General features: G+C 45.0%; 9 protein-coding genes across 18 annotated transcripts; 3 read left to right on the top strand and 6 right to left on the bottom strand.

Annotated features, from left to right (window-relative positions):
- Positions 1-17,217: 17,217 nt before the first annotated feature.
- On the bottom strand, positions 17,218-24,717 carry TXN2 (thioredoxin 2). Its single transcript, XM_048956604.1, has 4 exons — positions 24,664-24,717; positions 24,339-24,550; positions 22,441-22,564; positions 17,218-17,938 (listed from the first exon to the last, which is right to left on the bottom strand). Exons 2-4 carry the CDS (start codon positions 24,548-24,550, stop codon positions 17,822-17,824), a joined length of 453 nt encoding a protein of 150 aa, XP_048812561.1. The 5' UTR covers positions 24,664-24,717; the 3' UTR covers positions 17,218-17,821.
- A 1,405-nt stretch (positions 24,718-26,122) lies between these two features.
- Positions 26,123-35,471, bottom strand: FOXRED2 (FAD dependent oxidoreductase domain containing 2). Its single transcript, XM_048956579.1, has 9 exons — positions 35,313-35,471; positions 34,547-35,068; positions 32,687-32,938; positions 31,736-32,005; positions 30,839-31,005; positions 30,018-30,183; positions 29,276-29,517; positions 28,241-28,411; positions 26,123-27,185 (listed from the first exon to the last, which is right to left on the bottom strand). The coding sequence occupies exons 2-9, from the start codon at positions 35,053-35,055 to the stop codon at positions 26,920-26,922; spliced, it is 2,043 nt and encodes a 680-aa protein (XP_048812536.1). The 5' UTR covers positions 35,056-35,068; positions 35,313-35,471; the 3' UTR covers positions 26,123-26,919.
- A 108-nt stretch (positions 35,472-35,579) lies between these two features.
- Positions 35,580-42,904, bottom strand: EIF3D (eukaryotic translation initiation factor 3 subunit D). 2 transcript variants are annotated; one of them, XM_048956590.1, is made up of 15 exons: positions 42,772-42,904; positions 42,413-42,546; positions 41,940-41,985; positions 41,420-41,556; positions 41,234-41,319; positions 40,677-40,749; positions 40,430-40,545; positions 40,102-40,234; positions 39,370-39,517; positions 38,962-39,092; positions 38,405-38,490; positions 38,093-38,222; positions 37,498-37,640; positions 36,266-36,546; positions 35,580-35,690 (listed from the first exon to the last, which is right to left on the bottom strand). In XM_048956590.1, exons 2-15 carry the CDS (start codon positions 42,533-42,535, stop codon positions 35,677-35,679), a joined length of 1,647 nt encoding a protein of 548 aa, XP_048812547.1. In that variant the 5' UTR covers positions 42,536-42,546; positions 42,772-42,904; the 3' UTR covers positions 35,580-35,676. The 2 variants fall into 2 exon arrangements, with proteins under 2 accessions (XP_048812547.1, XP_048812556.1); XM_048956599.1 differs by having other exon boundaries at positions 40,430-40,542.
- Positions 42,905-52,665: 9,761 nt separating this feature from the next.
- On the bottom strand, positions 52,666-110,440 carry CACNG2 (calcium voltage-gated channel auxiliary subunit gamma 2). 4 transcript variants are annotated; one of them, XM_048945085.1, is made up of 6 exons: positions 109,557-110,440; positions 108,817-108,981; positions 98,942-99,087; positions 56,486-56,569; positions 53,553-53,693; positions 52,666-53,244 (listed from the first exon to the last, which is right to left on the bottom strand). In XM_048945085.1, the coding sequence occupies exons 3-6, from the start codon at positions 99,081-99,083 to the stop codon at positions 52,709-52,711; spliced, it is 903 nt and encodes a 300-aa protein (XP_048801042.1). In that variant the 5' UTR covers positions 99,084-99,087; positions 108,817-108,981; positions 109,557-110,440; the 3' UTR covers positions 52,666-52,708. The 4 variants fall into 4 exon arrangements, with proteins under 4 accessions (XP_048801042.1, XP_048801033.1, XP_048801023.1 ...); XM_048945076.1 differs by having other exon boundaries at positions 108,817-110,440; XM_048945066.1 differs by lacking the exons at positions 108,817-108,981; positions 109,557-110,440 and adding an exon at positions 99,634-100,217.
- A 1,107-nt stretch (positions 110,441-111,547) lies between these two features.
- Positions 111,548-124,912, bottom strand: IFT27 (intraflagellar transport 27). Its single transcript, XM_048945100.1, has 7 exons — positions 124,333-124,912; positions 121,241-121,320; positions 120,110-120,169; positions 119,366-119,425; positions 118,284-118,401; positions 117,877-117,986; positions 111,548-117,671 (listed from the first exon to the last, which is right to left on the bottom strand). The coding sequence occupies exons 1-7, from the start codon at positions 124,364-124,366 to the stop codon at positions 117,573-117,575; spliced, it is 561 nt and encodes a 186-aa protein (XP_048801057.1). The 5' UTR covers positions 124,367-124,912; the 3' UTR covers positions 111,548-117,572.
- An 8,379-nt stretch (positions 124,913-133,291) lies between these two features.
- On the bottom strand, positions 133,292-143,387 carry PVALB (parvalbumin). 3 transcript variants are annotated; one of them, XM_048932383.1, is made up of 5 exons: positions 143,245-143,387; positions 142,639-142,706; positions 140,693-140,825; positions 139,984-140,093; positions 133,292-134,813 (listed from the first exon to the last, which is right to left on the bottom strand). In XM_048932383.1, the coding sequence occupies exons 2-5, from the start codon at positions 142,697-142,699 to the stop codon at positions 134,785-134,787; spliced, it is 333 nt and encodes a 110-aa protein (XP_048788340.1). In that variant the 5' UTR covers positions 142,700-142,706; positions 143,245-143,387; the 3' UTR covers positions 133,292-134,784. The 3 variants fall into 3 exon arrangements, with proteins under 3 accessions (XP_048788340.1, XP_048788332.1, XP_048788322.1); XM_048932375.1 differs by lacking the exon at positions 143,245-143,387 and adding an exon at positions 142,977-143,192; XM_048932365.1 differs by lacking the exon at positions 143,245-143,387 and having other exon boundaries at positions 142,639-142,961.
- Positions 143,388-167,661: 24,274 nt separating this feature from the next.
- Positions 167,662-177,600, top strand: NCF4 (neutrophil cytosolic factor 4). Its single transcript, XM_048962374.1, has 10 exons — positions 167,662-167,895; positions 168,732-168,816; positions 170,113-170,266; positions 170,585-170,655; positions 171,455-171,582; positions 172,850-172,907; positions 174,530-174,628; positions 175,371-175,501; positions 175,593-175,658; positions 176,435-177,600. The coding sequence occupies exons 1-10, from the start codon at positions 167,864-167,866 to the stop codon at positions 176,661-176,663; spliced, it is 1,053 nt and encodes a 350-aa protein (XP_048818331.1). The 5' UTR covers positions 167,662-167,863; the 3' UTR covers positions 176,664-177,600.
- A 681-nt stretch (positions 177,601-178,281) lies between these two features.
- On the top strand, positions 178,282-206,478 carry CSF2RB (colony stimulating factor 2 receptor subunit beta). 3 transcript variants are annotated; one of them, XM_048962355.1, is made up of 15 exons: positions 178,282-180,471; positions 196,090-196,211; positions 197,031-197,177; positions 197,744-197,873; positions 199,680-199,864; positions 200,066-200,211; positions 200,691-200,856; positions 201,199-201,328; positions 201,434-201,594; positions 202,044-202,189; positions 202,293-202,464; positions 203,132-203,222; positions 203,497-203,566; positions 204,686-204,789; positions 205,069-206,478. In XM_048962355.1, exons 3-15 carry the CDS (start codon positions 197,108-197,110, stop codon positions 205,790-205,792), a joined length of 2,295 nt encoding a protein of 764 aa, XP_048818312.1. In that variant the 5' UTR covers positions 178,282-180,471; positions 196,090-196,211; positions 197,031-197,107; the 3' UTR covers positions 205,793-206,478. The 3 variants fall into 3 exon arrangements, with proteins under 3 accessions (XP_048818312.1, XP_048818308.1, XP_048818322.1); XM_048962351.1 differs by lacking the exon at positions 178,282-180,471 and adding an exon at positions 180,493-180,582 and having other exon boundaries at positions 196,102-196,211; XM_048962365.1 differs by lacking the exon at positions 178,282-180,471 and having other exon boundaries at positions 195,948-196,211; positions 197,034-197,177.
- Positions 180,563-192,332, top strand: LOC125700958 (cytokine receptor common subunit beta-like). Of its 2 annotated transcripts, none has more exons than XM_048962344.1 (14): positions 180,563-180,768; positions 181,665-181,809; positions 182,376-182,505; positions 184,313-184,497; positions 184,707-184,852; positions 185,321-185,486; positions 185,826-185,955; positions 186,061-186,221; positions 186,603-186,748; positions 186,850-187,021; positions 187,742-187,832; positions 188,107-188,176; positions 188,916-189,019; positions 189,306-192,332. In XM_048962344.1, exons 1-14 carry the CDS (start codon positions 180,763-180,765, stop codon positions 190,501-190,503), a joined length of 2,850 nt encoding a protein of 949 aa, XP_048818301.1. In that variant the 5' UTR covers positions 180,563-180,762; the 3' UTR covers positions 190,504-192,332. The 2 variants fall into 2 exon arrangements, with proteins under 2 accessions (XP_048818301.1, XP_048818292.1); XM_048962335.1 differs by having other exon boundaries at positions 181,662-181,809.
- Positions 206,479-220,082: the final 13,604 nt, after the last annotated feature.

Raw genomic sequence — 220,082 nt, 5'->3', positions numbered from 1 at the left:
TGCAGTGAGCTTGAAACGGATGGGGGAAGGTGTGCCAAAACAGTAGAGGTGTGAAAAGGGAGAGGTGATGTCATTCTCCCTCTTGGCATCTGCTACGGCCATCTCAAAAGCTTGAAACAGAAGGGGGGAAAGGGAGGAAGCGGGAGCTGAGAAACAAGACAAAAGTCTGAAGTGAATATGGTGTAGATGAGGCCTGATATCGGATCCAGCTATAAAGATGAGATTTACTGCACATTAACACCAGGCTACCTCCCTTCGGGGCTCCTTACTTCAATAAGGAGAACAGATTTGCAGAGGACAGAAAATTCAGGGTGGAGTTATGCCAGGGGTCATTACCAGACACAATATCTTGTTCAATATCTTCATCAACAGTCTGGATGAAGGGATAGAGTTTAACCTCAGCAGTTTTGCTGATGACATGAAGCTGGGAGGAGTGGCTGATGCGCCAGAAGGCTGTGCTGCCATTCAGTGAGACCTAGACTAACTGGAGGGATGGGTGGAGAGGAACCTGATGAGGTTCCACAAGAGCAAGTGCAGAGTGCTACACCTGGGGAAGAATAATTGCATGTATCAGTACAGGTGAAGGTACAGCTGACCTGCTGGAAAGGAGCTCTGCAAAAAGAATCTGGGTGTCCTGATGGGCAACAGGTTGGCTGTGAGCCAGCAGTGTGTCCTTGTGGCTCAAAAGGTCATTGGCATCCTGGAATGCATTACAAAGAGTGTGGCCAACAGGTAGAGGGAGATGATCTTTCCCCTCTGCTCTGTCCTGCTGAGGCCACATCTGGAGTGCTGTGTCCAGTTCTGGGATCCCTTGATCAAGAAAGACAGGGAATTTCTAGAGAGTCCAGCAAAGAGCCACTGGGGTGGTGAGGGTCCTGGAGCATCTCCCTCACGAGGAAGGGCTGAGAGCCCTGGGACTGTTTAGCATCAGGAAGAGAAGACTGAGGGGGCATCTTGTCGCTGTTTATAAATACCTAAAGTGCAGCAGTCAAGTGGATGGAGCCAGGCTCTTTTCAGTGGTATGCAGCAGTAGGACAAGAGATAGTGGGGAAAAAAACTGGAACAGATGAAGTTGCATATGAACACGAGGAAGAACTTTGCTGTGAGAGTGACAGAGCACTGGAGCAAGCTGCCCAGAGAGGTTGTGGAGTCTCCTTCTCTGGAGGTATTGCAGATCTATCTTAACACTTTATTGTGCAACCTACTGTAAGGAACCTGCCTTAGCAGGAAGTTGGACTAGGTGATATGCAGAGATCCCTTCCAGCTCCTACAATTCTGTGATTATGTAATGTCAGGTAGTATCACAGAGGCAAATGAAGTGAAAGAGGCTGGAATCAAGACATCATCAGAGAAGTGTTTTGAGTAAGCACCTCTTGTCCAAGTGAAACACTTCTGGCTCAGAAAGATTCATCGCTGCAGTTTGGAAACAATGCCAGCGTTGATGTCTGAGACACAAAAGGCAGTGGAAGAGATCTCAGAGAGCTTTGAAAGATTTGTACAGCTGAGTCTCAGGGATACAAAGGTGTCATTGTTAAAGGCAGAGATGAATGGTATAAATATAGGTACAACATAAAAATAAGAATTTGGCAGCAAGAAGAGAACATAGGTATTAGCTAGTACATTAAGACAAAGGATGAAAGGGAGCTGGAACTGTGACACGAGGCAAGCAGAGATATGCAAGTGATCAGATACCTTAAATGGGGACACAGTCTGCATCGTCTCATGACTTATCCCTGAAAAAGTGACAAACATATAAAGAATATTTAATGATTGAAGGACAGGGTTTTAACTTCTCCATGAAAATGAGACAATGAAAATACTGAAGATTACAACATATATCAAAAACCTTTTCAGAAAAGGAGAGGCTGTGTCTTCAGCCAAATGCTAAGGAAGGTAAACAAAAGCAAGCAGTCAATATCAAGTCTAAGTAAAGGTTTTGAAGGATAAAAGCAGGGCAAGGGAACACAAGAGGCAAAAGTCAACTGACAGCAGAAGTAATGTGAGAAATAAAAGGTAACGATAGCAAGTATGAAATGCAGACATTAAAAGACTGTCAGTTATTGTTAAGAGTGCATGATCTGGGAACATATCAAGGTTTTTTTGCTCTTCTTTGGCTCTCATACTGCACTTCCTGAGTCAAAGATTTCAGGCTAAGATCAGGCTGGAGTGTCTTCTTCAGGCTTGGCTTCTTTTTTTTTTTTTCTTGAGTAAAGAAATTGAGAAATTGTTTCCTTTCCAGTTTAATCAATGGCAAAACTTCCTTGATGACTTCAAGCACCAAAACTGAACTCAAAACAGAGATTGCTGCAGTTTCACAGCACCCTGTTCCACATGAAGAAGTATCGCACCTCTTTAGAAAACTCTGCGTATTTCCCTAGTGCTCAGATGTGTGATGTTGAGACAAGTCAGATTTGATAATTATTTTCTGTAGCTTGATGATTTTGAAAGTAAGTGCGAAGGCTTGTAGTGGGGATCTGATAGCAGGAAGTTACCCAGGAAATGAGACGCACCTCAGAAAGAAAGAAGTATGAGTGAAAAAGCTAACAAATTAATTTTATACTTCCGTTACTGTCTATAAATTCACGGGATGTTTGTTTGGTCCTTTTGATCAATGCCACTCATATCTTCCACCAGTGCCTGTAAGCCAGCATCCTTATAATGGTCACTGAATTCTGAAAACCGGCATCTCCACAGCAGCTAGATTTACAGGTTTGGAGGGGGTAAAATAACAGCGCTTTAGTATTTCTGGAGGAAAGAAAACCCCTTATTGCTGAGAAGTTACTCCTGAGTTTGCCAGCCTTCACTACGCATCAAGCAAACGCTCAATTTGCCAAATGACACCAATCTTCCCTATGGTGGCCTAACCCAAGACAATCAGGCTGAAGTCTGAACTGTTGTGATGAACATTGAACTTGGCCACGTTTGATTTCTATATCTCACAAAAGGCAAAGTGTCCAAATTCATTTTGATAAATAATTTCCAAGTGCTTTGCAAGGCAGAAGAAATCTCTTCCAAAGCAAGTTTCTTAGAGACTTAAAGAAGAGTGACAGGAGGCAAAAGGTGTTTACTTTATCAGAGAAGTCACATTGCTAAATGCTAACCACAGTGACTTTACACACAGAAACCACACGCACACAGATCTGGAGAATGTCACATTGCTAAGAAGCCTCAAGTCTGCTTTTGCAGATGCCTGAAACATCAGCAGTTTCAGAGCAGTTTCATAATTAGACCTAATTAAAAAAAGCAGCTCAGGATACAGAATCTTTAATACAGATACCCATACATAGCAGCTGCTCTAAGTGCAGATGAGAACTTGAAGGGTTTTTACATACTGTAACAGAAGGGAACAGTTCTTTGGAATTGAGCATGTAGGAGGAGAAAGCAACGTTACTGTGGACTTCACCATTCACTGCCTGTGTTCTCTGAACAACATGAAATTTGTCTGGAATTTAGGCACCATCTATTAGCACATAACTTCCTTTTCCCCTTGTGCCAATTCTTTATTGTTCTGCTCCCGTAACAAATGCCAAATTCAAACTGTGAAAGCACAGAAGGTGGAAAACCATGAACATAAGATGCAAAAGGAGTGAAAGCAAGCGATGTTCCCTCTGGGGCAGCAGAGCTTACAAATTTCACGACTATTTAAGCCCAAATTCTAGCTCTGTTCCTCCAAATTCTAACAGGAACAGCTGATGTCAAAGAGCCACACTGGACCACACTAATGCAAATGTGGCCCTGCAACCTGTCTCAGAAGTGGCCAGAAGCAGACAGTAGGAAGAGAATATATTTGCCCTTTTCTTACAGGAAGAAGTTACCCTTCACATGCCTACCCAGCTTCTGTTATGGCTCTGGAAAAAGGGATAGCTTCATTGTCTCATTTTCGTGTGTCAGTGTGCAATTCTATAATGATGTCTTTGTCAGCCAAACTGGCTCGAGATGTTATCTGTTCTCCCCCCAGCCACTCATTCCTCATACTGTCTCACAGCCACTGCTGCCACGGTGGTGCTGACGTGGACGTTTCGCAAACCATATTGTAAAGTGGATCGCTGGGGTTTGAAAAGAAGGTTAGGAAAGAAAGATCGGCTCACTGATCTAGTTTACAGGCCCACAGAGAGACAGATGCAGCAGCACAGCCAGAGGGATTAAGCTGTGGGACTGCAACAAGAATCTTTCAAACTGACTTTGCTGACGGAAAAAATAGGAGGGAGGCATACCTGAACCCCAAGGGTGGGGAGGAGGGGAAGAGCTGTGCCTACCATTTGAAACAGTTCTTCTACCTTCCACCTCTCCCCAGCCATCCACCCACTTAGTCTTGTGTGAGCGACCTACTGAATTCCTGTCCCTTCATTGTGGTTCTTGCTTCAGATTCAGTGAAGGAGAAATTTGTTCTTACTTTCTTAACATACTACCAACAAGACCTGCAGCTGGAAGATGGAACGTTTACATGCAGCATCTCTGCTGGGGTATAGATCAGAGGCATAAATCTCTACCCATCAGTTAGGTAGCACAGTAAGTAAATTTACTTTGCACCAGAGACCCTCCTTTCAATACAACAGAGACGATGCTGTCTTGTAGAAGGGATCTTACTAGGAAAGCAGATTGTCACAACTGTGCTTAAAGTCACAGGAAGTGTCCTCTGAAACACACCTAAATGAAAACTTCTCTTTTAGGTAGAGAAAAGCTCTCCTTGGAGCTTGTGAGTTCCTCCAAACACTGGGATGGAATTGCAACTCCATTATGCAAGGTTGCAGACACCGAATTCCTGATCTGACATACTAAGAACAATGGCCCAGAGCTCTTTACCTCCAAGGAATTCAAATATAATTATCACTGCCATGTAAGTGCAAGTACTGTGCTAAGCAGAATACATTTGTAGTTCAGTATACCCCCTGCCTAACCTTCTTTCCTCTAGCCCTGTTCTCCTGCTGCTAGCTATTTTTCATCTAGCTTTAAAAGCCAGGAAAGAAATTATACAAAAGGAATTAAGTACCAGAAATGCAAGCCAGGCAGCAAAAATGTCTGCCCCCCAACTAACATGTGAGATCAGTTGTCTGCCTTGAGCCTAATGCAGCTTGTCCAAAGTGCCAGCAGAACACATTCTGCTACCTTAAATAAACCTGCCATCTCCTTGCCGCAGAAAACAAAGATCATTTTCACACAAACTGTTGTGGTTTAGCTCCTTCGGTGATAATTCAACCAGTACCAGGCATGACATTTTGGACTTGCCTGCCCTGGCCTCACAGCTCTGTCTTCCAGCAATTATTACCGGTCCCTCATTAGCATCTCAAATTCCTCCTTGTCCTTCTCCCTTTCTTAGAGGAGGTAAGAAATGCTTCAGATTCCTGAGTTCAGAAGGGCTTGGGGGCATTCTTTACTCAGTAGAGAATAAGCTGAAAGGGGAATAAACATCCCTGTTGCCTTGCAGTTGTCATGCTTGTGACACACAGGTTGCAAACACACTGGCCAGGCTTGGATCAGATATTGATAAGAAGAAAATACTTGGAATGGGTTGCCAAAGCCATCTAAATGCTGCTTTCCTGGTTAGGTAGGGCCATGGAGAGCTATACATAGCCTCTGCCTCTCTTTTCCTTCATTGGTCTCAGGCTGGGCCCGGTTTTCACAGAACCAAGAACAGAGTAGCAGGAGAACAGGACCAAGTTCAGAGAATCTGCAAAGGTGAATGGTGGTTAGCTACTGCACAGTGCTTACACTGTTTGAACTGCATTTCCGCATCACTCACCTCTAACACACCTCTATACAAAGGGCATCTAACTGGATGTTCACTTCCCTTGCCCCCCTCCCCAGGCATCTTCTTCCTCCAAAGGGAACTGAGTCTCCCTTTTTTCATCCCTGCAGGACATGGGAACAGCCCCACTTTCAGCCTGCTGCCTTTCCAGAGGTTGCAGTGTGTGTGCTAATGGTGCCTTGAAGCTTACCTCATGTTTGCTGTTTGGTTTTGGGTTCAGCCTGCAAGAGTAATCGAGGCCAAATATTTGCTCAAGTGAAGTGACTCCGTGGTTCTCATTCCAGAGAGCTGGCTGAGGACAAAGTGAAACTAGCTTGAAATATTCAAGTACACCCAAGAGATGCTTGGAACAAGGGATTTTTCCAGAGCTGTAGAAAATCATCCAGATGCCCGTTACAGCTTTGTTGTGGGAACTGCAGGGGAACTAACTAGTTTATAGCCTACCACAACTAAAGACACAGCTCTTGTCTGCCAGAAACCAAAGTCGGTCCGGTCAAAGCCAAGCTTTGGGCCCATTCTGTTGGGCTATGGCTCTGCAGCCAGAAAGACTTGATGTGCAGACACACCGGCATTCACCCTCTTCTGCGAGCCTGGAGCCACATTTTTCTGATAAGAGGAGGCTACATCCTTTGTGCATGCAAGTCAGCAGCAGGTCTTATAAACACACCCACAGATTCTCAGTGTAACATATTGTGAGCTCTGTGTGGCTGAAGCCAGTGCGTGCTTTGCTCAACAACCCCCCTTTCTGTTCTGCCAAGATTCCCTCCCACATTTGGGACTTTTTTTCTTCCCTGCTCCCTTGAGAGCCTCCTCCATTCTCCCAGATCCCTCCGGCCTCCCACTGCCAGCATGCACTGTTTGGTACAGCCTTTGGGAACATATGGGGCAGCACAGGAAGCACAGGAAGCTTGTTTCAGCCCCCTGGAACAGAAGACCTAAAGAACTGACAGTACCAGGAGGGAAGGCAGAAAATGAGCCCTGGGGACTTACTAAGGCATTATCTTTGCAGGATGTGAGAAAATACCAACAGATAGATGAGGCAAAATGGGAAACCACATTTTAGCCAAGATGCAGCCAAAAGCCCCACTTACTGCAGTCACCTTTTTCCACATTTGTGAGAGCACTGTTTCCTGGGATTATTCTGCAACAAAGAAAGCACCTCACGGGGCACCCTGTGTGTTTGTACAATGAATTCCTGTCAAAAATCAATAAGTCACTGAGGAGCAGCAGGCTGCTGGACTGCCCAACCTCCGGCTAGCACCCATCCTGCAGCATTTCTCAGTTATCAAGAGGCAGGAAAGCATTAGAAGAACCAAACCCACAGATCAGAGATGTTTTCAGGGGCTCTTTGTGAAATCCCTCTGTGTGAGCAGCTACTCGCATTAGGCTGGAGGGAAGCAGTCCTGCATGCCCCACTGCCTTCTGGGCAGGGATATAGAAGGAAGTTGGTGGGAGAGTACCCAGACTTTGAGATAGAGGTCCATGCATGACACAGATCTAAGACACTCAATGAGAAGACAGCTCTACTCTCTTCTACCTGTTGGGTGAAAGCATGTACTAAGCAAGCCTGCAGAGAAGTCCTGTCCCCTCCCTTTTTGCATTTTCCTTTCACACATGGAGCAGAAGCACCCTGTTCATTACAGGGGAGTTGGACTAGATGGCCCATAAAGGTCCCTCCCATTCTATGATTCTCTGGTCTTAGCTGCTCTGCCATTGCCCCAACATCAGCTGCACTGAACTTCAAGCACTCACCTATATACAGATTTGCAGCTAATTGTGAGACATAGGAGGCCTATTAATTCTTTGACTCTTTACAGAAGAATGAACATATTTAAAAGCTTTCTGGATTTCCATAAGCCACCCCTTAGATGTGGGATAGCAAAACACAAAAAGATGAAAACTAGATGCTCATTCGATGATTCAGATTTCCTGCAAAGTTTCTTCCAACAGCCATCAGAACCCTTAAAATAATCACCCCGACCCCTTTTCCCTGTGGTTTAGAAACACATCAGTGATGGGAATCAGAAAGATAAGGGTTTTGTTCTTGCTTGGAATCCATGAGAAGGAGTATTGCATTACATGGAGAGAAAAATGCACGCAGGAAAGGGAGGTATGTGTATTATTATTTTTTTAACTTAAGGAATGCTAAGTCAGGTTTGGCTTTGCTAGGGGACATACCAGCTGTCTCCCAGCTCTTTTTGTTATGATCTCTCTTGTACCTTAATTGGAAAAGCAGGGTGTGGAGCCTTCAACAAAGGCTCCCCTTTGTGGTGTGTTAATTAGGCACAGGAGTCAACTGAACCCCTCGGTTATAAACAATTACCTTTCCCCAGGCTCATTTTCATTTCCATGCTGCTACCTTTTTACTAATTTTCTATTCGTTTTCCAGAGTGGACAAAACTAATTTCTAAAATTAGTCTTCTAATTAAGAAGGAGGAAAAAAAAAAATCCCAAGCAGGAAAATATGTAAAGCAGGAGGGGAAAAAGATATATAATTAGATGCACTTAACGATGCCTTATTTGTGCTTCTTAGGATACAAGAGCCCAAGGTCTCTTCAGATCACTGTAATGTCTTCTTTAAAACTGAAAACCTGGATTGTGCTCTCCTGGAGGTGACTCTGGGTGGAAATTCCTGGGGCAGGGAAGAACCAGATCTGGACTCCTGTGTCTTGAAGCGGGTGCTACCTCAGCACTAGTTCCATTTGCAAAGCCAGGTTTGCATAAAGCAGATGCTTGGCCCTCTGGACACCTCTCTGTGTGCCCTGGCTGGCTGATCCTGCACACACATCACTGTGAAGGGAGAGGCCTCTGCCCCTTCATCTGTGAGCCAAACCTGGCATCACCCTGATAACCAGAACCTCACCTGTTAGCACTGCACTGCCCCACAGCCACCATGGCACCAGCACCCCTCCTCTTCCTCCTCCAAGGCAAAGAGGAAACTGATGGGCTGGGGTCTGTCTGTCTCAGAGCTGGAAGAGGCAATCCCAGGGATGGGAAACTGGGGTAAGGACAACTGACGTCTGAACACTAAACATTATATGCCCTACAATGGCACAAATCTTTGTGCTGCTGCTCTCTGATCTCTGTTTTCTGTTGGGTTCCTGGAGCAAGGTGGAGTGAGATACTTTAGCCCAGCTATGATTCAGCGTCCATTTGAACAGCATCATGCTTCCTTTGCCACCCGTTCTCCAGCCCTGTGCACCCACTAGCACAGATGAAGTGCTCCACTCATCCTCCCCATCCTCTTTGTGCCCAAGGAGCTGCCTGGAGGGCAGTAGTGAAATGGAACTGGGGAAAGTGTAGCTCAGATCTATAGAACCCCAGCTGCACAGTGGGCAGTGCAACAAGAACCTTGTAGGTCTATGTCTCCTGACCTGGAGAGGGCTGTCTGGGGAAAACTCATCATTCCCAATGGCAGCCTCCCAAGTACAGTGGTTCTGTTAGGGAACATCCCTGCGTCTTCTCTCTGAAGGAGACATCTCCTGAAAACATCCCTCCTTTATCGCATCACATCACATTACAGTCCTCCTTTCTTACTGCACTGCAGTAGTGCAGATTGCTTCGCAAGCCAACATCAGCCCATGTTCCTTTTCCTAGGGAGCTTTTATGCCCATATGAGCTCCGTGAGGTGGCAGTGAGAAGTAAAGAAAGGCAGAGATTGGCCCCAAGGCCCATAGCACGAACCAGGTAGGATGTGGGACAGGATCCTGCTCTGACTGACTGGGCAGGCTGGGGAAGCAAGGATCTCATGGCAGCATGCAGCCACTTCACATACGATGGAAAATGTTTCAACTACTGGAGCTGAGGCCCACAGGAAAATTTTTGGAAGTGTATGCTGGGTCTAAGACAGGAACCAAGAGAGTCAGTGTTTAAAATATGCACTGACAATGAATTGCTTCATTACTTAGAGAAAAGTTGAGAAGGGGGAAAGGAGTAAAACTCAGCTACATTAGGAAACAGGCAAGCTATTGTCTGATGGGCACACCAGGTTGCTGACTGCTGGCATAGGGCTTTGCTGCTGTTCAAACCCATGGTGTCTTTCTCATCATGGCAAGCTTCTCCTTCCATGAGACAGCAGAGTCTCCTTTGTTTTTGGGCATTCCCTGCTGGAATGCACTACATCTCAGAAAGGGCAATATGTACACCCTCAGAAAATCATTTTTCCACAGAGAAGTGATGGAGGTTGTTGTCAATGTGGAGGCTCATGTTATAAGCAGGAGGCACAGGACACTGACAGTCATGTATTCCCATGCTGCAGGGGACCTCACGTGGAAGGCAGTGCAGGATTAGGGCCCATAGCTCAGCACCCAGCCTGCCCACATGAATTCTCTCTATAGGATGGAGACCCAAAAGCAGCCAGCAGCAATGTGAACAGTGCTGTGTACCACCTTTGCAAGCGTGTTGTTGTGCCATTTCTTTTCTCCTCTTACCCCTTCCCCTGAAAATAAATGCTCAGTTGAAGGGGGAAACTGCCACCCTTCAAAGCACGGAAACTTTTGGCTCACGAGCAACTGAAAAAAGGGAGGAAAAAAACAGTGCAAGAAGCTGTGAGCCTCCTCCCACAGCACTTGTGAAGCCAACGAAGAAATCTCAGAACAGAGGCTTCGTCAGCGTGGAGCAATCTGAGGTGAGCTTCCAGGCTCCTGCAGAGCAGGGCAGGTAACACACAGCTTTTTATGGCGCTTTTTTTTTTCTTTTCAATATCTATTTCCTCAGCAACAACCACAGCCTTATAAGGGCAGGAGCGCAGCACTGGAGGCTGCGCGGAGGTGGGGCCTCCCAGGGTTGGAGGCCGTCCGGCCCTGACCTCCTTCCTGGGAAAAACCCTGGGAACCCTCCTGCAGCCCAGCTGCTGGAACGGTCAAAACTGCGCTCCCCTCCCTTCTGCCCCGCTCCTCCCTGCAGAGCTGCAGTGAATCGGCTGCTTTCTGCATTTGGGGACTCTGTGGGGATCTGGGAGCGATGGGTTCACCGTCCCCCGTATCCAACACGGGAAGCCTATTCCCATCTGGTTGTGATAGCGCTGAGAATCGGAAGAGAAAAAGGATGGGAAAGCAAACAGCCTCCACCCCACGTGGCCCATCAGGCGCTGGCGAGTGTGTGAAAAGCTGCAGCTGGCAAATGGTGCTCAAAGTGCTGCCTCCCTTGCCAGCTTTGGGATCCCCCAGTGATGCCATACGCGTTGGCGTTGGGTTCGTACAGCCCAGCCCGACCCATCCAGCTCTGCACGCTGGTTGCGAACAAGACTAAACACAAACATGCTGAGCATGTCACTGTCATCAGATAAGGTCGCTATGCACACAGCATTCCTAACATGAGTTCATTAGACCGAGGACACGGAAAGTCAAGGCAGCAGATCACGTACATGAGGTGGCTGGACTGGAGCAGGGGCACAGCGAGGTCTGCAGCTCTGGTGCTGAGCTTGGTGCCAACCTGCAGGACATCACGCCGGTTTCTCTCAGTGGGCAAAGAAAAGAGAGGTGTCATGGCACCTACCTCCTCAAAATGATACTGTGTTTTGGGAAAGGGCAGGAGATGAGCCACCTCACTCCTAAGCATGCCATCACAGTCACTCCTTGGCTGTTTGGGGGCTGCATCAGGCTCTAGAGAGGCTGAGCAGCCTTTCCTTTGGGATGAGTGACTCGGGTTAGGTCAAGCTCCAAGTGAACATCCTGTTCCTTCTCAGCCTCAGAAGGTCAGGGCTGTGGTTTAAAAACTGTGCAAAGCCAACCCAAGCCTGGGCAGCCCCGGAGGAAGAAGTCCTCTTCCCTCCTCCTCCCCTCCCTCCTCTGACCTTCGCACTCCCACTGCCAGCCCCGGATCTCTCAGTTCCATTCAGCTGGAAAGTGGCCCGAATTGAGAGGAAGAGCTGTGTCTCCAGCTCAACCATTTCCTTGGTTCGGTCAAGTGCCCGGGTGCTAGAGAGGCGTTGGATATGCACGGTCATGGGAAGGACTTTTCAGTGACAAACCACACAAGGACTGAGGGAATGACAGACCTGGGAGACCAAGAAGCCTCCATTCCAGCAATACCATGAATTAATTTATTTAATTTTAGCCTGTGTACCCCATCATGTCTAGACAACATCTTTTTCTCCCAGCAGCTCTGCCTCAGCAGTTGCAGGTCCTCTCCCCCATTGTTACTGGAGATGTTTACCGGGTGGATCTGGTCAGGTAGCTTCTCCATTACTCACCTCTCAGCTATTGCTGTGCTCCAGTGGCTCGAGCAGAGGGAGGCGGGGTGTACTGGGCAGCAGCCCGGGCTGGAAGACAACAGAGATCATGTTCTGCTTCGGTGATGCTGCCTGAGGGCAATGCATCACTCCTCTGAGGTCATATCTGTGAGCCACAGCCCGTAGAGCAGAGTGAAAAGAATACCCACTTGTGGGCCAGAAGTGGTCTGAAAGGAGGTAAGTGGGAAGGGAGACCTCAAAGCTTTTACTCGCTGGCTTGGGGACAGTGGTAGAGAAAATGACACAGAGCTGCAAATCAGCCATGCCTTCTGTGGTATCAGGAGCACGTTTTGATAAGCAATCCCTCAGCAGTCTTCATGAGAGGTGGGACATAGGACAGGCTGAGACAGGCTGTGGGCTGCAGACTGAGGAAAGGCACCACATGATGTGATTCGAGGCTGCCAAGCAAGAGGCAGGGACAGGGCACCCTGACTACGTCCAGGGTTGAAAACCCCAGGGGGTCTCTGCACCAGAGAGGGCCTGGGGCACTTTGGTACAAGCCATGTTTTTCAGATGCTGTGTAGATACGCATGGCAGGCTGCGACCCAAAGAGAAATCTGAGTGTGCTGGGCCTCGGCACAGGTGAAGCGCTCAGAGCAGGACAAAGTTTGTTCCCCAGCTATAGAAGGTTATTGCACAAATGCAATAAAACAGGTTTTTACTGTAAGCAAAGGATGAGAATTACCAATTGTTGGTGTCAGCTGGCTTGCTTATTCTGAAACAACCCGTGGTCTGCCTTAGATGCCACGAGCAAAAAGAGGTTGGGATTAGGCTTGAAAAGCAGAGCTTGTTCCAGGAATCAGCATCTCCTGCTACACCCTTTAGTCAACCCCAAAGAAAGGTGGGGAGGTGAAATTCAGGCTCAGCTCAGCCTCCTCCAGCAGTTCCACCTCCGGCCCAACAGAGCCCAGCAAGGATTGGATGGGACTCGTGTCTGGATATGGTTTAAGGTTGGAAGGGACCTTAAAGACCATGGAGCCCCACCCCATGCCGTGAGCAGGGCTGCCCCCCACCAGCTCAGGCTGCTCAAGGCCCCATCCAACCTGGTCTTGAGCACCTCCAGGTATGGGACACCACATCTCTCTGGGCAGCTGTGCCAGTGCGTCACCGCCCTCATTGTGAGGACTTTTCCTTATAGCTAATCTAAACCCTACCCTTTAGTTTAAAACAATTACCCCTTGTCCTATCACTCCACGATACAGAGCTCCTCCCCAACTTCCCAGAGGTCCCATTAGATACTGGAAGGCTGCTGTAAGGTCTCCCCAGAGCCCTCTCTTCTGAGAGGATCCAGCACATACATAGAGCCACCATAAGCCATGGGACTTTGCTCTCTGCCCATCCCTTCCAGCTCTGCCACCTGGCACATCTTACCAAGCTTATCTGGTTGCATGCCCTCCTCCCTCCCCAGCTGTACCCCACGGGCCAGACTTTCCTGCTTCACCCCAAAGGCTTATTTTTGTTATTTTAAAACAAACAGAGTTGTGTCTGTTTTGATTTCCAGCAGGAGGTTGGAGGGAGGTCAGAGCAGACATCTGGTTTGGAGATAACATTCCCATCTAATTAGCAAGCCCTGAATAACGAGGGCCTTCCTGTCCCCCCCTCCCCCTCCCAGCCCTGACCAGGAGAGGGCAATGCAATGGGGCCAGGGCAGAGCAGGAGGACCTGGCCTGGAGCGGCCCTGATGGATGATGTCTCATTTCCACAGGCATCCTCCATCTCCACGCAGACACCAATGGCAGGACCCCAAGTGTGTGCTTCCAAGAGTCATCACAAACTGGGAACTGAACTTGAGCTGCAGACTGGGGAGTGGGGAAGGGGAAGCCCAGAGAGGAACAGAGGGCAGGGGGAAGTTGGGCGCCCTTGCTCATGAGTGCTGGAGGAGCCCAGCAGAAGGCTCAGCCCCTTGAGAACGAGGCCAGCGAGGGAGGAAGAAGAACTTGAAGGTTTTGTCTTGCAGCTTCCTGCCAAAAGCTGGCACGGCCCTGAGATCGTGGGCTCAGAACAATGAGGCCTCCTGTCACAGCAGCTGCTACAGCCATCACCTGGGGAGCTTCCTGCCACGGGCCGGGGGCAGGATGAGGGGTAGCTCCCAAACCCTTTCCTGCAAACTGCCACAGCCTGATTTACGCTTGGCTTCATCCCTGCCACCCCCTCTCCAGCACCAGGTGTCCCACGCTCAGAGAAGAGGATGTGGCTGCTGAATCTTCTCCAGGCAGAAGGCACTTTCTTCATCACTTCTGGTCGCCCTGCAGGCAGCAATTCTCCTGCAGGCAGCAATTCTCCTGCAAGCACCTCTGGTACATTCTCTGTACCCGCACCGCTCGAGCTTCAGCACCCCAAAGCACTTTGCAGGTGCTCCCTGGCTGACACACGCTGCAGATGCACTGCTTGCAGCCACCGCAGGCCTGGCACAGTGCTGCCGCCGGCTTCTTTTCATGCCATCGTGCCTTTCCAAAGCATTCATCTGCTGGTGTGAGGCCGCCTCACGGGTGAGTATTTTTAGAAAGTTGGAGCTAAGACCATGCAGTCACTCCTGAGCTATGCCAGGATGAAAAGAAAACAACTGCTGCTGCCTGAACAATGCAAGCATGGAACAAAAAGCCTCTGCAAATGGGATTTTTCAGCATCACTCAAAAGTGGCCTAGCTTTGAAAGATGAAACTTGTAGTAAAAAAATAAAAATATAGAGGCTCCCAGCGAACAGAGAGGGCTTTGACAATTTACTTAAAAAGCCAGATTAAAGCAAAATGGTGTTATATAAATACTTGCAGGCGTGCTGCAGCCTGCACGCAGCACAGCTCTGCGTTTGCCCTGCAGCTGCTGTGCTGGCCAGGCTGCAGTGCGGTGCTCAGATGCAGCGCCTCTGCCCCAAGGCACAGCCTTGTGCTGGGGCAGTGCAGGACTGGTTATAGACATGCACCTGGGTGGGCTGCAGAGGCAGGCTAAGGAGATGGGGCACTGTCCTGTGAGCCACTCTGGTCTGGAACTTGCATCTTTTGTACTGTACCTTATCTTTTTGCTTAGGATATTGCAGCTGTCCGAGCTGCAACTTGTTGAATTTACAGGAAGCCAAAACCTACAGCACAACCTGGCAGCACTTCCACAGAATCATAAAAGTTGGAAAAGATCTCTAGGATCACCTGGTCCAACTGCCAGCCCATCCCATCCCCAGCATGCCTAATAACCACGTCCCTCTGTGCCACATTCACGTGGTTCTGTAGGGACAGTGACTCCACCATCTCCCCAGGCAGCCTGTGTCACTGCAGCACCACTTTTCAGAGAAGAAACCTTTCCTCATATCCAACCTGAACCTTCCATAGTGCAACTTGAGACTGTTACTTCTCACCCTACGCGTTGGAATAGACAGTCCCAATGCCCCATCCCCTACCAACACATCAGGGGATCTCAGCACTGCACACCTCTCTCCATCATGAGAGCTTAGCAGCAGACGCAAACACCTTAGGAAAGAAGCAGCTCCCTTTGGGTTCAATGCAAGCCAGCAATGAGGAGAGGAAGAACTTGCTGAAAATTGGGTTTCATTGACCAGACTGAGGGCAGAAACACTGCAGGTGAACCTGGGGGGGGATTTTCATGCTGGGCTCAGAGAGCACCCAGGGAGGGAGTGGCAGGGCCAGCTCCGCTCCGACAGGCAGCGATGGCTGCACACTCCTAAAATAGCAGCCGGGAACATGAGAAGCGGAACGCTGCTGTAATACTTGGGTGGGAGGGAGTCAATGTTTAACAGATCAGGGCAATTTTGGATGTGTTTAACTCCAAAAGGGAAGAACGACATCCTTGCCCTTGGCAGCCGTGCAGTTTCTGAAGGATTGCTCACAGGGCACTGTCTATGTGGCTCTTCAGTATTTATCTCAAAGAAACAGTTGTGGCTTTCACATAACGCACCCTAGGGCATAGCCGAATGGGACACTGGCTCCACTTTTCCTTAGAAGGAAGTGATAAAATAGCTGATTTATACTGTCTCTTAAACACACAATGTAAAGCCACTATGTTTTTTCCTGTTCTGTGGGATGGCGAAGCATAAAAAGTTGGCTATTGTTGGGTACGTGACGCTATTCCCCTACTCTTCCTGCACATGCAGAAAAATGAGGATGGTCTTTACTAGAAGCGTTCACGGGGCAGCAGGAACACGGAGGTCCACCAGAAAGGCAGGGCAGATTAGAACAGGACACGAGCAAGCTTTGCTTCTGCGGTCTGCAGTACAAAAGCAAATGCCACTGCCTACTGCTCACAACGTACCAAATTACAGCCCGCTGACATCAGCGCAGGCAGAGCGCTGTGCAGGCAGTGTGCCAGGGGTGAGCTCAGCCCTGCCGGGAAGGCACCCACCTGGGGGGCTGCGCCGCTCCCGATGGACGCAGGTGGGAACACCGCTGCGGTTGTGGCGGGACAGGCAGGACTTGGATGGCTGCTTCCCCGCTCCTTAAAAGGCCGTAAATCGTTGGCGCAAAGGTGCAGAACAAACTCGCCTCGTCGCTTGGAACAACCGACGGCAGGGAGGCAAAATGGAGCAGAGCCAAGGCAGAGTTTGGAGTGATTGAGGGAAACGGGAGTGGGAAGGAAAACAAGCAAGCAGCTCTTACTGTAATGTGGCTGTTAAGCACATATCATGTCCTCATGCATCTTAGCCATGCAAACTGATGTAAAGTCTTACAGTGGGCTTCAGCCCCGGTGTTGTGCTCTGCCAGCAAGAGGGAACTGGGAGCAGGGCACTGCCAAGGGAAACCAAGAGGACCTTGAAGTCACCAAGCATTTGCAGGGAGGGAGAGCTGGGAAGGGCTGAAGGCTGTTGGTAATATGGGCACACAACTGCCTCCCTCGGTCTAAAGGTCAGGGCAATTAAGAGTCAGAAAACTGCCTTTGTCAGGGCTCACCCATGTGAGCAGACTTAATTATCTACACAGAGGGCAGCTCTCAGACAGGAAAAGAGGTGAGGAAAGCATGGGGGGCAATGAGCCACTGCACAAAAGAGGAGTGCCCTGCAGAGCCCGGGATCCAGCTGCACCCAGTGCGGGACACAGGAGCCCTGTGACAGTGATCCACTTGTTTTGTTTTTCAGAGCATTACCTTTTAGTAGAGATCAAGTCATAACCTGCACTCTCCCAACCCATCATTAGGAACCAGCCACTGTTCTGCTGATAGCGCCTCTCGCTTCTCTGGACAGATAAGGGGTTCCCCCGGGGTTTCGAAGAATCAAGTTTCATTCTCCAGCTAGACAGATGTGATGATAAAGTTCTCTTTATTACAGACCTACAAAAGGAGATCCATAAAATACTTCCATTTTCTCTTATAAAATTATGACGGGAGCCTGTGGGTTTGCAGAGGATTTGTACCTGTCCTGGGGACATCCAAACAGAGGGATCAAGACAGTTTCCACAGCCAGGGCAGAGGCATTCTCAGCTTTAAACCCACCCAGAGCAGATAAGCCTCCACATGTTGTGGAGGAGTTGCTCCATGCAGAGGAACAGCTGCCCTCTGCACTGGACTGTCAGATACTAGACAAAAGAAAAAATTCCTCCTCTTAGCTCAGCAGAAGTTCCACACGTCAGCAATTTGCTGATGAACACGGGCTCCTAATCCCAGCTGCATTCCTCATTTTGAGGATGAGCAGCCCTGCTCCTCAGCACCCTTTACAACTACTGCTGCTCAAGAGAAGGGGGGGAGCAGGAAGGAACAGTTACAAAACTGTCCATCTCCTAAAAATCCCAAACAGAAGAAAACCCCAGGCCGTACGAGGCAGGCAGCCCGCATGCTCCTCAACTCTCCTAGACAAGGAATGCATAACATGGACATATCCAGAGGCAGAGGTACAGCCACCCTTTAGCTTCAGGCTCCAATGAGTTTCTTGAGGAATGCTTCCAGCTGATCCTCGTCCTTTATCCCCACAAACTTATCCACAACATCTCCATTCTTCATCGCCAGCACTGTTGGCACTGCCGACACCTGGGGGCAAGAGAGACAGAAACCCATGTGAGCAGAGGCTGCAAGAAGCCCAGCTGCACCCAGTCCCAAATGGAGCTCTACAGCTGTGCCCATCTAGAGTTCCCTGCCACGGACAGGGAGACAACTGCAGCTGGCAGAGGACTGAAAGCTTTTCTCTTTGCTAAACTTTGCTTTGAACTGCAGGGACTCGACTTTCTGAAGCTGAGGGCATTTGGTTATAAACAGGGACGGCTCTGCCTGCAGGTCAGGGAGCTGATGCCACAGTGCTCAAAGCTGGCACATACCCTACAAAACGACAACTAGACAGAGTTCCTTCTCTCTGTGGCCTCATCTCTGCATTGCCTTATACAGCAGTCTGTGTTAAGTCTCAACTGCTTTTCTAGCTTAAATAAGACCCACAATTTAAAAGACAAGACCACACCTAATATAAAAGCAAAAGGTAAAGCTATTTTCCCCTCCAGTACAAGCTCGCCTTCCTTTTTATCCTATCATAAACAGACAAACCCAGGCTTTTACCAGGCTGCCTCTCTGACATGATGACCTTTAGACATTTTATGACCAGGGTGCTATTAGATAGAACCTGTATTTCTCTTCAGATAGCACAGGAGCTGAAGGAGGGCTCCCCACCCATGGGCAAGCAAGAGGAAGACTTTTGCCATCCTCCAACCCCCTGTGACCCATCTTTCTTCTTCTACCCCTACTGATCAGATAAGACAGAAATTCCTCCAGCCAGAGCCCAGGAGCCAGCTGCACTGCTCCAGGTGCTATTTTTCTCATCCAGAACAAAGTTTGCTGGGAATTATTGAAGAGAACAGCAGTGGAAATGATGACACTCCCTGGGGACCTACTGAGTGCGTGGAGACAGAAGAGACCTCATGCATGTGATCACGAGAAGGAGCTGCTGCAGCTCGGAGACGTGGTCACGGCACTGAGCAGACAGCCTGTTTGTCCCCACCCAACTCCAGCACAAAGCCTCTCCCCCCCAACCACCTCCTGTCCTTATCTCGCCCCTCTGCCAGCCTGTAGGGCCTTCTCTAGTGCACTCCAGCTGTCCCAGCCCTGCTGCCAGCACGGATCTGCCACGCTCACAAATCCTTCCTGCAGGAAACCCTCCAGAGGTCTGGCTTCTCTCCCAGCAGGAGGCTGAGATGAAAGGGACATTTTGTTCTTCCCTTCCCGCCTGGACCAGCAGTCTGTCCTCTGGGGTTTGTGCAGTTCCATCTGAGTGCATAGGAGTGCCGGGGCTGCTACCACCCTGCCAGCCCTGCTGAGACACAGGTTCTTCAGCTCCTCCTAGTGACAGGCTGAGGCAGGGCCGTGCTACTCTGATGGCAAGCTCCTTGGGATTTCAGGGATGAGGATACTGAAGTTGACTGGTCTCTTCCTGGCAAAGCTCCACCGAGCCTCCTGGATTGCAAACTGGGTTTGTAACAAGTACCCCGAGGTTACAGGGCCAGGAGTCAGTGAGATGGGTGAGAGCCAGCAACCCTGTGGAACCCTGCAGCTGCTCAGAAACAGAGTGCTTTGACAGCATCCTTCCTGCCATACTTGTATTTGCTGCAGGGGTTCATACTTGTTTTTGCTGCTTATGAAGCAAACAGCCTGAGAATTATAAAAAGCAAACTCTATTTTTACCTTCTTTTTTGGGGGCTTGGTTTGCACTGAAACTAAATAAACTCTCTTCTTCCTTCAAAGCATTTCTGAAGAAAAAGTCAGGCTGCTTTTGATCAGCACTGGCCAAACAGATAAATGTAAGCAGACATACAGGCTATTTGTGGCAGAGCTCACACTGAGGGAATTCTTTCCCATCTGAAGCTGAGGACACCAACAGCTGGGCAGGGGAAGGCCTTCACCCAGCCTTATGAACAAAGCATAGCAGGAACGAGCTCTGCCAACAACCAATGTCCCCATGTCCATCAGTCCTAAGGGCAGCTCATGTGCCCACAGGCAGCAGCAGGAGCAAGGGTTGCTCCTTCCCAACAGACACCAGGCCAAGGCAAAAAAGGAATGTAAGGAATTTCAAGAGAAAGCAAATTAAACAAAAACACTCCTCCCTTCCTGCTCCCAAGAGGTCAAGAGCTGGCTGGAGGAGCAGCAAAAGGCCACAGCTGGCAAGGAGAGGAGCAAGACAAAAGGAGGAACTCTCAGAGGTTCTCTGCATGCTGCACTACGTGGATGGAGGAGGTTGCCTGGGGCATCTCTGGTCTGAGGAAATGCTCCCATGTGTCATGATAGATGGGGCTGCTAGGAGCTAATGGCATGCTCTAGCTTCTCCTGGGGGCCCTCTCTTCCTCCCCCAACACCAAGGAAGCCAGTGGAAAGTACATTGTGCAATCAGGCAGCAACCTGGGGTGTATGTGTGTAAGCAGGGGAACGGGCACAGGTTGATGAGGCTTCCTAACACTAGCAGGGAGTTGTGAGAATGGTACAGACCCTGAAACAAAAACCTCAGCCTGTAGATATCCACTCTCAGATGGAAAGACTTAAAAACAAACAAATAAAAACTCTTTGACTCAGCCTCAGCGATTCCCCATCAGCTCTCATGCCCACATCTCTCCTGTAGGTGGCAACTTCCCAGTAGACAGAAAAAGAGCAAGCATGAGCATGGGGCACAACCTAAACTTTTGCATGAAAAGGATGCCTCAAATCATGAAGATCAAACCTTTATTTATCCTTTACCCATCACCAACACTACCTGGGAAGGGATTCAGCTGCGTGCAGAATGGTCAGGACCAGATACATGCATCACTGCAAGAGCAGAAGATGCAGAGACAATCCTGGGGTCCTCTTGCAAAACAAAACTTCACTGTGTCTGTATGTTAGGCTCCAGAAAGAAGTCAGTCCTTGCCTGCACCTACATCATCAGAGCTGAAAGACAGGCAGACCCTGCAAATAAATAGCTGTATGCCTACAGCTTCTCATGCACATTCAGTAGCCGTGCTTGCAGTAATCACACTTTACAGAACAAAGGAACTTTCAGCCTCTTTTTCAAGACCTTTCTTCCCATATTTGTATTCTGCTTGCCATTTTCCAGTCATCTGAGATCATCCTCCTGTAATGCTAGCTCATTCAGCCTACTGGAAGGCTTGGAACAATATCACAGTTAAGCTAATAATCTCCATTCTCTTCTCCTTAGGATGGTTGCAGCAGAACCTCCCCTGCACCTATCAGGATTACCTACTTTCTGACTACAGCAGAAACAGCCTCTTTAACCTGTTCTTACCAGCATCCCTGAGCTGCAGAGCCATCAGGCTGCAATACAGTGAGCCAGCACTCATTCTCCTTGGCTCTGGTGTGTCTGAGAACACACCGCTGCCAAAAACAGCATGAGAGGCTCTTGTGCTCAGCCCACGGAAGCTACAAGTGACACTGGTGGGCAACAGCTGAGAGGGCATTCAACCACAGCACCAGCAGGAAGTTCTCTCTGGGAAGGAGTGGGAGGAAACAAACTGCTTTGACTTCATCGTCCTTCTGGCACAGCAGAGTACGAGAACAGGACAGTACATCTCCTCCACACTTAAAAGTGATGGCTTGCTCAGGGAGCTGGCGTGCAGTTTGCTGGGCACCTCTGGAAGCTTCCTGTGTTAGCCTCAGCCACTGAGGGCACACACTGCCCTCAGGGGCAGGACTTAGCCTAGGAGAGGGAGCAGCTCTATCTGCGTGATATGCAAGTGAAAATGAAGTATTTTCTTACTTTCTTCTCTGTAAAACACAGCAGCAGGATACTCCAACTCAGTACACTGAACTGTTGCTTACAGGAAGCAGGCAGCACAGTCCTCAAAGGAATTTCTGCATTTCATAAACTGCCTAATCGCTGAGAGCTTAGAAGGGGGAGAGAATAAAAAATCAAATACGCCAAAGCTGTGGCCTTGTCCAGTCCCCCTCCTTGCTCCTCCCTGGAGCGAGTAGTGCAGGGACACGAGGAACAAGCACGTGAAATGCTAACACAGTCACTGAGGTCCATGCTTGTCACGAACAGAATGCACACTCCTGCTGTGCTCAGGTGTTCTCTGACCTGAGTTCCATCTGTCCAAACAAAGCCTACGGCATCTCCTTGTGATGCAGCTTAAGGACAAGACTCTGTCACCCAGCAAGAATGAGGAAAAGAGAGAGAGGAAGGGCTGCCTGCATGGAGAATGGTATCTAAGAGTGCAACAGCCTGGGGCCTGTTGCTTCATGCTCCCACCCTACACCCAAGCAACCTGTGCACAAAGTAAAAATGCTGCACACACTGCACTTGCAGTGATAAATTTCTGTGTGGCTGAGAGGACACACAGATTTCTGTGTTTCTGCAGATGGGGATGCTAGATAAGAGCAGCAGAGCTGGAGGAAAGGCACACAGTGAAATCCACTCACTAGAGACCGACCAAGCGGACCAGGAGCCAGCAGGCAGAACTGGGCTTCCCCTCCCCACCCAGACTATGCTGTGCTTACATCCCCTTTGCAGAGGAACATGCCCTGCACCAACAGCATCAGCAAGCTTGTGCTTTTCTGGTTCCTACCTCGTACTCAATCGCAAGGTCTGTGTGATCATCGATGTCCACTTTGGCCATCACCACTTTCCCCTCCTGCTTGGCCACCATCTTCTCTAAGCGGGGGCCTAGGATCTTGCAGGGACCACACCACCTAAGGAGAAAGAGGAGAGTGGACATAAAAAGAGGCAAGTGCAGCAGCAGCTATAGAAGCCTGCCTGGGACCTTTAGCACTGTTTCATCTCTTCTGACCTCTGTGCCACAGGACAGTGGTGGCACTTCAACACTGAGTGCACACATTAACCAGGACCAGCAGCCTTCGCTGTCCTCCATACACTTCTCATCAGTTGCCCCTCCTCTCACGTGCTGTTACTCAGCTGATCACATCACCACCACGGTGCAAGCATCACAGTCAGGTGCATTGGCTCTTGCTGGTTATCAAACCATAGACTTCAGCTCCATATGGCAACCTGATCTAGTGCCAGATCTGGAGGCTGTGGCAAGGGGGTTGGAACTTGATGATCCTTGGGGTCCCTTCCAACACAAGCCATACTATGATTCTATGATATGCACTGCATGGCTTACAGAAATCCCCCATTAGCTTCAAAAATTAGAGGTGCAGCAGCTGCAAAAAGACCATAGCAAACGTGGCAGATTTTGCAATGTTATGTACAGGGAAAACACTCACAGCTTCCTCTAGCTGCACTGGTAAGGAAGATGTGAACTTCCTCAATTGGGGGAAAATGTGAATGGAAGCTCTGAACGCTCTTTCCATCTAAAATTGATGCTGTGGTGAGATTTGTTAGTTTCCCTCCACAAAAGGTTCTAGGCTTTCAGTTATTCGTCCTCTTCTCCCTGGATGATCCCTGTTAATGTAAATTTTGGCTTGTTCAGAGCAGTTTGAGGGCTGTTTTAACATCTGTTTGCCCAGAATCAGCCACAGCTGGCTCATATGACAGCACTACAGGGAAATGGAAATACTTGAATAAACTAAGGGAATCAGTATTGTTAATGAAGCAGATTACATCTAGGAATATTTTTACTGGCAAGAAAGTGACAGTGTTTTTACTGACCACAAATGCTGCTACTGGTAAAACAAAGCTGTTGCCAGTTTTTGGCATTTGTTGTTAAGAGCCCTGGTTCAAGAGCACAGAATCACAGAATGGTAGGGGTTGGAAGGGACCTTTGGCAATTTCCCAATCCAACCCCCTGCAATTGCAGGTTCCCTAGAGTGAGTTGCACAGGAAAGTATCTAAAGAGATCTTTAATATCTCCAGTTTGTGCCCATTACCCCTTGTCCTGTCACACCACTGAAAAGAGCCTGACTCCATTTATTTGACTGCTACACTCTAAATATTTATAAACAGTGATGAGATCCCCTTTCAGCTTTCTTTTCTCCAGAGTGAACAGTCCCAGGGCTCTTGTACAGGAGATGCTCCAGGCCCCATATTATCTTTGTGGTCCTTCGCTGGGCTCTCTCGAGATATTCCCTGTGGTTTTTTTTGAACTGACGAGCCCAGAACTTGACACAGCAATCCAGCTGAGGCTCCACCAGGGCAGAGAAGAGGAGGATAACCTCACTTAAACTACTGGCTGCACTTTTTGTAAAGCACCCCAGGATAACATTGGCTTTGTTGGCCATGAGGACACTTCTCACTGAGAAAACTTGAAAGCCATAACATGATGCTACAGGACCACACAAAGCACAGCGTGCACCCAGGGGCAGCAATATCATTTAGCGTTTTTAAGGGGGATTTCACCCCAGCAGCTAACAAAAGGTGCTACTGGAACTGCCCAAGCCCGGAGGCACCTGTTACAGGCTGACACAACACGCGGACCCAGTGACTTCGGCACGGCCACCCTGCCCTGGGGAGCTCTGTACTCCAGCGCCTCTGCAAAGCTCTGGCCTCGCTGTGCGTGGCACTTACTGCGCGTGGAAATCCACCACCACAGGCTTAGGGCTGTTCACCACCCGCTCCTGGAAGTCACCTCCATCCTGCACGTTGAATGCGCTGCCGCGGATGGCCGAGCCGCCGAAGGTCCGGCTGGATAAGCCCTGCGGGGCCAACTGCCTGGGCCCAAGGGGCAGCGGCCTGCGTCCCAGGGCCAGCAGCCGCCGCAGCGCCAGCCTCTGGGCCATCTGCGAAGAGAACGGAGGGGACGTGAGGATCACGGAGACCCCGCAGAACTCCGAGTTCCTCCCGCCAAGACGCAGCCCCACCGCCTGCACGGCCAACAACCCCAGGCCCGCACCTTCCCGGCACGGAGGTGACCCCTGCCCAACCCCGCTTCCGTCCAGCGGCCCCGCCCCCCAGCACGCTGATTGGCCTACCTAGCCGGAGCGGTGGGCTCTTACTGGCTGCTACGGCTGTCAGCTAGGGAGGAGGATGTTGCACCGCAAGGGCGGATCCAGGGTGACGATTGGCGGAGAAGAACGCCAATCAGCGCTCAGGTCCCACCCCCGCCGCGGGGCGCGCTTTTCGCACGTGGCTCGAGGAATGATGGCGCACCTCTGGGTTAACGTTACGATGTTTGTTTTTTTTTAAGCTTCGTAGGAAGAACATCGCCATACAAAACGCGTTCGTTAGACAAGAGCGCACAGCAGGCAGTAACTCACTTTAACACAACTTACACCTAAGTACAGTTCTGCAGGACAAGGAATGGTGTCGGTGGGTGCTCCTCTCCTGCGGCTGCAAACACAGCGCCCCTTCCAAAGGGATCCTGCCTGCCAGCTCCAAGGCGGCGGGGTAGAAATAAGAGCTGCCGTATTTGATCAGCAGTGCATGAATAACACAGACCTGCATTTCCTTCTCAGGATCTACTGGCACCACAGAACCAGGCGGCAGCAAAGCCTCTGACATCTGCTACTGGATACAACCCTGGGAGACGCACATGGAGCACAATGGAAGAGTAAGAGGGCAACATCTCGTAGTCATTTTTCTAAGGAGAACCACAATTTAAGGCAACGCATTCACTGTGGATTTACAGTCTGCAGATCTCTTGTGGGAATTTGGGGAGGTGAGAGAACATCAGGAGCGTAAGTATCAGCATACACGGCACACAGCTGACTCCCACTGACAGCCAGCTGACCTGGCTCAGCTGCTCTTATCCTTCCCTGGATGAAGCCAAATAAAAAGCCCACAGTGCCAAGGCTGTAGCAAGAAGCTTCTGATGCTGATCAACACCAACATCATTTCTCCTGTCCTGCATGTCTGAGCAGGTATGAGCATCCTTAAGAAGCAGCACCTCTAGCAAGTACAGTACATGCAGATAGGAGCAAGAACTCATTTATCGTCTCATCCACTTCTGTTGCCCAGCCTCTGCAAACACAAAGCAGAGGTGGTAGGAGCTGGAGTTTCACTGAAACAGCTGGACTCAAAGCATTGTGAGAACTTTAGGTACAGCCCTACCATGATCCAGGAAGCACAGATACAAAGGTGCTATAGAACTGGAAGATGTGTATGGAGATAGAAGTCTATTCTCTCTCACTGTCTCTATTGCCTAGAAATCACACAGACTCAAGGTTGAGCTCAAAACTTCTCCTACTTCGCAACTCCAAGGCCTTGGAGAGAACCCCCAGGAACCCACAGACTGACAAATGTGAATAGTAGGCAAGCAATAAAGTGCAGACAACCAACCAGTCAATGCTTGTTAGACGTCAAGATGACTGGAGGGGATAAAAAGAAATAAGAGAATGAGCACTTTAACAACATCAAAGTTCACCCAAAACTTTCTTGATGGAACATAGTGCAAATAGAAAAAATATTGGTCATGCTTTGTCAAACACAGGGGTAACATTTCAGGTTTTTTGGTGTGGGAAGAAAAAAAAAAAATGTTAGGACAGGAGGGTCGAGTTCAGTGTAACTGTCTCTGTCCTAGGTGTTCTAAGCAAGCTATTCACCCCTGCAGAGGGAATGTTCTGAATTGCTCTGCAGGAAGTGACACATTATCCTATTCATACCATAACTAAAAGCCACCACCTCTCTCCACTCAAGCTTCGTGACTGCCCTAACTCAAATGCAGGGAAACTGCCATGAAGTTTGTTTGGTTTGAAGCACCACGTCAGGATTCAGCACGCAAACAAATCTTCAAGTACACAGAGCATCCAGTGACCTGAAAGCTTCCACCAGGCTGAACCAGAACATAAGCCAGTTCCCTCGGAAGAGGCAGGTGACAGGAATTCCTAAACTCTCCCTTTTTCGACCCCTGGACGTCGCTGTAAATTACTGGTTTACTACAGAAACACAAACACCATCTTCAAGCAACTCTGAACTCCGCCAGGACAAAGCAGGAGCCTCAGCATCACTGGATTCCAGGCTCTGACTTATCCTTCAGAGCACGTTGGTCCTTTTTGTAACAGCAAGATCTGGGCAGGTCTTTGGCAATTCATGATCAGTGGAAGGGGCTGGGATGTAAAAGGCATATAGGAGAGGGAAGAATCCTGCCGTGGATCTCTGTTACAGTATTGTCACAACAGCACCTGTGGATTTCCACGTGGTGTGAGAAATTCTAAAATTCATCCTTGGCATGAACAAAATGGTGCAGAGGACGGAGTGGTATCACATGATCTTTCAGCAACTGGTCTTGGGACCCTTGGCGGCTGTCAGGGAGTTTGTCACCTGAGAAGTCCATGACAGCATGATCCTCCAGCAGGCCAGCATCCACCGCGTGACGCCGGAGCCTCTCATTCCCAATAAGCCCCTGCATTCTTGCATACCCCTGCTGACAGAAGGGAGGCAGCTTCTGACGTGTGAGGGCAAAGAGGAAACAGGATTCTACCAGGAAAAACATAAAAAACAAAAATCAGATTCACCAGAGAAACCATTTAGAGAACAATTCACATAAGTTCCTGAAGACACTTAGAAAAGAAGGCAGAAAGGATCAGGGAAGAGTGGAGTTTCCCACCTGGAGCTTTGCACCAGGGTTGCAGCAGAGTAACTGACTCAATGCTGCATGTATGAGGAGATGTGGATTGGCACCTCCAGTATACACTGACAGAAAAAACATTTGAGTTTTCAGCCCTCTGTCATCATATTCATGCCAGAGAACTGGCTGTGTGCCATGTTCCCCCATTAGGTTGTCAGACCAAAAAAGGAGGCAGCAGAGGTTCTCCAGCTTCCATATCCATTTTCCATCCCCATTTTCACTCATCTCCTGCTGGAAACAATCCCACCCGGGGTAAATGAGAACAGATCAGGCATCTGATGGCAAAAAGGAACATCTGGATAATGGAAGAACAAGGCAAACTACAGCTAGAAAGGGGACTGAACCAAATCTCATATGTTCATGAATCCAGGCGCAGTTGGGTCAGTCTTTTTGTGGAGGTGAGCAAGAGCAAAGGCTATCTGGGAACGTACACACAGCACCAGCACTTTCTCCTGTTTGTACAGCTATTTATGAGGGTGGATAGTGATAGGACAAGGGGGAATGGTTTTAAACTGAGACAGGGGAGGTTTAGGTTAGACATTAGGAGGAAGTGTTTCACACAGAGGGTGGTAAAGCACTGGAACAGGTTGCCCAAGGAGGTTGTGGATGCCCCATCCTTGGAGGCATTCAAGGCCAGGCTGGATGTGGCTCTGGGCAGCCTGGTCTGGTGGCTGGTGACCCTGCACACAGCAGGGGGTTGAAACTAGATGATCTTTGTGGCCCAGGCCATTCTATGATTCTATAATTCTACTGTCTGGGGAGTGCATCAGAAAGGTGTCACAGTGAGTGTCAGCGCATCACAGGGAAATCTCAGTTATCTGCAGAAGAGATCACTCCTGTCACACGTCCCTCGCATCCCCCCTCCTCCTCCTCCTGCATCCTCGACCCCGGGGGCTCCAATTACCTGCAAAGAAATTGCGCAGGTCAGTGCCGAGGCAGTTCTCCAAGAAGCGCCTCAGTGGCAGGATGTGAGCGTTTGGGGCTGTCCAGTCTGTCAGAAAATCCTCCACAATGTGATGGATGGCATCCGGGCGGGGGAGAGGCAAATCTGGGGGATGAAGTCTCATCTCACGCTCTGCCAATAGAATATTAAGGGAACCTCTCAGAATCAAAACTGCATTAAAAAGGGCTTGGAAAGCAGAAAGCAACTACAGCAGCTGCTCAGTTTTTGTTCTGACCTGCTAATCCCTACCTTACTTTTATTTACAATCCCGTGTTAGCTTTGTCCTGAAGAGCCCTGCCACCGCAGAGCTGCCCCTTATCGCTGACCACAGTGTTTCCTGTCATTTCACTTTTTGCTCCTGTTCTCTCCGGGTACAGACTGCCAGCCAGGCTGAATTGTGTTCAAGCTTTAATGCTGCTACCAATCATACTCCTTTCTGGGGAAGTCAGGGCAGACCCTGAACACGAGGCTTCTGGAGATGAAGATTCAGAACATGCATTTCCCAAGGAAATGTGTTCTGAGTGAGTTTGCTGGATAAAATATTCATCTTCAAATGTTTTGTTTCTGGCTGCTTCAATCACTACGTAGCCTCTCGGACCTGATGGGGCCACAGAAAGCAACCTCCTTCTGGCAGGAACACAAAACAGCCCAACTCTGACTGTCAGGACTCTGCAGAATGCAAGCACTGCAGGCTGCAAAGGCAGGCAACATTCATCACTGCCTCATGACTCTGGAGACAGCATATCTGTTTATTCATCTTCTCCAATGTGAGGTCTCCAGTATAACCTGCCCCATTTTGGCAGGACTAATGGAAGCTTCTTTTCTTCAGCTCACACAGTGGCAGCAAGCGCCTCACAAGATGGATGTGAAGGTAGTAGAGGAGGAGATCTGCAGCATGTTCCAGTCTTGCCTCATACCCACTCTGGCTCTCAACTACCTTTATCTCTCTCTATTTTGCTCTTATCAGGTAATTAACAGAGAGGCTAGAAAGCTTACCTGTAGGGAGGCGCTTGTAGTAGTAAATAACAGGGTGCAAGAAGTTGGATTGCCAGGCATGTTGTGCCTCTCCCACAGCTCGGTTGTAGTAGAAGACATCCTTGTCATCTCCTGAGAAGTTCCTGCCGTACTCCATGACGACAACAAACAGCCCAGCAGGGGCTTTTCTCCCTGTCTGTGTTTCCAGCTCAGCCAAGATTCCAACTGGGTATTCTTCCAGGTATTCAAACACTGTGGCATTCCTACGAATTGCAACCACAACCGTAAGACCTTTGCTGGAGAAAAACCACCTGGGATCCAACACTCCCTCAGCAGATTGAGGCTAAGGCCAAAGAGCCATCAGATAGCTATCATTTTTAGTCACTACAGATTTGGGCTGGGCTTGATGCAGAGCTTACAAAGGCTGCATATACTGTTACAAGACTTCATTCTACTCCCAGACTCTGAGATTCCTCTAACAGTGCCCAAGGAAAGTTTTTCCCTAGGGAGAGTGAAAGAGAACAAAAACTCCGAGCCTAGCAGAAATGCCTGGACCATCTCAGACTTTTAAGAGGAAATAATTTGCAGAACTGGGGACAGCAGCACCACTCATGGCAGCGGTACACGTTTTGAGGTATCTGCCTGTGTGACATCAATGGCAGCAATGCAGCAACTTTTGTGGTGGCACCAAAGGCAGCGACAGTGAAGAAAAGGAAACGAAACAGTGGAACACGGTGCTGGGAATAATTGCTCACTCACTCACTCTCTCAGCAGTATGATGTCAGCCAGGACACTGAACATCTGGTAGAGGCCTGAGGCCTCGTTCACCCGCTTGATGATGGAATTGGTCAGCTGTGTAATAGGGTAGACTGCGGATGGCCAGGGGACACCATGGTGACGGTTTTCCAATAGGCGGTGGACTGCACGAGCTGAGACATTGAGAGAAACAAAGACAGCTTATTTAAAAATCCAGCCTTGCACATTTGGAAAAAAAAAGAAAAATCCCACTGCTCTGCTGCACACAGATCCTGGCAGGATACGATAAAGAAGCTTAACTGCTCATCCCGCCCAGATTGCTACCAGCTGCAGTGGAGATGCCCTCAGAAAGCTGATGTGATGCTGAGTGGCTGGTAAGGGGGCAAGGGGTCCCTGGGGTATTTCATTTCTTCTGAGCAGCTCTATAATGATAAGGATGAACGCACACACAAACAGAAATTCTCCCTGCTGCTGAAAGCTGCTGGGTTTTAACACGGCAGCACAGACCTCTCACCCACAGCCTGCCACGAGGCACAGCATCTGGCAGGCAGAAATTTATTGTTACATAAATAAGAGACGGCGGGCCAGAGAGACACAAGACAAAACAAAGACAGACAATCAAAGACTTCAGATATGACCCCAAGGCGCTTCCATGGCCTCTCCTCCCCGTCAGACTATGCAGCTGCATCTTGGCTATGTTTTGTTATTCTTACTGCCAGCACAAGATGAAGGGTCACCCTTTTCTATCTAGCACTAAGCTATGAATTGTTCTTTGGAAAGCAGCACTGAACCCCAGCCCCTGCCCTTTCTATAAGCCCCAGTACTCACTTGTGTACCGGAAGCCATGGATGAAACCCCCAGCAGATTTCCTGAAGTCAACAGAGTGGCTAGCAGTGCCAAGAACAAAGAGCCCTCGAGTGCCTCTGGACTCGTAATTGGGTTTGATCTGAGGATATTTGCTTTTATTCCCTCTTCCTGGCATCATTCTAAGGGATCTGATGTGCAAAACAGAATAGCAAGCTGTCAAGAAGGGTAGGGGTGGAAAAAGAAAGAGGGCTTCTGATAAGGCACATATCACACGGCAGCCACAGCAAGACACTGCTCCATGTTTCTGTTGCCTTCAGTGGAACTCACTACTTTCCCAAGAGCATAAGGTCAGCAAGGATCCTCCAGAAGAAAAGGGCACACCTCTCAGGGTAGCTGTGGCCACCATCAAATACCAGCCTGAACCACTGACAATGAACTTCAGGAGATAGCAAAGTTAGCAATACCATTTCAAGCTGAAGAATACATTAGGATACAAAGGTGAAACAAAAATTGCATCTTCAGAAGAAAAAAAAAAAAAAAAAAAAAAAGCAGATGAAGCTTTTCTGTAGCAATCTGCATTTGTACCATCCTCACTTGAAAGAACGCTGCCTTCTCTCGATTTGGCAGGTCCACCCGTTGAGCTATGAAGACACAAACTTTTCCTAAAACATCCAAGGCCCAGCACTGCCACCTGCTCACCCCTACAAGCTGTCAGTCAGAGGGCAGCAGCACACATTCCTGCTGTGACACAAACACAGGACTGTGCAGCACCAGGTAACCTGGAGCACACGGAGGCCTGGGCAGTGCTACCAGCAGAAGAGCTGTGATCACGCTACCTGGCCTTCCCCTCCTCCTTGCCCTGGCCTGTCAGTCTCTTGCTATAAATACATTCTTCCCTAGACACTGGTTCTGCCTCACCTGTTGTAGATAGAGAAGTCAAACTTCCAGCCCAGACAGCGGATGACACGGTCATATGGCGCGCGAGTAGCAAAGTTATCCAGTTCATCCTGAGGGAGGGTGATCCCATCGATGCCTGCGCTGGTGTTCCTGTTCTCCAGGTAGAACCGAAGTGTGATGTGCAGCTTCCCTTTTTTGTCCTTGACAATAGCTAGATCTTCCAGGTCACCTTCCAGAAGTCCATCCAGAGATTTCAGCTGGTAGGTATCCAGTAAACCATTGTTAATTGCTCTGCAAAGAAAAGGGAATGAAGAAAGGCTAACGGGCACAGCTGGATCCAGGGCTTGGTCTCAGCCCCTGAAAATGGGATGAGCTTACCGGGTGAGCCTCAGAGCTTTGGTGACACTGCTGATGGCTGTGTCACTGATCACTGCCACTCCTGTGAGCCCTCAGCACGCTCCCCAGCGTGCCTTGTACAAATGAGAGGGGAGCTCTGCCTCCTCTGTCCCTGTTCCTGAACACTCATTAATGCCTTAATTTTCACTGCATTCCTGCTGTGTACAGCAGTGCTATTAGCCCTGCTGAAAGACAGACAGGCACAGAGGGTGTACACAGCATGCTGACAATCAGCTAGGAAGCCCGCAGCAGAACAATTAACCACATAGGGGTCTCTGACCCCCAGGCTCTCTCTGATCAGAGAGTGCTGCCCTTGCATGATGCAACCTCTGCTTGCAATCAAGGAAGAGAGTTCAAAGGACCAACTCAGGAGCCAGCACTTTTTAATGACACAGAATCCATGGGAACATCTTCCTGTTTCATACTACTCAGCAGCTGCAACCTGGGCTGCTACAAACCAAGGACCTACAGGTAAAAGTACTCATGTTTCCTCCTCCTCCTCCTGGTCTCCTGAGCAAGCAGCAGCTCTCAATTGTTTTTGTTCTAGCTGCCTTAGGAAGAACAATAGTTTCCTACCTCAGATCCCCGACGTAGTGAGTAGCCCAGGAGAGGCGCACGCGGGACCGGCTCACCATGTGGATGAAATTTGTGACACCCAGAATGTTCTCTGCCGTCTCAAAGGCTGAGTTCCCTCGGCCCAAGATCAGCACGGTTTGACCGGCAAAATCCTCCGGGTTGGTAGACACCGTCTCATAACCCTCAACATACTCTGAGCCAGGGAAGTTTACCACGTTGGGGACCCACGTACCAGTGGCAACCAACAGACAGCTGCAAAAAGAGGAATAGCATTAAGGAATACACAGGAGTCACACTGTTTTTCCATCTCACTGCTCTTAACACAGTGGAAGTGACTCCTACAGAATCATAGAATGGCCTGGGTTGAAAAGGACCATAATGATCATCCAGTTTCAACCCCCCTGCTATGTGCAGCGTCGCCAATCACCAGACCAGGCTGCTCAGCGCCACATCCAGCCTGGCCTTGAATGCCTCCAAGGATGGGGCATTCACAGACTGGCCAGGTTGACTGGTGCTGCATACATTCCAATTTCAGTAAAACTTCCCCCTGGCTTCACCTAATGACTTGCTCCTACCCTTCCTGTCATTATGGTGACGAGGAGGGCTCCTAATGGCATTGCGTGTAGCAGAAGTCAGTGTGGACACAGTACTTACAAGCTTCACTTATTTCCTAACCTTCAGTTCTTTGTAGATGTGCAGCACTACTACACATGCCGTAGTATTAACATGTTTCACAGGTGGATGATAAGCTGCTTAAAAATTACTTTGTTTCAAAATGTGTGCTGCCTTTTCATGCAACGGAACAAAAAAAAAATTTTTTAAGAGGGATTTTAAAACGCTATCAAATTAATATGAATAGGACTTGCAACAATGCTAATTGTTAACATCAAATGTAAACACAGCAGTGTTTTCATAGCTCTCTGTAAGAACGCTTGCCCAAGTATTACAGGAATTACTGCAATTGATAAGGAAGCAGAAAGCAGCAGAACTGAGAGGCAGTGTCTGCTCACACAGCTCCTGAGAGCAATTTGCTGACGGTGTGTGGGTGTCCCATGCTGAGCTCTGCCCCCTCCAAGCCTGCCAGCCAGCGCACCTTCAAGTGACAGTCAGTGTGACCGGCTGTCGTAGATCTGAGGCTCTCAAGAGAGCTGAGAAATACACTCCATATGCTCACATGAGTAACTCCAAGATGATTTTTAAGAACATGGTTGAGTAGCAGTGTGGGATGTGTGTTTGAGCATGACAAGAGGCATTTGGGGAAGCTTATAAGCTTCACTGGGACTTAAAATCATAGAATTCTTAAGGTCGGAAAAGACCTCTAAGATCAACTAGTCCAACCATCAACTCATCACCGCCATACCCGCTTTCTGCCAAAGACAGAATTGAACATCAGAGACTGCGTGTCTTGGGTTGAAAGGAACCTGAAATCACCCAATTCCAGCACAGCCCCCTCAGCCCTATTGCTCCCCAGCTCCCTCCTGCTGCTTCTGAATTGAGCAAGGGCCTCAACAAGGTGGGCCACGCTTTTCAACTCAGCTTTTTCCAAATGTGTGTGGATTAACTGAGGTGAAAACAATCCACTCCACCTTATGTACCGACCAGCCTGCGCCTGATCCGCCAGCCCCTCAGGTGCCTGATGTGAAGCATCACCGAGAGAAGCACCACGCTGCCAGGAGCTGCTACTTCTCCCCAGCACCCCGCTCATCGTGGCGATGCTCCAGCCTCGGGCTAGGCTGCAAAATCTCCACTTCAGCAGGCGCTCAAGCAGGCTGCGATCAACCTGAAGCAGTGGGCTCGGACAAAACAACCTTTGATTACTCCACAAACGAAAAGCCACGTGGAGAACCGCGTGCCCTTTACCTGCACTTGTAGCTCTGCCTATTCTGGTCGCTCAACACAAAGTAGTGGCCGTTCCACGCCCGCGGATCCTTCTCCAACGTGACGTGAACGATGGCGGTGTCGTATTGGATGCGCAGCCCTAAGATGGCGGCGAAGTCCTCCAGGTAGCGCACCATGGCGTCGGCGTGGGGGAAGAACTGCTTCGAGTAGCGGTGGAACAGCAGGCGGGGCTCGTGGCTGAGGAGCGAGTTCCAGTCATGCCGCAGGTTGAACTCGCTGTTGGACTTGCCCGTGTGCCGCTTGTTGATGCTGATCAGCTTGCGGTGCCGGGGGTAGATGGCGAAGAAGCTGCCGGGCGCGTGGCTGCGCTCGAACACCACGTAGTCGCGGCCGGCCCTCTGCAAGAAGTAGGCGGCCTGCAGGCCGGCAGGGCCGGCTCCTAGCACGCAGTAGTCGTGGTAAAGGAAGGCGGCAGCGCCAGCCGCACACAGGGCGCTGAGGACGAGGCGCGGGAAGAGGCCGCGGGCCATGGCAGGGTGGCGGCTGCCGGGAGAGGAGTGGGAGCGTCGCGGCGCGCAGCACGGCCAACATGGCGGCACCGCCGCCCCTCAGCGCCCGGCGCGGGCCGGCCCCGCCCCTGCCGGCCGCCGGCCAATCGGGACCCGCCGTTCCTCACCTACCTGCTGCTCCTCACCCTCCCGCCCCACCCTCACCCAATGGAGTGCGGGGCGTGGCTGCCCGAACGCCATGCGCGCCGCATCCGGCCGCGTCCCTCCCGCAGCCGCACCTGCACCATGGACCCGGCCCGCGCAGTTCCTCTCGCGCCGCCGCGCGCGCGCACGTCTGCGAAGGGGAAGGGAAGCTGCGGGCGCGCGCCAGGCCCGCCACAACCCCGCGCCGCGTCACGTGACTCCGCCTCCGCGCTGGACCACGTGGCCGAGGGCGGGGACGGACCTTAAAGGAGCAGGCACCCCGCCCGCTGCTCCTACTAACACGTGGTCGGCCACCCTCCCCCTCTTCCGCTGCTCCACACAGCACACGCAGAACAGCCGTGCAGAGAAAAGCCACTTTTTATTCCGGGTTCTTTGCCCAGCCGGCCATTTCCAGCGGATCCTGGTGCAGGGAGGTGCCCAGTCGCAGTCCCTTGGTACTCAGCTCTCTTCTTCTGCAAGAAAAAGCACAGTAGGGCCGCTGCGGCAGGAGGAAAAAGCCACATCCCCACCCTAATTGAAACAGGGTCACTGCTCCTCCCTGTGCTGTAGGAATGCCCAGGCAGCAGGAGTGGGAAGCCTGCACTCCCCTGCTGCCAGAGTTGTTATATGTCACATAGTGTAGTCACCGTTTCTGAAACTGGAGTAAAAAAAAAAAATCCAAATCCAGAAGAACTCAAGGCCTGCCGTTGTCAGCATGAATTCCAGTCCTGGGCAGGCTGAACACAGCTAGCTTGCAAGCTTCTTTTCCTGTGCTCTGGGCCCATACCTCTGTCATACATTCAAGCCCTCCCTCCCTGTCCATGTGTAAGCAAAACCTGACTTCTTGCTCCCAGCTTTCTTCTTCCCATTCAACCTTCCAACTCTTCCCAACACCCTTTTTCCACCACATACTACAGCATCCTTGGGGCTCCACCTTCCCCAGCCCCATTCCTTTTGTCATTCCTCCACACTAGCTCTCATCCTCACCCTACATTCCCCCTTTCATCCAGATCACTTAAAAGCACAAACACCTGAGTATACTACAAACCTTCCTCTTCCTCCTCCTCTTCTTCATCCTCCTCATCCTCATCTGAGCTGAAGGTACCATCAGGCAAGCTGTAGATTCGGATCACCTGTTTGTTGGGGTCTTTGAGGATGAGGTACTTCCCCTCATCCAGCTTCATGCAGATGTCGATGACGCAGCGCAAGATGCCCCAGGCATTCTCTATGCTCAGGTTGATCTGGCTGGCAAACTCATTGGGCTTAAACTGCTGGGTGCCCAAAATCACATGGCGGGCAGAGTCCTTCACATGGTAACGGGACACATACCTGGTGGGCAAGAAGGAAGAGAGGAGTAGCAGGGGATTAATTTCGGCCACCAAAGTGACATAAATAAAACCAGCATGATTGGTTTGCTTTTGTCTTCTGAGAAGGAAGAACCATCCTGACTCTCCAACACTGAAAGCTAAAAGCATCTCTTGGCCACCAGCTGTTGCCATCAGTACCACAGCTGGAATCCTTCCACTATTCCAGATCTGACAGAGCAGCAGAGAAGAATTAGTGCCACAGATAAAAACTAAGCAATCGCATGGTAACTTGTGAGTCTAGACTTCAGATACCTCATACCCAAAAACAGAATACAGAATTGAACTACCAGGATTGAACCCTTTTCATTACCCTCAGCTATTATTTTAATTTACAGATAAGACGATATATGCTCAGTGTTGGTGCTGTGCAAAGAAACCACAGGAAAAGCACTGTGGTCTGGATTTCTGCAAAACTGGATGGCTGGCAGAAGGCAGCACACACAGCAGCTCCTTCAGGCCATCAATAACAGGGCACAGACTCAATTGGTTTTAAACTGACAGTTCCAAACAGGCTGTGGTGAAACCTCCTCCTCTACTCGAATTCTCAGTAATGGTGCACTGAGGACCTCAATCAAACTCCTGACAGGTAGCATGGTCACTGCATTTATTTCCCTTGTTGTCAATTTCAGCAAATAGGCTGGGAATGGCAGAGGCTGTCTGCTTGTCACACGCATGAGGTCTTACAAGGTCAGCCACAACGGAGGGCACATCAATCAGATGTTGAGGGGAAGCAGCTGAAGTTAAGGCCTGGGTCACCACTGGCACGTTCACTGCAAGCTTTACCCACTGCTGTTCAAACCGTGAGGCAATTTTATCATCATCCACACTCTACCAACAGTTCACTATGATACAGATTGTGTTAAATCACAGAGAATGCACTTGAAAGATACTTGGTGTGAAAACCCCGCCTTACCCGAGTTTGAGATATTCTGATCCAGCCAGCAGTGCACAACATGTCCAGCGAGCCAATTTGTAGCTGTTGTTTTTCAGCTCTGTGGCAATCACAGCTCCTCTCTGTGAGTCAAGCTTCTGGCGCCAGTCTACTCCATTGCAGTACTAAGAGGAGAATCAAAAGCAGGGTGAACCTAACAAGCCAGCAGCAATTATCTCTTCAGCCATTGCACGGGGAAGCTTCTCCTATCTAAACTATGATACCGTAACTAGGGAATGCAAATTTCTACTTGCAAAGAGAGCCCCTGCGCTGCAAAGGGAGAAACACAGTAGCAATGGCTAGGAGATGAAGTCTGCTAGGGATGGTTAATGAGGGCAGCACTGATAAAGATAAGCTACTGCACAGAGCACCTGGGAACAAGAATAGGGTTCAAACCAACTACCTCATGCCTGGGTGAGGCTTAATAACAGTGCTAGTCCATCAAAGCTATGCATCTTTGATGGAAGGCAACTCAGGGGACACCACTAGATGTTTGTCTCATCTTGCCTGCTATACCTGGCATGTCAGGCAGCAGTGAAGCAGTTAGAGCTAGCTTTGGGATCTTGTTCTTCCTCACCCTGGAATCCCATTCGTTCAGAGTTTTGATGTTGATGAATGACACTTCGCCGTTAGCTCCCGTCATCACTCCATCATGCTCACAGCGGACAATGAGATCTATGTCATCTCCCAGCTTCCACCTTCGGTACCTGCAAACACAGACCAGATCGTTATTTCTGACCCTGGTTCTTCTCCAGACCTTTCCAAATACTCAGCAAAATCCTTTCATCCTTTATCTGTTCATTGGTTTTGATTGTTTTTTTTTCCCTGCAAACCACATTGACATCCTGCACCCTTGTCAAAGCTGGGAATAAGAGATACATCAGCATACCTGTAAGCAACAGAAGCTACTTCGTTCTTATCCATGTCATCCTCCACAAAGGGGTTTGGGTTGGGAAATTTGTATTTCTCCTTTCCCTGTATACGGAAACAGAAACAAGCACAAGAACAAAACAAAACTTAGAACTCTCCTCTTGGATGAATATTCTGTTATAGCAACCACAGCTGACTTCCCTTACACAGAAAAGACACTAAAATAATTAAGACAACTGATGCAAATCCTCATTTCCATGGTAACCACTTTCTTGTAATCATTGGTCCTCTTAGCACTTCAGCTTTAATAAACATACTCAGAAGCTTGCCCACTTTACCAATAGGAGTGGGATTTCCTCTTTGTAAAATAAAGGGGAAAATCATTTTATACAAAGAGTCACTTTGCTCACCATAAGGAATCCCACCTGTTTTAAGCTGACGTAACACCAGTACAAACTACCTTTACCAATTTAAACACTTCCGTGCTGAGCAGCTACATGAAGCAAGTCTGAATAAAGTCTTATTTCCAGACTCTTCACAGCTCAGACCCTACTGCCCAGGACTGCTTGGCCTTACCATCCTCAGACACTGCTGGGAGAAGTTATGGTTGATGTAAGTTGCTTCCATGGCAAGGTTGCGTGGAGAATTAAAGGAGTTGCCCTCTTCCTGCGGTGGTTCATTAGCTGTTTCACTCACTGTCAGTAGATCTGAGAAAAAAACAGTCACAAGCTGTTATACCTGGAGAGAACTTCTATCAGCTTCAATGAATCTCTACCACCCATGCTGAAGCAGATCAATGCTGAAAGTACTCTCACAGTCAGCAACATATTGCAGCAATCAGTTTGCTCCAGGTATCTCAGTCTTGGCACTGAGACATAGAATAAATTAAAAAAAAAAAAAAAAACAAAAAAAAAAACCACCATCATAAAAGCATACAGGAAACAGATCAGCAACAAATAAATTTCTTTCAAGAATTTTCCTCACCAAAATCTGAATTGTCCCTCTTGTCAAAGAAAAGTTTGGATCCAACTCTCTGGACAATGATGTCCCAGGAATACACAGAGCGAGTGCAACTCATCAGTGTGGCCAGGATGGCGTCTGTGGCAAACACATTCCCTTGAGTCTTGGCCAGCTATGGATACAGAAAACATTATGTTTCAGCAGCACTTACAGACATACCTTTCCTTTCCCAGCCAAGATCAGAAGTGTTAGCAAACCAGATCGTGAATTTTTCCTTCCATACTGAGAAAGACAGATTGCTGGGTACACCACTGACAGCTATGCCAAGTGTGGAGTACTACCTAGCAATCCAAGCACACTCCTGCTCAGACAAGCAAAAAGAAACCTACTACAAAATGCAAATCTGCTGTTGAAGGACTTGGTTCTTACTGCTGACAGAATCATAAAGAGCAGTCCCTGAGCCTCCCTCATCTCCAAAAAGCAGAAAACTCTAGAAGCAGGTTTTCAACACTGAAGTTCCTTTTCCTGCACCGTTCAAGTACTGGTTTGCTTTTCCTTGGCCAGTATTCCCAGTTTTGCCTTGACCTAGCTTTACCTTAGGTCTAATGAAAGTACCAAGGTTTCCACTTTGTTTCCACTTTGCAAGCTGAGAGATGTGGATTTTTCTTGTTTGTCTTTGGTCTGACTGTGACAGGTCTTAAACAACATCACGCAATGAGAAGCACACCCTTGGATTTGGCAAACCAGTGAACATACCTTTCGGATAACTGGGTCATCAGTAGTAGTGACCGTATGGAAGATACGCTTAATGCTCCTCAGCAGCTTCTCATTCCTCGTTGTAATGCGGTCGAAGGCTTTGTCATAGTATTCCAGGGCTCCACAGCACTCTCTATGGAGAGAAAGGGAGGATGAGCTTGATCACACAAATACCTCCACTGACAAACCACAAAGGACTGAGGGAATGATAAGGCATTCTACCACTCCCAACTTTGGATACTTCGCTAGGAACACCGGGACCAACCCAAGAGACCCCTCCTGCTGTCCAAAAATTTGGTCTATTCAGGGAATTGTTTTAGGAGCTTACATGTCCTGTGGCTCTGACACCTCCAGGTAGCGCATCTTCATCAGTCGTGGGAAATCCATCTCTTCCTTCACCTCCCAGTCACTGCGAACTTCCACAGAGGAGTCACGAGGCTTCTGCTGCGCAGTGAGAGGTGAAATGGGTAAACAGAGAGAAACACACGTAGCACATCAGGATTCAGAGAAGTTGTATCATGAGCACAGCCAGAAAAACTAATCCATCACCAGAGTGAGAAACCCAGCTAGTTTACCTGTGACTTCTGGTCCCATTTCTGCCTTACTCCAAACTGCTTCTGAAACTTCTTCTGGAGCCGCAAACGATCCCTATGACGACAAACACATGAAAAGCCTTACAAGAAGTTCCTGACACAAGAAGCTCCCTGCCACAATGACTCCCACACTTCCAAATAATCACCACAGGAACAACACTTTCAGGCACCAAGCCACTGAAACGTTTACTGAGAATTCTGTTATCAAAATGCCTGGAGCATTAAGAGCTTTGTTCTTCACTCTGAACACCCTTCAAATGTTTTTATCCTTAATGACTACAACACAATTTTCAGAAAGAGTACATCCTGCTTTAAATTCTCACACATACCTCCTAAATTTGACTCAAAATTTCTCCTAATTCTTAAATAGCTGCTTCAAATCCATGCCTGATACTACACACATCAGCAAAATGTAAAATATCCTGAACTGCTTTGCTAGGAGCTCTGTGGATTCTGTTACAGTAACTTAAATTATTTATCAACAGTACGTTCACACACTCCAGAAACAAGTGCAGAATGCTTGTATGTGATGCTCGCACCTCTCTTTCTGCTTGGCACTCTTTGGCAGTGTCTGCATGCTGAACTGCAGCATGTTCCTGCGGTCTTTGTCTCTCCGAAGGTTCCTCTGTGGAAACACAGCAAAGAAAAAGAGGACAATTTAGTGGCAAAGTAATTCTGCACTGCTCTATGCCTCTTTTGAGCCTGCTTCTGAAAATAAGCGTTACCTGTGCAAATCGCATGCGATTCCTCTGGTAGGCAGTTTTCTGTGTCCGTGCTGTATCCACCAACTGGAAGCTAGTCTCATCCTCCTCATGGAAATACGCATACTGACTTCCGCCACCAAACTGTGATGAGTACTTGTCTGGAAATAAAATAAATCATCTTGCTCTGAACCTTGGAAACAAAAATATGACACTCCACCCTCCCCAAATTCTCCTCAGTAGCCTTCACTCACGTCTAATGCACCAACTAGTAGTCCTGCATTAGATTCCACATTTCCTCCCTGCTCTGAGCCTCCCAGAGAAGCACCAGTCAGCACACAGTACAAACCCACAAGGAAACCCTAAGGATAGGGAGAGCCCCACGCAGCTCTCCAAGTGGTGAGACACACTTCTGAAATTAAGAAGCCTCCCCTGCTGAGGTGCGCAGGTAGCCGGTAGAGCCAGTGTGAAACATGAAAGCAGGTATGACAGTTGAAGAAAACTCTGCACAAAATAAACAGAACAGCCATCAGACAACACGTACTTGTGTATCTCTTATCCTGATATGTGGCTCCTGTCCAATCCGCCACCTAAGGACAAACAACCAAAATAAGCCAGTGTTAATGTTGTGTCCCCCCACAGTAAGGCCTCAAATGGCAAAACAAGGGATTGCTGTATGCTCCTCAACTCCCACCTTCGCAAGCAAGCCTCACAAAATGTTCGCAATTGACAAGGTGCTCGAGAACCATATAACGTCATATCCCAGAATGGCTCAGGTTAGAAGGAATTTTAAAGATTATCTAAATCCTGCCACGGGCAGGGCTGCCTCGGGCCTCATCCAACCTGGCCTTTAAAGCCTCCAGGTGACAGGGCAGCCACAACTCTCTGGGCAGCCTGTGCCAGTACCTCATTGCTCTCCAAACGAAGAGCCACCTCCTAACATCTAATCCAGCTCTCCACTTTTGTAGCTCGGTGGAGAGGCACAGGGGTTCACTCAGCAGCAGCACACTGCAGTACCTTGCCCAGGCGGTCTCCCTTGCTGAAGGGCTGGTAGGGCATATCCTTGAACTGCTCGGGCACGGCGCACGGGCCCCAGCCGGATGGGTTGTCCTGGATCACGGGGGTCACAAACTTCGCCATGGCTCACAGCTCTGCGGGGAACAAGTAGAACGTCCCCTCAGTGCCCGCCCGGTGCCACCGCGAGGAGAAGGAAAGGGGCACGGAGAAAGCCCGGTGCAGGTAGGGGGGGAGGGGGCCTCGGCTCGGCCCCACCGGAACCAGCGGTGACGCCGGGGCGGGGCCGGGGGTCGCGCTGCTCGCAGACCGGTCCCGGTAGGGCGGCGGAGCGGGACGAGGCGGCCACGGCGTCCCCTCACCTGCACGGCCGCGTTACGGCCCCGATGACGGCGGATACGGGAGCGACGGCAGCGGAGGCCGGCGAGGAAAGGCCGCGCGCAGCCCCGTCCCGCCCTTATCGCGTCAATACTGCGCGACGGCTGCGCCGCCGAGCGCCACTGTCGTAAAACAGAAAACGCGGGGAACGGAGCACGACTGCCGTAAAGCGCGGATCTCCCAGCAGGCGCAGTGCGCCCCGCTGACGTAACCGTCGCTATCGAACTGCAGGGGGCGTGGCTAGCAGAGGGGTTCTGTGTTGTGCCCGTGGCGTTTCATTGCTGCTGGCAGGGGGATGTGCACTGCGGGTTCGGCCCTACATCCCTATGAGAAGGCCACCAGCCCATCCCACCATGCCCACTGACCACGTCCCTCGGTGCCACATCCACACGGTTCTTGAGCACTTCCAGGGACCGTGACTCTACCACCTCCCTGGGCAGCCTGTGCCACTGCAGCACTGCTCTTTCTGAGAAGAAGATTTTCCACATATCCAATCTGAACCTCCTGTAGTGCAGCTTGATGCCAATCCCTAGTCCTATGGCTGTCACCTGGGAGCAGAGGCCAACCCCACCTCAGCACAACCTTCTTTCAGGTCATTGTAGAGAGTGATGAGGTCTCCCCTGAGCCTCCTCAGACTGAACAACCATAGCACCCTGCAAGAGCATTTCTCCCCACTGCAGGCGAGTGAAGGCAAAAACCCAGCAGCAAATCTCAGATGTTCATGCATCAGAGAGCCCAGAATTGTCCCTTCCCTTCAGAAGAGCAGCATTCTGTTTGGAGATGTCTGCAGCTCACAGGCTGAAGCCCAGCTGTTTGCAGAATAACTTCCCTGGGCGTCTTGCACCTCAGAGTCTAGATCAATATTTCTCAGGCAGAGCACTGTGCATTTCCTCCCTTATTTACCGCGTTTAAATCCTCCTCGACAAATAACTGAAGCAGTCTGCTTTGCCAGGAGGCCATGCCATTAATCAGAAGTCAGATTATTAAAGCAGTTTTCCCCGCAAGCAAAAAGAAAAATCCACTTACAGAAACACGGTTTATAAAATACCATTTGTAACTCTCTCAGGTAAACAGCCTTCTTGGTGACAAACATCAGTGCTGGAACAGCCCTTGATACCACAGACTCAACCTGAGCATAGCTACATTCAACTCCCGCTTAGGAGACATAAAAGGAGCAGAAAGCCCTAAAGAGAAAATAGGACTAGAGAATGAATGGATGAAAACAAGTAGACTGATAAACCTAAGCTCTGCGTTTCCCTTGCTTCCCTTAGAGTCCTGTGTGAGGTGCTGAAAGGCAAGCATAGCACTGCTGCTGCCTGCTGAAGAGTGCTTGCGCTTCAGGCCCAGCCCCTCAGGCTGCCTTGTCTGGGAATGGAGCTCTGTGTAAGTGTGGTTCAGAGAGGAAAACAAGCACAGGGAATGGCCAGCACAGAACAAATACTCCTTTGGGCGCAGCATAACCTACCGGTTTCTTATCAAGAGGAAAAACTTCAGCTGTAAGAAAAATCCAGCCTTAAGGAAGGTGAGATTTGTTCCCCCATTTAAGTGGGATTACTGGAAGAGGGGACGGGGTGGCTTTGACTCACTCTTGTTTAGCACTGGACCCTGCCCCTCTCACCTCCTGTCCTGGGCTGCGGTTGAGGCTGTGCTGCTGTCAGCTCCAGCACCATTTCTGCAGATGATTTGCCATCCAGCCTTTGGCTGTCATTAATAGCACGTGAAGCACACACAGTGTCCCAGAAAAGTGCTGACTTTGCCCAAAATACACTCGCTTGCAATCACTTGATCTGTGATCCATAATTTCAGTTAATCAGTTAATTAATCAGTTAATAAGGCTAATCACTTTTCCCTGGAAGATGCTTATGAAACAGTCAGGATAAATTGCTTCCATCTGGTTCTGCATTCTTGTCTTCTGCTTCTCCATTTCTGGGATTTACGCTGGTGTTTGCAGATCCATAAAAGAGGAGTTTTGTTCCAGCACTGTGGTTGCTGCAGTCCAAAGCCTTTGCAGCCATCAAAAATAGCCAGTTGTTTCTTTTTCTGAGCAACAAACACGCAGTATGCCTGTACCATATATTTAGCTCCCACTGTCCTGAGCTCCTCGGCAAGCCCAAAGAGTCATCAGCCCTGATACCTTCCTCAAACTGAGAAGCCCAACATTTCCACACCTCTCAGCTCAGACTCTTTTTCTGAAGCCTTTGCATTTGAAGCAGCAAATCTTACTGCTGGCTCCTGGCTTTTCACTGCAGCCCACCATCGGTGTGTGCAGCAGCTGCCTGCTTGCCCAGCTGTGCTGGAGACTCACGGTTTCCATCACTCTCTCTGTATCCACAGCCTGGGAAGCCCTCCTTCTTCCTTGACATTCCTTTTCACATCACATCCCTTGCGTTGTGCTTCTATCTGCCTCTTCCTGCTGCTTTCTGAGGCCAGGTGCTTTGCTGCTACATTTTTTTCCTGGAAAAAAAAAACCAAAAACAACAGCTACTGAGCAACTCCCCATGCCATGAATCTGGTTTTCAGTTTGCTGCCTGTGCAGCCCGGTGGGGCTGGGAGCAAGTGACACCTGGCAGGGTTGCTGTGTGTGCTGGGAAGGTCCAAGCAGGGAATGGGCTGAGTTCCTCCTGATCAGGGATTGTGTCAGGGAAGTTTCAGTGCGAAACTTCCTCCATCTACTTGTTCCAGCCATGCAGAGTGCTTCCCCCATCTGCTGGATCAGACTGCATTACCTGTGAAGGTGCACTGAAACCTGACAAAAGCAGGCTTCCCTGCCTTTAGAAACTATCGCTTGTGCTCTGGGCTCAGAGCCTTGTCCTGCATCACTCATTCCTTTCATGCTGTTACGAAAAGGCTAAGGCAGAGCTTGCTGGAATTTGGGCTGCACCCCAAAATTATCTGTTCTAGCACTGCCTCTTGCCTGGCTTTGGCCATTACTGTCACCAGTGTTGGATCTGTCCCAAAGCACCCCTAGCTCTGAGCATCAGGGCTTGGAGCACATGCACCATCAAAGACGCAATGTGCATCACGCTCCATCCTCAGCTGCTGAACGCTGCCCTTTCCAAAGCAAAGCTGTTGGGAAGATTGTCTCCTTTGATCTGCATTCAGCACTGGATTTTATCCCGGCAGCCAACAGGCTAATTCCACGAGTTTATTCTGCAAAGCTCAATGAGAGCAGCTGGTGCCGGCAGCGTCCCTGTTGGCTCTGTGCCTGCTGGAGGCGGGGAGGGCTGGTGCAGGGGCTGGGGTAGGAGCCTGGCGCTGCACAGAGCAAGCTGCAAAGCTCTGCTGCGCTGTGGTCCTGCTGGTGACCCCAGGAAGAGTTCTCTTTGAGAACTGGGTGCTTGGATGCTGTGCAGGATTGGAGTTGGGGAGCAGAGTGCAGCACCGTTGGTTTTCATACAAGGGCCCTGCACATGCCCACAGCTGATTCCTTCAGCATCAGCAACGTTGCAGTAATCTCTGTGGAAAAAATCAGCATCTTCTGAGGCGAAATGTGCTCTGCAAATGCCCCTGCCCAGCTGATCCCTCCTCTGAAAGCATGCTACTTATGACAGCCAGGCAAAGAGGTCTAAGCAGGACATTACCAGGAGCTGAGGCAGAGCTGGGTCTGCCTTAGCCCTTTTCTCCTTACCTCCCTAAAGCAACGCTACTGAATGACCATGAAGCCACAGTACAGAGACCACCTGTACATCCCTTCTGTCCCAAGGCTTCAGTCTCCGGGAGGAAAAGCCCCCATGAAAGGGAACAAGGGCAAGGGACGCAGAGCAGCCCCATATTGCCATCCCCCCCCCATCTCTCGGTCAGTTGGAGATGCTCAGATGTGGACAAATGTCCGTCTGGAGGTACACGGGGAGCTGAGCCCTGGGGCTGTTCCTTTCTCTCCTCTTGAGCAGATTTCGGTGCCATCTGCTCTCTGCTGGCTTTGGAGGAGTCAGCCTCGTGCTTTTGTCTCCTCGGGCAAAACCATGCTGCATACAACCCCCACTGGGCTGCGGGTGCTGTGGGGCAGCCGGCAGGAGTGTGCGTCCCTCACTCTGCTCCGGAGAGCTCCTGCTGCAGTAATCCAAAGTGTTCCTTTCTCTCCTCTTCCCTGCATGCCGCTCCAGAGCTGGCACTTCCCAAGGTCACTGCTGACACCCAAAGCAGACCCTTGAACTGAAGCAGCTTCCAACACTGCGGATAAGTGGGTAGGAAGGGGCTAAGCTGGCACCTTTTGATCCGCAGATGGCCCAGCAAGTGATGCTGAGGGGCTCAGTGCCCTGCATTTGCTCTGACCTCATACCACTGCACCTCCCTACCTGCTGGCTGGACCCTGTCCCAGTGGAGCAAGTCAGATTCTCACATCGAAGTGGGTTATGTCCTTGGGTCTACTACCAGATTTCTTGCAGGAAGGAAAGCAAACAGGAGTGGGGAGTCCTGAAAAAATAATGAAAAATGTCCCCAGTGCCCCACTGTGCAACAGCAGGATGCCGGTCCAGGTCCTGACACCAAAGGCTGGACAAACCTGCAGGTCCTCCGGCTCTGCTCAGCGCTGTTTTGGGGCCGGGCTGCTGTGCTGGGCTCATCCCACGGGATGGCAGTGCCTGCTCAGCCATGGGCTCAGCCCCGCTGTTGGCAACAAGGCCTTCGGCAAATTGCACAGCGGTGGTGGCTTCTGATTGACGGGTCCCCAGAGAGCAAAGTCCCTCGTTTCCTCCAGCCCGGAGGGAATTGGGAGCAGCAGGAGAAGCAGCAGCAGTGCAAACCTGTTCTCCATAAGCCAGTGCTTTTGCCCTTGCAGATCTGTTTCTGGGTCTCAGCCCACAACCGTACATCTTGACCCCTTTGCAGAAGCTGCCGGCTTCCTCATCACTGATTTTGCGCAGTGTCAAGAGCCCATGGCTGCAGAGGGCACCTTGTCCTCATGCCCAACCCTACACCCCCATCTCCTGTGTTTGTGTCCACCTGGAGGTTTCAACAGAGGGAAAGTGAAAGGAGGACAGCTGGGTTTGGCATCATTCACACATTGTTCCTCTTGGTGGAAAATCAGCACAGGTGACAGTGTGCTGCCAGAAGGGTTCACGTCTGCACCAGGCTGGGATTTGCAGCCCAGGATCCTGCCTCACTGCTGTGCCCATAGGAAGCAGCATGGCCCTTGCTCTTCCCATAAATAATGGCGAGGCACTGAAACAGGCTGCCCAAGAAGGTGGTGGAGTCACTGTCCCTGGAGGTGTTCCAGAAATGTGTGTGGATGAGGGACGTGGTTAGTGAGCATGGTGGGGATGGGATGGTGGTTGGATTGGATGATCTCAGAGGACTTCAGCAGTCTTGATGATTCTGTGATTCCTCTAGCATTCCTCTGCTGCTGGAAGCTTTTGCTCTGCAGGAAAGCAAGGCCTTCAAGTTATGCTGTTTGTATGGGAACCTCCTGGAAGCGGCTGGAGGTCTCCAGGCCATGCTTGAAAGTTACCCTCCCTTTGCCACTCTAAACCATGACCTCCTCCTCCTGCCTCTGCCGCTGGAGCCTCCTTGCAGCAAGAAGGCCCTGTGGGGTGTCTGCTTCCCTGGGGCCAGTCTTGTGATCAGACAATACCCAGCACTCCCAAGCAAGCCCTGTCCTTGGCCAGCCTCTCTCAGCCAATCTCAATAAAATCACAGTATTATTAGGGTTGGAAAATATCTCTAAGATCACCTGGTCTAGCTACCAGCCCATCCCCACCATGCCCACTGACCATGTCCCTCAGTGCCACATCCACACGGTTCTGGAACACCGGCAGGGATGGTGACTGTACCACCTCCCTGGGCAGCCTGTGCCACTGCAGCACCACTCTTTTGGAGAAGAAATTTTTCCCAGTATCCAACCTGAAGCTCCCCTGGTGCAACTTGAGGCCGTTCCTTCTCATCCTGTCACTGTTACCTGGGAGCAGAGGCCAACTCCCACCTCATCACAACCTCCTTTCACGTCACTGTAGAGAGCACTGTGTTCTCCACTGAGCTCCTGTCCTTCAGATTGAACAACCCCAGTTCCCTCAGCCGCTCCCCATCCAGACCCCTCACCGCTCCGTTGCCCTTCTCTGGACGCACTCCAAGGCCTCCATGTCTTTCTGGTAGTGAGGGGCCCAGAACTGACCACAGGACTCGAGGTGCAGCCTCACCTTCCCCACTCCTCCTGTTGCTTGGCCTCCTGGTTTCAGGAATGTCCCGCCATGGCAGTAAGGCAAGCAGCCTGCGTGCCTGGCACTCAGCCTTTCCCTTACAGTCGTTTGGCACTGAAAATTATCTGCAGACAAAAGCGCCGTACCTGGGTCTTAATTTCCTCCCTCGCCAAACCATTACTACTAATTACCTCTCCTAGGTGTTGAAACCGTTTAAGCGACACTGCTAAATGCCCTGTGTTAATTTAATTGCCATGGAGCCGGGTTTCCCTGCATGCAGAGCTCTCACAGGGTCTCAGCAGAAGCAAAGCTGTCTCTCATACACTCTTCAGCCCTGTCTTTGTGGGACCAGACATGTTGGCTTGTCTCAGTCACAGGGCAGGAGGGCTCTGAGACCCCCTGGCCCTTTCCAGGACCGGTGGTGTGGAGGAGAAGGCTGTGGTGAAGGAAATGGCCAGGAGCCAGTGAAGCCAGTGCTGGTAGAGGTTAGCTGGGACAGGAGGGGCACTGTGACCCTGGGTGAGGACGGGGCTGGCACCCACCCAAAGTGTCTGCATAGCCCAGGGGATGGGGCAGAGGAGGACTGCTGTCCATGCGCAAGTCCTTTGCATTGCTCAATGCGACAGACTCACTAGAGAACGTTAGGGAAGTGCTTTGAACATGAGAAGTGCTGAGTGCTGCTGTTCCTTGTTACTGCATGGAGGCCGGCCCTGTCTGGGGCACGGAGCAGAACTGGGCACATCTGATTCTCAGATGTTGCCTTCCCCCTCCTGCCCTGACCCACAAAAGCGAGGAGAAAGAAGAAAGTGGAGAGGAAGAAGGGAGCACACCTTTAGCCTTGATGAGGAAGGAACATCTCTGAGAGCCAGGGGCTGAGCTGTGCCCCCCCATCATGGCCGGGCACCGTGCAGGACATGGGGCTGGAGCCGTGTCTGGCAGCGTCCCACTTGCAGGGTTGGCCGCATCCTGTCCTGCTTTACTGCCTCCCCCTTCCCCCCCGTGCCCTGGTTTTGTAAGGAAGGGGTCCCCAGGGAGGAGCCAAAATGGGGCAGCGGGTGGGGGGAGCATGGGGAGCGATGGCTCAACGATCCCATCCTGCCCTGGGGAGCACAGCCGGGAATTTGGGGAGCGGTCAAGTAAAACCCTCCACGCACCCATCCTCATGGCCACTTCTCAAGGCTGGAGGACAGCATGGCTTAAGTTTACCTGTGCTCACTGTAAAGCAAAGCCTCATCATCCCTCCTTTTCCTCCTTTGCTGTGAAGGCTGTGGGGCTCCATGCCACCCCCTGGGTGAAGGCATCGGCAGGGCTTGACCCCATTGCTATTTTCCAGGTGCTCCTCCAGCCCATCGGGGCCTTTTTCACTTTAATTCCACTCCCCCTTGCACCCTCCAAAAAATAAATCCACTTGAACGAGGACCGACTTATAAAAAAAAAAATCTTTATTTCATGTACCAGGAATTTTTTTTTTTTTTTTGTCATTTTCTCTTTTTAAAATTTTTTTTTCTTTTTAACAGTCTGAAAAAAAACCCACGAAAGAAAAGTAAATGGAGGTCGGTTTTTCTTGTACTGCTTTGAGCTGGACATGTGCAATACCCTCGGAAGAACGCATCCCTGCCAGCCCTCATCCCTCCCCATCCCTGGCAGGGGGGTCCGGCACTCGTCCCCTGCCTCTCCCTGTGAATGCTCCCCAGCTCCATGGAGCTTTTGGGTTTAACCCCAAACACTGCTTTTCCTTATGCTGCAGTCCGGGGCACCGAGCATCGCTTGTCCCTATGGGCCGGTGGGGGTTTGTTTGGAATTTTTGTCCCCTTTTTTTTTAAATAATATTATTTTTTAGAGTTTGAGTGGAGGGAGGTTTGTGAGCAAGGGTCTGGATATCCAACCTGCTCCCCTCGCCCTGCCATGGGGGCTGAGATATTTGGGGGCGATGGGGGTGGAGGCATCGGGATGCTTTTAAGCAGAAACCCCACTGGGAGCCGAAGTGGGAGCCTGGCAGGCTCCTGAAACTGGAGCAGCAGGGACGGGAATGGAAAAAAAAGAAAATAAAAAATCATATTAAAGCCAGAAATTTGGAAAAAAAATAGGTCTGAGCTGCCCCAGGGCTCGGCGCACCCATCCTGCGCACACCACAGCTTATGGGGGCAGCCCCTGAGGATCCTATCCCCAGGGACCCTGACCCTCCTCCCCTCTTCACGTCCCCATCCCCCCCCTGTGCAGGTGCACCAAATCTGTATGAATTCAGCTGAATCCAGGCAGCGTGGGGGGGCTGCTACAAAGGGACCCCCCCAAAGCGGGAGGTGGGTGCCCTGGGTGGGGGGAATGGGGGCTTGTTGTGGGGGCAGGGGGGATGACCAGGAGTATTTGGGGAGCCCGTGAGCATTCACAGGGGAGTGAGTGTGTGCCCCCCACCCTACACCAGCCCCCCTGCAGCAGCACGCTGAGCAATGGGAGCCCTTCTCCCCTCTGGGTCCCCCCACCCTGCAACCCCCTCCCCCCCTCCCTCTGCTGCCCACCTTGATTTTTCACAGTTTAAAGCTGGAGAAAATAAAAATGAAAACAAAAATAATGCTATCTGTTTTCTCTTGCAAGTAAATCCACTTATTATATTTACATTTATTTATAGTTGCTTTTTTATTAAAAAAATTGCCACTTTTTTTGTCTTTTTTTTTTAAGAAACCTTTTTTGACCTTTTTTTTTTTCCCTTTTTTTTTTCTTTTCTTTTTTTATTTTTTTTTCTTTTTTTTCTTTTTGACTTTGCGTGTCTCTGCTTTTTCGCGCTGTCATTGCTGACCCTGGTCGATGGGAGGGGAGAGGGGGGTGTCCCCAGAACCGGGGGAGCCCCCAGGAGCCCGGGGAACACTGCAGGCAGCTCCTGTGCTCCCAGGGCATAGCGGCCACCTTTGCTCATAGGGACCCGCAGGGGACAAGTGGCTCCTGGGCTCCCAGGAGGGGCTGAGCGGGTCCTGGAAGGGCTGAGTGCCCCCCTGCACCCCGAGAGCCCCCGCAGCCCTCAGCTGACCTTGGGGACATGGAGGGGTTGCTGCAGGTCCAGGCCCCCCAGGAGCCTGCGCTGAGCTGAAGGAAGTGGGAAATGAACCATAAAATTAAAGAATCCCCCCCCCCCAAACCCAAAGAGCTGCCACCTCCTCTTCATACTCCTTCTCCTCTTCCTCCCACTTGGTTTATTGTCGTTATTTCTTGGTTCCCTTTTATATATTTTTTTTTAAATCTCTTTTTATTAAATGTTAAAATAATGGTACATGGGAAATCATGCATTTTCTTTTAAATTTATTTCTATTTTTTTTTTTTTTAAATCTCTTTCTCTCGGTTTTAAAGTTTTTCTTTTTTTTCTTTTTTCTTTTTCTTTTTTTTTTTAAGTTTTTTTTTTTTTCTCTGTTGTTTCTTCCCTCACGTTTCCTTTTGTATTTTGTTTGCTCGCTGTACGTTTCCTTTGTGTTCACGTGCTCGTTTGTCTGCTTATCTCTTTGCTCGCCGGTCGCTCCGTATTTTATTTCCTATTTTTCGCGCGTGTTTTTTTTTTTAATGCTTTTTTTTTTTTTTCTTTTTACACTTTTTTCTCTATGTTTGTTTGTCTGTTTGCTTGTTTGTTCGTTTGTTTTTTTTGTTTGTTTTTTTGCGATTGCGAGGGCCCCACCCCGGGGGCGCTCACACCTCCTCCCACCCCGCCACCCCCTCTGCCCTCACCCCCAGCCCACCCCCCCCTCCCCCATCACCCACCCCATCCTCCTGCCTCCTCCCTTCCCACTTGCAGCTCCTGGCGGCGGCTTCATACCGGGGTGGTCCGGCGGTTGGCTGTGTTGGTGTGGATCGAGTCCTTGTTCTCCTTCTGGATACAGTTGTGAACCTGGAGGAAGCTGTTATCCCTGTCGGAGTTGTAGGTAGCGGTAGGGGTGGTGGTGGCCTTCAGCGGGTCCCTGCTCAGGGTGTACATCGAGATCTCTGTTGATGGAAGGGTGTTGAACCCTTTGATCCCGACGGGAGAGGCATCCCTGGAGTGTGAAGGCTCGGTGGAGCGGGAGCTGGAGCGGCTGCGTCTCTGGTAGCGGTACCGGTAGCTGGGGATGCGGGTGATGGCGGAGGACTGGAGGTAGTCCGTGGCGCGAGCGTTGGCGCGCAGCTGTTTGTGCCGGTCAATGAACATGTGGACGGCCAGCACTCCCACCATCTCGGCTATAATGAAGGACAGGGCCCCAAAGTAGAAGGACCAGCCGTAGGAGTAGCTGTTCTTCTTGGAGTCGCTCTTCGAGGGGTCTCCAGCGTTGGCTGATATGTATACGATGATCCCGATTATATTACTCAGACCTAGGGGAGAGGCAGCCGTCAGGAGGACAACGCGTGGCGATGGCCGTGGGATGAGACTCCTGCCCTCCTGCTGCCAGGAGGGGTAATGGAGTCCCATACCTACCTGCTGGTCTCCAACACAGCTTTTCCTGGGCAAGCCCTTGCTCCTGCATCCCCCACACCCTGATGGCCCCCTAAAGCCACCAGCCATGAGGATCCTCCCTCCCTATGTGGCAGACGGAGAGGCTTCCTCAGGGTGTTGCCTTCATCCCAGGTTGGAAAAGCAGCCCTCCCTTACCCCGGAGCCCGGCCCACACATGTCCCATTACCTGCAGACACGAAGAAGATGCCGGCACTAAGGATGATGTTGTGTCGAGTTTTGTAGAACTCGCTGGCTGCAATGCAGAGTCCACCCATGAAAAGCAGAATCACACTCAGGATCGGAAAAATACTAGAGGCTCTAACAGCCCCTGCGGAGGAGAGAGGGAGAGGGGCAGAGACAACAATGCGCATGTCAGAGAGAAGAATCAGGGCTGTGGCAGCAACATGGGGCGAGGGGACCAGAGGGCATGACTTGGGGGAGTCAGAGTAATTCACGGAGGAGTAAAAAGGGGGTGAGAAGAGAGAGACAAAGTGTGTCAGAAGATGCTGGTGATGAAAGAGCTAGGCTCGTTCCAGAGGACAGGGGTGGGTGTGCATGTGCCAGCTCCATACACATGCCATTGGTCAATAGTGGATAACTCAGCTGGCAGAGGGCAATGACACCAATGCACGCAGATGCACAATGAACCCTAGAGCTCTGGGGGAAAACTCGCGTGTATTCAGGCAGTCTGCATTGGTTTGTGTTGGCTGTTTGTGTTTTTTTACTGAGAAGGGCTTCCCTCCTCTCTTCCCAAGAGGAAGTAATCTGTAAAGCGTGAAATGAAGCCTTGCTTGCTAAAGAAAGGTATCAGATGGGTTGGTGCAATTCTGCTTGTGGAGCAAAGATAAGGAAAGAAGGATGAAAGCCAAACACTCCTTGCCTACAGGAACGGACCCTCCTGAAGCAAATCACAGAATCATAGAATATCCCAAGTTGGAAGGAATCCATAAGGATCATCAAATCCAGCCCCTCAGTCCCAAAAGTGGGACATTTTCTGGTGCAAGAATAGACTTTTTTCAAAGACCTTGCTGGTGTTTGAGTCCTACCAGGCAGAAGAAATGGGCTCTTTGAGTGGGGGGCCAAGCCCCCTGCTGGTGTGTTGAGAATGCAATAAGCAGGGATAAACCTCTCGCTTGCTTTCCATCTCTCCTTGGCTGAGTTTCAGGGAACAGGAGAGTGATAATAACCATCTTAATAGCTTCTGGAAGGCAAGGCAGAATTCAACAAGGTGAAGCTAAATGGAGGTGAGCAAATATCAAGCCAGCATCCTCTGTTTGGAAGGTTTCTAGAGGGACGCTCACAACCCTGCTCTGACCTTATCAGTTTTAACTGGGTCTTATTTCAGAAATTCCCACATGCTAGGAGAACCAGAATGTGCCCGCTGATGTGGGGAGCTGCAGGCAGCGTGAAAAGTGTGAGGGTAGGCCCTGCTTCCCGCTCCTTGGAAGGACCAAGGAAGCAAGAGATGGGCAAGGTTTCATCTGGTTTTCTGGATCCTTGGGTCTAAAGACAAAAGGATTTGTGATGGTATTTGGATGCTCATAGCATCTGCCTATTTTCTAACTTCATGTTAGCAAGTGAACACAGGGATGCCGCTGCTTCCTCTCTAATGGATGTTTAATTCTCAGAAACATGAGATACCTTCTGAAGAGGTCTGACAGGCATCAAGTCTAAGCCCTTCTAGATAGGCCACGGGCATCTGTCCCATGATTATTGTAGTCCTTGAACCGAAGGGATCACTTAAGTTGATAACAATGAATACCCTCCCAGCTGCCCTTGCCAGCACAACCACCCATGGACTCAATTTGGCAGAAGGCTTGGGGAAAAGGCTGCTTGGTGGGGTCCTTATGCAGCCAGGCAGCAGAAGCCCAACTTCCTCAAGGACAGACCTCAGGAGTCCTTAACTAAGTGGCCAAACCCACTTTGAATCTAATTTTTCAAAAATGTTCTGTCTTAGGACACTCTCAGGTCCTGGCATTGGCCAGATTTTGTGGGTTTTGTTCCCTCTGAGAGAATGAATCCACAGCTCTTGGGATGCTCACTCCCTACCCCAGCTCTCCTTCCTGAAGTTCAAAGGATGCTTGCAGTTTCCTCACTCCCAAACAGTAAGAGTGCAAGCAGTAAGAGCCATCTCTTTTCATATACGAATGAGCTTTTCAGAGTCTAAATTCTCTCTCTCACCTCTGTCACAGGGCTGGGTCTCCACATCTGGCTTCCAGCACAGCTGGCTGACAAGGAGCAGCTTTGATATGCTGCTGGTCTTTGGAGACCTCTGGTGCTTCACCTTGGGAGGTCAAAATCTCTTGTCTCAGATTCCTGAACGGAGAAGATCTCTTCTCATGGTGCCAAAAGATGCTGTGAGTGTGCAGAGGGTGGAAAAGAAAGCAAGGGGGCAGACCTGGGAGGGGCAGTGACTCCTGTTCAGCTGAGCTCTCAGGGTAGGAGGAAGTGGTGGCTCATTGCCAGCTGGGGTGATGTGTGCTGTGGGTCTGCTCTGTAGAAACGCAGTGTTTGGAGAGAGGTGGAACAAGAGAGAAATGTGTGTCTCCATTCACTGCAGTCCAGAAGAATTTCTTAGATCTGATGCAATCAGAGTATGAGATAAGGAAGCACAACCTTGTTCTATGTGAAGTGGGCATGTTTGGGCAGAGAGGATGCTTGAGTTAGGTCAGTGATACAGAGGGGAGCTCTGGTATTCCTGTACCCAGGATTTGGCTGCAGAATCAGCTGCAACTATGAAGGATGGCCCCTGCAGCCCTCCTCTGTCCCCATGCCTCTCGCCCACTGAGGGGCTCAGAAACTGCTATTGTCACGTGCCAAACTGATGCATTTGGGTTAGAAGACTCTGGGTTTATATCACAATGAATTGCTGCTAATAAGAAATTGGTTGTCATGACACTTGACTTGTCTCAATGGCAGGTGCCAGGGAGGTGAGACTGCAGCCAGATGCAAGGACTCAGTGGATCTGGGGGGGCCCTGCCCACCTCTCACAGCCGTCCCTCCCTCCACCCCCTGAGCTCCACAGGATCCAGGATCTGCACTGCACTGTTTTCAGAGAGCAAAAGGCACCCGATGACAGCACCTATGAGCAGTTTCTGGGAAAAGGGCCTGTGGACTTACGGAGGAAATATTCTGCTGTATCGGCTTCATAATCTGCATCCTCAGGGAAGTGATCGATTTGCTTACACAGACCTTTAAAATTCCCTAGGGAACAAGAGAAAAAAAGAACAAATGAGAACACCAGCAACCTCCTTGAAGGAGCAACTGCCCTCTGTGTTGCTCCTTACTCCCTCCCTTCCTTTCTCCCAGGCAGCATGCACACTCACATGGGGACCATTAGCTGCTGTCCTCACATGCTCACACACCCATCTCTCTCTTCTTTGTACAGGAACACGGGCCGGACACAGACTGATGTCTACTTGGCCCAGTGTCCCTTGCTCTGGGATTTGGAAGCACTGGAGGTTTTGGCCATGCATGGACAAGGGGTCTGTCCCGCCTCTGTAGGAGGTGGAACTGGAGTCACAGATGGCAAAACTCATGGGTTAGCATCCCTTTTCTTGGCATCGACTTGAAACAACTTCAGGTGTTTGCATAGTTACAGAGAGGCCAATTCTCCACTTGAATTTCACCTGGCATAGCCTCGGTGAATTCCAGTGGTGTTGCATACAGAGGGCTGATTGTATTTGTGCAGAGAAGTGTTTGTTTTCCTCTGCTGTGAATTTGCTATACCTATTCATTTCACTGGCAGGATATGTTCCATTGTTCCGCTGTTGTACGAGAAGAACAAAAGCTCCTAATCTACTTGCTCCGTATGACTGCCTGCTTTGTGTGCCTTTAGCAGGCCTCCTCTTATGTCTGCTCACAGATTAAGCCTGCAAGAAGTTCGGCGTGAGTGTTGGGGTGCAGCCCTGCAGCCAAGGAGCCCATGTGCTGGGGGAACCAAATCTTCTGCTGTGGTTGAGAATCTGGGTCACTCACAGATTCACCAAGCTGGTGAAAATCCCCCATACAGGTTACTTCTACCAGCCTCTCATCTAAATCCACGGGGCACCCTCTTTAACTCACTCTACGACCAGCAAAGCCATCTCACCAGAAGGCCTGAGAGATCTTCACAGTCCATCATCATCTGAGATTTCTACCAGTCTCTTCTTTTCAACACTTGTGTCACTCTCCTCTTGAAATCAGCAATACCACAGCAGATTGGTAATCTTTGAGCATAGTCATCATCATGGCCATTGGTTGACTGGACATTGATTAGTATATTGAGGTACCTAGTTGTTCATGTTGGTACAAGGATCTTTGGGAAGGAGGACCACAGTACCCAAGTGGGTGCATGGCTAGGCATGGCAGTCCCAGGGGCCCCTTGCTGGAGATCAGCCATCAGTGTTTCAAACTGACTGAGCCCTCAGCAAGGGACTTTACAGCCTGAATGCTGAGAATGACAAGTGTTGTGGCAACCTGAGAAACCTGCTCTGCCATCCTTGCCCAGCCATGGTACCAGCTGGGTGTGCAGGGCAGGGGATTTTGAAGCTACCACAACTGTAGATGTTGCCTCCAGGAACGGTTGTTTGTGAGGAACCTAGAGCTCTTCCAGGCTAACTCTTGCCAGACTGAGACCTCAGGCACCATGTCAGGTTCCTGAGTCATGTCTCGAAAGATTTGTTCCAGATGATTTCCAATGGTCTCTCAGGTATTTGGGAATATGTAGAAACATAGATGATTCTCCCTGGGCTTTTCTCCAGGCAAAGCCTTGCTTGAACAAGGTTTGGGAGACTGCACAGACTGAAGTTTCTCTGAGTCAGCCGCTATGCTTGGCTCTTCTGAGTCCTGTCAGTTTTTGCCTGGTACTTGTGAGATTCATATCACCATTCGCTGTTAGTACAAGGAGCACCCAAGAAGAGGAGAGGAGTGTGTGTAAAAGGTAAGCACTAGGAGGAGAAAGTAGGAACAAAGCCTCTCCGTGTATCTCTGAAGTGTTATTCCTACATCTAACCCATGGGTTATAAGTTATTAATCACCCTTCCACAGTGCAGTTACCTCAAGTGTCTGCTTCTCAGCCATGGCTCTCCTGGAGGGAAAGATCCACAGCCAAGCAAATTTCCCCACTACACTCTCACCTGCTACTTGCCCACACAGTACAAGGCAAGTGGACAGGCAGGCTCTTTGAAAAAACCTGCTCCCAGTGCTGGATGTCCGAAGTGTTCTGCTGCTGATGCTCAGCAGGGCGTTTGGCCATTGGGCTGTCCAAACCCGCTTGCTTAAAATGCCGTGGCACTGAGGAGCTGCTTTTCACCCTGGGATGATGTGCTGCTCTGGTCTGGTCCTGGTTCAGCCCCACTGGTGTTCATGAGGGCAGCGTGGGCAACGCTGGTCCCATTGAGTTGCTGCTGTCTGTGATACAAGCATGGAGCTGTGGCTCCAGAAGACAGATGCTTGCCTGTGCTGCCACAGCTTCTCCTCCAATGCCTCCTAGCTCATTTGGGCAATGGATGGAGAAAGAAGGCAGAATTTAGGTCATTAACATGGTGACTGGGAATAGAGAACAAGATTCAGTTTCTGTCCTGCCACAGGCGTGCTGCTGAAACCATTTCTTATCTCTGCCTTGGAGACCCACCTCATGAGATGGGGGGACAGCACTGCTCTGCCTTGCACTCCTCCAGAGGGCGCAGGGTGGCTGCACGGCTGTCACAGGCTGTATGTGTGCTCAGGGCAGATGCGACGGCTCAGAAATCAGCTCAGTGTGGAGCAGTCGCCTCTCATGCCAAGACGGCTTGGCAATCCTCTCCTGGACATCTGTGGCCCGCTGGGATGGTGGGACAGCCTCCCCAGCTCCTGTGCCAGTGGAAGCCCCTCAGCCACTTGTGGGGAGGGGTTTAGAAAAGCTCAGCAGTGTTTCAGAAGTCTGACACAAGGCCCTTCTCCCATTCCGCACATGCCGTTTGCAAAGCCAGGGAGGGAAGAACCATGTTCCACACCACGGTTAGTACCCCTGAATGCCTGTGCATGAGCACATCTCTATTTTGGAGGATGTGCAGGACTCTGGGACCCCTTTAAGGAGAGAGGAAAGATGTATCTTCATACATACTCATGTCCTTTTGCCCTTCCCATTCTTCCTGATGAACTATTTCATGCTGTGAACCCCAGGCAGGTGTTGAGCACTGTGACTTTGCAAGCCCACAAGAAACTCAAGCTACGCATTTCCACCCTCTCATTGCAGCTCTCCCAGCTTCCAGTTCTCCCCTCAACCTCCAGATCCTCCTCCCATTTCTCAGACTCATTCTCTACAGCCAACTCCTTCCATCCAATGTTGCTGTGGGGCTCCTGGGGCAGCCTGATTTTGGATGTGCAGAGCAGCTGGGGAAGAGCTCTGACTTGTCTCAGGGCCAAAAAAGTGTGGTTGCCCAGGTCCATGGAAAACACCCCTAGCCTCTGACATGGTGTCAGCCTTCTGACACCATGGCAATATTCCAGAGCATCCCCCAAGATGTTGCTGGGTGTCCTTCAGTCAGACTCCGAGCATTTACCTACCCAAACTTTGGAAAGCTTGGGAGCAGAGGCAGCGCTTTGCGCTCTGACGTGCCACAGTGCCAAGAGGGACTCTACGTCTAAAACGCATAGACATCAGCATTGACTGAGTACTTGGTCTCAGAGAGGCCTCCTGCAAGGCGGCCAGCCACCGTTTGGGTACATGCTGTCTATGCAGGGCAGCTGGCAGCTGCCGGCTCTGCTGCAGCGCGAGCCGGACCAAGTTACCCCTGATGGGAACCTGGCTCAGTGCTGTTGATGGCACGGTTTATTTTTGTGCTGCTTTGTACAGCCCTGGCTTTTTCAGAAGTCTCGACTGCCTGCGGAGTGCAATCCGTTGGCAAATAGTAAGTTCCGAAGAATACAAAGCTGCTCCCTTCCCACAGGGAGAAGGGAATGCTTTTAGGTGGTCAGGACTGTACATCTGAAAACTGGGAGCCAGAGGGAGAGACATCCAAAAGGAGAGAAACAGACAAAGAGGGAAGAGAACAGAAAGACCTGTTTTTCCCAGAATGATTTGTGGTATTTCCATTTACGGAAAAAAGCAATCCACTGAAAGCTTTCCTTTAGCCTCCCTCTCTAATTTAGCAGAGGTTTTGGCATGGTGGCTTCTGGAGAAATAAATAAAGGTGGCTGGATATAGCTGTTGTCTCTAAAAGCTCAGAATGATGGCTCAGTGTTAGCCAAGGATTCAGCACCTCCACACATTTCCTGTATCATTTTAGCAAGTCACTTAACCCCACTCTTCTGTCACAGACAGAGCGAATAATGGTATTTCCCTGCCTTGGGGAAACAGCCTGAGGATATCTGTATTAGAAACATGAAGGAGATCAGACACTGGAGCTGTTTGGGACAGATATTTCTCCGCACTTTCCAGTTCTAACATAACGTGCTCCTCCTTGACATGACCTTCTCTCAGATGAACACGTGAAAGACCTCCCAAATCCACACTTGTGATTCCTGCCTTTAGAAGTAATTGTCATTGCAGATTAAATTGGTATTTACTATTTGCCCATGCAAGAAATGAGGAAAATGGCACAGGAAGGACAGGAGGGAGGACACAGAGCTCAAACATTTCTTTCTGCTCCAAGATTCTGTTTCTGAGATTATACCCTTTGGGACCAGGTGGCGAAGCTCGGAACTTGGAGGACAAATTCCAGTGCTGTATGGCAAACTGCTGGTATGTGAGCTTTACAAGTATTGCCAAAGGACTTGCAAGCCAGGAGAGGAAGTTTGCCATCGCTGTCCCAAAATGGCGCTGTGATACCAGTGGGGTGGGAAATGGAGTCTGCAGGGCTTAGCCTGGGGAAATACTGGAGATCCTCTGAGAACTAAAGGCCATCAGAAGCCTCACCACCTTCTCACGTAAATGCAGCATGCCTGCTTTGATGTGGCCTTCTCCAACATAAACGTGCAGCAGTGCATATGTTAAACAAAAAACCAACAAAACCCTAGCAACATAACCAGTATGCTGCATACATAATTCTCTCCCTGGGGAGAGGATAAAAGAACAAACCACATGTGACTGATATCAAGCCCCATCACTTAATGTGCCACTGGAAATCATTCAGATATTGTGGCAAAGAAGACTGTAAAAGGACTGATGCAAAATAGAAATTGATCTTACAGTTATTAAAGAATATCCCCCCTGCCTACGAGGGAGAGCCATTATATCAGCTCTCCTCACCTTATCATTAATAATCGTGTTTATTACAGCTGCTGCTAAGGATCAGATAATAAAGAGGTTTTTCTGCAGTATAATGGTACAAACACTGCCTTACAGTGCCTTGAGGAGCCTGAAGGAAGGGCTATATCGCACTGCATTATCCATGACCAACACTGCAGCAGTAAGCAGCCTGACAGGAGCAATTCTGGGGGGATGACTCGGGTTGGGAGGCAGTTCGTAGATGGAAATTGAAGCACTGACACAGGTGGGCAGGGGATGAAAAAGTGAGCCACCAGCACCAGAGAGGAAAAGGTGAGCAGAGCCAGGTTCCCATCGTGGCCTCGTGGTGCTGGGTCTCCTCCCGGGCACCAGGCCTCCCTGCCTCCTCCTCCCACTCCACAGCCTCTGGAGGGAGGTGCAACAGAAGCAAAACCTATACTTAAGAATACCCAAAGATTTCCATTTATAAGCACCTTTTTGTTATAGGCTTGTAATTTTCAAGAACGTTCGTGCCATTGCTTGGAATTTCCCCTGCTTTGTCACAGGCAGAGGAGGGGATTGGCTGAGGAACTGGGCAAAAGCTCTGGAAGGCGTTTTGGTGCAGAGACAAATCCAGCACGTTTGAGCTTTATAAGCTAAAGCATTGCGGGTGGCTGGTTTTCAGGCACTGCTAGACATCTGTCCAAGTTACAAATTAAAAAACCTAACACAGCGATAATAAAAGTCATTCAAAAAATCCTTCTCTTCTTTTTTTTTTTGCATACGTTCAGTACAAACATTTCCCCTGGTAATCAATTGCCTCTATTTTCTAGACGTAGCCAGAATCAAACCTGAGCTGAATTTCTTCTAAAAACAGTAATAAGCAGAAAAACATTGTAGGCTTAGCTAAAGCTATGGGTAAGTTCACTCCTCCTAATGTTGTATTTCTTGCATTTCCCAGCTGGAATGGCAAATAGTTTTACATCTACATATACAGCAATTGCATGTTGTGGTTTCATGTAGACACATCAATGAAGGCATTTGAGTTTCTCTTGCTGTTGTTTTCCTTTGTGGTTTGATGGATGTGTGAAGCACTGACAGCGTCTGTGATTCCTCAACAAATTGTTTAGGAACTAATTCTGCAGAGACTGGTGCACAAAACCTTGTGAACTTCCACGTGCACAAGACCTGCCACAGGGTTTTCAAGGTATGTCAGCAGAGCTGATAGAAGTTATTGCCTTTTCCTTTAAGAAGAAGCAAAACGGGTCTGCAGATGAGCTGAGAACCAGAAAAGGGATTGAGAAAAGGGTTTTAAAGTATCTGAGCTTGGATGTTGCAGTGCCATGTTGGGGTTTAACCTTCCAGAGCACAAGTGGAGCACCAGAGCTGCCAGGTGAAAGGTGGAGGAATGAGAGGACAGGATGGTCAGGGCATAGAGAGAAGTGCTGACGAAACAGAAAGGGCAGATGAAAGAAACTGAGATATTTGGGAAGAAAAAAAAAAAAAGAAACACAGCTAAACCCAAACTGGCAATTTGTAGCAAGAACATTTGTGTGTGTGTGGAAAATGAGTCAAATGTGACACTACAACTGTGAGCCGAGTGACAGGAAGGGTGATGCAATTATCTGCAGTGAGAGAGAAATGATGTGCATAAGGTGTGGGAGGAGAGGAGCTGCTCCATCGCTACCACGGGCAATCCCAAGCTGCGGCAGCACATCCAGATGTCAGGGGAAGGGAGATACTAATGGAAGCCTGGGGGGAAAGGGGTGGATGGGATGAAGGGAGTGTTTAAGAGCTGTTGCTTCTTTTTTTTTCTGTTTTTTTTTCCCTTGTCACGGCAGCAATATTGCAACTAGGACAGTTTTTATATACAGGGATACAACATCAAACTCTCAGAAAGCAGAACGTGTAAACATCATCCCAGCTGATGGGGACGTAGGCACTGAACAGCCTCCAACCTGAACTGAAAGCACTCTGCTCAGCTGAGCCTGGTCCTCCCCAGAAGCACACAGAGGAAATCCTTGTGGCAGAAGATTTATGGTTCAGCTCATCTGCTGGGGTTGCATTTTCTCCCCGGACAAAGCTACGGTGCTGATCTGTGTGTATACATTGGAGTACAGGGCCAGGTTTGCCCTGGAAGGTCATGTTTTGGGTGGGTGGCGAGCTCATAACTCTAGGGGTGATCGGAAGTCATGGCACACAGATACCAACACTCACAATTGCAGTGCCATGGTCAGAAGGCTTTGTGACCACCATTTCATTAGTCATTTTTAAATTATGAAGGAGGAGAAAAGGCAACTCAAATTTTTCACCTCCAACCCTACGCTGCATTTATCTCTGACATTTCCTGCTGGATCTATAGGGAGAGGCTGTCCTCAGCTGAACTGGTGCAAACCCAGTGTGACCCTGAGCTGCTCCTTCAGCAGATATGGTCACAACTGAGTGAGGAATTAGGCTCAGCTGGCAATTAGCTTATGAAGTATGTGGTGCGCTTTAGGGTCCTTCAGGATGCAAAGTGCTAGATAAAAATTAGTTATTAATAATAAAAACATCCGAGTACCCCAGGGAAATAATCCAGAGAGTGGAGAAAACCAAGGACAACGGCAGCTTTTGCTCCATCCTCCATATCCTCTGCCCTTTCGGCACTGCTGCCCCTCTGCAAGCCCCTCTAGGGCTTGGTAAGATCCCATCCCGTGTGCTTAGTAATTGATATCTATAATGAAAACTGGGAGATTAGCCACAGTTGCAAGACTTGGGGTGATTGGCTTTGCTGGGCATGCAAACCCTCTTTTGGCTAGGAGGCAAGTATGGAGATGGTTTTAGGCAAGAAAGCAGAGCAAGGGCAAGGCTGGCTTTCCTCCAGCATGTCTGACACTGGGGGAACCCAGAGCCCTTCACGCAAGGCTGAGGAATGTCCCCCAGTGTGGGGCTGTCGCACTCGAGCGCAGCTGCCATTATGTGCTTACTGAGCTTGCCCAGGGTTTGCCCAGACAGGGAGCATCTCTAATCCCTTTAAGATAAAGTGCCCTGGGTATTTTGCTGTCCCTTCAGGAAACAAATGCCCCCAAAGCAATAAAGAAAACAGGGGGAGAATGGGGCAGATGTGATGCACAGCAAGCCCATTCTTGCCAGCAGCTGGGAACAAAGCTATTGGTGTCTCCAATGGTTGGAGAGGGAGCCTCCCACCCCGGCAATGTCCCATTGCTGGGAATAGCCCTCATTGCAGCCCTTTCCCCAGTCCAAAATATGCTAGCAAGCATAGCTTACACCATGTGGAGCTGAATGAGGTATTACATCTAAGTATGGCATTCAGCTGTGCCACAGCTCCCGACATCACCAGGTGAGCGAGTGCTGCTCTGACTAGGTGCTCCTAATCTACAGCAAACACCAGATGTCGGAGGAGGTATTGCACAGATTTAATTTCAGGTCCCTTCATTGTGCAGCTAGAGAAAACAAATGCCAACCCTCTCAAGCAGTGTTAGCTTTCGGAGGCTGCTATTAGAACATTAATAATTTTATTATTATTATTTGTCCTGAGTTGCAGATACCCCGGTGCTTTATAAGGAGACAAAGTGCCTTGGCCCTCTCCTGAAGTGCCTGTAACAAAAGTTAGACTTAAGCACAGCACTGGGGTTATTTAACAAGCAAACAGTGCCAGCAGGGTGTTTGGAAGAGGGAGGTTTATAGCAGCACATGATCATGAGACATTTATGGTTGTGCGTGCGCCTGTATCCTGTTAAGTTTATGCTTGCTTTTAAAATGAAATCCACGGAGGGCAGAAGTGTGCCAGATTTAGGGATGATGCCTGCAAGAAAGGTGAGTGGAGGCCAGAGAGGGGAGGATGATTTGGAAAGGAGCAAGCAGATGGGAGGCTGTGAAGGATGAGCATTAAAGCCCCTGTGGCACGATGAGAGCAGGTAGGGCTGCTCAGCCATCAGAACCCCTTTGAAGCTTGACTGCAAGCTGTGCTGCTGCACCAATATTTTTTCATTCATTGAACACACTAATTCATTACGAAAGAGTCTGGATCTACTGCTAGGGCTAATCTCTGAAGCGTTTTCAGCTTTGCTACACGTAACATTGCTCTTGCGTCCTGGGGAGGAGGCTATTCATAACAGGATAAAATTTACTCACAGTACCAGACTGGGGAATATCATTTCTAACATGACCTGGTCCCGTTACACTCAGTTAGAAACCTGAAGGGCCGTTTCAGGGTTTTGAATCATGTCCGAGCCACCTATCATAGAACACCTCATGTGGCTGGGACCAGATTCCCTGGAGACGTGCCCATCAGAGCTTCTTGCCCCAAACTGCACCTCTCTGTCTGCCCCATATGTTGGGTAAGGTAGGTCTTGGATCTGAAGCTTGCTATGAAACCTGCAAAACCAGAATTTGTCTCCTGGAGGCTGGTCAAAACCTCCTCCAGGCTTGCCCATTTTCCCCTGAAAAAATTCTCAGTTCTTTCTAGAAACACTGAGCTGAAATTCCAGCCCCTTCCCCACTTTCTAATTGACTGCTGCACTGACAGCAGTCTGAGAAGCAACAGAGCCTTAAAATGCTGTGCTGCACCTCAGATCTTACCCTCGTGATCTTATCTTTGTGCTGGAGCTGCCTGTCAGGACGTGTGCCAAGATCAAAGAACTGCAGTGTTTCAGCCTCACTTTGTGTTTGCCTTTCCATGAGTAAACCCTTTTTTATTTTTTTCCTTGTGCTACAGCTGCAGCAGAAAGCCTTTCTCTCTAGCAGGTGGTCAGGGTTTTTCAGAGGAAATTTCTTTGAGGGTTACAGAGACTGTGACTTGATCACCTGAATTCCAGATGAATGAGGTGAATGCCTGAACTGTCGGCTCACTGACATTTTCAGTACATCAAACTCATGGTTTTGGTCTAGAAAAATCTTTTTTTTTCTTTTTTCTTTGTTGTCCCACCCAGTCTGCCTCTTTCCTCTATGAACCTCTCTCTGGTCCAAACTGTCTTTCCTCGAATGCTTTTAGTGAGCATCAGAACGAGATGTGGCCAAACTAAGACCAAACCATGCAAATACTTCTCCATGGCCAGCCTCCGCCCCTACAAAGGGCTTCTGCTGCAGTGTGCTTGGTGATGTGTAGCAAAGCAGAGGGGGTTAATACATCACAGCAAGAATGCTTGGCTTTGCCCAGCCACCGGGATCCTGTAACAACCTTGGTGCTTGGAGATTCCCCGGCAGGGAGGGGAGAAGATAGAGCATTTCTTGACTAGCTGGAAGCCCTGTGTACAGAATACCTGTGGAGACTGGCAGAGCAGCGTGCAAGCTGGGACTGGATGCCTTCCAAGCATCAGAACAAAACCGAGTCTCTCGGTGAAGGATGCTACATTTTGACAACGGGAAAGGAGCAGATAGACAAAGGGTGAGTGGGAGGGGAAAGCCTTTCCCTGCTAATGCTGTCTACTTGTATCATGAAGCATTATGTATTTCCACATGCCTTCATGTGTACATGGCACTTTACTGGCAGCTACAAAGGCAGACTCATACCGTAGAGTTTCATTATACACTGAACCATTATACACAAGACCCTGACCTTTGGGGCACCAGCTCAGCTCTTCCAAAGGGGGCTCCCAGCACTCAGGCATTTGGGCTGTGTCCACAAAGCCTGGATCCTGCTACTTGTAAAACCAATCACTGGGAATGTGATTAGGTCTGAGATGTGCAGGCTGGAATGAGGAAGCATCTGAGAAAGGTCACGAGCTAAACCATTGCATGTTCATGTCTTGTTTGCTCTTGGCTTTAGCTGGATATCTCTGAATCATTCCTCATTCTGAAGATGCAATGTAGTAAACAAAGTTAATAGTCAGAAGGGGAAACGCTTGCCAAGGACACAGGAGAAGTGGAAGTCATTAGCACAGGAAGACCAGCTGCACTGAATGAACCCTGAGGGTGGGTGGCAGGCAGGTGGCCAAGGCTGGGCTTGAGAGGGGGAAAGAGGAGCAGAGCTATGGCTTTAGGGACATGGAGCACCTAAGGAGTGGGAGATGTGCTGGGTCAGCACAAGGTAGAGTAAGGGACAAAGGGAACCGAGCCCCAGCAGAGCCACGTGAGGCCCTGGAAATGAAGTGAGGAGTTGAACTTTGATGTCGAAGGGGGCTGGGAGTCAACACAGGGATTTGAGCAGAGAGAGTGACACAAGTGGAACAGCGGGTAAGGAAAAGATAACGCTGCTGTGCACTAGACTTTCAGTGTGAGTATTAAGCCTACCCTACAGTCCTGCTGGGCCTCTACCTCTCCCAGAATTGAGTGGGTTTGTGTTTTCGTGATCTAGTCTGAATAACTGCAGCACTGCCTCTGGGTTGCTCCTGCCTAATCAATCACCCACACGTCGGGAGCGATAATTCCCAGGAGGAGGCGGTCATAGGGAAAGCGCTGTCTGCATGCAATGGGACGAGGCCGTGGGTGCACTGTGGGGCTGAGCATCTCCTATCCTGGCCTGCAGGCGTTGGGCACTACAGAGAGGAAGGCAGTGGGGTTCTGGGGAGATCAGTGCTGCTCTCTCTGCTGTTTATTGCAGTTTCTCTGGACCATGTCCAACTAAGAGTGCTCCCAGCAGAGCAGAACTGACAGCATAAGCAAGAAACCTCCCTATCCCTGTGGATCCCCCACAGGAGAATCTCCATCTCCCACCTTCTGTTCAGGGTAACATCTGGGACAGAAGGAGCAGAAATCTCACAGCAGTCCCTGAATGACAGTTTCTTTTCCTGAAACGTGTGGAAAACAAGAGCTAAAGGACATGCACCGTGGAAGATGGAAGGAGGATAGAATTCACCTCTGCATGGCAGCCGGGGACAGGATGTGCCAGCCTGGGCACCAGGTTTCAGGTTTAAGCTCAGTTAGATCACTGTGAGAGCAAGGACAGCATCCGCATCACTAAGCTGTGAAATGTGATGGATTCAGTTTCTGAAACTCTAAGTGGATCCTCCTCTATTTATATTTTTTTAAAACAGCTTAGCACTCCTTCACTCCTGAGACAGCATCCTGCTTATGAATTTCTTCTTTCTTACCTTCTACAATGCTTCAGATTTCTTACAGTCTTTGTTTTATTATTCTGTGGTACTCTATTTACTTCTCCTTCCTCCCCAAATATTGCCATGCAGTTCCTCTCCTTCAGCTTCCTGACCTCTGAGACTCTGCTTAATGAACCCAACTTTTCCATCCCTTCCCACTGCTGCCTTCCTGGGTTTGCACCACTTCTCTGTTGTCTCTTCATCTCAGGATCACACTGAACTTTTGATTGCCTTCAAACATTCTGCCTGCATGCCTACTAGTGTTCCTCTGCTCCCTGCTCCTCTGTGTAACTGGCTCCCTCCCTTCCTCTCAGTCTATTATGGCAATACCTGCAGAAATGCATAATCTCCATTTCTGTCCAACACTGGCTGCATTAAAGAGCAGAAAAAAAGTATCCGTCACTTCAAGGTCTTCTTCAAGATACTTTGTCCAGTCTCTGATTTTCAACCATTTGGCTCATACCTTTGGAAACGACAGCATGAACCCCTTCTCCGTGTCCAGCAGGAGACTTAGGGCAGTTCATTATGGGTAGTACTGCTCCTGTTCCTCCTTCATTTCTCTAGCTGCCATTAGCCCTTTCTCCTCATTTCTAAGACTCTGCTGTTCTTCCCAGAACACCCATGTTGTTCTCACTTAGTCTTTTTCCAGATATATACTTTTTTTTTTGTCTTTTAGTCACAGATTGCCCTGATTTAGCTCACCTAGACTTAACATCGCTCTTTCCAGAACCTTTCTCATGGCTCTCCTCCTACTCTCTTTGTGGCCTTGGAAGCATCTGACATAATTCATGCACTCAAGAAAACAACCACTTCTCTTGACCCTGGTACCTCTCATCATTTAGGCCTATCTCCTTACTCCGTCTTTTTACTTTACTCCTGATTCCAGTAATTCCTTAGCTTCTGGTGCACTGCTCAACTCTTTGAAAATAAGCCATTATCTGCTGTGCTCCCAGGCTCCTGCACTGACATCATCTTTCCATTTAACAAGCACCCAGATCCTCCTTATTCTTCATAGACTGCTCAAGAGAGTCACTCCCTCTTATCTCTCCGACATGACTGTCCTCAGCCACTTTCACTGTGGGTTCATGCAGACCGTAGTGCAGAAATCTAATGATCTCCTTGCTGCTAATGATGCCTGGTCCCATCTCTTTTTCACCTTGTGGCAGCTTTGTGAAATGGTTGCCCGCTCCATCCCTCTCAGGGTATTTATAGGGATCAGGGTATTCTGATTTCTTAGCAGCTGCTCAACTTTCAAGCACTTCTTCAGACAGAGATGCCTCTTCTGTTCTGGGATTCCTTCTCCAGGAATAAATGATCTTTTATGTATTTTTCTAATAAAAATGATTATCGTACTTAACATCCATTCTGGTTTACATCTGTAGAGCTCAGAAGTATTTGGAAAAATCAGTAAGCATCATTTTCTCCATTGTAGAGATGGAAAAGCTGAGTCACAGAGATATTAGGGCCAATATTTTCATGTGTTCATTCATTTTATGCATCTCAATTTCTGGGAATCCTGTCTGAAATAACCTAATTGCTTTGCTGTTGGACTTGAAAGGGAGCAGTAGGTCTTCAGCACCTTTGAACAATACCAAATAGAGCAGGAAGAGCAAAATATCTGAGAAGAGCACTCAGAAATGAGCAGCTATGAAAATGCAGTTGTATACTACCTGATCCCGATCACACAGAACTCATTTACTTCTGGCATCAGAGCCAGAGGCTCCATGCAGGTGCATATTGCTGCTTCTTGGTCTTCTTCTGCCTTAAGTGGTGGAGAGGTGGTGGTGCTGCAAAGCATCCAGGTATTCTAGAAGTTTCAAAATCAATCTGCCGTTTGTGTTGTGACATATCCAGACCTCCTCAGTTGTTTTTATACGTGCCCTGAGGAAGGGAGAAAACCCTGCCCTGTAGCACTGTAGCAGCTGGGCTTGCTGTCAAAATTATGAAAACATTGGTTCAGAATTCTTCTCACACAGCAAAGTTTTCACCCTGGATTTTCTCTATTTTAGCTGAGTGAACTAATTACTCGGCTCTTTTGATTGCCTCTTCCCTTTCTCTCCTAACTAGTGATCCCATCTTAGATCTAAGCAACCTTTTCCGCTGAGACTAGAAAGTATGTTCCAACAGAGAGCCAGCTTCAACAAACTGACTTCACAGATGAAAAATGTGTTTCAGAAGAAAATTCCTGTGAGCTCTACCAGTCACTTTTATGTCAATAATGCTCAAATGCACGTATCTTTCATATCTTCACTGGCTCTTCCCTGCTTACCTGCAGTACTTCTTGTGGAAGAAAGCGTCTGGATTTGTACCAGCTTTCCTCAGTTAACTCCCTCACAGCTGGAATAGGTGCTCTTAATCTAAAATGCCTCAGAAAATCCATCTTTCTGTTCTGTCCCTATTTGAGATCTAATCTGCGAATGCTAGGCATAACTTGGGCCTTATTTTTGTCCAGAGAAGCTGTGGGTGCCCCATCTCTGGAAGCAGTCAAGGACAAGTTGGATGAGGCAGCCTGAGCTGGTGGGACTTTGAGGTCCCTTCCAATCCAAACCATTCAATGATTCTACGTTTATTCTGAATTTTCAACTCATTTTCCCAACCTACTTATGTCCCAACTGCAGATCTACCGGTCCCCGTGTCTACAGTACAGTCTGACCTTTGCGGCCTTCTTGCTCCACGCTTTTCCAAATTGTGTGCACAAGAAGACAACAGTATTGCATCTTTGCCTGCTCATCTCAGACTCTTTGTTTCTCATGCATTTTGAGGCAAATTTTCAAATTCCTCTCCTTTGTTTCCAAAAGTGATTTGCTCCCGTCTGTGCCATTATTCACATTTCTCTGCCAGTGCCAATTTCCTCAGGGTCCCACACAGCTTCAGCTGTTGACCTATCTTTTTCAATTCTGCTTCTTTGGCCTGGACTCTCTCTCTACTCCCTCTGTCTTGATTTCAATTGATCTCAGATTTGCTTCCAATTGTTTTTTAAAACTTCATTCTTGTATTTTTCCACTGTGAAACAGGACAACCTACATTCTTCCAGCGCACAGAACAAATGTTACAAAAGATGGGATTTAAAAGCAGTGTAAGAGTACGATTCTGTGCCTGATCAGTAGAAAACCTTTCTCTTTTTTGAAGAGCCTGGGAGATGTTCAGTCCCACAAAACAATTAATCCTTACTCCCATCTGTTTTTAAATCTTTTTTGGAGGAAAGTCATAATTTCCCCTAATTTGTTTGTTGATTGACATTTTTTGACAACACAAGGTCACTTCAACCTCTGATTTGTTTGCTAAACTGTTTTTGCCAGCATTGCTTTAAGTATATGAGATGTGAAATTTAGAGGTTTTTTTTCTGACTGGGCACCTATTCTGAATGACTTTTAATCCGTGCAATCAACTGGAAATGGAAAATGTTTTACTTTCCATTGCTCCTTCCCCCCCAAAAAAGAAATGACTCCCCAGAGGAGCTATCTGGAAACAACTGCCATTGTGTGTAAGTTCTCAGTTTCCAACAAACAAACATTTCCAGTAACAATTTGATAGTGGCTCTAACTCATTAATAGCAAATACTGTTTCACTGTAGTTTCAACATCTGCTTTTTACAAACATGTTCACTTAAACGTTGCTGTTTGGGTGAAAATCCACGCCAGTAAATATGTTGCTGGAACACTCACAGAAGGCAGATTCAAATGGAGTGGGAACACAATCGAAGCAAATTTGTTTAACGTAAATTGAACGACCACACAGAAATGTTTAACGTGCTATTTACCAAAATCCATCTTCTCACGTGTCCCATGGTCACCACATAATTTTTGCAAAGTAAGACACCAGGTCCTGACAGTCCCATTGGATGGTGGGAGTTAACCAGCAGCGGGAGACGCAGCACACCGAGATTTCATTAGGAGAATAGCCTTAGAGGCTACTCCAAAATTCAGGTCACATACACTGTGCAGTCCAAATGTATGCATGCGCTCAGTCCCACTTTGACTGCAGCTGCAGAATCCCTCCTTGATGAAATAAGCCATTTAACAAAGAAAATGTGACTGGGGAATCAATACTTAAGGATAATGATGGGTAGAGGGTATGAATTGCTACCTTCTCCTGGCGGAAATATATCAGCTTTCTCAATTACTGGTCTACCCAGCTACATTTCTTTCCTTGGCTGCTCTAGGAATGCTTTTGCTGTGGCTCAGGGCAGCCTTGCAGGTGCTATTATCAGCACCACATTGCTATTTGGCTTACTGGGTGGCAAGGGACAGACATGGGGGAGTCTGGCGTTGGTAGAGATAGCTGAAGTTGTGTGAGTTATGTGCCGGCAGGATGGAGAAAATGACATATTACAGCAGCTCACACTGCCTCCAATTCGCTTAGCTCAAGCTGTGAATGCAGCCAAATGTATACGATTTGCCGGAGTTTTTATTACTTATAAGCTCCCATCTTCTCCATCCCAGCCTGCCAAACTGCTCTCGTGGCTCATTGGACAAAAGGCTCCTGAGTGAGGAAGTCCCGGAGCAAATTCCCAGATGTTGCATGCAGCGAAATGGCTGCAGTGCAGTCATGGCTGCGGGTAAATCAAGGTAGTAGAGGAGCCAGCGTTGCAAACATCTGATGAACCATACAAGAGAGAGCTGACAGAGCCGACAGTGCTACCGCATCCAGCTCTGGATCAATCGTGCTCCTGCACACCATTACATGCCTAACGTATAGATTATAAGCTAGCTATAAAACCGATAAGCAGCCCTTGAAAACACTTGCATTTCAGACCCAACAAAACTCCAAGCGCTCATCTACCATATGCAGCACTGCGACGCTGTGCTACAGGGTGTGCTAGTGAAAATAAGCACACAGATTGGGGGCTATTTGCAAAGCCATTTGACTGGGTTCCTCTGGCTGTGTAGCTCTGAGCAAGGACTAGAGAAGCCATCTCCAACACAGCCTCTGCTCCCAGCTGGGCACTGTGCTCTGGGATGTGGGATTTATAGAATCATGGAATCATGGAATCATGGAATCAGGGTGGATTCGGCTGGAAGCGATCTTAAAGATCATTGAGCCCCAACACTTGCTGTGGGCAGGGCTGCTTCCCCCCAGCTCAGGCTACCCAGAAACCCATCCAACCTGGCCTTGAACCTGCATGGATGGGGCACCCACAGCTCCTGGTCAGCCTGTGCCAGTGCCTCACCGCTCTCTAAGCAAAGAATTTCCTCCTGAGATCTAATGAAAATTTGGGAAGGTTTCTCTGGCTGGGTTTGCTTTGATTGAACTCGACCCAGAGTGGGCCAGATGAAAGCCTTTTTCTGTGTTTATCTAACACGTATCACAGCAGGGGATACTGCTTTCTGAAATACTTACTGTTTCTAATTACAACCCAGGGTTTTCCAGATCCATGGCATTGGCTGACAGACTGTCACGTGGTCTCAGATTGCTTTTTACTGTGTTTTTGTCCTCCCATTTGTCCATTGGGCCATTGAACTATTGAGCAGCCCTGGCTGACACAGTTTTCAGCCCTGGGACTTACAGCAGCAGATCCTCAGTGCATAGGAACTATGAACCCTTATCACATTCAGGGGAAAAAAAAAAAACAGTAGAGTTTTTTTATCTGAAATAGCGACGTATGTTGGTGTTGCTATTAAACCTTTCCTGACCAATTTGCACTGCATGACAAAACTACTAAACCCCCTGTGCTGTTGGTTAGGTGCTAATTTCCTACATAAAGTGCCAAACAAATGCAATTTCACAAGGATATTTTTCTTCTTGTCTCTCCTGCCATCAGCAGCTCATTGCCTCCTGGTGCAGAAATCCAAATCCAGCAGCACCCAAGCTAATCAAAGAGAGCTGCACTGGGTTCAGACACCTGCCCCTGGTTCCAGGGCTCTGAGGATGACCCTGATGGTTGGAAATGCCTCCAGGCTCACTCTGAAAGACATAAATTGCTGCAATATATACAACTCATGTAAGAGGTGACTCACAAAGAGGAATCTGCTCACGGACAGAGAAGAGGAGAGTCTCACATGCATCTGACTGCACGGGATAAGAAATAAAGTGTGTGTGAGATTTCACCTTCTGGTCCAGAGATGCACAAGAAATATTTCCATGGATTCACAACTTCTGTCCATCCATGAACTCTCAAGGGTCTTGGCAATGAAAATGACAAAGATTGCATTTTTCAATCTCCAGCCTCTCTCTACCTTTTTTGGAATACTTCTTTGATCTTCTGTGTGAAACCTCAGGAGTTCTGTTCTGTACCATTAGACACGACAAGACTCTGTCTTGATGTGTGTCTCTTTCTCTATACTTTTGTGCATCACTCTGGAGAAGTCATACAGTATGCCTTCTTTGGCTTTCTTACCCATCTGGCCCAGCAAAGCTTGGAGAGTATATTGGTTTAAGATCTAAGATGGGCTGTTTTCACTCCTGGATCAGTACACAAGGGGGGCTGCTAGAGTGAGGAGCAGGGATAGGTTTCAAAGATGTGGTGCACAAACCAACAAAATCAAAATATTAATTTTTAAAAAGCTGTATGCCTCTGGAAGTTTGAGAATCAGTGTTCTTTAGTGATATACAGCATTTGTTTGAAGTTCTACTGGGTTATGATATCAAACCTGACTCTCGCTATATAAAGTCCAAAGCAAACTGGCCTGGCCTCGTAACTGACCCTGCTCTGAGGTCCTGACCAGGGACTTTGTGAGGTCTCTTTCCACCAAAAGGCTTCAACCATCCTATAAGTCATCTTGACCAACACAGCTGTCTGACTGCCTTTTCTTTCTCAACATCAAGTTCCCTGTGATTGGAGGGTGTCTATAAGCAATCACAACCAGAGGTGAAAGTCAGTGTTATGTCATCCCAAAGCCTGGAAACCCAGTACTAAAATACATACACAGCATGATAATGGCCGGACTATAAATACCTACAGAGAAACTGTAAAATTTCATCCTGTCACGGGATCCAGCTGCTGAACTTGAGCTATAACTAGAACTTGCAAGGAGAAAAGGAATGAGATTGAAAACCATGCATAGGGAAAGACAGACTTTCCCAGACTAGCTGCATATTGACAGACATCTACAGGGCATCATCTATTAAAGAAGAAGCATACATATGAGTCTAAACATAGGGAAGGGTTGAGTGCTTCAGCAGATCCAATCCATTGGCTGGTCATGATGATAAGGCTTATCATAACTGATAAGCCTTTCAGTTCATTTGAGATGGAAATCCAGGCTTAAGATTTATAATGCATTACTATTTCCATCTTACTAGTGAAACCAAATGAGAGAAAATGACTGAAACTGAACTCCAACTCAGGCCACAGGTGCCTTTTTTAACTTGCGATAAACATGGGACCACCACATGTGAGAAGTGCTATCCACAAAGCAGGGAAAAGGGATTCCTGAAATCACAGAATCATAGAATCACAGAATGGTTTGGTTTGGAAGGGATCTTAAAGATCCAACCCCCTGCCATGGGCAGGACTGTCACCTGTCAGGTCAGGCTGCCCAGGGTCCCACCTAACCTGCCCTGGAGCACTTTGAGGGATAAGGCATCCACAAATCCTGATGAAGCAGTGCCAGCAGCCAAAATGCAATGCATTTCTTTGGAAAACATAAACTCATCTTGTAGTTCACAAGAAATTGCAGCAAATATACAAACCCCACTGATTCTTAAAACCAGCAGTAAGTCCTAGCTACTTTCCTCCTCAGCTGGGGGCATGGGGTTTCCTCAGAGGCTTGCCAGGTCACTTCTAGACGTGCACTTGCCGTACAAGAAAGAATAGGGGTTATTATCTTTGTCCCCTCTCCAGTGGGGTTTGTACAAATTCATTCAATTACTGCAGTGATGAGACTGGTACAGGCAATGGGGTCATGACTGCAGTTGCCTTGGACCTTCGAGGGTCTCTGGGGAATTGTAGCCCTCTTCTCTAGGAATGCAGCTGCACACTTTCAACCTGCATTTATCTGACAAAGCAGCACGTCTGGAATCGAAGTTCTGCACAACAGGATTCTTCATAATGGACTTGACAAATCTGGGGCAGTACAGAGAAAATCTCCTTGCAAGGGAACAGGTTCAGGTGCACTGACACGGATTTTCACTCTTCAGCAGATGGAGGGCTATTTGGAGGAGCAACACTGGAGATGGCGTTACTGCCAAGACCTGCACCCTGGGGTTGAGGGGAAGGGAACTGTTAAATGGTAAAGTTATGCTGTTAAGAAACTCTCAGATAACTCCAAATCCATTCCTCCACTCCAGCAGAAGGAATCAATGACCTTGAGCAGATATTTCTATTATGGGGTTAGAAAACTTAAATTAAAAAATTGTTGTCCTTGAGGAATGTGTGCAAGGAGAGTTATGAGAGATGTCCGAAGTAAGAATCTAAGATGAAGCAAGGCGATTACAGCTATCCAAGCAGATGGAAAGTGACAGTGCTGACTGGCCCAACATTCATTTGTATGTGGATGGTGTAGTCTGGGGATGAGCTGCCAGGGATGACTGAGCACGTTCTGTCCCTGAGGATTTCTATATGGGATCCTTAGTCCGGGATCTCCCTGTGAGCTCAGTGAAGTGTACACCAGTTCCAGACTGTGTTGCCATGCTCCATAACCTGTGGGAGATGAGCAGTGTAAGAACAGTCTCACAACCTTCATTCCTCTGCACTGAAGGAAATGTCCCAGGGAGGAGCAAAGTTCCACGGTAGTCATAAAGGAAAAAGCTAAGACGGGCACACTTCAGCTTCTGGTGAATGGCAAAAGGAGAGGGAAGAGCAAGCTTTTCCTGTGGTATGCTCCATCCTGCCAGCAGGCTTTGGACTGCTGAAGTACTGCTGAAGTACTGCTAACTCATTGTGGTAGTCTGCTTGCTAACTCCCCATGGATATAGGGGAGGAGCAAGGGCTCATTTGGGAAAAGCTAAAAAGAGAGGGAGTATGGAAAAGATGTTGGACGGCAACCCAAGGACAATCAGATGTAGTCATGATGCTTTGGCTGAGATATATACTGAATAATACTTCCGAGTTGCCCATAAAGTCAAGAACCTGGCATAGATGGCTCTGTATGCTAGCTCAGCATTTGTGTGCTATGGTGAGAATACCACAGGGACTCAGTCCATTTTCCTCATTGAAATGATCAACTCAAATAAAGTGAATTAACTTGATTTCCACCTCACCCTGCCTAAATCACCCTCCTTTGAAGTTCTCCTTCCTCATTCATGCTATGTCTGTGCCCTATATATAAAATCCATTGTGTCTCAAGGGCAGCTGGAGTAGAAACCACAGAAGGGACACAGAGGCCTTTTATCCTAAACAGACTTACACAGAAAATTAATCCCGTTTTGGGACACTGTAACAGCTTTCAGATTAGACAGTCAGAAGAAGGTAGCATGGCTGGACTGCTGACTGCACCTCTGCTTGCTGCCCTTGAAAGGGACTGATTCAGGGAACTCTGTTCACCCACAGTAAAATGCTCAGTGAGTGAAAGGAAGGTGCAAAACCTTGTTCTGGTGCTACGTAAGCATATCATGTAACTTAAACTGAGGGATCAGTTCAACTCTGTAACTGTGAGCAGGCATAACCATGTAGTGGAGTAAAATTCCTGTAAGGAGTAAGAATGGGTTTAGGGACTGACTTTTCTGTCATATCTCTCAGGAAGAAAATCTCAACAAAAGCCAGCAGTATTAATAAAAGCCAATTGGAACTTGATAGGAATTATTTTGCTGTTTTGTCAGCATTGGTTGGAACACAGGGATTTAGGAAGACTTTGTTTGTAGAAGCACATGTAGGAACACTGTGCTCTCTCCTCTGGGCTGTGAGATGCACAAACCTTTGGGAATTCGTATTTCTCTCAGGATCTGGTTCGTGTTCAGCTTTTCAGTCTTTTATGGGAGACCAAGAAACCCACTTCACTGGTACTCAATAACTGGATGAGAGGGCAAGAGCACAGATACAAGTCCTACCTGCATGCTCTGAGACCCAGAAGAATGGAAGGGAAATTTGGATTGCCAGCTCTAAACACTGCACTTCTTCTAAAAATCACCCCTATGAGCTAGAAGAGGAGAACCAGAAGGGATAAACACAGGAATTTTCTCAATGGGTTAACCTGCCGTGCTGCCAGCTGCAAAGGATGGTCCTTTTCAAACAATTAAATAGGTCACATCAGAGGAATGGAAAACAAGAAGGTGGGCTCTGTTGCCCACCGCTTGCTTCTGTTGTGCTGAGGCATCAGATTTGCACATCTTGCTAGCAGCTCTCCATATCCACAGGTCTGCCAGGCCTAGGGGAGCAGTGATTTAGTTGTGTGTCACGATGGTGTGAGGGTCCAGGGACTGGAGTGTGCAGGGGACATGGTAAGCAGGGACCAGCTCAGCATGTGGGGCTGAAATTTCCTAGTTGTATTTGCTGGTATTACACTTGGCTCTGACCACAGATATTTGCTCCTCCTTCTTGGTAGCACACAAACGCTTCCTCCCGTGTAAAAGGAAGGAGAAGGAAGAGCTCAGCTGCAGGGGAAAACAGAGAAATCACAGAGCGAGGGAGGGAGCAGTGGAGGAAGGAGCAGGTGTAGCATACGTCCTGCAAGGTCCATCTGTTCCTCATTAACCAGATGTCCCCCACCCACCTCCTGAAGTGCCATTGACTGTACATTGTCAGGACAAGAAGGGGATAACAATGCCACCATGGCGCAGACATTCATACACCAACAGGAGTCCTGCCATGCAGCCATCCTTCCCTCTACTGCCCTTCCAGATTGGATGCCAAGTCCCTCTTTTCCTAATCAGCTTTTAAACAGTTACATCCTCATAACGCTTCTTGCATTATAATTGCCATGTGTTTCATTCTGCTCCGAAAATGGCAAGTTATTTCAGCCCTGCTTATCAGAATCTGATCTTACTTCCTGTAAATGTGTCACCACTTCCTGAAGTATTTAAGCAGGAGAGAGTGAATCCTTGATCTGAAAAGTGATTTTTGGTTGCCAAACTTCATCATTTTAAGAGTCAGCAAGTCCTTGGATTCACACCTGTATCCAAAGAACAGCAAATAGATTTATGGACAATTCAACCTACTAAAGATTATTCAGAAATGCAGGAGGAGCCATAAATTACTTTGTCTATGTTGTTAGCCAAGGATCATTTATAATAAGAGCCCATCGAACCATCTTTACTCCAAGGGTGATCTGTGCATTGGTCTGTGTGTGGGCATGTCAACGGAGGAAGATTTTGTCTCACCCTAAGCTTTATTCACTGCCTGCTTATGGGAATTCTTCTCCATGTTCCTGATGAAACTAAAGCTCTCTGTCCTCTAAATCATACCCCATCACGGCTCATAAATTGCACTGTGCAATTGGAGCATCTGCTGAGCTGCAGCTGCAGATAATGCGATGCTTCCCTGTTTTCCTTCCACCTACAAAACCATGCAGATTTTGCTGCGCCCTGAGTCCCTGACATCAGAAAGACGACCTGCATCCTGATCTTCTCTTGATGGTCTGAGCTCCTGCTCAAAGAACTTGAATGGGTGGAGGAGATCCAGGTGAGCAGGCATCCTCCAGAACCAGCAGTCCAAGTCTCTTGCTTAGGCAAATGTCTCTACCTCATTCAAAGTCACTGTACCCACTGAGCTTTCAGTGCTACTGGATTAGCACTAGGTCTTCCCTGGATGTCAGTTTGGAATGTCAACTCAAGTTGTTCTGGGACCTCTTGTAAGAGCTGAGTGCCTCCTTGATGTTATAGTGTTGTTACATAGCTGTTGCTGAGGGAATAGTTTCAGTGTGAATGTGTACTTATTAGACGGGGGAGATCGTGAAGCTCTTCACATGTCTCTGATGGTAGCTGGTCCTAGAATCCTTGTGGGTCATGACTGAGATCCAACAGAAGGATGGCGGGATTGCTGAGGCCTCTGCATGTTATGAAAAGCTGAACAAAGCCATGTAGGGACAGAAAGGATTAAAGAAAGACTTGGATGAGGAACAAAAGAGCAAACTTCATCAAGGGCCAGGAGAGAGTAGATGGCAGAGAGGGGAGTGAATGTTCTCTGAAAGAAAAAGCTAAATTTAGTGGAGGGAATAACCATGTTCAGAAAAGACAAATTATGAGCTGGCAACCTGAAGGTAGGGGATCCCCCACAGAGTCAAAGAGAGAGGGAGCCATGCATAGGGCATTGTGTCTGTTGTTTTGTCATGATCTGTATTTTCCAAGCAGTGCTGGGTTCAGATGTTATGTGCAAAGTTCATCTTTATTGTACTTTTTTTTACATCAAGCATTGCTGATGAAATAAAGCGTAAGCCAGAAGGCTCGTGCCTCATGACAGCTTTCTGTGAGAGGCTGCATTTAAGCTACCTGGGGAAATTGTATGAGCCTTCAGGGAGAGGCAACTGCAGCAGGAAGTCAAGCTCCTGGGAGGGGACAGTCAATAAAGGTTCTCTGCCCCTCAAACATCCCTGGAGAAACCCAGTCAGGTGTACTGCTTGTCTCTCTTTATGCTCCACAGGCTTAAAGCACACTGGAAAATCAGCAGCTGGATTCTAGGGTAGCAATCTGAAGCATGTCCAACGAGTGGCTTTCAGCCAGATTTCTGACAATCTGATCCACCAAATTCAGAAAATCCTTTTTTAGTTCTACAGTTGACATTGAAAAAAATCTGGGAACATGCTTGGGAACTTAAGAGCTGAAGGCACCTGCTGAACAGGAATGAGAAGAAAAAAAGTAAGCAGGTGGAAAAAAGAAACAAACGATAGTGAGATGGTTCCTTGTGCTGCTGCATGGTAGAAAACAAGCAATAGGAAGTGCCAGAACTGTCTCTGCCTGCATCATGTGGCATACATGAGTCTGTACTGCTGTGGCAAGTTAATGTGGATGCATAGCCATGGCTTACCTGTGTGGTAGAAGAACACACCAAAAAATTTCTCCAGGTGGCTTCCAACTCAAATGGACAGCCCCAGGAGGAAGCTGGTATCCAGCAAGATGTGAAAAGGCATACCTACAATGACTGCTGTTGCTATTAAACACCATCTGTTGCAGATGTACACAGGAACTCAGTATTGGATCCTACTTACATCACAAAGGCTAAATGAGATAATCTGCTGCTTAGCCTCACATGCATCACTGCAGAACAGAAGAATCAGTGGTTTATGCTCACTTGTACCAGCTATGGATTTGACCCAGGATGCCAACAGAGGCCTTACTTCCCTGACAGTCTCATTGCTCAAGACATCGACAGCATGGATTTTCTTTCTCTGTTTTTCCTTTGTTTTATTTTATTATTTTTTTTCTTCTTCTGATTTGAAGCACTGTAGAGTTGTTTTTTAACAAATCCTTTTCTAGGTACCAAGTATGCCTGCAACTGCAGTAAGAACAATACCCTGGTGTTCTCCTTTTCCATTTGGTTCTAAGAATCTCTGAGTATCAAAGGGACTTTGCTTTTGAGAGAAAAAAAGATAATAATGAATGACTTAAAATAGCTCTGCTGAGGAAAATATGAGTTTGATTTCAGTTGCTGAGGGAATAAGATTTTTCCTGGCTCACTCTCTGATTCCAGCAGAAGACTAGCTAGATCTGATGCAGTTCCTGCAGAGACCTCCCATGTGCAAAGAATCCAGGCAAGAAGTACTGTAGAGCTTGAATTGGTTCTAATACATTACTGATTGCATCTGTGACATTTCCATGGTTCTTTAGAGATCATCTATGTACTTCACACTTGGAAAACAAGCCATGTCCTTTTGTGTCGTGATAGGCAGTGGGGCCAAGTAAACAGAGCTCTGGAAAGATGATGGAGGAATAATCTGGATATGGACATAAATCTCAGTAAAAAAGTGAGTTCAGTTCTGCCACAGTCTCTGTATATTTGACAAACCATTGGGTCCCCAATTTTCCATGTATATCATGGGCATGGAAGCATTTCCTTGTGCTCCAGGGATACGAGGTGCTGGGATACATCGAAGAGTGAGAAATAATAACTAGCAGAATGACTTCAGTTGCCCTGAGCAGAGAACAGCAATGTTATGCAGAGAAAGTACAAACAGAAGCCTCACCAGAAGCATTGTTTTTGCCGATGGAAAATGGGACATTTCCTGCAGTCATCTGCTAGTCCTTGTTTTTCTGACCAGCGATGGCACTAGTGGGCTGAGCATGTCATCCTGATTGGTACCAGTACAAATTTCATACCATAACCTGCCACTGTCTATTCTGGCGATGCCACACGTCACGGAAAGTAAATCTACTTTGAGAGGCTTAAAAATGTTAGTGAAGCTATTGTATTTCTCCTCTGTGAAAGCCATCATCAATTTCTACTAAATTAACCACAGAGACCATGGCATGCCATAGTATTCTTAAAAAAAAGCGACCCTCAAATAGTCCTTCCATGCATAAAAATGTCAACATTTTAGATCCCTGTCATCTAAAGTGAGTTCTTTAGAGGAGCTGAGTATTTCCAGCTTTCTCAGTGGTATCTGAAACAGTGTAGACAGTGTGGCAGCTAAAGGTGGCTTTGTGCTGCCTTTGTATTTTTCTGACCGTTAGACCAGAAAAGATTGGCTTAGTCTCTGATGCAAGTTACAGTTACCTCAAGGCTGTTCTAATATATACCTGACCAAACCATAACTCAAAGCAAGGTATCACTGAAGAGGGGGACTCCTGGAAGAGATGTATTGTTGTCAGTAATCTTTCTCTTGATCCTATCCCCTAAATGAAGGGAAGCTTATGCATTTGTTGGCTACGTGGAGATTTCTCTGTAACAGGGTGATCTCCAAGCAGCCACTAAAACCAGCAATGTGCAGTCATATTAGTAGAGGGCAGGATCCCTTTCTGGCTCTATGGAGTCGGATAGCAATATATTCAACTGGAATAACATGATGTTTTCTCCTCTGAAAAAGAGGTCACTGGTTCAGGACTAGATCTAGCCTGTTTTGGGCCTTGGGCAGGTGGTGTTTTGGAGGGGACAAAACGCAGAAATCAAAGTGGCTGTTTAAAGTAAGAAACAAATACACATTTTCCAGGGAAGAGGCAATTCATCCATGAGAAGAGGCAATAAACAGGTGCACCAAAGGCTATACAGCATACTGTTCTCATCATTCCTCCAGTGCATTCCAGAAAGGCTCCTGACAAGTTCAGGAGATGGTATCTAAGGGACCCTGCATGACCCCATGACCCAGCAAAAACCTGTATGACACAGCAGTACCTGATATAACGAGTGCAAAATCACCACGATAACCTAGCATGACCCACTGGATTGACCCTGTGACAAGATTTGATTTATTACAAATGACATGGATTTAATCACTCACCAGAGAACGCTGAATGACGCAGCACAGCGATGCTCACTGTGGCCCTACTGAACTGGCACGCTCTGATTGGCTTAAGGAGCACACCCATTGGGTGATTCATCCAATTAACGAGCGGCCAATCCTCCCAAAGCTAATGAAATACAGCTCTATTTTACATGGAGCACTTTCTAGCAAGCCATTTAGGCTTTTCTGCTGTTCTCATCACCCTGATGTATGAGCACAGTGTAATTGATGGACAGTTCGTTTGCGGTTGACGATAAAAGAAAACTTCGTTCCTAATAGGATACCGTTGAATACTTTGTGAAATTATAATCAAAACTTAAATGTTCAGTCAGCTAATTAATTACTGTATAGGCTTAGTGTACACTGAATGTGTCTTTCATCCCAAAACACTGAATTAGAACTTTTAAGGACTATGAATACTGAGGCAATCAGTATTAAAACACTTATGCAAAGTGCATAAACTACAGCTCAAATACAGTTGGAAATTTTCTGCAGACTATGAGGAAGACGCTGTGGTTCTTCAGTACTGGAAGAGAAAGTACAGATGATTTCAAGGTGCATAGCAGGCTGTGACTAAAATCAGTATGGCATCAACATTTGTCACCCAGAGCACAGATGTGAAGCTCGGCCCTTAAATCACATCCAGTTGTTTCACACCACTTAATAACACAAACCAGCAAAGATATTTGCTTAAATCCCTTTTGAAGACATTCTGTCTGTGTGATATAAGTTCGGAGACATGTGAATATGAAGGTACTGGTAGACGCTTTTTTCCTCTGTCATTCTGAAATGAGTGTAATATACACAGGCCAGAAGACCAACTCCAAATGTAAAGAATAACCAATAGAGCCCATTGTGAACTGCCTTGGTTTGACAATGTTGTCTCATCCCTCATAATAAACCTCTTTTCCTACCAGAGCCTCAGTTTCCTTTACTCATTTTTCATATGTTTTTGTCTAATTCCCATGAGATCCTGGCTTATTTCCTTCCCAGCAAGAAGAGGAAATCTCCCCTCAGCAGTAGACTTTGCCTTAAGGCCTCACAGGTTTTGCTGCTGTGCAGTCCAAAACCAGATTCTCTCTCACCTGCTCTCACCACTATCCTAATCTGATGCCTTGTTGTTGTTTTTGTAACAGCATGTAGAGATGTGAACTGATCTGATTCCCATCCTGCCATCTTCTAACCCAGTTCCCAGGGCCTGATTTTGTAGAATTATGGGCATTTATTCCTGAAAATTGATTACTGGCCCAGAGGCTACGTATTTGTTATCTGGAAAAGAAAGACGACATAACTATTTTTCTTGAATTAGGTCCTGAAAAGGGCAGGAAGTCCTACTACATTAGCAATGAAAGGAACAAGAGAGGCTCAAGGGAGTCTTGGCAGGTTCAAAAATCACAGCATTTGAAAGTAGAGTCCACATTTGATCACCTATCAACAATTTATCCATAACACAGTGACTAAAAACAAAGCTCTTTCACTTCATTAAACACATTCAGTGCCATTTGCTCTACATCCCAAATGGCTGAAATGATGTTCCGATGAAGCCTATTTTTAGTATTTCTGATTAGTTCATTATTTGGGAAAAGCTGCTGATGGTGTATCAGTTGCAGAGATCTAATTCTTGACCTGGATCCCAAAGAAGACTAAGGTCTTATGTGGGTCTTAAGAATTTGTTTGAATGAGAGTTCAACATCCAGCCCCGCTTTGGTGCAGCTCACTGAGGAGATGGCCATGGAGTTTTCCTCTCCTTGAAACCATTCTATTGTTTTTATTATAGGGAAAAAGACGTGTAACATATGGTACCTTTTTTTCCTTCAAGAAAACTAAGATCAAGAATGACAGAAAATGAGCAGTCTCAGTGAGAATTAAACAAGATACTCAAAATAAGTGATCTCTTGGGTGTCTGAGTAAATTACCACCCCCAGATCAGATTTTTATTTATTTTCAGAGCAAACTATTTCTTTGCTGGTAAATCCTGCAGTTTTGTCATGAATCCAACGAATTTTCACTGGTAAGTGACAACCCTGGAGACAGAAGTGGCCATGTATCCCCAGGGCAATAACCACATGGGTGAAAGCATTCCAGCATTGCCTTTTCAGCAAGCTTCAGCCCTCATGTGAAAGGACAGAATCTGCAGGTCACATGGAGATTAGTCTCTGTGTCCTTCAGCTCTGCCTGCTAAAACCACAAAAGAGAAATCCAGCTGTGATGGCTTCTTCTGGCTCCACATCTCCCACACATTCAGAGACACATCTGGGAACGAGCTCCCTTTCAGAATCCCAAATAACATGGTACCCTTTCTAGAAGAACTGATAAGAGATGTGAACAGTTCATTTCTTTCATACTACCTGTGGTTATCTAACAAGGGGAAAAAACCTCCAAGTACACAGGCATGCCTATTTGGGGATACAGGAATTAGATTTAGATGGAGAATTGAGTGAGGCTCTTGCTATAAGTCTCCATGGCACAACATAATGTGACCTCACATGGGTCTCAGAAGCAGCATACGCAAGTAAGTGTTGCATCCTGACAGCTCTCAGACATGTTGCTAATTTGTCTGTGCAGAGCACTATGCTTGAGTAACTATTAGAGATGGAAATACCTAAGCTAGCTTGCTTTGAGTTATTCAGGTACCTCTTTCTGGTACTGCCTGGTGCTGGGCAGATGTGCTTTGTTCTGCATTCTGTTCTCCCTACTCTGGAGAAACTCTCTCACTGGTATCAAAAACAATGATCCAGAAACATGATTGAAACGTTTGCTGTATTCTGCTTTGCTGCATTTCGTATGTCATTTATCATCTTAGATTGACACTTCTTTCACATCTGAATGAGAACTTTTGTGTATGCACAATGTCCAGGATAAGGTGCTTCCACCATACCTGAAGCATTTTGGTGCAACTGCAATTACACAACAACTAAAGCAAGTAAAATGCTCCAAAACACTCTGCTGAAGAGCAGCAGCCAAAAAAGAGCATTACAGTTTGGTTCTTCTGTTTTACTAGAGATAATCTGCCCATGCCATAGATTCTCTAGCACAAAAACTGTACCCCAGGCCTCCAGAAGGAGACAGGTCTCCAGCAGGGAGACACATCGTAGGAGGTGGCCATGTCTGCTTTAAGTTGCTTACATGGATAAATTTCTTAGCTTCACCAAGAAAAGGCTGAGACAAAAATTGTATACTGCAGCTCCTTTGACTCTTCTCACCAGCCCTCCTTTGTCAGTCTTTTGTTGCCTGAGGAATGACCACTGATTGCACTTGCCATATTGGTGATGCAGGCCCATGTTTGGTTGGTGTGATTGATCCTACCCTGTCTATGTGTATTTAAATCCTTCTTTATGCCATGGAACAGAGCAGGAAAGAAAGGGTGAAAAGGCCTCTAGGGGTGTAACTCAGGAGGAAATCAGTGTCATTCCATAGGGCAGAGAAGATAGATGAGGAGGCTGTCTCTTCATCCATCAGCTCTGACTGATATTCCTGCTTCTCTCAGACCGGAGCAATTCAAGACTGTCCTACACATGGCTCTCATGATTTCTCCTGACTCACATTTCTCTCTCTGACCGTATTTCCCAGCTATCTTCAAGGCATCTCCTTCTATCCCTCACCAACTCCCCACGCCATGCCTTGGCTGAGTCCTGGGTCCCCCTTACCTCAGCTCTCCCTCAGGCCAGCTTGGCTTTACAGATGCCACAAGATCCTTCCATTCCCAACCTTTCCTTTCTTTCCAGCAAACAGAGATGCTTCCCTCTACCATAAGTCTACTCCCAGAAAAGACAACAACAACAACAACAACAAAAAACCCCTCATGCACTTGGTTTCTGCAGAAGAATGTGAATCGCTCCTGGTGCTGGTGCCTGCACATCCTCACAGTGCTCTTTCTTGAAGTCTTGTCTTGCTCTGAATGCTTTCCCCCTCACTGTTCCCGCAAATGTGGGCCAAGCTGTAATGATGCAGCACAGAAAAACACCTTTCTCCTGTGATCTTAGACAGCCCCTGGAATTAATTCCTGGAAAGCCGCTCTTGGCCTTACTGAGTTATTCTTTCCTGCGTACAAAGGGACAAAGTGATGGCTGAAATGGGGGAGATTGGCGCAATGATTGGGGAAGAGTGCTGCAATGAAAAGGCAGTCACCTAAAATTTAGGAAAATTGTCAATCTCACATTTTTTTTTCCTGTGTGCTGTACTGCTCTTTGCATTACACTTCACTCTGCAGGGTTGGCATATTAGTTTCTCTGTTTTTCCTCCTCCCAGTAGTGAAATAGCTGCACCGCTCTGCTCTCAGCAGTTTTTTCCTTCAAGATGATGAGGTGCTTGAGTACAGCTGCAATGGATGTGTCTTAGCTAGAGGACACGGAAACCTTCAGCTGCATTAATCCCCAGCTGTCCACAGCTGCTATGTTAACCCAAACCCTTGAACTTCGAGACAGACCCTGCAATCTTCTCTGGTTTCCTCTCAAGCTTCCTATTGAATTCTCTATGAATTTTCTTCTGCAAAGGAATACGTGGATCCTGCTTTTGGGGACACAAAGCCAGCAGAAGAAGTGTAGACATCTCCATGACTAGAAGACTTAGGAGTCTAGCCCAAAGCAAAATCCCTCCCATCTTGAAAGTTATAAAGAATCTTTGTTCAGGCTATTTATTGAGGGAGCTGCTACATGTCTCCACTTCTGTTGTTTTACAGGTCAGCTTACAATTTCACTTTACAGTGGGTACTGGCAGGCTCTGGCACGGAAATCATCTGGAGAGTTTCTAGGACAGAGGCTTCTACACCAAACAGTAGCACCCCTCGTCTCAAAAGCACGCTGCAGGGTTGCTGTGAAGCAAGCTGGAGGAAGTAGAAGCCTGGAAATGGCTACTCCTGGACCTTTCCTCTCCCGTGGGCTGCGTTTCCATAGCACGTTGAAAATCTGTGTCTCTCACTCAGATGTTTCCTTTGCACACCACCTCCTCTTTCTGTCCCCAAAATACTCAAAACCACCTTCTTCACCCTGCCTACAATGTTCCCACTGTCTGTGGCCAAGTGTGAACTCCCAAATGCAGGAAAACCATCCTCTAGTCCTGTCATTTAGTAAAGGTTCATCCTTGCTTCAAACTATTTCCTGTACTTTATTTCACCCCTCAAGCACCATTTCTTAGTCTCTGAATATCTGATTTCTGCCTCCCCTCCTTCACACAGGATGACATTCTTTTCTGCTCAAGTCCTCTCAGGCGCTGCTGATCTTGAAGCTGCCCAATTACAACCACTTTTCTTGTGCTGGTGACACCTTAAGAGACAACAGCAGCTGCCTATAAAGGGCCTCTGCCATCTGTTTCCTCTGCCACTTCTCTGAGACAGCTCTAGCTATATACAGAAAAATATTTATCACAGTTCATTCACTCCCTCAGTCAAAAATGAGTAAGAGAAAAATGTCTTCTTTCATGGTTCTGCCACTGCCCTTCAAAAAAACCATGACCCTCAGCCTAAGGAAAAGGGCAACGCTTGAATCTAAAAGAAAGCAGCAGAAATTCCTGATGATTGATTCCTTGGGACCCTGTACTCTGAAGGCAATTCTGAGGGCCATCTGCATTCAGAAATGACTCCTCAGGGCTCTCTGAAAGGCAAAAGTCAGAGCTAGGATACTTCATCTCAACTCCCAGGCTTTCTAACTGACCACATCTGAAAGGAGATACATGTGCACACGCATGCACATGGTTAGCTGTCAAACCATTTTCATCACTTCTCTGTGGAGGATGAGCTGGGACTGGGGGTGGCTCTACCCAGGAGAACTGAGGAATTGAAATATAAAGGGAAGAGAAGAGAAGAGAAGAGAAGAGAAGAGAAGAGAAGAGAAGAGAAGAGAAGAGAAGAGAAGAGAAGAGAAGAGAAGAGAAGAGAAGAGAAGAGAAGAGAAGAGAAGAGAAGAGAAGAGAAGAGAAGAGAAGAGAAGAGAAGATGGCAGATCTGAGAGAGTAAGTGGAGAAAAAAGGAAGAAAAGTAGAAGCAATCAATTCCAAAGAGGACTGATGGAATGAGCAAAGAACAAAATGAAAACAAGAAAGTAAAGCTCTAAGCAGCATTTTCAGGAGGGAGCAAATCTCCAGAAACAGGTTCTCAGAAATGTGCTATTTGCAATGGACAGGTTGCAGGAGTCAGCGAATAGGGTTGGATGAAAAGCTGTGTGACTGACAGTGCTTGGTCTATGACACTGAATGAACATGACCATAAACCTGGGAAATATTCAGTGTTCAAGTGAGATCCATCACACTGCAGCTACACTGGTGGTATAAACAGGACCTGAAGGAAGAGGGAACTTCCCTGAGCGATGGCAAATTTAAGAATGAAATGCAGTTATGAAGCAGTGGGAGGAGAAAAATAAAGCACACTAAAAAAATCATGTTCATGGAGAGAATGGAAACTGAGAAATAGGAAGAAATCCAGGGGATGGAGGTGGATAGTGTTATTCTTTATTTGACAGAATGTATACTTTATACAACAAGCTAAATCAGAAATTTATAGTTGTTCAGCTTCTAGCAAAAACACACACCAGAGGAATTCCTATGCACGGATAGCATGGTACTGCAGTCTCAAGTTTTTGTATACCATCCTCATTTTCTGTTTTTCTAGGCTAACAGGTAGAAGTACATGCTCTGGGGGAACAGGAGATCCAGGATAAAGTCCATATACTTCTCTGGGGAGTTATAGGTTTGATAGGAAGCTGGTATAAAAACTCCAGCAGCCTGTGCCGCAGAAACAGAAGTGGATTTCACCTGTCCTGCAGGGCTTGTTATGAAAACTCTGACTGTGTAGTTTGGAATTTTATAGAGGAGCTTTTCTGTAGCACAAAGGGGATAAATGGGGCTGGGAGACAGAAAGCTGTCAACAAATGACAGAGATCTCATGAAAGACAGAAACGCAGAAGAAAGAAGGAAGCTGAATGTCAGGGGATGCATGGTCTCCTCTACCATTTCACACTTCCACCAAGCACAGGTGGGGAGCCCATAAGAGGATTTTGTCCCACAGTGAGGGATGCCAACTTGAACTTATCTAGAGAGGGTGACAGATGGTGAAAATTGAAATAGTTTTTAGAAAGGTACTGCTGGACTGGAGGAACAGCTGGCATAAATGGGCATCCCACGCACTGAAGGCAAACTGAGCCCTTGGTTTGTGGGGTATGGCGTTGTGGAAGCAGGGCACAGGGTGACCTCGAGGGACACAGCTGTTTAAAGCATGCACAGCCCTTCCTCAGCCTGATTTCCCTCTTGCCTTCATGGACCGTGAAAGCAGCACAGCTTCTTCCAAGTCACTGAGATTGCACCAGTGCAAAGGAGGTGAGAATCAGACCTTCATCCCTTGTGCATAGGAACACTACAGTGTTGTACGTCATCAGATGCCAGTTCAGTAATCGCTGCCACAGATGCAAGAGAAAAGAGACAACCTCATTTCTAATTTAGTCATGATAGCATCAAAGAGACCCAAAGCCTACTGCTTTCTGGGAAGCAGGGATATCAACAATAATAATTCTTTGCACTTATATAGTACCTTCATTGCTAACTACTTACTTTATACCCTGGGGTGTGAAGAAAAAGGACTCCACTTAATTCTGTATGCTCTTAATTGCTCTCTATCCCAGATCCTTTCTAACAAAATATGATAGAAATACCAAAACTCACAGTTAATTTCTCAAATTAGGGCAGTCATTGACACTGGCAGAAATGCAGGCCTAGTTTGCATCTTATGTTGCAATTGCATGGCAGAACATCTAGAAACAAAAGAAATGCCAGACTAAGTAAATCTGAGCTCCGTTTAATCCCTGACAAATGTTTCAGGGAAGAGGCAAGAAGCACATGGCAGTCAGATAGGGGATAGACTGCCCTTGTGAAATGTTATCCTAGTTTTTATGGAGCCTAGCTTAATTGCTGAATTACGAAACACCCAAAACGCTGTTCATATCCATTATGAGGACGCTTAATTTTAGTGAACTCCGTTGTAAATGCCCACTTGCTTGCTAAATGTTGTTAAAATCTTGGCCACGGGAGCTCCGGTGGCAATAAACTCCACAGCCCTGATACGCATCAAATGAGAAAGCTTTAACTGGGTCTCCGGTGACTCACGTCAGGTCCTCTTGTCTGTGTGTTACAAAATGGGGAAATCAAGAGCTACTGATCCATCTTCTCTTGCCCATTCATTATTCAACACAATCCAATTGCTTTCCCACTCATTCACCTCCTTTTCCAGGCAAAGACATCTAAGTCTTTCAGGCTGTCCTCATACGTGTGGTCTTCCTTACTCCTCCTTATCCCCGTCCACCTTTTATGAACCCTCCTATGGCTTTACCTTATTTCCCAGATGACTCCTTGTGCTTTGTTATCCACACTGTTCTACTCCTAGTGCTAGGGGATTTGCTGCTGGTGAGTTTTCTGTCTACAGCCATGCACTGCCCTGAGCCACAGAGTAGCAATATACATTTTTCAGGGAACTGAGGATCTGCTGTGTTTCATTTAGAGCCCTGCAAGCCCTACAGCCCTTCTTTTTCTATCAGCTGATGGTACTCTCCGATCTGACGACTGAGACCCACTGAAGACCCTGGCCCCATTCTCCTCACCCCTCCGTGGTGGTTCTGAGGATCTCAGAGAGGATCCTCTCTCTGTAAGCAGCTTGAAAAGGACCGCTGTTTGCTGAGACGCTCCCTGTAGTGCACAGCAACAGCCCCAGGGTGATGGCTGCAGAGACCCCGATTTTCCCATTGGAGCCTGGCCTGATTCATGTCTGAGGGCTGCCAGGGAGGGTATTTAGGGCTGCCGGGAGCTCCTTCCAGCCCAGTTGCTGGCTGCATGCAGATGAGCCAGCTCATCAGCTGCGCTGCCAGTGAACCCTCCGGCCACGGAGGTTGGAGGCTTTAAAGTGAAGGGATGTCGGCTTGACCACAGGCAACGAGCAGTGAGGGGAGCACAAGGGGGTAGGAGGGGGCAGAGGGAGCCGTAGTGCCCTGTGGGTGAGAGAAGGCAGCAACAGCAACCAGTGTCATAGGCTGCTTAGAGGCGGGGGGGAGGTTGGGCAGAGAAAGAGGAGGGGGACATCTACCCCAAGGGGCTGCCTTGGAAAGGAGCTTTGAAAGGATAGGATCTCTGGGCTGAGAGAACGTGAGATGGGGGCAGCCAGGGTGATGTGACGGCAGAGAGAAAAGGAAAGAGGACAGACAGATGAGATGGCAGGAGCAAAGGGGACAGAGGAAAGCAAGGGCAAGCTAATGTAACAGAGGAAAGAGCAAAGGGGGATGGGCCTTGGAGAACTTGGAGAGAATCAGGGAGGAATAATGAAGGGGAAGCTGCTTCTGAGAGAGCGTAGAAGAGACGTGAAGATGAAAGAGAAAAATAAAGAGGAAAAACAGGGGAGGGAAACGAGAACAAATTAAAATGGAGATGGATAGAATGAGTCAAAGATGGAGGGTGAGGAGTGAGCTGGGGTCACGCAGGCTAGGGAAAAATAACTTTGGGGTGCATTGTGCTTGCAGTCTGCTCCCCGCACTCCTGACCCATCCTGCACTCTGCATTTCCCTGTTGGGCTGCTGCAGCCCTGGGGCTGGGAGCCCTGCTGGTGACGCCTCCTCAGGCAGCACACCCCGATCCTCCCAGAAAGCCCCTCTCAAAGGGGAGACTGTGGTGCCCAGGAAAGCAGCAGTGCATCCACAGCAATGGGGCGATGTGAAGGGGGAAGCAGTGCAGAATGTGGTGGCGAGGACTCCCCCCTGGGATCAAGAGGGTATTCTTGATTGGGAATCCTGCTCTTAAAACAGGGGCAAGGGGCAGAGCCAGCTGAGAGCCTGAAATGTTCCCCGTTCCCCTCGGCAACCTCCTCGCTGCTGCTCTTAAAGGAAATAAATATGGAGATGCTGCTGGCGAGCCCCGGCGGCCCTCCTCCCATGAATTCCCGATGAGGTTGCACCGAACCGCAGCTGAGCGAGACAGAGTGGAGGGGCTCGGGTGAGAAAGGGATGGGTTAACATGGAATCGTGGGATAGGAATAGCTCCTGGTCTCCCTGGCAAGGAGACATTTGTTCTATCTCTGTGTAATTTCTTTATACATTACTGCTGCCACACTGCATCTTCATGTCCCTCCCACTGCATTTCTCTCTCACTCTCTTCAGCAAGGCAATTTCTGGTGCATTTCAGGACAATATTAACCCATTCCTCTTTCTCTGTCAGTAGGGAGATCCAGAATTTAAACACAATTTATAAGTCAGTTCTAGCAGCTGGCTGGCAAGGAACAGCATTTCCTTGTCAAATCTGAAATGAAGTGAGCTTGCAGGTCTCAGCCCATTGAATCCCCAGCTCCCAGTGGTGTGTGAATTTAAGCCCTGTGAGAACTAAACCCACCCATGCCTGGGATCCCATGTGCCTCCCCCTCACCACCTGCACCCCACTTCTGGAAATCCTTTGCCTCCCTCTTCACACCAGGCCCGTGCAGCTCTGCATCCTCCCTCTGCCTGGCAGAGGCAATGCCGGCAGCAGGCAGTGCGGCACTGAACCTCTGCCTCCTGCATCTCTGGGCTGTGCTCTGGGATGCTCCTGCAACGCCAACCGTGGGGATTCTCATTCAATCTACTGCTATTTACACTGCTTCCCCAGAAATCTTCTGGTGTAGGACAGAAACAGGGGAAAGGACCCCACCAGTTTCGTGGATCCATAGAAATAAGACAGCGGGCAGCTCTGCAGGGTAGAACTAGGGATGAGGAAAACGAAGGGTGAAAGATAGATGAGAAGACAAGGAAGAAATGCTCATAAGATCATGTGAAGGGAAAGAAGTGGCCCATCAGCATACAGCAGTGAAAGAAGCAGTGTGGGGAAGAGACGCAGCACCAGGACTGCGTCCAGCGCCTGTGCCCTGCCTTGCCTTGCCTTGCTGTCAGCTTTTCGTTTCTGCAAACACCAAAATTGCACTTAACTCTCATGCGCTGCTCAGATATAACAAACTGGAAAGGGAACAGATCAGCTCATTAATTTTCCTTGGGAAGGGTCTCTAGGCAGGAATTATTTTCTGCATCAACATCCATTCAATTATTCGCCTTCACACCAGTAAGATCTACAGGGATGTCTAACCCCATGCGCATCACTCATACCTGCCTGCCCTGTACTCCAATCTCTCCCTTCTCAGTATAAAAGCCTCCTGTACCTATCCCTTTCCTAATAATAATGACAACATGACAAAACCAATAACCTACAGATATAAAATACATTTCATTTACTTGCTTCATAAGACCCTGATAAGGCTTCGTCATTCACTTTTTGAGATCCTGTAGGAGATCTACAGGAGCTAATGAAAGAATTAGACAAGGCATCACTCATAATAAAAAGTGTTTTAAAAGCATTCGGTGCCAAGCAGGAATTAGGCTGGAAGCTCTGCAGCCATTTCAAAGTTGTAAGAGGTGCAGCACCTCTGTGTGCCATGAGCTCATGGGTCTCAGCTGCCAGATGTACATTTACACTCCATATATACGTGGTCTGAGGGCTGAGGTAGGTTCTGCCATTTTTCTTGTAGAGCAAAGATTTTTGAGCAGCTCAGGTACACATTTAAGCACTCCAAAGCCTTAGAGAGAAATATCTGAAGGAAGATTAGGAAAAGAATTGGAAGCGCGGTCTGCAGTAATGGGAACCACCATCACCTTTCTGCTGCAGACCCACTGTTGAACAGGGGCTCCCTGTAGGATGCAGGAAAGAGAGGGGAGGGATCCCAACAGAAGCTGAACGCCCAAAATGACACTGCTGTTTGAAGCAACACGAAGCTGTGAAGATACTGACTGAGAATGCTGAATGACTGGACAGACAGGAACCGTAAAATCCTAAAAGCCCAGGAACCAAATTGTCCTAAAAGCCCAGGAATCAAATTGTTCAAGGGGAACTCGCTTACTGGTTGCAGCATATCTGTGCGTACAGGCTGAGCCTCCACGTTCCTTTTTGCTATTGGATATCTTGGCCAAGATAAAGAAATACAATTTACCACGGCATTGGAATATGAAGAGTTCACCATTTCTGACAGCCTACAGTGCTGGCTGGTGCTAGCATTCCCTTATGTCTCCCAAAGTGAAGTCAACCTCATCAGAGCCTTCCTATTGTTAGCAGAAGATTGTTTTGGCTCCTTCTTTGATTATTTTCTCATTGATATTCCTTTGCCCTCCTCTTCGCTGACTCTCAAAACCCTATGGGCCTGCACCATTTCTGTCCCACACTCTTCTCCAGGTATTTTTGCCACACTGTGAGCAGGGTGTGAGCAGATTCCAAGGGTTTGGCCATTTCCAGAGCCTCCTTGGGAGCAACTCTTTCCCTTCCCAAACCCGTCTAACCCATGCACCATGGGGCAAGGAGCCTCTGCAGCACCCTTCTCCACCCAGATTGCGACTCTCACTTGGGAGATCAAGTGAATCAGAGGCACCTTTCTGACTCCTTATGCTGAGAAGGAAGGCAACCTTCTGGTTTATCAGATATGACATCTGGGGTTGCCTAGTGGCCCTCTCATGTGTGTCTATTGGGGGTATTTGGCTGTGCCATTCTGGGATTAAGGAGTGACAGCCACCAGCCCATGCAGACTTGGGATGAGAGGAGCCAGTCAGAGGCATCCTCAGCCATGAGGCACAGCCATGCCCATGTCAGTGCTCAGTGTATGGCCATGGAACTCCTGTTACCTAGCTCACCCCAAAGTTTTGGGACAACCTGTGTCCTCAGGCTGGTGAGGGTCAGAGCAGGGCTTGCTCCCAGGCAGTTCCTAGAACCTTCCAGCCCCTCTTACAACTTCTGCCCCACATCCAGCAGTTTTAGGGAGTCAACCAGGCTCTTCCATTTGTGGTGGGGACAAAAGAGAATCCCATCTGTCTTGCTACCTTTCCCAGCTCTTGTGTAGGGTTGCAGTCTGATTTTGCATGAGAGCATGGGCAGGGGACCAAGATGGCACTGGGAGGGGCTGGGAGCACTTTGGAACCTTTGATAGGGAGCATCCTGACACTTTCCCTTATCACGCAACTACTTCTCCACAGTCCCTATGGGGTCCCATTGGATGTAAATGAGAAGGAGCCTTGAGGTCTTCCAATCCAACAAACCTCACCCACCCCTTCCTCCTCCTCCTCTGATCGTGTCCCTCTGGATCTGGCTGTATGGGCACATGGACATGATCTGAATTCACTGCCACTACTGGCCAGGGTCCTCACACCTCTTATCTCCTCCCCAGCCTCCCTCTGCCCTCTGGCTCGGGGACACAGCTCATGAGGGGAGTTCTCCCTGCAGCCTGCCTCCCTCCTCACATGGCTTTGCTTTTGGGCTTGCTTTTTTTTTTTTTTTTCCTCCTCTCTCATTAATTTTTAATTAAGGAGATGTCTCTCTACCCTGTTGTAATGAATAGCTATGTGAAAGGCTTTTCATTCTTTATTAATATATATCTCCATATATTTATCTATTTGGAGGAAATGCGTGCATGTGCGCGAGTGAGTGTGTTTAAAACATCCCCCATTAATTTACTGCTATTGATTTTCTGGCGTGGAGACAGCATATAGTATTCAGCATAGAGCTCCTCTGCAGGATATGTTAAAAGGCAGCAGTTTGGGTTGACAAAGGGCACTAAATGCAGTATGCGTCAAATAGACCATCGCTCAATGAAGTCACTTAGCTATTCAAAACATGTCCAGCCATCACTCAACCGTTTGCACCAAGAACGGGGGGGAAATTTGCTCTTCTTCCCGGACACAACCATTTCTAAACAGCAGCTTTAGCTTGCTTTGGTGGGAGACATTAGGACATACACAGTTTATTCCCCCTCCCCCTGCCTTGCATCTCCCAGTGCACTCTCAGAAAATCGCTCCTGCGGTACCTGCTTCCCCTCTTGCCCATCAGGGAGCTCCAGGCACACCCAGCTCTGGGGGGCACTAGCAGACCCAGGCGTTATCCGCAGGCACCCATCAGCCCCCGTAGCCCACTCTCTGGCTGGGGGCTGATTCATAAGCAGCATTTTGATACCAGGCTGCAATGTGCGCTGCCTTGCTCTCGCTCCCTCCTTCTCGCTACGTGTATAACAGAAAACCACGCATTTACATTGGTAGCCCCTACCCCTCCAGCACCAGCTGCAGTCCACCTCCCCAGCCCGTATGTATGCCAACAGCAGGACTGAGCAACACATATTTAAAAGTGAACTGCTGGCCCCTCGCTTCTCTCCCCCTCCCTTAGGAACGTCTGATTCCAGAAGTTGGCTGCGGCAGTGGCTTTTCTGCCATCAGACATGTCACTGAGTTGCTGTGCAGTTTCACCACATAAGACTTAGGCTGATTTTTCTATACAGACACTTGTTTATTTTTAGCTTCTACCATAAGCCTTAAAGAAAAGCCCCCAAACAAAAATCTACCCCCAATAACAAACAAGTGGGGGAAAGATCCCAGCCCCAAAACAAACCAATCAGGTGCCAAATAGACCCCCCTGCACCCAGCCCAGTAAGATGTGGTTGCTCACAGACATTATGAAATGCTCTGAACTCTGCTCGAGAGGACTGGAATCACCAGATTTACCATATGAGACATTTTGGACATAGCAGGGTTATTTCCCATTCTCTCTTTTTTCTTTCTAAAGTGAACCAATAATTTCATCTAAATTGCTTTGCAGTCACCTCCTCCCCACATTGCCCCTCACTCCCAGTCAGTCTTTGCAAATAAGCCATTTGCAAAGAGACAAATTATTTCACTCTGTGGTTGCAGACGGAGCACAGCAATAACACAGCATTTTGGCATTGCTTTCCCAGGCAATACAAACAATCTGAAGACAGGTAGACCACATAGTTGCTGTCTGAAAGGGTGTCTTGGTGTTTTTGTAAGACACATATTATTCCCGTCAGAAGGGGGGGAGTAAAATTCTGGGGAGAGTGTAGGGCAGAGGCTGAGGAAGGGAAAAAGGGAACGCAAAGGTGCAAAGAATAATTTTCTTGTCTTCTTGCCTCCGTGCCCCACGTAACTAAGCCCACCACTCTCAATTGTGGTGGAAGGAATGAAGTTAGAAAATGGTGGAATGTGAAGGGATTTACTGGGAGTAGGGGGGGAGGGGGGGGGGGGTATGGGATAGGGGGAGAGGAAAGTGAGGGGGGTGAGGGGGGTGCGGGGGGTGGAGATCCAGAATCAAATACCTTCCAGGCAGCAGGTTCTCCATAATCCAGAATGGGTCATGACTTCCTCGTTCTTTTTGCTGGTTTCGTTCTCACTGACAGTTTTAGTCTTGCAAACCCCTCTGGAGTAAAGCCAGTAGTCGGTCCCCACAGCTATGGTCATCAGGCTGAAGGCAGCGAAAGCACCAACGGTGGTTAAAAGCATCTGAACACCTCTGTCAAAGAGCCCCATAATTCTTCATTATACAAATACCCAACCGCCTTCTGATTCTTGGGGTGTGTGTGTTTAATAAAATAAAAGAATAATAATTCCGACTAATAATATAATGGGTATATATAGAGAGATAGATATCAAAAAAGAGAGGTAAGAAAGCCCACGGAAAAGAGTGTAAATTAGAAAGACCACACGGGAACAGGCTTGCCTTTTAAATCGGAAACGTTCTGGTTGAAATATAAAAAAAGGAAAAAGAAAAAAGAAAAAAAAAAGAGAGACAAAAGAACCAAGAAAAAAAACAAACAAATAAAGAGAGAACCCCCCCCAAAACGAGACGCCTTAATCCCTTTTTCTAAAATTCTGGTCTCCAGTTTCCATATGTAATGGCTAATTTGGAGATGGCTTCCACAGTGAACAGGGGAGCAGCAGCAGCATCCTCAACACAATCTCTCATTATCTGGACCTAGACAGTTAGAGACTGTAAGAGCAGAGATGCAACCTTCAGTCTTCTTGCTTAGCTCTGCAGCCTGCGCCATGAAAATCCTTTTCCTTCCCAGTTATCTTCCTTGGGTTTTTATTTTTTTTTCCCCCGGCAGCGGCAGTCGCTCCAATCCTCTCTCACTTTTTCTTGCTCGCTTCTCCTTCCTTTCGTTCGCTCCTACCACCAAGCCAGACTGCCCAGTATACTGTAAGCCCTTGATTTCAGCTGAACAGGTGCTGAGGTCTTGCCTCCCATGGCTTTTCCGCACAGCCGCGGCGCTCGCTCCCGGCGGAGGTGGGCGAGGAGAGAGGGGGGCTCCTGGGGGAGGAGGGGGACAGGCGCGGCGCTCTCCTGGGCTGGGGGCACGGAGCGGCGTCCGGCTGCGGCACCCCCTGCCCCGCGGCGGCCCCCGGCGACTCCTGGGCCCCGCTACTGCATCAAGGCGGCGGCGAGGCGCTGGACAGCTCCCCCGCGGCGGCGGCGGCCCGCGGTGCTGAAGGACAGCTCCCCGGTCCGCGGCGCGGGAGGAGCGCTCCCGGTCCCCCGGTGCTGAAGGACAGCTCCCCGGGCGGCAGTGCCGGAGCGGCGCTCCGCGGCCCGCGGTGCTGAAGGACAGCTCCCCTGCCCGCGCCGCCCGCGCCGCCCGCCCTGCCCGCGCCCCAGCATCCGCGGGCGGCAGCCGCCCTCCTTCGCTCTGCGCGGGCAGGCAGGCAGGCAGGCAGGGAGGGGCGGAGGGGGTAGCCTCCCCCCTCCCTGTGCCTACCCCGCCGCTGCCAGCCCCGGGCTGGGTCGCTCCCCCCGGCTGCCGGAGCCCGGGGGAAGGCGTAGCTGGGGCTCTCCCTCTTTCTGCCTTTCAGCCTTTCGCCCCCACCCGCAGCCCCCTCCGCCCCCCGGCTCAGCTGCCTTCGCATCCCCGCCATACGTGGCCAGGGCGGCAAGCACAACCCGCACACGCTGCAGTTAGACCCGCACAAAACTTCAGGCAGCCGTTTTCTCTCCCCAGGAGACGGGTGACATGTAACGTGGAAGGGTAATTTAAAAACAAGCATTTATTTCTCTTATTTTTGTTGTCGTTATTATTTTTAAGTGCTCGCTTCTCACTCTTCTCAGCTTTGCTGCAAGTTGCATATGTTTTGGTGTTGCTCGTTTTCCGTCCCTCTGTCTCCCCCTGACCAATGTTGCGTGAATCCCTGCATTTTGACTTTCTCTTCGTAGCTTTCTGTGAAATCCCATAGCTTGCTTCAAGCAGCAGACATTTTGGGAAGATTCTTCACAAGAAAGGTCGATTTTTTGTTATTACTTGTTATTTCTTGTAATTTTGCTAAGGAAAGGGACCACCAAACTGAATTCCTCTCCCCCAGCCATGGAAAGTATCCCACATTTCAATCCTCATTTTCCACAGAAAGATCCATGAAGTGAATGGATGCAGACTGAAATCTATCAGTGCTTAAGTTTTTATGTCAGACACAACCTGATAGTACTGAGAATGTATATAAAATTGTGCAATGCTAACATCTTAGTATGTCATAACTGTCTCTCCCTTCCTCAGCAGTATCATTACATCAGGTTAATTACATTAGTCACCTCCTCGTTCTATACATGTAGCTGCTCATTAATGCAGCAATCATAAAGAAAAGAAATCATCTAATTCATGATGCTTCCGATTTTGTTTCACTCTGATCAGATTCATTGTTCGGTGTAAGAGAGCAGAAGGGCTGCATTAGGTTCACTGCTCTTCTAGGGGAATTAAGGGGCTGAGGGGAGGGGGTGCCGGGTAGTTGAACCAGTTGGAGGGCTTCAGCCACACTGTAATTTCATAACTCCATTTATCTCCTCCATTGTCCATCTCTGGGTGCAATCTGGGTTCCAGGACAATCTCCCCCAGGACTGTTGGACATGAAGGACTCTATGGAAAGCAGCAGGAGAGGAGGGGGCACAAAGGGCAGCTGAGCATTTCCTCTGTTCAGCAGGGAGCTGAGTACATAACGGGACTTTACCAGCAAGCACGGATGGTGTGTGGCATCAGCCATATGCAGATTGTTACCAGCAGGTCTTGGGGAGGCAGAAGGGATGGTGGATGAGGCAGGTGACAGTGCAGGGTGAGCCCACTAATACATTGCTGGGGGACAACCACAGTTCCTAGCCTCACCTGGGGGGGGGGGGGGTCCTGGCCTTCTTCTCTCTTGGAAAAGGTTTTTATGTTTGTTTGTTTGTGCTTTTGTTGTTGTTGTTGTTTGGGGTTTTGTTGTTGTTGTTGTTGTTGTTGTTGTTTTTCTCTGCACTCATGGAGCTGCCAAACAGCTGAGGATGGGCAAGGGAGGAGATGGCCCTTGTGGGCTGTGTATTTCAGCTTGGTGGAATAGTGGTGAGCATGGTAACTGAGGGCAGGCTCTCTAAACTGCTGGCCTTGGTTCAAATGAAGGGTGAAGAGATACAGAGTCCCCCTAAAATGGAAGGAGATTACAGCTCTACAGAGGTAGCTTGAAATGAGGAGGAGGTCCTCTAAGGCTTTTAGCTGGGGAAGCTACACAAGAACACCCTAGGACTTCTCCTCCACTCTTGAATGCTTTCTGCTGAAAGAAGAAAGGATAAGGGATGAATGTGCCATTCTGATGGTTCTGAGGCATTTTTGTGTTGGTGGTACTACTCTCCATCCCACCACTGAGGTTCTATTATACAAAGGAAAGCAGAAAATTTCAGCCAGAAACCTAGAAGACTGAAGAGGAAAAATTTCAGCAGACTGTGTTGGCACTAAAATCCATCAGGCATCAACTGAATACATGGAAGGGAAAGCCACACTGGAAATCTCTCCAAGCAAAGTAGGCTCCTCAATTACTCTGTGCTCTCAAAATAGTGCAATACAGCTCTCCCAGTAATGTCACAAAGCATCCTGGCTGGAGTGAGTGGAAGCAGAAAGGACTCAGGCCTTACAGAACCTCACTTGTGCCCAAACAGCAGGGTCATTCAAAGAGGATAGGGAGAGAAGGTATATTTTCACTGAGGGCTCCCCTGGGCACCCCATGCTCTTAAGTGTTTATGTCACTGTGACAAATTGGAAGGCTCCTTCAGATCAGGGTGTGTGGGGCTGCACAAATGGGAGCTGTCTTTTGGTAGCTTCTGTTGGTAACTGAGTAGAGCGTGACAAGTAGAGTGAACAGCCGCTGTGGAAGTTGTAGACTGGGACTTGCAAGGCATCCCAACACAGAGAGAGTTCACAGATTTAATCTGTAATTAGAAAAATACTGCTGGACCTGCTGGATTACTTATCTTTACATTTGACTAATTCAGATAATTTCAGAGGATGAAGCAGAAGCTGGGCCAAAACAGAGGCCCTCAAACTAATCTGTAACTGTTGCCTTTATTATGTATTTCTACAGATTTTGCAAGTTTGATTTCAAATGACTCCAGCAACAAGATAGGGACACATTCTCCCCAAAGAAACTGCCAGTATAAGAAGGCCAGGCCTGCAGAACAATGAGTCTTTTAATCTCTGGCTAAGAGCAGTGGGTCCTGTGATGGTTCATTATGTCTCAGGATCAGGACGAAAGGTGACTTCCTGCCTCACACTTCCCAATTTTCAGAAATAATTCTCTTCCTGCTACCCTACTTATATCCTCTTAAACCATTCGCAATAATCCCTCTACAGTTGTTCTAAACGCCGCTGGAGAAGAACGGAACAAAAGCAATGCAAATGCCAGAATGTCCTGTGTGACTGCTTGTGCTGTGGCTAGATGCTGTGCTGAGATTTCATCTTTCCTACAAAGAATCGTTAAAAATGATAATACAAAACAAGACTACAGACTAAAAACACTGTGGCAGAATTTTACAACAGTCGCATCTTACCAAATAGCGCAACACAGAATGACATCTATGGAGGAGTAAGGAGAGAGAAATTAATAGTCTGGAGGAAATAGAGAGATTTTAAATTACATTTTAAATTACTTGAAATGAGAAGCTGATGAGACAAGGAGCCGCAGGAAGTCTGCTTCCAATGGCAAACCAAGAGTGCTGCTATTTGTGGAGAAAAGGGGCAGTGCTGTAGGAAAGAAAGGGGCACAAGAAAGATAAGGAAGGGAGATGAAGGGCATGAAGTCGGAAGCAACTCCATGGGATGGTAATGGAACTGAATAGAGTGCCTCTGGATCGAGTGCTGCAGTGGAGATTTTGGGCTCAGGATAAAATCAGACAGCAATTTGGTACTGAGGAATCTTCATACTGGGCAGGCCATCTCAGAAGGAGCTGCTGTAATGAGATGTAAAAGAGATGGAGTTGATGCAGTTGTATTTGCAGGCAGAGCAGAGGTGTTAATAGACAGCTGCAACAGCAGAGGAGATGTTAGGAAAAATAAATTGGGGTTAGAGTGATGATTAGAAAACTGAAAACCAATGGGGCAGAAAGATAGAAGTGAGATCTGATCCAGAAAAGGAATTAATATTTAAAAAGTTTCACTGGAGAAGGTTGAAAAAAACCCCATATCCATGTGTTTAGACAAGCAGAGAGGGAGATCAGAGCAGTCATCACTGGCATCTAAAGCTGGGGGACCCAAAATATGCAAGAAACATTATTTACATCATATCTGCATGCTGGTGGCATTCTTAGACCAATTTAACAAACTAGCAAACTGAAGAAAGAAGAACATTTGTGTTTTGTCCAAGAATCACATGTGGAGATGATAGAGAGATAAATACAGATGTACAAATCCTCAGTGGTCCTCTCTTCTTAACTTCAGGTCTTTCAAGTTGAGGATCAACATAAAAGACAGTGTAAACACCAAATATTTGAATACTTATATGAAATTCATCACTAGCACAACACTGTGATCAGAAGGGGGAAAAAAAGGAGACACGGTACAGAGGTCTCACAAATAAACTGAGGAAGTCTCTCTGCAAAAGTGATGCTGGGGCTATCCCAAGAGTGCATAAAAAAAATACGTTAGATACAGGTGGACCAAGTGTGAGAGTATAAGGATGTAGTACGTAGCTCCCTCCACATCTGACATATATCCTTATCTGAGACAAATACTTTGCAAAAAAAAAAAAAAAAAAAAATCATTTATCCATAAAACACTCTTATAATGTAACACTTGAATAACTTTGTGGAAGCACTGAGGCACTGAGATCACAAACCCCACCAAAGCCAAAGTCTATGCACTGATGTTAGTGAGATCTGAGTGTTGTCATAAATGAACTGAATATCAATGGTTGTCCAATGTTGCACATTGCGTCTTGAAGCTAAAGCATCTATGCTTCCAGTGCAAGATTCCCTTGTCTCACACATTGTTTTTTTTCCACTGAATGGTAACCTCATGTGCCTTATGCATTGAATTATTCAAAAAGGAAAGGTGTCCTTCTCTATTTGAAAGGGATAGTGAGAGAAGACTGGGACTCCTAGCATGACATTTCCGCCATGATGAATTGCTGGGATGAGAATTGTTTTGCCTCTCTTTCCCTTTCCATGCTGTGCTGAGGTTTGTGTGGACAGCAGCCTCCTAATCAATAGGAATAGAAACAAAAAATCAATGCCTGCAACCCATTAACTGTAACAGAGGGCAGGCTGCTAACCAGTCACTCTAGCTGGAATTACAGTATTTGGTAAAGTATCTTCAGTGAGGATATATGTGCATACACATGCAAACTTACTGAATATGACTAAAACAGACAATTAGTTGTGGGAAAACTCCCCACCTCATCAGAATGTCTATTCCATGTATTTGCCCGTGTTAAACTAAAGACACTATCCTCTTCACTCAGATGCTGTCTCTCATAATTCTCTGCTCCAGAGTGTACACTATTCTGCACTTAACAAATAATTCGAGTCTACCTTCGTGCTGGCCCATCCTGTGTGTAAAAAAAATATGCATTCCTCTACACACCTTTACTCCCTGATAAACTATGTCCCATAGAAATCCAGTGTAAGGCCTGATTATTCACATGCCATTCCTGCTCTGTTGTTGTATTCTCAGATTCTTCATCTAAATCTTTTTGTTTTATTTTGTTTTTCCATCCATATGCAAATTCAGGCATACACAGTTCTCACAGATATCCATATACTTCCAGTCCTGGAAGCATATTCCAGGAAACAGGGCAAAGAGGTGCAGAGCCTTGATACCTGAATAAACAAATGCCTGAAAAGCAGAGTGAAAGGATACAAATACGAGGAGAAAAAAACCCGAGCTGAGTCACACACTCCTCACAAAAAGTTAGTGAAAAGAATACAGCAGAATCTGCTTAAAGTCAAGACACAAGGGAAAAGGTCTTCAGAATAGATCATAGAGCAATGTGTCTCACTGGAACTACAAGAAATATGGGCACAAATATCTTGGTCTTGTTCATAATAAATCCACTGTCCATCCATCCATTAGCTATCACCAGAACTCACACCAGATCCACCTCTCATAATCAGGGATGGTCTCTATTGCTCAGAATCCATGGGTTAAAAAAGCCATCATTTCTTGACAAATAGGTATAGAAAATTCCAGTGAGGAAATACGCAGCAGCTGCGGTTTGACTCTTAAAGAAGAAAAAAGCCTGTTTTCATGTAAACATAGCAGTAATCAGAAAACAGTAAAGAATAAGGTGACAAAGAGAAGTTGTTGGGTTTCTTTTTTTCTGAATTGAAGGTTTTTGGAAGCTTCCTGGAAATATCAGCACAGTGATAAATGCTGGAGGAAAGGTGAGGCCGACAGTGAGGATGCTTCGTGTTGACCTTGATCAATGTTCTCTGATATCAGACCAGTCTAAAGGGCGCAGATGAGGACAAAGAGCATCCTATGCAGCCTCATCTATTCAGCATTTTCATTTAAAGCCACAGCTCAGTCTGAACACAGCTTTTGCCTCTGGTCCCCAACAGCCACAGAAGCATTGCTGAGGCTTTCTGTATGGGACAAACTTGCTCTTCTACGTCTGAATGTAATGACACAGGTAATCCTTCTGCAAAGGAGCTATACAATCAATTGTCATCTTTAGGGCATCCTTAGTTCTTCTTCTGTGACATAGCTTAGGGTATAATGGAAGGAACACTTCTAATTTCTCTGATGTTCAATGAAAAAAACAAAAACAAAAACCAGAATTAAAAAAAGACTTTTGAAAGAACATCCCAAGCAAATTAAGAAAAATGGTTAGCCTCTGGGATAGATCATATCATCCCTCTGACTTTTCAGAGGGACAAATCAAGGGAAACGTGTATCCCAGCACCTACTTGAGAGCTCCACGAGTAGGGAATCTTAGAAAATTCAGGGTTCCACTGACATCAATGATAACAGGCAACTAATTTTAAAATGGGGAGGATTTCTTTTTGTAGCATTTTCTTGTCAGGGAGACATCTCGTGAAAGGTACATGTACTTTAGATAATGTTTCATTGAAAGCCAGCAGGTGTACTGTGGACACAGAGCCACCAAATTAATTCCTAGGATTTGGTTTTGTATTACTTCTATAATTGTTTAGGATCCAGAGAGTGAATTCCCATACAGGAATTAGGTTAAACACACTGAGTTAAGACAGTCAGATGCTGGACCACAGTGTTATGACGATGCACAGAAAAATGTATGTGAACAGAAGCTGTAGAGAGGTGACATTCCTTTTCTTGGGAATGGGGGCCTGTTTTAAAAAGAAAGCAAAACACATGTGTATCTAGGCTTTTAAGTCCATGTTTAGACATTGAAGAACTGCCCTGATTTTCAGTTATGCTGAGCAGCCAGTATCTCACATTGATTTTACAGAGATGAAGAGGCTCCAAATGACTCCGAAAATCTGGATGTCTGTTTTGATATCTAAATGTCATCTTAACAGATGACTCTTATATCAACAAAAATTTTTTAATAGAAATGAAATCAGAAGTTACTCATCAGGTTTTGCCACTTTCAATCATTCACTGCAGCTAGTAGCCACTTGTAAAATTTTCTAGGAAAGGTCTGAGAGCAGTGTTTACAGTCTGTGGAAAATCATGGCAAGTGAGGACTCTTACGCAGAGCAAATCAACTCCCAGCAGTGCCAGGGAGAGCACTTGGTTCTTCCAGCTTAACCAGGCCAGGCTCAGAGCCTTGGTGACATCTCTGCTGGTGGTGTGAGGCTTCTTTGCGGCACCATCCTCGGCAGAGGTTGGCCACACATCTCCAAAGGTTTGGGGGTACAGCCTTTCTTGGTTCTCCACTAATCTCTTTGCTCTGTTGTTGCCAGCTCTGACCTGGTGAGCAGGTCTGGAAGAGGGCACGGTGAGGCGTATCTCCACCATGTTCCCCATTCCATGCAGGGGTCAGATGGATGCACACAGCAGAAGACTGCTCAGAGGCCGGAATATGGAATTTCAGGTTGGTTATTCCCTGCATTAAGGAGGTGACTGTAGAGAAGCAGAGCCTGTGCAGGGCTTGGCACTCTCCCATGCTCACCACTCCTGCACTCTTTCACAGGACACTTTTCCAGGTTGCTTGCGTCATTTGGATAAAACTGCTCAGTTGCCATCTTTCCAGTAGCCAGTCTGAAGTGTCAAATCACTTCTCTGCTTCACAGACCACTGGGATTTTCTCTGCAACTGACCTATATTAGTTTCAAGCTTCATTCGTTCTGGCCTGCACTCCCCTCTATTCTCCCACATGGAGCACATGCACTGCTCCTCCCCCTCAAACAAACACCTTTATACATCCAAGGACATTGTAAAAATAAAATGATCACAACCTGGCCCTCTGGGAACCTCAGTTTTACAGTTCGTCCCACTCTGATGCCGACAGAATTCACAACCCAGTTCGAAAGAGACAGACAGAGAGTGAGAGAAAGCCAGCAGACAGGCACAGACAGGAGATGGAGGAATCAGGAAGAGATTAAAAGGAGCAAAAGAAATGGAACAGGGCAACTAGAAGGAATAAGCAGAAACAACAAGGGGAGGCACATAACCTAGAAGCCTAGAACATAATAAATGAAGTTAGAGGGAAGAGTATAACATGAAAATGGCAGAAAGTTGAAGGAAGACATAAATAAGGAGACGAAAAAGACACAGCAAGGGACAGAAAAGAAATGGTCAAAGAGAGGGGTGCTGGCTGAGCCAGGCAGCAAAGCAAAGTTGGTGTCTATGACATGAGGCAGAAGAGCCAAGAAGGTGCCTATAAATTTGGGCACTGTTTTTTTTTCATGTCTCTTTTTCCATTGAGAATATACTGTGAGGAAAAAAGGCAAGAGGAAGGAGAATAAAATTATAAATAAATGTCTGACCTGCCATCATAAACAGCTCCTAGCAGTCAAGCACTGGAAATAGGCAGTCCACAGGTTGCAGATGCTCAGGTACATTGCAGTTCAGCAAGCAGGAAACACCCTGCACTAGAACAGTGGCATTTACATTCCCAGGTCCACTGGGTCTCTGTGCATTGGCAGTAAGCCCTGTGTATAAGAAAATGCTTCTTTTTAGTCTTACGTAGTCATGCTTGTATTTCTGCCCTCTATCCTCTCTCAGGTCCCAGTAAGAGAACCTCAGCCCCGAATACTAGTACTAGCACTGTTAGTTTCCCTTCTCCTAAGAGCTTCCCTCCTCTCTCCCACCATATCTCCACTCTTATTTGCACTCTGAGGGCTGCTTTGCCTTCCCACATCTCTCTTCTTCCCACATTTAATCTCTAGATTTGCTCTTTTGCTCTTTCTTATAGCTCGGCTTTATCTCTTTTCTCTCTCCTTATGGCTGTTCTCCCTCCCTGTCATTCACTCAGTTCTCCCCTACACAGGCATATACAAACACAGACACACACACAAGCAGTCTCTTCATCTCCATCTCCGGTTATCCAGTTACCTATTACCATAGTACCTGGCTGACACACATCTCTCTCCCACAGACAATCCACCTCTCTCCTTCCCCACTACATATCAGACAACTCTGCCTGCCTGCCCTTCCTTCTCAGCCTTGCTCTCACTGTCCCCAGCCAGCCCATTTCTTTGTCTCCCTCCCAGTTCTTCTTTCTTACCCTCCTGACAATCCATTCCTTTTACTTTCTCCCCTACTCTGCCCATCTGTCTGTCTGTCCTTCCTTCCCACAGTTCTCTCTAGCTGATACGTATGTACCCCCAGTCCACGTCCCTCCCGTGCCTCCCCCTGCTCCTTCACATATTTTATCTCTTTGTGTCTCCTACACACCCAGGCCCACGCTTGCTCTCTCCCATACTGAGAGGAGGCGGCAGCAAAGAATTTGCTGCTGACCGCTGCATTGCTAGGAGGCAAACACATGGCTGGCCTTGTGCAGGCCAGTTTCTGCCTGAGTGCCCCAAGTCACATATCCCCAGCATCATCTCTGGCACTGGGAAAACAGATGGTGTAATAAATGAGAGCAGTCTAATAAAAGGAGGAAAGGGTGCCTGCTTCAGATGCCCCTCACCCGCAAAGGAAGACACATCCAACATGGGCACAGTTCTCTCACTCCCATACCAGTTCAGTTTTGTGCCAGAACTAGCTGGATGAACAAGCTCTACCCTAGCACCAGATGGAGAAGAAAGGGGCAAGAGATGGTAGTAGTGGATAGGAAGACCAGTTATTTTTCTTGACATCGGAGTATAACCTCACAAACTTGAGTACATATGAGGATTTAAGGAGTCTGAAGGTAACAGGGGGAGGAGGGGCATTAGCATAGGAAGCATGGCAGAGTTGTGGGGATGTAGGGCTACAAGCAGCAATCAGACCTCCACGTGCAGGGACTGTTCATAGGCTAGAGGCATGGACAGTACAGAGGAATCAAATGCTTGTGAACCAAGTGGCATCCAGTGATCACTTCTGTCTAGGTGAAGAGGGATGCCACCCTACTGGCAGTCTCAGCTAGAAGGGCCATCAACAGCAATGACTCAGTCCACTTAAAGGAAGTATCCCCAGGCCTGAGTGGGTGCAGAAACTAGAGAGGGCAAAAAAAGCTACATTACTCTGTTGGTGTCCATACCAGAAATGTCCTCCTGCCCTTTCCCAGTTTCATGACCCTGTCCCAGAAAGCTCCCTTATACCTCCCCTGATAGCTGCATTCAGACACTTGCAGCATCACATCTAACTCGGTTCCAATAAATGACAATTGTTTCCTGCTTATAAGCTAACAGCATTCCTAACCCATCTAACATTTTCCTGTTCCTTTCAGCCTGATGCCTCTCTGCTGACAACAGCACTGAAAAGCATTATCTTAACCTTGTAAATGGTCTTTCCTAGGCATACTGTTCTGCATTTTATGCCTGATGCTTCAGCTGCAACGTGAATTCCAACACTTCCAGTTTCAGCCTCCACACTGAAGCCGTTCAACATCACAAAATCAAAGACCTACAAATAGCACACAGTGGCCACACACAACTGTGACACTAAGAGCAAGCAATGCTTCACAAGAATTAAAATTGATTAGCAAAAGTGAAAGGAAACCAAGAGAGAAAAGAAATTCCACTCATTCGCAGCTAAAGGCATTTTTATTATAGTTAGTAGCAAATTCACAAACAGGGTGATTTCTACCTGCTTTACATTGACCACATACACATTGCATTTTGTACTTTTTTGAGGTTAATACTGATATTTTCAGGAGGCCCTCTGCTCTATTAGCTGGTCATGAAGAGTTTCTGTTGTGAAATGTCAATCCTGAAGTTGTAGTGGTCACTTTTGCTTGGTCAAATGTCAAATGAGATGAAGGTTCTCTTTCCATTCTCTGACTGGACAGATGTAATATATGGTGCAGCACAATTATGAGTAAGCTTATATGTTAGTCTCTCCATCCTCTCCCCCCCAGGAAAAAAAAGAGGTTTAAGCAAGTGTATCACCCTAGCTTCTGCTAAAAGAATCTAACCTTTTTTTTGTCTTTTTAAATAATACAAAAATTTGCAGGCAGTAATTATAGGTGTTTATTTCCTTGCACTCAGAAATCCTATCAAAGAATTGCACTCAACCTGAATTTCCAACCTCTCCACATTTTTCCACCCTTTCAGACCAATAGAGTCTGTAGTCTATTTTTTTTTTTTTTAATTTTTTCCAGTCTCCCCTGAATATGATCCTCAGTGCATTGCTGTGTTTATCTCCCCATGCTACTCTAGGCTTACTATTATGGGTTTTCACGATTGCTGCATAACTCCAGCATCAACTCTGTCACACAGGCTTTAATCCAACCTGCCTTTGTCTACTGCAAACCCTTTATCTTGAACCTAAACTCATGGTTGCCACTGACCTTACTCATCATGGCTCTGAATTCCCCAAACCAACCTCGACCAGGAGATCTCAGTGCTGCAAATTTCTATCCAGTTATTTATTCTTACCACCTGTTCTGCAACCTGCAATGTCATCCACCACTATCTTGTATCCTTGTTTTCCCTCAACGGCTCAAGCATAAATTATGTTTTCTCTCATTTAATTTCCGTACATAACTCTACAAGCCAGAAAAAGCCTTAGGTCTTTCCATCCACATTTCCCACTCTCCCTCTGCAAATCCCTTGGGCTTTTCATGAAGGAATATAGACCCTAGTCACTCCTATTCATTCCTATTCCCCTACTGCTCCTTCATTTCCACTGTTTGAGGCACAGCAGCTCACCACTTCTGCCTATGTACCTAATCTGCTCACACTCCCTGACTAAAAGTCTTCACATTGTATATTTTTCCAGTACTTGTACAGGAAGATAACAGGCTCCACATTTCTCCAACTGATGCATATCTGGCTGGAGGGAAACTCATTAAACTGACCCCATCCCTGACCCCAGTTTGACATGTAGGGTCTGTCACATTTCCCTTTTAAACATTGCCAAATTTGGATTTGATCTCAGAGACCAGGAAAGAGAGCAATTCCAGACTTTTCTTGACAAACAGCTCTAGGGGAAGAAATATGTGAAGCTGTGACAGAAGAATGAGAGAAGGACCCCCAAGGAGTAAAAACAAAACAAAACAATAAGCAACCACAGCTCCAAGTCAGAATGAGAACAACCCATGTCTATGAAAGTTATACTGCAGCAAGCTCTGAAGAGCCGAGATGAGGCTGCTGGGACTCAGCTGGGGGTCTCCTGCCAGAAAATTACACTCTAGACTGAGCAACATCCCCACCTGTCAGGTGATTTCGACAATAGCGCCTCAGAGTTCACAACACCTGAAAGGACTGGAGACTGAGATGCTCTCTTCTTTCTCCCTCCCCCAAGCCTTGCTGTTCCAGGTCAACAGAGCCAAGGGCAAGTGGCTCACAAGACATTGTTCTCAAGGCAAGATGACAGCAGGAGGAGAAAATAGGATGCGAGAAGCAGAGAGATGATTTGCCCTCAGGCTATGAGAAACGCTAAGGGGGCCAACATGGCCCTTGAATATTTCATGCTAGCAATCCACCTCTGCTGCAGAAGGTCCTAGAAGCCTCTTAGCCCCAGGATCACAGAGTATCATCTACAAGATGGAAAAATGACTTGCTAAAAACAAGCAGTGGTAGCTATTCTCCATGAAGAAGTGGAGATGAAATGGAAAGACTGTGAACTCCGGGAGAGAGGGAGGGGTCCCATAACAGATGGTGTCAAGAACAGACACATCTTCCTTCTACTAATAGAGATCTGCCATCAGACTGCTGGCTTTATACAGGCAGATGAGAAAACAACTGCAAGCAGCTGTCAGCTGAATATCATAGATACAGTAATTATTAAAAGCAGAGCATAGTCCTGAGCAGGGTACGGACCCCCGTGGATCTGGGTAAGCACCAGTAGAAAGCATTTGCTGCCTACAGAACAGAAATGCAGTGTTTTCCCTGCTGTCAGCACCTGCGTCAGGCTCCTGGTTTCTCTTGAGATACAGCTCTTAATTGGGATAGATTGTACGTTTTCTGCTGTAGCCCGGCCCAGCTCCCACTTTAATTGCTAGTTTATGACTTAGCCTGTTTTATGCTTTCCTCGCTACTTCTTTCCCCACTTAATCTAATAGAATTATAGAAAGTATTGCTGGGAAGACCTCAGGAGGCCACAGTTTATCCTTCTGCCCCAAGGCAGTATTTCATTTTCAACAACATCATGTGTCTTTTGCTATCAGGTCAGATCGGTCCAAGATGTATAGAAGGTAAAGAAATGAAGCTTACCCAGGGGAGTCAATTGGCATAACTGACTAAATCCAGCCCTTTAAGTCACTGATGTTATATCAGAAATAACTCTGGACCAAATAGTATCCTTTATCAGATCAGTTTTCTAAAAGATGTCCTTTCTTGTTTCAAGTCTGTAAAATGAACAGATCTCTAGAAGAAATTGTTCTGACAGCCCCATTTCAGTATATGTGTTGCTTTATTATGAACAGCAGTGACCATTCCATTGTTAAGACTGAACAGAAATTATCACTGTATGATCAACTTTGAAGTTCTTATTAAATCCTACAACAAGGATTGATCTTTCTGGAGTTTTATATCCTGCATTTCACTCCATGGTAGAACATGTCTGGCAAGACAAAACAAAACTATGAAAGCAACCTTCATTAGACAACTTTACAAAAATGAATTTCCAGTAAAATTTCAGAATGTCAGTCAGTTTATGAGGTTCACTCCTCAGAGACGACTTGACTAAAATTCCATTTCTGTTCATCCATTTATTTCCCTAAGACAAAATGTCTTATAGTCTTGGAAATAGCCAATGAAGAAATTATAAAACAACAACAATTTTTTTTAAATGGTGATGTAGCATACCACACAGAGCTAGACACAAGTGTAAAAAGGTTTATATGTAAACCTTTTTTTTTATTTTTTTTTCCAGTAAAAAAATGAGAAATGAGGACCAAAGGAAAGGTAAGGAGGAACTCTGAGGAGAAAAGACAGTTTTTTCCCCCAATCAAAAAAACAAAACAAAACAAAAAACAAGCAGGAAAAAGGACTACACACTTCTTAAAGATGGTTAAAGGCCCGCTTGTTTCCTCTCCTGTCTTTTGAAATTTCAGCTCTGGCTGAATTAGGGTTCTTTTGTGTTGTCAGCATGCACGCTGAACACATAGAATCACAGAATGGCCTGAGTTGGAAGGGACCTCAAGGATCATGAAGTTCTAACCCCCCAGCTGCATGCAGGGTTGCCAACCTCCATATCTAATACTAGACCAAGCTGCCCGAGACCCCATCCAATCTGGCCCTGAATACCTCTAGGGTTGCTCATCCACAACCTCTCTGGGCAGCCTGTGCCAGCACCTCATCACTCTCTTGGTAAAGAACTTCCCCAACATCCAACTTAAATCTTCCCTCCTTTAACTTAAAACCATTTCCCTTTGTCCTGCCATTATCTATCCTTGTAACACCTACAGCACTGCATAGCTGGACAAAGTAGAGGAGCTGTAAGAAGACAACAATGGCCAGCAGACATACTTTCTGCTTTCCTCCCCCTGTCAGCACCCGTAATTCAGGGAGATGCAAAGGCTAAGCAGCAAACAAGCATCCTCACTTTATAGACAAAACTTTTCCACAGCCTGGTTGTATCTGACTCCCATGGTCTCCATTCACCCTTCATATTAGTCTCTATAACCAAGGTCACAAATAAGCTAGGAAAATAGCATCACCTGCATCACGCTGCTATTACATAGCCTGTTAGCTAGAAAGGACAATATATTCTGCTTTTAAAATGCATTAGAATGATGGAGATAGTAATGGCCAAACAGCAAGGTGGGCTATGTGCTTTAGACACAACCTTTTTTCTATTTCTAGTCTTGGCCTGCAGAATGAAGGACAGGGGCAGTTGGTGAATCCCTACTGCTAGCTAATTAGATTACACATTTCCTCTCTCTGGCAATATATCTTTCCCTGCATGGGATGCATTTTTCTTCGCTAACCTATCAAAAGCAGCTTCCCAATAAATCACAAATCACCACCAGCACTCCCTTAATGAGATCCTCCAGCTTTTGTGTTCATTTAATAAAACAATGTTCACCAATCTTCATCTTACTGGTGTATTTAGGCTGTTTATTTGAAGTTATGGGAGATCTTTCTGGCGCACAGAGATTGAACTCACCCGTTAGAGATCATGCAGGATTCATTTCATCACCCATTCCTAAGGCATTCACTCCCCTCCCTTCCCCCCATGTACCGCATCACAGGGGACAGGCACAGCTGGCAGGCTATTTTCAAGATGAAAAAAAAGAAGTGTTGCAATCACATCATCAATAAAAATAGGAGGAAATGAACTACCTTCTGTAGATCAGTTCAACATCCAAAACAACTTTTATTCCTAATAGGGGTACTAGTATCCACAGGCAAACTTCCATTCAGCCTATGTAAATCAACAGACACCCCCAGGATTAACAAGGTAACCCAAGCCAAAAAAGGTGAGTTGTATCTAGTGACCCTAAGCCCAAGGAGGAGTCCTTTTCTTCAAATAAGAGCTTTCCCAGCTATGTCTTCTCCCCCCATCCCCCCAAGTGGATTTGTGAAAAACAAAACAAAACAACAAGAAGTCTATTTATTTTCTTTTCCAGCAAGCTCAGGGCCTGCTTAACCTCTTTAGCTTGTGTTCATGCTCCCTAGCTAATTCCCAGCATCAACATAGTGTTGCCAGTGAAATGAGCCCAGCTGCTATTGCAGACTCTTGAAGTGCTTCATAAACTCTGCTACAACATCTGCAGTCATATTCCTAGCACTGGGTATAAAAGTGGTTATAAAATATATGTATAAAAGTATTGAAACACAGATTCCTGAAAAGCTTGCCTGAAAAACTCCTTAGTGTTTATTCTCCTCAGAAATTAGCTTTCCTTACCCAAGGGAGGCCAAAATAGTTCTGGAAGAGGAGAAATGCTACAGTTTTGAACTCTTTAATGTTAGGTCCAGCTGCAAGGCAGTACATAACTGGATGTTTTCACATACTGCATTAGCAAGTATTAGCAATTCTTACATATGCAATGTCAACATCTCTCACAGTGTTCTGTCCAGGCTTTTACCCTTTTGGTACAAAATTTATATGTGGCTGAATCAAATTAACTTAGCTAGTTTGTCTTTCAACCTGAGTCCTGTTTCCACAACTGAAATCAGAATCATAGCTTGTACTTTGGAATTCAAGGGTAAGCAGGGAAAGTTTAACAACAAAGGTGACTGATTCCAGTAAGGGATGGAGAGCTAAACCTATGAGAAGATGTGAACATGATGTTTAGCTGACAAGATGCAAAATGACACAGAAACAAATAAAATAACAAATGCATGAAGAAGGAAGGGCAATTTCAGTTTTAGACTTGCCCCTGGAATAAAAGACATATTCTCACCATATGACTTCATTTTACAGGTAAGCCAATTTGGGTGAGACTGTACAAAGTCCTTGCTTCAACAGAGGTAGCTGCTTCAGAAATTTTGTGACCCGGGTCCAGCAGAGGGCACTGTGTTACCAAGTGACAATGGCACAGGTGCAAGACAGACCGGCAGTGGAAGAGCCCCGTTGAAGAAAACCAAATTCTTGGCATTACAAAGAGATGTTAGCCATCACTATACCAATTCTAGAACTGATACGAATAACACTGTTAAAAAAGGCCTCAAACTCCGGGTGTTCCCAGAAACACACCTAAATCCAATCCAACTACGTGTCCATTTCAGGCCACAGACTTTCTACTGAAAATGCTTTGCAAGTAGTAGGGCTGAATCAGTCCTGCCCTGCAACGTATGTACCAGTGCTGAGTTGCTTAAGCTGAAAAATATCCTGTCAGCTTCTTCTCTCCTCCTCCAAATCTCTACATCCTTGCAGGAATTTTGTTCAGACATGAGATAAGGCACTATTATCAAGGCAAAAAGCTGGCAATTTCCATTCTGCCCTCCCCCTTTTATTCCTTCCTCTTCCAACCTAACCGACTTTCAGTGAGCAGAGAACCGAGGTAAAGGACATGAAGGGGGTGCTAAGGTAGCAATTCCAAAATAATGTCTTTCCATTCGCTTATTTCTAGTTTATTTTGAATTACCAGAAGATGACTGTGAAGAAGCAAAAAGCTCATCTTTTGTCCTCTCTCTGTATTCCAATCCATAGGATTCTGGGCACTAGAAGAAGTTCTGAAGTTAAGTCATCCCAGTCACGGCCCTCAAGCTAGTGAGTGAAAGGTTTCCACTTTTTCCTTGTACAGTTGGTAGAATGACTTTGCCAGGATGTTGAAAGGGGCCTCAAAGTTTTTCATCTCCTTCTGTAAAAAGAAAATTGTAAATGACAGGTGAAATAAGCATTTTACTATTTCTGCTCAGACAGCTTCACAAAAGACAGACTAAAACAGAGGGTGAGTTAGAGGACAAATAAGTGGAAATGAGCCCCCAGTTATTTATCCTCAGCTAAAGAGAAGATAACTTTACAAATTCCCACTTCTATAGATGGTGAAAAGAGCAGATACTCACTACTGACATCTCACAGTATTCCAGGCCATGTTTGTCAGCCCATTCCTGTGCTTGTTTCTGTTCCACAACTCGACGACCAACCAGATCTGTTTTATTCCCCACTAAGACACCTGCAGAAAAGAAAAAGAAACAAAGGAAATACAACTCAGAAATGATGATTTGTTACCAGTAAATTCTGGGACATTGCTGAAGCACCTGAAAAAGCTGGAGGTGAGGCATAACAAAACATGACTATCTAAAAAAGTTTCCACTAAGGAATGATCTAAAATATATAACGTCTTTATCTGCACTGCGAGTTGAAGGAAGCCAGGCCTGCACCTGCTTTAAAATAAATGCTCTGTAACAACAGAAACAATTGCTGCCACACAAGAGGGGTGCAGATAGCAAAAATATCATCCATTTCTTACCTGGGATGTGCATTCCAACTGCTTGTGCCCTCAGCTTTTCCAGCCACTTGGCACAGTTGCTGAAAGATTGCTCATTAGTGACATCATACACAAGGCACAGGACATTTGGTTGCTCCCACTGCACAGCAAGAAAGGAACATTGTCAGCTCTAATGAAACCAATGTGGTCAACAGCCAGTCCGCATCTGCATGGCAAACACAGATGCTAAGATAAAAATAAAAAGCCTAACACACAGGAAACCTATGCCTGAGCTGAGGTTACACATCTCTGTTGAGTTGATTAAATGGATAGCTGGCACTGAGTGATACAGTCTTGCTTTACTTCCTCATTTCTTTCTTTATGGTCCTGCTCCTTTATTTGTACCAGCTCTGGCACTCATCTTATTCCCAGGGAAGCTGATTCTTCATGCTCAATCAGCACAAAATTAATCCTAGAGAAAAAAATTAGAAAGGTTTTCTGCCAGTTTGAGAAGCTGAGTCAGCTTCCAAAGGGGTCCCTTGCAAATCAGACCTGGTGCAAGGGCAACAGTGCAACTGCCTCTTGTAGAGCAGTGTTAGGTTGACTTAGCTGTCTGGGGAAACTTCATATCAATTAACCAATTCTACCTTTCAAGTGAGATAGCACAATGGAGAACTGTACCAGAAAAGACAGGAATGACTGAAGGAAAAAAAACACCACACACAACAGTGAATGGCAGTGTTATGCTCAAGGACAAAAACGTGTCCTGTTGTATCAAGATATCATTATAAAACAAAAAACATCACTGCAGAAGTAGCAGCAAAATCAATGTACTTCTGAGAAACAGAAATACTTTAACCAACAGCACATAGTTACTCTCAGTTAAAAATCCCTAGTTCTTTTGTAAGAAAACTGAAGGATTATCTGCTTTCCTTCCTCTTAAAAGTCTTTGTTCTAGCACTTTTATAAGTTTCAGAAAGGTAGAACAGGAAGCATTGGCAACTGAGGTAAATGCTCCCATTTACACTAAAGACAAAGTTTGCTATATCTGTCAGACTGAGGAGTTCAGATCTTCAAAGCAAAAGCAATCCTTTGGAAGAAGAGGACTGTTACATAACACTTACCAGTTTCTCCAGCATCTCAGAAAATAGATCTTTGCCTGCAGAGTCAAAAATGAAGAATTCCTGAAAGCAGAAGCAGAAAGAAGGTTCTTGCCAGGAACACTGCAATGTAGAGGAAGGTTTTGAAAGTAAATACCACAACTTGTCATCCCTGCATTTTGTTCAGTACGGCAGTCTCGTGTCCGTGAGAGACATGCTTCTTGGCACTGTGCATACCCCATCTTCAGACAGTATGATAAAAGAACTGGCTATTTTTTTCATCTATAAATGATAGAAGGACTACCTCCAAGGCTCTAGGCCTTGTTTCTACCTTTGCTGGAAACAGAACACTGGGAAGAATGGGACAGTAAAAAGCTAATTTTCACTATTTGTATAAAATGACACACGTGTCCACACTATAGCAGTGGAAGTGTAGGGTATTTAAGGAAGAGTTTTATCTTCCGTAGTTCTAAGCAACATGAACTAAACCTGATTGTCCTGAAAGACAGAACAGAAAGCAAAAACTGCTTGCGACAGCTTTGGTTTAAGATATCCTTTTAGACACAACTATGTAAAACACATTTTAAGATGAAGCTAACCTTTCACAAGAGCAAGCACAAGAAATTGCACGTGACCAGTCTCGCTTCCTTACTGCAAGTTAATGGCCTTACAAACATACAGTGCAATCCCCTAATGGAATGAGATGGAAAGGGAGGCTTGAGCTCCAGATGTCTCTTTCTGACCAATTTATGTCACAGAAAAACTCACCACACTATCACTTGTCTCTGGAACTGATATAGCCTTCACCAACAGTTCAATGCCCGTTGTCTGTCAAGAAGAATCAGGAAAAGAGGGATCAGAAGAGTTTTTAAGAGCCTTCCCAACTGCATACCAACTATGCATCAGATTGAGGCAATTTTTGCAAATCATTACAATCCCATCAGACAGACTGCTGGGAACTCAGCAGTGCTCCTCACAGCTTTGGTAACATAGTCCTCCTTACGTGTCACAGCTGTGTAGGTTTGCTCAAATGGGAAAAAGAGTACCAGTGTTCAGAGCTCTGTTTGTATACTAGTGTATTACTTAAAATCTGTGGGGCTGCATTCTCTGTCACACTGCTGCTCTAAAGCAGTCTGGGAACATTTTGCACCAACCATGTGATCAGCTAACATATGGGACCGAGGTTATTTGTGCCTCTTCCACCTTTTATCTCATTCTGCTTTGTAGCTTGTTTGTTTGTTCTATTTCTATCCCTAACTTCTGGTTTCCATCTTTATTTCAATGAATAAACATAATATAGGGTTGGTTTTTTTTTATTCCCCCGCACTCATATTTTCCTTTTTTTACTTTACTTATATTTACTTTTATTTTTATCCTGCTTCTGATTAGTCATCACCATTGATTATCTCACTGAAAGACTGCAAACTGTATCCTCTTCATCTGGGAACAGTTTCTGCAGATTATAATTATCTTGGGGCTATGCAGAACATCTTCATGTTTGCATAGTGATAAGCACAGCGTCCACATGCACACTGAATAGTTGGAATTAAGAGATTTCTCCTTCAGCGATGCTTTTCCATAGAGTATTTCCTAAGGGGGGGAACTCTCTCAGACCACAAAAGCTCAGGAAAATACTGGTTCAGAAGGAAAATTATAACAATTAACTAATTTACTCACCACTGTTTCAAAACCAGCACCCACATAATGTAAAAACTTACAGAACGTTAAATCATTTCTCTTCAGACTCTAAGGTGCAGGACAAAGAAAACTGTAAGACCCACCTTGAATGCCTCAACAAACCATATGATTTACTTTGTTCTAAGGCTTCTTATTTATCTCGTGTAACTTAGAAAAAGTTGCTGGATAGCAGATTGAGCTTGTCCTGTAACTTGCACTTACCAATGTATAGTTCTTCTGAAAATGAGCCCCATCATTGCGGAACATCTGGGCTAAAGCACTCTTCCCCACAGCTGGATCACCTGCAAAACCAAAGATAAAAAGTTCATGTTAAAGAATCTTATTTTCCCTCAGTTCTGATCCTATCTTATGCCACAAGATGTTGAATACTGCAACTCTGAATGCAGACAAGGTCAATATCACAAAATAATCTGAAACGTACTACCCATGTAATGAAATAAATATTGTTATTATGCATATTGATGCTGAAATCAGGTTTTTGCTCAGTGAACGACAGCAAAGAGTTCCCATATCAGGGCTGAATTGCTGTTTGTTTTAGAATTTGTGTTTAGCAGTCTACCCTATAGCTTTTATCTAAGAACTCACATTTTCCAGGCGTGGTGTTGCAAAGAATCTGACAACATGATAAGGGCGACTGAACTTCACAGGCTCTTTTCTCTCCTTAAAATACATACTTCCACAAATCTCTCCTTAAAATACATACTTCCACAAATTCAAATCCTTGTTAGTGTTATACTGAGTTTAGTGGAGAGGCAGGGCTTCCATATACTACAAAGCTGCTTAAATCTGGTAACATTCCTCGATGAACTCTTCTTGCTGACCCTGCTAAGTGAGCAGCTCTTGCTGACTCAATGCTGCTGGTGGCTCATTAGTTGCATCCTGGGCGTAAGAGAAGCAAATGTCACTTGGCTGGAGAGGAAGCCTGCTGATTCATCCCTGGATGGAAAGCAAACTAAAGGGCTTTCATTTTTGCTCCTCTAGAACAAAGATTTACTGGTGTCACTTGCATAACATTTTGGGCAAGTATCTGCCCCTTTGGCCTGCTGTTACAATGTTCTGCAGGACCTAAAGGGACGGTAGAGAACTGCACAATTCACGTAAGCCCAAATCATTCCACGAAACAGATCGCAGTCCTTGCAAAACAGAGTTAACTTAATGTTCTCAGGGAGCTTATCTTCTCTTCACATATCCTTTCAGCAGCCTGGATAGTTCAAAAGGGACAAAACCCAGGAATTAACTATCTCAGTGTTCTAGCTTTTTTCTGTCCTGAAAGGAACACTCGTGACAGTCAAGCTGAGAACACAAACCTATGCTATACTGGTAATAAGCAAACTCAGAAAGGGGTACATTTTGCCCTAATAGAACTTCATAGATGGTGTTTTGAAGGAGATTGGGAAGTTATCTCCTCACATGATATTTCAGAGAAGAGGACTTTGGATACTAACAATTGCTCCCAGATGCATCAACCAAAGCAGTTCTTGTTTAAACGTTTTTAGCATGCTTGCTTACTTTGAGCTGAGTTGGGTTCATAATATTTAGACAGGAAAATCTGGTAAATCAGCTTGTTTGTTCCCTGATCAGTTCAAGCTTGTGCTGAAGACAACACTCTGTTCTGAGTGGAAGCTATTCTGTAGTTCAATAGATAATTAAGTCTGTCTTTGTAAAATAAGATAGAGAAGCATACACTGCTACAAACTGTGCAGGCTTCTTTATTTTCAACATCCAGTGCAAATTCTTACCTAATGTGTTCCTTTATTTTATTTGACAGCCTCAGCTTTTTTTTCCCCTCCTCTTTTCTTCTTCTTTGCCGTTCTCTTTGCCCATTACATCACTGCACTTCTTTCTCAAAATAAGTTTCCTTGCATTTTCCATTTAGTCTGGTCTCATCTGCAAATACTGCATCCCACAGAATTTATTCCACCCATATTTCTGTTATTCTGCCAGAAACTGTTGCATGTCTCTAAAATGCCTGCTACCGACAAGTATCTTTTTTTACAAAGAAAACCCTTTCATGGTGTCTCCAAAGTAAGCTCCAATCTTGGTCTATGTCTGTAAATTACTCTTGAGATAACACAGGAATCGCTTTCTATTGTCAAGTTAATAGCCTCTCCTCTACTAACAAAAGTCTTTTCCCCTCTGTTGTTCTCTTGACCTCGGTGCAGCTCCCAATACTGTCAGCCATTCTATTCTTCACAATCATTTCCTTAGGTACACAAGAGTTTCTTGATCTACCTCAGATGTTTTTGCTTCTACCAATGTAATTGCATTCTCTTGTTCTCTATAGGTTGCGGTTTCTCGCCTCTTACATCTATTTCATTACAGTCGTCTCTCCTGGAAGAAAGAAGTTATTTTGCTTGGTCTGCTGCATTAATTCCTTATTTTCAACAAGATACACATACTAGTACTTAGGAGCACTACAAGCGGACACGGAACAGAGCCTTTCTGTTGTTTGCATTGTGAACAGAACTGAAAGGGCAGCTTCAAACCCAGTAGGGATTAAGAACATAACTGAGTCACACAAAGAAAACCTGTGTGAGTTCAGGAGTGTCATTGAATCAGCCTGGGCGGCTGATTAAAGAAAACCTATATTGCGACCTGGAAACTTCCAAACGGGAAGTGATGTGCAAATCTTGAAGATGGTTAAGGCATTCATGTTGTCCATGGTAACTGTCAACGGGGGCAGCAGGGAGAAACGCTCTTTTGCATTTGCCAACGCTTGCACTCGGCTTTGTGCAAGCTGACAAGTTACCTGCTTCCAAGGAAAAAGCAAAAACAACAAAAAAACAAAACAAAACAAAACCACGAAGATTTAATTCTGGATGGAAAAAAACATTTGGAGCAAAGTGTTAAGCGGAGAGCTGTCTGCACAGCAAGGCGTTCTGGTTCTGCGCTCCTGGCTGATACCACGCGCTCAACGGTGAGCCTTTCCTTCCTGCAGCATTGACAGCCGACTGAATCCACCCTCAGCACCTCTAATCCATCCTGACTGAATAAAGCTCTGTCTTCGCCTCACTTTCCCCCCCCCCTCAGATTAACCTCCAGTTCACGTGCGGAAAAAGAAGCCTTCGTGGAGCAGGCTCTCTTCGCCCTTCCCCTCATCCCCCATCCTCCCACACCCACTCGCTCCGGACCCTGCCCTTCCCCAGCCGATCACACCGCGCTTCACGCCCTCCCACGCGAACAGAGGAGGCGGTAACCACCACCCCATCCCCCGGGATGCCGCCCTGCCGATCTGCCAGGCCGCAGGGCCCGCCCTCCCAGAGCTCCCGCCTCGCTGAGGAAGCCAGACTCACCTGCCAGCAGGCACTTGGCGGAGAGCTTCACCATCACCCCGGCCCGAGAAAGGCGGAGGCAGAGGTAGCGGGTCGGGAAGGCGGCGGCGGCGGCCGCCACCGCGCTCTGCCGCGGCCCTAGCAACAGCGCGGCCCTAGCAACGGGGCGCTCCGCCTTCCTCCGGCGCGCTAAACCCGGTTGGCTGCGAGCTCTGCTCGTCAAGGCTAGCCAGAATTACTATTGGCTGCTGTGTCTTTGCCCGCCCTCAGAGCGTCCTGTCACTCAAATCCTGGTCCCCGCCCTTCTTGTGGCTGAGGCGGGGCAGAGCGCTCGGAGGGCGGTGCCGCTGTGGGACGGATGGCTAAGGCGGGGTGTTGTCTGCCCAGCAACTACCTGCGTATGGGGAACCGACTTGTCATTGGGCAGAGCACAGGGGACAGTACCGCGTAGCCAAAATTAACTCACTTGGAAAAGGGTAGAAAATAATAAAGCTGTGCGCAAAAGTCTACAGAATAGGAGTTTGGAAGCACTCAGAAGCGAAAAGACAAGTGAGAGTGAGGCAGAAAAGCCTCTGTCTTACACCTATCTCCTTTCCAAGCAATGGGATCTTCCAGGCACGAGCGCTCTCACTCGCACGCATGGCGGGATCTTTTCCTGCGCATGCGCCTGACTGGCGGCCGGAGAGCTCGGGCTGCTCTGCTCATGCGCTTGGTGGTCGGGGGCGGAGTCGCCCGTTGTCGTTAATGGACGCCGGGGATGGGGGTGTTATTGCGTCTTCGTTTACACGCCAGAAGGCTGTGGTGCCATTCAGCGAGAACTGCACGGGCTGAGAGTTGGGCAGGGAGGAAGGAACCTGATGAGGTTCGACAGGAACAAGTGTAGAGTCCTACATCTAGGAGGAATAACCTTCTGCAAGCCTCCTCCAAAAAAACCCATCATATAAATACCAGTTCCTGATGTTGTGTCCCTCTCTGGCTTCCAGGCTGAGAACCCTGAGTCTGTTCAGCCTGGAAAAGACAAGGCTGAGGGGAGATCATATCAGTGCTTATACATCTCTAATGGGTGGGAGTCAAGTGAATGGGGCCAGGCTGTTTTAGTGATGCTCCACAACAGGACAAGGGGCAGCTTGCACAAGCTGAAGTATGGGAGGTTCTGTGTGAACTTGAGAATGTGGGGTTTTTTTTTGTTTTGCTTTGGTTTTTGTTTTGTTTTGTTTTTACTGTGTGGGTTGCAGAGCACTAGAACACGCTGTTCAGCAAGGTTGTAGAGTCTCAGAGAATCACAGACTGGTTCAGGTTGGAAGGGACCTCAATGATATGAATCTCCAACCCCCCAGCTGCATGCAGGGCTGCCAACCTCCATATCTAATACTAGACCAAACTGCCCAAGGCTCCATCCAATCCGGCCTTGAACACCTCCAGGGACGGGGCATCCACAGCCTCTCTGGGCAGCCTGTTCCAGCACCTCACCACTCTCTCGGTAAAGGACTTCCTCCCGATAGCCAACCTAAATCTTCCCTCCTTCAACTTAAAACCGTCTCTGGATATATTAAAAACCTGCCTGGAAGCTTTCTTCTGCAATGTGCTCCACAGAACCTACTTTTAGCGGGGGTTTGGACTAGATGATCTCCAGAGTTCCTTTCCAACCCCTACTGTTCTGTGATTCTGTTCTATTTGTGCAACCTTTGCATTATCCTTGTCTATTTGTAATATTGTCCCAGTTTACTGACAGGTTTGTATGTGAAGGTTTTGAGGCTTTGTTATGATGTACTTGAGATTTATTGATCATGTCTATAATGTAAATGTAAAGTACTATCCATCAGCATTTACCAAGGTCTCAAACATCTCTACCATTTTACTCTGGGGATGTTTAATAGAAGGCATAGATTATGCTAGAAGTGGAATTGTCATTGCTATTGAGAATTTCTGCTTTGAACCTGGCTAGATCCTTCATCACATTCTTTACTTTTCTTCTAGCACCCTGGTCCTTTGTCTCATTTCTTCTTTTCCTGCTTCCCTCTGCATGCACTTGTATCCTTGCTTTATTTCAGCTGTCCTTTTGCCCCATACCTTATATATATTTTTTCCTCTGCCTGATTTCTCCTAGGTAAAAGTCCTTCCCTTGTCTGCACTGACAGTGATAGATTAAGGATGGAATTACTTATCTACACCTTATAATCCAAGCAGAATTGCATTCTGCTGTTAGCAGTCCACAGGGGTTGCTGCTGAATAAATTGGAGTACCGGTAGCTGTGCTCACTGAAGCTTCTCTCATCTTGAATACATGAAGAGGGAGGGGGAAAGAAACCCTGCAGGCTTGAAAAAAAAAAACAAGCCAAACATAACACAAAGCAAAACACCAAAAACCACAGCACAGGATGAGGTTCTTACCCCAGAGAAGTGTTGATTAGGTTAAATCCTGTACTTAGCAGCTAAAGAGAAATAGAGCACTCCTTTACTCACCCATTTCATTTCTTTATCAAGTCAGAAGTGCCCCTTGCCTAATACGAGCAGGATAAGTTGCCCTGGCAGCTGCAGGACCATGAAATTTGAAATCACGTTTCTTTAGGCAATGGTCACGAAGCAGCAAATAAACAGCATGTGGGGCTCACAGTTCATCAGGTTCCAGATAGTACTGTGGCTCCAGCAGGAGTGGCAAAGAATGGCAACAGCAAGGCGAAGTAGGGCTTTGCAGTAAGGATTAAACGAAGGTGATGTGATCTTTAGACTGATAAATGGTTTGTGTGTCTGTGGGATGCTTAACTATTCCCTTTGTTATGTCCTTCACAACATGTGCCTGTTCAAAAGTGATTCTGGTGAGGCAGAACTCAGTAATATTCCTAGGACTTGGTTTTGTATTTCAGATTCAAAGATCTGGGGTATGTTCTGGGTTGAGCAGGTTACAGCCTGTGTCTTGAATGGGCTGATGTTTTTGAGGTACTAATGTAGCTATTCTTGGAGTCAGCAATGCTTCTCAGGAGGGCATTAATGCTGGTGAAAGGAATTAGTAGATCTTTAGGTAAGAACTTGCTTAAATGCAAACTGTATCATCAGTTCCTTTTTAAATCTTATGTTACTGAAAAACAATATGACAAAACAGAGTAAGAAAAACCTTGAAAATTGAAAATTGATGAGCATTCAGAGTTCACGTGGCTCTTAATCTGTATGCATCCTCACAACATTAACTATGAATATTTAGTGATATGTCTGGAGAGCTCTGAAAACTGCAAGAAGCGAGGGGGGATCCCTCAAGATTGCTTTTTGTTTCTTTTATTCAAAGTGAGACTATTAGCACAGAAGTATGGATATGGATGCTTTCTATATTGCTGTTGATAACAGGTCTTCTGATCTTTCTCTTTTGTGGTAGGGACTGAGACATGAAGGCTTTTTGGATGAGACTCTGCACTGAAATTTAAGATGATTATGAAATGGTGGAATCAGCCAAAGGATTTTTTGGCAGCTACAGCAGCACTTCTGACCGATCTGGCAAATCTGCCATTTCTTTCTGATGTACTACACTGGGAAAGTGGAAGTTAGGAATGAATGGTGGTTGTAGCATCAATAAGAAAGTGGTAAATTATTATACGTAGAGTACGTGTCTCTGCAAGGTTATAGACTTGGTTTGAGCATGCTAGTTTTAACTGTTTTGTCCTCTATTCTGATGAATATGGAATGAGGGACAGATTTCTCAAGGATGTGTTCAAATCCACAAGGATAAAGATAAGGAGAGTTACTTGGAATAATTATTCTGAATATGCCTGGAAAAATTCCAGCTTGATTCTTTCTTATTTGTTTGCTCTTGCATATTGTAAATAGGAAAATCAGAGTCACAGTTTAGTGTCAGATTGCACTGAAAAATAGTAAGGCTAGGAAAAATACTGGGAAGAGAACCCTAATCTTTATGCAGTTTTTAGCAGTATAGCCCAAAGCATTAGACATGGATAGCTGATTTGGAATCTGAAGCCTCATACGGAAGTCTTCATGCAATATAGATTTCTTAGTAGTAGTTTATTTGTTGGGACTAAGGATTTAGTGTGTCCTTGCATGAGGCCTGCACCTTTCCCAGCACTGAGTATGCTCTTATTGGAGCAGCCACTCTTGTGCTCCTAAGCAACACTGGATTTGCTTCTGCATTGTGGGGAAGGGGCTGTAAGATACAGAATAGAAGAATGTGTGACGTCTTTGGTTGTGCTACCCGTAATTTCATGGTGCCATTTGTTACGTGGTGATGATGGTTGTGGTATCAGCTGATCAGCTGGAAATTTTTTTTTTTTTTGGATCTCTGGCTGCTGTCAGTGCTTAAAAAGCAACTGCTGGCTTTACACTTGTACTACCTCTTATATTAAAACTATAAGACAGTCTGCATCCAGATAATTAGTTTTATAAAAAGTAAGTGGTGATGGTTTTTTTTTATACTGTTCCTAAGATTTAGGGTTTGAATTTTCAGGATTTTCTCTGCCACTGTGACTGATAGAATTTTTTGGCCTTTCCTGACAGCTGAGAGTCAGCCATGTGACCACAGCTTTCATGGGAGGCAGAAAAAAGAAATACTTGAGACTCCTAAAAGAAACGAGGAGTCTGCATCTTGCTGTTTTCTACCATCTCCGCTTGTCTAAAAGGTTATTATTTAGGCACAAACTTTTCCATCCTATGTATGTCCTTTCTTTTCAAGGTCAATTTATGATAATGTGTTGATAATACAATAAAACCTCTCCTTCTCCAACCTATTCAAATCCTCACTCTAATCACCTGCTCTGGATTTTTTATCTCCCCAAATCCCAGACCCCAAATTTCTATGTTGTTCACCCTCTGGCCTCTATGTTACAGCTTTCCCTTGCCATGAATTTCTAGCTCTCTAATATTAAAAGCAAAAATTCCCCTCCTTAATTCCCGGTTGATGCTCACACCAGCTACTTCCGTCCCATTTGCTGTCAAGCCTTGCTAGATGAACTCTTCATCGCTTTTCTCCTACAGATGTGGATCCTGCTTCTGAAGAAGTCTTAAACAACTTGGCCACAGAGTGAGCTAATAAAAATTCTGAATGAGTGTGATCTCGTGCTTGTAAAAACAGCGTACAGAAAAAAAATTACATGGGGAGCCCTTCATTGTTAACCTGCTCTGTGGTTTGTACTCAGTAGACTAGGTGAAATTTTAGGCTAATTTTGACCTATTAGGCCTTCGTTGAGAAATAACTTACATTATACCGGTTATCTTCCTTTGGAGCATTCAAAATGAAGATACACTTGAACGCCAGGATCCTCAGCAGGCAAAGAAAAAGATGTAGGATCATTAAATTTATGGATAAATGTCTCTTAAGACTCCTCTGCTTTGCTAAGGAGGCTATCACGTGTGAACAAGAGAGTTAATGCATGCAGGGAGGAACAGAAAAACACCGGCTCTAGTAATGGAGATTGTTACAGAACATAATTGAACACTGACTGCAGCAAAGCTGAAAGGAGACTTGCATTACAATTACATAAAATCTTTATTTTTTCCCCTAACCTCTGATTTGAGCTGTCTGACTAAGAGCAGGTGCTGGGCAATAGCTCAATTTCAACAACCCGTTGCAGCTGAAAGAGTGGATGCAGTTGTGCTGTATCCAGCAAAATTGAAAATTACTTTAAAGGGGGATGGAATGCAAATGTTTTAAGACAGCAAATCTTCATTCATTTACAGAAGGAAGCCTAAAATTAGCAAAGCCACATTATTCTAATTTGTCTCTATATTAGAGCAGTAATAAGTGCTTGATAATTTACTCTTACCTTTCTATTTTCATATATAATGATACATTTTTAAAACAGCATTGCATTATGGAGCTACTGGAAATGAAGTTTGTTAACCATTGAAATTCACAAAGTACCCTTCCGGGCAACATTTCCAAAACAGAAAAATGGTTCTAAATTATTTGGCTTTTCTGCAACCCATGGCCTGTCCATCTAGTGCCTATTAGACATTTGACCTCACTTTCAGCTCAAGCTCTGAAGTGGCAAAGTTGGAATCAGCAGGTAGTTACTGTATTCTTTCCAGTTGGCAGCTTGAGCATCTGTTTTTTAATGCCAGCGTGGTACCACTTAGAGTGAAACCATCTGTATTTTTGTAGGTGAGCTGTTAATGGCTCAAGATGAGTATCCCCTAGAATTAAAACCTGTAGTATTATGAGTTGGCCATTCTCATTCAGGCACTGACAAGATCCTTTCTCTTAGATTTTCCTAGATGGGAGACCAAACAAGTTTATGAAAAAAAATCTTTTCTAGCTACATGATATATTGCCTAATTAAGTACCTTCCAGTGTTTTTATTTAGATCCTTTTGTGTTTGTATCACTATATTCTTGCAGCTATTGCAGTTCCTTGTATTTATTTGGCAGGTGGAGAAGCGACTCTACTATTTGCATTTATATTAATTTTTGTGTTTAGATGTATACCAAGCTTTGTCAAGCTTTGTCACTTTATTAAGTAGGAGAGCAGTAACCAGAAATGTACCTCCTCCCATGTGAAGTAATTGTCCCACAGTAGGAGATCCTACAGTGTGGGAAGGTTTTGACAACTGATCGCTCATTATCACAGCTAACCTCCTTCAGAAGCATTTTGCTTTGCTCTCACTTATTTAATTGAGAAGCTGTTTTAGGAGTGGAATTTCTAAAGGGTGTTTCTCTTTGGGAAAGAGAATCTGCCAAAATATTCTTTCTGAATGAAGGTGAGTTTGTGCAGCAATTCACATTCGCACACACTGAGCAATGAGAGAGGCCAGGACCTAGGGGAGGTGTTCCAATGACTTGCATGTACTGAAGTCTACAGTCTTGCATCTTTGACATTCTTACAAAAATGTCAGCAAAAACTTTAATCACTGCTTGATTTTGATAGTTTGATGTATGCTCTGAAATTTCTCTTTCATTCGCAACTAATTTATAAATAAAATTGTTTTCTTTATCTGCTGACAGCATAAATCTCCACCTGGGATTTTAGATTCAACTGAACTTCTTTTGTGCTTTATGCTCATTGGCATAAATCCTGTGGGCTGATTTGTGTCTTCAGGAAACCTCGTGTAAATTTGCACTCTTCAGTGTTGAATTGTTTGATTGAGGCAAAACTTATTTAAAAATAAACCTGCAAAATTATGTAATTTTTAATTCCATAGCAAGAACAGCATTAACTGTTTCAGATGGAATATTGTTGATGCTTAGAGGCTTTGTTGGTGTTGCTGGAGAGTGTGAACTGCATTCCCAGTCTTCAAAAGTATTTAGAATCTGGAGGAAAGTGTCCTTACTCTTCACTCGAAGATGCAAAGTCAGAGGAGGCAAAAGAAGCAAATGAGAAAGCTTTTCTTCAATGAAGTGAAGAGTGATGGCATTCATGGGACGTTAGGCAGCGGTACGCTCGTGACCGGTGGATAGACTGTAAATATAAATTCTACCTCAGTTTTTGCAAAACGAACAGGTGTTATGGCCTCCAGTCCATTGGTTCCAAAAATAAGGCATGTGGGAAATTGCTGATCCATGAAACTCTATTAAAAGCTTGGCAGGACCTTGTAAAGCATAAACAATTATGTGTTTGTTGGTTAAAGATTTGGTACTGGTAGACAGCGATCTTAGAAATGTTAAGAGTTGATGATGATCTGTTGGTGTAGATCTTCTTTGTTGAATGTTTTGTCCTTTGTCAGGAAATCATATTTTGCCTATGACTTGGGGATCTGCTTCTTCCTTTTGAGCTGCACCTGAGAGAGATCTCAGTTTCTTTTCTAGCAATATATAATATCAATATGAACAAGTAGTATCTTTTTCATATGGGTAAAAGTAATTTTCTTATCTTAAATCATCCAGTTGAGTCTTGTTTCAAGCCACTGGTTTTATACCTGATGAGGGGATGTGTGTTGCTTATTTAAAATTTTATCTTTGATGTGATGATGAAATTGTTGCTATGTTTGTTTGCTTGCTTGGTAACTTCTGCTGCATTACAACTGGGGGGTAAAATAAACTGCAGAGGATTTAATATTCATAACAAAGGTGATAATGCCAGTAAAGAAAATTAAGGTAGATGTTTCTCAGAGAAGCTTAATTTCTGTGCAAATTAACACATCTTTCTGTACGAAATTGTACATCACAGGACAACGTGGGTTTTTTTAGACACCTGTATTTTTTTTTTTCTCTACTGCTAAAGGCATAAAATACTGAAGTTTGAACGTTGAATTTGAAATCCAGTTAAGAATAATGATTTAAAGCAGAGTTTGAGAGTTCTGATGGTGTGGGTAGATGACCCAGGTATGCTGGCTGCATACTTGCACAAACTAACCTAAGGTGTGGGTAGTGAGGTGTTGGTTCTTGTTTGGAATATCAACTACTGTCTACCATGAAAAGTGAAGGTGCCATGTTGGAAGTCTCTGAACGTATTGTCAGTGGTATTCTGATTATAACTCTTTCTGTCTGAAGGTAAAAGGATAGTTCTTTTAATCTTATCCAGTGGAAAAATATAGGCTGATTAGACCCTAAGTGCTGCTTGTTCAGGGGTGATTGAGGGACTAGTGTGAAAACAGACTGATGTAGGAATCACTGGAGTCTTCAGACTTTTATACTGATAAAATATCTCAATGAAAGTTACTTCAACTTGCTTTATTTCCAATAGAGTACTGTAAATAACTTGGTAGATTCATTATTTGCCATTTGTTCTATTGTGCTTTTTTTTTTTTTTCTTTTCTTTTTTTTTTTTTTTTTTTGGCAAAGTGCTGGATAAAATTACAGGCTTTTTTAATCACACACAAAGATGTATTAAAATGTAAGACAGACAGAGAACATAAAAGCCTTTGGCTGCATAACGATTTTTATGGTATTTCTTTGATTAAATGGATCTTTATTCGTGATGCTTCTGTGTTCGTGGGACTAACATTTTTTTCTGTGGCCCTCTGCACTTTTGCAATTACGCCTCATTACCACTTGAGGTCAGCAGCTGCCGAGAAAAAAAATAAATAAACCATCTCTCTTCGTTGCAGTACATTTTCATTTGCTTTATTTGGATACATAAAAATCAATACATTTTTCAGATCCGTATATACACTGTGCAAAACTAGAGGATTTCTTTTGGGTGAACAGCAGCTTCAGCAAAAAGTCTTCCTTGTAAGTGACTGTAGAGGGAAAACCTAGGATGGCTTTTGGGAGTGTTTATTGGGTTTGCAAGTAGCATCAGCAATTGCTGTGGCAGAGAATGGAGCTCTGTACAACGTGGTGGTGACGTTTCAATCTCAACCTTTTATTTTTTTTTTAATATGAGATTAATGATAATCAGAGTGAGATATTATTGCTGCAGGGAGTAGTTTGGAATCAAGAAATGGAAGATACCTTTCCTCTTAATTGAGGTGTTAATCAATGTTCTGTCACAATGTGGGAGAAATGTTGTCTAAAAGTGATTTATTTCCACTCTAAACTTTGATTTAAAAAAAAAAAGAAAGAAAGAAAGAAAGAAAAAAGCAGTAGATTTGTTTCAAAGTTACTGACAAAGATTTGGGAAAGAAGCATTTGGTTCTTTGCTCTGTCATAGCCTTACTGTTGGCTACTTGCTTCTGTAGTCTGAATCTCAGTTTCCTGTATGTAACTCTAAGAAAGATGTTCACTGTTTTTGATAGTTGTAGAAGATACACTTTTTAATATAAACATATTTGATACTCCATTTTAACAGCGGGAATGTCAGCATTAGCATCACAGCCAAATCTTGATGCTCCTTTCCTCACATCCATAATGTTGTCTCTTTTGACTAATGCATCCTTTCTGTCCCAGGTACTTGTATAACATTGCTAATAAATATACCCTGTGTTTCAAAAGTGATCACACTTTAACACTTCACAAAGTTATCCCTGTGCATGATGAGCAACTACTGATACTCTTGTCAAATCTTAAAATCCCCCTGCATGAGGCAGATTTAGCAAATTATACAAATAGTTTACCAGTCACCGAAATGCATCAAGAAGATGTAGGTTAACATGTAGGAAATTCATTCTAGCTATAACAACTGATTAAGTCAGAAGAACAAACTGCCAAATGAAGTTGGGTGATTGCCATTGCTAGTGATTTTCCAGGCTATGAGTATGCATCCATCTATGGCTTAAAAATAATGCAGTCAGTTCTGCCACAATTCAGAGCCTGGACTGAATGACTCATTTTGTGCAAGTTTTATCCCAAATAATTATCCCAAAGAAGCAGGGGTGTCAGCAATAAATAAATGAAATAAAGAAAATTTTCACTCAACGTCTGCCAAGACTACATGAAATAAGAAACAAGTGATAGTGAGAGCGAGTGGAGCCCAGATTGATGTGACCTTTATTATTTTAACAGTGTCTTTCAGCACAGTTACAGAGTTGCAGGATTGCAGAGAACAGAGCTGGAGTATAAAATAACATAAATAAATAGAACAGGAGCCAAAGCAGTCAGCGGGAGGTGGTTGGAATTGGGCAGTGAAGGATGGGTGAAGGGTTTGCATTGCTTAAAGCCTTTATGATTCAGCCACCATAGTTGCAAATTCTGGAAAGGGGAATAAAAAGAAAAGAAAAGAAAAAGATTCAAATGTTAAAAGAAGGAAGATATAAAGAAAGAAGAATCAGACTACAATGATTACAGATTCACTGATGTAGCAGAGACATCACAAGAACAGAAGAACAAAAGAAATCCAAGTTAATTCAAGTTAATTCCTAAGTTGCTGTTGACTTAGGAAATCTTGTAGTGAAGTGAAATAAGTTCTTGAGGGCAAGGGAGGGAGAAGCTATGCATGCCAGACTGTCAGAACTGTCTGCTGCTATTCATGTGAAGAACTTGATTGGTTTCCTGTTTTTCTTTTGTAAATCTCAATGGGATGAAGGCAAGAGCTAGAAATTTAATTCTGCAGTCAGATAAATTTCCTTTCTATCAGATTTTGGCAAAGAGACTCGCGAATGAGTCTTTCAGAGTATTTGTGTCCCTGCGTTATAAATATATTACACGCAAACTCGATTTTGGACTGGCAAATTGACTGAAAATGATAGATTACAAAACAGAAGGCTGACTCCACTGTAAAAAAACCTACATAGTAATGTTGACCACGTTGATGATGATGAGAAGAATCCCTCTGTGATTTCAGAGGGCTGGGATTTTATTCTGTGGCTTTTATTAGCATTATACCCATAATGTTTACATAAAGGTATCTATCTGCAGTTTGGGATAATTTTATAGTGTAATATATATAATGCCTTTCAGAGCTGTATTACCTATGGAGGTTAACATTCATAATTCCATCTAAACTTGAATGAGTCACAGTTGTATGTACCGAAAAGTGTTAAAAATCACAGATTAAAAGGAATCCCAGCGAAGGAAACAGAGACGATGGAAAGATTAGAGGGTCTACAGATAGAGCAGTTTATGGATTTAACACAACCAGCTGAGAGGAAGGTGACAAATGGGAGGGAGACATCTGTAAAAGCTCAAAAGAAAATTGTGGGAGTTTGACATAACAAAGAGCAATGTCTTTCAACTCAAAAAAGCAGGTGAAAATTGGGCATTTCACAGAACGTTCTAACGTTCAACTGGAAAATGTAAATCTCTAACTCACGGATATCTCTACTGATGTGTATGTACAAACAGATAATTCTTCTGATGACGTGTCCAAAAATATTTGGCCAAACACTCGCACGCCAGACTGAGAAGTAAGTGTCAGAGGGTTTAAATTAAATCCACAATTGTCCATCATTTTGAAAGAAGTACATCCAAATTAGGATTAGTTATGCGGATTACCTAACATGAAACGTGTATAAATCCCGTACATGGTGGGGGTACTTAGATCAAAAGTGCTGCAAACTGAATTTAAGAGATAACATAAACCACTTGTGATAGAAACCCAGGCTGTTCTGGGCAGGAAGGGAAAGCAGTTATTAAATCAGTGTGTGAATAGATCCTGTAGAGAGAGACATGCACTCCCATAGATGAAACCTTGCTAAAAGGGAAAACTAACAATGCATATTCTATTAGAACAAGTTGTCATGCTTGTTACTGCTAAATTAATCCATTTTTAAAACAAGTTCTATCTACAGAATGTGTTTGGGAAAGGTCATTCAACCTGAAGCAAGAGGATTTCTATACTACCTTATGCTAGTGATTTTATCACTTGCTGGCAATATATTTCAAGGGTACTTTCTGAAAGCCACCAAACCATAAAGCCATAAAATGTTCCTTCATGAATAATTGCTATACACTTCATACTTTATCCAGTATCTTCAGTATGCTTTATAGATATTTCAGAGATGCTCCAGTTGAATAATTTTGCAAACTACTTTGCCAACTATTTCCATGTGAAGGTTAGTTCAACTCTAGGGTGATTGTGGATGCATTGTCACAAAGCATATCCATACATGCAAAATTTATGAGATATGGCACTGTTTACTAGACCCGGTATGTTGCTCACTTTGGTAACAGTTTATTGCTATTGAATGGCCTGTTGGTGAAATAACCTTTCTGATTGACTGCATCCTCTCCTATAGCTGCAATTCGCCTTCCAAACAAATACAAAAATGCACAAATGATAGTAAAAGGATTTTCAGTATTTTGCTTGCTGTCTTGCATTAAATCTCTGATGTAAAAGGGAAGGATTGCCCCCCTCTGTTTAGTACAGTTTAGTAGTATATACTCTAATGTGTACCTGGTAGTACTTTACCAAAATGACAGATTTAATGACAGAGAACAAGTTGTAGAATAATTTCTCTCACTGGGTTCAATTTCTACATTATCAAATGTACTTATAATGACTTACACTGATTTATTTTTTGAAAAAGCAAAAGGAGGCGTGAGAGAAGGACTTCCAAAAGATTTTTCTCTGTTGTAAATGACTTTTACTCATGGCAAGGTCATGGCATACCAGCTGTAATTTTGAATGCAGGATGCCTCACTTTTGCAACTTTTAAAGAAAGTAATAAGAATATTTGTAAAAGCTTTAGAAGTTGACCTTTGTTGAGTAAAAGACTTTGACTTAGGATATTTTTCCTTTTGTTCCATCTTCAGCACGCAACCATTGAAAATCTTCTACTTTGTGTACTTTCTCGAATCTGTTAGTAATAAGAAACTGAAAAGCACGATGTGTCTGTCCACTGCTAAAAACATGATAAAATTTCAATAAAACATTATGAGCAAAAGCCTGCCTTTTTTTTCCTGCCTCCTTCTTAAAGGAATTTTCCAGAAGCTGATGGCACTACTTCGGCATCGCTTCACATCCAATCTGAAAGCTAATGCCTGTAGTTTTATTTGGTAACCAACCTGGCTTTGGCCTAGATTTTTTTTTCAAATTCTTCATTTTCTGTTCACATCAATGGAACATAAAGAGGCTTGGCATCTCAAAGTAGGTAATTGTGTCTTGCATGAACATGCTGCAGGTTTTTAGCTCATTGGAATGGGTTGAGCAACCACAAATTACAAATCTCGATTCAGTAAGTTGATACAATAATTTCTGAGCTGGACAGTCTTGCAGAAATGAAAGAAGGCTTTAAATGAGAGACCTAAGAGAGGAATTTGTAACGTGAGACCTCATATGAAAGAAGGTTGATTAAGAGGTTGAGATTAATGTTTGTGGTGAAACAGCTGAGAGAAACAGCTTTCTGGTGGTAAAAGACAATCCATTAAGCCTGACTGCTATATGATATGATGTACATTTATGACTGTGATTAATTTAGGTAGGCAGTTATGAGCACTTATAATCTGGAATTGGATTTATGAACCAAAGAAAAAGGTGTGAAATATCAGTCATCCTTGCCCTTTGGTCACAGTTCCAGCTGTTTCCTTTGCCTGTTCTTCCAGCCTTCGTGGTGTAACTGTTTGTCAGAGTCAAATTTAAGGAAGGGAAAAGGAACAGAGTTTATGCAGTAGTAATGTGGCAAGAAGAGAGGAGAGGAGAGGAGAGGAGAGGAGAGGAGAGGAGAGGAGAGGAGAGGAGAGGAGAGGAGAGGAGAGGAGAGGAGAGGAGAGGAGAGGAGAGGAGAGGAGAGGAGAGGAGAGAAGCTCTTCATTCTCTTATTTGGTATAAATTCAGAGTAATTCTATTTCAGAGTTAAGGAAGAGTGGTAATTGTAGAAGAAGGAGAAAAAGAAGTGTTTCCTATTGTTTTGTTACAGTGTAATAACTTTCAGGCATTGTGTCAACTTTAAAAAAAGTGCTATGGTTGATCTTGCATGAAAGTGTTAATGTCATTCTTTCATATTAGCCAAAATGGTTCTGTGATGTGCTTATTTTATTCCAGTTGAGCTGATTTTTGCTCTGCAGCCTTCTGCATAACTAAGAATGTGTCTGAGGTGGGGTTGGCCAATCAGCTGCAAGCTTACTTACCTGAATCAAGTTTTCTTCTGAAAATTGTGCCCACTGACTTTAGTGTCAGCGCCACTCATTTCAATGGGAATAAGAAGGCCCCATATAGTATATCAGAAGTGAAATGATGACATACTCCTCAGCCTCAGTAACACTGCTAAAGTCTAGCAAGAGCTTCCCCTGAGTGCTTTGCAATTGCTCCTCTGCAACTGTAATATAATCAGCATCTAATAAATGAAGAACTTTTAGATTAGAAACAGGATGATAGTCATGGATATGCCATTGTGCTACAAGCAGACACTTCAGCAAGTGTATCACCTGACTGTCCAAGGATAACTCTGTATGGCACTGCTTCAGCTTCTAAACTAGGAGACTGTCAGGTAACCTCATTTTGCCTTTTATTCCTTTTTATAATTGCTTTTTATTTGTAGACAACGTTTTTGTATTGATCTCAGAGTTCAGGTGAGAGAGATGTGAGGTTATTATTATTATTTTTTTAAAGATATGTTTACACTTCAACCTATCATGTAGCTTATCAGCACTGTGAAAACTTAGCAATTGCCTGCTGTCTGGGTGATTTAGTGCTCTGGCCACAATCCCCTGCTATCATCTCCTGCAGTGAGGAAGGATGTAATTCAGAAATGCCTCTTCCAGCTTTTCTCAGGGATACAGAAGAAAAAGATGCAGAAAGAAAAGGGAGAACGTTTTCCTGTGGGCCAATTTGATTCATCCCAAGGGGATATTGAAAACAGAAGTAATTTTTCTTAAGCAACACCGTGAGGGAATTTCTCACTCTTTGTAGTTCTCATGTTTAGAAAAAGAGAGTGATGAGGTCTTTAGGTGTGAAGACCTACACAGACACTAGCAGAGTGGATGGACTGTTATTGGATGACTCCGTGGTGGCAGACTGACTGTACTTTGAATTTTAAGGACATTGCAAGGCTTTGAACAATTTCAGAAAGCATTTCTTTCTTTTTCAGTAGTCACCAAGGCAAAATGCTGGTACTCAGCTATTTTCTTTTCTAAATTCTATATTCACACCTCTCTGTGAAGTTTCAGTGTCCTGACCCACCCTGCACTGAGAAAGAATAAAATGACTTAAAGAAGAAGTTGTGTTGGTATTTATTCCTACGTCCCTTAATTACAAACCGAACTCTAAACTCTTGCCCCCTCTAGTGTCAGAATTCGGCTCCTATTTCCCCTGAAGCCTTGCGAGCAAGGTACGGGCAATGTAGCAAGGCTTGACGTTTCATTAAACCCACATTGTGCCCTTCAGAAGGTCACAGCCCGCGGTGATTCCTAGTTTTACTCAGTTCTTATGTGTAAGAGTAATACTGGATTTTTCCTATGGAAGTTTATGCCTCTGGTTACATACCATCAGCGCCAATTTTACCATCACCATCCTTATCTCCAGCAGCCAGAAGAGCCTTTGTCTCTTTGTCTGATAGGTCTCTGCCATCTGGGGTAAAGCCCTTCAGCACAAACCTAAGGAGGAGGAATGGAAAAAAAAAAAAAAGAAAAGAAAATTGTTGTTTGTTTGTTTGTTTGTATCAGAACAGTTTCACTTTGAAACTTCTTTTTAGTACTTATTTGCATTGCTGTTTCCATATATGAGGTGGAATCCATGGTTGTGCCTTCAGCAGAGGTCATAGAATCACAGAATCATTTTGGTTGAAAAAGATCTCTAAGTTCACCTGGTCCAACCATCAGCCCATCCCCACCATGCCCACTGACCACATCCCTCAGTGCCACATCCACATGGTTCTGGGACACCTCCAGGGATGGAGACTGCACCACCTCCCTGGGCAGCCTGTGCCACCGCAGCACTGCTCTTTATCATCTGGAAAGAGCACTGTACTCTGAATCTAAGTGAAGTACCATCCATGAGGTATTCACTCACGAGTCTGAGGGATCCTCAGCTAGCTAACTCCAACACACTATCATTCTTACACCAGCAAACAACTGATTATTGCACACAAGTACCAGCTGGGAGGCTGAACCATAAGCTGTTATCTACAGTCCTGTGAAAAAGAGATCAGACTCTTAAGGTGAGGCTATTTGAGAAACACCATATCTTTACTTACTTTAACTCTTCCTCTTCAATGAAGCCACTCCGGTCTTTATCAAGGATATGGAAAACCTTCTTCACATCTTCTGGGCTCTTCTTTTTCAAACCCACCATCTCGAAAAACTTCTTGTAGTTAAAAGATTCGGCTGCTATAAGGGGGTGAAAAGCCATAGAATGGTTTAGAAAAATCTTTAAAACTTATATACATACATAACCTTTTCTTCCTTACTGCTTCATGTTCCACCCTGGGAGGCAAAAGTACATTCTAGCCTTGCTGTGGCAGGAGCTAAATACCTACACTGCAATAGTCATGCTTCACAAACACTCGTTTAAATAAACAAATGGTGAGAAGGGCACTGTTTCCGTTTTGCAGATGAAGAACTGAGCTACAGAGGGATGGAGACTTGCCCAAGGTCACACAGGAACTCTATGCAGAGTTGGAGGCTGAAGGCTAACCTGCCCACTCTCATTTCAGTGCCTTAAAATATGTCTTGCTGAGTTTTACACTAAAAAAAGAGAAGTGTTCAGAGAGCAAACTCCGCCTATTAGACCACTGTCACTTTCTGATATTTCCACCCCCGTGGACAGGATCTATTTTAGTGCACATGGCTCGTACAGTTCTAGTCCGTTTTTCCTGAAGGCTCGCCTGAAATTGGCACAGAGTATTCCTACCACTAAAAGCGTGTGCAATCACTGTCTGTAAGCTCGGCTCTGTGCTGTGCCAGCAGGACCCTCTGAGACACAGTCGCTGGGGAAAAAGCAGAGCCCTGGTGATCAGAGAAAAGATAATACGTGGGGTTTACCTGCTGCATCCTTTAACCAAACCACCTCTGTCCCACCCATGCAGCCCCCTGCTAACGGCTATGGTGCAGCCTAGAAAGGTGCTGCTGAAATCCAATCCCGTGACCTCCACAAGGTGCTGAAATATTATTTATTATTATTATTATTATTATCATTATCATTATCATTATGCATCTTTGTTCCCTCCTCAGCTTTTCCTATTACATAAAGCGAAGGAAGATCAATCACTCGAGATCTGCTTGGCTGAGACCCGTCATTAGTAGCTCCTAATTACTTCTGCTCCGGGACTTGGAAACGGCCCTGGAACAATGGGAGCTAATGAGGAAAACAGCTGCCGGATCTAGCAGAGCAGTTCGTTGGTCCCCACGACTTTGTGGCTGCTGAGTTTGTTGGGGCTCAGCGGGTTTTGCACTGCTTCTGTTCGGGAAGGTCACCGCACAGAGCAGGAGAGAAAGGCACTTCGGGACAGGGGGGGGCACAACGCAGCCGTTTCCTTGAGGGCAACCCTTAACAGTCAGAGCACGAAGCACGAAAAGGGCTTGCCGTCAGTTTTGAGAAGAGATGAGGAATATCTGAACACCGGAGGAGCCCGAGATATATGGGACGTAGGGACCGCTGCAGCCATTCGCCCTGCAGAAAGCTCCTGCAGTCGAGCAACGCACTCGCTTGCTCTGCTGCTCTGCCTTCAGCTCCATCCCGAAAAGCAAAGCCAGTTGGGGGATTCCGCATAGGGAGTAAGGAAAGAGCGGGTTTCATCTCCTTGAAATGCAAAAGAGCAGTTCTGCAGTACTTGAAACTGAATGTTAGATGGCTGGAAAGCTGCCGCCGTCCCTATCCTGCATCAGGACGTAATCCCCCTCGGTTCCCTTAGAAGTCTCCTCTCACGAGCAAAGCACAGCCTGCAGCTGCTGCTTACCTTCCTTTAAAAAGGAGCGAGCATTTCACCTCCTTCATGTGCAGAGCAACTTTGCTGAGGATGCAGTCCTGCACCTGATAAACCTGTCACGCCTTCGCCACACTTCTGAAAACGCGTCCTCTTTGCTATCTAATCTAGCTGTAATCTTCCCCGAGCTTAAATAAATGCACTACATCCTGGGCTGGAGAGACGAAAGGGAGGAGAAAAAAAAAATAAAAAAGAAAGAAAGAAAATTAAGCACTCACCTGAAAAGGCTCCCACAGCCTTCTTGATATCCTCAGCGCTGAGCACGTCAGTCATCGCCATCCTGCAACTGTTTGAACAGGGAAGCAAGTGCGAAAAGATTAAAAAAGTGCTTTTCTCATCATTTCTGCTCATATGACCAAAGCTGCAGTGCCGTGTGGGGATGATGGCACGTCGGGAGCGGCTGGCCCGGCGCCAGCCACGGATAAAGCTGCTTGTGGCGGAATGCCACGGGCTGCCGCTCCCTCGGTGCGTACGGAGCGGTCCCCTGAAGGACGGGGTACGGGGATGCCTTCGTGGGGACCCGGCCGGGTGCGCTCCCTGCGGGGCGGTGCCTTACGGGAGCGCTGCGGGGGCTGCGTCGGAGCGGCCGTGCCAAGGTCAAGTCCTCGGGTGCGGTGGAACTGCAGAGCGGATCCCTTCTGTTGGGGAAGTCGGGATGAGCTTTAGCAGTTGTAGTCGGAACTGCAGCATATGCCAAGCTTCAAGCAGCTTTTGGAGTCGGGGAGCAAATGGAACGGAGCTCGTGAACGTTTGCTTTCTCGTTCAAACACTTAAAACGTCCCCCTCCCATCCCGCCCCCCCGTCCCCCCCCCTCCCCCTTAGACCTCGTTTCTTTCGGGCCACTCCATATTAAGCATCATCCGCGCTGAATTCATTATCACATCCCCGCGAATCCCACGGCTGCCGCTCGCACTGTGCTGCAGAGCCCTCCGCGCTGGGATCCGCCGAAGGGGAAGTGGGAGGTGACCCCGCACTCGTGCCGAGCTCCTGCAGGGCGCCGGGGTCCTCAGGCGGGACCCACAGCCTCAAAGGAGCAGCTAAAAGGACTGAGGGATTCTGTGTTTTCTAGGTTTATTTGCTTCAAGAGACAGTGCCCGTTTCTCACCTCGGGTGCAACCCGGTCGCAGAGTTTGGGCAGGAGCCATAGGGTTGAGGTAGCCAAGGTTAAGGCCCAGGAGTAGGGCAGATCTCGGTAGGAACACTGGCATCTCTGCCTGAGGACAGGCGGGGAGGGAGGCGGTGTGGCAGCAGCATCCCCACCCGCTGTCAGCAGCTCCTGCCCGACCCCGCTGACGCAATGGCACCCATGGCCCGAACGCCAGAGCGGCCTCAAAAAGGAGGGGGCTGCTTTGCAGGAGCGTCTGGCTGTCGGTAATCCCTTGGTAAAAGCACGAGCTCCCACACCCTCACCTAGGCGGCCCGAGCTCAGCTCCAGCGGGTGAGTCATTAGCGTGTCACCGAGCGCAGAAGGACGGGGGAGGAGGTGACGTTGGGGTCCCTTCTTTTCTCTTTTCTGTTTTAAACAGCGAAGTCTTCCCTGTGGGAGCGACCGTCGTTCGGAACCATTCCTCCCCCCCCCAGCCCCCCTCCCCCCCCGAAATTTCTATGTATTTCCTAGGATACAAGAGAGTCTTTGTTGTCTTTAAGGACAGACAAACATTGGTGATGGATGGAGGAGCAGCATCCATCTCCTTTACCCACAGGACGGGGTGCACACTCAACCCGGAGGGCTCCGCTCTCCTCAGCTGCCCCAATATTTCCTGCAGTGGTTTCGGAGCCGGGAGGTGGAAGGACGCGGTGCAGAAGTGGTGGAGTTCGGCTCGGAGGATGGAACTCAAGAAGCTCCGTATAGTGCAGTCAGTCGTCTCCCTGTTTTACACAGGTTAATTGTAGTCCCGCCAATATACAACCATTAACAGGAGAAATCACCGTGCTGGTTGCATGATCTTCTGTAATTGGCGTCTCTTTACTTGTTCATATTGATAGATTTTTTTTTCTCTTTCTCTTTTTTTTTTTTTCTTTTTTTTTCCCACTGGAGACGCCTCCATCCTGCTAGGACATCCTCGTCCCCTTTGCCATGTTCAGCATCTGTGCCATCTGCTCAGGAGCCGGGCTTCACCTTCCACCACTTTTTCACTTTCTTTCGTGACCCCGTCGCCGAGGTTACTTCTCCCTTGGAGACCCAGAGCCTCCCTTCGGGTCCCCACGAGCGGGGCTGGCTGCTGCCCATCGGCCTCCGAAGATGCTCTCGTTGCGGGTGAATCGGGTTTCGGTGTCGGCCCCGCTCTGCTGACACGGCAGCGCTGTTAGAAGGCTGCCCTCCCCCGCACGTAACCCAAGCCGGGGACTGACAGAGAGCTGCAGTGCTCGGAGCCTCCTGCCCGAAGCCTCGCTCCGCACCCTGGTCTGGCACCCCCCATCCCTAACGATGCGGGAACCCCTCAGGCCTCAGCCTATTGTGGAAAGGAAGAAGTGAGAAACGCCAGCAGAGCTGCCAATCCATCAGTTGGGGCCCTTTGTGTAGCACGAAGCCCACTGTCCCCAGACTTCCCGTAGAAAGTCAAAGCAGCCGCATGTGGGGTTTACAAAGCGGCACAAAGGGGATTTAAAACGCAGCAGTGGCCCAGGCCCGTCTCTAATCTCGGCGCAGCATCCGCCAGCAAACTTCCAGAAACTTTCAACCGCCCAGCTTTAGTCACAACTGTGATCCTAATACATGTTATCCTAATATATGCTGTCCTAATATAAGCTATCCTAACATACACAAGGCGTTTCACGAATTGGCAGTTTCACACTCGACCCCTCGCCTTTTCCACATCATCCCTCCAGGATGAATGACACGTTTTGCTTTATTGCTGAATTTTTGCCAATTTCTTTCTCTCTCTTTTTTTTTTTTCTTCTTTTTTCCCCTGCAAAATCTACACTGTGCATTCCCAAGCTGACTGCAGGGCTTTCGCAGAGATAACTCCCCCTTCCTGTAGCACCAACGCGTTGATGCCCTCACCAGCATCGAGGAAATCATGTCGAAATCGAGCCGCCCTTGCCAAAGCAAGCCGAGTCGAGAGAACGGGAGGAAGCAGCAGAAGCCCCACGCCAGCAGCTCGATCTGCAGGCAGGCGAGAAGGGTGACACATCCATCTTCCTAATGACAGCATTAAGGGGAGAGCATTCATCCCATCGTCTGCGCATAACGAGACATTTCCTTTCTGCCACGTGTTTTGGAGTTGTTTTCTTTTCTTTTTCATCTTCTGTGTGCGACTGAGCGCTTCAGCGAATTCTGCTATAGGAATCCTCGCGTTCTCCTTCGCTTTCCCCTCTCCCTTCCCTCTTCCGTTGTTTCCATTTTTTCACTTTCTCCCCGTTTTTTTTTCTCCTCATCCCCCCTTAATGTGTTTCGTTTCCTCTTCCTAATGTCCCGGAATCTTCTCTGCGGCAATCCACTCCTCTGTGCGGGGGAGATTTGCACCTCTTTGTCCTTCGGTTTTTGTCTGTGGGAAGGGCCATAGGATCAGAGTGATGGAAGCGTTTCCCCTTTTACAGTCCGGTCGGGAGGAGGTCCGGGACTCTGCCCGGATCGAGCGAATCCACCTTCTCTGTGGAAGTTTCAACATTTTCTCTCTACTTACCTTTTAGATCTCTCCTAAGCACTCCTGAAAAGGTTCTCAGATACGGAGGTGGTCAAAAAGAAGTGGAACTCGGGGTAGGGACCCCACTTATATAATCTCTCCTGCTCTTTCTATTTTTAGCATGTGATACCCACTCCTCACTGGTATCTGATATTCAGGGATTTTGGTGACGGTGTCACATTTATCTTTTCCTTAACTAAGGAACACTATTAATAATCCTTGGCACTCACCTTCCCCTGGCTGTGAAAACCTATTACCTCGGCAAGCTTAAGACTTTATTGTTAAGGGGAGAAACGGGCTGTGGGGATCAGCTGTGCAGAGCAAATGGGCCTTCAGATTCCATCAGATGGAGGCAGCTCGGATTGCTCCATCAGGGACTCCAACCTGGGAGATGGGGCCCTGCTCAAAAGGAGGATCTCAGTCTCTACAACAAGCAGAAAGGAGGCTGTAGTGAGGTGGGAGTCAGGCTCTTCTCCCAGCTTAGGGGATAGGATGAGAGGTGATGTCCTCAAACTGCACCAGGGCAGGTTCAGGTCAGATGTTAGGAAAAATTTCTTCTCAGAAAGAGCGGCGCTGCAGTGGCACAGGCTGCGCAGGGAGGTGGTGCAGTCACTGTCCCTGAAGGTGTTCCAGAACTGTGTGGATGTGGCACTGAGGGACGTGGGCAGTGGGCATGGTGGGGGTGGGCTGGTGGTTGGACCAGGTGAACGAGGTGGTCTTTCCAACCTCTGTGATTCTATATTCTATGATTTTATGACGATAGAACCGCTTCATCCATCAGCGAGGGAAAACAGGCAATTTGGACGTTTGTCCTCATCTCTCCTCAGCCTTAACAAGCACCATTTGAAACCAGCCCTAAGCTGCAAACCTCTCCTAAAGCTGCACCACTCAGCTTTAGAATCTTGGAATCACGAAGGTTGGAAAAGACCTGTAAGATCATCTAGTCCTGACCATGACAGGTGGCAGAAATAATTTTTTTCACTGCAGGTCATGATCAAAATGCAGCAGGTGCTTCACACAGGCAACAGCAAACTCTGTGTAGCATTGGTTGTTCCTACAAAATCTCCAGTCTGGACCCCATTGGGCAAGATGCTGTGGAAGCCTAAACAATTTACAACCTGAGCTCACTTAGGAGAGGTGGAGGACTGTAAATGAAGAGATACGGCACATATGGGCAAAATAAATGGAATCTAACATTCTCAGAGTGAATTCTCTTTATGTTCAATTGCTTCTTCAGGGGAAACAAACCTTTGAAGATGCCTCTATTTTTTACTCTATCAAGCAATAATAACAAAATAAAAGCATAAGTGAGAACGATTTGCTGTTTTGTACCCCACCTGGGGATGCTTTTCTTGATTTTGAATGTTTTTCTGGCAAGGGGAAACATTTTATGTAGGACTGTGAATCACATTTATCTGGTGTATATTCTGAGGTATTTACATGTATTTTCAGTTTCAGGATGCAAATCCAACAGTTCTTAGGCTGCTGTGATACAGTGAAAATTATCTTTCAGGAAAGGCAGGTGTTGCAAAAGTGAGATTTGATTCTTCTAGCTTGATTAATTGATCCTAGAAGGAAGGAAAGATAATTGAGTTGTGCGTGGCATAAGAATATTTAAAAATATTTTGCTAATGCCAGCTTCATTATGATGCCAAGTTCTGTGATAAGTTGGAAATTCTCCAGGAGCTTTAGATAATTTCAGAAGAGGAAGCTTTATTGAATCAAAGATGACAAGTGTTAATTCAATCAGTTTAAATTTCTCTCTTATTTAATTGTATTACATTTCCTTTAGCGGTCTTTGAATTTTGCATGTACTACAGTAGTGGGGAAAGGAGTATTGCGTTTCGGGTGGGCTCCTTTATTCCTCATGCTGACAAACATTCCTCTCATAGCAGGTGAAGCCTATTACTCAAATACATCCTAAAACAGCTGACTCTTGTGGATTCAAATGTTTCAGCCAAATGATTTGTTGCGTGCAGAGCAGTACGATTCAGCAGTGCTCTGTTGGCTACCTTCAATGACACAGAGTTTGCATTACTCTTTCACATATTATATACTTTTGATGTGTACCACAATCACATTCTGGTTTAGATTGCTGTATTTCCATTGGTAGCCAACAGAACAACTTTTCCCTCTTCTCTACTTGTGGCAGCTTAGAGCGGATAAGGACAGTAGGATGGTCTTTTTGACTACTGGAGTATGACTTCCATTTCTGTCTGATTTGTTGGAGCGAGAGCAAGAGCGAGGCTGGCCATTAGGATTCCTCTGAGTAATTCAACCATCAGAAAGCTATCCTCATTAGCCAAAATCCTTCCTTAAATCCTTTCTTATCCATTTATTTAGTTACTGCTAATGCTTATTTACAAAGAGAGAAGCAGACTTATGACCTTGTTGGACAGATGTTTGTCAAGTATTTCATTAATTAAAACTCTTTTTATTTTTTAAGGATAAGACACACACTAATAAAAAACCTGATTCCTTTAGGTTATTAGTACAGATTTGACTGAAACTGAAAGATGAGGATCATTGTGGCTACAGGACACTTGACAACTGAGAGTTCACCTACATGAAAAAATAGATTTTAGGGAGAATGTTTGCTTGGCAGCAGTTGTCATCTCAATCGGGCTTGTTTATGAGTAAAATAGGACCAGACTTCCCCATTGAAAGACATAAAAACTGCAATGTTAATTGGCTCTCTCATCCATTTTCACTTCTCAGTCCATACATAAACAAATGTGAGCTGAATAATAAGGTTCCCCAAGTCCATACCTGCCAGTGTACCTGAAATTTTCAATGTTTCAATGTTAGTATCATAATGCATCACCAGTGCTTTAAAAGGTAAGCTTGTCCTTCTGCTCTCTTCTATCTGATAAATGTAAGCTGTACGACATCCTTTATTGCAGAATACATTCTAAAATTCAGTTTTCATTGATGAAAAATGTTTCTTTGGTGCCAGCTAACTTTTCTCATACATTTTTAGATCACCAATCTCTCATATAACTCTCTGGATTAATCTATTTTTTCTCTGTCTTATTGGTGTTTATGCCTTCCATTTGATTTGCTCTAGTCCTTGCATTAGTCAGGCTACAGCCTCTATGCAGAATTAACCTATTTTACATCTTTCCTCACAGATAAGTCTCTCTATGCCTGTGATAATTTTCTTTTTCTTGCTTGTTTTGGTGTTCTTCCAGTTTTGTTGTCATTTTTTGTGATAGGTATCTGTTATAGTTTCTAAATTGTTCCTGGGATATAAGCCAGGACTGATAAATCTGCTTGAGTTTGCTGCAGTCCAAGACAGGTGTGTATCTATTCACACTGAATTTAGGTTTGGAAACAATGATTTTAAATCTTAAAGAAAACCAACAGATATGTATATACAATATGCCTGCAGCATATTTCATATGAAAAACATTTTGAAGCATTTTATAGCCATTCCTCACAACATGTGAACCCTCCAGTTTCCCCTACTGCAAAGCTTAATGCTGACCTCACCTATGTGTCCACCTGTAGGCAGGATAGGAAGCCTTACAATGACATTATTTTCTTTGGTGTTGGTTTGTGTATGTTCTTTTCCTCCTTGCTTCTTCCTACAATATGCTAGGCATATGGTCCTCTTCCATATTAACTCTAAATAAAGGAATTACATTGCTATTATGTTAACTGAAATGATTAACTGCTCCGTATCAAATACTCCATCAAATACTGGGATACTATAAACTATAAAATAATGGGATTCTAATGTATCAAAATGTTGTACCAGAAGTCTTTTGGAGACAAAGGAGTCAGTATTAGTTTGAATTACTATAACACATTCGGGAATTATGAGGAAGATGAAATATCAGTACTCACATTAGAAGTTGTCCAGAATTGTATGATAAAACTGGAAAAAAATTCACCATGTTAGTGAGAACAACTTCCAAATTTTTCAAAGGATAGTAGTAAAAAAAAAAGTATATAGGATATATAGTAAGGATGTTACACCTATTACATTTAGTCTGCCATACAGTTTCCCAAGAATGTTGTGATACTGAGAGCTACAGTGTATGGGAGAGGGGAAAAGGCAGATTCATGAAGGAGAGCTTCATTGAAAGTTACCAAACTTATATGAGCCTGGGAAGTTGCTGAGATAAAGTGGTTGGGATCTGGGATGGGATTTGGGAGAAGAGTCCCAGTGTGTTTCCCTTGTGCTTACATGCCTCCAAAGACTTTTGTATGTGTCCACCACTGGGGACAGGATTCTGGAGGATAGGATACTGGAGAGAACATTTCTTTTTTAGGAGATATTATTTTCCTCTTCTTTTCCTTGGTGTAGTTTATTACAACCACACGTGTGAAAAGTGGAACAGTCAAGTGGAGAGAATACACGTGAAAAATACATCAGTTAAAAGAAAGACTGACTGCCCATGGGAAAAAAAAATCTTTTTGCTCACTACAGGAGGAAATTTCCACACAGGAAACTTCAGTCCTTGTTCACTGTGACTTTTTGTTTATATGCTGCTCTTCACTTCATATATGGGTTCTTTAGGCTGCATATGGGCATGCTTGTTCAGTTGTACCTATATTTTACACTACTACTCTGTGATTGAGAATTCTAGTTGTTTTGCATGTACTAATTATTATTTTCTTCTGCCATATGGATTATATCAGATTGATGAGATGCTCCACCCATGGAGGCACTCAAGGCCAGGTTGGATGTAGCCCTGGGCAGCCTGAGCTGGTGGGTGGCAGCCTGAGTCTATGGCAGGGGTTTGGAACTAAATGACCCTTGATGTCTCTTTCAACTCAAGCCATTCTGTGATCCTATGATTCTGGCTTTTTAGGTTCCATTACTTCCTAATAATTCATGCAATTAACTATTCTTGGTTTGCCTGATAGAAGGTCATATTCCTAGGATCAAGGTTCAGTAGTTCTGTTTTCCAGTGCGATTCCTCTGGCAATTGGCTGAAAAGCTGAAAATAGCAAATAGCTACAAGAGATACCCCAGACACCAGAAGCAGGTCACTCATAGCCCATGCCACCAGTGAGTTTTGGGAAATCTGCAGCTTGCATTGCAAATAATGTGGAAAAGAATGTGAAATGTCTTGAGCAGTATGACCCAAAGGAGATGATCCATATGGAAATCAGCAATAGGTGTTTCTGTGCAAACCCCTAGTGAGAGTTAGGCTCAGATTACCAAACACACAAAAAAACCTAGTGCTAAAAAAGGAGGTCTGTGTATCATAACACCTTCTAGCAACTCTCAAATGGATACTTACAGCAGGAAAAAAAAGCTGTTAGTCCCAGCGGGGAGCCTTGACCCTGGGTTACCTTAACATAGAAATATGTTAGAATAGAAACAGTTGGTTTTCTTTACGAGATGCTTGTGAGTATCAGCCATTTGTCATAATTGACACTCTGGTGGTGTTCAAACTGAGATGGATAAGCCCATGTAATTATTACCACAGGGGTTATATTCTAAGAAAACGGGCACAGCAGAAAGATGGCTTCATTACTTATTCCCCTTTGTATCAGGCTGCTGGAAGGGGAGCAGTCAAAGCATTCAGATCAGGGTAGATGGCTTTTGGGGAAATTAGACCTCTGTTTTAGCAGCTGGAATCCTGTGGTAAGCCAAATTCTGTTAGTTCTTCTCTAATCTGCTATGCCTTCTTTCCCCCTTATGCTTTTATAATTTATTTCAGAGCTGTTAGCGCACAGTGCAATGGATTTAAAAGTCACAAGTTTGTAAAGGACTCATATGTTTCTGGGTAAACATTAAGTGGGAAGAATTTCATGGCAGTGAAGCTTGAACGGGGCTTTCCCTGCCAACCTCCAGGTAGAAAGTTCCCAGTTAGAAACTCTGTAACTAGCATCAGAAATGAGCAGGGTTACGTCAGCTCTTTGTTCATTGTCAGTATTTCATTAGAAAACAATTCTTCCACTTACTGGATTGGTAAATCTTCTCATGCTCAGGTAACGATTTCAATCCCTCCAAGGAGAATATCAGCAAATAAAAGTCATTGTTCTGTAATATGGTTTGGTCATCCTAATGAAATGAGTTCAACAGTCCCAGGTTGGTTGTTAATAGATGCATACAAAATAAACATGCTGTCACCAAAAGAATGTCTCCATGTAGTTCCCAGACCAAATCAGACCCAGCCACCCAATTCCCCTGCACTTTCTCTCCTTCATCATTTTGGGTTGCTGTTCTCTTCTGCCAAATCTGGGACTCCCTTGGGTGAATGTCAAATTCAGAATTTGAATTTATCTTTTGTAACACACTCATCCTCTCATCTTCTGTGGAGAATGTATGTCAAGGATTCTCTAGCATCTTCTTAAGGGTAATGGCCATTACTGGTGGACCACAATTTCTTACAATTCCCTTTTAAACACTACTTTTTATAGTAAGCTCATCATCTTGTTGATATTTCTCTGTAGAGGGATTTCTTTTTCTTCTCAGTGATGCGAAAAAAAAGTTATTTTTATGATTTACAGTATTATTTGCAAAAAAAAAAAATCAAATAACTTTGTTGGGCTAAATCATTTTGTAAGAACTACTATTAACTTATTTATTTATTTATTTATTCTGCACATCTGAATTATTTCTTATTACAGACACATTTGCTTCCTTAGACACTGGTATACTGGTATTCTGGTATTCTTTCTCCTTCCTAAAGCAGTTCAGCGTGGCTGTTTCTTATGTAAATCACCTTACTATAAGGCTTTTTTGCATCTCACCTTTCAAAACACTGTGAGTATTCCTTGTCCAGGTAAAAGCAATTTTGTAATCTAGAAGTGGAGCATCAAATGTAACGTGGTACAGAACTGAATGATACGCAATGAAGCTTTAGGTTTGTGCAGAGATGTTTTCACAGTCACTTGCAGGAAGCAGCAGCTCCCAGAACCTTTGGGTTTTGATCTCAGCAGGACAGGGAAGCTGCTGTCTTGAAGAAGAGTGAGATTGTTTGAGTGAAGTGTTCATTAATACCTTGCTTTCACACAAAGCAGAGGCTTGCAAGATACAAGCAATGTAACTTTTGTCAGCGTATTGCCTCTTTGAAATGAATCATCTCTGTTATTTTCCTGCACTTCTGATGACATTTCTACCCCTTACCTTTTGAAAAAGAAAACAAATAGCAAAGTGTACTAAAAACTGCTGATCTCTGAGCTAATGTACCTCATGTAGCTTCATACAGTTCCTTTACTACTGTCTGACTGTCTTGGATCCTTGTATCCTTTTCTTTATTGTTGCTTTGGATCTCCATTGCGAGAAGTACACAGCCCATGGTAGTTTCACTTGGGAGGAGCACAGGGATTTTCCTTGTCACAGAAGGGATCTGTTTGTTACGTGACCACCTGTGTGCCACTGAGTTCACACAGTGTACTGCACAGAATATAGAATCACAGAATCATTAAGGCTGGAAAAGACCTCCTCGTTCATCTGGTCCAACGTCCAGCCCACCCCCACCATGCCCACTGACCACGTCCCCCAGTGCCACATCCACACGGCTCTGGAACACCTCCAGGGATGGTGACTGCACCACCTCCCTGGGCAGAGAGGTCTTCTGTCAACTCAATTTCCCTTGCCTTTCCTTAATAGGGCTGGATTTCTCCCTCGTTATTAATATTATTAATAAGCATGTGTATTCTAATAGCGCTTAAAGCAGTAATCTCAAGAGGCAGGGGAAGGAAAGTGGCCCTTCTCTCGGGAGACAGAAAGTTTGCTAATGCCCTGTGAGGGAATGACAGATGATTTCTCTCTCAGGTTACACACGCTCTAAATCCTCTTCACCATTTCTCTCCAGCAATGGGGAGAGCAGATGCTACTGTAACAGCACAGAGCCTGTGTGAGTCCCTTACAAGGACCTTTTATTACTGCAATGAGTAAAAACAAGTGGCTTAGATGGCCGCTCCCTATTTTTAGAGATGTTTACGTTTCTGAAGGATGTATTTGATCCCCTTACTTGGCTTTGGCTAGTTTTCCATCGTTGATTTTACTTTGATTTTTTTCTTTTCTTTTAGTGTGATATGGGAGGTATGAAGGTGGGAGAAAGCTAACGTCTGTTTCTCGGAGCTGTTGTGTTGGAATTTGTTAACCTGACATTTTGTATGCTGTGATGTGCTTAGTTCCCTTCCTAGCTGTTCCTAGTAGCCATGGGGATACAGACAGCAGAAATCACACCTCTCACACACACTTTCTCTTCTGAAAAGCAAAACTGGTGAAAATGATAGACGAATGATTGTGGAAACAAATCTTTGATGTGACCTCAGATAAAAATGCTACGAGGTTTTTGAAGAAGTTTGCTTTCATTTCACCACTATACTGTAACCCAGTGTGCAATAACTGCTTTTATACCCAGAGAGCAGTAGTCTTAACTCAGTTGCCTTTTTAGGACCTGAGCCATCTTCTACATTTGTCATTGAAACTCCTTCTGGTGCTTTCCTTGGAGATTTGACCAAACCTCTCTTCCAGGGATTTCTATAGAAATTTCAGTGAGATAGGGATCGGTTATCAGCTCTGGATAATCACTCTGTGGAGAGAAGGCTGATCTGATGTGAACTTGATTGAGATGTTGGTCAATGTTGGTACTGATCTCTTGTTAGATATTGGTGGATTCTGAGAACTTCTGATAGTTTATATCACAATTACTGTCCTACAGGTGGAAAGTTGCTACCTTATATCTCTTCCTCTTAAACATTCTTTTTTATATTCTATGTCTTTTTACATTTTCTTAAAAAGATTAAGATTCTTTTCCATTTCCATGTTTTGTTGGCTATTTTTTTTTTATTATAAGGATATGCAATAGTCCATCTTCTGATAGAGAAGTGCACAGCTCTGGAATAATAAGGAAACATGACATAGCGTCCTCAAAACTAATCGGTTATTGATGTTATTTCAGACTTAGTATTTTACTACTCATCTTAAAGAGCAGGATGGAGAGCCAAGTTCTGACAAATGCTTTGAGTGTGAGAGCAGCAAGCGAGGGAATGATTGATTGGGTGAGGACAAGGTCTGAGGAACAGATACACATACACACACAGAGGCACACACACACACATACATAAATACTGTTCACCACAAGTGTGGGCTGGAACAGACGTCTTGAGTGCGCATGCAGCCTTAGTGTGCAAAGACCTGCCTTCTCCACACGTGATGCACACACTTGTAGAGGAAAGTGTGAGTGTTTATGCACATGTACACATCTGATACAGAGGTAAATGACAGACAGCTTCAGTAGTTCATTTCTTGCTTTTATAAAATCAGGAAATGGTGGTGATCTTGAAAAATCTGAGGAAGCTTTGAGAAACCTTTGGAGAAAAGCACGATTCTTCCGACTCTTGTTAAGTAGAACATTTGGAGCTGTCTGCTCCACCTCCCCTACCACAAGTGCATCTGATACACTGTACAGAGATTTCAAAGTTTAATTTAGCTTAACTCTTGGCTGCAATCAACTGCTGATAAATTTAGTTGGGGGATTAGGGAACCTAAAAGGCTAATAGCTCCTTAGAAGGAGCCTGAAGATGAGAGAGCAAAACAAAAACATCTGCTAAAAATCTCCCTTAAATGGTGGCACACCGCGCACTGCTTACAGAAAGCCATCATTTTACAGAAATAAATGGGTGGTTTTCAGGGGAGAAGGGGTTTCTGTAGGTACAGATGCTTGGAGGAAGAAATCCAAAGGTGCAACTCTTTATGTGTTGTTACTTTTACGAAGCCATGGAGGTGATATCTTGATTGGAATCAATAGCGTGTAGCAAATACCCTTCCCTAGCTCTAGATACTTTGCTATCCCAGAAGAAAAAAGCTGTTGGTAACTTGTCGTGCCTACTACATCTTATGTGTAGACTGTCATGTTTAGATAAGGTCTTTGCACTTCTGTGGCAGTATTAATTCAAATGAGAATTCATAAGCAGGGCTTCTTAACGCTTTCAGTGGATAGCAAAGGGGATGCATTGACCAGTATTTCCTATGCGCAGTCCAAAAAGAAGACTCAATCCAAATCAATCCATGAAAATGTGCTCAGCTATTCACTTGGAGAATAGCTTTGTTAGAAAAGATTACAGGTTACTTTTCCTAAGTGTTCCTTCCTCATTTGTTTTCATATTGCATCATTTTTTGTAGATTCAACTGTAACCAGGGCCTTTCATAAGTATTGCACCTCAGTGTCTCACAGAGAGAAACAACTCTTGTGCACTGTGATCGTGCATTTCTGAAACCTGATTTAGGATTTAAATGGGAATGGTCAGAAACTATTTCTTGCCTCTCCCTTCCTTCTTCTGCTATCTCAGCTATGTTTTCAGTTTTTCCATTGTCTGATGGCCCAGGAAAGGACTTATGTGAGAAAAGGTCAAAAAAAAAAAAAAAAAAGTATTTGAATAATTATTATTCAAATTAAGATGGAGTAATTATTCGATAAAAATTAAATCTGCTTAAAAAGAAATGCCCCTTCACACAGAGTTTAATTATCTGGTGAGTTTAGCAGCTGGATGGCTATTATTCCAACAAAGGGTTCATTGAGATTTGAAAAAGGATTATATGTAAAAGTAGCATATCTGCTGTTTGCCTATCTAAGCCTCGTAGGCTTTGAAAGCATCAGTCAATCATCAGTAGGACTAAGTATGGGAACTATGCTGGCTGAAGCAGCCAAGTGTGTTTTGTTATTTTTTTTCCCTGCATCATATAGATTAAGGCACTATTGGAAAGAAGAGACTCAAAGTAGTATTGGAGGTCAACTCTTAGGAATCAAAGGATGGATTCAAGAGTGAGAGAAGCTAAACGTTTTGTTAGTACAAAATTTTCTGATGTTCATAAACTCTTTGCAGAGTTACATCATGACATAGGAGGGCTGGTAAGCATTACGTCTGGCATGCAAACGTATGTGAACGGTCATTTCTGATTGGACTGTGGATGTAAGAATCCAATTTTAAGCTGCATAACTTTTCCTGCATCCTTTTTTTTTTTCAGCGCATCAGACATGTAGCCAGGCATGCTAGATTTATTTATATGATTTTATTTCTTTTAGTAAGTATCTTGATGTCTAAAGGCACTGCACTGGCAAGAATAAAGAGACTTATTAGTAGGAGCCAAACTACTTTGACAAAAGAGTATCTGAAGAACTACATTTATTACTGATATAACTAGTGCAGATTTAGTGCTTGTTCAGTGCATGTGTTTTGCCTCTATGCATTTTCACAATGGCTGTCTTCCACTCCTCCCCCATTTGCAACTGGGTTTCTAGCCAGATAGTCAATATTTCTGTTTTTAGGATCATAGAATGGTTTGATTTGGAAGGGATATTTAAGATCACCTATTTCCAAACCTCTGCTATAGGCAGGGGAAACCTCCCACCAGGTTGCTTAAAAGCAATATTATTCCATATAAAGCCTTGTAAGCATTTAGTGGTGAAGAAAAATAATTTCTCATGATCTAATGGCTATTTTTTTGACAACTAATGAAGCTAGTCTTGTTAGTTATCATTAGCCTTCATCACCACAAATCACCATTGCTGACTCATGCCCAATTCTTGAGCATGAATTCTCCATCAGGCCCCCCCAGGTCCCATTTTACAGGGCTGCTCCACGGCCAGCTGCTCCCCACACTCTTTCTAACCTGGGTGCACAACTTTACCTTTGTTGAATTTCATGGTTTTGCTGTTGGCCTATTTCTCCAGCTTGCCTAGGTCCCTTCGAAAGGTGGCTGTGCCCTCCTATAGGCCAACAGAATGCTGCAAAAAAAGTGCTTCCATCCAGTCAGGCAGGAAACAAAATACAGATCTGAATAACTGGAGGAAATGCTAAAGCAACCAAACACAAGTGCAGGCATCTTTGACATTTCCCTGTCTTGGACTTGCATCCTTTTTTGTCAGTCAGAAAAACCACCTCTTAATAGTTCTCTTTTCCCAAAAGTACTCCTCTTAAAATAGCCCTTTTCCAATGTGGAATTCAAAGAAAACACAGGAAATCAAAACGGAGAACAGTAAGAATAATGGCAACAAACAGAAAACAAGAGAATGAGAACACAATTCATGACTGGTTTTAGACTCTTTCTGAAGAACAAACCAATAACTAAAATATGAGAAGACAAATGATGAAGGTGTATGAAAGGAGAGGATTAGAGCAAAGTCGGTCAGCATAATTGCTAGTATCACAGAGCTGAAGGAGGGAGGAGGAATGCTAGGCAGCCATGCTGACAGGCAGTGGAAAAGGGCTCTGATCTGCTGGCTTTAATAACAGGAAGGTCTTGGCAAAGAGCATTGTCACCTCAGGGTACCTGAGGCAGATTTTTAGGTGACAAGAGAGAATATCTCAAGCAGAAATAATCCAAGGAAGGAAAGGGAATGGTTCTTATTCCTCAGTTTTCTCTTCCTTTCTCCTAATATAAATTATCCCGGCTTATCTAAGAGAAATAATTTATTATCAGCCTGCAGGCTGGTCAGCTTCAGGTCTCCCATAAATTAGATAGTCAGACACATGTGGGTCAAGTGTGGAAATGCAAAGCTTGTCTTCAGAGGAGGGATGGATTCTTCTCAATCCTTCTTTACTTCTGAGTGTTCTTACACATCTCTATTTACTGCCTTTACAAACTTATGTTCCTTTTTCTGCCCACTGCCCTTTCTTCTCTTTTTATTCAGCAAACACGTTGACAGCTACATCAGCGCAGTATATCAAATGAGCTGACTTCTATGCCTTTTGTTTTATTCCATACTTTACATATGGAATAAAGAACTACGCTCCTCATCCTGGTCTTTCCCTCTTTGTTCTCTCATCCTCTTCACACTGATGGGAGCTAAAAATGAAGTAGTCTGGAAATTAAAGCTCATTATACTCTATTGCAGCTGGACACCAGTTAGTATCTCATTTCTTTTAAAATTCTCAAGAAATAATTTCTTTAGTCTCAGCTATATCTCTGAACTATGACTGTACAGCTGTACAGCTAGGTCTGCCTTCTTTTTCCTTCAGACCTGGTCTGCATTTAATACTGCAGGTCAGTATAATTATACCAGAAGAAGCATTTAGTGGGGAGGATATTGCACCATCCAAAGAAATCTTCAGGCAACACAGTTTATTTTGTTCTAACAGAAAGTGTTTGCAGTACAAGTGATAATAACTTTTTTTTTTTTCTATGTAACCTGTGCAGTTTGCCTGCCTATTGGTTGATACAGTCAAGACAACTTAAAAATGGAGGTGGGAGAAGAGAATGGTGTGGGATATTCTCCTTCTGGTATTATCAGCACCAGAGTAGAAATAAGCAGTATTGAAAATGAGTCTAATTCTTATGTCCTATGATTCTAATTTTTATGAGTCCTATTCTTATTCTTAATTCTTCTTATTCTAATGCTTTCTGTACTGTGGAAAGGGATGATTCCACTAAAAAGGTTCAGCAAAAGTTGGTCCAGTTGGCTGGAAGCACAAAAGTGTGTCTGGCACAAAAGTTTTTCTACTCAGTTAATGGGAACATATCCACTTCCAATTCTTTTTTGAGTACGATCAGACCAGGTTTTGAAGGCTATTGACCATTTTGATTTTGATAGAATCTTGTATAATTCAGACTCTTGTCTGAGATGCACAGACATCAACTGGGGTGGGGAAAAAGAGACAGTAGCTTCTCTTTAAAACCTTTATTATAATCTTGCAGAAATTGGTTCTTATTCTGTCTTATTGTAGAATTAAAAAAGCCTCATGGCCAACAGTCTGATTGAGTATAACAGCAGCTTCATAGGATTTAATATAGGGAAAAAAGGGGAGAAGAAAGAGCCTTGAGTTGACTTTTTGGAATTGTTGGCAGACCTATTGGATCAGTGTGTTAACAAACAGCACAGGGGGAGATGGTGAAAGATCCCTTGTATATCTGAGAGCCAAAAATTAGCCAAACAGCTCTGAGAAGCTTGTTGCTTGTCTGGCTCATTTCCACCTCCCTTCCCCCATTTCTCCACAGCAGAAGTGGTGTTGGAAGGTGTGTACTCTGGCTGGCAGGCTGTCGGAGGAGACTGGCCTCAAATTACACAGCATGAGAACTCTGTGCATAAAATTAGCAGCAGAGTTCTGTGTATTAGGCGCCAGGGAAAAATGTCACATTCAGCAGAATGCAGAGGCGAGAGGTGGAATAGAAAGAACTGGAATGGGGCATCATATCCCCCCGCCACTTCTGAGTGTTTCACAGCAGGATGAACCGAGAGTGTCCCAGCCAGGCAGCCTGAAACAGAATTGTTCAGATAGCAAATACATTTTATTGTATTTCATAGTAAAAAGATTGATTTTTCCTTTTTTCTCCTTCGCTTACTCTTTTTCCTTTTATCTGCAATGTCTTACTTTATGTCTTTTTGCACAAGGAGATCCCTCTTCACTCATGAAGAAGAGCTATTGACATTTGGTTTTCTGCCCTCCTTTCCACTCTCCTGTTATCTGATTCCCAGTGAGAAACCCACTGTGGTGGCAATAAATCCCAATTCTATGGCAGATACTACAAGCTGTTCCTAGTGGAATCTGGCAAACAGGGCAAAGGCATTAAAGCAGAGAGACGCAGCTCTTCAAGGACTGGATTCTCCAGATGCTATCTCAGTAGCAGGTATGTCATTCAGAAAAATCATTGCAGAAAAGGTCATGGCTGAGGTTGTGTTTTGGCTCCCTCCTTACATCATAAAACCAGGATTTTTTTTTTTTGCTGTGCCAGTCTTAGATTGCCCTGAAGCACATGTGGTGGATGCTGCATTTCAATCTGTATGTAGAGGTGAATTAGCAAGAGATGTGAGGTGTAGGTGCACCTTTGCCTGACTGTTTGGAGATGTAAGTAGGTCACTCCAAAAGTAATGCTTCCTATTTATTTCCATGGAAACTGCTACAGCTACAAAGAGTGCAATAACACTATTTGATAATGCAAATTCTCAGATACAAAATACTGTTTTTCAATATTGTCACCACCATGAGCAATTCATTTCCACCAATGATGAACAAGAGCCACTGTCACTATTGCCACAGCTGAAACACACCACCCACTGCCTCACTGTGCTTGCATCCACTGTTTGGTCTCCACACATGTTCAGCAAGCACTGGTGAATGTCAGTGGGTGCCATTTTTTCCACATGAAAGAATTCAGTGACACACTTTTGCTTCATATGCACTTCCATGGCTGAGGCCGTTCTGTCAGACCACTGCTCTGCTGCCATCTGTCACACAACTACAAAATGTAATGTAATGTTGGTGGGAAGGCTCAACCTCTACTGCCATTTCACCAACATCTGCAAGAGATGTTGTGGGCCAACATCATAAAATAGAAGGCATTACTTTCAGAGCAGCCCTCATGCATGCACACAATACATACATTCACTCTGCAGTCAGAGTGTGTTTTTATAAGACAAAGTCGGCAGCAATGTCAATTTGATGCATTCCTCCCCTTTTTATCCATGTTTATTTCTATACCGTGAGTTGATCTGAGAAGCTGATCTGTGGTTTATAAAGAGTTTTTACATCTGGATCCAATGGCGTTATACAGCACAGCCTCATATGTGCCTTCCTGAGGGGCAGGAAAGAGCAAGACTATGTGAGGACAGGGTATCTCCTAAAATACATCACCGTATACTCGTTTCACGAAGCCACATCAGCCAACAGCCATTATTTTTGTTGGGCTCAGATTACTGCAGCAATCCACAAGCAGGCTGATGCCACTCTCGGGCAGAAAGCTATTCCTCATTTCCTTTTCTTGTTCTCCTTTTCTGTAGTAGAGCAGGCCCAGTGGCTACTGCTGTTTAACAGATGTGATATTTTAGCAGCTGTATTACTTTGTAATAGATCAGGAATCAGTTCTAAGACCTGACACCAGCGCATACATTACTGGCACATTTTTAAAGAAAGCTGTTTCTATATTTTCAATTTACATTTGATTTTGAGAGCAGGTGGGCTGCTAAGGATGATAGTTGTGGTTTACCACTTTTCACCTAGCTTTCCCAGAAAATGATCACTCAGTTGAGTTTTTCCCCACCTTACTATCTTCTCATGAAAAAAAAATATTGCTGTCAACCCTATTTTACAGGTGACAATGTTAAGGGATAAGGAATAACATAGTAAATCAGAGGCCGAACAGAAAGTATTTAATTATGAGCTCTCTCATTTAGACCCATTTTTTATGTAACGAGGCAGTGTTCTGCCTGTTGAGACGTGGAATACAAAACCTCCAGCTTTCACACCTGAAATGGACATTCTGGCAGCTGACTTGGGATGAGATTGCTTACTTTTACAGCTACTTCTGGGCTCATTCATAGAATCGTAGAATCATAGAATCACCAAGGTTGGAAAAGACCTAAAAGATCACCCAGTCCAACCGTCCACCTATTCCCAATAGCTCCTACTAAACCATGTCCCTCAACACAACATCCAGTCTTTCCTTGAACACCCCCAGGCTCGGTGACTCCACCACCTCCCTGGGCAGTCCATTCCAGTGCCTGACCACCCTTTCTGAAAAATAATACTTCCTCATGTCCAGCCTGAATTTCCCCTGGCGTAGCTTGAAACCATTCCCCCTGGTCCTATCACTAATGACACGAGAGAAGAGGCCGACCCCCAGCTCACTACAACCTCCCTTCAGGAAGTTATAGAGAGCAATGAGGTCTCCCCTGAGCCTCCTCTTCTCCAGGCTGAACATTCCCAGCTCCTTCAGCCTCTCCTCATATGGCCTGTGTTCCAGACCCCTCACCAGCTTTGTTGCCCTTCTTTGAACATGTTCCAGGGCCTCAATATCTTTCTTGCAGTGAGGGGCCCAAAACTGGACACAGTACTCGAGGTGCGGCCTGACGAGTGCTGAATATAGGGGAACAATCACCTCTCTGCTCCTGCTTGCAACACTGTTTCTGATGCAAGCCAGGATGCCATTGGCCTTCTTGGCCACCTGGGCACACTGTCGGCTCATGTTCAGCCGAGCATCAATCAATACCCCCAGGTCCATTTCCTCTACGCAGTCCTCCAGCCACACCGCCCCAAGCCTGTAGCGTCGCCTGGGGTTGTTGTGGCCGAAGTGCAGGACCCGGCATTTGGCCTTGTTGAAACTCATTCTATTGGCTCCAGCCCAGCTCTCCAGCCTGTCCAGATCCCTCTGTAGGGCCTCGCTACCCCCAGGCAGATCCACACTTCCAGCCAATTTGGTGTCATCTGCGAATTTACTGAGGGTGCACTCGATGCCCTCATCGAGGTCATCAATAAAGATATTGAAGAGGACAGGCCCCAGCACCGACCCCTGCGGAACACCACTCACGACCGGTCGCCAGCTGGATTTGACTCCATTCACCACCACTCTCTGTGCCCGGCCCTCCAGCCAGCTCCTTACCCAGCCAAGAGTGTACCCATCCAAGCATTCCACAAGCTCAAGGCATAAAGGCTGAATTAATGGCCATTATTTGAGGCAAGCTCTAAGCGTACACCATGAGGAATATTGGCAGAGCAAAACTTTGAAATTTATAGCATCTTGATGCTTGTAACTTCTACATTTGCCACTCGCTTCCCTATCCTAATCTTTGCTCACCAGTTTTATTGGGGAATACTGTCCCAATTTATGAACCACAATCTCTCTGTAATAAGCAGACTGGATATGCCTGCGTCAGAAAATTATGCTTTTTTGACTATATCATTGTAGCTTAAGTAGTACAACTCCCCTAGGGTAACGACAATTATACCAGTGTAAAAGTGCATATCCAAATATAGCTGAGTCCCACATGGGAAGTTACCTTTATACCAGTAATAACTAGGTCCACACTGAAGCACAGATTTATATCCCTAACCTTAGGAACCTGAGGTGACCAAAACGGGAATATGGTTATTTTATAGTTCATATATATTTCAAGGAGCTATATAAAACCTTTAGGGATGGAGTTGGCCCACTTGAGGTGTGATTTATTGGCCAGAGGTGTGTGTGTGTCTCTCTTCATTGTCTACTCAGAGAACTTCCACTTAACTAAAAAAAGCATTCATCTGAAGTTTCTAAACTAAGTTAAAGGAATTTAGTCACAGGATTTCATCAAATAGATGGGGAAGTTTAACAATTAGGAGTGGTGTAGGATGGTTTGAATGCAGCACCGCAAATCCTAGCCCTAGTTTTGAGATTTGGGGATGTGCAGTGAAAAAGAAATTGAGTAGATCTTTTGAACTAATGAAACAGATGAAGTAGAATCTTCTTTTCCTTGAATAGCAATAACTATGACTGACAAATTTCTGACTCTTTAGAGACACTTAGGAATCTAAAACACAGAGAATCTCCTGCCACAGAAGGTCACTGCTGCTGTGCATTTGAAGCTATTAAGCTTCTGGAGGAATGGCTGTAGGCATATGGTTACCTCGTAGAGACATTCTACTTCTGTGCCTGCAATGACCATTTACCAGTTTTGACACTGGTAGTTAACTGGACTATCAGTCCACCTCCAGCTCTTATCTGTCCTACACAGTAGCAGTGACAAAGTCTGCATATTTCTTCTCTCTTTCTTCTCCTTTTGCCTCTTTATCCTGGAAGTTACATGCTAGTTGGTTAAATAAATGCTTTGTTCCTGTTTCCAAGCTTCCGTTTATTTTCATTTAGCCTAATCTTGGGCATGAGTACGTGTCTGAGCTCTGCAAGAACAAAAAACCCACCCATTGCTCATCGAGAAGTTACTACTCTGGTGGTAAGATTTCCTTGAATTCTTGCTTTCTTAAGCAATCTGCTGTATCTTACCTCTATTTAAAGATCCACGGCAAAGGCTGAATTGTTTTCCACAGTGAGATGGCTACAGCACCAAGAACTAACAGAATCCAGAGTGATTCTGAGTGATATGCAATTGAGTGCATATATACAAAATAGCTGATAGAGACTAAAGAAAACCCACACTTTTGGAGGGTGCTTTTTATTCTTCAATCACCATTCCCTCATGTGTTGCTTTTGCTCAAGCGGTTAAGGTGCAAAGTGTGAGATTTAATTATGAGATCTGATTTGATATCCCAAAAGCAGTTTCATTTTAAAAGATGGTATTTGTCTCTGTGGTACATATTTGTCTTGAGTAGTAATTTCTAGTATAAACTGCATGATCAAACTCACCGTCACAAAGAGTGGTAAATGTTCACCTTTACATTTCTTTGCTTTGAGATGGATTGTTTTGATAGCTTTGGATAGCTTTGTTATGTCAGCAGGGCATGATCATAGTCTTTTTCTGCAACTTTCTACTTTTCACCCTAAATAGGCAGTCATGGAAACTGTAACCAGCTTTAAATCAAAGCGTATTTCCTAATCTCTGCATATCTGTTTTCCTCTACTTTCTTCCTCCCAATTCAAAGTGCTCTCAGCCAACATGGATTGAGCCATTACCTGATGAAAAATATAAAAACAATCCAATCTGTTTCTTTTTCACCTGTCTTCAAAGCATGTATCCAAGAAAGAGAACATTGCTGCTGACCAGTAGAGCAACTTCCTCCTAAGGATTTAGTATCACTACCTGCAAAAGAACACTGACAGTCACAAGAAGGCAAACATAACAAGCTGATTTTATGTAACTTTTATAAAAAGTTTTGCACATCCACAATTCTGTTATTGGCACAGGCTGCCCAGGGAGGTGGTGCAGTCACCGTGTGATGTTCCAGATCTGTGTGGATGTGGCACTGAGGGATATGGTCAGTGGGCATGGTGGGAGTGGGCTGGCAGTTGGATCCTACTGGTCTTTTCCAAATAGTTTAGAGGTCCTTTAATGATTCTCTGATTCTATAATCAGTGTGCTATTATAATAATGATAAGTTTGAATATAACTGTATCTTAAATAATGTAAATGTGCATCAAGGCCTTCTGAAAAGCAGATGGTGACTATAAGAGCAAAATCCATACAAGTATGTAATATGAGTATAGCCCCAAATCACTTTTTCCCAAATTAGTTTGTCAGTTACAGCTCAGCCTCAAGCAACCACTCAGCTACTAATGTTCTGGTGCTACAGAAACAAATATTCTATATATTTTTCTAAAACAATAGATTGAATGAAAATGTTGTGCAAAACAACTCTTCTTTTTGTGTTTCTTTTTGCTGTTCAGATTTCTTGCACTGATTGTTGCAATATTCTTTCCTTTATGGATTAATATGTGATGGGACCAGATATCTTTTAATCGTATTATTCTTGTTCCCTTTGTTCTGTCACTTAATACATTCTTTCTATGGCTGATGATTGAATGTGGTTATGCAGTACTTTTATAGGAAGGTGTAGAACAGATAGAAGTTATTTTTCTAGAGCTTACTGTTGTACACAACCAAAATGATACATTAGCTGCTGATGCTCTAGTAGTGTATGTAGCACTGTCATCAGAATTCTTTCACATCAAAATTTTGGAATACATCAAATCCTAGCATCCTTCCAGCCTTTCTCTTCTGTTGAAGTCTGCCTAGTTCTCATGCCTTCTGCAATCTTTTTGCATATAAGGAGAGTCCCTCTTAATTTTCATGAGTTTATATACACTGATCTTGTAATTAAAAGTTCTGGTCAAGGTGATCTTCTTCTATTTCCTCCTGAAGGTCAGGAGATAGCAAGAAGATTGTAGTTAGAAAATTTCATTATGGTCATTCTCATTCAGGGCAAAGGAAAAAGAATAATTAGTCTGCCCTCAGGTTACATAAGAACTGCACATTTAGCAGGCCTAATCAAGAAAATGAAATACATAGCAGAGCGTGGAGATCTGGGAGATACTTATATCCAACATCAACATATTAAAAGTTCACAAGAAAGAGATGGGTGAAGAATTTATTTCATTAAAATGCAGTAAAATGGAGCTTACTCTGAAGTCTGATGATTACAGTTGTCAATAAATTTGTACAGTGAGGGATGCTGGTTGACTTTTGCTCCATTGAGATGAGAATTTTTTGGTGCTTGATGGCAGAAGGATAAGAAGAAACAAGGCATGCACTGAACATGGAAGAGAGCTAGAGGCTGAAGTGTGGAGGCAAATGTATTACAAATGAGAACTTTTTGGCTAGGGTGGATAAGATTTGTCACAACTTATTCCTTGCATTAGGAAATGATGGTTTCTCTGTCACTTCATTCCTTTTATTTGCTTCTTGGAAGATTTTAAACTCACATTACACAAATACTGCCCTCTGTGTATGAGGCAGAATGGTTAGGATTCTCCTTAGGTGATCTGTGACCTTGTCTTTGCGGATGGCAAATGTGGATTGTTTGGGACATATGAAGCTGAAAAATCTCTGGTCTTTGCAGGGCTTATGTCTTCCTTGTGTTGATCACTCCTTCAGAACTCACTTTCTACCTCCTGTGCCTGATTTCCTGGCACCTGTGTCTTTGACAAGGTTGAATTTCCTGACCATCCTTTCTGTTCCCCCTCAAAAATTTATTCTTCGGCTCCACCTCCTGGCTCATGGTCCAAGGGAAAGAGGATCCTTGGGAATCACAGGGGCTCAAGAAGGGATCAGAGGTATTAATTCTAGCATATATGCCTTGTTAGTGCAGTGATGTTATAGCTGGGGCTATGCTGGCCTACTCATACCGGCTTCCAGAGACAAGTGGTGAACAATAAAGAGTGAACAATGTCTCAGAGTTTTTGCGTTTTGCTGGGCTTTTGGTTTCTCAACAGTGGCAGTTTCAATACGTAACGGAACTCACAAAAGAATCTTTCTTTCTGACTGGTTTTACTGCAGTACTTCCTCAATTCAGTGGGGGTGGGGAAGTACAGAAGACACTGACACTGAAACACTAGAAAAAAAGATCTCTGAGGCCTTGCAAAGGAGTCTTGATTCACACAGGGACAAACACTGTGAGCAGGCTCCTCATATTCATTCAAGATCTACCTAAGAAGCAGAGGAACAGAGCTTAGCCATCTGGATTTGTGAAGCTGAAAAGCATGTCTCTTCCCCGACAGCTGCGAGAAAAGAGGTAACATGTCTGTCCTTCCTTCCTACAAGCCTCCATGTAACCTCTACGATCTGCGTGTTTAATTTGGCAGCAAGCTTCTTTGATGAGTCTCACAGGCTTCTTGTTACCATAGCTGCCTGGCTATTAGGTTTCTTAGTGCGGAGCACGCTATGTAAAAAGTTGGAGTGGACTTTCTTTCTCCTTTCCTAGGAAATGTTCACGACCTGGGACAACAGTGAGTCACTATCCTCTTTATAGCCACAAACAGTTTTGCTTTCACTGGGATTTGTGACATGAGTGTTTGTAATATGACTAGTTCTATCTCTTGATCTCCATGGCCACATCCCTCTTGACAGTACATGGTGGTATTTACGGTATTGTGGGTGGTGTTGATTCATGCCATTCTCCTTGTACAGCAAGGTATTGCAAGACTTTGCATCATTACTTCAGCCCTCCAGAAGAGCTGTGTGTTGCGGAAACATAAGACCAGAAGACGTAAGATTACTTTAACTTGACATTCCCTAGTGGATCTTTTTTACAGTTTGTTTTTTCTTTCTATCTCGCTCTTGATCCTTTTTATTTAAGTGTTAATATAAATATCACTCGAACAAGTGGTACAAGATGGAAGCAAAGGCAAATGTCTTCTGTTCATTGAAGATTTTGCGCCAGTGACAAGGTCCCATAGGAGAAAGCACCTGACAGTTCATTTGTTTTCTTGTGTGGACAATGTAGACAATAAACAATGTAGACAATAAATGTAGTCTGGTCACACAGCTGCTCTTTAGGTGTTCCTTCAGGGATCCCCAATCCTCTCCCTCCTTCCCGAGTGACTAAAATCTTTTCTTCTTGCTTCACAGTGATTTTGACCAGCTTCCAGATGATGTACCTGTTTCAGCTAACATTGCAGATATTGAGGAGAAGAAAGGCTTTACTAATTATTATGTAAGCAAGGAGATTTATCTCTATATGTTCTCATCTCTGACTGGTTTGGTGAATCTGGTGTAGCTGCTTTTTGGCATGAATAGTTCCACTCTGAAAACATCTCAGTGCTTGTGTTTTCTGAAGGGGAGACTAGTCTATCACACATTTAGTACAATTTATTTTGCTGGATGAAACCTGACAAAGGTGTCCTCTAATACTTCTTAGTTTCTAAATTCTCACCTAATTTCTGATTTATTTCCTGTTAGAATGTTGTAACCTTGGTGAATATAGGGAGGAAAGGAATTCAGACAGTGTAGAAGGGGAGGGTATTAGCTCCATCTTCCCATGGTTCTGGCAAGTTAGGATTCTGCCATCTACATGGTCTTCTATATCATATTTAGGTCTGACAGTGAGTCACGAAAGTGTGCACAGAAAAGGAATAGTACGAAAAGGGTGGAGATTTTCTGAAGAGGGGTTTTGAATAAGACCAGCTCAGTATGACCTCTGCAGACTGTGCTTTTTTTCCTGGAGACATTGCTCATAAAATCTTCCCACAGAAGTAAGCAGCTTTTACTTTAGAATGTTGTGATATTTTGCTGCTCAATCTCTATGTTTCCTGATGGATCCAACTGCAATGTGACTCAGAGGTCAGTGCATGGAAATCAAGGACTCTTACAGCAAACAAGTTTGGCAACAGATAATACCATAGGAGTTTGAGGGAAGTCATTAAAAGTAAATAGTCTAAGATGTTTTTTTTATTTGTTTGTTTGCTTTTGTTTTTCATTCTATCCTTACTTGTGTTCAGATTACATTGACCAGAATTTCTGAAAATGTGTACTTCAAAGTCAAAGAGAAAAATGAATGCCTTCTACTTTGAAAACCAGTTCATTTACATTTCTGTCTAGAGATAGAGATGTACATCCTACTATTGAAAGTGTTGGCTTTGATTCCTTGGTGTCTTCATTCTATTTCAAATGACAGTATTTATATTTACCTCCTTAATACGCTTTGCTCCTCTCTGAGGGAAGGTGTGTAAGCACAAAGTGTCATCTATTTGTTTCTGGTTTTCATGTGATAGAAAGCAGCCACGGAATATGATGTATAGGAAAGTTGAACCCATACTTATACCACGCTATGTGGTATTAAGCTGTTAATTTCTAGTACTTAAGCGTGCAGATGCTTAACTGGAACCTTGCCTTCCACTCTGCCTCTAAGGCAATATTCCCACCACTGTAACACTGCCTATTGTATGCCTCACTCTAATTTTTAAACTATTTTTAAGTCTGAATGTCAACCTGAGTCCTCTCTCTGTTTCAGATGTTTGTCATTGAAGTAAAGATTAAAAGTGGTGGCAGATACCTGATTTTCCGACGCTATCGTGAGTTCTATGCCTTACACACCAAACTAGAGGAGAGATATGGGGGGGAGAACAAGAATAGCCCTTTTAGCTGCACGCTCCCCGTATTGCCAGGTAAGCTGTGAGTAGCAAATCTGCACGATTAGTAGCTTTGTCCTTTCTTAGTCTGTCCTTGTGAGGAGGGCGTTGTATGGAAGTACACAAGATAACTATCTGGGACAAAGAATTAGTTCCCAGCTGTGGAAATTAGAGAAGTCAAGGCCATTGATAGTCCCTCCGCATGTGGTAAAATTCATATGGAAACCTAAAATCCTTTAGAAAATATCTATTTTCTTGGAGTTCCTGCTTTCTCTTAATTGCATTATTTCTCTGACAGCTTCCTTTTTTTTTTTTTTCCCCTTCAATAAGTGCCACTGGTTTTATGTTTCCTAGGGAAAGTTTATGTTGGGCTCAAACGGGAAATTGCTGAGAACAGGATTCCTATCCTAAATATCTACATGAAGGTAAAACTTTGTTATAAGATAGAGATTGCACTGAACACTGCAGATACTTTACCCCTTGAAATCAACAGAAAGAGATGTTACTGTTATAGTCCTTCATATCTGCTGCTCTCTGCACCTTTTTTCAGAAGACACAGTGTCCACACCACGGGACAATCTGCAATCCTAGTCACCAGATTGTTCAGACTGTAGGGATCCATTGGAATACGCACTCCACAAAGGAAGTGAAAACCTGCCTTCATGTCTAGATAGATATATTTACAAAACAAACAAACAGGATGTGTTTGGTGAATCTTAGGTGAATCTTAGGATGTTGCATGAATACGGGGTTAAGTTCACCTAAGGGATTAGTAAAGCAGAGTGAGCTTTGGAATATACCTGCTTCACAGTCAGGATAAAGCCAGCAACTTCAAGGTGAGAAATTATTGACTGCAGGTTAACGGGAACTCTGACTTTAAATCAGTAATGGTCTGAAGCATAGGTCAAGTCTGCCAGTACTTAAGATTGCCCTCTTTCCACAGTCATTCATGTTCTGAAAGGAAACACGAAGGAAACAATTTACTCCTGCAGTAAATCAGGCACACAAAGAGTGAAGCAATATGTTGGCCAACTCTAAGAGTAAACAGGAGAAACTGTCAGCTGTTCAGCCTAGTCCTGCTGAGGGAAAAGGGAGAGGAGGAAGATTTTTCTGGCAGCAACAGTGATCTTGTAGATCAGAGAAGCATATTTGGTACATGCAAATAAATAGAGAATTGATCTTTCCCACTGTTATTACTCCACTTCCTACTTGCTCTTGGCACAGAACCTACTCTGCCTACCTGTTTGGGTGTTGATGGATGAAGAGGTGCGTCTGTTCTTCTACCACTCCAATTTTGATAGTGAACAGGTGCCCAGAAGGCTGAGACGACTTCGCCCACGGACGCGTCGAGTGTAAGCGATTGACATGTTTTTTTCAGTTTGATGTAGGAGATGCTGTCCAGTTTTGTGAGGAAAGAGAACTGATGATCATCACTGTGTTTCCCAGAACAAAGGCAATCCATGAAGTCCTAATATAAGGATTTCTGTGGGAGAGCGAAAGAATGGCATGTCTTGCTTTCAAAAATGTAAAGTTTTTAAAGCGCGGGTGGTATTTCATTAAAAGGGAAATTAAAAATTGATGTTATAGTTTGCTTTCTCAAAAAAAAAAAAAAAAAAAAAAAAAAAAAAGCTCCCTAACCATTGATAATTCTTTAGAGGTAATATCTTGTGGTTTTAAGTTGAAGGAAGGAAGATTTAGGTTGGATGTTTAGGGTGAAGTTCTTTACAGACAGAGTGGTGAGGTGCTGGAACAGGCTGCCCACAGAGGCTGTGGATGCCCCGTCCCTGGAGGTGTTCAAGGCCAGGTTGGATGGGGCCCTGGGCAGCCTGGTCTAGTATTACATGGGGAGGTTGGTGGCCCTGCATGTGGCAGGGGGTTGGAGATTCGTGATCCTTGAGGTTCCTTCCAACCCAAGACATTCTATGATTCTATGATTCTATCTATTATAATGTTCAGGCCAAGCATAAGGATGCAGGCTTGCATCACTAAAGTCAATGTGAGTTTTGACACCAAACCAAATAAGATCTGGTTCAGACAATAAATGAAACTGAATATTCAGCCTGTTCTTGTCCTTTGTCTGAATACAGGTCTGTCTTACATGCCAGCGTCAGCACCCTTTGCTAAGTAGATGTTGTACCTCATTACCCTCCACAGAAATTAATTTGCTTTTCAACACAGAAAAGATGGACTTGCTTCCTTTTCACTTTCCCCAAAAGGTGCAAAACTTGTGAGTGTGTATGCATTCCTGAGTGTATGTATGACAGCAGTTTGAACTGAGTGCCATAAATGCTAGAAACAGAAATGCCCAGAAGGTAGAGTGGAGGGGCTGAGCAGTGCTGTAAAAGACAGGTCCAGCATACTGACTGTATTGAAAATTCCATCTGTTCTCAGCAGCAGACATCATCAGATTGCTGCTGCTCTGCACTGAAACCAGGAGAACTAGGGCAATGTTGTTGCATCCATATTTATTTACTTCCGTGCTGCACGCAGTCATGCGCTTTCTCCAGTGATCTGTGGCTTGTCTGCATTATAAATAATGATAATGTGGACACTGTACTGATCACGTAGTGTTTCTGATGACTAAAAAGACAAATTTACCTCCCTGTTTTCTCTTTCCAGTAAAAGCATTTCATCCCAACTGCCTGTTTTGGACCGTGTAACAACTCCTCGGGCTGAGGTGAGTAATTCACACAATCTGTCATTGAGGACAGAGATTAACTCTGTTTTGCTCTGGTATCTCTTTGATCAAGATGCCGCTTCCAATTAGAGCTTTGGGAAGAGAGGGAAAGTGAAATCGACACAGGAAGGCAATTGCTTTTAACAATAAGGAATGAAACACAGAATGGAAAGAAGGGCTCGTTCCTCGTTACATAAATAATAAGGAGGGCTGTTGTGAAGTCAGAATAACAGGAGATTCAAAACTGAGAGACATGTACTGCCAAATGGTCCACATTTACATAGTTACACCCATAAATTACATTTAAAGCAAACTGAAGCTTCGGTCTCATTGAATTCAGCATATGTTTGAAAGCTTTGCAAGTGAGGCATCCTGGCAATTTATGTAACATTAGAGTTCTACTGAAAGTGCCTATACTCTTCTCTTTTGCTGTAAATCGTCTTGGTATTAGACACATAGAACTACCTTGCAAGTGGTGCTTGTGGACTTGCTTTCCGGAACACGTGACTTTTTCACGTAATGTTAATAAAAAACATGCAATTGCTTTGAGGTTGTTTTGTTTCTATGCTGATGATAACAGCTGTCAGATCTGCCCATATCTCTTGGGTTTTGTGTATTCTTTTATTAATATTTAATCTACCTACCAAAACTTTTCGATAGATCAAAGAAAAGCTTTTGAAAGAGCTATTAAATAGACATATGAACTGCTAGCATGATAGTTATTGTCTCTTTTTATTAGGAGAACCGTAAAAGACAGCCTTTAGAGGCTCTGAAATTTGGCATTAATAAGACCAAAAGAACCATCACAACACCGAATAATAGGGAGCATCTTTTCATTTTTGCTCTTCTAAGAGCATTTAAATGACTGCTGTGTTCTCAAAGGACAATGGGTAGACGCGTGTTTTTGATAACTCAGCAATTTTAATTATTCAAGAACAGCTTGTTAAGATGGTGGAATATGTTTGCCTCTTTTTTTTTTTTTTTTTTTTTTTTTTTTTCCTCAAGGGGGCATCTAAGTTCCACTTTAACCACACATTAGTTTCGTGGACTTTCCCAAATCTCTCAGTTCAGCACACAGGCCTGAAAGCTAGGTGTAGAAAGAACATTTAGTTACCTTTAAATTAGGACACAATTCCAAAACTCCCTAAGGCTCTTTGTGACATTTTGCAGCAAATCACAAAGCTGTAAAACTACAGAAATAATACATTTTTGGTTTGATTCTCAGGATTTCAAGTTGTCAAGATTTCAAGCTGTCAATCGTTTTCAACTCTGCTGACTTACTTGCTTTAATGTGTTTTCAGTGTCTTCAATTCTCTGGTGCTCCATGTCCTGACACTTCTAGAATCGTAGCATGTAGTCCTTTCAGAGCCACACTTATCCCGATGCTCTCACTACTCCCACAAAGCATTTCTGTGTGTGCAGAGCAGGAGAAGGAATTGTGAGAACTGCACACTGCAGTCATTTATGTGACCTTAGTTCAGAAATAGATCTGCGCTGACAAAGTGCATGCTATTCTGCTGCTTACCTTCCGTCTGTGCACTTCAGGAGCAGATTAAAAAAAATTAATAATAATCAGATGTATAACTGTGAATTAATAATTTCAGTGTTATTGCTTTCCATAGGCACTATTTGATTTCTCTGGAACCAGTAAACTGGAACTCAGTTTCAAGAAAGGAGACTTGATCTACCTACTTAGCAGAGTAAACAAAGACTGGTTGGAGGTAAGGCTGTGGCAGTGGTACTGAATTATTGGCATACCTTTACATGAGTAGAAAGGGGCTTTCCTAGTCCTTGTGATCTTTCTCCTTCTTTCAAGGGGAAACTGTATCATAATTGTGTGTCACAGCCAGGAAGAAATCCTTGACTCCAAATTTGAAATTGTTTTCTCCTGTAATGGTTTTTAGCTTGCAAATTTCCTGCCCTCTACACTTCAGCTTTCATTTGCATTTTCTTCTGCTGGAATGTCCTTTAATTCTTTGGAAGTGATTAGAGCACAAAAAGGCCGCAGAAAGGAGATGGAAACTCCATTTCAGCGATTAATTGGTTTCTTGCCTCGGGGTGAGTTGCTATATACTTCATGCTTCATACCACAACACACGTCAGCTTAATTACAGAGAACTTGGGCAATGCAGCAGTGTTCTGAAAAAAGGATGAGGAGAACATACTGCGTCTTTGTTGATATGGCATCTCTGCTTGCTCGAACACCACAGCATTCCCTAGTAACCATCTGATGTTCATTTTTTTTTTGCACTCAGTTTCACTCATCTGCCTTGTTTTGGACTATGCAATTGTGTAATCCTTGTGTAGAGATAGCATCAGGTCACTCCCATAGTCTGTCTTTTCTTGCTTATAGAAGAACAATTCTTACTGTTGTTTCCATGGAAATTAATTAAATTTCAGAACTTATCACATGTAGCCAAAATTGCAAGTTTTTCTTCATGCTAACCCTTCCTGTAATTCCAGGGAACAGTTAAGGATGCCACTGGGATTTTCCCATCTGCTTTTGTGAAGATCATAAAAGATTTACCGCAGCAGGAAGAAGCAGTTAATAAAATACGCTGTTATTACTATGATGAGACAGTAAGCACTATCAGGTAACAATAAAATAGTCTTCCCAGTTTCTGCTGAAGAGATGCCAATATTCTCTTTCATGATATGCAATTATTAGATTTATCTGTGTTACAGGGATATATCAGTGGAAGAGAATCTGAGCAGCATTCCATTATTCAAAGATCTTATGGAACTGATAAAGTAAGTGGAAGCAGCTAGATGCCTATTTAATATCATTTGTCAAGTCCCTTCCAGTCCTAAATTTTCTACATTTAACTTGGCCATCACCATGTTTTGGATGTGAAACTCTTTTCAAGTGTTCTTAAGAGTGTGTAATGTGATTTGGCTGAGGCCCATCTGTGCAGACAGCAGTTTGCTTTGGGATTGTCAGCAAGTGTTGCATGCCACACATAAATGCCACACATGTTCTGGTCAGCATTTTCTATTTCTTGCTGTAAGACCAGAACCATGCTCCCAACCAAGGGTCTGTTGTCTAATATACTTCTTCAGGATGCAGAACATTACCTTATAATTTGTAAAACCAGTGTTGAAATAGTTTGAAGTAGCACTGAACATCAAAACATTAGAATATTGAATATCAGTAATATTGTGATATGAGTAAATATTCTTCCATTCCTTAACCTGCCCTTCTCTCATAAAAGGGAACCGCAAGCAGGCAAAAGTGGTGAGTAACCACAGTCAACTCATGTATGGGAATTTTTTCCAGCTCACACAGTAATCATGCTGTGCACATGGACTTACTGGAGATGGTTCTGTCAGGCTTCTTAGCTTAAATATAACCCAGCATGAATGTGTCTGTAGAATTTTTAGTACTAGCTGTATTAAGAATGCCAAAACACCCAAGGCTTAATGTGACTTTTAGAAAAATTAATTAGATTGCCTGTAGATCGTTCATCATGCGTCACCTCCCAGGCATTCCTTGACTTGTGGAAATCAATTCATTTCTTTTCTACCAGGCAGGAGTTTGACCAACATGACATTGTTTTGAATTACCGGGACCTCGATGGCGATCTGATCCGGCTGCTCTCTGATCAGGACGTTGAACTCATGGTGTCTCAGAGCAAGAAGAGGTCTGCTGAGAAGCATTTCTTCCCTTGGAAGTTGCACATCACTCACAAGGATGACTTCAGTGTCTACAGCACTAGTCCAGGAATAGGTGATACACAAACAGTTAGGGCAACATGAGTGCTGTAGGGTAGCAGTTCCAGTAGGTAGCTACATCATCCCTCAGGAATCCTTCTCTGCAGACAGTTTCTTTTAGCAAGGCTTTGAACAGAGCTTGAAAAGAGTCAACTTATCTTTCAATGTAAAATCTGTGCTTAGCTTTTTGAGCTGTTTAGCACTTCTCTGTAACAGAGATATCTTTATGAAGACCAGGGAAAGCGAGGAATAGAGAAGTAAAATTACTGGATTTGTTCACAAAGCAAGTCAGTGTTACGCTGCAATAAAGGTTGAGTGTCCTGAGCCCAAAATCTGCTCTAATCTCCATCCTTGCTTCTAGAGCCAATTACTTGCCCAGAATGTTTTCATAAGCTTTTATTTTATTTATTTTATTTTGTCCCTGACTGCAGTTCTGGAAGCATGAAGAAAACTTTATTTCAGCAAAGAAATTACAGCCTGGTTTTGCTTTCTTCTTTCCTTTGGCCCATATTTTGAATTCTGTAAATCAAATCTAGTATACTTGCAGTGTTACTTATTGACTTCACATAATTGTACAGTCTATTTGCTTCCACATTCTGGGATAAGTGATGTGATGCCTGTCCAAGTAGTAATCTCTTCTTGGTCTTCTTCTGCTTTCTAACCCCTCACAGCAAAACAGAACTAACAATAAATGACTGCATCAGACTTTTCCATAAATAAACTTATGCATTTGTTTATTTTATCAGTTTCTATTACATTTTTAAATTTTTATTTTTGGAGGGGGTGAAATAATTAATGATTTTTAAATTAATTAGTTAATTAATTTTGTTTAAGAAGGGAACTTGGAGAAAGAATTTAAATGTTACCTATTTAGCTTTTCTTAAGCAGTAGTTTGTTATTTAAAAAAGCCCCAAACCTTCTGGTCTTTTATTTATTTATGGTCATGCAGTTAAAATGTTCTTCTTGAACAAATTTATTGCTGCTTGTTAGAATAAGAAGTTATGTATGCTTTATGCAAATCCTACAATACCTAAAATACTGTATTATAAAAATACCATGCAGTCATGGTGCTAAAAGGATACCACCATGCATAAATATAATCAGGAAAAAGTACTGTACTTTAGATTTATTTCTTAATTTCTGTGGCATTATACTATACTTCCCCATTGAACCTCCCCCACTTACGTGTAGCTTTACATTAGTGCATATTTGTGTTGTAAATAATTTAAATAATTTATATTGAAAGATCAGTAAATAATTTCTTACTTGACTCTTTATTAAGTATATAGATCTAGCGATATACTAGATGTGTACAGACCTGTATAAGAAAATACTCCTTTTCCAAAGCACTGTTACATGCTGCAGGACACATCTGCTTTTCAGGCTCAAAAGCTCCACCTGAAGAATCCACACATATTGAATTTCAGTGCTAGATTATCTATCACAGAATCACAGAATTGTGAGGGTTGGAAGGGACATCTGGGTATTGTCTACTCCAACCCTCTGCTAAAGAATCTTCTCTACATTAAACCTACAGTAGGCAGCTTTCTTAGGGAAGAAGCCAGGCAGATTTTTAATATCTCTGTAGAAGGAGATTCCACAACCTTTCTGTGAAGCCTGTTCCAGGGTTCTGTCACTGCTGTCACAGTAAAGTAGTTTTTTTTCTCGTGTTCATATGGAACATTCCATGTTGCAGTTTGTGCCCATTGCCCCCTTGTTCTGCCACTGCACAGCATTGGGAAGAGCTTGGCCCCATTTTACTCCCACTCATTAGATATTTGCACGCAGTAATGAGATGCCCCCTCAATCTTCTGCTCCCCAGTCTGAACAGTCGCAGGACTCTCAGCTTTTCCTCATAAAGGAAGTGTTCCAGGTCCCCATCATCTTGGTGGCCCTCCCCTGGTCTCTCTCTAGAAGTTTCCTGTCTTTCTTGAACTGGGGAGCCCAGAACTGGACACAGCACTCCCGATGTGGCCACAACAGGGTAGAGGAGTGAGGGACAATAACTTCCCTTGACTTGCTGGCCATGGTTTCTGTAATGCACACTAGGATGCTGTTGGCCTTCTGGGCCACAAGGACACACTGCTGGCTCATGGCCAACCTGTTGCCAATCAGCACATCCAGGTCCTCTCTACAGAGCTCCTCTCCAGTAGGTCAGCCCCTCACCTGTATTGCTGCAGGAGGTTATTCTTCCCTACGTGTAGCACTCTGCATTCCTCTTTAGGTTCCTCATCAGGTTCCTCTTCTTCCAACTCTCCAGCCTGTCCAGAGCTCATTGAATGGCCGCACAGCCTTCTGGTGTGTCAGCCACTCCTTCCAGCTTTGTGTCATTAGCAACCTTGCTGAGAGTGGACTGCATCCCTTCATCCAGATCATTGACAAAGATGTTGAACAAGAGCAGGCTCTTCCCTGTGGAGAACATCACTAGCTACAGGCCTCAGACTAGACTTTGTGCTGGTGATCATGATTCTCTAAGATACTCATGAGAGACACAGATTGTCATTTTTTTTTCCGGTGATGTAAGATTTTGATGGACATTATTTTATCAAAATGTTATAAACTGTAACTTCTCACTTTTAAGGCAATGTAGCAATAGGGTTTGGGATGGAGATGAAATGACATGCAGTGATAATGTTAATAATCTTGCATCGTGTGATATTCAAGAGAATACATTGAAAACTAATTGGCAAATGTGCGTGTAAAAGTTCTGGCATGCAGGAACACAAGTTATTTGTGTAAGGAGTTCAACGGGGCTAATAATATCTGAAGGTTTTCGTGGGCAGCTAGATGCTAGTATAACCAGAGGCTTATCAAGTCTGTTTGAAGATGGAGGAGCTGAGGAAGAAAAGAAAGGAATAATGTCTTCTGGGAAACAAGAAATTTATTTTCTATGGGTAGAGGAAGAACCATAAAAACTTACTGGCCTTTGAAAGTCAGTGCAGGAGAATACTTTTCTGCATTTATACCGTAATGCAAAGTAAGTTCTGCTCTTCCAGTAAAGTAATGTAACTACAGCTTTTATATGAACACATCTTAGTAGTCAAAATGACACAGTTTCCTCAGATTCTCTCACAACCTCCTTGCTCTGTACTTGCTTCCCTTATTCAAGGAATATATATTTTTCCCCACTGCACACTGAAGTGCGTAAATACGTTATGTAGCTAAATCTGCAAAATATGGTTTTGATCAGAGTTCTATGGTCTAGTGGCAGTGCAGAACAAACAGACTTAGGAGTCCTCTTCTGTTTCTCGGGACTCATCTCAGCCCCCTGAAGTTTACCCATAGAGTGCAAGCCTGAGTTTTTTTCACAGAACCACAGAATGGTTGAAGGAACTTCTGGAGATCATCTAGTCCAAAGCCCCACTGAAGCAGGGACACAGTCCATGGTACGATGATAGATGACACAGTACCAGAAGCACAAAATCCAGAACCATGTCCAGGTGGATTTTTAAGATCTCCAAGGAGGAAACTCCACAGCCACTCTGGGCAACCTTTGCTGGTGCTCCATCACCTGCACAGTAAAGAAGTGCCCTCTGATGTTCTGACGGAACCGCTTGTGTTCCAGTTTGTGTCTGGCACTGGATATCACTGACAGGAGCCTGGATCCATTCTCTTTGCATCCTGTCTTTAGTTATTATACACATTGATGAGGTCCCCACTAAGCCTCCTTTTCTAGAGGCTGAACGGTTCCAGCCCTCTCAGCTTCCTTACACAGGACAGATGCCCCAGTTCCTTCATCATTCAATTAGATCTCAGTAGGGACTGTTCACAACCCTCTTCTACCAGTGCTACAATCACTAACACGTGGATTAGCAACGACATATTTCCTTCCTAATTTAACAGTTCCATCTAAGTAAGTACTTTGGGGCTTAAAATAGGAAGTACAGAATGCAGTTACAGGCAGCTGCTTTCCCTGAAAGGGTGTGGTCTGCTTCTTAGAAATTGGCATTTCAGTGTATAGCAGGTATATAAAAAGTATAGTACTTATTTTAAAGACTTAATTATCAGGAAAATCTTGTCGTTTATAGATTCCTTTGTAGGGAAGTGGCTGGTTGCTGCATCAGAAGATTCTCATACTGCTGGGGAAGCTGAACAGTGAGGGTCATCCACCAGGTTTTATCATCTGCCTCACAGACAACTCTGGATGCAGGTAAGGGAACTGCTTCTTTCTGGGGAAGGCAAAATAGCAGTCTTCTATCATGGAAAGTCTTGAGAGCTCTTAAGGGAAAGCTTTGCAATGATTATGCGAGGGCTCATAGAGCTGTTTCTGGTGTCAATAAGCAGCATTCAGGAATCTGAAAGTCAACAGAGATTTAAAAGGAGATCTCTCCATGTTCCTCTACAGTAGAAAAGAGCTAGAGTTCCCTGAGTACGGGGGTCTCAGCTCTGTAAGTTTATTATACTTTGGAGAAAGCAGTGAGAGATGGCCAGAAGAGCTAGTATTCTGGTACCAAAGAATGTGGGCCATGGTCTTTGAACTTCTCAATGTACTCTAGATCATGACAGCCCCCAAAAGAAGAGAAATAATTTATTTGAAATTGTTGCTAAAATTTGCAGCTTGTCTGCGGAGTAGCTGGAGCAGTTGCATGCTGAAGAGAAACCTGAAAGCAAATGAGTACAGCAATTCAATCACAAACTAAGGAAGTATGTGGTGGGGAATAAGTCTTTATGAAAAGCAAGAAAAGGAATTAACTTGGGGGTTCATTAAAAAGAATATAAACATAAAGAGCTTAAGGATGAAAGAATTTCCAGGTTGACATTATTCACAGGATAGGCCACTTTCTGATTAGTTTTAGCTGAAAGAATTCCTGTGCTTCCTTAGATATACACATTTTTACTTCTTCATTCTTTCCTCATGTTGCAGGTTCACACAATAAGAAAACTGGGTTTTTGTCTGTCAGTAAAGGCTTTGTAGACATTCTGTCTGAATTTTTACAAAGTAAATACGTGGAAGGAGGTCTTTCTGAATGTCACTCCATAACAGTGCAACGCTTTAAGTTCCCTAATTCAGTTTTACTTCTCTTTACATGAAATGAAAACAAGAAGCTCCATAACAAGACAAAAGAAGAGTGGGCAGTGAAAACGTTTATTTTTAATGAAAACACGATTTCAAAGGACAGTGTGAAGATGAAAGGGTTTTTCATCTTTTTGCTAAATCTGTCATTGGTCTTCAGTGACCAAGCCATTAATGGTGAGTTTCAGATTTATAATTTCTTTTATTTGACTCCTGCCTTTTTCCTCTCTTTTTTGTACCTGACTCACTCTTCCCCATTTTCTACTTTCTTTTGCTCCCATCCTCTCTGCTGTAGGACAACAAGCATTCTGAACAAAAGCAGTCAGTTTGTGGCAGGTGCAGGTGCAGGTGCAGACAAATAGGTGAGAGTGTGGAAATCGGTTGCAAAGAAGTCCCACAAAGATGAAATAATCAGCACATCCCCACTAACTGTGATATTCACTATGCCCAGAAAGCTGTCTCCGCCTGGAAGTGATACTTTGGCCAGAAACATGTCTTGCAGGCTCAAAGGTCTCGCTTCACTGTTGTTGTACCTTGGCTTGACTCTTTGGTACTGTGGAGATGTGGGGAAGGAACACAACTTCAAACATATTTTCACCAAGGGTCATTATTTGGTGCCATCAGAAGAGTGTTGTTCTTGTTGAATTTCCCATTCTGATGGCAGAATCACTGTCCTTCCTGCTAGCTCTCACTATTTCCATTTGTAAGCAGTGCATCTTTATTTTGGCTGGCATCCATTTCAGAAAGTGTTCCGATGGAGAGCTTGAGGTGCCACAATGACTACAGCTCACTTGTGACGTGCACATGGAAGGAACACTCTGAGGCTCATGCCCTCCTTGGTTTGACTCTGTACCAAAGGAATGTTATTAAAAAGTAAGTACCTGAAATGAACTGTGCAGGAAAAACATCCAAAAAGTGTTTGGCCACAACACTCTTTTGGAATCTCTGGGCCGGCAGTCGGGTTTTCAGAAAGTGACAGCTGTTCTTGGGTTACAGTCAAAGTCGCACTTGCTTCTGATGCCTGTCCTAAAAAGGGGAGGGGAAGACTTCTAATCATGTGCCAGTGGAGTTAATTTGATCCTAGTTTCAATAATTTTCCCCTAAGTTTGTAGCAGAATCCTGGATAGGATATAAGAAGGGGCACGCAGATGGCTGTCCAACGAGGTAGAGAAGATAGATTGAGAAGAAGAGCGGGCTCAGGAGTGCTTCATAAACCTACCAGGCAGAGACGTTTCCCCAGTTATTTTGCCTGTTTAGGGTCAACACTGAGCGTATGGCTTTGTTCACTTCTGAAGACCCTGAATAGGCTATGCTTATGAAAGTGTGGGTATGGGTAAGTTCATCTGTGCTATCAATCTTCCTCCCAGAGATACCAGTCTGTTTATGAGAGTATCTCTATGCTGCATCTGTTTCCTTATGAAAAGGGAACAGCATCAGCAGACTTGATCAGCTGTGAGGGTAAGAAAGGCCGAACAGGGAGGAACAGTCAAGGAAGAGAAGAAGATAAAGATGGAAGGCAGAGAAGAAAATGTGTTAGCATCTTGGGATACAGAAAGGAAAGGGAGAAGAGGGAACACTTGATTTTATTGTAGGTAAGAGAGTATTGGTACACCTAAAAGCAGGTGAAATGAGCTGAAGGTCTTTGGAAAAGGACCTTGAGGGAAATTATTTTGAAAAAAAAAAAAAAAAGAGAAGGATAGAAAAGATGAAAGAAAATTGCTCTGCTGTTGGGAGTCTGCTCTGGAACATTGTTTTATGATGGAGGGTTTTCAGTGGCTGATACAGGAATCATGACCAATCAGTCCCTCCCTTTCTTCAGAAATATGCCTGGCTTCCTCACTAGTACCCAACTTTGACAGCTATCAGTACTGCTGAACAATGCCTGCTGACGTATGGATGGCTCGGAGACCTCATGCTGTCCTGAAGGACAGTAGCTGAGCTCCAGTCGCCACGGCTTTATCTGTACGGGAACAACGGGCATGAATTCATAGGCTCATGCAGAAGTTCAGAGGGTAGAAAAAGGAGAACTGCATCTCTTCAGCAACTCAGACCTGTGCAAGCACACAAAGCTTGTCTACTTCTGACTACCATAATATATTGTTTTTAATCTTGATGATGCTTTTTGGCCTGGAGGAAGGCCATCTAAAGTGATGCCTAGCATTCTGGAGGAAGTTAATGAATACATCAGGTCTCTTGACAGAACAGAACTGCTAAGGCTTGAGAAGTACATTTTGGCTGAATTAAAAAAACGCTTACGTGTCTTTCTGGGACTGCCAAGGGAATTCCTTCCAGAAGCTCAGGATCGTCAGAAACTTCCTTGCCTTTCACTCAAAGTAAACAATGCATTTCTCTGATGTTCTTTTCCATCAAACTACTTCTCACATAGAATTGTGAGATTATCAAGGCTTAGACTGGAGGCCAACAAAACTAGACTGACATGAGAACAGAATATTATGTTGTGTACATTGAAATGAAAACGCATTTGATAGAAGATTAATGGTGATAAAAATGTTAGTAATGGTAATTGGTGCAAAATGGGGATATCAGTGATAATGAGGATATAACTTCCCACATAAATTAGATAATCATGATGGGATGGAATTATCTGCTGACATTTAGTTTTGCCTGAACTACATAGGACCAGATCAGACCTTTATAGACACTTTTTCTATTCACACAGTGACAGTGAGGAAATGCATTGTCAAAAGGAGCTGGAAGAAGACTTATCTGAGGCTTCAGACCCCTACAGCCATTGGATTTGTTGGAAAACAGTAGAATATTTTGGAATTGGAGTGGATGAATATTACAGCTTCAAACCCAAGCAGAATCTTGAAGCACAACTACAAGTTCACCTTTTCCAAAATGGTAAGGAATAAATTCCAAGGCAAACTTTCAAATGCTTTTGGGAGAACAGGTGGACGTTGGAGGGACACACAGCAAGCAGCTCCCTACTGCTGGAACTGATAAGATATTGTGAAATTGAGGAAGCTTAACTGCATGTTTTGTTCCCCTCTTCATGTTTCTCTCCTCCGATTGCATCTCATGTTGTTAAGTGTTGTACCTTCATCTTCCAGTTCAGCTCCTTCCCCCTCAGAACCTCTCAGTCCGAGAAAGTTCAGGGGACTTCCTGCTGACCTGGACAGCACCTGATGGAAGCCAAGGGCTGGGCAGTGCATTGGAGTATGAAGTTGCTTACAAGCGGGACTGGGAGTCCTGGGAGGTAAGAGCAGGAAGAGCTGGCCTGACCTGGCCCTGGCTGCAGTCTCGTGGCTTGTTGAGAGCTTATGTTCAGTGCCATGCAAATGAGCAGCCTTTCTGTTCTCAGGTACTATGAAGAGTTGCAATAAATGCTGATGTAGGCCATGTGGAAGAGACTTTGTTACTACCTGCAAGTGACTTTCCTGGTGAAATACCACTTGTCCTGACTTGAATGCAAAAATCAATTCTTCACTGCGAAAAAGCAGTGCAATTGGGTTTTGAGTTGGAATTTATTTAACCCTGCATCCCTCCATCATGAATTGAAAGCACGTTTGAAGAACAGCCTGTGGGCTCATGGGGGAGAAAGGCAATACACCTTGGAAATGTTTCACGCGTACAAGACAGCTTGAGATGCATCTGTGCTCCTTCTCTGTCTTCCCTACACCCCTCACCACTGATTCCTGTTCTCCCTCCTTTCCCCTGCTGACAGAAGGCTGCTTCATGCCTGCTCTCCAACATCACTCATTGCCATCTCAGCCACCTCATCCCAGGGAGCAGATACATCGCCCGTGTGCGAGCCAGACCGGAGCAGGGCACAGGTTTCTCCAGGCAATACAGCGAGTGGAGCACAGATGTGTCCTGGGAGACCCCCGAAGGTAAAGGGGGATGGAGTAGTGCTGTGCAAGGCTGGGAGGACCAGCTTTGCCCCCTGCAGAAGGTCTGGAGCCCTTCATGGGTCCGGATTGTGACTTGGGATGTAGCTCATGAAGAAGTCTTCTTATTGCCTTCCACTGTGGTGTTGGTCTTCCACTTGGAAGGATTGCTATGTCCTAGAAGGACATGGAGAAGTTTGAAATGCGAGCAGGAGCAAGAGCCTATCTTGCCCCTTTCAGTGTGCTTTGTGTTCCACCCCATTGTATGGTACCTGCTCATGCAAGACAAAGGCTTTCACTGGACTTTTCCTTCCTCTTAGCATGCTGTGATCTTCTCTGTAGGTGGCATTCATCCCAGGAACCTTCGTTGCCTCTTCAATGGTGCGTATCTGAAGTGCAGCTGGGAAGTGAAGGAAGCGATTGCCAGCTCTGTCATCTTTGGCTTGTTCTTCAGGGCCACTCCAGCATCAGCGTACGTGATCTGCCAGTGGCAGCATACTTACCTCTGCCCATCCTGCTGGGCTGCTGCTCTGTGCCATTCCTGCTGATCTCAGCACCGCCTTCTTTTCTCCCTCAGGGAAGAGGAGTGCTCTCCTGTGTATGAGAAGGCTTTGCCCCATGTCCCATATGTGGTGCAGAGCTGTGGGATCCCTGTTAGCAACATCAGCAGTCAGAGCCAGTACCAAGTGTCTGTGCGGACCAAGACGGAGGAGAAACTGATAGAAGCCTATAAGAACAGTGAGTTGCTTTGGAGAGTCTTGGCTCTCCTGGGAGTTTTTTTGGAACAGTGCCTGTGTGGGCAAGACGTGATGAGAGCAGTGGGAGTGAGGAAAGGTGTTTGGGAGGAAGAAGAGATGTGACTTGGTAAGGGAAGCACGTGGTTGATGTTGTGGGTCAGACCCAGTGGAGCTCCTGGGGGTTTGTGAAGTGATCCCTGGAGCACAGCATGAGATAGGGCTGATGTGCTGCGTGAGGTGTGCCAGGTTTAGCGCCTGTACCTGTAAGCATCTGGAAGTACTGGTGGTGTTTTCACAGACAGGAGCTCGGGAGAGGTTCTTGCAAAGGTAGAAGCTGGGTGTGCTTGTTGATATGTACTCTGGGATATCCTCTGTGTTCTAGTTAAGGTGCTGCCACCTGCAAATGTGTCAGTGGAACTGATGAGAAACCAGGAGTATGAACTGAGGTGGAAAAAACACACTTTACGGTATGGTTTCATAAGACAGCAGTACGAAGTCCAGTTCTGGAAGCACAACCAATATGACAAAGTGAGTGATAGCAAGTGCAGGAGTCCTCGGTTTCTCTGCTTTGCGATTGGGGATGTCAGTTCCTCTCACCTCTTTCATTTGTGCTTCTTTCCTCTCCCCAGACCTTGAAGACCATAAAAATTACCAATGATGAACCTCCCTTCATCTTCACTGATCAGATGTTGTCAGCTTCTACCACATACAGGGGAAGAATGCGTGCAATGGTGAATAATCAGGATTATCGGGGCTACTGGAGTGAATGGAGTGAGGAGTTCACCTGGGAAACTGAGAATGGTACTTTTCACCTGGGTGGTTTTTGTCAGGTTTTTGTACGGTTTGTGGACGAATTGCCTGTAGAGAAACACCTGCATTCTTGTGATGAACGTTGCAGGCAGATCTGGCCATGTAACTGTGGTGGGGCTGCTTAAAGTGGTCACTGTTCTGCTTGCACCCTTTCCATTTTACACAGAGGCTGTGGCATTGAATAAAAGACACATAGGAGTGTACTGGAGATGCAGACCATATCATGTTCTTGCAGTTTCTGGAGTTAGAAGCAGAATGCCCATGATTACTATGGTCACATGCACAAAGATATGTGACATTCTAGAATTTGTCCCTGGGCAGCTTGAAGTAGCAAGATGTTCACCTCGATGTTCATCTACATCCATTAGCGGAAGGAGCTCAGGAGAATCTCTGAGATTCCCATCTCTCCAGGACTGTACAAAGTCAGGCAACCTAAGACCTCTGTAGACCTCTAACGTTCACCGTGAATTCTGCTACCTCACCAGGCTTTTGTTGGGATAAATTATTTTCCCAGTGAAGTCAGTGAAGACTAGAAAAAGAATCAGTGAGGGAAAAGATGACTTCCTTTGGTCATCAATTAGGTATTCAGGACACATTTGTTCTCTTCTACTTCCCAGATATGCTTTCATGAAGAATCACCTGAATGCAAAACTTCTTATGGGAAGGGGGGCCTCAGATGCTGACTCCCCATTTCTTCTTTCTCTCTTTCAGTTCTTTCACCAGTGGTTCTCCCATTGATGCTGCCAGTTCTCATCATCACTTTGCTCACTGTTGCTTATTGCAGCTTTAAGTACTTACTCAGGTAAGTTTGTGCCCTGAGAAGGCAATTTAGCTGTGTGTTGGCCACGGGGAGTGGATAAAGGGTGAGGCACTGCTTGTCTGCTCTGAGAGTGGTCTATGCAAAGAGAAGCCTTGGTGTGCAGTGTCAGCCTTGTGCATGGCTGGACACTGGTGCGAGTTTGCTGCTGGCCTCCCAGGCAACGGCAGGGCCACGCAGAGCAGCATGGTGCATGAGGTGCAGTCTCTTCTTCTTGCCACACTGAGACACGAACCTTGAAAACTCTGTGTTGTTGCAGGCAGAAGAAGCTGTGGGAGGAAAAGATTCCAAACCCCAGCAAGAGTCTGCTGATCCAGAGTTACTTGAAGGTAAGAGGCATCTGTGCCTTTGAAGGTTCATTATTTCTCTTCTTCATGAATCCCAATAATTCCAAGAGCTCCTCTTTGTCACCTAATCTGCAAGGAACGTATGCTTCAATTAGTCTGTTCCTTGTTGCTCAGTCCATATGTAACAGAAGCCAGATTGTGCATTTATACCTGCAGACTTATTAGTGTTGTGCTTGTCAGCATGACAGTGATGGAAAGTCAAACTAGGAAAATTTCAGTATTATATCTCCTGTGCCTGAAGATAAACTGTTTCTGTTTCCACTAAAGACTTATGTTAAGTTTTTTACATGATCTTTCAGTAAAATCTGGTTTTTCTTTCCCCCCACATTCCAAGAAACAGCTTAGCGGACTTGTTTTTAATCCTTCATCTGTTTCTCTATTTGTAAGAGTTATCATTGCATGGGTTTGAATTTGCATGAAGCCATAGCTCTGTTTATTGTAGTGACATCCTGCAGCATTTATACGATCTTTCAGAGAACAGCTCCAATCACCCGAGCTATATAGTTTTATGTGAGGTCAGTAGAAAGGCAATTTGGCTTTGAATCAAGATTCTTCTGGAGAAGTGAAAGCACTTACCAGTCATCTTATTGAAGTTCTATCCAACTTTACTAGAGTGCATTGCCAGATGCTTTCACCTCTGCTAGCTATTTTCCTTCTCCCTGATTCTGCTGCTGATAAGACACTTATCTTTCCCCATGTCTGCTTTCTATTATTTTTCCAGAAAGTTGCTCTAGGAAACAGGCATGCAAACAGCCAGCTGGATTTCAACAAATGCAGCCTTGTGGAGAACGTGGATCAGCCTAGCTTCCTTCAAGTTGTGGACAGGTAAACGAAGAGAACATTGTAGTAACACTGTGAATGACATGCTCATAGAGCTCCCTAACTCATGGGAAGCCATAGCCAAACATTCTGTCACCAAAAAGCTCAGGCTTTTTTACACTACTTTTGAGCTTGGGATACAATTCTGTGCGCTCTGATGTAACTTGCTCAGCTGTACAGATCATTCTGACCATATGCATAGCTACCACAGTGTTCTACTAAGCTTGTGTTTCTGCTCTGTGTTTACCACAAATACATATCTCATCAGCAATTTTAACTGTCCCTCCTTCAGGCAGACGAAGATTTTGGCGGAGTCCCCTGAAGTGCAGACTGAAAGGACAGAGGTTTCTACTCCTGCATTGGACCTACAGAACCCATACCATGCTTTAAATGTGCCAGAGCATGCCCCAGTTGTCTGCCCAAGTCCGATTCCTGGCTATTCATATTCTGTTTCAAGGACAAACTGTGCTGACACAAGTATAACTTCCCAGACAGCAATCACTTGCTTTGCTTTCAACGGCCCATACTTGTACAGCCCAGCGAGGTCTTCTCAGCCTGAGATGCATCAGACCCTGGACGTGAGCTTGAATCCAATGGGAAAACGGGAGAAAGCAGTGTCCCTGCAGTATGTGACCCTTCCAGACAAAGCCAGCCCCCAGGCTGCACAGAGGCAGGAGCAGCCGGGAGCAGGTCCTCTGCAGCCCTTCCTGCTCCCAGAGCAGAAGGAAGCGCTGCAGTACCTCAACAAGAAGGAAGTTTCACCACTTCCCTCCACCTGTGGGAAAAGCACAGACGTGAGAACAGAAGAGCAGAAATGTCCAGAGGCTCCTGGCTGTCCGACATTCCTTCAGCAGTGTCCCTTGGAGTACATCACCACAGACAGCCTGTCACTGCCATCAGCCAGCAGCACCACACACCTGGCACTTGCCCCTGCTGGGGGGAAACCCTGTGATACACAGGAGCCCCAGCCCTCCAGTGACTGCTCTTGCCATGAGGTTTCTCCTGAGCAATTTGGTGTCATGCTCCCCCCTTCAGGCCAAATATCAGCCTCTCCTGAAATGCACCTGGATGCATTTGGAGACTACCTTGATGTCCGTTCAGGTCACCATGGACCTTTAGAACTCTCAAAGATTTCTTTGCCCTTTCAGCAGAAGGGAAGCACTCTCCCTAAAGAGCAGCCATTGTCTGAGGGTAATCTTGTGGTGTTAAATCCTGACAGCACTGAGCCAGTTTTCCTTTGCCAGGTTGGTGACTATTGCTTCCACAGCCTGAAATCTGGTGAGAAGACGCGTATGAGTCAGGAATATCCCCAAATCAAGAAACCTTCTGGAGGCAGGACAGTACCTGGGAAACCTGTACCAGATGATGAATTCATCACTGGCAAGGAAGGGGATGTATCAAAAATGCAGGCCATTCAGCTTTTCAAAAGCCTCAAATCAGATGATTATTTCTCCTGGCAGCAATCTCTGAGGATCACAGAAATCTGCTAAAGGAGCAAATATCAATGAATAGCAAGGCTAAGAGTAACTGAAGGAGGTGGCAGCTATCTGATATAAACCAACTCAGCAAATAAACAGAAATTCCTTTTTCTGACTTCCAGTGCAACATGTTGAAAGCCATGCCAATCAATAGCTTGATCTCATCCTCAATTTCCTTTGCAATTTTGTCATGAAAGACCATCCAAATATCATCACTATGAGATAGTTCTTGTTTTCTTAGATTCTTGGATTATCTACAAAATACACTTCAGCCTTCTTATGGTCCTGCACTGGTTGCATTCATTTTACCATAGCCCCAGACTACCTGGAGCAAAACCTGTTGGAAGAAATGCTGACTTGAGTTTGTGAAATGATATCAGGTTGCAAGCCATTTGGAGACCTTTGTTATATAAGATTGTTTCAAGTAATTTTATAATCTTCTGTGTGTGTGAAATAGATCAAAGACTCATCAAGGACCGTTAGTTATTTCTACCTTTTCACTACTAACATAGGTTAGGTATCATCTCAGATGAAAAATCACCAGACAGTTATAGAAGCATAAATTGAAAATGAGAAAAAATGGCCAAAGTCCAGGAAAACTTTCTTAATTTAAGATGTGTTGTATCATGGTGTATTCTTAGGATAAGAAGAAAACATTACTGAGATACATGAAATAGGCTCTGGGGGACCATAGGGAAGATACATCACTAGAAGAAAACCCAAGGACTCATTCAGTACAGAGAGGAAGGGAAAGGGACAATAACAGAGAACGACGAGAGAAAAGCTGTGAAGGTGCAGAAGCCTGTGTCTGGTGGGGCTTTTCTATTTCTCATTGTGTGATTTTCTTTTAAGTTCATCAGCTGTTTAAGCTCGATATAATTCATCTTAACCATGTGACGTGTTCTTTCTTTTTTTGTTCTTCCTAAGCTGTATTGGAAAAGAGGAACCACTTTTTTACTTATTCTGTTTCTGTAAAGAAAGTGTTGCAAGATAGGAGCACAGAATTGCCACTCTGTGATTAGTAAATGGCTTTGGTTTTAGATCTGAAGATAGACTTGCCATTCCAAATATATATATAATTTTATCTAATAAAATATATTATTTCTTCTTACAAATCTCTTCTTTCATGCCTTAGGAATGTTGTACTTACAACATTACTATTAGCTCTATTGAATGGACCTTAAAAGATTCTGTAAGTTCAGAACTGTCACCTGTAAGTTGACCTTGCTGTATTATTTGACAGACCTGATGAGAAGGAGTTCTGTGTTTGTGCCTGCTGATTCCTCCTGCTGATTTAATGGGACAGTGCTGATTCAGAAATTGCAGAGAAATGCATTATTTTTTCACAATTTAATTGCTTACTAATTTAAATCTGAAAGGAGGCCAAATTCAATTTGACATTCTTGATGGGAATAGGTATACAGTTGCAGCCTCTAACAGAGAATATGGAATGAGGAACACCTTAAATGATTTTCAAGTTTTTTCAGTCTCTTTGGCCTTTTATGTGTAAGAAGGCTAATTTCTTCTAGGCTGTGTGGTTGTGCTCTAGCTAGGCTGGTACGAAAAAGGAGATGTTCAAATTCATATGCAACTCAGGTATCTGGATTCTGATCTCTGATAGGCATCAACTTGGAATCAAAGCGTCCATAGGCTTTGTTTTTGTCTTACATTCCTTCCTGAAGTAAGCATCTCAATTAATAGCGTAGATCACCTTTTGCAACTCTCTGATTCAACTTCAAAGATTTCTGCCTCTGTTTTGACAGTAAGAAATTTTCTCTTTCTTACTCTTAGGTAATAACTTCATTATTGCTTCGTAAGAATAAACCTCAACCAGAAATGTATTACCTGACTTTGCATGAGATTAAGTTGCAAAGTACATTGTGACCTCAATAGTTCCAATGCCAATCCATGTGGAACGAGTCAGTTGTTGTGTTTTTGCAAGTCTGGGGGTTGTCTTTTACATGAAGAAGGAAACTGAGGGTGAATGGTTTAATAGAAAAGGAAACAGGAATGGAAAGCCCACCGAGGTCTCAAAGAACAGCAGCTGGATAATTTCTGAGAAAACTGTATCTCTACAGCGTAATGCAAAACAAGCCCAACCCACCCTGACAATTGCTGTAGACTTTCTTGTTCACACAATGTCAAATGCATTTGTACACAGTCTTTTTCCTATGAGTGTCCAATGATTAATCTCTGATTCCTCTCACTCCCTATGATGCTGTTTCAGCACCTAAAGACATTGTTTTCTATGTGGAGGAAAGTCCGTGATATAGGAACACAGATGAACACAACGGGGCCAAACAGTCATTTCATCCTGTCTGATATTCTGCCTCTGACCATAGCTTACAGTGGATACTTAACGCGAGAGTGTAGTAAGCACAGAAAAGTGCACAGTAAATAATTACATCCTTACCTGATATCTTTTCCAGAACCTGACCCAAAGCCTTCCTGGCTGTTAGCACAGGCCACAATGCTCTCTGCTCTTCTGGGCACACCAAGGGTGCAGCACTGTGTCACAACAAACACAGTGACCATGATCCACAACAGCAGGGCTGAGGTGTCTTGTGAGGACTCCTCAGATAAGATAACATTGCTAGTAGCCTAAATGAAGTGCCTCTACATCAGTGCATGCAGCCTGAGTAATAAGCAGGAAGAGTTGTAAGCCACAATGCAATTAGAAGAGTATGTGATCACAGAGTAATTGTGATCACAGTCAACATATCAACACAGGTTGATATACATGACTGGAGTATGATGATTGAGGGCTAGAAGGTTTTCAGAAGAGATAGGTAGGGAAGGAGGAGTGGGGGAGTTGCTCTCTATGTTAAGGTTTGGACAGAGTGTGAAGAGCTGAATCTGAGAAATAGCCATGCTCAGGTTGAGAGCTCGTGGGTGAAAATCAGGGACTGGACCAAGAGAGGACATTTGATGGTCAGGGTCTGTTACAGGCTGCCTGATCAAGGGAGAGCCTATGGATGAGTCATTCTTGCTTCAGCTATGGGAAGTGTTGCACTCACAGGAGGAACTGGCAGGGAATTTAGCTACCTGTATGTCTATGGAAAAACAGCATGGCAGGCTGCAAGCAATCCTGAAGACCCCTGGTGCTTGTTGAGGAGAACTTCTTGCTCCAGGTATTAGACAAACTGACTAGAGAATAAGCACTTCTGGACCTGATTCTCACCAATTCAGAGGAGCTCATTAAAGAGGCTAAGATGGGAGGCACTCTGGTCTGTAGGGACTCTGACTTGGTAGAGGAGGATGGGCCTGGCAAAAAGCAAAGTCAGAATCCCAAACTTCAGGAGAGCAAACTTCAGGCTGTTTGAGGAATCAGTGGGTAAGTTCCTGTGGAAAAATGTCCTTAGAGACAAAGGAGTGGAGCAGAGTTGGCAACTCTCTCTGGATGTCTTTCTGTGAGCACAAGAGCTCTCTGTTCTCCCTTATATGAAAACAAGCAGAGGAAGCAGGAAACCAGTATAGCTCAGCAAGGACCTGTTGATCAATTGGGGGTAAAAAGGACGTGCATAGGTAGTAAAAGCAAGGATGTATCAACCAGAAAGAATCATAGAATCATAGAATTGTAGAATCACAGAATCATAGAATGGCCTGGGTTGGAAAGGACCTTAAAGATCATTTAATTTCAGCACCCTTGCCATGGGCAGGGTTGCCACCCACTAGACAAGGCTGCCCGGAGCCACATCCAACCTGGCCTTGAATGCTTCCAGGAACAGAGTATCCACAACCTCCTTGGGCATCCTGAATATTGTAGCCAAAGGGTTGTGGTCGGTGGCTCTATGTCCAGGTGGAGGCTGATGATGAGTGGTGTTCCACAAGGGGGTCTCTCTCTAGGAATTATGCTCTTTATCAGTGACACAGATATTGAGATCAAGAGCACCCTCAGCAAGTCTGAAGATGATGCCAAGCTGAGTGGTGCAGTTGATACAACAGAAGGAATGGATACCATCCAAAGGGTCTTTGAGAAACAAAAAGGAAGGGCCCAGGTAAACTTGATGAGGTGCAGCAAGGCCAAGTGTGAGATGCTGCACTTGGGTTGGAGCAATCCCAGACATGTATACAGATTAGAAGAATTCCTTGAGAGTAGTCCTGCTGAGAGAGACTTTAAGTGTCCTGGTAGATGAAGAACTTAACGTGGGCCAGTACTGTGCATTGGCAGCCTGGAAGGTCGACTGTGTCTTGGACTGCATCAAAAGAAAGGTGGCCAGCAGGGCAAGGGAGGTCATCCTCCCTCTCTTTTCTGCTCTTCTGAGGCCCCATCTGCAGTATTGTGTCCAGGCGTGTGGCCCCCATCTCAGGAAGGACATAAAGCTGTTGGAGCAGGTCCAGAGGAGAGTCATGAGGATGATAGAGGGTAAGAGAACCTCTCCTATGAAGACAGGCTTAAGGAGTTGGGCTTGTTGTCTGGAGAAGAGAAGGTTCCAGGGAGACTGCATTATAGACTTCCAGTACTTAAAGTGAATTATAAGCAGGAGGGAAAACAACTTTTTATAAGGATAGATAGTGATAGGTACAGGGCAGCAATTTTAAACTGAATGAGAAGAGATTTAGATTAGATTTTCACTGAGAGGGTGGTGAAGTACTAGAACAGGCTACCTAAAGAGGTTTTGGATGCCCATCCCTGGAGGCATTCAAGGCCAGGCTGGATGGAGCCTTGGGCAACCCTATCTAGTGCTTGATCTAGCAGTCAGCAACTCTGTCCATGGCAGGGAGTTTGGAACTAGATAATCTTTGAGGTCCCTTCCAACCCAAGCCATTCTGCGATTCTATTATTCCCTTATTCACAGAATATATATATATATATATATATATACATATATATATATGTATATATTCTCTTGTATATTGAAGGAGTTCTTGTGAGTGGCTATATCTGCTAAGTGTGGTTTTGGTCAGATTTTAGAGGTCTGGTGGCTGTGAAAAACAAACAGACTGAAGAATTATATTCTGTATCTGGGAACCCATCTCAGCCCCTTGTACTTTACTCCTAAATGCACAAATCTGAGTATGTCTTTCATAGAACCACAGAATGGTTGAGATTAGAAGGAACAAAGCCTCAGTTTTCACTTTAATCTACGTATTATAAAAATCATCATCAATTATTAATTGTTGAAATCAGTAAAACATAAATAGTTATAAAATATTGCTCAAATTAAAGGATTGCAGTGATAAAGGTAGTCTCTCTAGTTTCAAATTACATATAAACATGCAAGCACAAAGTGAAAAATGATCCCACTCTTGGAGCTTTTTAAGACTACAATAAAGCAAGAAACAGTACTTGAGTAGAAATAATTCCTTCCTATACTTTCATACATTTACTACAGTAGATACTTTTTCTGCCTCTTTTTTCTTCATAAATACACTAATCCCAAGAAAAGACAATTCTTAACATACAGATTAGCAGTGACATACTTCCTTCCCCATATTTCCCACTTAAACAGTCCGCACGAAGTAAGTGCTTGGGAGCTTAAAACAGGAGGAACATAACTGTGCAACTGCACAAGCATCTATTTTCGTTGGAAGGGTGTGGTCTGCTTCTTCAAAACCGACATTTGAATGTATGGAAGGTACAAAAATATTGTATAGATTCCTTTGTAGGGAAGCGGCTGGTTGCTGCATCAGAAGATTCTCATACTGCTGGGGAAGCTGAACAGTGAGGGTCATCCATCAGGTTTTATCACCTGCCTCACAGACAACTCTGGATGCAGGTAAGGGAACTGCTTCTTTCTGGGGAAGGCAAAATAGCAGTCTTCTGTCCTGGAAAGTCTTGAGAGCTCTTAAGGGAAAGCTTTGCAATGATTATGCGAGGGCTCATAGAGCTGTTTCTGGTGTCAATAAGCAGCATTCAGGAATCTGAAAGTCAACAGAGATTTAAAAGGAGATCTCTCCATGTTCCTCTACAGTAGAAAAGAGCTAGAGTTCCCTGAGTACGGGGGTCTCAGCTCTGTAAGTTTATTATACTTTGGAGAGAGCAGTGAGAGATGGCCAGAAGAGCTAGTATTCTGGTACCAAAGAATGTGGGCCATGGTCTTTCGCAAAGAGGAGAAATAATTTATTTGAAATTGTTGCTAACATTTGCAACTTGTCTGGGGAGTACCGTATTCAAGAGAAACCTGAAAATGAATGAATATGGAAATTCAATCACGTATTCTGGAGGTATGTGGTTGTGGAATATATTTTTAAGGAAAATAACAAAACAGAAGGAAGAGTAGGAAGACTAGAAAGAGCAGAAGGACGAATGAATTTGAAGGATAAATTTATTCACAGAATATGCATGTTTCTTCTCAAGAGCTGAAAGAATCTGTGCACTTCCTTGGATGGGCACATTTACTCTATAGTCCTTGCTCATGTTGCAGGTTCACACAATAAGAACAGGTTTCTGCCCATCAGTAAAGGATCTGTAGATGTTCTGTCTGAATTTTATCACAGCAAATTAGGGAGTTCTTTCCAAATATCATTTCAAGACAGCAAAATGCCTAAGGTTCCCTAACTGAGTTTTACTTCTCTTTTCATGAAATGAAAACAAGAAGCTCCACAACAAGACAAAAGAAGAGTGGGCAATGAAAACATTTTCTTTATTAAAAATGTGTGTTCAAAGGACAGTATGAAGATGAAAGGGTTTTTCATCTTTTTGCTAAATCTGTCATTGGTCTTCAGTGACCAAGCCATTAATGGTGAGTTTCAGATTTATAATTTCTTTTATTTGACTCCTGCCTTTTTCCTCTCTTTTTTGTACCTGACTCACTCTTCCCCATTTTCTACTTTCTTTTGCTCCCATCCTCTCTGCTGTAGGACAACAAGCATTCTGAACAAAAGCAGTCAGTTTGTGGCAGGTGCAGGTGCAGGTGCAGACAAATAGGTGAGAGTATGGAAATCGGTTGCAAAGAAGTCCCACAAAGATGAAATAATCAGCACATCCCCTCTAACTGTGATATTCACTATGCCCAGAAAGCTGTCTCTGCCTGGAAGTGATACTTTGGCCAGAAACATGTCTTGCAGGCTCAAAGGTCTCGCTTCACTGTTGTTGTACCTTGGCTTGACTCTTTGGTACTGTGGAGCTGTGGGGAAGGAACACAACTTCAAACATATTTTCACCAAGGGTCATTATTTGGTGCCATCAGAAGAGTGTTGTTCTTGATGCCTTTCCCATTCTGATGGCAGAATCACTGTCCTTCCTGCTAGCTCTCACTATTTCCATTTGTAAGCAGTGCATCTTTATTTTGGCTGGCATCCATTTCAGAAAGCGTTCCGATGGAGAGCTTGAGGTGCCACAATGACTACAGCTCACTTGTGACGTGCACATGGAAGGAACACTCTGAGGCTCATGCCCTCCTTGGTTTGACTCTGTACCAAAGGAATGTTATTAAAAAGTAAGTACCTGAAATGAACTGTGCAGGAAAAACATCCAAAAAGTGTTTGGCCACAACACTCTTTTGGAATCTCTGGGCCGGCAATCGGGTTTTCAGAAAGTGACAGCTGTTCTTGGGTTACAGTCAAAGTTGCGCTTGCTTCTGATGCCTGTCCGAAAAAGGGGAGGGGAGGACTTCTAATCATGTGCCAGTGGAGTTAATTTGATCCTAGTTTCAATAATTTTCCCCTAAGTTTGTAGCAGAATCCTGGATAGGATATAAGAAGGGGCACGCAGATGGCTGTCCAACGAGGCAGAGAAGATAGATTGAGAAGAAGAGCGGGCTCAGGAGCGCTTCATAAACCTACCAGGCAGAGATGTTTCCCCAGTTATTTTGCCTGTTTAGGGTCATCACTGAGAGTATGGTGTTGTTCACCTCTGAAGAGCCTGAATAGGCTATGCTTGTGAAAGTGTGGGTATGGGTAAGATCATCTGTGCTATCAATCTTCCTCCCAGAGATACCAGTCTGTTTATGAGAATATCTCTATGCTGCATCTGTTTCCTTATGAAAAGGGAACAGCATCAGCAGACTTGATCAGTTGTGAGGATAAGAAAGGCCGAACAGGGAGGAACAGTCAAGGAAGAGAGGAAGATAAAGATGGAAGGCAGAGAAGAAAATGTATTAGCATCTTGGGATACAGAAAGGAAAGGGAGAAGAGGGAACACTTGATTTTATTGTAGGTAAGAGAGTATTGGTACACCTAAAAGCAGGTGAAATGAGCTGAAGGTCTTTGGAAAAGGACCTTGAGGGAAATTATTTTGAAAAAAAAAAAAAAAGAGAAGGAAGGAAAAGATGAAAGAAAATTGCTCTGCTGTTGGGAGTCTGCTCTGGAACATTGTTTTCTGATGGAGGGTTTTCAGTGGCTGATACAGGAATCATGACCAATCAGTCCCTCCCTTTCTTCAGAAATATGCCTGGCTTCCTCACTAGTACCCAACTTTGACAGCTATCAGTACTGCTGAACAATGCCTGCTGACGTATGGTTGGCTCGGAGACCTCATGCTGTCCTGAAGGACAGTAGCTGAGCTCCGATCGCCACGGCTTTATCTGAACGGGAGCAACAGGCATGAATTCATAGGCTCATGCAGAAGTTCAGAGGGTAGAAAAAGGAGAACTGCATCTCTACAGCAACTCAGACCTGTGCAAGCACAGAAAGCTTGTCTACTTCTGACTACCATAATATATTGTTTTTAATCTTGATGATGCTTTTTGGCCTGGAGGAAGGCCATCTAAAGTGATGCCTAGCATTCTGGAGGAAGTTAATGAATACATCAGGTCTCTTGACAGAACAGAACTGCTAAGGCTTGAGAAGTACATTTTGGCTGAATTAAAAAAACGCTTACGTGTCTTTCTGGGACTGCCAAGGGAATTCCTTCCAGAAGCTCAGGATCGTCAGAAACTTCCTTGCCTTTCACTCAAAGTAAACAATGCATTTCTCTGATGTTCTTTTCCATCAAACTACTTCTCACATAGAATTGTGAGATTATCAAGGCTTAGACAGGAGGCCAACAAAACTAGACTGACATGAGAACAGAATATTATGTTGCGTACTTTGAAATGGAAACACATTTGATAAAAGATTAATGGTGATAAAAATGTTAGTAATGGTAATTGGTGCAAAATGGGGATATCAGTGATAATGAGGATATAACTTCCCACATAAATTAGATAATCATGATGGGATGGAATTATCTGCTGACATTTAGTTTTGCCTGAACTACATAGGTCCAGATCAGACCTTTATTGACACTTTTTCTATTCACACAGTGACAGTGAGGAAATGCATTGTCAAAAGGAGCTGGAAGAAGACTTACCTGAGGCTTCAGATCCCTACAGCCATTGGATTTGTTGGAAAACAGTAGAATATTTTGGAATTGGAGTGGATGACTATTACAGCTTCAAACCCAAGCAGAATCTTGAAGCACAACTACAAGTTCACCTTTTCCAAAATGGTAAGGAATAAATTCCAAGGCAAACTTTCAAATGCTTTTGGGAGAACAGGTGGACGTTGGAGGGACACACAGCAAGCAGCTCCCTACTGCTGGAACTGATAAGATATTGTGAAATTGAGGAAGCTCAACTGCATGTTTTGTTCCCCTCTTCATGTTTCTCTCCTCCGATTACATCTCATGTGTTGTACCTTCATCTTCAAGTTCAGCCCCTTCCCCCTCAGAACCTCTCAGTCCGAGAAAGTTCAGGAGACTTCCTGCTGACCTGGACAGCACCTGATGGAAGCCAAGGGCTGGGCAGTGCATTGGAGTATGAAGTTGCTTACAAGCGGGACTGGGAGTCCTGGGAGGTAAGAGCAGGAAGAGCTGGCCTGACCTGGCCCTGGCTGCAGTCTTGTGGCTTGTTGAGAGCATATGTTCAGTGCCATGCAAATGAGCAGCCTTTCTGTTCTCAGGTACTATGAAGAGTTGCAATAAATGCTGATTTAGGCCATGTGGAAGAGACTTTGTTACTACCTGCAAGTGACTTTCCTGGTGAAATACCACTTGTCCTGACTTGAATGCAAAAATCAATTCTTCACTGCGAAAAAGCAGTGCAATTGGGTTTTGAGTTGGAATTTATTTAACCCTGCATCCCTCCATCATGAATTGAAAGCACGTTTGAAGAGCAGCCTGTGGGCTCATGGGGGAGAAAGGCAAAACACCTTGGAAATGTTTCACGTGTACAAGACAGCTTGAGTTTAGTACAGACAGCATCTGTGCTCCTTCTCTGTCTTCCCTCCACCCCTCACCACTGATTCCTGTTCTCCCTCCTTTCCCCTGCTGACAGAAGGCTGCTTCACGCCTGCTCTCCAACATCACTCATTGCCACCTCAGCCACCTCATCCCAGGGAGCAGATACATCGCCCGTGTGCGAGCCAGACCGGAGCAGGGCAAAGGTTTCTCCGGGCAATACAGCAAGTGGAGCACAGATGTGTCCTGGGAGACCCCTGAAGGTAAAGGGGATGGAGTAGGGCTGTGCAAGGGTAGGAGGACCAGCTGTGCCCCCTGCAGAAGGTCTGGAGCCCTCCATGGGTCCGGATTGTGACTTGGGATGTAGCTCATGAAGAAGTCTTCTTATTGCCTTCCACTGTGGTGTTGGTCTTGCTTCCACTTGGAAGGATCGCTATGTCCTAGAAGGGCATGGAGAAGTTTGAAATGCGAGCAGGAGCAAGAGCCTATCTTGCCCCTTTCAGTGTGCTTTGTGTTCCACCCCACTGTATGGTACCTGCTCATGCAAGACAAAGGCTTTCACTGGACTTTTCCTGACTCTTAGCTTGCTGTGATCTTCTCTGTAGGTGGCATTCATCCCAGGAACCTTCGCTGCCTCTTCAATGGTGCGTATCTGAAGTGCAGCTGGGAGGTGAAGGAAGCGATTGCCAGCTCTGTCATCTTTGGCTTGTTCTTCAGGGCCACTCCAGCATCAGCGTACGTGATCTGCCAGTGGCAGCATACTTACCTCTGCCCGTCCTGCTGGGCTGCTGCTCTGAGCCATTCCTGCTGATCTCAGCACCACCTTCTTTTCTCCCTCAGGGAAGAGGAGTGCTCTCCTGTGTATGAGAAGGCTTTGCCCCATGTCCCATATGTGGTGCAGAGCTGTGGGATCCCTGTTAGCAACATCAGCAGTCAGAGCCAGTACCAAGTGTCTGTGCGGACCAAGACGGAGGAGAAACTGATAGAAGCCTACAAGAACAGTGAGTTGCTTTGGAGAGTCTTGGCTCTCCTGGGAGTTTTTTTGGAACAGTGCCTGTGTGGGCAAGACGTGATGAGGGCAGTGGGAGTGAGGAAAGGTGTTTGGGAGGAAGAAGAGATGTGACTTGGTAAGGGAAGCACGTGGTTGATGTTGTGGGTCAGACCCAGTGGAGCTCCTGGGGGCTTGTGAAGTGATCCCTGGAGCACAGCATGAGATAGGGCTGATGTGCTGCGTGAGGTTTGCCAGGGGGAGCGCCTGTACCTGTAAGCATCTGGAAGTACTGGTGGTGGTTTCACAGACAGGAGCTCGGGAGAGGTTCTTGCAAAGGTAGAAGAGATCACTTTGAAACTGCAAATCTTAAGAGATGTGGTGGATGATTACAGAAGATGGTGAATGGATATGCTGGGTGTGCTTGTTGATATGTACTCTGGGATATCCTCTGTGTTCTAGTTAAGGTGCTGCCACCTGCAAATGTGTCTGTGGAACTGATGAGAAACCAGGAGTATGAACTGAGGTGGAAAAAACACACTTCGCCGTATGATTCCATAAAACTGCAGTACGAAGTCCAGTTCTGGAAGCACAACCAATATGACAAAGTGAGTGATAGCAAGTGCAGGAGTCCTGGGTTTCTCTTTGCTTTGCGACTAGGGATGTCAGTTCCTCTCACCTCTTTCATTTATGCTTCTTTCCTCTCCCCAGACCTTGAAGACCATAAAAATTACCAATGATGAACCTCCCTTCATCTTCACTGATCAGATGTTGTCAGCGTCTACCACATACAGGGGAAGAATGCGTGCAATGGTGAATAATCAGGATTTTCGGGGCTACTGGAGTGAATGGAGTGAGGAGTTCACCTGGGAAACTGAGAATGGTACTTTTCACCTGGGTGGTTTTTGTCAGGTTTTTGTATGGTTCGTGGATGAAATTCCTGTAGAGAAACACCTGCATTCTTGTGATGAACGTTGCAGGCAGATCCAGCCATGTAACTGTGGTGGGGCTGCTGAAAGTGGTCACTGTTCTGCTTGCACCCTTTCAGTGCAGCAGGAATGCTAACAAAGGCAGTGAGCAGGATGCAGCTCGTAAGCATCTTTCTTGCTTCCCCAGGCTAATACAGCTAGCTGTAAAGCTTTCCACATGGAGAATCAAGAAAAGATCCTAGCCAAAGACCACTGCTGTTTCCTGAGGTAGAGGGAGGCAGAGGGAGCTCAGGAGAATCTCTGAGATTCCCATCTCTCCAGGACTGTACAAAGTCAGGCAACCTAAGACCTCTGTAGACCTCTAACGTTCACCGTGAATTCTGCTACCTCACCAGGCTTTTGTTGGGATAAATTATTTTCCCAGTGAAGTCAGTGAAGACTAGAAAAAGAATCAGTGAGGGAAAAGATGACTTCCTTTGGTCATCAATTAGGTATTCAGGACACGTTTGTTCTCTTCTACTTCCCAGATATGCTTTCATGAAGAATCGCCTGAATGCAAAACTTCTTATGGGAAGGGGGGCCTCAGATGTTGACTCCCCATTTCTTCTTTCTCTCTTTCAGTTCTTTCACCAGTGGTTCTCCCATTGATGCTGCCAGTTCTCATCATCACTTTGCTCACTGTTGCTTATTGCAGCTTTAAGTACTTACTCAGGTAAGTTTGTGCCCTTAGAAGGCAATTTAGCTGTGTGTTGGCCACGGGGAGTGGATAAAGGGTGAGGCACTGCTTGTCTGCTCTGAGAGTGGTCTATGCAAAGAGAAGCCTTGGTGTGCAGTGTCAGCCTTGTGCATGGCTGGACACTGGTGCGAGTTTGCTGCTGGCCTCCCAGGCAACGGCGGGGCCACGCAGAGCAGCATGGTGCATGAGGTGCAGTCTCTTCTTCTTGCCACACTGAGACACGAACCTTGAAAACTCTGTGTTGCTGCAGGCAGAAGAAGCTGTGGGAGGAAAAGATTCCAAACCCCAGCAAGAGTCTGCTGATCCAGAGCTACTTGAAGGTAAGAGGCATCTGTATCTTTGAAGGTTCATTATTTCTTTCTTGTTTGTGAATCCCAATAATTCCAAGAGCTCCTCTTTGTCACCTAATCTACAAGGAACATACGCTTCAATTAGTCTGTTCCTTATTGCCAGGAGAATTTCAGTTCATATGAAAAGTAGGAAATTGTCAGTACTTTAAGAATTTAGCCAACTGAGTCAATCCAGCGTCATTGGAAACTTCAATATCTGTTGCTTTTCTTTGTCTCCAGATAGTAACTATTCCAAAGGTTTTACAGTGCGATGATAGTTCTGATTAAGACACTTTTATTTTGAGCGGTTGGATTTTCTGTAATAAACATTACTACATGCCTTTCTGTCACCATTTCTGTCTTGGAATGAGAGGAATATGTTTAGATAGCTTTTATTCAATTATCTCTCCCTCCCTCTTTCCTCCAAAAGTGGAAAAGGAATGAGTGGAATAGGCATCCCTGAATTTTGTGGTAAAACGCTTCAGCCTTGCAAGAGAAGAACTTCTAATTCTACAGTGTTCCCACTCTACTCCCACTGCACTCCCAAGCATGTTTTTATGCAACAGTTGACTTTATCTTAATTACCTGGCAGTACAATAGTTAAAGTTGTTACATGACTTTTGTGTGAGGCAAATGGACACTCACATATGTTCATTTGTGTGTGAGTGAGTGAGTGCCAGGATATGGTTCATACAATTGGCCTCAGCTCATCAATCCAGCCTTCCCAGATCCCTCTGTAGAGCTTTTCTGTCCTCAGGCAGATCGACACTTCCTCACAGTGTGGTCTCATTCACAAATTTACTGAAGGGGCACTTAATCCCCTTGTCCAGACTGTCAATAACAATATTAAACAGGGCCAGCCTCAATAATCTCAATAATTCTGTTTCTCTGTCCACCTCATATAGATAATAGGCTTTCAATCTTTATAGACGAAACATTGCCTGGAGAAAACAACTATTTCTCTCACTGAAATTGAACCCAACTTTACAAGAGCATATTACCACATGCTTTAGGCTACTTGTTTTCCTTCTCCATAAGTAACGTGTGGGTCTTGATCCTATTGCTAGTAATACACTTCTCATGTCTGCTCAACTTTCTTTTCTTTTCCAGAAAGTTGCTGTAGGAAGCAGGCATGCAAGCAGCCAGCTGGACTTCAACAAATGCAGCCTTGTGGAGAACATGGATCAGCCTAGCTTCCTTCAAGCTGTGGACAGGTAAATGAAGAGAACATTGTAGTAACACTGTGAATGACACGCTCATAGAGCTCCCTAACTCATGGGAAGCTATAGCCAAACGTTCTGTCACCAAAAAGCTCAGGCAGTAACTTTTGAGCTTGGGATACAATTCTGTGCGCTCTGGTGTAACTTGCTCACCTGTACAGATCATTCTGACCATATGCATAGCTACCTCAGTGTTCTACTAAGCTTGTGTTTCTGCTTTGTGTTTACCACAAATACATATCTCATGAGCAATTTTAACTGTCCCTCCTTCAGGCAGACGAAGATTTTGGCGGAGTCCCCTGAAGTGCAGACTGAAAGGACAGAGGTTTCTTCTCCTGCATTGGACCTACAGAACCCATACCATGCTTTAAATGCCCCGGTTGTCTGCCCAAGGACAAACTGTGCTGATACAAGTGTAACTTCCCAGACAGCAATCACTTGCTTTGCTTTCAATGGCCCATACTTGTACAGCCCAGCGAGGTCTTCTCAGCCTGAGATGCATCAGATCCTGGACGTGAGCTTGAATCCAATGGGAAAACAGGAGAAAGCAGTGTCCCTGCAGTACGTGACCCTTCCAGACAAAGCCAGCCCCCAGGCTGCACAGAGGCAGGAGCAGCCGGGAGCAGGTCCTCTGCAGCCCTTCCTGCTCCCAGAGCAGAAGGAAGCGCTGCAGTACCTCAACAAGAAGGAAGTTTCACCACTTCCCTCCACCTGTGGGAAAAGCACAGACGTGAGAACAGAAGAGCAGAAATGTCCAGAGGCTCCTGGCTGTCCGGCATTCCTTCAGCAGTGCCCCTTGGAGTACATCACCACAGACAGCCTGTCACTGCCATCAGCCAGCGGCACCACACACCTGGCACTTGCCACTGCTGGGGGGAAGCCCTGTGATACACAGGAGCCCCAGCAGGCCATTGAGCTGTTCAAAAGCCTCAAATCAGATGATTATTTCTCCTGGCAGCAATCTTTGAGGATCACAGTAAATCTGTTAAAGGAGTAAATATCAATGAATAGCAAGGCTAAGAGTAGTTGAAAGAGATGGCAGCTATCTGTTAAAAATGATCTCTGCAAGCTAGGAGCAAATAAACCATTCTTTTTTTCTATTTTCCAGTGCAGTTTGTTGAAAGGCATGGCTTGATCTCACTCTCAATAACCTTTGCAATTTTGTCATGAAAGGCAATCTAAATATTGCCATGTTGAGAGACATGGTGTTTTTTGAACTTTGTAGCTTAACATGGAGACATTACTGAATATATATATTGTTGGAGGAATTCCCAAGGACTCACTCAGTACAATAGAAGGAGTGGAATGGGCCAGTAAAAGAGAACAAGACGAGAGAAAAGATATGGAGGTGCAGAAGCCTGTGTCTGGTGGGGTTTTTCCATTTCTGTATGTTAAAATATAAAATGATTTTCTTTTAAGTTCACTGGATGTTTATGCATGATATAATTCATCTTAACTATGTGACATGTTCTTTTTTTTTTTTGTCTTCGTTCTTTCTAAGCTGTATTGGAAAAGAGGAACCACTTTTTTACTTATTCTGTTTCTATAAAGAAAGTGTTGCAAGATAGGAGCACGGAATTGCCACTCTGTGATTAGTAAAAGGCTTTGGTTTTAGATCTGAAGATAGACTTGCCATTCCAAATATATATATAATTTTATCTAATAAAATATGTTATTTCTTCTTACAAATCTCGTTTCATATGTTAAGAATGTTGTACTTACAAAAACATCAGTCATTTGAACAGGCCTTAAAAGATTCTCTGGGTTCAGAGCTGCCGCTTATGAAGTAGGATGTTTTCTCCTGAGCTTGCTGTATTATTTGACAGACCTAATGAGAAGGAATTCTGTGTTTGTGCTTGCTGATTCCTCCTGCTGGTTTAATGGGACAATGCTGATTCAGAAATTGCAGAGAAATGCATTATTTTTCCGCAATTTAATTCCTTACAAATACTATTTTAAATCTGAAAGGAGTGAAAATTCAATTTGACATTCTTGATGGGAGTAGGCATACAGTTGCAGCCTCTAATAGAGAACACTGAGGAACTCCTTAAATGATTCTCAGTTGTTATAGTCTCTTTGGCCTTTTATGTGTAAGAAAGCCAGCTTCTTCCAGGCTGTGTGGTTGTGCTCTATCTAGGCTGGTGCAAAAAGAAGACGTTCAAATTCATATGCAGATCAGGTATCTGGATTGAGATCTCCGGTATACATCACCTTGATGGGCCTTGAATTGCTACAGTTTTTATAACCAAGAAGAATAGGCAGTGGAAGAATTTCTGTTCTGCTCGAAGTTCATTTATGTTGTGATCAGAACTCTGAGCGCTGCCTTTTCCTCCTGCACTTCACTAGGCATTTGAAGAGACAGCTCTTGGAGACAGGATTTATGGATACAAAGATGTTTATAGGAACAAGAACATGATCTCACAGAGCAGCATGAATAATGTGAAAATTATTTGAGGAGCATGGAAATCGAAGAGTAACATGCCATTGTCCAGGTAGGGGAGCTGAATGGTGGTTTTCATCACAACTGTAGCAATCATATTGGAACAGAAAGAATTTCTGCTGTAAGTATTAGCTGTACAATATCCAGCTAAGCATCATTAAAGAAAATATGCAATGGACAGTGGAAGCAGGAGAAGGACTTATGGCTTCTCTGTGCTAGGGAAGTCCCTTATTACAGAGTTACAGAATCAAAGCTTCCATAAATTTTGCCTTTGTCTTACATTCCTTTCTGCATGAGGCCTAGCTGCAGTTGGAATGCTAAAATCATGCAGTTCTGTGTTTTGTTGGCTTTGGGATTGTTGCATGTCCTAGGTCTTCGCTTTCCTGACCAGGAGCTCAAGCCCCCGAGTTACTGTGCAAAAGGAGGTTCTGGCTACCTTCCCTTATGCTAGTACTCATGTTCAGGAAAGGAAGCATTATGATGGTTGGGCTATATGATCTTACTGGTCTTTCCAACCTTAATGATTCTGTGATTCTGATGACACAGGATGCACTTGTAATAGGCTCTGGTGATTAGATTTGCCACAAAGCAGTTTAAGTCCCTCACCCTTTATATCTGAGAGGTGATTCTCCTGTATTTCCTAGGTAGCCAAAAAAGGAGAAGTGGACATCTCAATTAATAGTGTAGACCACCTTTTGCAACTCTCTGATTCAAACTTCAAAGATTCTGCCTGTGTTTTGACAATAAGAAATTTTCTTATTCTCAGGTAATAACTTTATTATTTCTTTATAGGAATAAACCTCAAACAGAAATGTATTACCCGACTTTGCATGAGATTAAGCTGCTAAGTATATTGTGACCTCAATAGTTGCAAATATGATCCATGTGGAACAAGTTAGTTGTTGTGTTTCTGCAAGTCTGGGGGTTTTCTTTTACATGAAGGAGGAAATTGAGGGTGAATGGTTTAATAGAAAAGGAAACAGGAATGGAAAGCCTGCAAAGAATAGCAGCTGGATAATTTCTGAGAAAATTGTATCTCTACAGCATAATGCAAAACAACCCCAACCTATCCTGCCAACTGCTATACGCTTGTTTATACACTGTCAAACACATCTGTACACAGTCTTATTCCTATACATCTCCAATGATTAATCTCTGACTCCTCTCACTCCCTATGCACTCCCTCTGTTCTTACTGCAGAGCTGAAATTTCCATGAAAAGAAACCCTCAGAATCATCTTACGTAAATGGAGAAGAGCTCTGCTCATAGCTTACAGTGGATGCTTAAAGCAAGAGTGTAGTATGCACAGAAGAGTGCACAGTAAATAATTACATCCTTACCTGATACTTTTATCCAGACCAGAATCCTTCAGAGAAGACTTCTTCCTTTATAAGAAGTAACAAATAATAATTCCTTATTTACAATTTCACTCCTGTTTGTGCTACTTTAATCCTCTGTTATACCACCTCCGGGTTTTGTTTTGTTTTATTTTTTTCCCAAGATGAGGAATTCTGGTGGGATTACCCTCTCTTCATATTAATTCAATATTTCTGATATTATTAGTTGGGCTTGTGCACCCTTTCTATTTCTTCAATGTATTCTACAGTATTAATTTAGGCATGAGAGGACAAGAACTGAATACAGGATTAAAGAAATAAGTTATTGATCCAGTCAGTGATGACAGGACTCTCTCACTGCCATTATTGTTTGTCTACTCTTACACCTTCTTTGATATTGTTCTGTAGTTAGAATTATTTTTCTGCAAAGTGAATTACACTGCACTTACTAACATTGAATTTAATATCCCTTTCATACCTAGTAACTCAATGTTTTCCATCAGTATTAGATTTGAGTACTCCAGTTAAAACTTTGGACCTCTCAGTTACCCTCTTTTCCAGATCACTTATTATGCTGAACAACATAAATTCATGGGGGAATTCACTTAAAGCTTTTTCCAATATGAAAAATAGCCACCTGTTTTCTGTCTTTTGCTGCCTTTAATCTACATAAAGGAATATTCCATTTTTATTTTTTATTTTTTGAGGGAATTCATGAAGCTTTTCAGAAATCTGAATAGAATACAGCATCAAGATGACCCAGTCTCTGTTAGCTCCTGGAGTTCTTTCAAGAGCTCTAGTAGTTTTGTGAAGCAAAACTCTCTATCTACTACTTCTGTTTTTCATTACGATCTATGTTGGTTACTCAAAAGCCAGTATTTCCCTGGATTATTCTTTGAGTCCTTCTCAAAAAAATCTCATTTAGTACTTCTTTTTCTCTGGTACTGAAACTACCCAAAGCCTTTGATTTATTTGCTGTAATTACTTGGTCAGCAATTGCATTTTGAGTTCCTTTATAGATTTATTATAAGAAAGCAAGTGAGTACAAGTATAGGTTATGCAAGGCTTGTAGGAAAGATACTTGTATTTTATTAAACCAAAGGATTTATTTGGAAAACAAATCATAAGTTATCATTTTTCTTTACCTGTCTTGCCTCGTTTACCCTTTCAGAAAATTGAGGCTACAGAAATCCTACCTTTATAGCATGGGTGGATTTGCAGAAGGCTGAAGATCTCTTCTGAGTTTTTAAATGATTCTTTTAAACAGCTCTTTTGTTTCTGCAGACATTTGGCACTTTAAATAGCTTTTTGGGCTTATTGTTGCCTCTTTATTTTGTTGTTGCTGTTTTAAATTGTACTGGGTCTTGTTTATTATTTAGGATTAAATAATAGTTTATCATTTTTTTTCTTGCATGTACTTTCATAAAACAACTCCAAGAAGCAACTGTTTACATAGCCTAATTTGTACCTACATCAATTCTGGGAAATAGATGTCATAAGGTTAGAAGACATGGAACAATCATGGAACCTCCACATACCCAAACTCTTTTCCCCAGTAGTAGGAGGGGGACCTTTTCCACACTGTGCACTGGAAATTGTCCTTGACTTGCTCATTGAGATGGATAGCAGATATATTAAACTATTTGCTAACAATTGAGAGAAGCTTGTGATCACAGTCCAGAGCTCAAGCCTCTGTCTTATCCTGGTGTAGTCCTCCAGTGCAGACAAAGTCTGTGTCACGGTGCACTATTACATTTACCTTGTCTAGTATGATTGGACTGTTCCATTGTTATTGATTGTCTGCCCTTCAAGCTCTCTGATTGTCTCCAGCACTTCAATCACCTCACTTTGGTCAGATGATTGATAGCACAGCGCCAACAGCATACGGCTCTTTTTATCATGGAATGAAATTGCACAGCCATTGAAATTCTGTATTACAACACATACTGTTGTTTGTCACCATATGTTCTTTAGCATTAATGTGTAAAAAGAAACAACTTGTCTTGTATGAAATCTGTTTTCCTTTATTAATGTTCCAATGCACACCTTCCTGTCATTAAACTTTCATAACCAAAGTTTCATTTTAAAACAAATATGGGCATTCCCCAGTGCTTCTGCCATTTAATCTACTTTAAAACTGAGGTATTTGAATGGAGATATTTAGACATTTGACTTGATCTGGTTGCCTATCTTGATGTGAGCTAATTACTTGGAGTATTAATTGCTTTTCTTTGTTTTGTTTTGCTTGTTTTTCAGTCCCTTCTATTTTATTTTTATTTTTATTTTATTTTTAGTTGTAGGTTTTCTGTGATTTCATACCACACAGATACATCGCTCTGAACAATTTACTTTCCACACTTGGCATGTTTTCCTCGGTTTTCAGTTTAAAATGATCTCGCAGCACTTTTAATCTTAAATGTCACCTGCACCGATTCTATTTTGATTAGGTAGAACCATCTTATATAAACTCTATCTACCTCAAAAATTTACCAGATACTAGTAAATATAATCTCCTTTTCTGTACAAGTTTAATCAATCATGCACTGAGCCTCTGCTGTCTGACACAGTGTACATGACAAGGACCATTTTGAAAAATGCTTCTATGTAGTAACTGATTTTTTAGTTTCTTGGTTTAAGATTTCTTTCAGCACCTCTCCAGCTGATCCTCTGCTATTCTTGTTCATATGGTTAATTACCACTGAGTGTTTCTCTTCACTGAGTGTGAAGACGTCTGAATTTCTCCTGCTATGTGCCATGTTTTCAATAGTATGTCCTTTTTATAGTAAAATGTTAGCTCATGTTTGTAACTTTTTCACAATCCTGCTTAATTTTGTTAGAAATGAAGGAGATCTTTTTCTCCTAAAGGGAGGCCATCTTGCTTAGGACACTCAGCTACTTTTGGGTAACTCTCAGTGAGCACACATAGCTGTCAGGATACCCTTCTTGAAGATGATGTTGTCCTGCAGGTGAAAATCAGATCCTCAGATTAGATCCATTCTGCCCTCCAGGGGTACCTAGCTGCTGCCCTGTCTGTGATATAGCAAGCTGGACAGAGCTTCCATTGAGTGCAAGGAAGGCTATGGATGACCTGTACAGATATGACAAGATTCACACTGTGTCTAAAGGATCATCTGGCTTCATCCTCATGTTCTGTCTCGGAGGTGAAAGTCCTTGACTTGTCTATCCTTTCAGCCAAAGTATAATTCATTTTTGGGTTAAAAAATACTGTCTGGCTAGTAAATGGCTTTTTTGTGTTTTATCAGTTTGTGAGTTTGGGTTTTCTAAAATAATTTAACCCTTTCTGGTCAAGGATCCCATCCCAAGTGGAATTTAGTAGTGGTCCTGTACATGTTGCCATTGAATTTGAGGCTGTCTGCTCACCATTTTATACAACCATGAAGATTGCTTTCACTGTGGCTCTGTTTGCAGAGCACTGGAAATTTAGGATTTAAGACTCATCCCTCCTACCTGGTCTTTTTACAAGAAGAGTTGTCTTCAACGTCTATCCTAAGCTGTTGTTTGAGATTGTTAGTGTATTTCACTTTAGGTAGAAAATGAATATGCTATCACTGATCTATGCACATTCCATGCAAGCTCAAGTCACTCTAGCAGCCTTACTGAAGAGACGTGTTAGTTCCAACCACAGGAACTTCATGCTCAACTTGTTATACCAACCATTGTTCTATTGCAGAAGTGCTGCATCTGAAAGGAGACCCTTCATGCTCAGGATACTAAGATCTCATTTGACTTAAATTACGTGAGAGGCGTAATGGAACATTGCTTGGAGACACACACATTGTGAAAGTGCTTAACAAACATGAAAAGGAGAAAAAGCAATTATGAATGATTGAAGTATAAAGAAACAGAGTCCATGGTTATTCACTACCAGTCTTTTCTCCTTTAAAGGCTCTGCGAATCAGTGGAATGATTTCTGTCCATTAAGAGTAAAAAAAGGATAAACTTACATCTTTTTCTCGTTTGTGAAAGGAGTGTGAAGAGAAGGACAGTGCAGGTGTGACCTTCAGCAACTGCAAAGACAAGTCTCCAGTCTCAAGCTTGTGTGCATGTAGTGTGCAGTATTAGCTTTTGCAGCATGGCCTGAAAATTACTGCCAACCAGATTCTTCTTCCTTTCTTTGGCTTACTCTGGTTTTCTTCTGGTTACCTTTTTTTAAAAATATACTTCCCCCTGCCACTGATTCATTAAAAAAAAAAAAAAGTGGAAAATTCTGAATTGCCTGAATTCTGCCTGAACTCTGTTACTTTCAATGCATGAAGGTAAGGTACTTTCAATGGATGAAGTCCCCAGCTCTCCCCTTCCACAGACTGCACAGTCTAGGTAAGAGAAAGCTGTAAGAAACTTCACGTCCTCTCACTCTGCTAGTTGCCACCACTTCCCACCACTATTCTTCCTAAGATTAAAAAGATCTAAATACTGGTAAAATTACATTGTCTCCATCTCAGTGCATTTTCTTCACTTCTACTGATGCAGCGTGATATTATTTAAATTAAAGCGTGACTTGAATTTTAATCCCTTAACTGTGGTTTTCTTATAAACAGAATTAGCACTTCTGATGCTACTATTTTGTATGGAGACAGCATTACAGGAGTCAGGTTGCATCAGCAAGAAAACATTCACAATGCAAACTAATGTTTTATTTAATGACTATTTGAATTTTCCTTTCAGAAAACATTGTACACAAGGAGGACGGTGAGTTAAAGGGGAGATTTTGAGTACAACTCAGCAGAAGAGAGAACAAATTACGTATCCTTTGCTGAAAGATTAGTCTCTTTTCTTGGGAAGTGTTTAAGCAGAACACCAAAAAGTACTTCCTTCCCTCTTCTTCAAAACTGTGTGACATCTGATCAGGCACTTTGCTGTTGAACTTACACTGTAAACTGGAAGGTTAGAGATGGTGAGTCACACATCTGTCTCTTTGCTAAAGACAGTAACAGCATAATCAAAGTGGAAAGAAAGTGCAGGCTTATGAGAAAGGATAAGACTGTAGGTGTCCCACCAGCAGTTGTATTTGCACCAACTCCCTGTGAGTGATAAATAAGAAAGTCACATATCCACTTCCTCTCTGAAGCACCTGTCTTGAAGATCACTCAGCATTCCTTTAAGGCAAGTGGGAGGAAGGAATTGGCAATGAACATTTTCCCTTCAAACAAACAAGGGCTTAAAAGCCCTATGAATCAGGGCTTTTTGTAATGGGAAGAAGTACAGGGACGATATCTCTCAGCTTGCCAGAACTATATTATTGTAAGGGGGAGTGGTAAGAAAGATAAGGAAGTGCTTCCTTTTGAACAGGTTCATTATTCAGTGGAACAGAGGGCGTACTGTGTGTGGATTGGGAGGGTGAATCAGCGTGGATAATTAATTCCTTCTCATAAAATAGGGTTTATTCCTTACTCTCAAGGTGAAAGAAGGTGGTCAAAAACCTTGTCATTAGTTCCAAAAAGCAAGTTTTGATGTTGTCCTCTGTTGAAGCAGTAGAAATTTTTCCTCTTAATAAGCATCTCCATATCAAACTATGTTGAACAGTTTGTTGATAAAAAGGTAGTCTGGGGCCAAGATTAGGCCCAAGGCTTATCCAACAAACCTCGTGAGTTTTGCTTCCAGCTATAGCAGATGGCAAAGAAGGATGTACAGTAGCTGTAGAGCATAAAGGAAAAACAGTCAGTGATGCAGGGAGTTGTTGCCTAACAAATCATGCTTGTGTGTAAAGATGTGAAGATGACAGAGTTAATCATTCTTCTGGCTCTATGCACGATTTAGAGAAATGTAACAATTAAAAGTGAATTTCAGGCTATTTGTCTTTATTTATTTCCTTTTTTCTTTTCTATTGTTGTTTTTCTTTTATCAGGACATTTCTCCATCCTACTTTCATCTTAGTGACAGAAAGAGAACGAGACTTTGAGTGCACATGTGTAGTTACCAGGGCTATACCAAGGGCTCCAGATGTACATTAATGGCAAGGCTGTGAACTGTATTTAGGTATGACCTCGAACTTCATGAGCCAGACAACATTCAGTCTGCTAGTATTTTTATTTAAACTGAGTAGTCATGAAGTTTCACATCTAGCTAGGCCTGACTATTGCCTGTGTGCACAGCTTCTTGTGTGCTGGAGTTCTGCGGAGCACTGCAATTCTGCAGTACAGGAAAAGAAACAGAGGTACAACCTCAGAGCTTAGGTCACACTGAGTATCAGATGGGGAATGGAAAAGAAAGGATGTTTTTCACATTTTAATCAAAGGCACAAAGACCAATGAGGTTTAAAAACATCAAGCAGAAGACTTCATACTCATCTTTTGAATCAGAATGTTTTGATACATTTAGAAAACAAATTTTACTGTAATGAAACAATTCTAGCTTTTCTTCAGAGCCTGTAGATCAGATTCTTGTTTTTCTTGCATAAACATCTTGATTTGTAGACAACCGATAATCAAAAAGTTGAGACTAAGACTTGCAATGAAATTCTGATAGATTGTAACATAACAACAGTCAGGCCTACTCTAAGAGCTGCAGCTGCTGTTGGAGACTTCTTGCCTCTGGGTTTATATGCGAAGGGCCACAATTTATTGGTGAAATCTCAACAGCATGAGCTGTATTGCATAGAGGGTGTCCCAGCAAAGACCATAGGCCTGTTTTTCTCTCCTCTCCCTCTGCTTTATCCAGCACAGGAGCAGAGTTTGTGTTCCTTTTATTACTACTTGTTTCCTACTAGTTTCATGCCCAATTTGTCTTTATTTTCTCCTGTCAAGGAGCATCCCAATGCAGACTTTATACTACCATGATGACCACAAATGTCTTGCAACATGCAGTGTGCTAAGGGGCACATTGCATTCCTGAATGTGGCTGAACTCTAACTATAGCCATGGAAAGTAAATACCTGGCTAGTGTTTTGTGAAGAGCCTGAAGGGGCTTGGCTGCTGAACCTGGGAGATGGATATGGGCAGTACAACAGAGGCCTGGGCTTCAGCTAGTGTAGTATCCAGCATGCAGATGCAAATGTTATGTTCTGGCTTGGGAGAAAGTTGAATCACTACAGGATAAGAAAAACAGTATGCGCAGCATGATGATCAAGGACACATTAATTATTTTGCTTGAGTGCAGAAGGGTGTGCTACATCAGATATAACGTTGTTAACAGCTAGTTAGTATGGCATAAAAGGCTTCTTCTCTGTCCTTATGCTGGTAAGAGCATAGCTACTTGGAAATAGTTTCTTGAAAACAAGCCGTGAGAAAGTCACAAGTTGTACGTGTTTGTCTCACTGGGTTTCCTCTCAGAGATACTGGGTTGTGTCTGTCACTATCTTTTCACTACTTCTGCTTCCTTTTAAGAAAACACAGAGCCTGTGAACTGGAGAGTATGAGGGAGAGGAAGGGACAGAGAAGGAGGAAATAATAGAGGAAGGAGAAAAATAGATAGCAGAAGCAGGAGATGGAGGGCTGAACATCAGATAGATTGAAGGGTGTTAAGAAAACATGTGAAATGAGAATGGAAAGAAGTCGTCTTGGTTTTAGCTTTGAGAAAGAGCTATTGGATTTGGTCACAATCTGACATGACAGCTGATGAAGCCAATGGACATAGTGCCCCTTACAATAAAATAAAAACTTAATGGAGTACAGAATCACATTCAGAATTTGAGCAGTTCTACATTTTAGGGGGGAGTGTGTCACTGTGCAATCTTTCAAGAACCCAGTGGAGCTCCTGGAGGTTTGTGCAGTGGTCCTTGGAGCACTGGATGAGATAGGGCTGCACTGCTGAGTGAGGCATACCTGGTGGATCACGTCTACCTGCATGCATCTGGAGGTTCTGGTGATGTTCTTCTCAGTCTGGAGCCAGGAAAAGTTCCTGCACTAGGTGAAAGTAATAGGTTCACATAAGTGCCCCTGGAGATGAACATGCTGTAGAAAATTTGCCAAGAACTGGGAAAACACCCTGAGCGCTAGTAGAATTTACATGCACTCGTCAGTCTTGCTTCTCATGTGTTTCACTCACACAGAGTAATCCTTTTAATGTTTCATAAGTAAAAAGGCACTCTAATTGTTTCCTCATAGCAGCTTTTATCTCCTTGAGAGAATATGTTGTTGTTCAGGCATGTCAAACCTATAGCCTACATGTGGTTCAGCACAGCTGGTTCTGGTGCCTGCCCTGGGCATGGAACCATCACTTAGCACTAATGAAACACTTAATGCTGTCTGGACTGAAAACAGTGCATGGGGAGGGTGCAGTGTAGTGCTGACTCAAATTATGGCAAATAATTGTATGCCACCAATATTCTATCACATTTTGTTGCTGTGTGACAGATGGCAGAGTGGCAGTCTGACAAAATGGCGTCATTTATATATATGTATATACACTCAGAAGTGTATATAGAGCAAAGGCATGTCATTGAATTCCTCCGTGTGGAAAAAATGTCACTCATTGACGCATGCTGAATGTTTATGGAGAGCAAACAGTGAGGTGTTTGCACAGGCAGCCCAGAGAGGCTGCGGATGCCCTGTCCCTAATGGTGTTCAAGGCCAGGTTGGATGGGGCTGTGAGCAGCCTGGTCTAGTATTTGATCCTTGAGGTCCCTCTTAACACAGGCCATTCTATGATGCAAGCACAGTGGGGTAGTGGATGCTGTGTTTCAGCAGTGGTGGCAGTAGTGGTGGGTCACCTCTGCAGATGCAAATAGTTAAAAGCACAGCATGCAGGCTCTTGTTCATTGCTGGTGAAAATGCATAGCTAATGGTGGTGACTACATTACAAGAAAGTGCTTTGTGGTTGAGAATTTGCTCTATGTGTTGTAGTTTCCATGGAAAATGTTAGGAGGCATTACTTTTGGAGCAACCTTCATAGCTGTGATCCAAGTGGATTTCTCTTCACACAGTGAAGAGTTCACAGCAACCTTCTGGCCTAGGCAAGCCAGAAGGTTGGACACCCGTGCTGTTGTTCCTTCTATTGATGGCCTTATGCCTATTGCTTCTTTTTGAAAAGATCATGACAGCATAGTATGACCAAATACATCCCCGGGAATGGAGCCAGCAAGAACACTTTCTTCCATGTAGGAAAGGAGAGAGCAAAAAGTAGTGTGTACTTTGTACAGTCTAATCTTTGGAGGCACTTTAAAAAGTAAATGGTTTTCTATTCTCCGTATCTCTCTCTCAGCCATTTCCTGATCTCGTCCGTAAGGGCCATGCAAATCTTGTGATCCAAATAAATGATATCCCAATAGGTGGATATCACCAAAACAGGCATGGTGTGATGCATACTTCAGATTTTATGAAAATAGTGGCTGAGTTCCACTGGAGTTGACTCTTGTGTGTCTGTTTCTCACTAGCAGAATTCTGCAGCCTTATCTATCTGCACGTCTCTCTTGAACTGCTGGATTTGTTTTTGATCTCACATCTGTGACGTCTCCATTTCCTTAAGGCAATGTTGCTAATCTCCGTTCCACAGACAGAGATCGTGCTATTTTTGCCTCTATGTATTATCTTCTACTTACGCTAATTGACTTCCACCTGATCTCTGGCTCCCTGCAGTCTAAGTCAGTGATGCATAACTCTAGAGAAAGGGTCTTCACAAAGATTAACTTCTCTGTTACTTCTCCAATCCCAATACTTTTAGCTTTCCACCCCTATCTTTGCAATCAGCCTGACCCCTTGCCTTGAAGATCCTTCTGTCCCACTTCATCCCTTGCTCTAAAGAGGAGCTTTGCTTCCTTTTTCAAACCCAGCTTTCCATGCAAAAGTGCTCTCTGTTCTTCATCACATCGTTTCGAGAATTTGGATGCGAAGGAAAAGCTTTCTGGAGGACAAGAATGTATTCTGTAGCCATGAAAGTGTGATTGCTTTGTGTTTTGCTCCTTTGTGGCTTGAAGATTGAAGACAAACAGATCTCATCTTGTTTTGACAGGAGAATGAGGGCTGAAATGTGAAGAGGACCTGCTGTTGGAGCAAGGACAAAAAAGGGAAAAGCTGGTAGATAATGTTAGAACAAATTGAAGGGGTATGAAGGTGCCAGGAATTTATTCACACTGACAGTTTTTAAGCCTGTGTCAATCTATTAAAGATGGCCTGTAGCAATGTTACTGCTGTGTTTAGATAGGGAAGCAGCATGGCCCCTCAGATGAGAATACCAAGGTTGTTGGGACAGAAATTCCTTTGAAAAGATGTCTTATGAAGCACAGGTTGATAAACTGCTAACACTACAAAATGCATTGACCAACCAGAATGGAAATTTTGGCTGAATTCCTCCTTGCCTCTCTGAGCATAACCTCCCTCTCAGGCAAATATGTATATTCCTTTACCTCTTTCTCACTTAGAAATGACACACTCTCAGCTCATTCAAACAAAGACTGACTTTGATAGTGGAGAGTGTGCACAAGATTCAACCACCGTGAGTGATCAGTAATAGTTCCAAATTGTTCATACAGCCTCAAGTTTGTGCCAGGTCTTCAAAGGTGGAGGGGTGACCACAGTGCTCTGTTAGAAGCTGCAGAACAGACAGGGGGAAGCTGGCATAAATAAATTGGCTCTTGTATTTTGCGGTTATATGCTTCTTGAGAGAGAGAGATCAGCTCTTTTACACTTTTGTAAGTCATGTGAAAGACAGATTGGTTATGTTAATTATTTCTTTGAAATCTTGCTTTGCCTTCCGAGCACCCTGATCGAGCTGTAGATGTCCCTGTTTATTGCAGGGGAGTTGGGCCAGATGACCTTCAAGAGTTCCTTCCAACTCAAATGATTCTATAATTTTCTTTTTATCAAGCTTCACACTCAGTACATGTAAGATTCCTGAGACAAGGCCCTTTATTTTGAACTGCAAAGTATCACTGAAAGCTCTAGAGCTGCATAAATGCTGATGCTAGCAGTCACATTGCCTGAGTCTATACTGCTAAATAAATCAGGGCCAAGATGTAGTATCAAGCACTGCCTTGGAACTGCTCATACTGCTTTTTGTTGTCAGCACTCTCCGGCTATGGTTTGGCCTCTGCCAACTAATGCTCTCCAGGGCAACATCCTGGTACAATTTGAGAGATAGCACAGTCACTGTTCCCAGTGGGCAACATGGACATCACTGTAGCAGGTTTGGCTTTCTCTAGTGTCCTTCAGCAGAATACTGGTAATTTTGCAACCGGGCCATGCAACACAAAATCTCATACTACAAGTACAGCTGTAAGACAGTGCTCACATTGTGCTGCATGCATCACTTTGGTGAAAGCAAGCACAAAAACTTCACTTTGTAGGACAAGGGGGTTTGATAGGTTGAAGAAGATGGACTTTAAACTAAGAGAGGGGAGATCTAAGTTAGATGTTAGGAGGATATTCTTTACTCAGAGAGTGTTCAGGTGCTGGCACAGGCTGCCTAGAGAGCTGTGGGCACCCCATCCCTGGAAGTGTTCAAGGCCAGGTTGGATAGGGCTTTGGGCTTCTTGATCTGGTGGGTAGGCAGCCCTACCCATGGCAGGGGGTGGGACAGCGTAGGCTCCAATATAAGCCTTTCTATGATTCTATGAC

This window comes from Lagopus muta, chromosome 1, assembly GCF_023343835.1.
Source record: "Lagopus muta isolate bLagMut1 chromosome 1, bLagMut1 primary, whole genome shotgun sequence".
In the NCBI taxonomy this organism is placed as follows: domain Eukaryota; kingdom Metazoa; phylum Chordata; class Aves; order Galliformes; family Phasianidae; genus Lagopus; species Lagopus muta.
The sequence above is the reverse complement of the archived record's forward strand: the minus strand, read 5'-3'. Positions and strand labels throughout refer to the sequence as shown.

Bases quoted from the DNA above. Each gene is read 5' to 3' on its own strand.
- TXN2 (XM_048956604.1), bottom strand. From the start codon at position 24,550: ATGGCCCAGAGGCTGGCGCTGCGGCGGCTGCTGGCCCTGGGACGCAGG. The intron at 22,565-24,338 runs GTAAGTGCCACG...CTTTCTCCTTAG, and splicing joins GTGGTGGATTTCCACGCGCA to GTGGTGTGGTCCCTGCAAGA. The intron at 17,939-22,440 runs GTAGGAACCAGA...TCTTGCCCCCAG, and splicing joins ACCTTGCGATTGAGTACGAG to GTGTCGGCAGTGCCAACAGT.
- PVALB (XM_048932365.1), bottom strand. From the start codon at position 142,771: ATGAGCAGAAATGATGAGAAAAGCACTTTTTTAATCTTTTCGCACTTG. The intron at 140,826-142,638 runs GTGAGTGCTTAA...ACCCCCTTATAG, and splicing joins GGCTGTGGGAGCCTTTTCAG to CAGCCGAATCTTTTAACTAC. The intron at 140,094-140,692 runs GTAAGTAAAGAT...CCTCCTCCTTAG, and splicing joins ATTGAAGAGGAAGAGTTAAA to GTTTGTGCTGAAGGGCTTTA.
- LOC125700958 (XM_048962335.1), top strand. The intron at 187,022-187,741 runs GTACTTTTCACC...TCTCTCTTTCAG, and splicing joins CACCTGGGAAACTGAGAATG to TTCTTTCACCAGTGGTTCTC. The intron at 188,177-188,915 runs GTAAGAGGCATC...TTATTTTTCCAG, and splicing joins TGATCCAGAGTTACTTGAAG to AAAGTTGCTCTAGGAAACAG.
- CACNG2 (XM_048945059.1), bottom strand. From the start codon at position 99,152: ATGGGGCTCTTTGACAGAGGTGTTCAGATGCTTTTAACCACCGTTGGT. The intron at 53,694-56,485 runs GTAAGTCCACAG...TCTCCTCCGCAG, and splicing joins TACAGCAGAATATTTCCTCC to GGGCTGTTAGAGCCTCTAGT. The intron at 53,245-53,552 runs GTAATGGGACAT...CCTCTCCCCTAG, and splicing joins CATCTTCTTCGTGTCTGCAG to GTCTGAGTAATATAATCGGG.
- CSF2RB (XM_048962355.1), top strand. From the start codon at position 197,108: ATGAAGATGAAAGGGTTTTTCATCTTTTTGCTAAATCTGTCATTGGTC. The intron at 197,178-197,743 runs GTGAGTTTCAGA...CATCCATTTCAG, and splicing joins CAGTGACCAAGCCATTAATG to AAAGCGTTCCGATGGAGAGC. The intron at 203,223-203,496 runs GTAAGTTTGTGC...GTGTTGCTGCAG, and splicing joins AGCTTTAAGTACTTACTCAG to GCAGAAGAAGCTGTGGGAGG.
- FOXRED2 (XM_048956579.1), bottom strand. From the start codon at position 35,055: ATGGCCCGCGGCCTCTTCCCGCGCCTCGTCCTCAGCGCCCTGTGTGCG. The intron at 32,006-32,686 runs GTAGGAAACTAT...TTTTCTTTGCAG, and splicing joins CACTACGTCGGGGATCTGAG to AGCAATTAACAATGGTTTAC. The intron at 29,518-30,017 runs GTGAGTGAGTGA...TGCAATTCGTAG, and splicing joins GACATCATACTGCTGAGAGA to GAATGCCACAGTGTTTGAAT.
- NCF4 (XM_048962374.1), top strand. From the start codon at position 167,864: ATGTCTCTTCCCCGACAGCTGCGAGAAAAGAG. The intron at 170,656-171,454 runs GTAAAACTTTGT...CTCTTGGCACAG, and splicing joins TCCTAAATATCTACATGAAG to AACCTACTCTGCCTACCTGT. The intron at 172,908-174,529 runs GTGAGTAATTCA...TGCTTTCCATAG, and splicing joins TAACAACTCCTCGGGCTGAG to GCACTATTTGATTTCTCTGG.
- IFT27 (XM_048945100.1), bottom strand. From the start codon at position 124,366: ATGGTGAAGCTCTCCGCCAAGTGCCTGCTGGCAG. The intron at 119,426-120,109 runs GTGAGTTTTTCT...TTCTGCTTTCAG, and splicing joins CAGAGACAAGTGATAGTGTG to GAATTCTTCATTTTTGACTC. The intron at 118,402-119,365 runs GTAAGTGTTATG...CTTGCTGTGCAG, and splicing joins CTGAGATGCTGGAGAAACTG to TGGGAGCAACCAAATGTCCT.
- EIF3D (XM_048956590.1), bottom strand. From the start codon at position 42,535: ATGGCGAAGTTTGTGACCCCCGTGATCCAGGACAACCCATCCGGCTGG. The intron at 41,320-41,419 runs GTAACGCTTATT...GTGTTTCCACAG, and splicing joins ATCGCATGCGATTTGCACAG to AGGAACCTTCGGAGAGACAA. The intron at 39,518-40,101 runs GTATGTTCACTG...CTGTATCCATAG, and splicing joins ATGACCCAGTTATCCGAAAG to CTGGCCAAGACTCAAGGGAA.